Source organism: Serinus canaria, chromosome 1 (assembly GCF_022539315.1).
Source record: "Serinus canaria isolate serCan28SL12 chromosome 1, serCan2020, whole genome shotgun sequence".
In the NCBI taxonomy this organism is placed as follows: domain Eukaryota; kingdom Metazoa; phylum Chordata; class Aves; order Passeriformes; family Fringillidae; genus Serinus; species Serinus canaria.
The window spans coordinates 27237163-27523065 of record NC_066313.1 but is presented as its reverse complement, the minus strand read 5'-3'; the positions used below and the strand labels follow the sequence as shown (position 1 = coordinate 27523065).

The window sequence follows — 285903 nt, the reverse complement described above, 5'->3', positions numbered from 1 at the left end:
ATCACATCCTTGCTTGACTCTCTAGGACTAGTACAGGCTCATTAATGGTTGCCTGCCTGAGTCCCTTCTGTACCTCAATGACCAATAAATATTCCACTAATCCTGCTCATTGTCCCTTCACCGGCCTGCATACTTTGTACTGTGTTGATCATAGTATAGGGAAGTCTGAGATGTTGCATATCCTCAGGGCAGAGTTCATTGTCAAGTACCAGATTAAAATGCTATATGGTCACTGTGGAGTAAGGCCTTTCTGCCTGCTCTACAGCAATCTTCTCTTGTATCTGCAGCAAAAGGATGATTTATTCAGAGGCTCTGTTGTGGTAATTCTTGAACAATGGAGAAAGAATTTAAGGGGACCATTGGAGTCACCAAATCTACACTTGTGTTAATGGAATGAAACGTGCCCAATAGTTCCTTTCAGTAATTATGACCTTGGTCATTACTGCAGAAGGTTTCTGTCACCATTTTTACTCAGACCTAATTCCAGAGCCTTATTTTTCTCATTGTTAGAAACCCCCTTGTGATATACTTTATTCTTTTCTTTACATTATATAGCCCATATTCCAGTTAGTGTCTCAAAATACTTAGAAGCAAAAGTTTGTTTTGTTAGGCCGACAACTTTTTGAAGTCTCTGACTATAAAATGGACTTCTAGTCATCCCTGAAGACATTCTTTGTATTGTTCCAACTCTAGCACATCATTTTGGTAAGTGAAGTATTGTGTTCAGTTTCTTAAGCAAAATATCTCAGAGTTGTTCTATTTCCTGCATGATTTTTCTGGAATTATAGCACCATTTCAGTTAGCAAATATGTTAATATCAAGTCCAACCATTAACCTAACACTAAACCTAAGGGCCTGTGGCCCTAAGTGCCTCATCTACATATCTTTGAAATAAATCTGTGGTTGGCAACTCAACCACATCCCTGGGGTTTCTGTCCCAGCATTTGACAACCCTGCCAGTGAAGCATTTTTTCCCAATATCTCAGCTGAGCCTCCTCTAGCACAACGTGAGATAAATTTCTTTATGCTGTCTGTTCTAACATCCATAGGCACTGGCACATACCTGGCTACACGGACACAGTGCCCATAAAAGAGGCTCTGGTCATCAATGGCCTGTATGCCAAGAAACAGATCTTACTCTAAGGCTTCCTGGAATGGGTTCAAAATGTCAGTGAGAATTCAGTTGGTGGACGCCTATCAGCAAAGAATAGTGCTAAGTGAAACCTCAGTGTAGGAACCGACATGACAATGGATACCTTACCTATCTTTCATTAGCACATCTGCAGTGGGATTTCCCCCACCTTGACCACATTTCCAATGGAGTGGCAGTGACTTTCTGGTTTTTGGAGGTCTCTATCAGGTAGCAGAAGCAGGATGCTCTGCAAAGGAAGGTCAGCCAGGAACTGAAGCTGACAGCAAACCAGTCGTGAAGAAAGGTCCTCACAAAAGTTGCAGTCCTATAGGAACTGAATAAAAGAACCTCCAGAACAGGTCAGCAACAGCAGCAAGGTTAAGCCAGTAGTGCAGGCAATCCAGAAAAAGCCAAGATCAAGCCATAAAATCAAGTCAGCAGATCAGGGTCAGGTATCAGCGAAGTTCACAGCCAGACCCCAGCCTGGCTGCCCTGTAGCTCTAGCAGAGACCACAGGCAAGTGTTTCAGGTACTGAGCAAAGAACAGGCAGCCTCTGGCCAGACTCTCTGCTCTTCTTCTCATCTCTTCCTGCAGCAGTCTGACCCAAGGCTATCCTGCTGCAAATTTACACAGAACTTGAACAAGCAAAGCCCAGTGAGAAGGGGAAGAGATTGCAAAGATTGGTGTTCTAAGGACCCAACAGCATGGATGTTACTGAACTCAGAATTCGGGATAAAGAGCAGATAGGTACCATCAGACAAAAGGAGGATGCTGTCAGTGTCATAAGGGGAATGTGTGTTTAGACTGGTGTAAACAGCATTCTGCAAATTGTTCCAGTTGTCAGAATGAGTCAAGCAGCCACTGTTTAATTTTCAGCAGCTTTTATTTCCCTAAAGTTGCCATTCTAAAGTGAATGAGAGAGGGGTAGAACTACTAGCAGTGGTCACCTGAAACAAAAAAAAAAAACTCGGCAGAGGAAACAGGAAGGCCTGTAATTTGAATCCTGTAATTTGAATCCTAAGGAAGATGTTTTTTTAAGAGCTTCTGTCCAAAAAGTTATGACCAAATAAGGAAGCCTTAAGCGTACCCCAAAGACAGGGAGGGTATAATTTTTTACTCACCTCTAGTGATAAACACCATTTCTGTTGATTGGAGTACAATTTCTTCCAGTATGACAGGTAAGCTACAAATTAAAGGAATTTTCTTTGCCTTTTTTTCTTCTGAAGTGATTCATAAATCACCAGTGTTCTGCACTTTCATACTCCTTTTTCAGGTGAGAAATAGCCACTTTTCACAGTGCTCTGCCTGTGCCACCAGGGTTGGTCCCACAGTAAAACAATTCCGATGATGACATCAGATACACAATCATCCTTCATATAAGGTAACAAGTACACTTTTTGAATTTTATTGGAGGTTTTGGCTCCTTCAGATTGAAGATTAGTCTGCTGATAATGTCTAAAAAGGTGAACAATATTTCTATTGGTTCCTTCGGGTAGCTCATGCTAGCACGTGAATCTATATATTTCCTCCTTTGTAGTCATCTGTGACATACCGGAATGCCCAGCCAGAGTTTTAGCTAGGCAGTGCCTGGAGAGTAAATTTTCATCCATCTGTGGTCAGGATGGCAATAAAAGAACTTATTTCTGGTCCAGTGCTGTGGTTGATTCCCCTCTCCATTCAGGTCTCCCTGGGTAAGTACGTACTTTATTTTGCATAAGGCAGTGAGATGAAAAAATATGCAAATTTAATATAAATAGGTTGTTCTTCTACCAAACTCTAAAGCAAAGTGACAAAATGATGTTTAACTATGTTTCTGTCTTTGACTCAATCTCCTTGATAATCCTGAGATAAGGAAGGGTAAGCCTTTTCTAAAAGTTTGGTATTTTACTCAGATATCAGTGACTGGCCATTCTCATAAGAATTAAAGTCCAAATTTTGTAAACAGTTCAGCTGCCCTAAAAACCAGCTGGGTATTCTTACTACTGTCCTATCTCTCCTGGCGAGCTCTTTGTAGATGAAATTAATAATTCCAGGTCTTTGTTCAACACCAGTTAAAATGATGTAGCTCTACCCCGTGTGCCCAGTGGAGTTTGGGTAACACATCTCCTCAGTCGTTCCTCTGTATATGACGCTTATCACTATTTGTCTCTCTGCACTTCTGGAGCTATGTGTACATGCTTGATGCTGGTGATGAGAGACAGATTTTGGAAACCTCAATTTTTTTCTCTCTACACATGGAAGTGACATTAAGGCACTGTGATGGTTGTCACATCCACATATGATGAGAATAAGACTTCAAGGTTGATGTTTGGCTATAGCATGGCCCTAGTCTTGAAGGTTCTCACCACTTGTGTGGATGCAGTCAGAGTTCACATGGCAGGGAACGGGAGGCACTCTTGACATACATTTTCATAATATGAAACATTTTTTATTTAGATACCTTTGTAGTGATGTTTTAGTGTCACCTGAGCTGTACTGCAGAAATGAGAGTGACTTTTCTGCCAGGTCCTTGTTAATATCAGGGAACAGTAACTGACTGGAAGATGCAGACAACAGTAGCTTTACAATGACACCATCATCAGCACCCTACCACCCCCATCTCTGATCTGGCAGCACTTGCACTCTGCATGCTGCTACAGGTGTTCTGATGTTCCCCAGGCACAGAGCACAGTGCAGAGCAGTGCAGGAGTCCCAGTTCTCTGGGAGTGAGCTGGAAATCTGCCCCTGAGGCAGCTGGCCTGGGCTGGAAACCTCCTCTTAGGGCCTGGGGACAGGACTGCATGGTGCACCCTCACCTTTTCCTATGAGAAGAACCGGGTTTTTAGCTGGAGCAAGCAAAAATCTCACACTTTCTCAGCCAAGCAGAACACCAAACCACTGAATTCAGTGAAGGTACTTGCGGGACATGCTGTGGAATGTGAGGAAATACAAAATTGTACCTGTACGTATCATTAAAAATTCACAGAAGAGTGATTACAGCAAATGATAGCTTTTATTAGGAAATATTTAAATCTGTCGATTGGCTTATGCCTACCTCTGCATCCAGTCTTGCATGCTGTACATGTTGAAAATATCAGATGTACAATTATTTAAAAATTCAAGTGCACAGAGGTGATACAGTTGAGTGAAGAGCTGTTTGTTTTGTTCCTGGATATGGCTAATAGAAATTGGTTATCTGGTTCATTTAAAAATGTATTAGGAATTCAACTTTTCTTAGAATTCATTACCCTTTTAAATGTATAAATATTATAGCTGAGAAAACTCTTTTTTTGGACTATGTTCTTCAAATATCCTGGGGGTTGTTCTCCAGAATATCTTTTTAGAGACTTACAAGACTTAGTGCAGAAAGATTATGCCCCCTCTGAGATAATATGCTGCAGGCACAAGTGGTTTTCTACTTACTTGAGAATTGTACCATGCATGTGACTTTCATGAGGAGAGAGGATATTTTGCAGAAAAAATAGGTTTTGGAAATTACTAATTGTCAGTCACTTGAATAATCACCTTTTTTTCTTTTTTCTTTTTTGTTTCCAATTTTAAATGATAGGCAGGAAATTGTGAGGAATCCCAGCAGTGTTAGCAAAGAGGTAAAGCCCTTGCCTGTGTATGAGAGGTGATGATGTGTCAAAGCCACATTGTCTGTGTATGATGAAGCAGTTACAGACCACATGAAGATGGAGGCAAAATTGCCTTCCAATTGACTTTTGCTAGCAGTTTACTGTGCAATAAAAAATGAAACAACGGCTAGTTTTGGAAAGAAAAACCCATGGCTGCATTTGCACTAGCTCATGGGTTAAGACTCACACACTTGCAGTGAATAGACAGAATTAGATTTGTTTCTAAATGCAAAGAAAAATTAAATATTCTTATTTCACAAAGTCAGACAACAGCAAGATGTGTGATATGTAGAAATGCCTCTCTCTTTTGAGGGGGGGGAAGGTGAAATTTTACATAAAGGATTGTTTAAAAAAAATCTTACAGGAAAACCCAAGGCTCTTAGTGCAAATTATCTTTTGTCACTTACCAAACGGCATTGATAGGAGATGATCTTCCCGGGCTATGTGCAAGATTTGCACAGCTGCTCTGCTTTCCCTCCACATCAGGGCCCAGTGCTGGGTCTGGATGAGTACTGCAGGTTTCTCTTGGCACTGGGTCCCTGTGGCTGTGAGGGCAGATCAACAGGGCCCATGGCCAGGCATGGCTGTGCCAGCATGGAACACAAATGCACCTCCCACGTGGCACAGGCAGTGAGAGAAGGTCCAGGTCTGTGCTTAAATGGGCCCGTGGGCAGAGCATGTGGGTGGAAAACCCAGATGGGGAAGGCCAATGTCATTAAGGCTTCTTAGTACACTCAGGACATTGACAGACAATTGGATTGAACCTCTCTTGTAAATGTTTGCTTTATTATTCCATTGTGTGTCAGGTCTTGAAACAGTAAAAATTTGTGTTATTAGGCTTCTTATGTGACTGTCCTGTAAACTTCCTTTAGCTATGTGGTCAACCTGAATAATCCCCCAGGCCCAAAAGAAGTTGCCCACCCTCTTTCACCTGTTCCATAACACGCTGAAATGCAAACCTGATCAAACTGAGGACAAAAATCAGACGTAGTGGCCAACTTCTTCCTGTTTCCTTTACACTTTTAGCCTGTAGTCTGTTCTTAACCTGGGAATACAACAGCCCTGCATGTCGTTTTCTACCATTTGATTTTCAACCCATTTCATGAGTATCCTCTTTCATACTTCAAATAGCAGTGCCTTTGATCCAGCTGGTAGTGAGGCTTTTAGTCCAAACAGTCACACATATGTAATACCCACATACTAATACATACCCACACACACCACAGCTGTACCTGGCTGCCCACACAGACGGAAACATGAGACATATAGCACATGTGGCACAAACATCAACAGCACCAGTGGCCTCACAATGATCTATCTTAACTTCTGTAAGGCCTTTGACATGGTTCCATACAACAGCCTTGTCATTAAATTGGACATAAATGCGTTTGCTGGATGGACTACTCAATGGATAAGAAATTGGCTGGATGGATGTGTCCAAAGAGTCAATGGCTCAATGTCTAAATAGACATCAGTAACAAGTGGTGTCCCTCAGGGGATGAGAACTGTTCAAAATCCCTATTACTGGCATTGGTAGTGGGATTGAGTTCACCCTTGGCAAGTTTCCAGAGGACACCAAGTTCAGTGGTGCAGCCATTGAGGGAAGGAATATCCAGAAGAATCTTGACAGGCTTGAAAAATGGACCTCACCCCCTGAAGTTCAACAAGGTCAAGTGAAAGGTGCTGTACCTCGCTTAGGGCAACCATCAGGATCAGCACGGACTGGAGGATGCATGGCTTGAGAGCAGCCTCATGGAGAAGGACTTGGGGATACTGGTGGGGACCGATTGGACATGAGCTGGCAATGTGCCCTTGCAGCCCAGAAAGCCAACTTTGAGCTGAGTCTTCAGGTAGACCCCCTGATCCTACCACCTCTCCAGTGGCTGGCCTGGCACCTCTGGTCCCTCTGGTAGCCAACTCCTCTGGTTACCTCACTCCCAAAGACACACAAATTTGGCTTTTAGGCCAATTAACTCACAGGATAATGAAGCTTGTTCTATTGGAGCAATCATACACTGACAGGCAGTCCCCTCACCCACTCCAGTTGCCAGTGTTTATTGTGGCAGGCTTTGTGAATCACAAACCAGGGACATTACTCAGCATTTTCCAGCCCTGGTGAGACAGTGAAAGAGAAAGTTTTCCTGTCATTAGAAATAATTTACATTTTAGCAGTGCAGTTAGCTCACACTTATAAATACAGACATAACTCCTTGCAAAAAAATGCTCTTTAAGTTGGACTATTTAGAAAGGTGAACCAAATAAGTCTGATGTAAGAGTAAATTAAGAGCAATAATGATCTCATTAACATCTGCAGTAGATAATCATGATTAAACTCTGTCCTTTCTATACCCTTGCTCTGTCTGAAGGCACTGATGAATTGAGGCTGTCAAACGGAATTCGCCCCTGCTCTGGGAGAGTGGAAGTAAAACATGAGGATCAGTGGGGAACCGTGTGTGATGGTGACTGGACCATAAAGGATGCTGAGGTTGTCTGTAAGCAACTGCAATGTGGATTTGCTGTTAACGCCCTAAATCGAGCTCCTTTTGGAGAAGGAACTGGACCAACGTGGTTGTATCGAGTTGATTGCCATGGTAATGAATCTGCACTCTGGAACTGCTCACATAAAGGATGGGGTGTTTTTACCTGCCCTCATTACTTTGATATTGGAGTGATCTGCTCAGGTAAGAAGTGATCCAGCCTTGTATAATAGAAAAAAGATTCAAGCCTGGGATCAAACTTTGTCCTAGTTGGATAAAGCCAAGTACTCCCTCTACTCATCCAAAGAAAGTTGCTCCAGCATTAAGTCTTCTGCTGACTATGAGTGCAAGCTGACTTTGCCTGGGCACAGCAATGACATCAAAAGAGCATATTAAATTACACAGAACAGAAAAAAACCCAACCCACTATTTGTTTCTACCACAGCTCTCCCAGGCAACAGGAGAGCAGTACTGAGCTTGTCTTTGACATTGAATTGGGGCTAAAAAAGCAGGTGTAGGTAGAGAAGCAAGAAAATGCAAAGTTATGTCATACAACTGCCCTTCTTCTCCAGATCTTCAGGTAGGCTAAGACAGGACATTCTGCAATGGCAAAAAAAGACCTATACCTGTTTGGCTGTTTCCTGTGCAAGATGTGCAGGGTTTTACTCTTTGGAAAAAGAACCACTGCACAAAGTTTTTCCTTCCCAGCTTCAGGACTTCACATTTGTCCTTTTTTGATTTTTGTAAGGTTCCTGTCATCCCATTAGTCTAGCCTGTCTAGATCTCTCTGGATGGCAACTCTGCCCTCGTGGTTATCTCCCCACCCCCCCAAATCATAAGTGTACTCCATCACCACCTCCATGAAGATAAGACACTGAGCAGAACAGGCCCCTGGAAAGACCCAACAAGTGAAATTCCACTTGCTGGCAGTCTTCAGGTAGAGTGCAGACTGAGCCTGAGCATTAAAACAGCTGCTTAACCATTTTGTCCTTCCAGCCAGACAGTAACATCCTAGTTCTTGGACATAAGAATATTGTGCAAGACAGTGTTAATGGCAGTGCTAAATGTCAGGTAAATGACATGTGCTGCTGTCCCTTCATCCATAAATCCGTTTTAATCAGAGAAAGCATTACAGTCCCACAGGCATGATACACTCTTGATAAAACCATGCTGACTCTTCCCATTTATCTCCTTGTGCCACAAATGAGTTTCTACAAGTCTCACTCCATCTTTTTTTCAAGTACCAAAGTGAGGCTGGTCAGCTTGAAGATCTCTAGACTGTCTTTTTAGCAATTTCTGAAACTGGGTGCAACATTTCCTGTTTCCTCTTCCTGGAGTGCTTCAGCTTCCTATTCAGTGAAATAATGAGGTCTCAAGGACACACACTAGTAAATGGCTATTTTTCTATTTATCTGTTTGGGGATTGCTACTTCTCAGTCATTGGCACATGCTCAAAGTTTCCTTCCTTCTTTCCCAAGGATTTAGTATTTTCACATACTGAGAAATAAGCAATCTCATGCACCATTTTCTTATCAGTGCTCTACAGGTATTGCCCCAGTCAAAATTCAAAAGTATCAGTGGTCCTCAGAGAAGTGAAATGGGTTTTGCCCATTAAGGAATTATAAAATTAGGTCAGTACAACCAACCCTTAATGCTGGATTTCTTGTTTTGGGGGATTTTTTCCAGGCTTCTCTGATATGCGTCTGACCGGAGGGGACACTGCCTGCTCAGGACATCTGAAAATAAAGAAAGAAGAAACTTGGACAACTGTCTGCTTCTCACACATTGATTTCAAAACTGCCTCTGTTATATGTAATGAGTTAAAGTGTGGCCAGGCTGTGGATATCTTGAGAGGAACTTACTTTGGAGATGGACATGAGCTGATCTGGCAAGAAGAGTTTCACTGCGTAGGGAATGAGGCTCACCTTGCAGACTGTCTCAGGAACATGCACTATACTAACATGTGCTCTCATGATGCCATTGTTGTGTGTTCAGGTGAGACTTTGGACTGATGGACATAATTCACCCGTATTCTATATGCCTTCTTCCTGTTAACCCACAGTTCAGAGCATCTGTACTGTGGGTTAACAGGATCTTCTGTGTCCTCAGGATCCTTAGATGCTTCCCCTACCATGCCTTGAGCCATTCAAGGGGGACCAGAAAATAACAGAGAGCAGTCCCACAATGTCTCTCATTCACTCTACTGAAAGTCTGCATCTAACATGGGCTGTTCTAATCACTTCACTACTACACAGATATCTCAAAAGCGCTGTAATTTCTTTTATGCTATTAAAAATATGCACTCAACAGTCCTAAGAATGTTCTACACATCCTTCTCTTATAAATAGAAAGAAAAATGGCCAGAGCAGACAAGCTGGAATATCAAGACATTAATTTCTTTCCTGTGGTGCTTAATCCCTGGGGCTTCAATTAATTATATAACTGGAAGAGGTACTTATCTCCAAAGTTACAAATGTAAGGGTTTGTTTTTTGCTTTTTTTTTTTAAAAAAAAAAGGTTGCTGGAGGCCTAGATGACTTTCATTGTGACTTGAAGGTAACATCACTTAAGAACTCCATACAGTCATGGCTGCTGGCGGCTCCATTAGACCTAAAAAGCACAACTTTTTTTCCTGAGGCCACACTTCAAAAGGGGTAAACTAAACCTGGGGCAGAGCTGCTGGCAACAGTCTGACCCAAAACAAGTCTGGAAAAGGGCTGGAGCTCATGTCCATTTCCTGCCCAAAGGGCTTCAGTCTGTTTCTGAAATCCTGCGCTCATTAGGGGTACAATGCAAGGACAGGGTAAGGATAGAAAGTAAGTGTGAGAAGAGAGAGGAACTGCATGGGCAGGACACCACCATCCAGCTGCCCTTTATTTATTGTCAATATGCTGATGGTTATGGCCTGGGGTGTTCAGAGCTTTGCTCTGGGGCATGGATGAAAGCTGAGGATTCCCCACTGCAGTTTCTGGTTACCAGGAAATGTGACACGACCAACTACTTGGAGTGAGAGTGATACCAGTTGCTCCTACCCTGAGTTCCTCACATTCGAGGCAGTGCTGAAACTGCCTCTGCAAGAGAAGATGTAAGGTACCAGCAGTATTGTGAGGGGAAGAGAGAGTAAAGCAGAGAACTTTAAGAGTCAAAAGACTTTTAGTCAAACAGTGCAGGCTACAACATGGACAGTAGAGACTTTTTTTTCAGAGCTGGCTTATCAGCATCTTGTTCTAAGATGCTTTCTAGTAACCTGACACATAAATGAATGCTAGTTTCTTGCAGATAGAGAGAGCTCTTACAGTTTTCAGTGCAGTAGCCCAAAAACCCAAAAGTAACTGCTAAGCTCCTTTATTCTTTCTGCAGGCTATGGTGGGTACAGGCTGGCAAACGGCAATACCATGTGTTCAGGGAGAGTAGAGCTTCTTCACGGAGGCACATGGGGAGCCCTGTGTGACTACCTATGGGATTTGCCAGCTGCCAATATCCTCTGCCAGCAGCTAGACTGTGGAGTTGCGCTACAGATCCCAAGAGAAGGGTCCTTTGGGGAAGAAAATGGATCTGTCTGGAATGCCTCATTCAGCTGCCAGAAGAATGGCTCACTCCTGAGAGACTGTCCCGTGCGTGCTCTAGGTCTGGATGAATGCCCTGCTGGAAAAGAGGCTCACGTGGTATGTTCAGGTGAGCAGTGGGAAGGTCTAAGAAGAGAACTAAAAAATTCCTTCCTTGAGGAAAAATACAGACTCAAAATTCAGAGGGCATATGTGGAGTCAGGCTCTGTCTTTTGACTGCAACAACAAGAGTCAAGGCTACACTTCAACTGTACCACAAGGTTGCTTTCTCTGAAATGCTCCTAGTGAAGGGTTACAGCAAGAGCAGGGCTGCTGCACAAGCCAGGATGAGCTGGGCTCAGAGACTGAGCACAGCACAGTCAGAGTCCTTGCCACTAAGACACAATCCAGAGCATCTGCAGAGAGAACAGTGTAAGGTGTTGGTAATAAGGTCTATGAGCAGTTCCAGAGAAGTCAAAGCAAACAAAGAGGTGTAGGGTCTGGCTGGAGAGAACAGCCAGGCATAGCATGAGACAAGACTGGAGACAGTTACACCTGTCATGTACTTGAGGCAGGGATTGAATTCCTGGTCCAGGCTTAAGTGAGGACTTGGACCAGCAGTTGAAGGATGCTGAGCTGTAAGCCCTCAGTGATACTGCTCTGAAAAATTAAGGTCTATTGGTTGACCCAAAGCCCCAAAACCTAGTGCCCTGATTTTAAAAATTGCAAATGGGACATGATCCTGAGTTCTAGTCATTATTCTCAGCAAAAAAGGCTGGACTGAAGTCTAGTTATGAGTATGGAAGTTTCTAGTTATGAGTATGGCCCAGTTAAGTAATTTTCACTACTGAATGATAAGGAAAAGTCATTCCCGTTTCCCAGTCACTTCCAGGTCCTGCCTATGAGCAAATGTAACACTCTAATATTCCTTTTCTCTATATTCAGGGTGTCCAGGGGGCAGGCTGGTGAATGGCACTACATGCTCTGGCATAGTGGAGATCCGCCATGGAGACACGTGGGGAAGACTTTGCCACTCCCACTGGAATTTGCAAGCTGCCAGTGTTCTCTGCCATCAGCTGAACTGTGGCTATGCAAAATCAATCCAGATGGAAGATGGTTTTGTGGATGGAAATGGGCCTATATGGAGAGATGCTTTTCACTGTAAAGGGACAGAGTCCTGCCTATGGGATTGTGTTCGAGTGACTTTGGGCAATCCAACCTGTTCAGCCAAAGAAGCAGCCACTGTAACTTGCTCAGGTAAGTCAGGGGTGGCCTTTTATGGGTGGTGCAACTTCAGACCGAAGTAGTGCTGGTGATCTCACTGACAGGATCTAGTCTTTGAGATGGTGAAGCCTTTCTTGCTGCCCATTACAGACCCTTGAGTGCATGAAAGCAAACAAAGCCTTAATGGGGGCAGTCCCCTTAATCAGTGGTGAGAATTAATATTTTGCCAGCACAGAAATTTGTCTTCCATAGCTTTCCTGCAAGCTATTTCTACTGCAGTGAGATAAGTAGATGTCACTCAATATATTTCCCAACTCTCTTGAGCCCAGGTCTTGCTGAATCACTCAGACTCTCAGGGGGTGAGAGCCGCTGTGATGGGCGAGTTGAGATCTCTCTCCATGGTGTGTGGAGCAGAGTCCTGGATGACAACTGGGACATTAGGGATGCCCATGTGGTGTGCAGACAGCTCCAGTGTGGAACTGCTGAGAAAGCCCATTACCTTCCAAAGTCTGAGCGAGGCATGGGTCTTGTTGGCCTAAGGAGCGTCCAGTGTACGGGAAACGAGACTCAGCTGATGCTCTGCAACACTTCCCATTATCAGACAGTGCCAACGGGAGTTTCTGAAGACGTTGGTGTGATTTGTTCAGGTGAGTCGCTGTGTGAAAGGTACAGGAGGTTTACCTAGGATTTCTCCAGCCCATGCTGTGCTGTGGTGTCACAGATCTTAAGCTGGCATGAGTCTGAGCTTGATGATAGTTAAGGAAGCAAGTGTAATTTACATAATGCTTTCTTCATCTGAATTTCTTACAGAATTATCTACCAGAGCCAGAAAGAACTATTAGAACACAGTAAAAAAGGGGGTGTTAAAGTGGTAGGTGCTGCTGCTCTTGTTCCCAGCAAGCCTCTCCTGTGGAAAAGCAGGCTGAGTTAGCATTCAGGGAGTGCAGTCAAACCTCCACTCAACACTCACCGCAGCTGGCTCAGCAATACAGGCAAGAAAGGCTCTTTTGCAAGGTTTTATTCCAGCAGAGTGACACTGTCACTGAAGGACAAACTCTGAAGGAAAGAGCATGAACCACGTGGAGCAGGGAATTATAACGGGGAAGGGGTAGGGGAAGGAGATAAGGGCTGGGCAGAGGGCCCTGGCCACCAGGGATAGGGGGGTGGCCACCAGGGGTACCAAGCCAGTGACAGGGGAAGGAGAAACAAGAGGAAGTCGTGACAACAAGTCCATGGGGGAGACTGTTTTTCCCTTTGGAAAAGGGAGTAGTGAGTAGTTAATGTTTCCAGGGCTGAGGGCTTGGGTATTGACCAAGGGGGGAGAATTCATGGAATGCTACAACACAGAAACCATAAGAACACTAATTTGGCTATGATTGCCAAGCATTCTTGTAAATAGCTTTTATTTTGTGACACTTCTATATTTATAGATATTTGCAGCTATTCTACAGAATATTATAACAGTTTCTACTCTTCTCTGATTTTGTAACTCTGATTTGTAACAGGAACCGTGTCTGTCTCTAACTAAATGAGTATAGACAGAAAACAGGTTGTCTGGCTTTCTAAGATAAAGTGACCTCTGCATATACTTGGTATGATTATACACTTCTTGGTGGCAGAATCTCACCTGAATTATTCAAACATTCACGTGATGCAGGAGTAGGCCTTTCCCTTTATGCAGTTTAGCCTCACAGGACTTCTGCCCAAGCAACCATAGCAGCAGAATTGGGATATAACAAGAACATGACGTCTTAAAAGTGCTTTAAAAATATTGCCATGATGCTGACCTGTGCATTATTGTTGTGTTGCATGTTGACAGCTGGATTTTCCCCCTGCAGGCAGCAGACAGATGAGGCTGGTGAATGGAACAAACCGCTGCGCCGGGAGAGTAGAGCTTTATCATCATGGCATCTGGGGCACCATCTGTGATGATAACTGGGATCTATCAGATGCCAATGTTGTTTGCAAACAGCTTGGATGTGGGCATGCCATCGAGGCATTTGTCTCTGCTCATTATGGTGAAGGGTCAGGGCAGATCTGGCTGGATGACGTGAATTGCACTGGGGCTGAATCTGATCTCTGGGCATGTCCCTCTAGGGCGTGGGGCCAGCACAACTGCCAACACAAAGAGGATGCTGGAGTCCTGTGCTCAGGTGTGTTTGGAAAACCCTTTTCTGAGCCCGTGAGTTCAAACAGGATGGTTATATAAAAGAGAAGTCAAGAATAGTGGGGACTTGCTTGGACAGCCTCCTCCTGTCTTGATGACAAGCACAGTTAGTCAGCACATCTTCTTGGTCTTAACAAGACACACACACACACACACACACACACACACACACACACACACACACACACACAAAGTCTGTGGTGTACTAGGATATCTGGGGGATAAATTTGAGGAGTTTGTAAAGATTTCCACAGCAAGGGGCTGTGTGCTCCTTCCAGTCAATTACAGCTGGCTCTGAAACCAATGGGAACAACCCACTGTGCACTACAGCATCAGACAATCCAAGTTGCTTATGGTGGCTCTGCTCACGCGTATTTAAGACAGAATGGCAGCAGCAAGAGAGAGGAGAAATGAAAGAGAAGTGGAAAAAAACAGAGATGACCCCTGAAGGGGGTTAGGGCCTGTTAGAGCCCATGCTGGAGCCAGAACAAAGCCTGAAAGGGCTGCAGTCCCGGGAGTATCCATGCTCCCCAATGCAGGTAGAACAAATACAGCCAGTTAGCACTGTAAAAAAATTGTTATCACACAAGCAAGAAAGAAACATCACAAGAAGTCTGTGGCACTAATTCCATTTTTTTATGCCTTCACTTCCAGATTTCCTGGCTCTGAGGCTGGTGAATGGCAATGACTGTGCCGGGCGTGTAGAGGTTTTCTACAATGGGACGTGGGGGAGCGTTTGTTCCAATCGCATGTCCCTGCTCACCGCAGCAACCATGTGCAAACACCTGGGCTGTGGAGATGGAGGAGGAATAGACACGGACTTCAAATATGGCAGAGGGTCTGGGCCCACGTGGCTGGACCACATTGAGTGCGCTGAGCAGCACAGCTCACTCTGGCAATGTCAGTCAGACCCCTGGGATCCTCAGTCGTGCAACAACCGAGCTGAAGAGACCCACATTACTTGCACTGGTAAACCAAAATGTATTTGTATGTGGCCAGACATGTACTTTAACCTATGCATGCACATATGGACATCACAGTAATTAATTTGTGTGCACTTGTTATCTGGTGCATATTGTTTCTAGTTTCATGAAAATGGCAGCAACTTTTTTTTTTTTATTTTTGTCTATATCATTGACTTAAATGAGTGAATTAAAATTACAAGATTATCAGAGTGCTGTGGCCCACTGAAATCCTACAGAATTCCCTTATAGGATGGTGCCATTGCATATTTTTTAATGCAAAAATCTATGATACACAGTCAGTCTGTGAGATCTGAGCTAGGATGAGGCTTCCGAAGAGGTCTAGAGCCAAGTCTATGTTTCTGCATGTAAGGAGGCCTATCTGTGTATACACATAGCCATGGACAAGTGTACAAATCCATTTGGTTCTAAAGGCCCATTTCTAATGCCTGCTCTTATGGCAGTATTTCACACCTAAGGGAATCAATATCTGTATTCATACATAATAAAATATATAAAATGAAATATAAACTATAAACTAGAAATTAAATATAATATAAAATGTAACAAAAATGAAATCTACATGACATTCAGATATCCTGAAAAGGATTGCAGCTGCCACATGAGAAGAGGGAAAGCATAACCATCAGGAAGATTACTACTCACAGCAACAACCAAACAGCCATCTGCCAAGAACTAAACAGGCCATACACATATTTCAGGAAATAATTAACCTAATGGTTAATTTTCAGCTATTATACTCCCTCTTTTTTTTTTCAGAGAATAATTAAATTATTTACTTCATTATTTAAATTCTGCAGGAAGAAAAGAGGTAACATCTCCGGCTGCATTTGCTGAGTGCCCAAACTCCACAAGTTGTTCAGGTACCTCCACTTCTCTGTTTTTCCTTATTGGTCCCTGTGGACCTTCCTGCTATTTCAGTAAAACAGAAGGTTTCTGTGTTTTTCAGACAAGGAGAAGTTACGAGTCGTGGGAGGAGAGGATGAATGTTCAGGCAGAGTGGAGATGTGGCACCAAGGTTCCTGGGGAACTATCTGTGATGACACCTGGGACATGGCAGATGCCAATGTTGTATGCAGGCAGCTGGGCTGTGGATCTGCTGTGTCTGCTCTGAGTGAGGCTGCCTTTGGGGAAGGAACTGGTCCCATCTGGTTGGAGAAGGTCCACTGTAAAGGAACAGAGCTGTTTCTTTGGGACTGTCCTGCCAAACCTTTGTTTGGCAAAAACTGTGATCATAAGGAAGATGCTGCTGTGAATTGCTCTGGTTAGTGACTGGTCCTTTATTACACAGGTCTGTGAAGGAGGTGGATAGGGGAGCATTATGCCAATTGTACTTCCTAGTGACTAGCCCTTTCATAATTTTGACTGCTAAAATGTCACGAATTATATGAAGATGTTCTCCCTATTTTTCACACTTGCCTCTTAATCTGGATTCACCTTCCTTTTGCAGGTGTGACAGAAACAACAGCATCACCCACGAGAGCAGGTAAATTCTTTCTCTCTCTTTTCTTTCTCCCATCGAATGACAACTTAATGTCCCTGATACTTAACAGATAAAACAGCATTTCATCAGAAAGCACTTCCCCCCAGCCTTTTATAAAGGAACACTGAGAGGCACTACTCCCAGCTGCTGAATTTTATCTGCTTGAGCAGGACCCATAGCAGAGCAGCAGGTGCCCTGCCTCACCCTGTTAGCATGGGCACAGCAAGGGGCTGCAGAGGAGCAGCCCTTTGGGACATGTGATTCTCTACCTGTTTCCTCTTGGTTTGCACCCAGATCGCCCCCGCCGCCCTGCCACAGGCAGTACGAGACTTTCAGTGCCTGTCATCCTCTGCATTCTCCTGGGGACCCTCCTCTGCCTGGTCCTTGCCATTCTTGCTGGGCAGATCCGACGTGCCAGGGCACAGCAGAGAGGTGAGTTTCTGGGGACTGGTGTGAAATGACTCCTTGATATGGCCCCAAATGTTTAGTTGGCTGGGGAGGCAGCAGGGATAGGTGACTGAGATGAACTGAATCTGTTGACACACTGAGATTTTTCTTACTTTCTGGCAGTGAAAGAGCCCAGAGGTGCTTATCCTCAGTCAGCACCTCTTGGTGCCTTCTTGGTACCAACCAAGCCACGTAGGCCCCTGTAAGGCACTTCTCCTTTTCAAGACTCCAGCCTGAATATAAGCAGAGACTGAAAGTGATCATTACCTTTTACTTTCAGGCTCCAGACTATCCTATGACCCCTTCTCCGAGGCTGTCTATGAAGAGATTGATTATAACCTGATGAGGGAAAAGCAGGGCGTGACTTTCCTCTCAGGTCTGTGTGTGTGTCTTGCTTTTCTCAAGGGAAAGCTCCTCCTTTCTGATCCCGATCTGATACCTTGCAGCTCCCAAATCTACTGGGAAATTTAAAATTCCTGGATTTGAGGAGAGGAGTTTCCTGCCAGTGGACTTCCTTTCCTAGGGCCAATTTGTTTTGTGCAGCAACCACAGACCATAGATCAGCATAGGTCAAACAAACAAACAAACAAAAGCCTTTTGCTGCAGTTATTTAAAGCAGGAACAAATAAAGGAAAAATTTGCATCTCCCTCACAGCACCTGGGTCCCTGTAGGTTTCCTCCCATGGATTGCTTTTCTCCCTTTGTGGCTTACCTCCCCCATGATCCATGAGAGGTGTTATGGGGCCCCCTGAGGAATTCTTGGTTATAGAAGTAATACTGACTGTCAAAGAATATGCTGGACTTGGATGCTATTATTGCTCTTTTTCTCATGGTGCAGTTTTAGCACTTAAGGAGAGTTTAATCTGGTATCATGCTCTTTCTCATTTGCCCAGATTCTTATTCAGATAGGTCAAAACCAAAGGAACAGTTTTATAGAGCAGACAGTGATGAAGAAAATGGTCCTGGAGCAACTCAAGGTAATGTGACAAAGGGTTTGTACAAAGAAAGAGATCCCAAATCAGGGTAACTGTTAGTATCCAAACCATTATGAGTGATTAAGACTTTCATTTCATGTCCTAGTGTTGTTTCCTTGTGATGCAAAATCTTCTGTGTAACTCTTGTGGTGGAAGAGTGTCATACAATCTCATATACAAGTGCTAGTTTTCTCTTCTATATGCAAAATTCAAAATAAATGTTTGCTGGTAGTTCTGCAGACACTTCACAGGATCCAGTCACATGAATCCAACAATGTGACAACTGCTTCTCCCAGACATTGCAACCATAAGAGCTTGAAAACTGTTGCCTTATTTCTGAGACAAATGGGGAGAATTAAAACAGAGGAAAGACATATTCTAAATAAGAACACTGGTGTACAATTTGAGCTGATCAAGGGATCTTAATCCAAGTGATCTGAAGAAAATACAGACTCCTAGCTGTGGGGTTTGCCTGGGTGGTACATGTGGTTTATTGGTTAGGGTTTTTTTAGAATTTGAAATAGGTGAGGGAGAGCAAGTGTTTGGAGAAGAACTGCATTTTCCTAGAGCTGATCAAAAAGCTCTGTTAGCCATTGTCTGGTGTCCAAGAGATCAACTGCCAGTGGCACAAGCAGTTTTGGACCTCAGTTGCCCATATGCCAGACTCTGCTGCACCATGTCTTTATTTTCTACTGCTCTTCTTATATTAAGGACTTTTTTTTAAGTTAAAAAACAAACTAAAAGCTTTTCCTTTCAAACTAAAAGCAAAAAAAAAAAAAAAAACCAAAAACAAAAACCTAAAAGCTTTGAAGTGCTTATAGAGAAGACTATTATTCTAAATAGTTTCTCTTTCTCTTATTCAAATTGAATATTGATTTCTAGGTAATAAAAGTGAAACGGGAGTGCTTTAATTTACTTTTCTGCTTATACATGTATTATTGGTAAGCACATGTATTTACAATAAAACTGTGCACAGTAACATTTGCTGAGGGATGGGTTCCAGTTAAGTACAGACATGTCAGTATTGCAGCCCTGTGTTGCTGGATTATCAGCTACTGCTTTCCCTAGAGGAAATTAATACCTGTACTGTTCCAGAGGCCTCTCCACTGCCTGAAAATGCCCTGGAAGTTGATTATGATGATGCAACAGAAGCTTCTGGACCTAGAGATGCTTCTCTTTCTGAGCAGAATGAACAGGAAATCATTGGGACCCCTGGAGAAAGTGACAGAAACAAGGATTCCCAGATAGGTGAGGCTAGAAGAGCAGAGCTGTTCTGTTCTTACATCCAGCTAATCTAAACCTCTGCTCTGCTTTCCTTACAGCCATAAAATTCTTGCCTGTGGCCAACCCAATCTAAGTTTCCACTGCTGCAGATTAAATTTGTTACTTCTCATTAGAATGACCATGGGGGCAAAGGGTTGCTGTGTCATCTTCACAACAGCCTTTTAAGTACTTGAAGACTCATAAAGTTTGTTCACATGCCTATCCTCAGTTCAGTTCTGTATTTTGTTTCTCTACACAGCCACAACCTAAATTAGTCAGCTTTCTACTTAGGCCTTGTAGGCTACACTCTGCCCATGATGTGTCTCCACTCAGTCCATGTCAGTAGGTCTGTATCTTTCAAAAAATGTTTCAAACCAAAACCTTTACACCATGGTACTGAGATCTTACTAGTGTCAGGTAGAGCAGAAGGACCAGCTCTTATAGCATATCCTTCTGTTTATGGATGCCAGTGTGATACTTCCCCTTTTTCCAACAACATGTCAGTCTTGAGAGGGTTCCATGTCTGATGGAGCTTCAAATAGTGCTCTGTAAAATGCTACATATCATTAGACATGGATTTTTCAAATTATGCAATTGACTGTTTCTCCCTTCATCTGTAGTCCCTTAAGTGCCCCTATTAGATCTCCTTCTGTGTCCATGGAGGATGGATTCAGCTAGGTTTTTAACCTGGCACTAAATTTTGTCAGGCCCATATAATTCCGCAAGAATTAACAACAAATATTTAAGGCAGAATTTTCTTTATCAGTGCATTTAATATAACTGTGGAACACTTTCTGATCTGAACTCTACTTTTTGGGGTAGTGATAAATATTTCTGGCCTACTGGAGACATGTAAAAATAATCAAGATATAGGACTCAAAGTAACTAGAGAGACATTAGAGTTTTGGGGTTTTTCTGACAGCCAATGAATATATTCCTTTTAACATTGTGTATAAAGCTTGATCCTTGGATATGTATACATGCCACAGAAGGCAGTGACACAAGCATTTCTCAGGTCTTTCACGGTCACTCCTGTCTAAGGTTCTAATTTCTGGAGGAGACGACTGGCAGCTGCACAACCACACAGAGGTAATACATTCAGGATGTGCATTCATCTATCTCAGTGTTCTTCCCTTCATGTTTTCAGACTGGACTCCCAGAAACAGGACCTCTGAGGCTGAGACATCCTCATCCCCTGCTCTTGAGGATACAGGCTATGACGACATTGGAGAGCTGGGGCACTGACAGAGACTGCTGAGCTGTACTGACTTCTTCTGGAAATACACCACTGTTCATAAAATGATAATCCTGTACTAGCAGAACTAGAACAACCTCCATTTAGGACTAGCTTGCATAAGTTTTGGTTATTTCCAGAGAAGAGGTTATGCATGTAAAAGATAAGGAAGCATGGCAATTAGGAAGATCTTTCAAATTTCTCTTATAATTTCTTGTTGTTATGAATTAGTGGACACTTTCTGGTTTTATTTTAAATACTATCTTTTCTTTTTTTTTTTTTTTTTAACTGAGTTAATTTTAAAATTATTATTTTTCTTATCAGAAACTGTCCAAAGATCTCAAATTTATGCTTTTCCTCCCAGATATATGGGGATGGCATCTGGTAATTATTTGGAATGAAAATTGAACTGCAAGAAAATCATCAAAATTCAGTTTCAGCCAAGTCTTAGAGAAAGGAATTCTTGCTGGTTGCTTCTGCAGCAACATCAGCAAGATCTGACAGGTGTGCTGTGAGGCATGCTGTGAGGTACAGGAGGGAAACACATACACCCATGGCATTTAACTGCATCATGCAATCTACTTTTCCTGGCTCACTAACAGGAAAATTGGGAAAGCAGAACGTTTTTGCAAGGAATAGTAAAAGGCAGCAGAAACCATGAGGAGCAACAAATGTTATGCTAGAAAAAAGGTGTAGCAAGATATTTATCCCTGTCAGAACTATCTGCACAGGACAGAACTTCTCCTCTGCAGGTGCACCAGGCAGTGACCAGGAAGAAGGAATCCCTGGAGACTCAGAGATGGCAACAACTGATGTCACAGGCATGATCCAGTTGAGCTGAATGCTCCCCAGGTGACTGGGTTATATAATCCTCAGTGTGACTAAGTTGACTGATATTGGGAATAAATATGTGTTAAAACTTGTAGCCAAACTCTTACAGCATTCTGCCTGCACCTGAATGGCACCTGCACAAGGAAATGTTTAGGATAATTGGAGTAATCGGATTAGAAGCATATTAACAATTAACAAGATTAATAAAAGATGTAAAATGGCTTAACTGTGGGATCTGTCAGGCAAAGTTTCTCTTCTAAGCGATGAAAACAGATGCATACAGGATGAAATCCTAGAGAATTGGGCTGCAGCTGAACTCATTACAAATCTATCTTTCAAACTTTTGAAAAAGCAGGTACAAGAGGAAGTTGTTTGTGAGAGGGGTTACAGGCAGCAGTGCTTGCTCCAGTCGGTGTAGCCAGCTGTGTTGGAGTCACCTCTATGTGTACAAATTTATCTCTCTGGGACACACAGCCTCACTACTGCCTGAACCAGCACATGGGAAAGGAGCAGTCACATCCACAGGCTCCAGTGGCCCGAAGAGAGGAACCCACAGACCCAAGAAGATGCCTGAGGCAGTGACTTATTGCAATTCTTTAAAGTCACATTCTGCAGTATTTTTTGACCCCTTGAGAAAAACGTAAGGCAGAATTCCCCTTTGAAGAAATCCTACCAATTCTCCTAGAATTTTTACTCACTCATTTTTAGTCACTCATTTGTTCTTTTTCGCCCCCAATATGCTTCACACTTGAGTTTCCCAGCTCTCTCTTGAATCTTTTCTTAACGATTGTCTCGCTGTCCAGTACTCAGGTGTTAAGAAAGACTTCAGGGAGGGGTCACAAACTGTTGCTGGCATTCAGGTTTTTCATTCTTGAGTTAAAGTTATTAATAATTCAGAAATCCGCTTTGCTAAAAAAAATCAAGGTTACAGCCAAAGGAGGGATCCAGGAGCACGTTCCCGATAACATCCAGGACTAAAGGGCGTTGCTGCGGCAGGGAGGGAACCGTGGCAGAACTAGAGCGTGTTTGGGATTGCACAGCGCTTCAGCGGGATGGGCAGGGGAGGAACTAAAAGTGGAGAAAGAGAAGGGCTTAGGTGAATGGAGGAGGAAAAAGTGTGGCGAAAATGGAGGGTAGGGGGATAAAAGGGCCAGTGGCACGTAAATCGCTTGCTGATCTGGCAGGGACACCGTGCTCCCGGGAAAACATGCTGGACTACCCCGCCGAGCCAGCTCCCGGGTTCCCTCCTCGGGAGCCTGCTCTCCCGCCATGGCCAAGGGCACAGGCGCCCTCCCGGCCCCCTGCGATCCCACCCCGCTCCTCCTCCCGGGCCGGCATTCTTCGGAGAGCCAGCGAGGCGAGCCGCACGGCGAGGGGAGCGAGCGGGAGCCGCGAAGAGCCGGAGCCGGAGCCGGAGCCGGAGCGGCGGCGGGGGCGGCTCCGTCCGGCAGCGGCGGAAGGGCCGCCCCGCCCCTCCCTGCCCGGGGCGGTGCTGCGGCCTTCGGAGGCTGCGGAGCGGCGGCACGGTACGGGGCCAGCATGGGCCGGACGGTCGTGGAGCTGTTTTACGATGTGATCTCCCCGTACTCCTGGCTGGCGTTTGAGGTGAGGGGTGGCACAGGGAGGGAGGCTCTTCCCGGATCTCCGCGGTGCCGGAGAGGCGCTGGGACCCGGCCGGTCCCGCCGCCGCCTCCCCCTCGGAAGGGCCGCTCAAGGGCAGCTCGGGCGGCTGGCTGCAGGCAGCGCCCTTTGCGCTCCGAAGTTAATGTTTCTCTCACCTCTGAGGGGTGCCTGGGCTTCTTCGTCGCCTGTTGAAATCCAGGGACACTAGGGAGGTGAGTCCGAGCCAAACGGCAGTGCAGGAATTAGTGCTGAACATTCTGCTTCGGGGGTAGCTTTCGTATTGAAAAAGTGCAGGTGTCCTGATCGTGACGTGAGCCTGACCTTTCCAATACTTACTGCTGCATAGCCTTGGATAGTTGTGACACGAATAGAGACACCCCCCCCCCCCCAGTTTTTCTGAGATCAGAGTTCTCTGGCAGCATCCAGGAAAGGCTTTAGGACTAGCCCTAATACAACAGGAAAGGATTTATCTGTAGTATTTACTGCCTTAGCTGCACACAGCTCTATAGACATCTCTGACTGTGAATCCCTCACTACTCTTTCACGTTGCAGGCTCTCTGCCGGTACCAGCACATATGGAATATTGACCTGCGCTTCCGTCCAGCTTTCCTCGGTGGCATAATGCAACAAACTGGTATGGACTACAGGGAGATGAGCTCTGCAGGGAGATGCCTTCTTCACTAGCAGAGCACTTAGTGTGCAGGCCCTGGGTGTGTGCAGAGCCCATGCAGAGCCAGCTCTGAGCTAAGTTGTGGCACCAGTAACAGATTAACTGCAGGACTGTGGAGCCCCAAAGCAATTGAGATATTAGTCATAAGGAATTTCGCACCGTTGCAACTACACAGACAGTCTGTGCCAAAGTCCATCTGTTCTAAAATATAATAAAATAAATAATAATAACTTGACATGGAGTGTTTTCCTAGAGTAAGATTTTAAACCAGAATGAATTTGTGGAACACTTGCACTTTGTAATATGCAGGAAGGATACAAGTATGTCCTGAGACAGTACTTATGGCCTTAATTGGATCACCAAGACTTAAAACGCATAAATCATGAATTAACAAGTTGTTATGTTGGTTTACCCATGCATTAGGAGTTGTCTAGCTTAAAAGTCATCTGTCTGAATCAACATAAATCCCTGAGAGGACATTTGTACCTTGGTTTAAAATGGATTCAGCTATCCTAAAGGTTTGATCTGTGCAAAACTGAAATAAACCGTGTTTAAATTGTAGCATTACCTTTGGAAAAGCCAAGTATATTTCAGTAAACCAAAATGAAATTATACTATTAAATTATACTCTTCCTTAGGTGTATGTACATATGAGGCATCATTTGTCCAGTGTTGGTTTGTTCAGTGTTATTATAATACAGCTGGAAATCTCAAGAGAACTTTTTCCTAAAAGGTAACAAGCCGCCAGGAATGTTACCAAAGCGAGGTGAATACCTGGTGAAGGATATGAAAAGGATGGCAAAGTACTACCAGGTGCCTTTACGCATGATCCCAGATGCCTTCCAGCACATCATGGGCACAAGTAAGAGTCTTAGCTGCTATTTCTCATCCCCAGCACTTCTGGTTCCAGTTCTCCCTGCCAGTAAAGGTGAAGATGAATCCCCTGTGTGCAGCCTTTTCCTGAACCTGTGAGCAGTATGAAGTCTGTGCATTCATAGCCATGAAAGAAATTTATGGAGAAGTACAGCTGTGAATGATACTAGCATGGGAGATAACTGTGGATCAACTTAAGCTTTGCTGTACAGACTGTGTGTTTCTCAGGACTGTTACAGGGGAGGTCACACTCTTCTTAGGTAGCAGTGATGCAGACCACACCTGCTCCTGATGCTGTGCCTTGTCTGAGTGTTCCTCTGTCTCCCCACGAATCCAGGCAGCCTGACGGCCATGCGCTTTATCACAGCCATTGATATGACAAACCCACAGTACCTGGAACCCTTATCTAGGGAGTTCTGGATGCGGTTTTGGTCACAGGTCAGTATTTTATGCAGCCAGCTTCTTGACCCTTTCTGTCACCTTCCCTGTCCCACATCATTCAAATGTGGAATTCCAGCAAGAGGAAGAAAATGTCTTTTAATGAAAAGTCATAGCAGGAACTTAAGGTCACAGTGGTTCAGAAGCCACAAGCTTATAATCAGCTTAATTTGCCTTCTTTTAGGTGTGTAAGGTGGGTCCAGCAGGCTGGACCAGTGGATCAGTGGTTCATATCAGAAAACACTTTAATACATTCCTAGATTAGGTGACTTAAGACCTTTTCTGAGGTAAATTCTCCAGCAACAAGTATTTAGTTTATTTTTGTTTTCTTAGAAAACTTGCTTTTAAATCCAGAGAGGAGCTTTTGTTTCATAAATACTGATTTACTTATTTTATTCTTTTACCAGCATGAAGACATCAGTCAGCCAGAGAACATATTGGTTGTAAGTGTCTCCTTTTTCTTGTGCTTCTGCATTTCTGATGGATATTCTTATAAATGACTTTGAAGAAAAATGGATTTAAATTCCCTTGAAGCTCTGTTTGGATTTTTTTTTCCTTGTCATGTTTTGCATAACACTCAGAACCAGAATACACTTTTTTTTTGTTAATTCATGTGGCAAGATACGCAGGCTGAACAATGAGTTACCTGTTGATACTGTGTGATTAACAGTCATGAAAGTATGAATAGTTTCTGCAGAATGCATTGAGGCATTGCTGCTATATGAAATGTTCAAGTGAAATGCAACACTTGGGGAAGGTGACTGTCCTTAGAGTGATGGAGTCAGGTTTTTTGTTAAGCTCAGGGCTATACTGCCCTTTTATATACCTGGAAATGATACTCCTGATGTATTTTCTTTTGCCATTTCGATTTTGTTTATTACAGTAAAAGCTGTAATAGCATGTAAGGTAGTATATCAGGAGATTCTCTTGAAGGTGTCTACGCATTATTTTATAAGTTCTTGGAATATGAAGAAAAGTGAGGCATTGTCCATGACTAGTCTCTCCTATCCAACATCCCTAGCTGAAATCTGAAGCTTACAGTCTTGCTGTTCCCCCTCAAGCCTAGTCCTTGAACTTCAGCTTCATCTTAGTGTAGCTTTTTTACCAAAATTTCAGCAAAGTTTTGCACTTTGCTTTTTTAAGAAGCAACATTTGAAGGATATAATTAAAGTTACTCTTTAGAAATATAATTTAATTTAAATTAAATTTAAAGATATAATTTAATTAATTAACTATCTTTATATATAAAGATATAATTAAAGTGGTACTTTTACCGTGGTAGGCAGCCAAGCATCATACAAGTGCTTACTTGCTTCCTCCCACTGCCCAGGAGGACACGGGAAGAGGAAAAGAAGAATGAAAGCCAGAAAACTTGTGGGTTGAGAAAAAATTACTTAATAAGCAAAAGTGGAAGCAAAGTGAATGAAAACAAAGAACCACCTACACATAAACTGATGCTCAGCCAGTTCCCAAGAAAAAGGTTAACCTGCCTAAACCCCCCCTCATCAATTACTGCTGAGCATGGCATATGGCATGGTCTGTATCTTGGGTTAGTTCAGGTCATCTCCCAGCCTCTTGTGAAGCTCCAGTCTGTTCACACTGGGGGGAGAGTGAGAACCAGAGACTGCCTCACCACTGTGCAAACACCATTCATCAATAGCTAAAATAACTAGGATGTTATCAACATTGTTTGGTCACAGATCTGAAACACAAAAGCATAGAAGCTGCTGTGAAGCAAAGCAGCTCCATTCCAGCTAGACCCAGAACATAAATATGTACAGAACACTGTCACATCATTATTTAAATAAAGCAAGGACATGCAGAACTTCAGAGCCACAAACTTCACACTCAGAACAATCTCTAATTTAGTCACAGTTTGGCAGTCGATGAGTATCCCCCCTGTGCATCAAGGCAGAGAGGGAGGTGTCCCCTTGTCTGCTTGTGCCTATCTTCATTCAGTCCTGCCACAACTACTAGACTTTTCTAGAAATTTGTCATCCAAAGGTGGCTGAGAGGTCTCTGCCAATCATCTGAGTCTTTACAGGTGGATTTATTTTACACATCAGTCAGAAAAATTGTACTTTTAAAACTTGATAATAATTCCTTATTCTTTTACTTCTTTATTTAATCAAAAGCAGCTTCACATACATTGCTGTATCAGCAATGTGTGGTCTGAATTCTGTCCCAGCCCACTTAAATCCTTTTTCTGCCCTGAAATGGTGAGGACCAGATATTACATCACAGTGTAAATATTGCAGTCTGAACACTGTGGCTACCAAGCCTTTTGTTCTAGTCCAGTGGTACACTTGTTTAACCTCCTGTTCAAGCACAGTCCAAAAGAGCTCCTCATTTCCCTGATGTGTTAGTAGGGGAAGGCAAGTGAACATGTGGGTGCTAAACACAAAAAGTAATTGAAAGAGTCATTAACACCTGCATGTGCAGGATTACTTCTCCATGTGCAATACTGCATTTCTTTTTTTTTTTTTTTTTCTCTTTTTGTGAAATATTTTAGTCAAAGAGTACTTGTAAGTCATTGTTACCAGGTAAACATTGGACATTTAAATTTGGCTACTTTGTCTCACTCCTGTGTGGCAGAGGCTCAGGGAAGGTGAAAAAGATCCAGCAGTAACACCAGCCACTGTGAAATCTCTGTGATTTGGTTTCTTTCATGCAGTGTCACTTACAGATCCCATGTGGCCACATTTGTCAGATGAACTGTTTTTGTCTTGGTAGGCTTGTACGGTGAGATTTTACTTTTCATAACACTGGTTTGAGTGTTTTTGTAAGTTATCTGATGAGTCATTGTATCAAAGGTTCTTTCATTTTTTTTCTTTGATTTAGGAACTCCTGGGAAAAAAAGTGCATATTTGGGGCTTGGAAGATTTAAAATGCCTCTTGTACTTTGTAACTGAGAGTTGTTAAATGATGACTAGGTTGGGAATACAGCAAGACAGTTGTGCAAGTAGTGCTTCAAAAGTATTTTGAATTTTTTTTTGTCAATAGACCTTAGGTGATAATCCTGAAGATTAAATTAGTTTGATCAGGGTAGGAATTAGAATATTTACTTTTAGAGTATTCTTAATTATGTGATCTTTTCTCAGGTTGCCCGACAGGCTGGGCTCTCAGCAGAGCTCTCTCAGAAGGCACTTGAAATGACTTCATCCCCTCCAGTGAAGGACCGACTGAAAGACACAACAACTGAAGCACTGAAATATGGGGTGAGATGCTTCCAATGGCACTGGGCTTCACAGCTGTGCATTCCTTCCCTCTAAAGAATACAGGGAAGCAGGGAACAATGAGGGTGATGATTAGAAAGCACTAATTGTTTTCCAGTGTGTGAAAGCCACCTCACTGTTGTTGGTAGTTTATCTGTCATCTGGAAAACTAAGGTTGACCCACTCATTCTAGCTGGACAGCAAGGACAGGACCAGTACTGAAAGATATCATTTATTGCTACCTGAAATAGAACTGTAGATTAATCAGGTTGTTTTTCATGCTCCTTCAGAAGGGGCACACAAGCTCTGGAGAGTCACCTACTTTCAGATGGCTTCAATAGGCTTATCTTTAAGAACAAAGAAGGTAAAAACAAGGGGAGGAAAAAAATTAAAAGTTGTTGGGATTTATTCCTGAAGATTGATGATATGACTGCAAGAAATTCTCCCATTATAACATTCTCTGTTTCATCTCCATGGTGTCAATAGGCATTTGGGATGCCTGCTGTTGTGGCACATTATGATGGGGAACCTCATCTGTTTTTTGGCTCTGATCGTTTAGAGCTGCTAGGCAGCGTTATAGGTGAGTCTGTCTCATTTCATCACTTTGGTTTCATGCTTTCACCCTCTTGGAACAAAATACGTAATGCAGCTGAGTAAAACACTCTTAAGGGCTTTCAGATGTTAAATAATGTTGGTTATCCTTCTCCTGGAATGAAACTGCTAACTGAAATCTGTCTCAGTACACTTAAAATGACCAAATGATCCTTTTTCAGACCAGAAGTGACTTGAATACTCCATCCCCTCTTGGTGCGTCTCAAGGCTTTGTCTTCCATGTGCCATTCTCAAAATACTGCTGAAACTCTTTAGTTCTCAAAATATTCATATGCAACCTTTTGGTACTGGACAGTAGGCCTTGGCTAAGATTATGACTATGGCTGCTACTGCTTTTTTCTTTTTTTTTTTTTTTTTTGTCATTCCAACATTTTCATTTTATATCTGTTTCTTCTTAGTAAAAGCACATTATTACAGCTCTCCAGTCTATAACTTGTGTCTGCCTACACAGTTGTTCAGGTTTTTCATATATTGACCATCCTTCTTTTAATTTTTCTATTAACAGAATACACACTTTAAATTCTTTAAGAGGTTGAAGTAGGTTGTGATAAATAATAAAACTAAAGTCACCTGTTTTTATGAGTTAGAGGGCATTTGACTATTCATCTCAAGATCTGGCTCTTGAGAGAGTGTCTCTAGAAAGAGTTATGCACATAATTAGCATATGCATTTGTGGAAAACATTAAGCAGAAAGTATTAGTTAATGCAAATTAGTATTGGTCATGGGCTTAAGCAGAAGGGAATTTTTTTTGAGTGGTTTTTTTTTCTGTTGTTGTTTGTTGTTGTTGTTGTTTTTTTGGTTTTTTTAGTCTTCTGGATAAGTTTCTCATTCTATAAAATATTCTTGATGAACATGAGAGTGAGGAAGAAGAGTACCCAACACCCACTACAGCAGTCACTAATACTGACTGAAATGTTGTGGCCTGGTTTCTAGTCTCAACTCCAAGGACTTAATCAGATTTTCTTTTTGATTCTCTGACTCTGCAGCCTTGCACCCTTTTTTTTGCTTTTTTTTAACCCCCGGGGCCCCCCCCCGAAATGAGTCCTAAAAAGAATTGATTTCTCCCTGACCTGCAGAACATCTCATCTGTAATGGAGGAAAATAATTCTTCTGTACAGTTTCACTTGTGACTAGACAGTGAAAGATTTATGGAACAGGCTGTAGCACACCAAACAAGATATAAATCTGTATTCCATCACCAGTAGCTACCCTTCACCAGAGTAGCAACAATAATCCTGCTGCAGAAAAATGACCGCCAATTACTTGTATGGATTACATTTTAACATATCTCTTCTGTGCTGGTTTGTCTTGGCAGGTGAAAAATGGCTGGGACCAGTTCCAAGCCCCAAGCTGTGAAAAGTCACAGGAAGTATATAGGAAGGAAAATATATATGTCAATCTTCAACAGTTATCTGAATGTATTCAGTTTTATGGAGAAATGGCTTTCTCATCCAACAGTTAACTTTGCTGCTTGATCTCATCTCTAATTTTGAAAAATATCAAGTTTGCCACTATTACCAGCCTGGTAAGGTGTTTACCAATACAAATGTGCTTCCTTTCTTTCAACAGATCAAAGATTAACATTAAAGATTTAACTTCTTGCAGAGTGAACATTCTTCTTCCCTGGCTGATTTTCTTTCCTTTACCCTAAAAGCATGAGGATTACATAGTTACTGGACTGCAACCTCTGGGTTTCTTGTGTCTTCCTGCTTGTCCTTTATAAACATACACAGACACACAGATGCACATGAAACCTAAGAGAAGCTGGCCACACTCTCCTTTTATTTTAACTCCAGTGCACTACACAGACATAAGAAGCACAGGCTAAGATATTAATGCTTCCTTTAACTTTGCGTCATGGCAGCTGGGAAGGACACAATTCAAGCCCAAGGAGTCTAGGGAATGAATAAGTATTTTAAAAGGAACTGTCCCCATCTTGGACAATATTTGATACACCTGGCTCTGCAGTGACTGATATTTGAGGAAACCACCACACATGTGCATTCGTGGGCACCAGCCCCAAATCTTGGGGGGGGTTTAACTAATGCAAGTTTTGCAGGAATGTCTTTGGAAGATGGTTGTGAACACCGCTGTAGGTTCAGCTGGTAACTGAAGTAGACTCTGTTTTGCTTCTTCAAGGATGCCCTAATTGCTGCCTATCCAAAAGTGATTTGGATATGGCTGTGAGGGACTTCCAAGCATGTAGTCTGCAGAGGGAAAGGTATGCAAACAATTAAAATAAGAAATTTCACATGGAAACAGTTTGAGCTTGGCCCTGTATTGGCAGAATTGGAATGACACACAGAAATTTGATTTATATGAAGTTTGATTTTACAATGATTTAACACTCTCTGATGCATCACTGAATGAAACAGCAGCAGCTGGAATTCCCTCTTTTGTCTTTTTCTGAACTTTAGGGTAAAGCACATTCACGTATTTTCACTTGAACAGCAAATCCTAGAAGAAAGCATCAGAAAAAAAAAATCTGTATCCTTCATGTTCTTACAGCCCTAAGTGTTGTGGGGGTGTAATTTGTTCCCCCATCCACAATTTTTACTTCTTCCAGCTCTTCAGGAAATACCCTAGGATTGGAGGAGTCCTTCCTCCTTTTTACCAGTGCACCCATTAGTCTTTGGGAAAATCCAGCCTGGAACTTAAGGAAAACTTTGTGAGAGATAAGAGGAGTTACAATGACAAGGAGGTTACCATGGATGTGGGTGCCATAGGTTTCATTGAGTCCCTTGAAACCATGTTACAGAAATTTTTTTACCATTTCTCCCCTGAAACTTGCTAGTCTTCAATCTGCGCTATCAAACTGATTCAGAGGGTGTAATAAAAAGGATTAACTAAAACATCACTTTAAGCCAATAGTGCTATCTCAGGAGTGGGTAAAATGCCCTCTTGTGGAAATAATGAACTCTGGTAAGGAGCTGGTGAGAATTCAAAGAACATCTGGAAATAATCTGACAGTGAAAAGCAGGGTCTTGGGAAACTTTGAACCACATCAACTGAAAAATAACCAGCCTTTGTGGCAGAATGTTGTTGATTTGGCAGATGGACCAAAAGACATGGATCCTACAGACTGCAATCTGTTTAATGAAATTATCTTAAATGCTCTTTGACCTACTTCAAATCAGTGTAAATTAAATGCTCAAAACCTTAGGTACTAAAACCATACTTGAGTACTACTGAGCTACATTGCTTATTGCCTGTAATAGCCCCCAAGTAAATGCAAAACCACAGTATTTGCCTTAGTATCAGTGAGTTTGCAGTTGTTGCAATTCTGACCCTGTAGCTATTCTGAGTAAAATTTACCTGTTTGGGAGCAGAACTTTGAGGGAGTTCTGCCCCTCAATTTAGACAACCTTGCTCCTGTGCTACAGAGCCATGCTGTGAGCACAAGCTCTTGGCAAAAACTCTGGGGATGACCCCAGTAAAGAGCGTCTGGCAGCTGCACTGTCACACTCTGTTCTGATCTCTGCTGTAGCACACACTGAAGCAGCCTCAGGGTATCAGCTCCCCTCTCAGTTTTGCTGTGGCACCAGTGGCCACCACCACATGGAGCTGAACTGTTCACCTGACTGCTCCGAATGCCACAAGGTGGCAGGGCAGATAAAACTTGAGCACTGAGGATCTGAACAGAAACAGTAAGAACTACCAGCTATTTAGGAATGTTTAGGAATAGCTGGAAGAATTTTCTTCCATAAAGGTGATCCTCTTCTACTCAGCTACATACCAAACTAGTTCCTGAGAGCCTCACATCCCCACCACTTTCAAGGCAGCTGTTTAGCTGTCAGGCCAGAGAAGATACTGGGCAAGGAAAGGGACATTGAGCAAAAAGACTCTCAACAACACAGACAAAACTGGACTATGAATTCTAGGGAGCAATCCTGAAGTTGTGTTCCCCTTTCCCTCACCAGGAAATCAAGTCCCACTTCCTATGTCTGGAAAACCTGAGAAACTGGCATGGACAAGTAGGTCCCTCCACTGCTGGGCTGAAAGCAAATAAACAAGTGTACAGTGAGGCACAACATCAGAAAATGAGCAACAAAAAGGGGTTCTGCAAAGTAATGAAACTATAAAAAGCAGAGGTTAGGCACAGAGAAAGGTAGGTTGTATCTGAGCAAAGGAAACTGAACAACCAAAGACAAAGAAGAGAAAGGAACTGCCTAGATTAGGGTAGAGAACAGAATCTCAATGGGAAGTGCTGTTCCCTGAGAGGAAGGAGGCAGCCATGAAAGGGAGCACTTAGGTAAATCAGAGAGGCCAGAGTGGCTGGCCATGGAAGATCACTTGGGGAGGAAGGTGAAGGACTAACTCCTGAGATGCTCTACAGCACTTGCTGTAGAGAGGCAGGGAGAGCCAGGGGCCCGTGGCTCTCCTCCCCCCGTGTCCATTACCTGTGCTCCTCACCCTGCGTGCAGCAGACAGTGCTCCAGCGCTGACATCACACACAGCACAAAATGGAGGCCTGCAGAACAAGGCACCGCTTTAACCTCCCCCTGCAAGCACCTTCCTACTGCCCTTTCAACCCTCAGCAAGCAATGCCTCCTAAATCAAGCCTCTCTCTTTTCTCCCATCCCTATCTCTGTGCAAGCGAGAAGGAAACATTTTATTAAAGCACTTACTGGATTATGGTGCTGAGCCTCTGCTTTGCTGCCTTTTCCTTTTCCAGTGGAGCCAGCAACACTGCTGGAAGGAAGCAACCTGCTTCCTAAAAGGGAACCAAGCACAGAACAATACAAAAATAATCAAGAGGGTATCCCAGGAGCTGCACACATAGCTGGTTTTACCCAAAAGTTTTCAGAGATCTGTGGCTCATCCACAGGTAAGAGTGAAAGGAGTGTACCTATGCCCAAATTGACTAGTGTTACCTTCACCTGTGTTTCTCATTCCAGCTCAAAACATGAGGAAAGTGACTGCTTTAATTTCATTTAAAAAATAGTCATCAGCCACAGGTTCCAGACAATCTGAATGCCTTATTCTCAAAGATACACATTTGTGAAGCAGACTCTAATCTTATGCTCTCACAGTGTTTCTCTTCCTTCTCCCTCTGACCCCTTCCTTGAGATTCCCACATCTGACCTCAGAGTTTAAGGAATTTGCCTCTCATCACATATCAACACCATGGCAAAACCAGGGATTAAATGCTTGCAAAATTCACAAATTAAAAGCATTCTTCTGCTTTCTGTAATCAGCTTATATTCACCATACACATGTCTTATCTTTAACATAACAGCCTTCTTAAACCATTCTACATTTACTCTTAGATGATCCTCCATTCTATCCATTCTATGGTTAAAATTACTAAATATGGTAATTTCCAACCAGTACAGTTTGTGGGAGTTTATGCATAGATGCATCACAACATAAATCTGTATTATAAAATAGTAAATCTTTGAAAATGGAAAGAGTTTGAATTAAAGAGTTTCGTGTGGAATGTGCTAAGGGGTAGAATGGGCAGGTGAATACCTCTGGTGGCATATCTAACCACCATTCAGTCAGTCAAGTGAAGAAAGCTAATGAGGGATTCCTGCTAAGATGGTAACTTCAACACTTTTCCCAGGAACACTGCAGTATTTTCTAGGAAACAGATAAGATGCAACTATTGTTTCAGTATTTTTTCTAAGGTGGACTATCCCCTTTCCCAGTGCCATTATGTAATTTAAAACTGAGACTTAAAAACAAAACTGGTGAATCACTGCCAAATACTGCTAAACTGTGGTTTTAAATAACATGAATTTACAATGTGAGGGTTCTTCTCTATTTTGTATATATCCCAGTTCTACTATGCTAAAATTTAAAAATTATGTATGTTTTTTGTAGGAAGTGACTAACAGGCCAAGTAACTAAATAAAAATATACCTAACACAACTGGTAGTGTCTAACTGTTAAGGAGAGTTATAGCTGAATTTTTATCCTGCCCTTGAGGCTAGAGAGAAAGTCACCTCTGCCTCATGTGACATGCACTGGCACATGAGACATGTTGGTACTTTAAAGGCAACTCAGAAAATATTTTGGCAAAGGCAGTTCTCTGTGTCATGATCTGGGAGCATAATGACCACAGACTGCTGACTTTTTTTTTTTTCTGTAACTTTGCTCTCTCAATCTGAAAGGCAAATTGGAGAAGCCAAGAATGTGTACATGGGTCAGGAATGCTGGATTTATTCAGTGTAGGATCTAGACTCACAGTGGGCTTGTCTTAGGTTTCTCCATTTAAAAAAATCCTTTTGGTCTGATTTTACACAATGCATTAACTGTGGCTGAATACTTACTGGATAACTTAATAAAGGAAAAAATTAAACCATTAGGATACTGCTCTCTCTCCCCATGGTTGTAAAACCTAAAAATTACATTGAACTTTACACTGCATTCTCTGTAATGATTATTCTCAGTGATGCCTATTAATGATTTATATACTGTAAGATAATAAAGAGTCAGCAGACAGAGAAACTATCTGAGAAAAGCAGAAGAGGCCAATGGAAAGCATCCCTGCCTCCAGCATCCACAACAAAAGAGGAATATCTGACAGAACAGAGATCTCTGCAGAATATCTGACAGTATCACATCTTCAATGCTGTTGCTAAGATACAGACAATTTTATGCAGGGATCTGTCTGATGGCCACTCTTGATATCTCATATATGGCAGCTCTGGGGAATGAGACCTAACTCTATCCTCCGAGTAAGGTGACTCCACTCTCTAACCCTTGTAATCTTTACAAACAATTCTTTTTCACACAATTCCTATAAAGATTTCAGGGTTCAATCCAACCAGCTCTCTTCCTTGCCAAACAATAAATCCTAGTATCTCTTACCACTCAACATGCTGCTATTCCAGTCTTCCAGCAACAAATGTTGAATGTTTTGCCTTTCACAGTTCCTAATGACTTCCCAAACTCAAAAGCTTAGTCTTCAATCATACTTTCCCAAAATCTTACACAGCCTCATCCTCAGAAACAGACTGAAACTGATTTAAACTTTCCCTAATTTTAGCTTAAGGCTGATGCTCGACAAGAAATGCTTCGATCCAAACCAGTTCATTTTAACAAAAGTGAAATGCAACTGCAAACAGGGTCTGAGATAAGGGCAGGTGATCCAGCTCCACAGCAGGAAACACAACAGGTGTCCCTGCTACGGGACTGAAGAGAACTTCTAAGGACTACAATCATCTCTGCACTGTGAATGGATCCAAGCTGAGTTTAATCACCTATGTCAGCTTTAATCAAGTACTAGACTAAGAGCCCAACCTTGGCAAAAAACTCTCAGTGCAGGTTAGCTTCCTGATTACCCACCTTCTCAGGAGCATACTGCTTTGTTCAGGAAGCAGTTCCTATAACCCCATATCCAAACTATCTAGTTTATACAGGGACTGCATTCAGAAATGCAACCATAGCTCTCCACAGAAAAAACGAGAACACTTTAATTCTTTGCAGTCTACTGTCACTTCTTTTGCAGTATGTACAGCACTATTTATTCATGGCTTTGAAGCATTCTTTCCCAATTAAACTTTGCATGGCAGCTGCTCTCCCCATTTTTATGGGCTATCATCTACCTGTGCTTTCAAAATATTAAGTACAGCATACAAAAGATTTGGCTCAACCTCTCATACGCTTCTAGAAGCGTAAGTAGAGGGGATTTTTTATTTTTCTTTCTTTTTTACCTGGTGAGCTAGAAGTACTGGGTGTGCAGTCACTGTCATCCAGCCACATACTCTGAACCATTGAATCCTGTTTTGGAGGGCCCTTAAGTGAGCACGTCAGCTCCTGGAGAGGGCAAAGAAGATGTGTTTTAATCATGCACCTGGTAAAATCAGGGAGGGTAGCCTCTGTTCGTTAGAGATCATACACCCACCCTGTCATTCTCCTCTTCCTCAGATGTTCCATTTTCCCTCAATCCACTACAACAACTGCTTACACTGGATGATGAACGTGAGAGTGGCTGCATCACACAGTATCCTGAAGTCTGACTCCTGAGCATTCTGTGAAATGCAAGCATTCAACATCATCATGCTTATTGTTACACACAGGCTTAACTTCTTGAGGCACAGCTTTATTATGCAGCAGTCAGAAACAGTAAGAATATATTATTCATCCACAGCTAGTTTTTCCACCTAGGAACAGAATTCAGGTGAACTGGTGTGCATACCTTAATTTCTAGTTGCTACCTCACTTAGGAGAAACACCAATTCTCTGTCTCCATCCTAGACAACTGTGTGAAAGGACAAGTCTGAACGAATTTTTAAGTCACAGAGCTAAGTGTAATAAAGTGGAGCGACTCAAACCACCTGCATTTAAGTATTAAATACATGGAGACATTTCATTAAAATCAACAGATGCTCTGCTGTGGAGATCAGAGATTTTAAGAGCCTGAATACAGAATGAAGAGTTGTTAAACTGAGTATAAAGAGCAGGTGCAGTCCAGTCTAGACCACCCATTCCCACAGCTGCTCTCAGGCTGTCGTGTTTTGTCTTATGTGAAATTCCAGGCAGAACAAAGGGACCATAAAAAGCATTCTTTTCATGTCATAGAGCTTATAAATTGTTACTGCTGTTTTCTGTACAGGTGTAACAGGAGGAAGCAGGAAAGCAGACACACATCAATCAGTATTACAGAACAGTTAACTAAGAAAGTTTGAGGAAGCAATGGGGAAGTAGGAACAAATTACTGAGATCTGTACTATTGCAGGATGTCTCAGTGTAAAACTATGTAGGATCAAGTGCCAAGCTCTTGCATAGACAAGTCAGAGCCTTCCTTCTGCTTACAGTCAGGAACACACCTAGGTCAGGATTCCCATCCTGGTGATTTTCCATGTACCCAGCTGCCAATAAACTGACTCCTATAGGTCTGTCCCTACTAAAATTTAGCTCCCAAAGGGGACATTCAAAGCAAACTGTATTGGATCCCTTTACCACAACTCTATCAAATGGAACAGATATTGAGGTAGCCTGGTGCATGTTTCAGATCTATCAAAGAAGACCCTTAAGGTCAGCTCTTCCCAGCTGAGAATTTGGGATCCACTGCTTAGAGTCATTCAGGAGATACAGCAAGCCATGAGGCTGACACTCTTACATAGCAGAAGGTGCACTGTGCATGTAAGCCACAAATTTATGGTTAAATACTTACTGTCTGCATAAGAAACCAGCTAGTAAGAGAGAGACAAAGAGCTTTAAAATGTTAAGAAACAAACAAAAAAAAAGTTAAGAGAGGCAAGAAAGATACAACACCTTTAAGATACTAAATATATTTATTCCTTCAGAAACACTGCAAAATGTGGCCAGTCTTGACCTACAAGCAGTTGTGAAACCTAAAGTCCCAGGCATATTACATGCCAGCATGCAACAAGGAGAACAGTGAAGACAGGGCCAATAAAGGCCAAAGATATTTCCTCAAGAGATTAGGAAATATATTTTGGAGGAAATGAAGGCCAACATGCTTCTCCCTTAGCAGAGCAAATCAATAACATGAATCTAAGTGAAGTGGGATCTAGATTTCCACAAAGTATCTCCTTCTCAGCACCCTTCCTCAGCAGGTTTCTCCATCCTTGTTCTCTGCACTGCATTTCTTGACCTGTGTCAAGGCACTAGAGACAGAGGTGGAGTTCTCTTCTGCTCTTGCATTCTGCAGGCCAAACTATTCTCACTCATCTGAGGAGAGAGGAAGGGAAGAGAAGGGGTCGCACTCAAGGTGGCCTCCGTTCCCCATCACTAGTAGAGGTTGGTTCAGTGGCTGCTGATTTGGCAATGGGAAGGGCACAGAGCCAAAATGCTCCAACAGGAGCTATCTGTCCATCTCCCTCTCACAAAATTCCTGCTCCAGGAACTGCCAGTGGAGCGTTACTTGGTGCCACTCGGTCTCTCCACAGTCCTTGAGGTCCTCTAAGTACGTTCATGCTCCTCTTAGCCAGGACTCTGATTTCACCCCAAAAGTCTTGCCAGTGTCTTCAGTGAGGTACCCAATGACTGAGTAGCATCCGGTCCACTCCTGATTGGCTTGATGTCCCCACTCAGATGTGTCTGAGGAGGGAAAACACACATACAAAAAACCCATGTACTTTTCCTAGGATATGGACATACACAGTACAGTGCTTGATTTTTCAGATGCAACCCAGAGTGTCGTCTGATCCTCAGGAGTTCTACTACTTGGTTACATAGGCTGGGTTCATTCTTTTGAGTCTGTCCCTTGAGAAGAAGGATTATTTGGAAGGCTACCAGGACAGTAAAATAGAAAAACTAAGGACAATTGTCCCTGTATGTGGGAGAGAAGACACCGTTAGCTCAAGTGAACAATGCAGTTTCATGGATTGCTGGCTGATCACTGTATAAACATCTGTTAAAATCAGCAGTGTGCTGCTTTGCCTCTACTGTAAAATAATTAATCTATTACTTATGGGTTCCCTTTGCATTTATTTCCAGGTTGCTTTTAGTAGAACACAGGTGAAGAGGTCGATCATTCCAAGTTTTGAATCTGAAATGATTATGTAAGACCAGTAGCATCATGCTGGACATTTCTGAGGTAGCAGAAACTTCTTGTGACTCTATGGAGAGAACCAGGAATAGACTGACGACATACTCCCAGGGACAGCCCATTCTGTTATCTAATAGGGACTACATAAATTATTCTAGAATGAGGCAGAACTCTTCTGCATTGGAAGTATGCCTATATCTTGATCCTGGTTTCACAGCTGATGAACACCAGGTAGGCTATTTCAGCAGAATGCCAATAAACTGTCTCCAAGACAGACTTTACACTCCCAGCCTTCTCCTGCAATATTGTGCTAATACTGTCTTGCTGAAAATGGTGTGCTTTATATGGTGGAATTACATGTTCTTAATTCCCTATCCCTGATGTCATGCAAAAAGTATGGCTGCACAGGGGCTAGTCCCTAACTCTGAGATCACAACTCTAACTCTGACTAATCACTAATTGTGCAAAACTCCATGCTGCATCCCACCTTGTAAATGAACTGTCCAGGAATGGGCTAAACCACCACAGATATGAAAATACTTCTTTTTTCTGGTGATCCTAAGTGGTTTTGAGTCCATGACTGGAAAAAGAATCCTGGGAACAGAACTAGACAAACTGACAAATCATACAGGTCATGCCTAATGTGCATAAACAATATTCATGCAAGTATTGTTAGTAAAATCCCATGCTATGTTTGCTCTCTAAAAGCATGTGGATACCAACTTGAAACAGCCATTGCAGCTGGCTGACCTCCTCAGCTGATGGAGAATGGGGGTTGGGAAGTGGGGGAAGCAGAATTCTTGGTGATTATGCAAGGTAATCAGCTATCTAATCAGAGCAAGAGTCCCTCACACATGCCTGTCAGGAACTTCTAGTTCACTAACAAGGCCCCAGGCAGGATGAGGAAGAGAAGGTGGAATGATTTGGTAATGCTGGAAGATGGGGGGTGCTGACTAATCAGCAGTTCTAGGTCCTGCATTCCCTCTAGTCCTTAGCTGCCAGAGCTAGCACCTTAAATGGTCTGTATCTCCTAGATGTGTTCCCGTCCCCCTCCACACCAAAATTCTGGGCACTCATCCAACCCAAAAACTAGTACACACACAAAAACTAGAACACTGCACCTTGGCTGTGACAAAATTCTGAGCAGTCCTACAGCACACAACTGGGTAGCTGAACTACTGCAGATAGTCACCAGCTAATAATTCTTAGGGAGCAGTGGGTGTAGTTGGAAGGGCGGCCCTTCCTTGTCAAATTTGGCACCTGAAGCAACTATAACCATAGATGCCTGGTCCTAGGGCACCTCCTGAAATTTTTTTAAGAATCTCCACAGTCCTGAGAAAGGGAAATGCCCTAATACAAAGTACTTGCTACCTTTCTTGCCACAGGTCTCATCCAAGCTCTCTTGAAAAAAATTAGGTGTGGTAAAATGTTCCAGAAAGTCAGCTGCAGCCTTTGATTTAAAGACAGGCTGTTCTGGGGTCTTCAAAATGTAAATGGGTTGTTCCCCTGAAGTGTTCTAGGTAGGATCACATCCCAGTATAATACAGCTTAGCAGCAGCAAAGCTCCACTACCAGGAAATTGCATTTTTCCAGTTTTTGACAACCAGAAACTGGAGAATTAACTTGCAGACTACTGCATGAAGTGTTTTGCACATACCACTGGGTGTGGTATGGCGTGCTTTAGCAATGAAACACAGGTGCAACACATGGGACCGTGCTGGAATCCTGCTGTAACACTTTGGGGAGACTGGAGACAGGTTAGTTCACGCTGGTTGGGAGCGGCGGCATGAATCCTGCTTAAAGGGGCAGAACTTGAGTACAACCCAACATCCCAACATACCCTTGTCCAAGCTTCTCCATGAAGCTCCGAAATCACTCCAGAGCAAACTACAGAGGAAACATACACATGAGTAAACATGGATAATTGGACAGCTAGGATTTTGTGTATCCTGTTGGATGCAAGCTCACATTACAGTAAAGATATAACCAAAATCAAGTGGACCAATCTTTCATCACGGTCTGTTTAAGAAAGCCAAGTTCCTGACAGGCTCTGAATTACTGTGCCACAGCCAGACATCCAGCTTTTGAGATGCTACAATGCCTGATGTGGACAATCTCAGTAAAGCCTCCAACAGAGCAAGACATGCACCACACTTAAGCCAATACCAGAGACAGTGAGCATCTTTCAAATACTAAAATTTATTTTCAACTCACTTGCTCTTCCTGCTGGGGAACTCTGGAGAGCTGGGACTAGATGATCCATCAGACTTCAGGTCAAAGAAAGTTCCTGGACTGTCCAACACCCTTTGTATTCTCTCTGTGGTGTCTCTGCTGGGAGAAAAGAGAAACCAGCTATACCCCAGGGCCAGAGTTAACTACCATCTATTCTAACACTCCCAAACAAGACACAGTAGAAAGCTGTATCTCCTGTATACATGTAAAAGGGAAGCAAACACAGTTGTGCTGAAAAGGGCAGACTCCTCAGATGTGACATCTGACATCTGGAAATGGCCAATTTTAAGCTCCTTTTGAAATGATATAAAGACCCAAATTAATTTCAGTATTTACCCTTTTTTTTTTAACTTTTTCATCTATCCTCCCCATTCCACTGGTCTTAAGAGGCTACAGGATTTAATAGAGAGTGTAAATATGATGGTTACAAAAGTGTTATTGCTACTAGGACTTGTCAAGATACCACTGAAGAAAGTTGTCTGTGTGAGTAACTGAAATGAGAGGTACATTTAATTAAAAAAAAAGGAAAACAAAGAGATTTTGGGGGATTTCTTAGGGCTTCAGTGGTGGAGTTTGTCACAAAGTTCTTCCTTTGCTCTCTTGGTCAGTTGACCCTACCTGTGCCGCTCACATCACAGTTTCTGATACCCTCACTTATGCTAATACTATTGTTTGTGAGACTGGAAAATACCCTGACAAAAAGTAACTCCAAAATTAAAACAACCCTGAAACTCCTACAACAAACTAACAAGGGGATGGACTGGGTCAGCTCTTTCAGCAAAGCCTGCATATCATTAAATTACGGCTTCAGGGAGAAGTCATATGTGACACTTTGAGCTCACTGTTCCCAGAAAGAGTGTGCTCCAGCCTCCTTCATTCCTGCTGAGTGCACTTTCCACCAGTCCTGGTACCCATCAGACTTCTCCACGAGCCAGTTCATGGCAGAACCTGGCAGACAATTAATCCAGTGAAAGAAAGTTGATACTTTTTCTGTTTGATTAATGGGCTGAATCAGTTCCATGGAAGGGCCACTGGGGATCTGAGCAATCACCACAAGGAATAGTCAGGATTGGGTAGATGAAAGGGACAGAGGGGAAGTATCACATCTGCTTTCAATAACAATGAACTGTTAAAGCAGTTGCTAGTGAAACTGCACCTTCAAGAATGACCCAAAAAGTCTTTTCAAAAATACAAACTAAGGCTCCCTGTTCCTCACATCTAAGTTTACAAGAAAGCAAAAGGAAAGCTAAATAAGCCAATTAATTAATCAGATCCCTCCAAGCAAAGAGCAGAGGAAAAAGAAAAAAGGAAATAAATCCAGGGGTTTTCCCTGTAGTAGGAAAGTTTTACAGATCCTTCAAGGGGACAGAAACAGTTGTTGTACACAAAGCAATGGACTGAAGGACACAGCTGCCTAAGGTACAAGAATATTTAAAGTAGTGAAAAGCTGTGGCTATTGTGATAGTTTAGATTACTACAGAGCAGTTGTCTCTGAAGATTTAATTTTTCTCAAAAGTTCTATTTTTATTTAGATTAGGTCATAGGCACCTCATTAAGAAAGAAGGGAAAATGCAGTAATTTCCTCCTAAAATAACCAGTTTCCACTTTAGAGATGATTTTCCCCCTTTTGCACCCAGTCTTTATGCTGTTTCCTAGAACTCTTGCAACTGGGAAAACTGCATATTAGATGCAGAGGATTGATGTGACTTTGAGACTCTCTATAATCTTATAAAGATGTCTCAGCTAGAGCTAAGAAAAATGTATAATTTAACTAAATAATCTCTCGTGACCAGTCGAAAACTTTTGAATGGTTATAATTCTGTCAAATATGCCAAATCACTCCTTGAAGTAGTATATTATCCATTAAAATTATTTCTGAGATGATCTAACTTAAACACTAGTCATCTGGACTTAAAGCTTTTTTTAATAAATCCAGTAAGTTACCAGAAGTTTTGCCTATTTGAATACTTTAACATGAAAACAAAGAGACAATCAAGCATCCCCTTCCCAAATACCAGCCTTTCATCTGACTCGCTTCTAAAAGTGGTCAGTGAAGAGCAGGAAACTCAAGAGTCCTGGATAATACCGCACAATTTTTAAGAGTGATCTTATAATGTTCCTCCACCCATTTCCTCCATTCTTCCTCAAATACTGAATCTCTCCACTTCCAAACACCCTCTTTTAATTTTGTCTGTTTCTGTTATTTGTCCATTTCTCCATCAGTCAATAATCAGTCCCTTTTCTTCCCATTCCAACAATTTCCATTTTAGTTCTCATTCCTGATGGTTCCCTCTCTGCCTATATGTGCCTTTCTATGTTCCTTTTCCCATGTCCTCTTGGTTTTTTTACCCTCTTTGTCTCATCTCCCCACAGCTCATACCTCTTTTCCTCCTGTATGTTTTCAATGCCAATGGCACTACTCCGTCGCCCGTGGAAGCGGCTGGCTCGAGTACGTGATGGGCTCCTACCAGGCAAGGCAAAAGACTAGAAAAAAGGAAAGCATGAGAGAAGGGAGAGGAACAAGACAGGAAAAGCTGTGGAGAGCTGAAAGCACAGGAGAAGAGTTTGTAATGTGGGTCCAGATCCTCTCCTTTACCGCAATTCAAGAGCTCGGCTCCACCTGTGCAAGGACTACTTTCTGTCAGCGAGCAAGAGCAGCCAGGGCTTACAAAGGTGGTGTGAGAAAGGGACGAAGTTATAAAGAAACAAAGGCAGAACAGAGCCAGAATACAGAGAAACAGGCTTGGGAAGGGAGGTATCCCCACATGGTGAGAGCAGAGGCAGAACCACAAAGAAAAAGAAAACCAGAAGTTAAAGGAGAAAAGGAGGCAGCAAACCCGAGTCATTAGTACACCGTGACTTCGTTGCATTGACATAAAGAATGCATACAACCAAGTAAACTGTCACCAAGAAAACTTCACACTGAAGGGCACCTTCTTGGCTTACTCAGAGATGGGTTTTTTTGTAGTTTGCCTGTATTGACATCACTAGTGCAGAGACCACAACCAGCTGGATGCACTTTGGCCAAGGTAACCGTATTTTCAGTATCAGAAACTGATGGATGCTTTTCTGGAAAGATTTGTGATAGACTTTTAATTCATTGGTCACATATATTTAGTATCTCTATCAAATAAGAAAGGCTTTGATAGTGACTAGAAATATTCATTCTTTTTCTCACCCCAAACTTTATTAATTCTGCTGTTTGTTCCCAACATGCAAATTCTTTTTAAGCAAAACAGCACCTTGAATATCTTGTGCACCTGTTTATATTACAGAAAATAGTCAGATTGGTGAAATCAAAGAAAATGAAACAGTTCTAGTGTCCTTATGTTCTCAGGTCTTGCCATATGACAATACAGTAGCATTCCAGCCAAACCACAGTGCATGTATTTTTTAACACATGGCACCGTACAGGATCTAATCCAGGATATCAGAGATAGATGTCTGATGTAGAATAGTGTTTGGCTTTCTTCTCCCAGTCTGCATCAATCTCAGCTCTAGTTTACACATGAACTGGGGCTAGAGATGGGCACAGACAAAACAGACTGCAACACATGCTGTCACCACTTGTGAAATGGGATGATACAACAAAAAGATTCACTGTGGGACAAGAGGACAAACTAATAGGGCAAGGAAATGTACGAGTGGTCACAAAGGTATGCCGGGTTCTCTTCTTACAGCCCACCCGAACACCTTACCGCAGCAATGGCCTTAGGGCCCTCGGCGACACTCTGGCTGAGGGCAAGGCCAGCTGTAGCTGGGCGGCTGGACAGGGTGGCTGGCTGCTGCTTTCTCATGGATATCCCCATGGTATCCAGGCTCTGGCTGCGGCCTCTGATCACCCGCTGAACAAGAGGGAGGCAGGGAAACAGACAAACACAGATATACACATATAGACATGCACACGGTAGGGTAGTGTGAGAAGCACCACAGATTGAGTGGGAAGTTGTGACAGACTGACACCAGAACCACACAGATCCTAAGTCCTAGAAGGCAGCACCTTAGATTGGTCCTAGCTGATTCATGGAGCTCTGGGAAGAGCTCTTCATCAAGTATATTCTCTAGTTTCATTTCCCTTCTCCTATTGCAATGAATAGAGGTTTCCTACCAGTATCCGAGCATACTGGATTAAACAGCATCACCTGGAGCAGTCCTATCCAGTACAGGCTATAAAACACAAATCAAACTCCTGTTCAAGGCTGTAAGGTTCAGTCTCATATGAACCTGAGTTTTGGTTTCAATGGGAAAGCAGCCATATCAAAATCTGCAGCATTTAAAAAAGCCATTTTCTGACTTAGCTCAGCCTTTTCCAGCCTTTTACAAATGTCATCTGTGTACATGATGTGCAAATCCCAGCATCTGCCAGAAGTCATAAAAGGACATTTTGGGAGAATTAGTGTAAGACATGGATGGGTTAAAATTCATGGTTAGCAGCAAAGGCGGTTTGTATGTAAAAAAAAAAAACCTCACCAAAGTATCCCGGAGCTGACCAAAGCTATGCACACAGCTACCAAATCTATTTGTGAGCAGGTTAGTTTTACAGGCCTTAGTAACTCTAATTGACCCACCATATAAAGCCATAAAGTCATCTGAAGAAATGCTGTTTATAACACATCTCTCTTTCCAGAGAGATAACTTATTATATAAAAGAAGTGGCAAGAAACTTCCCATGTTAAGTGGAAAAGGGCAAGTAGATAGAATAGGAAAGCAATGAAGATTCTCTCTGAATTACCAGTTCAAAACTCAGTTTGCCCATTCATACAAAACCTTTGCTTTCTCATATCAATTATCTTTATCACTAAAATAAAGTTCTGTCACCTGGTTTATGGTAAAAAATCAACAATAACCCCCCCCCTTAACATGCCCTCTACACTGAAAAAAGGTAAATTAACTCTGGCTTTTAGAGGGTAAGGAAAGCACCACAGTTTTTCTAGACAGTACATTCAGAGATAAGTAGGAAACTTTTGCAGTGGCTTCTGCAATTCTTTCAGTTATAATGAAAATGAATTGAAAGAGGTTCCTTCTGTAGGTTCTGAAAGCCCCTTGCTCCTAGTTATTACAATTCCTCTTGCAAACACTGACTCCTTCCTCTGTAAGTCATGGAATAAAATCACATCTGACACTTGACACCAGCACAAAGCATAAAGAGTTTGGCTTCTAAGGGCCAGTATGGAATTCTAGACCACACTGTAGGTTTGTAGAAAGGCTCACCTTGAAGTTCTCGAGGAAGCCCCCACTGCCATTCTCTATCTTGTCATCCTCCCCTACAGGCAATCCCATCATGCTGCGGCTGCGAAGCTGCAGCTCCTCAAAAAGGCTCTCCAAGAGGGCACTCCGTGTTCTTTCCTGCATCGACATTGGGAATCAGAACAGGTTTTATTGGGAGCAGAGAGATTTTTTTTCCTGTTTTTTCAATGTCTCACATCCTTCTTAAAAAAAAAAAAAACCCAAAAAGCAAACAAAAAACCCCAAAAGACCAACAATGACAACAACAAAACTCCATCAAAATCACTTTAAACAGTAGGAAGTGTTTTAACAGCATAGTTACAGAATATACTGCAGTAACACCCAGCCCCTTCAAGCTCTGTCTAAAGCAAGTCATAAAGGACACTTCTTAACAGCTGATGGAAGAGAGAAATGGTTTTTTCTAGAGGAGGCAACAGCAGAGTCTGGAACAGAATCTTGGTACGTTAAACCAAAAATCAGTGATATCAGCATGCAGCCTCTAGTATAATACTGAATTTCAGCTAATACAGAACTTCCTCCAGCAAAATATATGCATCACATTCCCATCCTTACTCGAGGATTAGATTTTTATATTAAAGTGTACCTGTTCATATTCTATCACACCTGCTAAGAAATATGAAGAAAATGTCCCATAACTGAGTATAAAATCACATTTCATCTTCCTTTCTTAAGCAGCACAAAACTAGAAGTCAGAAATTTTACTTTATTTTCTTTATCTGATAATAATAGATTTATTATATATATATATATATATAAGTATTATTTTTAATTGAAGCAGGTTGGTAACAGACCCACCTCTAATTTAGCAAATTTCTCAGCTCGATAGCAGCTGTACTCGGCATTGATGAGCTTGACCAGAAGGAATTCACGAAACTCTGCACTCTACAAGACAAGATGAAGACTAGACTAAACTGGAGATGAAAACACTAGTAAAAATACCACATTATGAAAGCTCTGCTTACTACTCTGGATCTCCAAAGTGCTCTAGCCAGACTGGCAATACCAACTCAGAACACCAGTGTGTGCCAACTAACACTGGACCAGAGAAACAAACCTTTTTAAATATGGCTGGATTTGGCAGCGGCGGTCCAAAGAAGGGGACATCATCTCGGGCTGTGACTGAAACCTGAAATAATATAAGGGGAAAAAAATGAGTATCAGAGCACAAGTGAGACCATCAAACTACTGTGACAGATGCAATTCCTCCTGAATAATTTACTTATAAAAAAGAGATGTAATATAGTGTCCTGTGCATCCCTCTGTTCCTGAACTCAGTGGATGGATGTGCTCATTTATCTCTCACAAACTCAGCCAGCTAGATGTGCACACAGTAAGAGCAATAAAAAAAGCTGAACTGACTGCTTTTTAAAAAAAATATTTTCAATAATAACTAGTATAACCAGTACATTTAGGAACAAAAAAATGCTCCTTTTCAGCCCACAAGATTAACCTCCACTAAAGAACCTTTGTCAGCGTGGTTGTACTGACCTATTTTTTTTTTACAGACAATCCTTGGTGGAGATACTCCCCTCAGTGTGCAGTGTATCTCAGTGCCTCTGACTCTGGGAGTCACAGGTGGTAAACATGCAAATGCATTTTCCCAGTAAGAGATAGGTTTCATTTGTTTTATTTTTAGCATGCTCCCACCTGACATACCAATGTCCAAAGAAGTAACTGTAATGCAGTCCAGTTTTCACACGGTCACTTGTTTCTTCACAGCACTTACCCAGAATTATATGTAGCTATCTTACCAAACACATACAGTACTTCACAGTATTTCACAAGGATTTTTTGTTATGTTTGAGATGAAACAAGACCATTATTCGTGCTTTCATACAAGAGGGAACAATGTCATAACAACCACAACTGCCAAACCAACAAATAAATGTCACAGAGCCACTGAGAGCTGTGAGTTTAATGAGAGGAAGAAGGAAATGGGCTCTTGATTTAATTCAGATTTCTCACATTTTAGGCCACTTCCCCTAATTACAAAGCCTCCAGCTCTCTCCTAATAGGTATCTACCAGTTAAAATCCTGCTCTGCATTTTTAGTTTTCTGATTGCAAAAATTGATTCTGTGAAATAAATTCCATTAATACTCCAATTTAACAGGAGGCACTAAAGCTCAAGTAAATGAGGAACGAGGGATGGCAAAGAAATCTTTCAAATGGCAGTCTTTTGTGTACTACAATGCTCTCAAGGCAGCATCATTTAAAGCCCCTTTAGAAAAGCCTTTACAGAAAACTCTGCATTGGCTCAAGGGTGATTACTGGGATGATTTCTTCTTCATGGAATGAAGAAGCCCAATTACACTAACAAAAAAAAAAAAAAAAAAAGGGTACCGCAGACAGGCAAAGATGAAAACAATGGCAGGAAGACACACAACAAATAGCAAGCTTTCCCAGCTCTTTCCTTGTCATTAAAAAGTCCAGTGAATTTTTGTGCCCTACAAAACAGAGCAAGAGGAGAACTGGAACCCCAGCTGGTTTGTAGTGAAAGTTCCCTTGCTGCCCCAAAGCATAGGGAACAAGGGAAGGTGGCAGCTCCACCACCAACAGCCCCTTGGTGGAAGAGGAGATGGGGATACTGTCCTAATTATGATATTCTTGGTATTCCTATAGACCTCCAAGGCTTAAGGACTCATCATCACCATATCAAAATCCCTACTAAAATAACACATGGCACTTGGGATTAAAATGCTTCTACAATGGAAAATCCATCACAAATCCAAGTTTCTTTGCATTTTCTGCTCTCTCAGCATCACTGAAAGTTGAACATAAAGTTATACAGATATCCATACAGAGTCATGTCAGAGACAGAACAAGCTGTGTCCAAAGGCCGCAGATAATTAATCTGGGCTCTAGCAGGGCTTCTTTCAGCTGGAAGGCCCAAACAGGTAACACATCGCTGCCAGATGGGCATCAGCTCTGGAATCCCCAAAAGCAGGTGTAGCTGACTTGGATTCCATAGTTAGGTCAACCAGCTCTATCTGACCTGCAGCCTCAGGCAATGCAAGCTGCAAGCACTGTGCTGTGCAGCACAGGCAATGCAGACATGAATTTTACCTGACTTACACAATGTAAGCGGGACAACCCCCAAAGTGAGATCAACTGTGGCTCGTGCTCTGCGATGTAAACAAAATTTTTTACCTGAATTCTTTCTGCTTCAATTCCAAAGCTTTAAGCTTCAGAAATTAATCAGCTACTTAGAAAAGCATACAACTCAACTCAGCTTTCAGGTGTAGATACTCAAGAAATCAGGATGACATCTGGCTGAATCTGCACCTCTCCCAAAGGCCTAAGAACCTGTTTCCACTTCAAGGATCAAAATCAGTAGAGGTTAATCTATTGATCCTGGTTACCTTGTAGAGAGTGTCCCCAGTGGTGCTATGAGTGAGCTGAACTACCACATAAGCATGAAGGAAATTAGAAGCAATCATATCAGGGACAAAAGGTGTGCTTTCATCCTGGAAAATGATGGCTACAATATCATTCCCAATGTGACGCTTCCGCTGAAGCTGGAGAGGAAAGAAATAACGAAGAGAAAAGGCAGGTGAAAAAGAGCAGAACAGTATGATGAGACCTCAAACATCAGTCTGCCTAACATGTCAAAACCATCTCTTGACTAAACCCCTCATCATTACTCCAGCCATGATTCCCAACATTATGGAGTCAATCAATGTCCCCTCTATGCAGTCCTTCTTCAAATACCCCTCCTCTCCCAGCTACGCTGTTGTAATCCTTACTCCTCCTTCTGATACCTGCTGGGAATCTCCCTCTGTGAAGGGCAGCTTTGTGGACACGTGAAACATGATCTCCTTCCCCCGGAAATTTGTATAGACTGACTCGGTGCCTGTTTGACCTCTGGTAACATCCAAGCCTCCCCGGAACCTGAGCAAATCCACACCACGCCACAGGTCAGGCAGTACAGGAACGAGAGAGCAGAGAGAAGACAGACAGTATCAGTAACAGTACTAGATCAGGACTGTCAAAGGTGATTTTAAGGAAATCAATGACAGTGAGGCACCAAGTCTTCCCTAAACCAATGCAATGACTGAAGCTGCACCATGTTTGTGCTGGTGAACATACCAGCTTGTTAAAAGCCATGAAGTTAAACCAGGGATCCTCAAAGCAGCTACCTTCTTTGGCATTCCTCTGAGAAACACACTCTGTATGTTAGAACTACAGAAGGGATGGGATGCCTTACAGAAAGAGCCTGAAACAATAATGCCCCATACCACTATGAAACAAACTTGTATTTGCACTGCCAAGTAAAATTATTCTTTGCTGATGCTACGGGTCAGATTGAGATACCAGGAGAACTTTAAATGAAAATACCAGCAGAGACCTAAGCTCTAAGTAGTTCCCAGACATGATGGCTGACAAAGGCATTCAGGGCTTCTTCACCTGCACTGGGATTCAGAGGACACAGTACTTCTCTGGAAGCTGGGCTGTAATAGAGTCACAGCCTCTGGCTTTCCAGCTGCCCTGCGTACGCACCCACGGAAATCCTGCAGCTGAATCTTGTCACCAAGGAAATCCAGGAACTCCAGGAAACCCTGGCTCTCTACTGTGTTACTGAAGACTTCTTCTTCAGTTGTCTACAGAAGGAAAGCAGAAGTAGTAAGAAGCACAAGGAGTACAAAGAACAGGCAGTAATTTCTATAGACAGTTGAACCAACAAACATCTCTGCTTGAATACATTTCTGATCTGAGCCCCCCATGGTGCTGGGGTCCAGTGCCTCAGCTGCCATGAGGGTGGAACAAGCACGCCACGGGAACCATGGCACTGTACAAACACTGCTGCCTCCATGCCACTTCTTCTGGACAGTGTAGACCTTCCTATTACATCATTTAAGCTAGGAAAACTGACTCTTTTCATTTTGCCCCAAGTACCACAGGATCTGATGGGTCTTACCTGTCCAGGTTTTTGGTAGATGACCCCAAATTTGAAGTTATTGCTTATGACGTGTTCATCAAATGCAACAATAAGCTGTGAGGCCTGAGGTGATGAAAACAGAAATTGTCACCTGGATGTCATTAGCCAGACCTTGATGGGAAAGTGATATACAGACATATCAGAACACTGTACCTTGGGATAGAGGACAGGAAAGAAGCGTTCCACATTAACATCCTCACAGAGTAGCTGTTGAGTGAGAGACACAGGGAAACAGAAGTGTGATTATCATGTGCCCTGGCTTGTTGCAGGCGTGACAGTGTAGGCACTGTATATAATTATCTGACAGGAGTCCCTTCAGGTAAAAATTCTGAGGTAAAATTAGAAGAGGAAGAACAGAAGGCAAAATGGAAGGGTAAAAGGGAACTATATAACAGTTCTACTGATGAATAGTATAGAAAGAGAGAAATGGAAGGACAGAGGTGAAAATAACTTGAAGAATGAGGCCTTAAGAAAAATAGGCAAGCATGAATCTCACCTTTGCCATCTGAACAGCATTGGGAAACTCATTGAGACAGGAAATGGGAATTAGATCATGTTTGGTGCCAGTACGAGTCCTGACATAGAACAAAAAAGGAATTAGAGACTGATGGCTGAAGAGAGACACAAGCAACTCTGGATCTTTAAAGAAAGAGTAGCCATTCCTCCAGAGGATTGTTAAAGCAGTTAATTCCAGAGGGTTAATTTTAACCATGGGGCATAGAATCACTGGAAAAGCAAGGTATTTTCACTTCTCTCTACACATTATTTGTTGTGGTGACCAGAGGAAGACAAAACAGGAGTCCTTGGTGTCTTTCCTCCTTTGCACTCCTCCTTGCCTTGAACAGGTATTTTGCTTTCCCCCTCCACAGTTTTCTTTCACAGAAATCTTAATGTCAAAATACAATTCATGGACACAGAATAATAAGGGACTCCCATGATCAGTGAAGGCTTTAAAGATTGCTAAAAGTTCTGTTAGAAACAGCCCAGGAAAGCAGATCTACGCAAAGTAAAGGAGGTAGAAACTGGTGTAGCATTGTTCCAGAAAGCTGACAGAGGAAAGCTGCGTTCTTCTTTGCGTGTGTATTTAAGGAGAGATATCTTTCTAAGGAAGAAGAAATATTGGGCTGTCAAAAGCCTCTTCAAACCATTATAAACAAGCTATTGAGCAAAAAGTACTGCATAGAATAAAATATCTTAATAGAGGAATAACTACCCTTTTGTTCTTCCCTGGTCTCTTCCACATAGGAAGATAAACATTCCCAGGCACAGCCCATAAACAGGCTCTCTCTTTATTCCCAGATTATTGCTGGCAGTCTGAAGCATTCTCTGCAGACACTGGAGGAAACCCACCAGTGATTTTCCTGTAGCTAACTCCTATGCAATCATTTTTTTCCCCTAAGTCCTGGACAAATCCTTGTCAGTGGCAACTGTACATCATCTGGCTCCAGCAGCATTGCCTACAGGGAGTGCACCCAGCCCAGAGTGTGGTAAAAAGCTTCTCTGCAGTGGGCTCTCACCTACACAGGATCCTTCTCTGTTCTTCTTGTAGTTCATCCAGCAGCTCTGTCTAGGTATTGTCTCTCTTCATAACCCTCTTTAAGGGTTATGGCTTCACAGACTGGCCTGGGAATCTAGGGAATGTTCTAGATCACCTTCAAGGGAGCCTTAGTCTCAAGTACAAAGCCTGGGCTAGGCCCTCCTCCATTAGGGAATCCATACTCTCCTAGAGAGTACTCATACGTCTCTAAGTAGACAGAATAAACAGAAAAACTTTCTATTTGAGGGAAGAACAGGTATTTTCCACCCAGGTACTACAAAGATGCACCTGTAAGCACCATATCATCTTCTTTAAGGAAACTGCTGAGAGCAACTCAAGAGCAGAAGGCAAGAAAAAGGGGCTCAAAGGTTTTTTTGCAGTTTCTTTTCTCTCCAGAAGAAAGACACAAAATTCACACCCACATCTGTGCAGAGGGAGAGCAAGGTAAGCCAAGAGACACAGCACAGTAGCATACACTCCAATAACAGGCACTATTACCTCAGCAACAGGCGTAGATTTTCCTGTTTCTCAATCTGTTCATACTTCACAGAAAGTACTAGGTAGCCCAAGGACATGTCACTGGAGTAAAAGTTCTGGTGCTCCTGCAAACAGGAAACCAAAATGCATTATCCCCAACACGCTTCCTGGAGAAGCTTTTCAAGTTTTTTTTTTTCTTTGCATACAACCTGTCACTCAAGATTAGCAAATTTTTAATTCAACTAGGAGTAGCATGCTTCCAGATGTGTGTATGTGGTCTTCCAGCCCACTTGATCATCAGTGCCTGAGTACATCAGTCAAAGTGCATCCAGTCAGTTCAGTTCCTCCTCACCTGTCCAACATCACAAGGGCTCCTGAGAAGGAATAGTATTAGAACATTCAGCAACACGTTTTGAAGAAATTGAGTTTCTTGTCAATCTTATCTTTCATGGACTTGCCCTGTATCCATCCAGGTTCTGCTTGACTATGCAGTGTCTTCCAGACATTCAACTGGATGTGGTTGTGGGAATTTTCTATCTAAAGAGCAATAGCAGGATTATGGTGAATGACTGAACTCCAAGAGTGCTCACATGTCAGGAAGGATACAGTCAGTAAGCAAAGAGGTTTTGCAGATGAAGACTGGTCTCAGCAGTGCCACTAACACTGCCCGAGCTTTAGTGGAGCATGCCTGGAACAGTCATGAAGTCAAACAATGAAAGATACTGCCAATATTTTCACAGTCTCTATACGTCAGTGGCTGTGATCATAAATTTTCCTGGGTATACAGCCATGTTCCAGTGGCCTAGGTATAGCAATATATATTTTGCATATTGCTATATCATACATATTGCTATATAATCTCTAACCTCAAGAGGTTAAGGCCTCTTGACACAGGATGTGAATGGAAACCTCCATCACAATGAAAATAACATTAAGGTGAAATCATGCAGAAATGCCTCGATCATTCCCATCATCCTAATGGAAATGCATCCTCATGCACAACACAGAAGTGGGACAGCAAGTTGTATTCAGTTGTACAGTGAAAACTTGCATGTTTTGGAATATGTTCTGTCAAAGGAATAATCCAGGCACAATAAATTAGTGAAGAGCGCAGTGGGAGCAAAGTGTAATTTGATACAAAATGGTTGCTAGTCTGTTAATTCCTTCCTCAGTCTTTTGCCTGGAATATACAGAATATATACATACCTAAGGAGGTCTGCTCTGGCTCTGATGGATTAAAACTTCTCTCAAAACACTGGTCAGATTGTCTTTTGCTGTCTATATCTTTTGTATAAGTCATAGTTCTGACTCACTGTCAGCAGTAAAGATACATCTAGTGAAACATTCTTATATCTATGTGGACACAGCCAGCTCGAAGCTAACAGACATAAACCAATCCTCTCTTTGAAACAAAAAACAGGCATAAGTAAGACTACAGTCACTACCCTAAACCAAAATGTGAAGATGTAACTATCTAACTTTTTAAAGTATTAAAGATGTAATTGTCCTCACCTCCTCTTTGAGACAGAAAACACCCAACACCCAGAACTGCCCTGATACTGGGCAAAAGGTTCCATGGCTGATCAAACAAGGCAGTCTGCAAAAGGTTTGCAGCCAAGAGGCAAACACAATAATATGGCCTCTAGCTGCAGTGTTCAAATCACAGAAGTCCAGTGTGATCTGTCACACTGGTCAGTCACAGTACATGGGACAAAAAGCTAAAATCAAAGGAAGCCACACAGGACAGTTAATTTCTCCTGACCATGAGTCTCAGGATACTAATGAATTTTTGGGATGTGAACAAGAATCAGGTGCAGTAAGTCACTGTGACCAAGGGCAAAAAGACAGAGTAGCTGAGGAACAGACACATTCAAAGAGCACAGCAAGACCATGTTCCATCATCAGTTGGAAGTCTAGAATCCAAATCTTTAAACCAAAGAAGTCAAATGCCAGGCTGGATGGCCAAGACAGGCTGTTAAGGAAAAAGATGGCAAAATACCAACAAAAATCAGAACTAGAAGGCAAAGCAAGGAAGAGGAGCCAAACCCTGAGGTTAGCTGCGGCTAAAAGTAACACTGAGTTGCAAAGACCAGAAATTAAGATTCTTTTTGATGAGACTTCTAAGCCAGACCCCAGCAGGTCTGTTATGGGGGATCTCAATTGCTTTGGAGACTGGGCCATCAGCTCTGCAGCTGAAATAGCTAGGCAGAGCTGCACAAATGGGTGCAGTCCCCACAGGGGAATGGGTACCAGAATTTGTGGAGATCTTGAAACAACTGAATTTTTGTAAAAGCCACTCTGGCTATGTAGCTTGATCCTGAATGTAAGCCTGAGGTTTAAACAATGGTATGTATGAATAAACCTAAAATTTACTCCTAATGATTTTCTTTCTCTATAAAAACACATTGGCAACATACATCAGACTCATATTCCTTCAGTGGACAGCAGCCTTTATTGCTAGCTGTCCTGAAGTTAGAGATGAACCATCAAAAGGCTTTGCAGTTGAAACTGAAGATTGCAAGTCAGTGATGACAAGATACCCTGGAGCTAAGATGACCTATGTATTAAGCACAAATTTGTTCAGCACAGAAGTAGTTTCTGTAACATTTAATATAGTCTGAAAGGTAGTTCTGGATTTCAAATAAATCTCTCTAAAAACAATTAAGTATCTTCCATGGGCCAAGGGAAAAGACTAACAGAAAACACAAGGAATGCTGACAGTTTGCCTAAAAAGTTATAAAGCTACTAAGACATCTGCCATCTGCAACAACTTTAACCAGCACAAAGAAAGGACAGCATAAAGGAGAAATACATGATTACATATGAATGCACAGCAAGAAAGCTCCTCCCTCAGCACTGAGAGCTTCAAGTGCTTGAGAAACTGGACCCTAAGTTTATTTGACTGGCAGTTACAATGTACACCTTTATTAAATCCTTCCTGGCTTCAGGCTACTTCTCTTTATTACAGCCTTGAAAAACAACATAGACATTGAATAATTCCCACAGTATAAGACATAAGATTTTACAGCCTTTATTCTAAAGGCTAAATAAATCTTATAGTGCAATTGTCATATAAAATACAGATCACGAGGCAAGGAAAAGGAACTGAGCTATGGCTTGAATGTTCTAGCACTTTTTTTGGTGGTTGTTTTATAGGGTCTGCTCTAAGACATTCTGTAAAAAGTAGCACAGAACTGTTCAAGTTTGAGCAATCTACAAACACACATCCACAACAGAGACATGCACATTTAAGTTTGCAGAACACACAATACTTTGATTTCCTGTCTTGCTTAAAGGATACTCCCTAAATCACTGGCTATGCCTCTCCCATCATGTGATGCTTTCAGACTCTTCCTTAGCTAAGAACTGTTTGCTGTTATTCAAAGCATGAAAGAGACCTTTCCTGACACTGTTGAAATAACCTTCCCATGCTACCAACAAGAAAAAGATCCAACACAACATCAAAATCACTGCTAACTTGGCACTGAAGAAATACTCTTCTACTGGAAAAGCTCTGAGTTCTCTCCTTGACTAAGTTTTTTAACCATGGGGGAAGTTTTCTAGTCATGGGGAGAATTTTCAGTGACACAAGAGTCCTGCTCACCTTGATCTTTTCTGACACTGGCTTGCTCAAAAACTTGCATATTTAACTGAACATGGACACACATTCATGTCGGTTAAGGCAAAGAACAAAACACTGGACACCAGAAAGGGAAGAATATAGGAGTTTTTCTGTAGTACAGAGGCACTAATGGTTGGGTACTTTGCAAATGCAAAGCTCCACAACAGAGGGAGTCCCAGATTTCACTTGGAAGGAACAATGAGGATATGGTCTTGCTATGGCAGGAGTCTGGACAAGATAAGCCCCAGAGGCCCCCTCCAACCTCAGCTGTTCTGTGCTATCAGGTCAGCAGTGAATCCTACAACTGGACTGAAAAAATCATATCCAAATTTGCCTCTTGTCCTATCTGTCTCTGGAAGCCTTCAAACACAACCCTAAATTTACCATGACAGAAAAATAATTACAGTTGGCATACTGAAAGCTTCCAGAAGGTTACAGGATAAATGTCCATTAACAGATTGCACAGCAGATCTGTTAGTCTTGAGGGGAGGCCTCCAGGAAGGCTTCATTTTTTCCCCTAATTATTTATAAATCACATTAATATAATTTTCCAGTGTTGTGGAACAAGATTCACTACAGAAGATCACTCTGACAAGAATAACTACTGTAGAACAGGTCCTCAGCACTGTGCAAAGCACCACCTATTCCTGGTTTTGAACTTATTCAGCAGTTGCTGAAGAGTTCAGGGAGAACACTGAATAAGATACAGTGTGAGCATACTTGTCAAGCTTCCTCCTTATGCCACAAACCAAATCTCTAAAAACATCCTGGGTTTTTCTCACTTATTCTTTATGGCTAATATCACCCTGAGATTCAGTATGGTAATCAGCCAATTCCCTAAACAGGCCCACCCAGATGGACCTTCAGGGCTGGCCAGCAAACATTCACTTTATGAGGCCTAGCTCTGTTTCCCTGTGTGTCAAACTGGAATTTTTAAATTCATGGAACATTTAGCACCAAACTCATTTATATCAACAACTACAAAACACATGCTGTGATTTCATCACATACATTCTGTAATGACCATACACTGAGGGAAATGGACTGCTCTGCTTCCTACTGAGGAGCTTGCACTGTCAGTGCTGAAGTCCCCTCTAAAAACAACGCCATTTCCACTTCCAGTACTATTGCACTTTTGTCCACTTGTTATCCCAAGGTTGGTATCTGTATAGGAGCCTCAAAAGACCTTCTTAACTAAATAAAAGCATTTCCCATGCAAATCTTTCTATTAATGCACACGATGATGCACATTTCACAAGGGGACACAACCAATTGAAAACACTACAGACCATATCTTAGTATGTGCCTCATTTACATCAGTTCAAGGCATCATAAGGAACTGAAATGCAGCAGCAGGGCAGACATTTTTAAGTCCACCAAAAAAAGCCTGAGAAACATTTCAGCCTTGTGGCTGGGTGGGCAAAGAAGGCTCTGAAGGTCACCCTTACCTTTCCCAGAAAATGTTTGCGGTACAGCTTGGCTGTAGGGTCACTTTCCAGTTTCACTTTACCACTCCAGGAAAAGGGTACATCAGACAGAGTTGGACTCAAGCTGGAGAGGTTGTGGCTGGTCCCTTCAATCCAGTAGCCCCCAAACTGGGGTAGGATAATGAGAGGATATGGCCACCCTTTCTGTAATACCTATTCAGAAGAACAGAAAGCATTAAAGCTGAGAGGTCAGCTAATAAGCTGAAAAACCAATGAAGTCCAAGGACAAACACAGAGAGGAGAGAGCAGTACTAACTCACCTCATGGATGCTGGGATAAGGAATATACTCCTCTTCTGTCTGAAATCAGAACAGGCCATTAGCAAAAACATGTGACATCTTTGAAGGTGTTATGCTCTCATGACTGTGCAAACTGTGCCCTCAGCTTCTACTCTGCCCTAGGTCATCCTTTGAGTTTTACTTCAGGACTTAAGGTTAGACTCCATTTCCAAGGTCTCAGCATTATAATAAAGAACTTTGAGAAGAATAAACTTAGGAATCAGATTCTACCCACCCTCCTCCTGCAAACTACAGGGAATACAGTCATGCAAAATGAGGAATTAGCCAAACTACAGGCAAACTTGATGTGGTTAGGAGTGGCAGCCTCTCTCCTTTCTTTCCACACAGTGTTAGACAGCTGCTGTCCTTCTGCTGACAGGGATGACAGTAGGAATGGTAGAAAAAGTGCTGTTATTTACAGTGAGATTGAGGCTGTGTCATCTCCATGGCTGCTCTGTGGTATGCATCTGAGCAATGCTGAGGTGTGACTCAGAGAACAGAGGCAGTATCTGAGCCAATTTATGCCAGCTGGATGCCCCCTCCATCACCACAAAGAGCACTGACTATCTCTGTCAGAGTAAAGCTGTATCAATTCTCCATGTGGCTATTTTATAGGTCATCCCAAGATAAAACTCAAGGTCAGGTTTGATTTTAAGGTTAGTAGGCCTGAGCTGAGACTGAAGAAGTGGACTTTAATCCTCAGCTTGAGGATTTAAAGATAGGAATCTGTTCTTACTGCCTTAATATTGGCAAAACAGATCAACTTTCTAATAGCATCTCTGAGTCATCAAGCAGACTACTGAAATAAATACTATGTAGTTTCATAAGTATTATTACAGCTCTTAAACGGAATAAATTCAAGAAATTACTTAGTCAAAACTAACACTTTTAATAACAATAAACTCTTATCGGAGACACTTAAATTAGAAAAAGGGAGAAGTTAATTCTATTTCAGCTACATAGTTTCACCCTCTTGTGCAGCAACTAGGAAAAAAAAAAGAAAAGAAAAAAGGCAAGCATGTGTTTTTGGGATGTTTGCAGACTCCCTGTTCATTCCAGTATGAAAGTACACTGCAAGCCAGGTCAGTAATTATCTGCCATTCTCAGCAATTTAGGAGGCAACAACAACTTGGCCTGACCTTGAGAGGAGCTGGAAGGGAACATCTTTGTTCATCCAGACGACTCCCCTGGAAACATAAAGTCACAGACAGTGAATCCTGTATTTCAGCATGTCTGTTTCACTTACCCTCTGTGTCCTTCTCCATATCCTCAATATGCATATTTTGACCCTCTATAAAATCTGCCATTTTAAACAACTTTGCAAGATTTGAATAAAAAGGAAAAGTAAAGCTAGAACTTGGCCAGTCCCCTAATCTGACATTAAAACTGAAAAACTACCCCCAAGCTTACACCTCTTAAAAAGCAGACAACTGGCAGATATTAAAAACAGATATTAATTCTCTTACTGGCAGATATTAATTCTCTTACTTGATCCTCTAACCTGTTCTAGCTACCTTCCTTCCTATCCTAAGCAATAAAAAGAAATGGAATGACTACGAGTTGGGTTGGAACAACAGGGCAAAAGGCTACTGGCTGCCTAGTTTCCTCCTGAATCAGGAGCTGGCATCCAGATTTGAATCTTCTCCTTAAGGTTACTCCATCCTCTGCCTTCTCACCATGGCAAAGTAGCTCATTTCCACCATACCTCTTCAGCAGAAGCACAGAGGAATAGTACAATTTCAGTGAGGAGAGTCCCAACACTGACTGAGCAGAGGCCCAGACTAGAAGATATGAGGGGCAACAGGCCATAGTCCAAGTGGGCATCACAGACAGAAGACTAAGAAGCAGAATTTGCATCATCAGATAGGAAGATGAGGACCAGAATTTAAAATGTAGGTTTCTCTTACACACAGTACATGAGCATTCAACTACTGTCACCTAAATCTTGTAACTCTCATGGTGGAACATGATGCTGAGACTACATTTTTATATACCATCAGTTACTGGCATGGCTAATCAGGGATTCCAGACAGGATAAGCAGCTCTTGACTTTGTTGTGAAAATAAGCAGGACTGGATTTATAACAGCCATGCCTGCGCACATATTCTACAGTGGAACTAGCTTGTCAACTAGATTCTGGTAGAAATAGGTAAATCTCAGAGGAGATCTACAGTGGAGACTTAGGAGGCTCAGGAAGAAATGTTTTGGGCAATGATCCAGCTGTACAGGGGGCCAAAAACTGCTAGCATAGTACCACCAACACTGAGCAACAGCAACCTTACTACTGAGGATTCAAAAAAATCAGGATGGTCTTTGCAGGAGCAACAAAAGAAAAAAAAAAAAAGCAAAGAAAAAAACCTTCACATAAAAACAAGGTTTTAGAAAAATGAGGAAGTTTATTAAAAGAACCTAAGAAGGAGCCATAAAAAAAACATAAACCTTCATGAAATCATGAGGAGCCAGACCTTGAGTACACAACAAATGCTTAACACCTTTAAAATACTCTTAGAAACATCAGAAGTAAAATAGTATGGCCACACTCCAGGGTAAGGGAGACTAGTAGTAGATGCATGAGATCATTCTTCAGAAGTCTGAAGTCGAGTTCAATCACAAAAAGTAGCAGTAACAACAAATTTTAATTTGTTAAATATAGAAACACAGTAAAGTGAGCGAGGAATGATAACAAAAACCAAATTACTTTCCTTAGCTCTACTAGGAGAAAGAAGTTTCACATGTTATCTACAGGGTGACACAAGATCAAACTACAGAAGCTGAGTTTAAAGACAGTTACACACCCTCCCCAAAAAAATTGTTTTCCTTTTGTATTTTGAACAATGGAGACTAAACAAATACCAGCCTGAAAACATTCTTCACAGGAAAACTTTAGAATATGTTTTGAATTGTGATGTCAGTACACAACATTGACAAAATGAATAACCAATTACCAGGATGTGGTGAGTTGTGAAATTAAGATGGAACACAGGTTGACAAGGGATCTTTATCTTTTGCAGAAGTACTTGGTAACCATTTTGCATTTAGGGAAGTTGTAAAGGTGAAAAAGTTGAGTTCATGGAATGTAAGTGCTAAAAAGTGTTTTTTTGATGTGGTCTCAAATTTCAGTTGTCAGCCTTCTGAGTTGAGGTTCACAAGGAAGACCAGGTTCTGAAACAGGGATTTGGAAAAGAGACAGAAAGTCCTGGGCACTATCAAAACAGGGCTGAGGCACGATGGACACACAGGTACAAAACAGCCACAGACTTCCACAACAAACTGGGGGAAGTACTGGGACAGAAATGGAGATTGGGAAACTGCAATCTTCTATTATTTCTCCATCCTTCCTTGGCATTTTTGGCAGATCTGATAACTGCAAGAATTTTCCAGTTTCAAAGGAGGTCCTGGTAGGAGACCAGTATCTCAGCAAGCCTGAGGGAAAACTTTCTCAGCTGCTGTAAAGGAACTCTGCATCAGAGCCTCTGAAGAGAGCAAAGGAATGTACCAGTACATTCCAAGACTCTGCACTGTTAAGGAAGTTCCTGGTAGCCTGGAAGCAGAAGACAAGTTTAAATCTACCAGCCTCTACTCTAGAGTGAAGCTCAAGGTAAGAATAATGCAACCCTGGGCTGTAGAGTCCAAAGCTTTACTTTAAAGGGTAACCAGGACCACAAGAAATGTGCAGTGTAAGTTGTTGAAGTGTCAAAGCCTGGGCAAAACAACTGCTTGATGATCACTGTCATTCCTCAAAAGGGAGAGGAATAAACTGCAGCAGTCTCAGCCACCCCTTGAGACATCCTTCTCGTTTGAGCTGGTTTGGCTTGCAGCACTGCCAGTTTTCCTGGGTAGCTAACTGAGACAGCATCACTCTGGGAATCTCATATCAGCCTGAGAATCTCATATCCCCAAGGTCTTGCACAGGGGAAACACCTGGGCTGAGCAAGATGAAAGAATAAATGACAGAGAAAAAGGTGTCCAGACCCAGAGTCAGCATGGCACAACAATGCTGTGATAATACACGTTTTATGGGGAAAGAGCATTGCTTTGAGGGGACTAGTTCAAAACAGACAATTCGGATACAAAAGGGGACACAGGAAAAAAACACACAAAAGTACTTGTGAGAAAATAAAACTGAATATGCAGAAATTGTAAGAATGCAGAACAGAGGGAGCGAACAAAAGCAGTCAAGAGAAGAGGGACTGGCTGTGCAAACATAGGAAGACCTGAAATATCTGAGCTTATTAGATGAAATAAAATTTCCTTGTTTTTCAACTGCCTGCACTGCAAAGCAACCGAGGAACAACATGTTACTAAATGTCCTGAAGAGAGTATATACAGTGACTTCACTAGATCTGTAAGCACAGAACAAAGTAGCCAGTAGCCCATTTATTTCCAAGAAATGATTAATAAAATTGAAGAGAAAGAGAAAAACAACAAGAAAATGAGAAAGAAAAAAAAAAAGGTAAACTTCTTTCCCATCTCTTGGGATTTGTTTCAGTGTAAAAAGAAAGTACAACTTTACCTGTTAATTTATCACACAGAATGTGAAATGGCTATCTTAATTTTCAGTCCAACAATTATATTCCAATCCAATGGTAAAGTATTCAATAATCAGTGCTATCCTGAGGCTTTTTTGTTGTTATTTTACAGAAGAAATATTCAAGTCTCCTGCTTTGATTTTCACTCACTTTGATTGCTAAGGAAAATCCCAGATTTTGCTTACAAGAATGATTCAACAAATGTAAAGGATAGTCACAGTCAAATGGAAGGAAAGGGAAAGCAAAAACAAACAGAACAGAATTAAAAATTAGGAAAAATTTAAACAAATATAATGAAAAGTATATATTAGATTTTTTTTTTTTGGAAAACACTTAACTTTCAAAACAATCTGTTATACTGAAATGGCAGTTATTGATTCTCCTACTGCATCTTAGGTGACAAAACAAGCTTAAATAGAAAAAAAAAAAGCTCTATAGTCTTGATAGTGGGCAGCTACGAAAACATCATCAATGCAAAATTAGGCAGTCTGCATGCCCTGGAGATTCCCATCAGCTCCCTGCTATCTCTCTAACTAAAGAGGTGCAAATCCAGTCAGACTTTCCATATGGTAAATGGGGAGCTGAGAAACACAGACAATCTTAAGCACTAGTCTTTCACTGAGGGACACCTGGTAAGGACTCTTCCTTATCCATATTTCAAAAGGCCTGGGAAGGACTGTCACAGCCTTTGAACATGTGCTTGAATTGAAGCAGCACTGCTTGCTCAAGCTTACTTTCCCACAGTTAAATGAGCCGGGCACACTTACAGAGCCTGCTACTCTAAAGCACTGAGAACACATCCCAAACACAGTTTGGATACCAGTACAGTGGCTGCAAGCTCTGTGTCTGTCTGCACATTAATACGTGGCAGATACACCTTCAGCCCCTCCCTCCCACACTCCTCTCCAGTCTGCCAAAAAGTACTTCAGCCTCGTAACTCAAAATTCAGCATTTTGCTGCTACCTTCCACCTCCTCACCTTTGTAGTCTCACTAAATTTTGGCATTTCCTCATATTCATAATTTGATCACCCAAATTCCATAAAATAAGTTAAATGGTTTTGCTAAGTTTAATTCATGCACATAATAAAAGGCAGGAATTATGTGCCACCCTATGTGTTACGTCAGGTCAAGGTTAACCACAGCACTTTAACGAAGGTGCACCACTCAGGGAAAATACTGGTAACCTGCAAGGATGCTCTGAGAACACACAATATGAAAAATTTGAAGACTTCATTATTAGATATTTAACACATATAACATATTACTATTCCTTTATGTGATACAGTAGAAGGGGGGGAAAAAATCCAACTCTGCCCTGTTTTAAGTTTATAACAAAATATAAGCAGCTAAATGCATGTATTTCTGTGTAAGAATTAAGCCAGAGTCCTTTCTTCTTGCACAAGTTAAAGACAGGACCTACAGTAGTTATTTATTAAACTGTCTGACCTTGCTAAATGCAGTTAGGTTAACATCCCATTAATCACCTGTCATTATATCTGCTACCCAGCAGAACAGTTTCCTGAAGAAGATGCCAGAGATAACTTACTGCAACTTTGATTTTCTCTCAGAATCACACTTCTGCAAAGAACAGACAGAATTATAATGACCTGTATCTATTGCTTCCATCATGCTGACTGCAAAAATGAACACAGAAAAATGCTTTTGAAATCTCATTGAAGAGTAAGAGATTGAGCCTAGAAGACCTAAACATTCTGTAAGCCCACAATAAAGGGTATCGTGAGTGAAGCAATAGGACAAATAGTAGTTGACTATTTGTTTGTTACAGAAAATTAAGAGATCCCAAAGTCTGACAGAATTACTTCTCCTTACCTGCATTTTTTCAATCATCTCAAACAAGTCCACAGTCTGTGAAAAGGAAAAGACAACAGAGAAAAACAATTTGACATTTGCAGAAGCTAACAGTATCTTCTGTGGTAACCCAGATATTGAACGAGCCAACAGCCCCCTCCATATTTTGGCAAAGAAACTACTTGTTTGCTGAAGACATGATGGAATTGCTCTTCCTTAAATGGTAGCATGGACAAAACAACTGGCCAAATTGTCTTCTGCTTGTGTTGCAAAAGCTTGACCTGAAACCTGGTCAGTCAGGTATCAGGAATTTCTCTCTTCCAATGGGTCAGACTGACTTGAGATAGTATGGCATAAGAATTGGTCAAATTAGCAAGTTTAGGATTCTCACAGCAGGAGGCAACTATAGCTGTAAGACACACGTGCACACAAGCTTGATTTCAGACAATTCCTCTGCACACATAACTCAAAGCATACACCAACCCTGAGCCAAACATGCACTGCTTTTACCTTGTTGGGGACAGCAGGAGTGAGGACACATGGAAATCCTTCAGTGGAAGAGTCTATAACATCACTAAAACCCTGCACTGCCTCCTCAGACCTCCTGCAACAGAGGTGGAAGAGGAAAAAAAAAGAAAGAAAAAATTAATTCTTAAGAGAATTCAAGATGTCAGCACTTGCCTGCAGTGCCTCCTTTGCCCTCTGCACACTAGTCCTCTCCCCAGGCCATTTCTTGCCTATAAGGAATCTGTCATTACCTGTGAGAATTCCTGAGGTGGCTGAACTTACTACTTGCCACTTCCAAACATCCCGGATGTAACAGCAAAAATTTTCTGGCTTCTGACTGCTCTGTCTCTGCTCACATACAATATTTTCCTCACAACTGTCATGGAAGTGCTGAATGATTTTTCTTAGCCAAGTTCCTCTTCCATCACGGATTTGGAGCAGAATTAAGACACATCTCATAAGAAGTTTTGTAATCAGATCTCAAAACAGAACCGTATTAAAAAGGATGAAAGTAGTTCTGAACGATCACTGAAATCAGCACCAAAAGGACAGCCCCAGCAGCCACAGTCTGGGTATTAATCTCAAAGACAGGAGCATAACAGAGATGGCACTAGAACAGAACTGATAACACCCCTCAGAGATGCGGGCACCGTTTTGTGTTACCACTGCTGGTACAGCCAGCATGGAGATTAGGTGAGCTTTTGTCTGCACATCTGCTATGGAAAATATATTACTACTATGGTCCCTGCTGGAGCAGCAGTGGGTACAAACAGCGGCAGGACTTTATTTGATTTCATAGAAGAGAAAATAAAAAGCAGCACAAACACTACACTGTAGTTTAGAAGACATATCTGGCATTGCCCAAGGCACTACAGCCAGCCTCACAGCCAGCTGCACCTCTCCTACCGTTACTTTACAAACATTCCACACCTCTCACAGTTTTTACTAGCAGTTACAACTGGGGTTAAGTCATGGTGAAGGCCATATAGGTGGGGCTAGGAACTAAGCACAGGTTTACAGGAGACAGGACTCATCCACTTTGTAATGAAATCATGAATATGATTGTTAGGCGGTCATAGAATCACAGGATGGTTTGGGTTGGAAGTGACCTTAAAGATCATCTAGTCCCAACCCCTCTGCCAGATGCCACCTACTACATCAGATTGCTCAGGGCCCCATCCAGCCTGGCCTTGAACACTTCTACAGGTGAGCCACCCACAGCTTCTCTGGGCAACCTGTTCCAGTGGCTTACTATCCTCTGAGTAAAGAATTTCTTCCTAACACGTAATATAAATCTCTTCTCTTTTAGTTTAAAACCATTCCCCATTGTCCTTTTACTACCTGCCCTGTAAAAAGTCACCCTCCTTTTTAAATAGGCCCCTTCTAAGTGCAAGATTCTTTTCTCCATGCTGAACAACCTCAGCTCTCTCAGCCTATATCTGTAGGAGAGGAGCTCCAGCCCTCAGAACATCTTTGTGGCCTCCTCTAGACCTATTTTAGGAGGCTCACATCTCTCTTGTGCTGGGGACCCCAGGGCTGGATGCAGTATAACACATGTGGTCTCACAAGAGCAGAGCAGAAAGGGAAAATCCCCTCTCTCAACCTGCTGGCCACTCCTCTTTGTGATGCAGCCCAGGGTATGTTTGGCTTTCTGGGCTGTAAGCGCACACTGCAGGCTCATGTTCAGCTTTTCCTCTACCAGAACCTCCAAGTCCTTCTCCACAGGGCTGCTCACAACGAGTTCAGTCTGTGCCCATGTCTGGGATTACCCTAAACCAGGTGTAGCACACTGCACTTTGACTTGCTGAACTTCACGAGATTCTCACGGGACCACCACTCATCAAGCTTGTCCAGGTCTCTCTGGATGGTCCCTTCTTCTGTTGTGTCACCCCTCAGCTCTGTGTCATCTGCAAACCTGCTGATGTCCCACTGTGTACATCATTGATAAAGATATTAAAGACCACCAGTCCCAAGACGGAGCCCAAGAGACACCACTCATCACTGGCCATATAATCATCATACAAGGCATACAATAATTCTACAAAGCAATTAAGAATTGCTGTCCTGTAGTTATTAGATGCATGACTGCTTCCATGCTAAGAGAGTGGTCATGCAGACCCTTGCTTTGAAAGTAGTGGCCACATTCCCTCTTGTATATTTCTGTAATCTTGAGACTACTCTGTCACAAGCTCCAAGAACCATAATGTTCACCAGTTCTCTGACAATTCACCATTCATTTTAGTGGCCCAATGGCATAACGTAACTTGCATGTAGGCTCATCCACACAAAATAACACAATGCTTCCATCCCACAATTTTCTCCTGAAATTCAAATGAGAGAGATCTGTATAATGCATCTAGAAATTAATGCCATAACATGTCTGCGAGAGAAAATGTAGGAGTTAGTCTTGACAACCTCAAATAAATATTGAAATAGTTTGATGGCAAATGTATTTTAAATTAATATTAATACTATACTAATACATGCTTTATTTATCATCCTCTTCATTTACTTGAAGAATGTTTGGGATGAGCAAAATTTTTGTCCAAGGCAGTACATGAAACATTTTCCCTGTCTCTTAAAAATCTGAAGATTCTTTTCTGTAAGCCCTAAAAAGGCACGAGCTTAATTTGATAAGTTCTCGTTTTCAGAAAGAAATGTAACAGAACCTTTTGTGTAACTGGATGTCCTGGGGCCTTACTTCATGCTAGTGTTTTCTTTGGCATGTCACTGAGGTGAATGCTGAATCATTCAGAGGAGTTAAATGCGCACCTGCATCATGGAAATCTGGCAGCTCCTACATGGTCAGTGTGGCCAGTCCCGCCCCTGTCCCCTCACCATAAATTCATCTCAACACTCTGGTCTGACTGGAAAACTTCAGGCAGAAACTGTTCTTTACCACTGAATCCTGGCACAGTTCTATTGACCAAATGAGTCCAGTGGAACTGCCAAAATCACCAGTCTTACTGTAGATTCAGGGATGTTCACAATCCTGTAATTATCCCAAATTAGGAATGCACCACAGGCCTTAGAAAATCCAAGAGAATGCCTTAGATTTTATATTATCTTTTATAAAATATCACAATATTGTGGGGCTATAATAATTATCATTTTGAAGTCCACATTCAATTTCTGGAACTTTGAACTTCTGGAATGAAAAGTACTAGACTGTATTATAAAAAGGAAACATACTTCTTTTCAAATTGGAACTTCAAACTCTTTGACCACAGAAAAGAAGAACATCATCCTTCTGAAAAAGGAAAGCAATTCTGCAGATTGGGAGAGGAATATCTATGTGCAAATGTATACTTGCTGAAGCTTTATTCTTAGGAAATGGCAATAAGGGGAAGCATAGGGCCTAGAAAATGCTGAAGGCTAAACTGGGATTTGCTAGTGACAGTAACCAGTACATTAATTTCGAGCAGGCAGTCAAACTAAATCTAGGTACTGCTGATCCACTGATAAATTCCACTCTCAATTCTGAAACGGAACAATAAGAACATTTGAAGATCTGTAAGCCACTACAACTCTGTTCATGCTTTGTATTCCTGCCTTGCAGCATCCTCTGCTATTTCAGTCATAGGATCTCTCTACCCAGCGTTCAAAATCATTGCTATCTGCTGTAGCTGAGCCAGTTCAACCACCAAGTCAATGCAAGTATTTCCTCTAAGAAAAACACAAATCGGACAGAATTTCATACACCCTTTCATAGATATTCCGGAGCAAATGGGGATCTGTTGCACTTTAAAAGGCAAGTGCCCCAAATCCTCAGATAATCGTTTTCCTGAAAGTCCACAGGGAAGCAGGTGTATAGCTGTTGTAAATACTTCTGCTCATCTGGAAGACTTCCAATAGGAGAAACACCACAGCACGATTTGCAGCTATCTATGGAACAACAGTCAGTACAATAACTGGTGTCCCAGCCTGATAAGAGTTTCTTACAGGGAGACACTAATATGTTTTTTAAATCTCTCACTAGAAGGGATGGGCAATTCAGAAGAACTGAAGGTAATGTGAGACAAGAACAGGCCTGAAATGCTCACAAGGAAAACTCTGGGCAACCACTTCTCTTGAGTAACAGCTTCTGCTGTTTCACTCCCTTATTTCTGCCTTAGAGACGTGCATTTGCTTTACCACATACAATTACCAGCTATTCGGTGGAGACAGCTGAAGACACGACAGGAATAGCCCTACTCTCAGAACACCTGTACAGCTTTGAAAATTGCTTACAGATGGATTCCTAAGGCTCAAGAGAAGGAATTACTGAAGCAGAACTAGGAAAAGGAAGCTACCACTACGGATGAGAGGCGGTTTGCTCTCAGCTGGTCACAAACTTTCTGCCCACAGACTCTGACATCCAGCAAGGAACCTCTCTCCCACCCGCGCTCCCCTCGGGCTTCTGGGCAGCTCCCGTGGAGGGCACCGCTCCCACTCGTGGGCAGCCCGTGTTCAGGACTTCGTGCACGCACAGAGGGGTGGGCAGGGTACCGGGAGGGCCCGGAGAACCCCGCCAGCTCTCCTGGCGGGGCAGGAGAAAGGAGAACTCCAGAGGGAAATTAATCTTGCCATTCACCCCGCACTCCCACCTCCTGAGAAGTCCCAACGGGAGAGGTCCCCCACTCCCAGGACGGCAGGAGAAAGCCTGCCGAGCCTCCCTCTTTCCTTCCAGGGAGAGAGGCAGCCGCTGCCGCCCCACGGCCCGCCTCCCCCGGCCGGAGCGGGGCCGGGAGGGAGGGAGAGAGGGCCGGGCCCACAGCCAGAGCCGGACCTGCCTGGCTGGGCACGGCCATCGCCTTCCCCCTCCCGGTTCTCCGCCCTTCCAGCCAACCCGCCGGGGCTCTTCCTGCTGCTCCAGCACCACGATCCCAACGCCGGCAGCCGCTGCCCTGGCCCGTCCCCGGGCTGCCCGGGAAAGGCAGGGCCCCAGGCCCCACTGCCGCCAGCAGCGGTCCCGGTGCCGGTACCTACCCTCCGCTGGCTCCGGCAGGGAAGCCGTGCTCCCGGGAAAACATGCTGGACTGCTCCGCTGAGTCAGCTCCCGGCTTCCCTCCTCGGGAGCTTGCTCTCCCCCGGCCTCGCCATGAAGAAGGGCACAGGCTCCCTCCCGGCCCCCTGCGAAGCCGCGGCTCCCGCCCCCACCCCTCCTCTTCCTCTCGGGCCGGGATTCACCGGATAGAAAGGGAAGGGACCCGCACCGGCGGGACCGGGCCCGGCGGGCAGCGGCCCCGGAGAGCACGGAGGGGAGGAGGAGGAGGGATGGAGGACTAGGAGACGAGGGGGGATGGGGTGATGGCTTCTGCCCCTCCTCCGCTGTGGCAGAGCGGTTCCTCTGGAGCCCCCCGCTGTGGGAGCCCATGGATGGAGCGCAGCGGGCAGGAGCAGCTGCTGGGACAGCCGAACCGGGGACGCTGCTCCCCAGCTTGTCCGTGAGGGTAACACAAGCACAGCGTTAGACAGGGACAGCGGAAGGGTTTCACTTATTCAACTCTGCTGTAGAACAAGATCGCATCTTCAGGCTCTCAGTATCCAGTGAGGAAAGTGAGCATCAAAGCAGTTCTCCAAAAATCCCCATTCTTTTAAATAGAAGGCTAGGAAGATACTGCATCCACTAAATCCAAATCCGTTCCATTTGGAGCTGACATACATCAAGTACCACAGAGATTTGGCTCTGCACCCCTTATGAAATAGCTCATTGATGCAATGTGTAAACTAGGGAGGCTCAATTTTTCAGAGGTCACAAATGCCTTAACCACGTGTATTTCCATTCTCTCATCAACAGATTCACTCATCAACAGATTGTCATTCCTGATTAAAAAAAAAAACTGAGCATGAGAACACGGTCTGCTATAGAAAGAATATGAATATACCTGTGTTTAAATGAGAACACAGAGTTCTTCTGGACACATATTTTTTCTGTGCTTCTCACTTTCATTCCTACAGGATGATGTCATTTATTCTCCTTACATCAAGACCTATAAAAGCAGCAACTACAGCCTTATGCCAAATGTCAGCCCCACACTGGGTTTTTTCTAACTAATGAAGAGGACATAAGGAAACACAGAACAAGAGACAGAATTTGCCAGAGAGCTAGGAAAAGATGCAAAGGAAGAGAGCAAACAGTATGCAGACAGACCAGGCAGAAAATATGAGCTAACAGATAGGGATGGGGGGAAAAAAGAAAAGTGCAGAGAGCAAGGAGTTATATCAAAGTTTTGAGTATTAATGCACCATTTTCATCCTAATGCTTCCTATAAATTCTACTCTTGAAAGACCTGGATAGAAACGATTATGGGGACTTCAAGGATCTGTGGGTGGGCAGACAGTCTGTAAGGAGTAAGGAATCAAGATAGGTGATGACTTTGAATGGACAAAGAAAGGGTCCACTTGCTTTTTTTAGTAACTTGCATGGAGCCAAGGTGACTTAATTTCCTTTTGTCTACCTCTTGTAATTCCCCAGAAGATCTGATGCTGGAGCATGGGCCAATTCATACATCCTCACTCCAACTCAAATGCCTCCTAAATGGACCCAGGGCACTGAATAGAGCAGCTGCTCTCTGCACAAGCAGGTCTTACTCATTCACCTGAATCTCTGAGTAGAGATGTGACTGGACCAAGGCAAAGAGCCAAGCTTGCCATTTCTGCTGCATCTAGGAAGGAGGAAGAGACATTATTTTTTGCTGTTAGAGAGGGCTGCCAGCAGTAACTACTGCCCTCCCCCATCTCAGGGTCATTATCAGCAGCGCTATCAAGCCTGGCCATGACGAAAGCAAAGCATACAGAGAGGCTCAGGTCTTTCTGCCATTCTTGTTCTTAGGCAGCTTGCCACTACAGACAAGAGCCAACTTTGTTCACATACAAAACCACACTGAACTCAGCTGTCATTTAGCTGCCTCACAGCTTTACCTAACCTTCTGTGTAACTCCAGTTGTGTACAAAGCCCTCCCTCAACATGCATAAGCAAAACAGCAAACAATTATTAAATACCCTAATTACTGTTCTAATTAACTTCCTTTAGCAATAGCAATATGAATAAATCACATGTAAGCAAATCACAGGACCGCTTTCTGTTCCTCAACTTACAATCAAGCTAGCAATTGTTACTATTTACCCTGCTGATGCAAAAATATTCCCTATTATAAGCCTTCTGTTGTAGTAAGTGGATTAAGCTCCTATTAATACCTGTGTTCTTATATGACTAATACAGTGTACTTACAGTCTCAGATTTTAATCCCTATATGTGTCCATACTTGCATGGATCATTATGCATTTTATAGTTATGGCATGGTTTAGGGACTGGCATATAAGTTTTTGTTCTTTCAGGTATCTTGTAAGCACATTAATATATGTATTACAGTATTTTCCCATTTTTGTTAGCAGACTTTTTCAATGTGTTTCATTTCATTAGCATTTTGTCTTGCTCACGTAGGAGAAGTCTGTATTAGCTGTAACACAGAAACTGGTCCCTGCAATTCTGTTAATTGAGTCATTGTAAGAACATCAGCAGCTCCATGGAAGCTGCGCAGTACCACATAAACACAGCAGTATATCCTTCAAGGGTAAACTCTTCAGGGCAAAACCTGTATTTTTTTTAAGTTTTACATCAATATTACACAAACTCATAGCTGCATCCACAGACAGAAACACACATGTTCTCACATCAGCTGTTTCCACAGATCTATGCACACAGTTTCTAAATATAGCACCGGGTGTGCACAGACAGCACCTCCCGCAGCGCACTTGGACTCCTCATTTTATGTCCAGGACTGACATAATCAGGGTGGGATTCCTTTGAGTCTGGGCAGACCCTCTGCCCTCCATCCCTTCAGTTTGTTTCATTTCCTACACAGACATCCGCTCTCCCCACCTCCACTCTCCCTTTTCTCTCTCTGCAACTGCTTCTTTACACAATGCAGAATAGCACAATGTCTTTTAAAAAGCACACACACTTTCCTTGATGAGGCTGAAACTGCCCCAAACTCTATCCATTACACAACGCCACACAAGCAGCAGAGAAGATCTGGATCAACCCTCCCCCACCTATCTTTGCTCCCATTCCTTCTAGATGCAAAATATTTTTAATTGGCATTGCAAGCAAGATGAGAATAAAAGCAGCTAAGCTGTTCATCCCCTACCTGAGCAAGGATCTCTCATCCCCAGCTGGTGAGCAGATGGAGACAGGGAACCCAGCTGCTCTCCTTTCCTTGCACTATCAATTATTCACGTAGGTTGCAGTGTCCTCCCTCTCCCTCCCTCCCTTTCTCTTCCGCTGCCCCCACCTGCAGCTGAATGGAGATCGAGCAGGTCGGTGCTGTCACACTTGAAACTAGAGATCATTGTCGATTGAACAGCCAGCCTGTGGAGCAGCTGTGCTCTTCAGCAGAGAAGATTTGCCCTGGCAGAAGGGGACAGACTGGCAGCTTCAGAGGTGGAAGACAGACAGCTCTGTACATCCACATCCTACTCCCTGTGCTTCTAATCTCAGACCTGCAGGGATGACCTTTAAAAATGAAAGAAGGTTTTTTGGTTTTGTTAGGTTTGGGTTTTGGTTGTTTTTGTTTTTGTTTTTTTTTAACCACAGAAAAGCACATTTTTCTAGTCCTCTCAAGTATAATGACAGTTATTTGGTGACAGTGAAGTGGGTCATGCCAATTCATGTGCATAGATCAGAGCAGGAAGGGAAAGTAGAAGACTGGAAAAATCTGAAACGTGATTACGTAGTACTGACTTAGTCCCATAACAAAGGCATGGGGAGAGGATAATTTAAGGGGACAGGATGACATTGTACTTTCTGTAAATGCTTTTGGTAGTCATGAGTCATGAGACTGACCTGTGGGTTGGAATGATTCTTCAGTCACAATTTTTGTAGATAGTTAAAGGATTCTTATGTGGTACCAGTCTTAGGCAAAGGTAAAATTAGTTCTGGCAGACCTGGGTCAAGGCATTTAAAGCATTTTGCCTTTGTAGAGGGCTACTGCCCACAACTGGGTGAATGTTCTAGATCTGCCTCGCAGCAAAATTAGGTTGAAATCCCAGGACAAATTAACGGCTCCATTTTGCACTGGAGTAACTCACCCTGAATCATCCCAGCCCCATCAGTTTGCTGGGGACCCTCCTGCTGTGTCATCTCAAACATCATAGTAATTTGTTCTGTTAATTCTTCCCATGACCATAGCTGTGCCAGAGTCACCAGAGAGACAAATGATAAACCCAGCAATCCAGAGTGCTCAAACAGTAGGTCATCATGGCTTTTCTGCCCCATTAACTTTTCCCAGCTTTTGAAATAAAAATGTCTGCAGGAATTTTACCAGAATTAGTGAAGAATTTCCTGAAATTACATTAAAAATAAAATTCCTAACAGAAAACGTTGGTATTGCAACTACAGTTCTGAGTAAAACTCCTGAAAATCAGCAACTCTTTTTAAGAGGGTACTCGGATTGCTTTCAGTTATCTTCTTGTTTTCGAAACTTTACAGATAAAGCTTTGTCAAGCATTTCTCCACAATTCTGCAGGAATTGTTTTAATTTCAATTAAGAAAAAGTCATCACCTTTTTGTTTTCATATAAGCATTGGAACCACCAAGTTCTGTGGATGGAATAAAACAAATTTCCCAGCTATTTGTTTTGTGCAGTTGTTCCAGGTCCAGGAACTCTAATTGAGCCTGCTGGAGCACTTACAAGACTCTTCTCTTGTGCTAGATCTTTAATGAGGTTCACTTTGAAACCTTTTCCTCCTTTGGATCTTTTTTCCTGGTTGGCCAGGAATATTAAATTTAAAGGAGCCTTTTCTCTGAGATAACAGAAAAAAAGGCTCGATGAGATAATTATCAAAGCAATAATTATCAAGTTATCAGAACATAATTATAAGAAAATTGTCAAATCAACAAATTATCTATGAGACCTTGATACCCTAATTTTGGTAAAAGAGAACTATTCTGGAGGTTACAAAGGAATAATGGTATACAGGTATATAAGGCACAGACAGTCTGTTTAAAGTAAGTTTTATTTCCAGAAAAGCAGACTAAGAACAAGATATGGTAAAACTCAATAACAGTAAGAAAATCAGAATTATAAATTTTAGAAAACAGTCATTTTTTGCTTTTCAGTTAGCAGCAAATATCAATAGCTGTGCACCTACCTACAGACATAGGAGCATAGATTTATGCATTTTTTTCTGAATATTAGACTCTTGCTGGACTAATAGTATGACTATTTTGGTATCTTACAATTTAGTATTATTCATATTATATTATACATATACAATTTATATACTGCATACAATTAGTATTATATACTAAAAATGATTATTATTAATAACCTGATCAATACAATTATAACATCCTGCCCTTTATACAAGTCTTAAATTCACCCTTAGATTATAAATTGACTGGGTCTTCCCATATGTCTGTAAAGACTATAGAAGAAACTGTTTCCACATAAATACAAACACTTCCCACTTCCTTGCCACCTTTACTGGCATATCTCACAAAATGCATTACTGATAATGGTTCCCGTTATTACCACTGCTCCACATAAGGATAAACTGGCACAGAGATACTAACCCTCACTATCTCCCAGGGCCACAGAAAGGAAACAGAGCTCTGAGTCCATCTGTACAGCTGTATAAACAGCTTGAGATGCCTCCATACCGTGCTGACACAGGAGAGCCCCACTCAGATCAGCCAGTGGGTCCAGGTGACATCCTGAATGCCAGTGCTGGTGCAATAAGGGGGACTAGAACAAGTGGCCAATGGAAAAGGGATGTGGCAGGACTCCTTTGCAAGCAACTGAATTTTCAACTGGCCCATGACATCAGTGCAGCATCAGTCTCTCAGCAGGGCCCTTAGGGAACAACTCAGTTTACTTTCAAGCTTTGAGCAAAATTCCTGCTAGTAAAATTTGATTTTTTGAGAAATATTTATCAATTTATCTGTCTGTCAGTACTGTATGAATTGCGGAAATGGGTGGATTTTGATAGTATAACTTTGGATATTTGTCAACAGGGAAAATTCATTAGGAAGGAAATTATGAGATTGCTTGCTAATTTCAGAGAAGACTGGAATGGCCACAATTCAGAAAAGATGAAGCAGCTCCTCCACAGAAGTGACATCTAAGTTCATCACTATAGACACAGCAAAAGAACAAGTAACAACATTCAGGTTGCACCAAGGAAAATTTCAGCTACATTCAAGGAAAAAATCATTCTTTCTATGAGGGTGATTCAGTACTAAGAAGTGCCAAGAGAGACTGAGTAATATCATTCTTGGAGATCTTCAGAAGATATAGATACAAGGCCCTTGTAGCTTTGAAGTTGACCATTTGGTGCACAGTAGTTGACCTAAATGAGACCTTTTCACTCTAATTTATTCTATGGTTTTATCCACTGCTTGTTAGAAAATCTGTGGCATGAAATGTTCAAAAGGTCAAAGTTCATAATTTCAGTGTAGTATGTAAGAGCTTCAAGTTTTGCAGTGTATCAGATCATAACCAGGTCGAAATTCATCACTGATGGTTTCCACCCAGAAATCAAGTTCTCTAATCATTCAGCAGGTAAAACTTTCCTTGGCATACGTGAAAGTACTTGGAAAATCAGAGTTTGTATCATCCAGCAAAGGCCAGGGCAAGTCTTGCCCTGGCCATATATCACAGGGCTCAACAAGAAGATAACTCAGAGATCAAGATGTGAGGACAGCTGAAGCAGAGGAAGACCCTCTAATTAAATACCATATTTTGCAAACAGTACTGCATTACCTATATAATAATCATGCTTAAGACAAAGGACTTAGCTTCTAGGCTTTACTGCACCCTTAACTTCATAATGGACTTTAATGAATGATTTTAACATAGGAAAACTCTCTACATTCTCAGTAAGCATAATCCTTTAAAAGCAGTGTTACATGAATATACAAAGACAGTTTGCATCCATGAATTACATGTGAAACCAAGGCAGGGAACTGAAAGGATTACGAGGGTCATGTAAAAATGGATGGATGGACAGCAGAGAGGCAAGTCATTAGGCTGATGAAAGGCTGAAAAGTTCAAGAGTGAAGATATGGGCCTTGCCTAGGTTGGATCAACAAGTTTAACAATTTGCAGTAATGAAATGGTATTCAAACAAGGGGAATAATAGCTGCTTAATCCAAACAAAAGGACAGCAAGCACAGGCAAGGATTTTTTTGTGGCACTGGCTGCTGGAAAGATACATGGAATGAGGAGGAAGGGAGGTCAGAACTAGATGCTGTGCAGGTAAAGACAACGTGTGGATGAAAAGGCAATCGGACAAGTAAATTTCTTTTGCAGAATTAGGGATAAAGGTGCTTGCAATTTCTTTCTGTCCAGATAATCTGGACCGGCTGGGATTTTTCCCTACAAACCTCTGCTGCAACTCTGAAGGGCACGGAAGGTGTTAAAGCAGCTGCAGCACGAAGGGTGACGGAGCGGCCCCGGTCAGACCGTGTCGAGCTGCGGAATCCCCGGGGACGGAACACCCGGGCCCCCTCCTCGGGACATGAGAACGGTGCGGCGGCCCCTTTAACAACGGGAGCCGGGGCTGATTAGTGTGGACGGCACGATCCACTGCGGAGCGGGAGCAGGGAGTGGGAGCAGGGAGTGGGAGCAGGAGCGGAGCGCCCGCCAGCCGACAGGCTGCTCTGCCCGGAACGTGTTAGGGACGCTCAACAGGGCTTACATCCCCGGCGCGTTCATACGGGCTGGGTGGGGGTCGTGCTGACAATCTCTTAGATACGATCAACATATGAAATACCGTGAAATTATCTGTTTCAGTGAAACATTTGTACTTCAGTGAAATATTGTTTGTTTGTTTTCTTTTCATTGAAGGAGGGTGCAAGGTAGCTCAGAAAATCTCAGCCCTGTTTCTAAGGCACAAAATAAGAGTCAGTCCCCATTCTAAAAGAGTCCATTCCGTGACAGACCTGCAGGGAACGAAAGGATTTGGTTGAAGTCACAGCTGAAGGCTTTGTAGTAACTGGAATTTGATCTGAGATGACCCGAATCAGAAGTGCCAGTTACAGGAACAGTCTCCTTGTTTCCCTTTTCCTTCCCACCTGCGATACAGCATTGCCTTTCTCCAGTCAGAGCAAGACAAGGACATTGTTACTTACAGGAATCAGGACAGTTAAACAAGCAATGTGCAGACTGTTCACAATTAATTAACCAACAGAATTTCATTGGAAAACACCTAGCAATTATTCCACATCAACAGGCCACCTGGTAAGCGGTGAGGGTGGTTTATGTGGAGTAGCAGGAGACAAAATAATGGATCATTTATTTGTTAATCAATAAGGACACATAGAGAATAAGGAGGCTTCCACAGTGTAAGCATGTACAACAGCAGAGAACAGCTGATACTTGCTTTGACAAATACTTGGCATTTATAAAAACTTTAAAAGATTAATGACATTTGGTAAGAAGGTGCCTACCACTTAGGAACCATACACTAACCCTAAATATCTACAAAATCTGTTAATGAAGAATGTGGAGAACATTTTGCTTCTGTGAATGACTAAATATGTGTCCTGATGGGTTTGCACATTACACACTACATACAGTTCTACGTGGCATGTGTGGGCTGTGGATTATAGGTACACACACATTTATCAAATGCATATATTCTGTGTATCAGTCATGCAGTTAAAATGGAATCTATGGCTTCAAGCTTACTTGTTACAGAGAATTGCCCCCTAAATATGTCTCACAAAATAGTGTTTCCACATCAAACTTAAATCACAAAAAATTATAAAAAAATCTTTTATGGCCAGTTTGTTAAGCACCTCAGTGGCCTGGGTAGCACTAAGAGGACAAGCACCACTGGAAAATCAGCCTGCATAGAGCACCTTGGTTAGTAACAATCCAGTATAATTCCCAGACTGCAGGGAGTTGAACTGCTACAGTAAAAGAAAAAATTCTATTCAATTGCAGTGAAATTGGCTCACTTACTTCCCTGTGGTAGGATGGGGGAGGGAATCAAAAGGGTAAGAGTGAGAGAACACATGGGTTGTGATAAAGGTAGTTAATAGGTAAAGAAGAGTCTGCTCATACAAGGAAAGCAAAACAAGGAATTATTCACCACTTTCCATGGGCAAGCAGGTGTTCAACCATTCCCAGGACAGCAGAGCTCCATCATGTGTCACAGTTACTTTGAAGAAAATTAAGTCTACCACAGCCAAAACCAGCACAGCATGGGATAAAAAGCATCCAGGTATTCTCTGGAAGCAAGTGGTCTTAAATAAATTGTAGACCTGAAATAAAGAATACTTTGGTGACATAAAACTGGGAACAGGGAAAATCCAGCAATCTTTTAAGAGCAAGTACAGCTGCACAAACTAAAATGTAATGAATGGAGGGCAAGATGTTTACTTCCTTCTCAAAGAATATTAAGAATTGATAAATGTATTTATATAACTGATGTAAATATATTTGCAGAATGAAAAGCAGAGCTGCAATCAATCACGGGACTCTACCAAAAGGAGAGAAGTTAGATCTGTTAGGTAGTAAATATTTGCACTTTGTTAGTGTTCAACTAACCAGCCCAGCTGGCTTGGTATGAATGCTATGGAGATAATTCAGAAGGGTCAACAGTTAAACCAGAGAGTTTAGGATCAGCAACAACAACTCTCTCATCTTGAAGAGTTTTGCACAGGCATGTCAAATGTGGGAAATCACCTAACCACAGCCTGGTTATTAATAATATCAGTATCTCATCTATGACCCCAAAACAGTAATTTCTTTTCCCTTTGACTCATTCAAGCGCATACATCCAGTATTAATCTGGAGGATGTCAGGTTTGATTTTTTCACCATTTTGTGTATGTTCTTCAAGCTGTACCACTTTCATTGTCTCTTACTGACCTACCAAAAAACCTCTTACTACGGCAATTTCTAGCCAAAACTTCTCCATTTAGAGAGCCACAATTCACAAGAAGCCTTGATTTTGTCTGTTTTTTATTTACAGCCAAATTCCACTGTAAACTGCTTGTTTGACCTATCAATTTCAACACAACTTGTAAGAAAAAATATTCATCCTCCAAATTAACTATATAATATAACTATAAAATAGGAGTATAAAAACAATCTCTGAAACAAGCCTTTGCATGGAAATGAACATATCTCTGCCTTCTCCAACCCCGTAATGAAGTGTGTTGACATGGTAGATACTGTAATGCCAGTTTCGTGTACTTGAGGTTCAGAATTTTTGAAATTGCAAGACAGGCTCAACAAAGTTCACGATAGCTGGGCTGCCATGGAACTACACTTCAGGGTAGGTTGCAAGAGGAAAGCAGCAAGAAGAAGCAGGACATGCAGAATGCTGTAGTCCTCAATACAAGCAAACAATTGTCAGGGATTTTGCATAAATAAAAGTCAGTGGTCATAGGAAATTGAAAATCAGTTCACCTCCATACAGTTCTCATTCCGCCCTGGCCCCTGCTTTGCAAATATCATTTAAAAACAGCAGGTGAACATAATATTGCCAAGGAAGCAGAGGAGTCAGTACTCATTGTGGAGGCCCTTTATCTTTTCTTCAGATGGCCAAATGTTCATGCCATAACAGTGCCTAAAGTACAATTTTAGGAAGTCTTAGTGATGGTCAAAGTCATTGCTGAGTAGCTTCATGAGCAGGAGAATCTGGCTAAAAGGAGCACCACCATATATCAGAGACTTGGAAACTTCATCAATATTAATGGGACCCAGGGCCTTTGGTAATATCAATGGATCTCAAGCAGGTGTAGACTGGAAACTTGTGAGAGCTCGGGGTGTTGCACACTGCCACACACTCAGGTGAGAGAAGTAGGTGTGAGAAGTAAAGGTCATGAATAGTGATTCTGATAAAAGACTATTCTCTCTTTTTATAATCGAGCAAGACAATATTTGGAGGAAGCAGGAAGGAACAGAGGAGGCAGTGGACAAGAATATGTACCTCATCAGTACTTCCAAGATAGTCAAAGAAATCTCTTTCATGGCCAAGACTATGATCTCTCATGCCCCAAGTGTCAATGAGGGCTTTTCAAATCATTAACACCTTCTCATGAATCACTCTGACATCTTTCATCATCTGCAAGGATTTCACAGAACAATTCAATGAATCAGAGGTTGCAAATAGTGAGTAAACTTAAAAACTCTTCTCAAGAAACAGAGGCACTATCACAAGGATCATCTTCAGCATCAAATATGACTTCACTTCAACACAAATGTCCAGAAACTATGACCACTCTACCCTGAAATTGTCCCTTCAATGGCAATCTTCTAATTTTCAGAGAAAGACAACCAGTCAACACTTTCTCTTGAAACAGGTACAGTGTGGAACAAGCAAACTTGCACAGTCATCATCATTAATAAATTCTCAAAGCTGTCCTTTCAACCAGATATGCAGTTAATCCCACATATAGAGTGTCCTGTTTTTCTGTTGCCTACAGTGAACAAGAAAGCTCTCTCTCAGCAGCAGAAGCCCTGATAACACAGAGTTCCCCTTCACAAACAATAGGAGTTGCAGTGTCACTAGTGCTGCCACCTCAGGAGAAAGCAGAAGGAGGTGTATTGCTTTCACAGTGCTCATTTACAAGGAGCAGGCTGGGCTGGCAGTGATGTGGTGTGGTACTTTCAAGAGACTGTCCCTGCAGCTGGTGGCTGACCTTGGAAGCAGTCATTTGCCCCCACAGGAACAAACATCCAAAACATGGTCACAATGACATTCCAGAATGTACCAGAATGACAATGCAAATGCCATACAAACTGCAACACTACGAGGCATGACAATGGCACATACCAGAAATGCATTAGGATGTGCTCTTGCTAATTTGGCAGTGTCCATTAGGAATGTAAATCCATGCCAGAACTGGACAAAACCTGTCTCTATCACTAAATAAACTGACATCTCAGACTGCCAAGATAAAAACAACATTCTTTTCAGCTCATGTGACTATTTACTTTCATAAAATAACATATTTGCTCTTTCACTGACCCCTGTGAATGCCTGTTTGCAGGGATGTAACTGAAATATAACACCCATTTTTCCTGAGGCAGAAAAAGGAACCAGATTGAGTTTCCTCCCTCTGAGGTGTGCTGCCTTTATGGCACATGGCTGGAGCAAAAACTAGTGGTAAAACTAGGCTGAAACAGTGTTGCCTTTGAGTAGAGAATATCTAACAAAGGAAAAAAGAGGATCCCAGTTACAGATCTAGTTTTCAGGCAAAATATATCTTTACTAAAATAGATTTTACTCTTTTTTTTTTTCCTTTTCTTTCTTGGAGTTTCTTTTCACACTAAGTTATTCATCTCTGGTCTTCCATAGCTAAATTATTTTGTGGCTTTGTCCCACTTGCTTTAGACTATGAGCACCTTAGGCTGAGAACAGGCATCAAGGAGCATGTGGGATTCTGTGCTTCACTTGCTACAAAGCACAGCACTCAGAGAAGGATCAGCAGTGTCCTCTTCTTCTCCAGAGCACAAGTCATCAGTAAAATGGTTAAGTGATTTCTCTGTCTGGCAACACTTTCCCCATTCTCCCACCCCTCTATTTACTAAAAGAATTTGAATTAAGTGCAATGTTATACAGTAGGAATGTAGGAGCATCTTATGGAGAGACATTGTGGGTCCCACCAGCAACAGGAACAATGCCAAATTCCTGCTCAGGAATCTATATTCTGCAACAGGCACTTCAACCTCTTTCTCATCCTTTCACATCTATACATTTTAGTCCACAGTGAATTGCACAAATGCTGAATTCCAACCCAAGTAGGCTGTATTTTATTGTTGGGTGGTAATTCCCAACTATTTCAGGTGTGGTTTCCTAGCAAAACTATCTCGTGCTGTTGAAAGGAAAAAGGCATCCCCCTTTCTTCAACACAGAAATGGGCTATGAGGTCCCTTCTCCTCTCCTGTGGCCATACGGGTGCTTCCTGCATGGTTCTGTTACTGTTAGTGTATTTACACAAGAGAAAATAGCACTTTTTTTCCTTTTTACTTGTTTATGCCCTGTTAACCATTCAGAACATGTCAGGGAGGGCTCCAGTGTATAACAGGTTTGGCAACATAAGCAGCAAGAATATATCACTAGGACCTGAGAGGAAGATAAGGAACAGAAACTCTGTGGCAATTACACATTAACTTTTCTCACTGCATCTCGTGTCCTTTGGCTGAAAAGTTTCCTATTTTAGAATGGTGAAATTATGACTGGAGAAAAGGAATGCTCCATAGTAAAGCTGCTCAGCATGCATAGGTCTGATTTTCTCTTTTTCCAGAGACACCTAGCACGGTCTGGAATGACAGCAAATTATCTTCCTGGATTCTTTTAACTATCCTCAACTGAGTCCTTAGTTTCATCTTACAACTATTTCTTTCTGCTCATTTGCTCTTTCCACACTATGGAAATTTCCACAGTATTCCACGTGATTCTTTCACCATATTCTGGCAGTAGGATCTTAACTGCCCTCCTTCTTCACATTTAGTCATGGCCATCTCCTCCTCTGTCTAATCCACATTAGGAACTCTAAATTAGCAAAAGAAGAGAGATCACTCTAGTGTCCCATTTAGTAGCATTTCAGTCACCAGGGTGGGTTCCTTCAGAGAAGTGCATACTGTTAATTTACATCCCACATAGAACAACATCTCAGTAGAAGTACTGCAGTGTGCAGAGATTCTACAGAAGTGAAGAAAGTCTTCTGGCAAAAAGTAAATAATTTAGACCCAGCTGGGCTCTATCATTAAACTAAATCAGCTGCAGAAAGTTTTACCAGTGCTAATGAAACCTCACAAATTTAAAGTGCTTGCCCTAAAGAGAACTCAGAATAAAAAGATGAGAAAGCTTCTAGCCTTCACTTTTTTTTTCTGCACACAAAAAGCAGAACACATACACGTTGCATGTGAATTTAAAAGTCTGTAAGAGGATATAAAGACCCTCATATCATCTTGGTAAATGCTCACTATTTTTCTGTTCCTCTCCTGGCAGGAAAAGGAGGTGTTGCTTTCTTAATTTTAAATGCTTAGGAACTTTACGTGTGCAGACAGCCCTGAAAAACACTTCACGTCTTGAATGTGACTCCCCACTTTCAGAAAAGAGAAATCCTTTAGTTCTGCACAACATAACAAGTGTGTCTGACTGAGTCTCTGTACATTTATGATTTTCAGGCATCCTTCAGACAGCTGAGGAATTAAGAGTATCAGTAGAAGCTCTTTGTGTAGTATCAGTCCTTCTGCCACCACATCTCAGCCCTGATCTACGGAGAAAAGCCACTGCAGGTAGAAGACAGACATGCCAAAACAACCCACCCCACAGTGACTACACATGTAACTTCCAACCACTGTCCTGTAAGAACTGGAATAAGCTGGAAGGAACCAGAGATTGCCAGTTCCCAAGAAATGTATGACCATTAAACTCTGGCAGGTCAAACACAAACAATTTTCCTAAAGTTACACACATATTTTGAATATCCAAGCATAGGCATTTCACTTTCCTTGGGGTTTTGCCTTCTCCTGCCTAGAACATTATACTGACCAGAAACATCAACCAGAGCTCATCATTGCCACATGATCTCTAGATAAAATGCAGTGATGCAATTTGCTTAGTCACAAAAGTGACTGTGTAAAACCTGGGGGACAAAAGGAGAGACAGACAAGACTGGAAAAGGTGATTCAGTAACACTTTGTCCCCAGTATTTGCTCAGGTTCTCATAAATTGCTTCAGGACGAGCTTATGAGGAAGAATAGGCTTGGCTATTAAGGTCAGATTAATCGTGCCATGGTGTACACGTCACAAGCCCTTGGGAATAAAGCAAGCTTCTCTGCATACCGAGCTGATAACTTGAGCTTACTGTAGGTACTAAGTTAATTAGTAGCAGTTGGGGCAGAAGGTTGAGTAGATAGTGAGATGAAACAGGGGAAAGGTGAAATGCTTCCTAGAGGCTGACAACGAGATACGCCAAGAAACAAAGAAAGAACTAAAAAAAAAAAAAAAAAGGAAATTCACAGTCCTAAGTAAAGAAATATACTGTTAAATGAAGGTTCCCACAGTATGACTGAACAACAGAGAACAGAAAGCTTTCTGTAAAAAAGAAAAGCTGTACTGCACATGAAAAGGAGACAGTTTAGCACGGCAGGATAAATGTGCTTGTTTACTCTCCCAGGCTTCAACACCTTGTTTAACAAACCCCACAGAGTGATATCTCTCTGGCCTTACCCAAGCCTCACTGCATTTTCTGCTCCTTTTAATCACCAAAACTTCTGGATGCAGCTTGATCAATTTTTCTTTGTTATGGATCCCAGTGACAGTCTGAACCAGACTGTGGAGAGAACCAGAAGAGCAGAGAGACAATAAGTTTAGAACTCCTTCAGAAATGCTAAAAGGCCTCATGAAGAAGCACTTTTCTGCCAGAAAACATATTTAAAAGGTTAGTTCATAGAAATTCATCCTGCTTTGTATCCTTAGACTCACAAAGCAGTATGTATCACATTCATAAATATGTTCAACTAATGCACTCACAGCTCCATCATAAAGTATTGTTGTTTTATTCATGTTTGTAAATAAAAATAATTCCTAAAGATTCAGCAGTCATCCATGAACTGCATGGGTAAAATGTACAGGAGTTACTGAACCCTGAACTTCAACAGAAATAAATTGATGCAATCAATACAAGCAACAACCAATTCTAGCCTACCATTTCTAGCCTAGTTCATAACTATGCCCAAGACTTTTTTAAAAAATGGTGCGCCAATCAAAACTGCTATACAGATCTTCAGCAAAACCAACATCTTTCTATCTATCCACAAATCAAATACAGCATTTCCAAACCCAGAAGTAGTTGTCCAGCAAATAATGAAGAATTTTTTCACCTTTTTAACTTTCTACTAACTTAGCAAAAAGATCTAGTCCCAAAGCAGTTGGGAAGAATCTGCATAGGAGAATGTGCAGATGAGCAAAATGCCACAGCTCCCTCCACACAGCTGAAGTACCTTCTGTAAGAACTTACAAGGGGGATTCAACAATAGTCAAATTGTTGAGGCCTTTGGACAGTATTCAGTGTACATACCAGAGCTGGGAGTTGTCTAACGTCATCAGGCTGAGCTGGTAATCCTTGATATATCTAACAGGCTTTGCTGAGTAAAAAATGGCTCTTAGATTCCTTCTACACCTTTCTGTGGGGCTTGCTCCATCAAAGAAGGAAGAATTTCCTTCTGCTACAGTGGTTTGGGGCAAGTCAATCAAATGACAGCCACTGCAGCCCTGGAAATTATTCCCACTCTTCCTCCCTTCTTCTCACCACTCTGGCTCTGCATTCCTATTGCTTCCCTTTAATGGAGAACTAATGGTTAGATGATACTCTAGGGACTAGATTAAGCCCACTGAATCCACTTTGGAAAAATGTAAATACTTTCCCACTGAGACAGCTGGGCTGGTTCAGCAAAAGATCACCTGAGCACTGAGTCACTGCAAGGAAGACAGGAGGAAATGGAGAACAGGCAGGAGGATAATTTTAATTACCTCCTCAAATCAGTAGGATGAAAATCTTATCTCTGAGGAACGGTTCTAACAACCACCAGCTACACTGGTTAGAAAGCAGTTGCTGTTTGTACTGACGTGTGCAGAGTCCACTATGGGTCAGTCATGATGCCTGTGTAAAGAGGCTGTCCAAACAATTTTCTCAAATCTTCCTTAGAAGTTAAGGTGTTCTCAACACCAGGCAACTCCAAAATGCAAATCATATTTTCCATCTAAATAATAGCCTTGCAAAATTACATGCTACACACCAGAATCCCGACTTTCTCGCCTTTATGTGGGTGTTTAGTCTGCCATATTCAAAAGAATTCTCTTGAAAGCAAAGAATGGATAACAATCAAAACTTAAAGTCCTTTATCTGTCAGCAGCCAGAAAGGCAATTATAAGAAGAAAATATTCAAAACACAGAAACATTGACAAGTCTAGGCTGGAAGGCCAGATTATCTGGTCCAACCTCTTACTGAAAGCTGGGCCCTGAACTCAGTTGTCTTGAATATTTCCAGCCAAGAGGATTCCTCCATTTCTCTGGGCAAGTAATAGCATTTTGCTGTTTTTACATTAAAGACTGTTTTTCTTATACCTAGAGGCACTTACCCTTTTTCCTGTTGCCTCTTATCCTGTCACCATGTATCCTTAGGAAAACTCCCTCCCTCCTCTCTGTAACTACCTACTACTATTGGAAAACTGTGAGCAGACACTCACCACCTGCCTAAGCCTTCTCACTTCTCAGCTGTACAAATCCAGCCTCTTAAACTGTCAAAGTTCTCCAACCCTCAAGGCATTAACCAGATCATATCCAATTTTTCAGACCACATCAAAACTGGGGGGACCAAAACTACTTCATATGTGTCCTAACAAGGGCTGCTCAGAATAATCCCACCCCTTGATTGCCTGTCAGTGTTTAAAAGGTATTTGGGCAATGCCCTTAGTTACATGCTTTAGCTTCTGGTCAGTCCTGAAGCAGGTGGGGACTTGGGGAAGGTGTAGGCCCCTTCCAACTGAAATTATTCTATTCTATTCTATTCTATTCTATTCTATTCTATTCTATTCTATTCTATTCTATTCTATTCTATTCCATTCCAGTTTTCAGACACACACTAAAAGTTCAGATAACAGAAGTAATTCAGTACCTAATTCAGTTCTGTGGCTTATCATTACCTCTCATTCCATTTCCAGATACATCAGGGAGTTAAAATGTTTTTAACTCAGCCCTCTGTGAAACAATAACCTTTTGTCCCCCTTTTTTTCCCCTTCTGTTTGTAAAATCAAAGAGGACATAAAACAACATTTGACAACCAGAAGTCGACCAGGACAAATGTATGAATTCACATTTTACACAAGTCATAAATAGATTTTTATGTGGGCCACGTGATGTGGGCTGGGCAGGCAGTTGTTCCTGCTTGTGAGGCAGAGATCAAAATTCCTTTGCTACGTGGGGAAAAACCCAGAATTTTCAGGGCAGTTTCTCTCATTGAGGTGAAGCAGACCAAAGAGATACGACATAGGTAAGCACTCCCTCACTGCTCACTCCGCCCTCTTTCCTAATGAGTTTCCTGCTTTTGTGGGACAGACCGAGAAGAGCTGCAAAAGCGAGTAGAAGGTGTGTGATCGTCTAGAAACTGCTTTGGATTCAGAACCTGGAAAACAGAGATTCTACTTTCCCAGCCAAAACTTGTACAATGGGATCTTCCCATCAGTTGCTATCTTCCCATATTCACTAGTTTCTGACTTTTATTTTCAAAAGAAATCTTCATAGTTTTCTTATCAAAAAACTTGAAAGGAAGAAAGGAGAGCTTTAACTGGTGTTCTATCCTCGGGTCAGAACGGGAAACAGCAGCACACATTTTTCCTTGTGATGAAGAGAGAAGTTAAAACATGACTGCTTGTACCTACCAAAACCTCTTTCTGGTAAGTAGATGCTAAAACAAATGTGTTTCTTTAGCTTATATGCATTTAACTATTTTTGCTGTAATAAAGGGAAAACACACAATGTGACATGGAGCTATATAAAACTGTGTATTTGTTCAGAGAAGCATATTCATAAAAATATGCCCATTGTGTCATGCTTTTTTCCTTCAAAGAGGTCTTCACCAAAACAGTGGGATAGATGTAAGTTAGTATAACATGTGCAAGACAGCTCCTTAATTATGTTATTCTTGAATACCACAGATCCCTGGTATTCATTCCATACTGACTGCACACAGTGACAACTGATGTCTCTTTAACAGAAATGGGGTTTGGAATGGGGGACAGGAAAGACTCTTGTGTCTGAGAACAGAGAAAAAAAAAACACATCAACTAAGAAGGAACTGAGAATACAGGCAAATACTGAAATAAACACCTACATTTTAAAAAAGCACACACACCCTAGCTACATCCAGAACCTAAAGTTGCATTACTGCTCTAGTGCTACACTGAAGTAAGATGCTCAATGTACCAGGGCAGACAGGCCTAGTAAATAATGCTGCTTTTCTTCCGGGATTGGAACGAGTATTTGAATGTTGATTATGCAAGGCACAAATGTCCTAGAATTAACCCTTATAGTTATTCCCGGTCTTGCTTTTGCAGGAACCTCAATCTGCATTCCTGTTAAGACAGGCCTTTTTAGATATGCCTGGTAATAAGTTCTGACGGTCCATTTATGCATTTTATGTTTGCAGCTGTGCCCAAGTATTCCAACCACGCACACAGGAAATTCTAATATGTTCACAGGTGTGCACAGATTCCCCAGGCTTATGATGTACATGCACATACTCGAGTGTCTATGTTTTTACTTCGGTCCACAATATTTAGAAATGTGTTTATATGCTCATGTTTCACATTGAAAAAACTGCTCCATCTTCCACAGATGCCTGTCCCTTTAAGTGCCCATCTGTTCTCAAGTGCCTGCCACCACCATCCCTTCTGCCATGTTGTTAGAGACACGCTGGAAGAACATCCGCCAAACCTTGCTGCTCCTGTTCACCGCTGCTCTTCTCATCGGGGTCACCATGCTGGCCATCTCCTCTAACATCAACCCAGTGGGCTATTTCTTCCTCGGGGTAGGGGGAGTGTGCCTGGTTGGCTACCTGCTGAGTGTGTTTGTCGAGTGTTACCTGAGGAATCATCACCGGCGTGACGCAAATGAAATACCTCCGAGCAGGCAAAGCCAAGCAGGGTAAGCAGCAGCCTGGTTACTCCTCTTTAACTCTCTCACCTCATTCATGACCATTTTAACACACTTTTGCTGCCCTTCCCCTGAGGCACCAAACGCAGACTCCCTTCCCAAAGACAAAAGTTCTTTTCAGATTGTTTTCCTTCATTACTGATGCAGAGGTTGCAAATGTCAATGCCACGCATGTCCTGTACCTTTTATAATATGTATTTTCTTCCCCCTGGGAAATGATCCACTAAAACTTGCCAATGTTAAACCAATCCAGGCCCATTTTATTTTTCTTTGTGTAATCGAGGCTTGCCAAACAATGAGTCAGACAAGGAAAAAGAAAAAATGTTGAAGCAATACCAAATCTTATTTGGGTTTAGCTCTATAAACCTTATCTCTAGAGCGACTGTTTCTTGGCAAACTTTAAGAGAAACCTGTAACTGGGTGTGTTTCCACTCTTAAAATGCCTGCTTGACACTAATAAAACCCCTGTTTTTAGAGGCTCTGAATACTACCACGTTTTCTTGGCTTCACATTCATTTGCACGTTCTCAGCATCGGCTAATTTAACCCCAAATTTAATTTTCCTGCTGTCACTGAAGAGGTTAACTCTATTTGTAGCCTTGCTTCCTTGTATAATCCAGATAATCATTATCCATGTGCATAAATGACTTGATGTTCCCAAAGACAATGTTTATTTTTAGAAAGACTATATAAAAAAAGAAGTCTATATTGGGCCCTGCTAGTTTGGGGACATACTTAAAAAAAGTAGTATCCTTTTATTTAAAAATACAACCTGAAAAGGAAAATGTCTCCAATAACATTTTTTCTTTGTAGATAGTTCTTTTAAATATTGAATAAGTAGTCCTTGTTTAAACTAAATGAAACTACTTATTTTTCACCACTTCTTAAAAATGGATGAGCTAATATAATAAATAAAATAGCTAATATAATAAAAAAATAGGTCCTGTTTTAGGTTCTTTATTCCATGAGATAACTAGTAGTTAGCAATCCTTAGTGATAAATTTCAGCTGCAGGAAGACGCCAGGTTAAGCCTAGGACACCGAACTGAACAGTGTAGGTAGCTTCACTAACTCTGGGGAGTGTGGCAAAATGGTCAGACGAGCTATTTTCTATACCAGTAAGAAAGACATTCAGTTGGCTGGAGAGGTGAGCTGATCCAGGGGCAGAATATCCACACAGCAATACCATGTGAGATACCCTGTCTCAGTCCCATTTGTTGATTGTAGCATGCTCCCTATAGTCCATGATCTGTGCTATAAACATAAATTATGCACTAAAACAACGAGCGTGTCTGGCTTTGCTCTCTGGCACAGGGTGAATGCTGCCTATGAAGCGCCCACCTATGAGGAGGTGATGACCATGTCAGCTCCAGCTCCAGCAATATGGACAATCACATCCAACCCAGGCTGCGTGCCCTCGCCGCTGAGCGAGCCTCCCCCGTACAACGTCGTTATCGAATCCTCTGCCCAACAAGAGATGATGGTGGAGGCTCTGCGGGGGCCAGTGCCACCAGACACGGTGCTCACCTCTGAGACAGACACGGGCTCCAGGACGCAGCTGCAGCTGGTGCTGCCCCCAAGACTGCAGCGGTTCGTTTCGGACATCCATGAGGACAAAGGCCTTGAAGAAAGGTTTGAGCCACTGGAGCCACTCACTCCACCACCTGCTTACGAGACTGCCATCAGTGATGAGGTCTTTGCAGATGCTCACCAGCCCTCTGTGTTAGGACTGATTTCACCTTCCATGAATACAGAACCAAACCCTCACTCCAATACAGGATGTTCCTAGAGGGATGGTAAAACGGCTGATAATGTTTGGCCTAAACGTTTGTCTCACCATTCTTTGAACCAGAATTGAACTACAGACACAGCTTCTGATGTTACTAGAATCTTTTTGCACAAAATAGAAATCAATGCAATACCACACTGCTTTGACTTGGCAGATACATAAAACCATTGTGAGGAAAGTTGTGTTATGTATGGCAACATTCTCAAACTGGAGATACACCTTTATGGGAGAGGAGAAGTAAATCCTGAGAAGAGACAAGATTGAGAAAAAAACTCCAAAGAAGGACTGTAGGATGCAGCCAGAAGAATCTCTCTGGAAAAGGGGAGGAATAGAAACAACATGAAGCACATTCTGCCTATTCATTGCAAACAGCAATATTTCTGAGTGCAGTGTGACTTCAGCCACCCTGAAATCCCCACAGAGAGAACAAGCCTGCACTCCCCACCTTGCTGTTTTGCAGCAACACAGATTTATGGTCTCAGCTTTTTGTTACTGTCCCTCTGCCATACCTGCTCCCCATCCTCAACTGTGCTACATGGGAGTGTGACTGAGGGGAGAGGTCTGACTGCATCTGGAAGCTGGTACCACCTGATACCTGTCACTTGGAGTTGAAAAGCTGATAGTATGCATCAAATTACTTCTGTTGTCCACAAAGTTCTCATCCCACACAGCCATTGGTGGACAAGAGGGAGATAAGTTTTCCCCCTGCAAGAGAGGCCAGCGATGGGATATATACACATGTAAGCATCCTCTGCTTGGACTTCATGGCTCTACAGCAGGGTTTATGTCTGCTGTATTACAGATGTACTCTTAACAGATGGCCTGAGACTCTTTACTGTCATTATGCACAGAAAGGCCAAAGCTCCTCCAGTTCTCTGTGGGCTCTGGGAAGGTCCAGTCTGTCTGCCAAGGCAGTGGAGCACCGGAGGACAACAGTCCCAAGACACATTTGGCCTTCATCATGACGGTTCTAGGCTGTAGGCAGGTTCTAGCTCTCACTGATCAGTGATGCTGTCCCTTTTTAAATGGGTGAACTAAACTGATCAGCTCTGCAGTGTTAAGGTGGTCTGCAGTATGCAAGGAGATGCATTTGCATCTGGTGAATGTCCACGTTAAAAAATAAAAATGGTGGTCCGAATCTCCTGTGAAGGAGAGCAGCAATCATCCCAGCCTTGCTCATGACTGCATATTTAATTCATATGATGAACCATCAAACCAAAGGCTAGAAGCAAATAAATTATTTCTTATTGTTTGATTCTTTATATTTCAAAGGAGAAAAAAATAAACCTTTTATGTTGTTTATAAATAAATAGGACTGCATTAAAAATTCCTGGTGGCATCATTAATTTTTCCTCTCAAAAGAAACACTCCACAAAGTCAAGATTTTGCTTGCATTCTGTCTATTTGATAATCTTGGCTTAGAAAAGAGAGAGGAGTTCCATTTCTGAATCAACAGCTGAATCTCTTTGTTATCATTATTGATGAAACAATTATGATACCTCTATCATGGAAGTATTAGGAGAGACAAACTTGCTGATCAAGGCGATTTCTTTAATGTCCATCACTACTTGCATTTCCCTCCTGTATCTGCCAGCAGAAAAGAAAATACCTCACCAAAAGGTGTCACAGGTATGTGACATAGGCTTAGAAACTTTTGCTGAAACTGGGCAACTCAGGACTTACCTGAGTGCATCAAAATTGCCAGGAGTCAGGAAGAAATTCAGGTGGCCATCACAGACTAAAAACTAGCCAAAACAAAGACCAAAAATGTCACCAGCTATGATCAGTACAATTTTGTCTTCAACATTTGTAAAGGTTGTCAAGGCTTTGGACTTGTGCTAAGCTTTAGCAGATAGAATTACTGTGCACCAGGTCGCAGGAAATCTATGTGCTAATGTGCAGAAGCCTTCTGAAGCTTTATGTGACTTTTTTCGTAAGTTGTAAGGGGAGCAGCTGTGGGAGCTGGGGTTGTTTAGCCTGGAGAAGACTCAGGGGCGACCTTATTGCTCTCTACAACTCCCTGAAAGGAGGCTGTAGCCAGGTGAGGTTTGGACTCTTCTCCCAGGCTACCAGTGACAGGGCCAGAGGACCTGGCCTCAAGCTGTGCCAGGGGAGGTCCAGGCTGGACACCAGGAAGAGTTTCTTCTCGGGACAGTTGTCGAGCACTGGAATGGGCTGCCCTGGGAGGTGGTGGAGTCTCCATCCCTGGCGGTGTTTAAGGGAAGGCTGGATGCGGCACTCAGTGCTGTGGTCTGGTTGCCATGGTGCTGTTCGCTCAGAAGTTGGACTTGGTGATCTCAGAGGTCTTTTCCAACTGATTTTTCCAATCGATTCTGTGATTCTGTAATGAGAGCTGTGAATTTGCTTTCGCTAGGGTGCTCACTTGTTTTCCCCTTTGTATTTCCCTCCGTATTTCCCTGCACCATTCCTCCCTCTCCGTTAATTACAGCACGTTATCATTTCTGACTGCAGCTGATTGCCGCAGAAACCCATCTCAGCACAGCTAGAGAAACTACAAGAGGTTAAAAATAAAAGATTTAAAAATGCCCAGAGCCGGTACGCCTCCCAGGAAAGCCGCGGCCCCGCTACTGCGCCCTGTGACCGCGGCTGCTCCGCGCCCCGCACGCCGAAGGGGCCGCGCGCCAGCCCGCGCAGGAAGAGGCGGGAAGGCGCTCCCGCGCCAGCGGCGGTCACGTGAGGGCGGGAGCGCGTCCCGCCGTTTTGAATCGCGGGGGCCGCCGGGAGAAGGCTCCTTTCCGCCCGCCCGTCGTCAGGCGGCGGCCGCGGCCCGCGGGGTCCCGCCGGTGCCTCCCGAGCCAAAAGTCGGGAGGGGGCACGGCTGGCTCCTTGCCGCGGCGCTCGGCCCTGGTGTCCCCGCTCCTGCCAGGATGCTGGCGGTGTGCGGCATGCAGCGGTGCCACCAGGAAGCGCTCAAGAAGAACCGGGTGATTCTGGCCAAGCAGCTGGTGTTGAATGTGCTGGTGGAGCACATGGTAGAGAAGGACATCATCACCACGGAGATGGTGGAAATGATACAGGTACGCGGGTTGTCGCCTGCGCCGTGAGCTTTGTGCCTGGCTGAGCTCGGTGTCGTTCCTTGCGGCGGCAGCACGGGAAACTCACCTCTTAGCTGCACGTTTCTGTGGGATTGCACCTGCAGCGTGCAGAAGAGCTGTAAGGTGCTTTTGTGAAAAGGAAAAGTGCATTTCCTCCTGAGATTTCCCTGTGTTCTGGTGTGCGGTTGCAGCAGGCTGCACTTAGTGCATCGGCTGGTAGCTTCCAGTCCTTTATTGTAGTTTTGTGCTTATCTTTTTCCGTCCACGTGTAGAAGCAGGAATGATATGTGCTTCCAAAATAAAACTGTGAAAATAAGTAGATGAATACGTTATATACCAGTTTGTTGTGGCACCTTCCACATAAAGAATTGGTGCTTCCTGTAGTTTTTGTAAATTGCATGAATTGCATTGCAAGGCTCAAGGCTCACTAACAAATGTTTTTGTAAATTGCATGAATTGCATTGCAAGGCTCAAATAACAAATAACAAATGCTGTTTGTTTGTAGGCTTGTGTTACTTTCCCCGTGCAGTGGGTACTGTGGAGAGAAGTCATTGGAAATAGCTTAGGATTGCTGCCAGAGGGATGGTAATGCACAGAGCACTGTGCAGGATGAACTGCAGGTCTTGAGAGAGAGCAGGCTGGAAAGGAAGTGGTTGAAACCGCACAGCAAGTGCGTGTCAGGGCTCAAGTAAGGAACTGAGGGGGTTCTAGTCCCCTAGCAAAGTTCATGGTCCTACAATAAAGAACAGATGCTGAAAAATAGGATTAGGAACTATTTTCTGGGTATGAGTGTAGCAAATGCAAACCTGAGACGGATAAGTGTTTGGTAGCAGTGAAAAGATAACTTCCTGATTCATTTTGAGTCATTGTCAAAGATAATGTGAATCACTTTGCACACTTTGACGCAGTGTCAAAGAAAATATTAGGTGCCTCATGGGGCTTGTCAAGGATATCGGTGCTGAGTTGTGGAAGCTCCAGGCACTCTCACCTGAAATAGCTCCAATCCCTAGTGGAAGAGAACAAAGATACCGTGAAACAGTGCAAGCCAGAGAGTGAATCAAGGACTTCTCCGGGTTTGGGCTGGAGGGGTTAATTTCTTCATAGTAGCTGGCTGGGGCTGTGTTGTGCATTTTTGCTGGAAGCCGTGTTGTTGATGTCGAGTTGTTTTAGTTATTGTTGAGCAGTGCTGACCCAGAGCCAAGGCCCTTTCTTCTCACCCCACCCCACCAGCAGTGCTGGAGTTGCACAGGAAACTGGGAGGGGCCACATCCGAGACCGCTGACCCAAGGGATTTCCCACTCCATTTGGTGTCATGGTCAGCCTGTAAAGGTAGGGGAAGAAGAAGGAAAGGGAAACTGAGTGACAGAGCATGGTGCTAATGATGCCAAGGTCTTGGGTTTAATCCCTGTATGGGCTATTCACTTAGAAGATGGACTCAATGGTCCTTGTGGGTCCCTTCCCACTCAGAATATTCTGTGAGTCTAAGTAACAATTTGAGTGACGGAGCCCTGCTGTCCTTGGAATGGCTGAACTCCTGCCTGCCAACAGGAATTAGTGGGTGAAGTCTTTGTTTTGCTTTGTTCAGGTGGCTTTTGCTTTACCTAGTGAACCATCTTTATCTCAACTTCTCTCACTTCTCTTCTTTGGATTCTCCCCACCGTTCCACTTGGGGAGAAGGTAACTGAGTGATGCTTAGCAGCCCACGGGGGTTAAGCAACAGCATTGCTGAAGTGTGAATGGTGAGTAGGGGTGGGCTTTTGATGGCCTGCACTTTGTCACCTAAGGGGGAAAGGGGAAGAAAAGGAAAAAAAATCCTTTCAAAGATAAGGTAATGACAGAGAAAGTACTTTTAAGCAAGGTGCTGTTGTATTTAAAAGTATTAAACCAAGGCAGAAAGGAAGAAGCCTAAAGCAATCTTCCCCTGCAGATGTAATTGGGTAAAAGGGAGTGCAACAATACTTAGTAATGGGTTATCAGTAAGGAGAAAGGTGTTATGATGGATAAGTCAGGTAAAGACTAATAGCTCAGTGGAAAAATTATGCCTAATACAATAAGCACACCTAACTAAGTGCCTAAATGTGTATAAATAGCAGTAGCAGTCTGAGCAAGAGAAAAGAGTGACTTGAACTACTGTTGCAGGGTATTGATCTGGAAATTGCAACAAAAATAGAAATATGGCAGAAGTAGAAGGAAAACTGGATCTGCAGAATATGTATTGTACTAGAAGGATAAAAATGAAGGGGCTGTTTACTGGATAGTCCTAGACATAACAGTGCTATGGAGAAAAAGTAAAGTGCATTAAAAAAAAAAATCACTCAAGTGGAAAACACTTTGTCTTATCTTTGATCTTCCTGTAGTAGGTCTGTGAATTTTTAATATTCTTCCTGTCTCTGGCAAATGTGAGCACAGGACTTAGAAGTGCTGTTAAGTGGCCTGTTATTGTAAATGTATTGTGACGCTGATCGCCAGGTACCCTAATGGAAACAGGAGGAGCCAAATGCCATTGTCTGATGAAAGAGAATAGATTCTCCTGGATATTATAACTGACTGGTTCTATATATATTCTCCTGCACCCCCAAGAAGTCAGGAAAGCAAGGTCTGGAGAAGTAGTTATGTTCTAAATAATCTTTTCTTAAAAAGACAACAGTTACACTGGTCCTGTTGGCTTGATTTAAGCCAAACAAAAGAAGAAAATGGAAAACTTTCTGGAAATAGAAAATTCTGGAAATAGAGCGCTTAAATAAATTTCTGTCATCTGAAGGAAAGTGCAATAAGTCAAGGAGCTCAGGGTGGTGGATCATGACAGTTTTTCCAAGTATGAGGTGTCAAACGAGTACTGAAACTTTACCACAAGTAAGAAGAAGATGGGAAGGGGAGTGTGTTCCAGGAAGAGCCACTGAAGGCAGAGGTGGTTGAGCTGGATGAGGAGCTCACAAGGAATATGAAGAGTAAGAGAGTTTGTAGGTATACAACATCGGAGATGAATCAGCAAATGGAAGCTGCTTCCTTTGATGTCTGAAATGTGGGGAGATACTAGGATCTGACAGTATTGAATTTAAATTGGGTCATTCAGAAAGATACTAAACCATGTGAGGTTTTTTCCACAGTATACATTTTCAATAAAGTGTAAATAAAAAAAAATGTGTTTACTTTGTAGTGAAAATGATGTTATAATTATCTAGGTGAAAACCCAAAAGAGGGGGGTTTCAAGCACAGGGGAAAAATTATTGTGGCAGTAAAGCAGGACAGTGGAAACAGCTGTTTTTAAGGCAAGCTCCAACATCTACTTGCATAAATGCTTGTCAGAGCATCAGGTGTTCTTCCAGAGCTCTGAGATGGACTTTTAAAATTGCAGATATAGTAGCAAGAGCTTTCTTCAAGTTGAGTATTTTATACTGTAATCAAAGACTGAGATTGTATATATACAAAGATTTAAATACTCTGTTGCACTAGACAGTTATGAAGGGATCATTGGTTTTGACAAGGGACATAAATTTGATTAGGATGTTTGTGAATTTTATATGCTTTTTCTATGGATTCTGCAGGTGTATAATAAGACTAATATGGAAATTTGACAGGACTTCAGAATTTATTTACTCTTAGTTTCTGTTATGCAGATTATCAAACCCACCTGTGAGGGGAAAGAAATAAATTAGGGATGTGTTGGGAAATAAAATGAAAAAAATGTCTTATTAACCTCTGAATGTTTGCTGAACATTATTTAGCATAACCTAAATGTGATGTTGAAGATGAAGTCATATCAAGAAGCACAGCCCTATGAGTGTTTAAGGAAGCATTAAGGAAGAAAAAAAAAGCTAAAAGCTGACTGCTGTGCATACAAAGTGCAGAATATGAACATTCTGGAAATTTCCTAACTTTTCAGTAAAACTAACATTCTAGTTCTTGAGGTCAGCTTGTATTTTTAACTATCATTTATGGCTTAGACTCACAGACTGTGAAAAAGATGAATGACCTTTAGCTTGTCTCAAAAGAGCTGCAGAAAGGAAGAAGAATGAATTAGATACATAAAAAAATGACATCTCAACTTACTTTACTAGTTACAGTAAAATTCAGTGAGCTTACAGCAAGATACAAATAAATGGAGGTGGTTATTTTCCACGACTGATGGAGCAGTGTTACCAGGAGAAAGGAACCTTCATACATCTGGGAAGGCACAAGTAAGACATTATTATTGGCAATTCTAGTCAATAGTACTCTGAAAATTCAGGATCCTGTGGGAATAGGAAAAGGTGTGTTCACTGTTAAGGGAAAGAGGCCATTTATGGAAGAAAGAGACTTGTTTCCTGTAGCAAATCCAGACCATTTTATAGAAAGGAGTTTGATAAATAAGGGAAAGGACAGAACACTGAAGTCAAGGATAAAAATAAATGCTGTTAGTCAGTCATGAATGAATATAGGTCTGAAATTCTAAATAGGTTCATAAACATTGGATCAACAAGATTTTGCAATATCCTCCCAAACAATGTGTTAGGGCAAAAAACCAAACTATGTTTGACACTGAGCTTGATAATTATGAGTGAAACCAGATGATGTGATATCTTTTGTAGCAGAAGATATACAATTACCTCAAGGCTTTTTATTTTTCTGATTTTCCTGTGGCTGCTGTATTGTTAATTATGTGTAACTCATCAGCTATTCCCAATCGTCAACCAAAAGGAGAGATATTGGATCTAAGTGATAATTAAAACAACATAGGATTAATTTCAAATAAATACAATTTATTTCTGATATCTAGTATTTTGGTACTTCATTTTTGGTGTGGTTTAGATTTCACAGAGAAGGGTATTATTGTATAAATTTTAAATTTTGTTCGCAAATACCTGTTAATATTCTAGCAAGTAGAACTTCTTGGCACTGTTTCATTTTTTGATGGCTACTTTTCCACATATACTAGTATGTTTTGCTTCATTGGTCTAAGTATTCATCTGTACATAGAAAACACCATTCTGGAAGTGACTGCATGTAGTAAGTGTTTTACTTAATGTTTTCTGGAGGATTTCACCACCTGCGTGAGACCATAAACTATTGGATAGTAGTGGGAGCATGTTTTTGACTTTGTGTATTCAGTGAGGAGAAGTAGATGCTATCTCAGCAGTAACTGGAAGTAAAATTTAGAGAGAATATGGTGTATCACTGTGTGTGGTCATGTGTGAATTGTTGGCTTGTTGTGTTGTCATATATTCTTGAGCAAATAGGAAAAGAGGAGTGTGAATGAAATCAACTAGGAAGAATATAGTAATGGTTCTAGCACAGCTAAGCATAGGGGTGAAGTGTTTTTCTGAAATAAAAAAAAAGTTATTCTGATAATTCATTGAAAGTTAATTATGTTGAGTGTTACTTGAGTATGGATTTTGATTTTTTCCCCCCCACCCCTCTGGGTTCAGGCCAAGTCTGGGAGCTTCGACCGAAATGTGGAATTCCTCAATTTGCTGCCCAAGAGAGGCCCTAATGCCTTCTCAGCCTTCTGTGAAGCTCTGCGAGAAACCCAGCAGCAACATCTGGAGGCAATAATCCTGAGGACCATGTCCAGCCTGAGCCATGAGATTGCAAGGGTACAGCAGTTTTTAAAAAATAGGATGGGTGGCTTGCATTTCAGATTGGGTTTGGGCACAAAAGGAGCTTTATCAAATGGGAAAAACTCAGTTGTTTACAAAGGACAGAATGGTTTTGTTGTAAGTTGAAACTTGTAGTAGCCTTAGCAAAAGCAGAGAGGAAAACTTGGGAAGAAGAGAATTTTCATAAAGAAAATCACAAGATGGTGGAGGTTGGAAAGGGCCTCTGGAAGTCATCTCTTCCAACTTCCCTGCTCAAGTATTACCTTCAGTAGGCTTCCAGGGTCACATCCAGGCAGTTTCTGAATATCTGCAAGGATGGAGACTGCAGCCTCCCTGGGCAGCCTCCTCCAGTGCTCAGGCACCTCCCAATAGAAAAGCATTTCCTGATGTTTAAGAGGGAGTCTCCTGTGTTTCAGTTTGTGCCCATGGCCTCTGGGTCTGTCACTGGGCACCACTGGAAAGAGCCTGGCTCTGTCCTCTTCAGGTATTCATACACATTGATAAGTTCCCCTTGAGGGGGATGAGGGATCACCTCCCTTCATCTCTTCTGCTGGTACCACTCCTCCTCATGCATCCCAGGGTACCAGCTGCCTCTGTGCCAAGGGTGCATTGCTGGCTCCTCTTTGGCTTGGCCAAGTCCTTTTCTGCCAAGCTGCCTCCCAGCTGGGTGGCCCCCAGGATACACTGGTGCCCCAGGCACAGGACCTTGCACTTCCTTTCATCGAACTGTACAAAGTTCCTGCACTGTTCTTATATCCAGCAAGTTCTTAATGGACGTGTAATCAATAATCCAGAAATTGAAAGTATTTTTTTCTCTGAACTTTTTTTGGTTTATTTTTCAGTGATTGTCTGAGTAGACTCTTAAGGAAACAGATACTTAGATTTCTTTATTTTGGTTTTTTTTTTCCACCTTTTCACTATGCGTACTTAGTGTTGTACTAAAGGAAGAGTTTTGGAAAGATTCCATGTTCTTAGTGCATTGGCAAGGATGGAAACTCTCAGTAAACATATTTTATGCAAAGGAAGGGAGAGCAAATACTTTTGAACAAGTGTTCCCTTATTAAAATGTAAAATTTATCCAGACTACCCTTTCAATTTTTGTTTTCAATTTTTGTTTACTATACAAGCAAGGAATCTTGACAGCAAACAAAAATATAGGAATCACCAGACAATCAAATTTTTATTAAAACTGAGAAAGTTTACATGACCCCATTGTAAAGATTCTAAGCTGAGGATTTGGGTAGAAGTGCAAATGATTAAAGAAGGAGAGGAGTCTTCCATTGAATGAAAGTGATGCTGCTGTCTTGTCATGATCTTTCTTTTGGAATTGACCATAATGTTATATTTCAGTCATTTTATGTGTGTATATAAATGCACGTATCCTTTCTTCCATGATACCTTCAGCTGTAGAGGAAAAAAAAAAAAGAAGCTGTTTTGTGCTACTCTTTTTCACGGACTTATTGATGTCTTGTAGCTTGAACACTGTCACGAGTCAGATCTTCCATACCCTGTCAGTGAGTCCTGTAATTCAAAGAGACCCCGTTGGCTTGGTGAGTTGCACATGATTTGCTACCTGGTTGGCTGCTGCCAATTTCTTAATACTGTCTTAATTTGATTGTAGAAATAAGTTTGTCACGACTTTGCTCATCCCAGGATTGCAAACTTGACAGTAAACTGACTACATTATGATCAAAGAGGTGCTTTGTAGCATATGGGAAGAGACAACCGATATGTGTTTCTTGTTAGCTTCATTTATTCTTATGGGACCCTTTTTTTGCTTAAAACAGTACAGGTCAGTAAAATTCTAGATTTTGCAAAGATTTTCTTTAAGATCTGTAATAGAATTTCATTGAGCTAGTGCTCTGACTTCAGGCAGTATTTCTTAACCAAGACTTCCTTCTTAAAAAATTAGTTAACGCCTTATATGTGTTATCTGGGTCTAAGTTGCTTTTCTTTAGCTTCTGTCAAGTGCAGGAAATCAGCTTTTCCTTAACATGCATTTCCAACTTAGACTAGGGGACTGGTCTAATAAACATTGCTTGGAATGAATCTCCTTGCTAGTTTTTATGTTGCTTCTGGTAATGCCTGGAGTAGTTTTTCCCTAACCACAGGTTTACCTTTCTCCTGGTTACTAGGAGCTCTCTCTGGTGTTAAAGAACAGGTGTCTAATTTTTGGAAACTTTTTTTATTTCTGTGCAAGGGTTTTAGGTTGGGTTGTTTTGATTTTTTTAGAGCTTATGTTCCTCCAACCAGGAGATCCATGCCTCAAAAGGCTGAAAGAGGATTTCAGAAGAGCTCGTGAATGTCATTAGCTCAGTTTCTTTGGTACAGAGGAGTGAGTGTTTGTCTGCAAATGGCAAATAGTTGATTATCATTCCCCTCATCTGCTGTTATCCAGAGGAAAGTATTCAGAGGCAGATTAAAAAAAGAAAAGGGCTTTGCACTTTATGCAAGTTAAAATTGTCTCGTTTGATCACTTATGCATGTGTTCAGCATGGGAGGCCTTTTATGACAGGAAAGAACTATTCTGTTTGAAATTTTCTAGCAACATTCATCAGCCAAACTCTGAAAGTAAGAACATACTGTGCAAAACAGCAGAAAGCACAAAGATCTAAATTAGATGAGAATTCTGTTTTCATACTCTAGACTAGGTGTTAGATAAGGCTAACCCACTTACAAGCAAAAATAAAAGCTGTCAGTTAAAATAAATAAAACAAGTGTACCGTTACAGTACTTTTTTTTCTCATCTGTGTTTCATTTTGAGTCAGTAGGCCCTGATCAAACAAAATTTTTGGAGGTGTGAAAGATGCATAAGTGAATATGGTTCAGAATTTGCAAGTTACTACCTTAATGCAGAGGCTTTGTGTCTGAAACTTTGTATTTTTTTTAATATATTTTTCTTTGCACAGAACCAATGGAGAATTCCTTGGATAATGGAGATGGTCCCTCAATTCCTCCAGTGAAGTACTGCACTCCTGAATTTTATCACAATCATCAGCACTTGGTAAGTTGTTGGCAGAGAAAGTCTTTTAGATGTGAGATGTTTGGATCTATCAGCTGAACATGTGCCACTTAACATTGAGTTGAAATGCTTCACTGGGATGCAGATCAGAGTTGTGCTATTTGTGTAACTGAAAGGTGTTACCAGTCGTGCTCCATTTGATGTGGTTCTCATTTAAAAGTGTCGAGAAATCCAGAGAAGTTCTGTAACTCTAAGCAAATCTCTGCCTCTGTTTTTTTGATCGTGAAGAGCTTGGTGGAATGACTTCTCTAGCGTTGCTCTCTGTGAGCTGTCAGTATTATTGCCTCAAGTTTATTTTTCTGTGTCCTCATTTTCTGTAAGATGACAAACCCTCTAAATGACTGTAAGATAGTAGAACTGTGTTTTCAACTAGTAAGTTTGGTACAGTTGACAATTAAAACAGCCAATAGAATTCTTAGGCTTAAGAAGCAGATCAGGATTATGTGCTACAATTCTACCTGTGGGTAGAACAATTGAGTTTGTAATCTTCTGCTGCAGTGTTTGAAGTTACTTATGTAATCTAATTCCTTTTTGTTGATTCTGTCTGTAAATAGATTGGTGGGGTGGGCTTAAGGAAAAATTTCTTTGTGTTGTGGGATAAACACTTGATGAGGGTTATACAATGTCAGAAACTCTATGTATAACAAAACAGAGGTTTTGTTTGTATGTTGGTTTTTGTTGGGTTGGGTTTGGGTTTTTGGGGGGTTGTTGTTCGTGGGGGTTTTTGGAACTGTCTGTGGGGGTGACTTGATTAATAAGCAGTGCCAGTGTAGGCTTGACTAGGCTCCTTTTACATCTGTGCCTGGATACCTTATTTGATATTCTCCTTTGGTATTAAATTTTACTTCCAATTTACAGGAGTGTTGGTAAGTGAATTACTATTGATTAGTTGTTGTTAGAGTGGTAGGGACAGAGAGGGAACTTCTCTGTCTGAAGGCACCCCTCTTGAATTAGTTCTTTTCCTGTTAACCTCTTTTGCCAGTTGCACAGTTTTGAAGATCAAAGACTGACAGTCCCTTGCTGTTACAATGACTCTCATTGCTATTTTACATCTCTGCTCCCAACAGCAATTAAGAAACATAAGCTAAATTTTACATAGTGTTGTCCTTTGATGGGGGTGGCACAAATATATGGGGCCCTGCTGGGGTGAGGAAAGGGGGAAAAGTTAGCAATGTGTAATTCACAGTTTGAAATGGATTAGCTGTGTTTCTTTTAAAATTAGGGATAAGGCAAGGCAGCCTAACTTCTTTATTAATAGTATTGTAGCATTGTCAGTTGTGGAGGCTGGCAAGCACAGGCATATCAAGTTGGTGTGGAATGATTGCTGTTCTATTCTAACACACCATTATTTCCTTGTGTAGTCTAAATTTACCCATTTTTAATCTTCCTTGCAGGCATACAAGCTGACATCAGAGCCCCGAGGCTTAGCGCTGATCCTCAGCAATGTCCGTTTCAGCAGCGAGAAGGACCTGGAATATCGCGCGGGGGGAGACGTGGACTGCGCTTCCCTGGAGATGCTCTTCAAGCATCTCGGGTATCGAGTCACTGTTTTTCATGATCAAACTGCACAGGTAAGGGGATGATCCCAGGACTTCACAACTGGTGTGCATGACAGTTTGTGTCACAGTTGTCTCAAGAGGTTCCCTCTGGTATGTAGCTGAGTTTTGAAGATATGAATTATCACTTAAGAATAGATAATGAGGCTGATCATGATGATGTCTGCTCTCATAATGATCAACATAAGAAAGCTTGGAAGGCTGAGCTCTTCCAGTGGATAGTAGTATCACAAAGGATTACAAGAGGTACTACTTTAGCCTGACCCTAGTGCAAGGGGGAAGACTTTTGAGACCACTCCTGGCATATGTGTTTAAAACACAAATGAATGAAATCTCCAATTTACTATAGACTTTTCCAGTGTCCTTCTCTCCTAAAAGTTAAACTTTGCAAGTATTTGATGTATTTCTTTGCTCTTGTGATGTTTTCATGTCCTTTTACTGGTGAAGTCAGTTGGCATCCCATTCATCAGTCTATCTATGCAGTTCAGTTCCACTCTTGCAGTCTTCACTAAAAACGTGGATGTGCTTCACTCAGGAAAATTGATTGTGTTCCACGACTAACTTAATCAAGCCACTCTCCCTAGGAATGCAGTTGCTGTCTTCTCCAGCATCATTTGACCTTAGTCCTTTTAAATCCCTATGAATTCAAGTGATACAGGACCGTTAAAGAGTGTTTTATTCAAGAACAGAGCTTTTGCAACGCTGATAGAAGATATTTGCATCTGCCATATTGTCAGAGTTCCTGAAGTTTTCCAGTTTAAATTTTGAATTGATCACTAGTGTCTGAATTCCTGAAGTCCCAGAGTATGTATCTATTAAGTTGCTCCAACGTCCCAGCCAGATTCCAGTGTCAGTGTAAAACCTCTGCAAAATATCACTTGGTTTCCTCTGTTGACCTAAGTGATTCCTGCTTCACAGTGTTATATTTAGCTGTTTAGCATAAAAGAACAAGAATATTTTGCCTTTTTTCTTTTTTTTAGAACAAGTCTTTTTCGTGTAAATTTGATGGAGGGGGTTCTTTGTAACAGGTGGACCATTTGTGTTTTTCCTAGAAAATTGATTCACTTTCCCTTTGGAAGTCTAGAAAGCATTGATTTTTATTTTTTTTTTTCCCTGTTCTAGGAGATGCAGAATGCATTGGAGAGATTCTCCAAGCTGCGAGATCATCGAGATGTGGATTCCTGCATTATAGCTCTGCTTTCCCATGGTGTGGAGGGTGGGGTTTATGGCAGTGATGGCAAATTACTACAGGTATGTTCCTGAGTCCTGATCTCTTGTTGTAGGTTATCTCTAGGAAAGTAAACATGTTCAAAAAGAAAAAAAAAAAACAATTATGGAAGACTGAGGATTCACATATTTTAAAATAGAAACAAATAAGGGCTGGAGGGAAGAAAAGGGCAGGGGGAGGTCTAGAAAATTAAAATGGTAGGAGAAATTATCTCTCTGTATAAATACTAGGTAGAGTTCATGAACCCAAGCAAGTATGAACCTGGGGAGAGGGTGGAGAAGGGATGTGTTTGTCACATTCTGAGTTTGCAGATAAAGGAGAGGATTACCAAGACTGGTGAGGTAATAAGCAAAAGACAGGGAAGCGGTGTGAGACTGGGTTTGGCTTACAAAAGGCTACAGTGAATAAATTTCCTCTCTCTTCTCTCAGTTGCAGGAGGCTTTCCGGCTCTTCGATAATGCAAACTGCCCAAATCTCCAGAATAAGCCCAAAATGTTCTTTATTCAGGCCTGCCGGGGAGGTGAGTGCCCAAGCACTGAAAGCCATGTACTTGGCATGCCATTAAGGCTCATTTTGCACACATGCACACCCTCACATTCAACTTGCTGTCAACTTTCCTCTTTGCTTCTCTCAGGTGTAAGTGGGACCCATATTCACCTCCCTCTGCCCTGCTGCTGCCACTGCATCTGTTGCTCTGTAAGTGTCTTCAGCTCTGCATGAGGTGTGTGCATTGCCTTGCAGACCCCAGAGCACCTTAGTGACATAAAGCTCTGTCATCCCACTCATACCCCGAGGTTTCCTCGTGCTGTGCCTGCAGTAGGGGGAGTGGGGCACATCCTGCACAAATAGCAGCACAGCATGGAGCAGTACACTCGCACTGGAGTCTTGCTGAGGTCCTGTCTTTCTCTGGATCCTCTATGTGGTGTGTCTCTTGTGGTGGTCTCTTGAGCTGTCAGAGTTGGTACCAATTATTTTTAGGGTCTTGTCTTTTTCTTTTACCTTAGCCTGTTTTCATTCTCAAATGACCTTTCCTTGCACCCTTTCCCACATACTGCTCTTAGAATTCTTACATGCTGCCGTACAGAACTCTTTTCATGAGTCTTATAGACTTGTTCTTCTTCTGTGCTTTGTGTACCTTTTTTTTTCTTAATTCTGCTATTCCTTTTCCTCCCTTTTTATAACTAAACAAACACATCTGAAACCAGCTACCTTTCAGATCTGCTAATGACCAAATTTTTTTTCTCAAGTGTTTGAACTCTGTGAAATTGCAGCTATTCCAAAATGAAGCTCTGTCTTATACTTTCTTCTCTTCCATTGTGATAGAGGAGTTTTCCTAGTGTGTATGCTTTTCCCCCTGCTTTTCCTTTGTTCTTTGCAGTTGTCTCCCTTCTTTCTCATTTTTAGCAAGCTCTACAGTTTGTCCTCTAGTCTCTACTCTTCTTTAATCCCAATGCAGGGAAAAGCCCAAAGTCTACATGAAGTATTTCAGTGATCAGAAATACTTGATCCTTTTAATCATTTGGGAATATTGTAATATGCATGTTTACAATATGAATTGAATCTGATTGCTTTCCTTATGTGAATGAAGATTTAGATACTCTTGAACAAATGTGAATGTGCAGACTCAGGATGGAAATAAGTGTAATAAGCCATAATTTTCAGCTGACCTCCTTAGGAAATTATGTTTATTTGACTGTAGTGTTACCATAATGAGTCTGTTGAGACTTACAAATCAAGCTTGGCCTCTGTATTCCCAAAAAAGTTGCTGTTAAGGAAGGGTGGTAAAGCTTGCTACGCTCAATGCTTTAGAACTAGGATATTGCAGTAGACAAAGGATTAAGATACTTAAAAAACCAGAAGGAAAACCGCAATAAAAAAACAAGCAAAGAAGACAAAACCCTGCCTTGTCTAACCTCTTCTAAACCTTGATTAATAGCTGGAGGGGAAAGCCAGTCACAAAGTAATTGAATTGTCAACAAAAATGTGTACCCTTTAGACAGCATTAAAAAGACTATATAAATAGTATTGTCAACTTTGAAATAATAGTCAGTCTATTTGTGCCGTGCAAGTTAGCTGGAACTAGTTGAAACAAGATAAGAAATACATAAGTTGTTCTTCTTCTCTAACCTTACATTGTAGGCCTGCTCTATCTTCTATTAGTGACACATTTTTAAATTGTAGATAAAGAAGTGCTGGTACAGTCCTAATTCCCAGTGAGCTTTTGGCAGGAGTCTACTAAAGAAGTTAAGTAGTCCACCTACAGTCATGGATCAAAAACCAGTGGCAACAGAAAACAATGGAGAGGAGTTTCAGTGTGGCATAAAATGAAACTTTGAAATTGCTTAGAATCTGTGTTTGATGTAGTCCATTCAAAAGAGTGAAAAATTATGCTAACAGCCAGGTAGTTAGCAGTTACTTAAATTAATTGGCAGAACAGCTGTCTGGGAGCTCCAGTACAATTTAAACAGACTTGATCAATCTCTGGCAGTGGTTCTATAAATTAGAGGTTAAGTTGGCAAAGGGTTAGTGCTTTACACATTTTAGTTAAGTTGATTGGAGTACTGTTTGAAGATATGCATGAGGAAGATGTGTAATTCTGAAGCCTTAATCAAAAAAAGTTTTGATTTTGTACATAATGGAGTGATGACAGTGTGAATAATAGAGTTTGACAGTAAAATTACCTGAGTCTTCTGAAATAAAATGCTCAGTGAACAGTACACTAAATTTTTAAAAAGACAGATCTGGAAGGATTTGGAGAAGTCTGATAAAAGGCCTGAAAAAAATGGGGTTAAAAATGAAAAAAATTTGCATTGCTACCCTAAAGAGATGAGAAAGGAACTTTATGGAAGCCATTATGAAATTCTGAGCTTTGGAGACATTAACTCTAGCCTGTTTCAGACAGTCACACCCCTCCCACTGCTGTTTTCTTTAGAAGAAAAGAACAATGTTGCTGACTTACGAACTGACCACTTCCTGAGCATTATGAGATGCCACCTGTTCCACTGCCTGTTAAAGGGCAAGAAATCCAAATGTAGTATTTAGACATGAGCTAGCAGTAAAAATTGAGGAACATCTTAGGAGGAAGGCCTCTGAAGTGGACACTTAAGCCTTGTAAGACTAGACTCTGATTCTGCTATTAGGAAGAAAGAATAATAGATTCTCATCTTAGAACAAAAGAAAACAAAAAGGCAAAATTATATGGAAAATCTGTGAAATGTAATTTTAATTTTCTTGCAACACAGCTGGACTATCAAAGTTACCACCACTAAGCAGTTAGTTGAGATTATAATGGAAGCTCTGCATCTTGTAGAAAACCATTTGAGAATATCTACACTTGCATGATACACACTAATGAATCCTGGAAAGAGCATTAAATGCTCTCCAGGTTTTAAACTAATCTCCGTGGACTGTAGGTCTCTCTCTCGTTTGGGTTCAGATTGTTTTGCATTTTTCTGCTGCACAATTTATGCTTTTAATTGAAACAAACAGTATTTTAATCAGGTTTTTGAACTAGGTGAAATACTTGGTCCAGGTTTTCTTCGTGTCCTGGGTGTTGATCTTAGCAACTAAAATTAGAGCTCCTGTTTGAGTTCTACAGTAAATAGACAGTTAGCATTGCAAAGTGCATGAGGTGTTTTTGGATATTTCCAAGGTAGGTATGAGTAGAAAATAAAACTTCATGGGTAGGCATCAAATTCTTCCATGAATGGTGGAGAACTACCAGAAACTTCCCTGCTTTCATGGTTATCTCATGATCTGTGCAGGAAGAGGTGGGAGCAGAAATCAGCATGCAGACCACATCAGGTTAGGTTAAGCAGGTGCAGCAGTTGTTGGTATCTACATTAGTTTGTGCAGAAGAGCTTTCAGATGAGTTTAGAACAGCTGAGAAAGCCTCAAGTTAATGCAAAAACTTTCTGCTTGACAGTAATTGTGGCATTGCTGACCACAAAACTAAGTAACTACAAAAGCTGCATCCAGTAATTCAGGATAATTTCTTCTCCCTTTCTCCCTCTCCTCGTTTATTGCCACCACAGATGAGTTGGACCGGGGAGTGGATCAAAGAGATGGCAAAGGATGGTCAGATTCTCCGGGCTGCGAGGAGAGCGACGCGAACAAGGAGGAAAGCCTGAAGCTGCGGCTGCCGACGTGCTCGGATATGATCTGTGGATACGCTTGTCTGAAGGGTAATTGATTGGGCCCCTCATTGTTTGGGCATGAGGAGGTTTCATGTGTCCGTGTTCCCCAAAATTCTTCATGGTGGACGCTCTCTTGCCAGGCACCGCAGCCATGCGGAACACCAAGCGTGGCTCCTGGTACGTCGAGGCTCTCACCTCCGTGTTTGCAGAGGACTCCCGGCACACCCACGTGGCTGACATGCTGGTCAAGGTAAAGGGCATTTACTCTCCCATTCCTACCTGGTTTTTGAAGGGCCTTCAATTGCTTCAGAATGCTAGGATTAATCTAGTACTATTAAAGCACTTATTCTTGCCTTGTTTGTAGCAAAATTACAATTCTTTCCTCATTCTTAGTTACTTATTTATATACAGCTCCATAGGAGTTTAACCAAGTAATGATGCTGTTTCTTTGACTCCTGTTTCATTGGTGTGGTTGCATGGTGAACTTGCGAGCAGAGTTCATACTGTTTGCCAAGAATTACTTTTCTTCTATAGAAATAGCATTTTTTTTCCAGGTGAATTCATTCCCTGAACATGCACACAACACAGCTGCAAAAACAGCAGTACTCATAATAAGGTAAAGCTTGAGAAAGTGGAGGAAGAGTGAGTTAAAAAAAGCAGTGTGACCACAGCAACTTGAGCTGCCATGAAACTGCACCCTTGTTCTTTATCCTTCTTATAATTAGGGGACTACTTAATGCATTAAACAGAAAAATCTGTGAGTACAGAAAGAACAGACATTCTTCTTTCTTCTGTCTTTTTAATCCTTCTAGTCACTTTAATTTTTTTACTCTCACATCTAGGTGAACAGGCAAATCAAGCAACGAGAAGGTTATGCCCCAGGCACGGAATTCCACCGCTGCAAGGAAATGTCGGAATATTGTAGCACGCTCTGTCGGGACCTTTACCTGTTTCCTGGCTATATACCAGGAAAATAACCTTGCCAGCTCTGTTTGAAGAGAGATACTGCCAAAGCTGAACTTTGACTGTGGATATCTGTTTTCACTCTTACGAACTGTGACATCAGATGTGCAAGCAAGGAGTGCCAGTCTAATTCTTTATGTCCTTTTCTAAAATAAACTGGCAACTCTCCTTGTAATCTGACTCAGCCCAGGGTTTAAAATTCTAATATCCCAATTGGCTCTGTATGTATAGAAACTGATGGAAAGAGGATCAGCACTGGAACGGGAAAGAAGTGAGAACATCCTTTGGAAGGAGACATAAGGACATTTTTAAACAAAGTGAATGAGAAAATGGAAATGGACTACTAGTACAATTTTTAAGTTAAGCCTTTCTGAAAGGAAAACCAGTTAAAAGATGCTACTTATCTTATGCTTGTACTTCAACAATTTTAAGTACTTTCTGCATGGTTATTCATACAGGACAGTTGACTCCTGTGCACATTAGAAAAGGGCTTCTTATGAAGGAGAATCTTCCCCCTCCCTAAAGTGGAAGGTTATTGTTCTCAGTACTCAACACTTTCCATTTTGATCACTTAAAAGTCTATTTTTCTACATTTCTTCTATAACCAAGTTATCAAGAGAACTACGAGATATCCCAGATTATCAGCAAAACATGTAGAGACCCAGACAAATATGCCTGCATAAAATGCCCCAGAAATAGTTTTGAATCTAGAAATTCTAGATTAATTTCCCTTAGTCCCAAGAGTGAGCAACTGCATGGAAGATTCCTTTTGAGGAATTTGTTTGCCATAGTACTTACATGTCACAACAGACATTCACTCCACCAACTTCTCAGGACTCTATAAATTGCACTGTACAACTGAAGCCCTGAAACTCTACAGCCTTGTGTAAGATCTTCTTAATTAACAAAAATATTCAAGGCAGCTCTTTACAGTCTAAGCATGTTGTTTGGATTATTTATCACTGCAAGTTTTTTTTTCCCTTTTAAATAAGAGGGAAAAAATTTCCATTATTATCCTGCTCTGTGAGTTTTCTTTCTTAATCCATGATCATTTAAAAGCATAATCTATCACTTTTGGAAATTTCTTCCACAATCTCTTCATGCTGTAATTTGCGTCTTGCTGTGTCCAACTGCATTTACTCCCACTTGATGTGATGTGGGAGATGGGCATTGTTCTCTTTGTGGTAGAGCCTAAATCCTGAGATACTGGATTACACGTGGACCACAAGTGGTTCACTTCAGTCTCAGTCTCTCCATTTTGTGGCACTAAGTTGGCATAGTTCCTGGCTTTTTTTTTAATGTAAGTATGGCTTTTAAAATATATTTTTCAGGATAGAATTATGAATGGGAAGCACAAAGGTAAATGGAAGGAGGCTGGAAAACTAGGCATGTGCTCTTTTTATTATTCTGCCTGGTAAATGAAGCCTGTGTTTCCTCCAGCTGACAAAGGTGCAGCATTATGTGTGTCTTGCATTCATCCTACACACAATGTGGTGAACAGAACAAGAATCCAACCTGCCAATTGGTGCCTTACTCTGAGGTCTAATATACCAGTTTAGGGGCTCGTGTACCTCCCTGGAGTATAAACACTGTCTTCCTGAATGCTCCCTCTACAAACTGGTGCAATATTTTACAAATAGGTTTATTGATGGAGCAGTCCATTCTGATGGATTAAATTTCTGTAGGATTGCATCAAGTTGCATTATCACTGCCACTTTTGTATATCTTTTTTGTACAATTGTGTTTTACTGCCTTGAGGTGTCAAAATAAAGAATTTTCGTTTGATTAATCTGTGCGGTGTCTTCCATTTGGAGAATTAGACCTCTGCAGAAATGGAGGTTCTACATAAACAGAATTTTGTGTCATTTCTTGAGATAGAACATTCCAGAGGGGGTTTTGGACTCTCAGAGAGAAGCCTGCTACTTACAGCTGCAGCCACTAGAAGCTGCTTGTAAATTTTGGTAACTCCCAGGCCAAACAAAGACTGACACATTAATAAAGAGAGATGAGGCAGAACCACCAAGGAGGAGGCTGATGTTGTGCTGCAGCAGATAGAATACTTACCTTGGGAAAATTTTGGGCTTGGTGTTTTTGAAGAGTTCCTGGGAAAAAAGGAGTCTCAGAGGTAGAGGCTGAAAAGAAAGTGAAGATACCATCAGTCAGAGAGATTCTGGAAGCAGGGGAAGGTCCAGGGGATCAGAGAGCTGCACGGGAAGGAATCCCAGAGAATGCTTAGAGGCTTGATGCATAAAGCCTAAGGTTGTAACTGAGAGCAGCTGTACAACACAGAATTTTCTGTTCCACCCTCACAAACGAGTAATGATCTTAACTGCTGGGCAGGGAAGCTGAAATCAAAGTAATGCACTTGTAAGAAAGTCAATTAGTGTGAAATAAGAAGGTAGAAGTTCTGTTCTTGTAAGCTCTAAAAATTGTCCCCACCTCCAGATCCACTAGAGGCTGCCATTTACCCTGTTCCATCCATGACACCTTGAAGAGCTGTTTCCTGTCTTCTGTGATCTCTTTTTAGTGAAAGAGTACATTAGCTTATTCAAAAGACCAAATGCTGATACAGGAAATCTAGTACTGATATTAGTGCTGGAATGGCCAACATCTACCTATGCAGAAAGTGATTCTAGTAGGCCAAAAGATGAAGTAAACAAGATGTTTGCATTTTCATAGGTAAGTTTAGAGCTACTAGCATAGTTTCAGGAATTACTTTTAATAGCTGGGATAGCAGGACAGTGTTATCAGGTTCACGTCTTTTCTTCTTGGAAACCAGAAGAATAAGGTCAAGGGTTTTATTTGAGATGGGGAGTGAAAACAGTGAACCCAATGTATCCTAAAAATCTTGAGTTGCATGAGAATCACATTTATTAGCAGAACAATTCAGTTAATACAATTTTAATTCTGAACTGGTTTTGTTTCCCTATCTGTGATTACTAATAGATAGTCAAAGGATTTGATTTTGTACAAATAGTCATTGGTCCCCTTAAAAATTAGGATGTACAGAATGGTATTGAAAGAGAGCATATGCTTCCAAAACATCAAAAGGTTTGGCTAAGCATCTATAATACATCATATAAAATTTATGCCAGGCTGAGACTCCTGACATGGACTGTACCTGTCTTGTATAATTTGTTCTTACCCCTCGGGGTATGAGAATTCTTCACTACATCACACCAGTAAATTATTAAGTTAGGAGAAGGAAATGCAAGAAGATACTGTTATGTAATAGGTTATGTCATCAGCGTATGCATACTGAGAACAGTTTCTTTAAAAGGAAGGGAATGAAATGGAAATCTCCAGAGAAGTTACAATCAACTGTTGTCACAGGATCAGCAGCTTTGGTGAGTCTGTTTCACTAGGAATGAGAGCTATGTCCTACTCAGTGCAATTTGGCCTGCTGTTTGTTGCTGATTTTGCCGCTTCTCATAGAATTCTTTTCTGTTGAAGTTTGATATTCTTTTGTTTCCGTTCATCTGCATTTGTTGCTTGTTTATGGGACTGCTATGTATAACTTGGTCTTCAGACTGTATTTTGCACAAACCGTTTTGCCTGCATGCACAAATTCTTAAGATGACATCTGTGTAATTTACTACATATTTCAAAGAGCTCAGAGTCGCACTCAGATTTCTCTGACTTAGAAAAGTAGCTGGAACTGCTGTGGTTTAGGCTGTGGGGGTTTTTTTATTTTAATTTTCTTTTGGCACTCCTAAAAGTTTTTATTTGAAGCTGAAAAAAAAAAAAAAAAAGGAGCAACAGTAACACCTGCCATAAAAACCATATTTTTCGCAAAGGTAAAGTTCACACTGCATTGATAAAATACTTGGATTTGGATTTGGATTTGGATCTGGATCTGGGTCTGGGTTTGTTAGATGCAGGTGGTAAAGAAAGCCCGAACTTAGTAGCTGTTGGTATTCAGTCTCTTGTAAAGTGACTTATAGAATGAGAGGGAAAGGTCACACTGAGCATAGGCTCAAGTTTTCTAAATGGATTCACACAGAAATAAACACTTTAGGAATTTTATAAACTGCCACTGCCTCTTGCAAGTCTGGCTTGGTTATTCCTCCTGGCCAGCCCAGAAACCCTGGGCTCCATGCCTTAGCAGCTGACCCAGGACACGTGTTGGTCCCATCCTAGAGGCTGGAGCAGACACTCCTTTGCTCCTGTTTTTAAGGCCAGGGTGCCAACACTGCTGGTGTGACCAGTTCCTGGTGCCAAGTCCCCTCACACAGGTCTGAGCTGCAGCCTGTCACACACTCATTTAGTTGGGCCAGAGAGCTGTGGCTGCTCCAGCTACTGCTGCTGAGGCCACACTTGCTTCAGCTCCTGTCCCTAACCTGCACCCCAATCTGACTGCAGTTGCTGGGCCAAATTCACTCATGCCAGCCTCACCAGCTGCTGGCACCTCAAACTTACAACACTCATGTATGTGGGATAGTGAGATTTCATGGAAAGATAGTTAAGAAAGCATTTGATATGATGATGGGACAGACACTGACCAGCCTCAGTTTTCATGAAGGCTGTCCTTTTCCATCTATTCCCCTCATTATTTCTCCCCAGCCATCTTCCTTAACAAGTTTTGCATAGCTCCACAGACCTAGTTCAAATCCTTATGTTCCTTGGTTCCCTCTTTGTAATAGTTACAGACTCCAAGCTGGCCCTCTCCAAAGCTGTGAATGCACTTTATTAATGGCCTGTCAAACAGTGACTGTAGCCATTTGGTCTTTTCCATGATCTCTGCTCCCCATTGTCCCTGAGTCCTGGGTGGTTTTATTTCTGGCTTCCCATCTGCATTGGAAAGCTCCCTGACTGGATAACCTTAATAAAGGCAATACTTTCACCTTTCACATGCTCTTACATAACTCATTTTTATTTAGTGGGAGAAACAGCTTAGGAAGTGATGATGTTGCACTAAGCAACTGCTTTCGTAGATACAGAATTTTTCTTTTTCCCTCAATGAAAAGCTTTACAGATATGAGATGATAGGAAAAAAAAAAAAAAAAAAAAGAAGCAGTTTTCTGTGAAAAGAAGTGTGGCTTATATTATCTGCTCCATTCCCCACAAACTTCTGTGCTTGCTGCTGCCTCAGGGTACAGCAGACAGTAGCTGTGACTCAGCTGAGGACGTAGCTGCTGCCAAAGCTGCTCAGTGCTCTGTTTCTCAAGGCAGTAACCCACAGCAGCACCCTGATCTTGTCTTTTCTACGCTGTTAGTTCTTCCTTGTTTTTCTTGTGGCAAAGGCCCAGGACACACAGAAGGGCAGGGGGCAGGACCTCTCTACTTTGCACCCCTACAGATGTTCCAGAATCCTCAACAGCCCACAAACACTTCCTGACTATGCTGTTGAGCAGCTTTAATTGGTTTTATGTGTATTGGTTTTATGTATAAAAAATTTAGTTAAGGCACAAACTGAAACCCAGGAGGCTCCATCTGAACATCAGGAAACACCTTTTTACCATGTGGGTACAACTGGAGGGAGTTGCCCAGAGGCTGCAGAGTCTCCATGCTTGGAGATACTCAAAAGCCATCTGAATATGGTCCTGAGCAATTGGCTCTGGAAGGCCCTGGCTGAGCAGGGAAATTGGGCCAGATGACTTCCAGAGCTCCCTTCCAACCTCAGCCATTCTGTGATTCTGGAAATAAAAGATCTTGAGTGTTAGCTATGCCAGTGGATGAAGGTTCATGAAGGTACGAAGACTGCAAGGAGGGTGTTAATTTGTGGCGAGGTAACCAGCAATAATGGGTATGCTTGAAGAAAAATTGTGTTAAATGTGAGGATAGCATAACAGGAATTCATATGAGGAATCATCTTCCAAGGCCTGCTAGAGAACTTCCTCTCTCAGATGCTGACACTTCACAAAATTGCCCCTGAAACAGGTTGTGGAAATAATCCTCTTCAAAGCTGCAGGATGGTTCTCTTGTCTCTAAATTTGGTTATTTGTACTTTCCATCCTTTTCTTCCTTACTCTCTCTCTGCCATCAGTACCGGTTCTTTCTGTGGTTCCCCACCCTTTCCAAATGGGGTGAAGAACGACACTGCCTGAGAGAGGAGGAGGAAACGTTACCTCCTGTTAATTTACTGAGCTGTCCCATTGCCAGGACAGCAGAGAGAGATTAAAGCAGGGAAGCAGACAGAACAGGAGGGGGCAGGGAGTCTCTGGTTACACTCTCCCTCTGTGTCTTTCCCTCACCAGTAACCTTCTCTCTCAGGGTGCTCTGAGGGACTTTAGCTGAAGCCTTGTGCCTGTTTCGCTCCATGATTTTGCTGGGGAGGGCAGAAGGGAAGACATTGCCCTGAACAATCCCTGCTCCACAGGACGTTGTCTCTGGGGATATGACTGGGGATGCCTCTCCGACGAAAGCGTTCCGATACCAAGAAACTCTGGTGAGTACGATACCTGCAGCAGCACAGCATGTTTCCTTCGGGAGAGCTGGCTTCCCTACTCTGCTTAAGGGGCTGAACACTTTCCTTGCCTACAGATATCCTTCCCTGTTTGCATTAGACAAACTCCCTGAGACATGTGCCCGAGCACATGCTCCCATAGTGGCTTCCTTCAAGAGAGAACATGGCCATGTTCTCCTTGAATTCCTAATCCTCATGGGTGAAGAATTTATAACACCAGGCAAGTTAAAAAATGCTGGCATGACTCAGAGCTGAGTCTGCAGAGGTACATGAAAAGCAACTGCTGGTTGTGAATGGGTGTCTCTTATCAAGACAACCATGGGTAAGGCACTGAAGCCATTCCCTGCCCTTTGTTACAGCTCCCACAAGAAGCAGTTAGGATTCTGCCATAGTGGTGTCTACAGGTGCTGTGAGAACATGGAGCATGTTGCTCCATGGCATCCTTTGGGAACACCCCAGTGGGCTCTGGCACTGCTTTGTTTTATAGGTATTTGGATGCAGACTGTTGAGCCTCTTTCTGCTTTAGCTACTCTAAAGAGTTAACTAGCAGAAACGAGATTCATTGCATGTCTGTGAGTCCTCACACTTTACTGGACAAGTGGAGGAAGCAGTTTGTCCTGTGCCTCAAAAGCCTCTTGCTTTGGTTCTTGAAGTGAGAATTAGCATCAAACAGTCCAGATTGCCTAAGGAACAGCATGAATGAAATCACAGCCTTTAAAAATTAATAGCAGCCTCTTTGTGCCTGAGCATGCAAAGTTTTGGTAGCAGTGTTTTGAGAGAAGTAAGAGTCTGTTAGGATTGAGAAAAAAATAAATCTCATCTTCTTTGAGCTACTGCAAAGAAAGACGGAGACTTTTTTACATGTTGCTTTCTGATATCTCTTGAGCATATCTGAGTAGGGTCTCGCACTGCTCTGTTCTATAGGTATTTGGATGCAGGCTGTTGCCACACATTCTGGTTTTTGTTTCTAGAGCACCTAGTTTAGTAAGGAGAAGGCATGGAGAAGGGAGGGATGGTCTTTGGGAGCAGTAGGCTGGGGTGAAGAACTGGAGAGTGGCTTTCAGTCAAAAATGTTCTGCTGCTGAATACTGCTCGTGTGTCTGACAGAGTACCTTAGAGATGAATGAGGACTGTATGATCTTCAGTGGGACCATATAGCCCTTCATGACTGGAATCTTAACTTCAAATCCAGACTTACACAATGAATGTAAATTTCTTAGTGATCCATGAAGGCACATCCCAAACACACATCCTCAACTTAACAGTGGTTTATGAAGAATGCTATTTATCACATATCAAGTATTAACATTGCCAAAAGAGCCAATCAGTACAGTGGAAGGACTAGGATGTATTTCATCTCTCTTGGCCTGATTTTCTGCATTCAAATATAAAAAAGAAACATCCTCATGTTAGAAGGGAGTAGTATCAACAGTAAAGCATCGAGGCTGAGCCTAATATAGGACAGAAAGGGATGGCCATGACCTGTTTGCACTATAAACAGACAAGTAATGATTGCATGAGGTACTGAACTGTAAGGAAATACTACAAACCCAAACAAAAGCAATGGCAAGGAAGAGAGCATGAACCAGCACAAGATGCACAAGAAGTGATTATGCTACTTGGATACAATGGCTATATTTCTTCTGCATCTATAACAAACTCATGAATCTCTACAATTTTCAGTTTTAGGTTCTTGGTGTAAAACTAGACTAGTCAGAGTAAATAGGCTAATGAGAGTTTTCTTGAATGCTTGTGGGAAGACACAGCTAGCACCAGATTTCTTGAGTTCAAAGAGCATGATTTGTATAACCTGAGCTAAGGCAAATCTTTGACAAAATATTTGTCCATTACTAAATAGCTATTTGTGAGAGAAAGACATACAATGTATTGCATTCTACTAATTTATTCATAAATTTATCCCATATATTTACCTCTGAGAGCTCTTCTAGGCTTCTATACAGGACAGGATTGTGTAATAAATTATATCTGATTCCTTGAGTACCTGCATTAGTCATCCCCAAATGACTAGTTCTTTGTTGAACTCAAGTCACCCCCATCTCTGATAAGCTTTCTGACAAGGAGGCAGCAGTGCTAGGACCTGTTTCATTAGAGATGACTCTAAAGTTAGGAATTCTTTGAGAATGACCATATATATTCAAATCCTTAGGGACCACAGGCAGAGTAGCAGCTAGTTACTGGAGCAGCTATTTGCTGGATCTAATCCAGGAATTAGTGCTAAGAAGGCACTGAATCACTAATCTCAATTGGAGATAAATTATTTCTCAAAACAAGCAAAATTAAGAACATTTATAAGGATTATGTAGCAAATGAAAAAAGGACTGTAATTCTGGATGTTGTTGCCTCAAGTGTTTTTGCCAGACGCTCTCAGGACTTGAGTATCTTAGCAATTTACACCTTAGAATGCTATCTTTAGGAGCAGGCTCCTCTCAAGTATCAGCATTACATCTGTTCACTCCATGTACTCAGTCGTGTTGGTTCGTTCTTGTTTAGTGAGTGAACAGAAGCAGAGAGCACTTCTGAACTAATGCTGCACACATCAGTTTTCAGACATAAAGCTACCACTGCTCTCTGGTCATGCTGCTTGGTCATAAAAGACAGATAGTAGGTCATTGCCTGGCTCCAAAGACTGTAGGAATGACTGTTATTTTCCTCTGATTTGGAAAATCTATTGCAGTGTCACAGTCCACGGGCAAAGTCACTTATGAAGCCTGTACATCTTGGGATGAGGAGAGATAGTAGATGAGGTAGCTGCTGTTCAGCCTTCAAGGTCACAGACCTTCTACATGAGAGTGCTGATGAGTCAGCTGATCATTTCTTGTCTTTATGTCCCTTCTATGATTGAAGTATCTGTGTTTGTTTATATACTGTGGCCACCTTACTAATTTTTTCTGCTCCTGGCTTTTTTTCTTTTTCTTTTTTTTTTTTTTTTTTTTTTGCCTTTTCCAATAATTTCTCTTAATTATTTGTTTCCCAGGTGCTCATGCCTTTTAGTCACTTACTCTTTCACCATTCCCTTGTTGTTGCTCTCACATACCTTCTCCTCACTCTTGTGCTCTGCTGGTCTCCTCAATTTGTTTCTCTGCTCCTCTTGCTCTCAGTATACATGAGGCCAAGTGTTAGGTTTCACAGCTGTGTTTTTCTCTGTGCCTTCCTCACATCACTGCCATTGGATTCTGTTCTAAAAATATCCCATGTGACCCTTTCCCTGTGCTGTCCCAAGGCAGAGGGGGGATTCTCCCCAGCTCCCCTCTCCTCTTTTTATTTTTGAAGGTGTTGTCAATCATACAGAAAGTAATGTTAGAAGGCAGAAGAGACCTGGGGAACTGAGGTCAGGAGAAAGATCACTTGTGCAGATTTGTATTGCCAATTCCAAAGCTGGAGAGGACAAAAGATGCAGATGAACATGGGGCCAAGTTGTACATGGCAAGATGTAGGCTTCTGAAAATGACAATGGAAAAAAAAAAAGGAATTCTTTCTTCAGTCCATCTCAGCATGGGAGAGATGTTCAGGGCTACTCTACCTGTTTAAAAGATGGGGACAGGAATTTTTGCTATATTTTGCTGAGGTCTTAAGCTCTGCTGTGAGAAGTAGCAGCTTCTTGAGGAAATTTTCTCATTTTCTGTTTGTATAGCTCATCATTCTATTAAGAATTGAAGTTTGCCTGCCAGTATTTTGGTTTTGTTGCCATCAAAACAAAAACCCAAGAATCACAGAAGTATCTATAATGGAAGGGAACATTGGCAGTATCCAGTCCAGCTCTCTGCTTAGTTATGAATTTTCCTTGTTTCAAGTCATGGCTGTTGGCTCTTGCATCTTCCTCGTGCCTCTCAGAGGAGAGCCTGGTGCTGCCTTGTCCATACCCTCCCTCTGGGTGTATTTGCATTTGCTGTTTGCAAATCAGCCTCTCCGCTGGGGTGAATAATCCCTGCTCCTCCAGCTTCTCCAGTCAACCATCTGGGCAAGACTTCCTGAGGTGACACCCACAGCTGCACATCTGTGCTGGATATTCCTGACTTAAACACCTTTCCCATGGAGAAAGTTCAATTTAACAGTAGCACATGCAACAGAAATGGTTGCCAAAGGCTTTACTTCTCCTGACTGTTGCCCACATTGTCCTGGTACTGGGTTATGGGAGCAGTTACAGCCCCACAGGAGCAGGTTGCCTGCAGACACCACTCCCTGGATTGCACCATCCTGCCAGGGAGGGCAAGGGGCCTTTTCTGCTACTTGCAGAAAAGTATTTTTAAAACCCTTTTCCAGAATCATTCAGGTATTGGGCTCTGTTGTGAAGGTGTCCAGAATTACATTTCCATGTACTGTACAGGCCTCCTGCCTGAATAAATAAATTCCAAGGGCTGGCAGCATGCCAATCAGCCTACACATTGCCATTGATCTTGTGCTATAAAAGATAAAAAAACTTGTCCATGTGTAAATGGCACATGGGGGTATCCCCCATTTGTGTGAAATCTAATAGGGTAGCTGCATGCTATAAGCTTTTTTTGTATGAACAAAGAAAATACATGATTGCTTTGACATGTGGTGTGTGCTGCTTTGGCAATATAGCAGATTAAATTATGTCAGGCAAGTTTGGGGTAGGGGGTACATGTGTGGGAAGACCTTGTACAAGAATTCCTAACATTAGAAAAAGACCTGTTGCTAGTATAATTCTCAACAATGGCCACAGAGGTGCAAATGGAGTACAGAGCTTACTGCCCCAGCTGTACAGCAGGTGGCATACAAGGTATGGTAGATGAGAAATAATTCATCAATACAGAAAGGCACAGCAAATAAAACTCCTCAGGGTAAAGTCAACTACTGTTGTGAACCTCCACACAATCACAGCAGAGAACCTGGACATCCAGAAGAGAAGTTGGCAGTAAACACGGCATAAAATTAAGTTATTTTGTCAATGTTTACTTTAGCAAAGTAGCAGGCAGTAGCTTCTGTCAGTATCAAGGGAACAGCTTCCATGTACCTGTATGATAAAATGATCACTGTTAACTTGTTAATGCAGAGGCAGGATAGACAGAAATTTTAATAATGTGGACACTACCTCCTTGGAACCTGCTTATTTTAAGTGTTCATATTTACTATTAAGTGACACAGCGCTTCCTGGTGGAACCAGATTTCACTGCTGTTTCTTTGCATGGGGAGGTATATAATGTTTTTGTATTTGTTGATCACACAATTCTCAGTACTGAACACAGAGGCAGCAAAGAGATCCTCCACACATTGTGTCTGCAACAAACACTTTGGTCTTTGGACCTTGATAAGGACATAGTTGGAGTTAAAGGATTTGCTCATGTTTTTAAAACTCAGGCATTTATCTCTTCAACAAATTCCTGCCTCTTGGTGAAGAAATTGATTCTTACTCATTCTTTAGGGAACCAAGTGGCTGTTGGGATTGACAGTCATCCACTTCCATGACATATTTGTAAAAGGCCATGGATCAGCAATGTTTGCCCATCATCTATCAGCACTGAGAGTGGATTCTAGAAGCACATAAAAATACAAAGCCCCATTCATCTACTGCACTGTGCTGTTGTGAGTGTGAGTGGCACCTACACTTTTTAAAATGAAGTCAAAGACCTGTAGCTCTAAAAACTCTGACAAATTACATGCAGTATGTTGTTTTCTGATTTGGTGCTGTGATGAAACATTACTTTGTGCACCACTAGGTTTGTTTCAGATGTAAATTTGTCCAACCTGTCTTACCTGTGTGTAGTCTGTGCATCCTTTGATGTGTATGCTAGGCTATGCACATGTAAACTACTATAGTGACTAGGGATGCCTGTACCCTGAGGCTTGGAGTTACCCACATCTCTAGTGGGACACTGAGGAGAATGTGTCTGAAGACCAGTCACAGAGGGTGACAAAGTATTTAACTGTGAGGAGGAACACACTGCTTTTAACAGCTACAGAAAAATAACTATTCATTTTTGAGTGTGTGGTGAGCCCAGGACTGCCCACAGTCCTGCAAACAGATTTCAGAATTAGATGATGCCTTCTTCAGACCACTGGAAGAGGTCATGTTCATAGACCCTGGAAGCAAACCTGCTGCAGCAGTAAGAGCAAGGCACAAGCAATCCAGGAGGCTTCTGGAGTGCATTGCCAACAAGTTCATAACAAGATAATTAAAGAGAGAACAAGAGGAGGTGCTCTGCTGGACCTGATACTTACAAAGGAGGAAGGACAGGTTAGGGATGTGAACATCCAGGACAGCTTCTGCATCTGAGGAGGGCTCAAAATAAGGTCTTAGTCCTTGAGCTCAGGAGAGAAGTCTTTGACTTTTCAGGGATCTTATTGGAAGAGTCCCATAAGAAATGGCCCTGAAGGGAAGAGGGGTATGAGAGAGCTGGTTGTACAGGAATCATCTCCAAGCTCAGGAATGATCCATCCTTATGAGCAGGAAATCAAGCAAAGGCAGCTGGAGGCCTGCATGAATTAAGAAGGAGATCCTGACAAAACTCAGACAAGTAACCTGGGAGGAATCTAGGGACACCAGCCACGTGTTAAAGGATGAGGTTAAGAAAACCTCAGCTCATCTGGAATTTAATCTGGTGAGGGACATGAAGGGCAACAAGAAAGGCTTCTACAGTTGTATCAGCAGCAAAATTAAGGCAATGGAAAACGTGGGCCCTCTTCTAAAGAATCAAAGCAAATTGATTCTAAGGAAGATGATAAAGACCAAGGAACCTCACTGGAGGAGGATGAGGTCAAAAAGAACATTTAAACAAACTGGGAATGCCCAAATCCATGGAACCTGATGGGATGCACCCACCAGCATGAGGGAGTTGGTCAATCTCATTGCAAGTCCACTCTCTATTTAATCTTTCAAAGGTCATAGGGATTCAGAGTGGTAACTGAGGACAGGAAGAAAACAAATGTCAATCCCATCTTCAGAAGGAGCAAGAAGTCTGGCAAACTGCAGGCTGACCCACTTCAGCTCAATCCCCATCAAGGTGATAGAGCAACTCATCTGGGAACCATTTCCAAACACATGAAGGACATGATTGGGAGTGGCCAGCATGGAATTGTGAAGGGAAAATCACATTTAACCAACACACAGTTCAGTGATCAGATGAGACAGCCTGGTGGATGAAGGAAGAGCAGTGGATTATGTTTATCTATTTTAGCAATGCTTTTGTCTCCCACCACATCCTCATAGTGAGCTGATTAAGTACAGGCTAGACAAGTGGATCTCAGAGTGGATTGAAAACTGGCTGAACTGCAGGGCTCCAAAGGTTGTGATCAGCAGCACATCCTCCTGCTTAGCTGTAGTGAGGCTCAACCTGGAGTCTTGTGCCCACGGCTGAGCTCCCCAGTTTATAAAACCCCTGGAGTTACTGGAGAGGGTTCTGCAAAAGGCCACAGTCATGATGAAAGGACAGGAGCATCTCACATCTGAGGAAAGGCTGAAAGAGCTGGGATTGTTCAGCAAAGGCTCAGGGGAGGTCTTATTGTCTGATGGAAGACTGAAGATGGTGGAGCCATTCTCTTCTCAGCAGAGCCCAGTCACAGGACAAAACAGAATGGGCACAAATTGAAACAGGAATTTCTGTCTGAACATAAAGAAAGAGGCTTTTGCATGACTGAACACTGCCACAGGTTTACCTGGAGTGGTTGTTGCACCCTTGAAGACATCCAAAAGCTGTCTGAAGACAGCCCAAGGCAACTTTCTCCTGCTGACACAGCTTGAACATGGTATTGGACAAGACAGCAGGTGTCCCATCCAAAGCTCAAATATTCTGTAATTCTGTGATTAACTTGAGTACTCAGAGCAACAGCAGTGCAAATTACCTACTGGTCTACAAGATTATTCTCTTCTAAATATGACACAGAATGTATTTTTAATTCTTTGTCTGTAATGAACTCTCTTATCTACCCTTGTTGTTAAATGACTCATGCAAAACTGTCATTTACTTCTATTACAGAAAAGCAAATTAAAGCTGTTTGCCTGCATCTAAATTCCAAAGAGTTTGACTTCAATAGAACAAGACCCTACTTCCTGAGATACAGCCAAATTAACCTTCTCAGTTAATTTTCTTCATACCGCTCAATATTTTCCAGACCTCATTGTCCTTTCCAGCTTGGGAGGTTCTAGTCCATTCAATTGTTCCTCATACAGCAGCTATTCCATAATCTGACCATCCACTAAAAGTCTCCCAGTTCTACTGTATTATTTTTGAGACTTGGGGAAAGAGAAAACAAACATTACTCAGATGTACTTGCACATTGTATTTAATTAGGTATTATTATCCTACTTCTTAATCATAATTGTAAATAAATGCTAAAGAGGTCATTATGATCATTCTGTGTAACCCCAAGATCTTATTCTTACATGTTGAGAGCTTACATAGTTGAACAGTTCTTGTGTATGCAAAGCTAGAATGTCTGTTCCTCCTTAATCACTTCAGTTTTATTGTGACTTTTCATCTGTAATTTTATTGCTCAATCATCCTGTTAAAGCCCTGTACAATTCTTCAGTCAGTCTGTTTTTATTCCTCTGAATAGCTTACTAGCACCCTGTGAGCCCTTATGCAGACCAGAGAGGTATTTGATATTAATTCTGCTTGGCATCGAGTTTGTTATCAACCGTAGGGGACGTGGTACTGAGGGCAGGCTGCTTTTAGTTCCAATTCCATACAGAAATAGGGCATGTTGGAAACCTCATTTCCATTAGTTTCTAGTCCATAATGCTCCAGGCTCAAAGGGCAAAAGAGCTGCAGGTTCACCTAAGCTTTCCAGGAATGGGAAAGGCAAAAGCAGGACTTAACACATGGCAGCTATGCAAAAAGGGTAGTGGTAGAAGAAACAGCGTGGTGTAGGAACTTTCTTCCAGAGATGCATGGAAATCTTAATCTTGGGAAGATGAAGCCAGGGCTAGGCAAAGTTCTCTTGCCTACACGTGTTTTAGTGCTGCATGTGAGCATGTACATTTTGGCTGACATGATCTATTGACGGCCACTCGAACAGCTTTGTTCTTAAATGCTGCTTCCCTCACCTGCAGTGAACTCGCTCAGGGCATGACTCTGAGCACTTAACTGCATGAAGACATGAGTGTTTTCCATCAGTTTACCTTTCACACTGCTCAGACAGACATATCAGAGCTGGTGCAAGGAAGGGAATACGACCATCCTTTCTTCATGGCACTCAGTTTTGAGACAGCTGTAACAGTTCAGGCCAAGGCTGAAAAGTCTTGAATCTCTGTGTGTCCTCTCTTCTTTAACCCAGCTGTATTTCAAAAGCAGTACCAACTACTCTTATGCCATGACTCTAGAAAATATCTTTTTTTTTCCCTTATAACTACCTCATACCAAAAGATAAAAGACTAGACTTGACACTTTGTCTGGAAATGTGGAACAAGGGAGACTAAGAAGGTCAGGGCCTGACGCATCACTGGCTTTTGATTAGGCAGGTGCACAGTGTGACAGGCAGCCTTTTCTGTGCAGAGCTCAGGTACAGCATCTTGCTCCACTAGTAGCCCCTCAATGCAAGCCTCAGAAAGAGTCAGAATACCTACAAGGAGTAGTCCTTCCCCATGGGACTTCTCACTCCCCATCAGTTCTATCCCTGAGCTGCCATATGTTACCTTTATTGTCTTTTCCTCTTCCATCGATGGGGGAAACCACTTGAATGCTATGTAGCAAATAAGTAGTGTAATAATAGTGTAGTGGATTAACAGAATATGCTAAGATACCTTTTCCAAATCCTTCCACAAAGTTTTTTCACTCTCAGAACCTCTAGTGGTTTCCGCTTCCAACCTGACTCTTTTTTATATGTGTAGGCTTCTCTCTCTTCTTTCCACTTTTTCAGATCAGTGTGTTTGGTCCTGTAGTAAATGGATCTTTTCTAAAGAGAATGAACAATCATCCTCTGATGATTTTTTTGCTAGTAAATATGGAGGACTGACACAACTGATTCCATAACAGTATTTCAGCTGAACCTGATACACCACGATTCAGCTTTCTAGCTGAAACCACTACTGACTTCACGGTGACCACAATGAGCTTGGAGCCAATACCCCCATGGAAACAGCAATGGTCAAAACATTAACTAGAATGGATCAAATGGAAAGCCACATTAAAACAAGGAAGCCTTTTAATCTGTTAAGAGAAGTGTTCAAAAAAGAGAAACATTTCCAGAAGACATGAAGGTTACTGAAGGATACCAGACTGGTATCTAAAGAGAACAGGTCCACACAAAAAGGCCTCAGTCCTTCTTTAGTCTGCTTCAGATCCTTCACATGAGTGCCATCCCCTGCCAGGATGCAGGTGATATGCTTATTATTGGGTTGGAGGGTGTACTAGGAATCCTTTAGGGAGGGCTGACCTCCTGCGTTCTCAGTGATACATGCCTCTTATTTCCAATGCACCTCTGTAAGAAAAATTCAAAGCTGGGTCCAGACCCTCCTGTGGACAGACCGTGGACTGCAGAGGAAGGAATCTTGATAAAAATGACGTTTCAGACGTGGTATCAGAACACAGCTATTGAAGATGTTAATGCACTGCTGAGCAGATCTGAATGTTCAGCAGCTGATTCAGGGCAGTGATCATGTTCCCCAGCACACAAGACTACAGGTCAAGGGAGGACAGGACTGTAATGATCAGTGTGACAAAACTCTGTATGAAATGGTATAGACAGACATGTCTGTTCATGGTCCTTCCACAAAAAACAGTTAGACTGGTGAAGATCTCCTGCAGGAAGACAATGGAGAACCCTCCTGCCCAGAGCAAGGAGATTACCTTGCCCCTGCAGAGACCTCACTGCCCTCCCATGGGACTTAATGATGCTATTTGTAGGAGTTTTATTTGGAGAGAGAGGGAAGGAGGGTAAGGAACCTGTCGGCTGGCAGTGGTGGAACCACTGGGGCCAGCTGTGCTTTCTACCAGCAAGTTCTGTAGCCAGAACTGTGGTCCCTGTGGTACAGGGAAGCATCACAGCCACACCCTCTGCATCCCTTTCCTCTTTGCTGAAGAGCAGGTTGAAAGCTGCCATGGCAAGGGTCAGCTGCATCTTCTTCCCAGAGCAATGAGTCTTCAGCACATGGCATAACTTGTCTGTCAGCATGATGGGTCTGAGGAGCCTGCAGACTTGTGTGAGCTCGTGGTCCTCATGGTGCCCAAAAACCAGTGGTCTGGGGCATTTCTGTCCTTCTCCTCCCAAGTAAATGCCCCCAGCCCAGCCAGTGCACCTGCCAGAGAGCAACAACTCTCTTCCTGATGCAAGAAAACCCAGGAGAGTGAGTGGAATTTGAAACATTTCACAAAGTCCATATCTTTTTTTTTTTTTTTTTTTTTTTGTTTTTTTTTTTTTTTTTTTTTTTGGTTACTGACTCATTCCTTTCAAAATACACTATAACTATAACGTGGAATAGAATCTGGCTCTGATATAGACAAGAAAAAATGTATATACACCCCTGACCTAGGGCAGTGCTTGAACAAGATATCACAAGTATTCTTAGGCATTGCTGCTGTTTCTGAGCACCTAATAATGCAAGAGCAGGACTGTGAGCAATGGTCTTGAACAAACACAAAATCCAAAAATCTGTAATTTCTCCTGAACAGTCCCAGTTTAGCAGCTTGTAGAATTAATTTCAGCTCCCAACATAAGTGAAAGTAGGAATAGTTTCCACTATTTATTCTCACCACATTCTTCTACATTGCCCCATTATCTCTCCACCACTCCTGACCTTGGTCAATAGTTTCCAGTGTCAACCTATAGCCCCTTCCTGGACTCCTGTTCCAGGTTTAATATTTTTAGATGTCATGGACATTAAATGCCAGCCCTGGGACACAATGCCGCTTATGGGGAATGTCCTGCAATTTCTTCTGCTGATTTATCTTGTCCTGGGCTTAATATACTGAGCTACCTATCTCTTTGGCACTTGGAGATTGTATCCCCTCATGGCCCTGGTGTACTTCTTGCACCATTTCCCCCCTTGTGGCAATCTAAATTGGCTCTTGTTAATTTAGCAGCAGCTCTAGTTTATAAGGCTTGACAGAGAATAGTCTTTTTGCAGCCTTCATGCCAAAGAGTGGCCCAGTACTTCAACCTCGATGCACATGCTTGATGCAGTTCTTCTTCCCTTCCACCAGCACCTTCCTGCAAGTCAAAGCAAGGAGCTAGAAGACAGAAGAGAGAGGGAGTCCAGTGAATGTCATGCTGACTCTCACAAGCATCCCTGTATCAGCAGCCAGTGATAACAGCAAAGGTTATTGCTGCAGGGGAATTTCTTTGCCCTCCTTTGGGATGGATTTGTTATTCAGGCTGCCAAGAGAAATATTATCTTTCCTCTGTTTACCTTAGTCTTTATCTCATATTACCACCAGGGATTGTTTCATGGAAAATAGACAAGACCCCTGCTGTGCTGGAGGGTTAGGTGTTTTTGTATGGGTATCTGCATTTAGATGGGGAAGGAAAAGGAAAACAGAAAGCTTATTCAAAACTTTGCAGTATTTACAACTGTCCTAGTAAATAGGTATATTTAAAAAATCTTCAATGGTAGTGATAACACATCTGTGCTACAACCCTTCTATTGACATCCTGTATCTCAGTTGTCTGAGATGAGACAGAACAAGCCAGAGCTGCCAACTTGTACTTAGCAACCATGGCACATGCAAGCAGTTCATAGCATTTGCTCTAACCATGTCAAGAGTCTGAAATGTAAGCAAGAGCCAAGTGTTACTGAGAAAAGTTTTATGGTGGATGAGGGCTCTGTTGCAATCAGAAAAGACAATCCCTTTTCTCATTTCTAGGTGTGTTCCTGATCCCTTCTTTACTGACATTCACATGGCCAAGCATCAGCAGGAATGGAGAGCTGAACTGGCTGAAAATTAATTTTTTCCTTCCATCAAGCTTCTTGATCACTAGTTCCAGTACATAAAAAAATTAGGACTGTCCTTTTCAACAAGGCTGCTCTTCAAGTGGCTTAAACTGGGCAATGTGATCAGTCAGAGATCTACTGATCAGATTCAGGCATTTGAAAGTGGAACATATATCAGGAAAAAGAAATTATTTTTCTTTCATACCTTTAATCCTAGCCATGTCCTCCTGCAGGTACTCTGTCCATACTCATGGTTTCTTCTTCTTGAGCAACCTCAGCTCATGCACACCACAAATATGTCCTTGAAACTTTCCTAAAACTCTTCCCTTCACAAACCAGTTTCTCCTCCTAAACCTTTCAACTATGGCCACAGGTCTTCATAGTTGGCCACATTTTACATAAGAATCATCATTCTCCAGTTGAAATTAGCCAAATCCAGTTCAAACCCAAGAGCCTGTGTCAGGCCAGCTCTGCACAGTTCTTCACTTCTTTCTTTTCCCCCTCGTGGTGTTGGTCAGGCTGTGTGTCATGCCATGACTGACAGATTTAAAGGGCAATCATTCATTTTACCTATGCAACAAGCAATGCACAGGGAGAAGGGGAAGAAAGGCACAAGCTACAAATTCTCTGTGCTGGAATAATAACAAATTTACTAGCTTACAGATATCCTTAATAAGTTTTGATCATTAGAGACAAGTCTGTATTTCTTAGATATTCCTTGGTCCTTTCTGCTAAAAACATCTTCAAGCTGACTACATCAGAGGATGTAGCCACCTTGAAGATTTTGAAGTAGTTTGTGATGCAAAAATTATTCTCCTAGAAAATAGGAAATCCACTGAATCTGCTTCAATCAGTTAACTTGGTGTTTGCTAGTCCTCACTGTACTTTAGCTGCTTTTGGATGCACAATCCAGTCAGAAAAAGTTTTCTCCTTCTCAACAGTCTAATATTGCTTTTTCGTAATTACTTTTTTCCTTCTTTTGGTACTTGCATGCACACTGTGCCTATTTGATTTGTTCTTTGTTAGGTTTATCCTAAGACAAGACATTCACTTTTCTACCCCACCAGTAATACACCTCTTCATTTGGAAAGCCTTTTGTCAGATTAAAAGAAGAAATTATTTAATAGAAGCTACAGGGTGCTGCAGGGTAGAGAATCACCAAGGGAATTGAGGGCTGCAATTTTAGAAGGGGGCAGCTGTAAGAGAGGAGGCATCCAAGCAGTGGAGATATGGAAACAATCTCCTAGGCAATAGAGTGTAAGCACAAAATTTTAGCAGCTCAGAAGGTCATCAACTTAATTGCAACCAAGGTCATAGTGGGTGAGGGAGAGTTGTGTGTAGACTATATATTTATTTCTGTGCTTTCTAACTTCCATGCTTGAATTTTTCTCTATTTATAATAATCAAATAATCTTATTTTTATTCTGCTAAAGGCTGTTCTGTTTTGAGTTTTGAAGCCTGATGGTGTTTACCTGAGAGCTCACCAGGACAGTCAGATTCATTTTAAAGTTCTGAAGGAGTTTGGATCCATTTATAAAACCAAATTTTGCCGTCTCCTCTTTCATCTGATTTTCTGTCTTGCTCTTATTGCTGGGTTTAAGTCTCCCTGCTGGTTATATTTGCTCACAGTTCCAACCTGTGGCCACATTGTGATGTAGACAACCTCAAGTTAACAAGTTATTTACCTTAGATGGTGTCATCAACATGGACATGGTGCTCTGTGCAGACTGTCACAGTCAGGTTGTTTCTGGAACTGGGACATAACCCTGCCCCTTTAAAGCTCTTTTTCTTTTTTTGCCAAGTCATGGCATATCATATTGTCATATCATGTCATCCTGCCCTATCCCGATCTGTTCAAGTTTCCTTTCAAATTCCTCTATTCCAACATCTACTTCAATGGCTCCTTCATGTCCTTGTGTTCCTGTAAGTATTTATCTGATGCCAGTTGTGAGATTTTTTTTCCCCATTCTGCCTCTTTCTTCTTGAGTTATCAAAAGCTGATGATTCTCAAAATCTGCCCTGTTTCTGTCAATTCTGCTCTACTCAGTCTAGTATTAGTCAGTACATGTCCACTTGAATATCATCATATTATCTTGTTATTTCTCCATGATGAAAGCCCTTAAACTTTCTGATCTTTTTCTTTTCAGTTTTTGCTGTGAACTCAACCCTTCTTTCAAGTGTCCTCTGAGAGTTCTCTGCCATTGTCTCTCCATATCCAGCCTGGCTTACTATGTGCCCCTGCACGGCTTAAATTTCTATCTTTTGCTGCTGTTCAACCTCGGTCCATGATCTATTTCTTTCTTTTACTATAAAAGCTGTCTTTTCTTCCAGTCTCCCTCCCTCATCCTAGCCCTTTTCACAGCATTCTTTCTTTCCCAAAGCTCTAATTGCCTCCTGTAGCTCTTTGAAGCCTCCATGGTTATCTTGTCTAATAAAATGTCCTAGTCCAGAGCTTTGCTCTCATCTAGAAGCCATTGCCTTTTCTGACATCTACTGAAGTCTTTTTCCTGCTTTTTCACACTTTTTTGCTCCATCTAAAGGTATTGCTTGAAGCAAAATGTGCTTGCTGTATCTTCCTGTCCAGATTCTCTTCCCCTGATGCCCTCCGGTGTTTTGTCTCTTATTGCTTCTGTGTTTCTCTCTTAGAGACTGTGTTAGTGTTAAGTAGTCATCCTTCTGTCACCTTTCTCCTCTTCCTCCTTTAAAACTCCCTTCTTCATCTTTATAGTTTCTTTTGTCCTATAGACTATCTTTTCTATTATCTTCTTTACAGACTTGTGGACCTCTTGGGCCGGGCTTTCTCAAGCACAGAATATTATTTTTTCTTGGTTCTTAAATGACTGTTTCACTAATCTGCATGCAAGGTTCTGCCTCAGCAAATTCCACTCCTGTCAGTCTGGGGTGGCAGAGGGCTCTGCATCACCATCTGCTATAATGTCTGTGTGTGCAGGGTTGAAAAAATAGATGTGGTGCTTCACTCCAGAGGAGACTGCAGTCTGCTGGTGGGCTGCAAGGCTTGTCTACAGTGAGGCCATGAAATGGTCTGGATCTTTCAGGAGGAACCTGCTACAGCACAAGCCAAAAAAAGCTCTAGCATAAACAGAAGCCTCAGAAGTTGGTATGATGTCTGATAATTGTGTGGGAAGGGCATAGGGAGCGTTAAGATTGTCACTGCTGATAAATAGCACTTGGATTATTTCAGGTTATAAATCTCCTGGGACCAGACCATGGGAGAAGTGTGAGTCTTCAGTCATCCTTACCCCCCACTCTCCACCGGCCTCTCAGAGCTTTAGCTATAAAGGCAGTAGGATGGGAAGTCTAGGAATTGTATTACTGCATCTTGAAAAGCATTCAGGAAAAATAAATAAATGCAGAGAAAGGCAGACCTGAGAAAAAACTGAGGAGAGGAGGGAGAAAAACAGAAGCCTGACTGGACAAGAGATCCATCTTGGTTGACAGTTCTTCCAGCTTCTATTCTTTTCTTTATTGTCATTTAATACTCTAATTTGGACTGTAGCTGTATTTTCATCTATCACAAGCATGTTTTCTTGAAACACACTAGGGCCTGTAAAATGCAAAGGGAAAAAAAAAAGGTATATGAGCAGGTCATGTTACTTTCCTCTTGCATGCCATGGGGAGGTCTAGAAACTTTTGTGAGCCTTTTCAAGAGGCTTAGGTGCACCTGAGGAGTCAAGCCATGTGTACAGGTCATCTGTGTTTGTGGGTAGTGCAAGATGGTTATGACACCTTCCTCTTATTTTTACGTCTTCCTCCAACTCTGTCCTAATCTCCTGAGTGTGCTGGTAACCTCTGAAGCAACAGCAGTACTCCATTGCTGAGTTCTGGTGGAAGTGCAGAGCAAGGCCTAGGAAATAGAAAGGAAGACAGAGAGAAAATAAAGAAAATTGTTAAAGAAGAGCTGTGGCAGGAGATTGCAGGAAGAATGATAGGGGAGATTTGACAGCAGTTGCTGGGCAGCAGCAGTGCAGAAAAGCAGATTTTTTCAGGGTGTTCTCTGTATTCTTTGTTTATGTTTGTATCTGCAGATCTGAAAACATGGAAAAGATGATGAGTAAAGCTGGAGCTTTACTTTTCATTAGGTCAGCTGTGCCAGATGGAAAAAGTGGACAAACTGTTGGGTCTACAATTCTTCTGAGAGTAAAATAGAAGTAAATTGAAATCTCAGAGCAAATACAAGTTGAGAGTAGCTGCTTTGAATTTAGCTAAGGTAGTGTTGGTGAGGCTGGAGGCTGTGACAGAGATTATTGGTACCTTGTGAAATAGCAAGGATTGTTAATAATTTCCAGAGAGCTGACAAAGCACTTTCACCTCCAAGGGGAAATAGGTTGATTTATAAGTTCAGTAGCATGGCAAGACTAGTGTTCAGGACACAGGAAATATTGTGACATAAATCCAGAATTTCTACAGATGGCATATATTTCGTCAAGCACTGAAATGATGAATGTCAGTTCTCAGTTGTTTCCTTGTAAGACAATATCTGGGTACAGAGACTAGATGCAGAGATGCTGTTTGATGAGAAGTGGGAATTAGTTGAGTATGAGGTTCTTAGCTACAGATGAGCTGGGTCTTCCCTAGTGCATAGGTGCCCCCATGCACACAGTGATTGCTCAGGATCAGCTGTGTAGTTGCAGCACTGCCATGCACTGGCTGAGGTGTGTCACACTGTGGGAAGCACGAGTGGGAGCTCAGGGGGATTGTAGGACGTCTTCCTAGTGAGGATAGTAGAGGTTTCTTCTTCAAGTAGCATCTCGAGTCATTTGGTTGGCCTTGGGGTCCTTCATGCTTTTATTGATGAGGTGAGTGAGGCTGGGGCCAGTTTGGAAGCTGAGAGGAAGAGTTCTTGGAAAAAGCCTTCCAGGGTAGAATTGTCCTATTTTGAGCTATTATTATATCATTGTTTCCCATGGAAATTCCACAACAGTATCATGCAATACAGGCAGTACAGTTTGATTAGCTGGCAGTAGAGGATTCATTTTTATACTGCAGCAATTTCTAATGTGCCATTCTTGTGCCTCTTGAAAAACAAGAGCCAGAAGAGTGCCCTTTCAGCTAAAGGTTCTCATTAGTTCTCTGCAGTGACTCTGATGGGTGTTCTCCTCCAGTAGATATAATAGTGGCTGAAGATCTGCTGCTGTATTACAGCTTTGATGTTTGCTGGGCTCTACTGTGTTCAGTTTTTAGGCTTCCTATACATTATGTACCTTATATTTTAGACTTTTTAAAATATTTTATACACTATATAGTTTGTGCTATGCATCATTTTTTATATAAGCCATAATGACAATGGCCTTCCAAAAGCATCTCAGTAGGTTGGGAGCAATTAATTCCTTTCTGATGGTAACCTGTAAGGGCAACCAAATGTTTTTCTCTGATTTCCTAAACACAGTCACCTAGAAACTCTTTAAGGTGATTCATTTCAAGTTTTGTCCTGCCTATGGGACGCAGCCTTTCTCCAGAAGATAGTGCTTGTTGACAGTACTGGTGAGAATGAAACAGGAGAGCCTGTAAATTCTGGGGCAGCACTAGTATTGCTTTTGTAAATATTCAGTGCTTGCCTGGCCTGATACCAGTTGTAGGTCGTACACACTAACCTTATCCACGTGGATATTACTGCTAATGGATATCCGTATCTTAGCAGGAACATGGAGAAGGTGGCTTGTGCAAGAAATTGTCTTTCTCATGGAGACTTTCTTTCTACCTTACTCTTGAGGGCCATGCAGACTTAAAAAAAAAAAGCAAAAGAAGAAATGTTTTACAGGAGTCTGCAAAATGAAATCATGAGACCACTGTTCTGGGCCCAAAAAAGGGTGTTTTGCCCTTCTCTCTACCCCATCCTGCCTGCAAATCTCTTACTCAGCATGAGTAGCTTGGCATGTGAGGCCTTTTTTTTCCTCGTATACAGTTTCTGGGACCTTGAACTCTCTGCTCCTCCCTAATTAATAGCCCTCAGAAGAAATATGGTTCCAGGCAGCACACTGACAGTACTGGGAGGTGTCTCTAGGCCAAGCTGCTTTAACATGCTTCTCATTCCTGTTGCTGGCTGGTAGCTCACTGGTGTTGGCTGAGCTTGTTTCTTCTCTCCCTGGCTGAGAAACAAGTGGCAGAGTGGAGAGGAGAAGCTGTTGAATGCTCTAGTCTGTGGAAAAGTGAGCATCGAGAAGAATTAAATTTCTGCATACACCTATAATTGAATACTCACAGAGCAGTTTGGTGACGTGCTTTGAAGTGCAAAGTATTCCCCATAGGAACACCTGGGAAGGCTGAGATGAGACTGTAATGTTCAGCAGTTTGCAGGGATGCCTGACTTCTCCATTGGGGCTTGCTGCTGTGAACCGTATGCTTAGAAAAATTGTCTTGGGACACTGAGGGAACACCCATCTCGTTCCATCTCACCATAGCTGCTGGCTTTTTTATGATTGCTGCTCAGTCTTTAGGGCACCTGGTGTCTGGGGAGAAAATGAGAAAGGCCTCTGACCTTTGTTCTCATTGCCAACAGAGTGCGTGGGATGCGGAGCTGTGAAAGAAGAGATATCCTGGATAATAATTTCTGCTTTCTCCTCTCTGCTTTCTGCCTGTGCGCTCGTAGCTGTCACACCACCTCCTTCCCCCTGCCCCCTCCCTCTCCTTCAGGAGTTCCCCTCTTGCTCACACCTGATATTCAATCCCAGCAGCGCTGTTCCCTTCTGCTGCACCCGGGAATCATGTGGCAGAGGAAGGTTGCTATAAATATAGCTGAACCCTTTGGGCAGGAAGGGAAGAAAGTGAGAGAGGCACAAGGAGGAGGAGGGGCAGAGAGAAAGAGAGTGCAGGAGCAGGACAAGTTGGAGTGGTCTGAGGAGAGAGAGAAAGGAAGGATCAGCAGAGAATGCGGAGGCCGTGCTCTCTGCCACAACACGAGGTGCTTCTAGGTAAGGCCCAGAGCAGCAGCTCAGTCACAGAGCAGCGTGAGGAGGAGCGGAGAGCTCAGGGAGCAAGATGCAGGAGGCCAGCTGGAAGCCAGCTTTGTGGGGGGGCGCACCGCAGTACGACTATGTCTGCTTTGAGAAGCGCACCCGCCACGGGATTCCCCTGGAGGCGGGACACGAGGCCGGGCCCGTCGGGGACGACCTGCGCTCCCCGGAGAGCTCCCTCAGCTACCCACAGGTAGGGCTGGACACCGGGATGGTTTGTGGCAGCACAGCTCTCCCTGGGGCTCCCAGAGCACACATCCCTGTCCATCCCCAGTGCCAGCAGCTCTCCCCTTCGCTTGCTGACTCCAGGCCGGCCTTTGACGTTCATGGCTGTGCTTGCACCAAGGATCCCACCAGCAATTCAAATCAGAGGTCATTGTCACCTGCCACGGATGCAGCGAGACCTGGAATGGGCAAGCTGGGATGGGGAAAATTAACCAGAGCATTAAAGTGTTTGTAAAGGCAAAGAGAAGCTGCAGCTGCCTTCAGACTGTGTAGTGACCTTGAGTAAAGCACAGGAGTGAGTAAAACCAAAGAGAGCAGTGATGTATGTATAGGGGTATCTGTACAGCTGTGTGGATGAAGTAAAGCTCTCTTGTGACTTTTCTCTGACCATAAAGCCCTTCATGGTCACAGATCCATGCATGTAGATTGGTATTTTTGATAACTCTTAGTGGAACTGTAAGTGAAGGATTTTCTAACCCTTAAGCTTGACCTGACTCTCACTCTGGTTCATAAAGGCACTGGTTCAGAAAAATGTCTGGGACATAGATGTACTCTGATTATGGCTTTTTATTCAGTATGCTCTCTATGTTCCTTACCTCTTCTTTTGGGACAGCCTCCTGCAAAGGGGAGGGTTTACAGCAGAGTCCTGGTGTCTTATTTCCTACCACTCAGTTCTGATTAAGCTGATCTAAGACAGCTTTGGTGCAATGAAGGATCCAGTCAAATTATGAGGAAGAGAGCATGTGAATGTGAAATTCATAAAGTGGATGTTTCTCCTTAAATGAATACAAATCCTCTTACATGGATGGCGAATGATTGGGGAATGAAGGAGATTGCAATAATTGTCTCCTAAAGACTTAGGTGATTCAATGATAGGAAAACAGGCCCATTTGCCACGAAGAAAATCTCTTCCAGTAGATAAGCATCCCAATGAGGATAGTTGTGTGTCACATTGCCAAAGATCAGAGAATCAGTTCCATGGCCATATTCAGGAATTTCTCTTCTGAAACTGCCTACAACATCTGAGATTTTGCATGTCTCCTCCACTGAAGTCTTCCAAAACCACCCCACTGGCTTATTTGAAGCAGCAGCCCAGATGGACAGAGGTCTGACTGGAGCAGTTTAGGCTTTATTTACACCAACACAAGACAGAGCTTTGGCTGCAGCAGCCACGCTAAGAGGGTGAGCAGGGGGGGTGGGAGGGGGTGGAGAGGTGCCTACCTGAGGCTGAGCTCCACTGGGGTGATGCCTGCCCCATGGGGAGCAGATGGGGCTGGAGAGCTGAGGTGGATGGAGGAAAGGCACCTTTGTGTGTGTGCCATGAACCAGGAGTGAGCTGGGGTGTGGGGAGCTGCCCAATGCAAACCCTTTCTCCAGTAATGGACATCCATGCCCAGGAACATCCCAGCTCACACAGATCCAGCAGATATGCCAGTCCCCCACACCTAAAACCATTCTTCAGTAGGCACAGATGACACAGTGAGGCAACGCCACCAGCTCTGTGCTCTTGCTCCCTGACACCAGAGTGTCTCTGTGCTCAGTTCCAGAGGCCTGATGGTCTGTGCATGCAGATAGATGATCTCACATACAAACAAGAAGGCCATCAAACCCATTCCCATGCATATCTTCAGGCAGAAACATCCCCAAGCAAGCACGCATTCGTGAAGGCAATTTGCAAAAATACAGCTGTCTGGTAAAAAAAACAGACAGCTGTATTTATGATTTACTGAAAAATATGTCCTAAAAAATATTTTATATAAGCAGTCATGTACACGTGTGCATGTACATTTATCATGGAACTTTGCATGCAAGCATATTCTGGCTAAGCCAGGTTTGCTGTGGATGTGTATATTTTGCTTGTCATTCATGCACATGCTAATAAATTATAAAGATGCACGTGTACTTTGTACAAACATGCACACTTATTATCATGAAATTAGCATGAAAAACATGTTACACATGTTTTCATACATTTCCACACAGAGTAAGCATTAAGATTTCCTTCCCCACTGTCATTTGAAAAAACATTTGACAGAGATTTTGATTTTGTTGAGCTCCTTTTTCTGCTAGCTGTTGCCTTCTCTTGTACATGTGATTTGGTTTAGTTTACACAGGCCCCAAAATAGTGAAATCTTGGTCCTTGGCCTTGGACCTTCAGATAATTGATACTCAGAAACCATATAGTGGTTAATAGATAATAACATAATAGTACTAGGATGATGATGATGATAATAATAATAATTTTTTAAAATTAATATAAGAGATAGTATATATATAACAGATTATGTAATATCCCTTGTTCAAAATATACATTATCCTACACTGTAGGATTTTGTATTGTTTTACTTCTGCATGAGAAAGCAGTTACAGCTGGTGAAGTATTTAAAAGCTGTGCTATTTGTGACTATAGAAAGGGTGCTCCTGGCAGGGAGCTCACTCAGCAATACACAGATGGGGGTAGTGGGAGGGACATGCACTAAGAAATCAGGCAATGCAGTAATACAGAATAACAGGCTCACAGAGAGAGGTAGGTGGGAGGGCCTTTGGAGCTCTCCAGCCCATGCCCGTACTCACAGCAGAGCTGACTCCAAAGGTAGGTCACATTGTCCAGAGCCTTTTCCAGGCATGTTCTGAGCATCTGCAACACTGAAGATTCCCCAGTCCCGCTGAGCACCTGCTCCTGTGCTGAACTACCCTCAAGTGGGGCTGGATGGGAACATGTGTTCCTTTGCAGGGGCTTTCCTTTCTTTCAAGCTGTGCTTTTTCCCTTTTTCCCATCTCTGTGCCCCTCTGAGATATCTTGCTCTGATGTTTCCATCCAACCTCTCTCTCCCTTTAGGTAGTGGCACTGCCATTAGATTTCCTCTTTGCCACCTTTTCTTCAGGAACAACTTATTTTGTTGCTGTTCCCTGTCCCTTACATGTGCCTCATTGGCTCTGTGTCTAAGCAGTGGACTGAGATGTTTTACACATTTAAGTTTATGTATGTGCTGCATTTGGGGAAGTTTCACCTTTGAGGTCAGACACGCTTCTCCTTGGTGATGCATCAGGAAAAAAAATCACCTAAGGAAGAGAATTTTAGGAATAGCAGAATGGCTACAAGGCAGAAGTGAGAGGGAAAGGAAGTACAGGCTAAGGCTGCCTCAGTGGCTGGGAGCAGCAAATCATAAACAGGATGCACTGGCAGAGCTGGGGAAAAGGATTTCAGGCCTGGAGTATTCTGTGGGGAAAGCATTGTTCAGTCTGAATGGCATGGGAAAGAGCTTGGACTTTGGACTGTGGGAGGAGGGCAGTTTTGTACAGGTGCTGACCCCTCAGAAAATAGTTCCCAGAAAAGTTTTGAGATTGTGATGTATTTTTTCCCCTGAGATTCTGTGCAGCTTTTCCTCTGTTACTCAAACAATGAAATTTCCCCAATTTTCGGAAAGACAAAAGATCTTTTGCATAGATAAATGCTTCATCTCTGAAAACAAACTTTGCCTTGTGCTTTCTTCCTGGATGGTTTGGTTGTGGTTTATTTTTTGTGGTTGTTTTGGTTTGTTTGTTTTCATTTGAATGGTTTTTTTGGGGGGAATGTATGTTTCTCCCATCTATCCTGAGTGGTATTTATACCTTCATCTGTTTTTGCACATTTTAGTGGTCTCCCTCAGCATTTAGCCAAGTAGGCATGATAGTACCTTTTCTGGTTCAACCCTTAGGTGGTAATTGAGAACTTACAAAATTGTCTTCATTTTTTCTGGTGCTCAGAAACCCTGTGTTCCTCATGTTAGAGAAGGAGCAACAGAAGAAGGAACAGTCAGACTCGTACTGTGTTATATTTTTGGTTTTACATCTTCTAGTGGGTGGATATTTCTTGCTTAACCCAATTTTGCTGTAAGGTCATCCTCTGATTTCTGGATTCTTTCTCTGTCCCACAGTTTCCTACCATTTTAGATACTTTCAGAATCCTGGAGAAGCAATGCACATGTGTGAAGCATTCTTTAAATGTGTTTAGACTACCTGGTTTGCCAGGACAGCAGTTTCTTTTTTATGTCTGTGGACAAATTCCTTTTTTTCCCATATCCCAAGTGCACCATTTTACAGCCAGGCAGAAGCAGTGAACTCAGATACCATATGAAGACTTTCAGCATCCATACTATTCTACTGTCATGCTGTTCCATCTGGCAGATGGAAGAGTCTAATTTGAATCTCATACTTGACATGGGTTTAAGTTGTATTTGACATAAACCCATCTCTCATGACCATTTAACAGCAATGAAACACTGGCTGAGATGATGTGAAGATGCATTTGTCTAAAATCTGCTAGTATTTGGCATTTCAGTCTGAAAGACACAGTAAGAGAAAAAATGAGCTGTTTGCTAGGCAGGATTGCATTCTGTATGTGGCAGTTACCCTGTAGATGAAATTCTTCAGCCTGATGTTTCACTGTTCTGTCTGTTCTAAGGGGGTCACAGCATGGCCATTATTCCTTGCAAAGACTCTGCTTTAATTTACTTAGAATGTGTTGGTAATCATGTGGTTAATAATTGCATTAAATTTGTATAGCATCCAATACAGTGATGAATGGAAGAATTCTTTCAGCTGTTCAGACAGGATCAATCTGTTTAAGAGGCAGGAGGTGAGCCATCTTTAGAACAGGATGATTTTTAAAAGCATATGTAGGGCTTCTGTGAAGAAAAAAAAAATCCACAAGGATTTCCATAAGGAGCTATGGCACATGGCTCAAGTACCTCTTGAGGAATTTGTACAAATAAATAAAATACTTAGGACCTTCAGTCATGTTTGTTATGTTGAAATACTAATTGGTAAAGCACTGAAACAGGTGCTCAGAGAAGGTGGTTAATTTCCACTCCTGTAGTTGTTTAGGAGTTGCCCAGATACGGTGCTGAGCAGCCTAATCTGGTTTACCTGGCTTTGGAGTTTGCAGGCTGTGGGCAGAGGCTTGGACTAGAAACCTTGAGAGCTGCCTTCCAGTGTAAATCTTTATGTGAGTCTCTGTATCTATTTAATCTCAAGGGAGCAGGAACATCTCTTTTGTTACACTGAAAGGGGGAAGCAGGAACTGTCAAATAGAAATGTCTCCTAAGTGTGTGGTAGTGCTTTATCTCTGTCATATGTCCTGTCATTCTCCAGCTTAAGTGTCTGATTTGGCTGATCAAAACATGGCTCATTCTCCTGCTGCCACTCAGAAAATCTGAGAGAAGCAGACCTTGTGCTGGGGAGGGAGCAAAGGGTCACTTTGTCACAGGTGGGAAGTGCATCAGGTGGTGACCTGGTCCGAAGTAAAGCCAAACCTGGTTCGCTGAAGGACATGCAAGGACAAGGAGCTTATTTTCTGCTTCTCAAATGCACACCTTCCCCACCTATTCTCTGAAACAGTGAGGTGGGATAGCTGCTCTTCAGAGAATCTGGTAAACAAGCATGGGGCACAGTCAGGGTTCTTCAGGCTCCCTTAAGATGTTGACAGGACAGCACAACTGCCCAGTTTAGTGTAGACCTGTGTAAGAAATGTCCTTGGTAAGCACGTGCAGCTGATTGTGAACTGCATAAAACCAACTGCTATTCAAGTTTAGTTTCTGAAGAAACAGAGTGGCTTAAGCAATTAGGAATTTCAGAGGAATTGGAGATGCAGGGGGACTTAAAATGCTGAGTTGGGTAAATAATGGTTGGAGGTGTGCAGCAGCCTGTGATATTTTTGAGATGATGCTGCTTCTTTTCCTCCACTAGCAGCACCAGTGGCTGTGTGCCCTGTTAAGCATTCCTTGGCAGCAGGAGGAACAGATGCAGGACATTCCTGCAGCCTGTTTGAGAGTGTAATGCGTCTCAAAACCTTCAGAGATGTTTTACAGTGCTGCTGAAATCTTTGAGACAGCCCTGAGGATGGCAGCCTCATGTGAACTACTTTGACCTTCTTTTGTACCTCCAGAAAGCCGTCTCTTATTGCTCAAATGCTGTCTCTTAGGGTTCAATCTCTCAGCCATTTTTCCCCTCAGGACATTAGACAATAACAAATATTCTGTGCTCATATCTTGTACTCCCAAAAAGGGGGTGAAAATGTTTTGGAGAGATTGGAAAGAAGAAACTAGAAAGAAAAAGAAGAAAAAAAATAAATGAGCTGCATCTGCCTGAGAGTTTCTGTGTCTCAGTCTCCCTGCTTGGTACATTTGGGTCTGTACCTCAGACTATTGGTAGATCTGCTTTGTCATCCTTAATGCTATTTGTGAAGGCACATTTGCCTTGCCTTTTCCTTGTGATCCCTCTTGTTTCCTGCTGCCCTAGCTGTATGGCCGATACACAGACCGGATAACAGATAACATTTCAGACAAGGAGGCAGCAACGCTACTGAAGAAACAGGCCCAAAGGAACAATGGAAGACCCCTGAAACGTGACAGTCAAGTACAGATCAAAGAAGAGCACTATTCCAAATGTCAAGGTAGGGACAATTCATGTTTCATTCCCTGTTACCAGATTTTGGGTAGGCCAGCAAGAGAAATGGGATTTAAGCAATTGTGACTGGGGAGAAGCAGACAGGGAAGGAAAAGGAATCTAATCTCATTGGGTTGAAAAACCTTTTCTATATGAGATTTCATCCTAGAAAAGATATGTTTGGAATAAAAAAAAACAGTCCCAAGTAAATAATTTTTTCCACAACAGAGCTCTGTAATGGGAGGAAAAGGACCTCCTCGTATCAGACTTTTGCTGCTAATGTACAAGATGTTAAATTCTACCCTGTGTGTCCTGTACACCACCCCCCTTTTTTTTTTTTAATGTTTTTTCAACTACATTAGATGTTTCAGAACTGTGTGAGAGAGGGATGGGTATCAGTCCTTCAACATGAAGCCCATGCTGCCTCCAAATAAATCCTTGTTTTAGTCAGTTCTCAGCAAAAGAGAGACAGACACAGCTTCATCTATGTTCACTCAGTTTTTCTGGTTCACTCTTCCCTCCACAGACTGTGCTAAACGCATCCAGAAATATGTTACCAAGAAGCTTGGAGAGGACTGGATTTTCTTGGTTCTGTTGGGTCTGGTCATGGCGTTGGTGAGCTGGGGAGTGGATTATGCCAGTGCAAAGACCGTACAGGGTGGGTCCCATTCAGGTGTTGCAAAAGCAGCCAGTACATTATAGGAATGTGTTACAAAGCCCAGTGACCCGTGTTGTTCCTCCTTTAGCATCGTTGTCCCATCCTCAAGCCTCGCTGCTTGGGAAGTTTGAAGTTCTGGCAATGTAGTAAAGGTTGGCTAGGGACAGGTTCTTTAAAGGGATGGCAGGGGAAATTTTGGAACTAAATGGGCAGAAACAAGAGATATGTCTGTGATGAGTCAAAGACAAACAATTACTTTGAATCCCTTTTCTTTCTGCTCCCTTAAATATGCAGGAGCACAGGGAAGTGTTACTGTGGCCTTTCCTGTTATACTGCTTCCCTTTCTCCCCAAGATTATTAAGAACATGGGTATTAAGAATATTAGGAATGAGGAAAGGGGCTCTTAGATGCCCTTCTGGCACTGTTTCTGCTTTTTACCTAGATTTTGTTCTTTCCAATTTTTACTTATACAGTGCCTGATTTTTTTTTTTTTTGCCATCTGTGCATACAGTGCCCTCTCCTTTTGCCCTTTTCACAAAGAACTCCTATTCCCTGTCTTATATCCCTTCCCTGCATTTTTCCTGTGATCTGTCTCCCTTTGCCAGCTACAAAAATTACAAGATCTTTCAGCCCCCACCTCAGTGTGCACATACAAGCACCCCACTCACTGCCACGTCCTGTTAACTGCACTGTTCCTTTGTCCTTATCCTCATGTCCCAGTCCCAACTGGCCCACACATACACCAACCTTTTCGTCTTGGCTGCTGCAATTCCTCAAAGCTCCCAGCATTCCTTCAGCCTGGTGTTCCTCCCTCCAGAGCTTCCCCATCTACTAGGTGTTTGTTATAATCTACTCTGAGAGTTCCTGTCCTTTATACACCCTGCAGCTGAGTCCTTTGGGGTTCTTTTTCCCCTGCCAAGTCTCAGCCTCTACTGAGCCTGTCTGGGGAGCCAGCTCAGGCAGGGAAGATGCAGAGGAGCCACAGTTCAGTTTGGATTCTCACCAGCTCATCTTGTACCTGGCTGAGCAACGGTACCACTGCTGTTCTAACAGCTGCTGGCACAGCTTCCATTCTGCTGCTCTAGAAGAGAAATCACAATCAGGGCTTTCAAACTAGTTTTTTATGAAGAAATGGTTGGTGGACCATTTTATTGTCCTTCAGAACCCACATAAGACCCTCAGACTGCCAAATGAAGACACTGCACAGTGATTTGTCCTCACAGCTGCATGTAACATGCCTCTTTTTATGCCACACTTGTGCACAGGTATTAATAGTGGCTTCTATCCATCCCTGAAGAATGCCTGCTTTATTGGGGAACCTGTACTCAAAACAGGGCTTGTCTTAGAAAAGGAGCATGAGGGTACCATTTCTGAAAGAGATTTAGCAAGTGTGTGATTCTCTGATGTCTACCTGCCTGTTTGGAGCAGCTGTGGGCACTGATGGGCTCTCTGTTTGTGTGTTGCAGCCTACAAGTGGATGTACGGAGCGCTGCACCCCAACGTCCCCCTGCAGTACGCCGTGTGGGTGGCCGTCCCACTAAGCCTGATTCTGTTTGCAGCCAGCTTCTGCCACTTTGTGTCTCCACAGGCTGTTGGTGAGGGCAGAAGGCAGGGCAAGATCTGTTTCTGTCTGTCTCGTTTTTCTTGTTCCATTTTCGTGTTCCGTTTTTCTTGTTCCGTTTGTTCATCCCCGGCTCTGCTGTTGTTTTCAGGGTCTGGGATCCCAGAGCTCAAGACCATTATGAGGGGAGTGGTCCTCAAGGAGTATCTCACTCTCAAAGCTTTTGTGGCCAAAGTTGTGGCCCTCACCGCTGGGCTTGGAAGTGGCATGCCTGTGGGGAAAGAGGTAAATATTGCTGATTCTGTGTGCAGTAGTAACCATGGTCTGGAAGGTGGGAATTGTTTGTGAAGGAAGAATCTATAAATGTTTTCTTACTTTCACCACCATCCCTCTTCTCAAAGCTCTGCTCTTTCCAGCAACACCTATCTTTCACTGGCCATTTTCCTTCCACTTTCAAAGACATGATACAGGAAACATCAAAGAACTCAAGTCAGGTAGTCTTTGTGAGGGGAAAAAAAATAAATTGAGATAGGAGAACTGAGGAAGATTGGAGAGTCAAAAGCAAAAATCCTTTGAGGAGCGGCTGACGGAAATGGGGTTGCTTAATCTGGGGGAAAGGAGCTTCATTGGAGACCTTCTCACTCTCTATAACTCCCTGACAGGAGGTTGTAGCCAGGTGGGAATCAGTCAGTTCTCCTAGGTAACGAGTGACAAGACAAGATGAAATGGCTTCAAGTTGCACCAGGCAAGGTTTAGATGGGATATTAGGAAAAAATTCTTCAATGAGATGGTGGTCAGGCATTGAAAAGGCCAGTGGTGGAATCAATATCCCTGGAAGAGTTCAAAAGCTGCCTAGCTGTGGCACCTGGGGACATGGTTTAGTGGTGAACACAGTGATGCTGCATTAAAGGTTTGATTCGATGATCTCAGAGGTCATTTCTAACCTAATGGTTCTATTACTGGCTGAGATGGCAGAGAAGTTATGAGGCCTTCAGTAGCTAAATGGTTGTCAGTAACCAGAGGGCAACCCTCTCTAATGTTCTCCTCCTCTTCTCTTGCAGGGTCCTTTTGTGCATATTGCCAGTATCTGTGCTGTGGTACTCAGCAAGTTCATGTCGATCTTCTGTGGGGTGTATGAGGTAAGGCACACATCAATGCACACAGTTCTTCCACAGGCTGAGCTCCTGAGACACCCAGCATAGTATGGGTAGGCCATGGAACACAGGGGAAACACATAGATTGATGTTTACTGTACTGCTTAGAGCAGTAAAATACAGGCTGAACAAAAGTAATGCGAGACCAGGCAAACAGTCCAAATAACTGTGCAGGACCACCAGTGTTGCCCAGAAATTACACAGAGACTGGTTAGGAGTATGTGTTTGACAAGTTTTCAATCTTGTGATTGATGCCTTTGCACTGTTGATCATTGACTGTATAAAAAAGTAGCTGCAGACAAAGATCAATTTGTCTTTAAGCCAAATTTATACAGCATTGCTAATTATAGACACTGACACCGTCTCTGTGCTTTTGCTATCGCCAAACAGCCTCTGCAGGCTGATCACCATATTGACTCGTTGTACAAAAAAAATCTATTAACTGCACATATAGATAAATGTAGGAACTCCTTTATGTGCAGGCTCTTAGCAGAAAGTGACTGTGTAATACAGCTAGAGGTGCTGTTCTCTGTGCACAAGGAGCAGATGTCACTGCTGGAGACCAGCTGACAGTACTAAAGACTGCACTAAAGTGTGTAGAGCCTGCTAGTTGTAATAGCAATGGCTGACTGTGCTGCTGGCTGTTGCTTTTTCATTGTTCTGGGTCCTAACCCCGTGGCTTTGCTCCCTCTAACCCCAGCATGCCCGTCTCTGGCTGCACTCCCTGTTCCAGAATGTGCATAGGCAGCTCGACCTCCTGGTGCCGGCTTGCGCAGTTGGAGTCGGATGTTGCTTCAAGGCTCCTCTTGGAGGCAAGTGTCTTCCTATATGTGACATTTAATGTACAGTTCCTTTGACCTCTTGCTGTTAGACTTCCTGCTCTCATGAAAGGTTCTGCACAGATACCTCTCCACTGCCTCAACACAAATTCTTTCTTTTCTCATGTAACTGGTGCAGTGAAAGGAAGGGAAAGTTACAGGAAAAGGGACACCTATTTAAGTGCTGATTTCTAAGGATGCAGCTTGTTCAGGCCCTGCCAGCCATTAACATTCTTCCACCTGAAGAGTACCAAGGGCTATCCAGAAAGTCAATAAGGATCAAGTAGGGAACAGAAGTAAAAAAAAGCCAACCTTGCAAGAGGCAACAGGCACAACTTGCAACGAGGGCAATTTTGACTCAGTTAAATGAAATTATGTTCTTTTCTCCCAAAGGTGGTCCAGCACTGGCATAGGTTTCAGAGTGTCCAGGGAAATTCCACCCTTAGAAATGTGCAAGACTCACCTGGACAAGAACCTGACCTAGCCTTGGAATTAACAGTACTAACACCTCTCTGAGTGCGGAGACAACTGCAGTGGTCCCTTCACAAGTTTCCATGATCCCACTTGGAGGAAAAATTTGGAAATTTATGTCTCGCCCATGCATTTGTACTACTCTTCTGATTCACTGAATTTCCTTAAACAGAGGCACATGGTACAGAGGCCTCTTCCTAAAGCAGTGGAAACATATCAATAAATAATTTGTCTTTCATTTCACTTCCCCCTCTTCCCATGTGCTGCCCTGAACCTCTTCACATGGTTATTGTGCCCTGAAGTGTAAGGAGTTTTTAAATGCTATGTTTTTTCTAAAATGTCTTTAGTTCTTCCATGCACTTCTTTCCTCTTAGTCTTCAAATGGATGACTGAGCTGACAAATGCAACATGGTCTTGCATCAGCAGTAATACTTTACTCTGGGTTGGCTATTAAATGATCTTTTCTGGTTGGCTATTAAATGGCTATTAAATGATCTTTACTCTGGTTGGCTATTAAAAAAAAAAATCAAGGAAGGAGCATAGTTTGTCAGCTACAGATGAGAAATTCTTCAGTTGATAACTTGAGAAAAGATGCCAGAAAGAAAATCAGGCTAAGCAAGACAGACACTGAGAACTGTGCATATGTGGGCAGTCCAGCGAGATGTAGACAGTCTGAGCTGAAGCCTGAGGCTTCAAGGCAAAATTTGTCAGTCTGCCAAAAGCCTTGAGAGAAAGCAGTTTCAGAACCAAGGGTCAGACCACAGTCAGGTGGAACCATTGGAAGTATACAGGAGAATGGTATCTGTCTTAATGGTAAAAAAAATAAAGCAAAAAACCCCCAAACCTCAAAAAATCTCCGCAGAAGTCTATAATTCTTGTTTCTTTCTTTGTACCTGGAATTAAGATAATCTCAGAGATTCAGAGACTCTCAGGATGCATCATACCTGGGAGATACTAGAGAAGAAAACAGAAGGCTAAACAGGGACTGATCTAACTGCTGCCTTTGTCAGACAAAATAGTCAAAGTCTCCTCAGAGGACAGTGAAAGGACAAAGAGACAGCAGGCAAAACTTGTAACAAGGGAAAGTCCATCTACACATGAAAAGAATTTCTCCCCTTGTCCCAAAGGTGGTTCAGGGTGGGACAGGTGTCAAGAGATGCTGGGGAATTGCTGCCCTTGAAGGTGTTCAGGGCTGCCCTAGCAGCCTGATCCTGAGCACCCTGGTCCCATTACCCTTGATCAAACCTTGCAGTTAGCCCAGTTCTGAACAGAGACATAGAGAAACATTCAGAAACACAGGATTAAAGCTTGCTGTGAGTCTGTGATAACCCTGTATTATGGGAACGAACAGAAAGTTACCATAGTTTCTGTAGCCCTAGTTCCTCTTTTGGGTTTACACCAAATTGCCAAATGTGATTTCCATTAGCTGGGAGTCATGTAATCTTCAGCTTGGTACAGGATATAGCTTGCAATTTCGCTTCATATTGCCCTGGTTTGTAACTTTTTGGTGTTGTTGCAGGTAAATACCACCCTGTGTATTAAGGAGGATGGATTTGAAAAGCCAGTTTAGCCCTTGACAAGCAAATGGTACCCAGTCTCTTAGAAAGACTCTCCCTTTTATACTTTCCAATTAGTTTTTTTTAATATTATGACCATTTTTGCCAGGACAGCACAATGCTTTACTGGGTGATCTGTCACCCACTCACCTACCCAACATGGAAGAACCTTCAGCTTCAGTCCACACTCTGCTCTGGACATGCATGTGCCTTGTGCACACTGAATCACAGGGTAGGTTTTTTGATGCATTCCATGGCACATGTGCATCCTGAGATTCCCTGCCAAAGTAAAAGAGATGGAGTGAAACCTACTTATGCTCCTTCAACCCTCTGGAGGATTTTCCAGGAGACATTTCTTCCACAGTGACAGAAATCTGTCTGTTTCAAAGGAAAATGAGATGCTGCCTTCTTCATGTTTCTCAAATGTGTGATTCCAGGTATATGCCTGTCCTGTGCCAGGTCTTGCCTTTTTAATGTTTTGAAGCCATCCAGAAGGGAGAAGTAAGATAAACATAGCTATAACTCTGAAACTGGAGATAGAGCTGGGTGACATCATGCAGTCATGCCTGCCAATTTTGTTACTCACTCTCTGTTTTCTTTCCTTCTTTCTTCTGTTTGTCTGTCTCTCTTTGTCTCTTTCACCAGTAGCAGCCCTATTATTACACGGATGTCCTGACTGTGGGGTGTGCTGTGGGTGTTGGCTGCTGCTTTGGGACACCACTTGGAGGCAAGTGGCTGTTCGGTTTCCTTTTCCTCAGGTACCAAAAGACTCTCCCACCTAGTCCTCTTCTCCTCTGCCCCTCTCCTGCACCACATTTTTGATGTGACATTTACTTTGGACAGAAACACTTGCCTTTAGTGTTTTCAGCCTCCCCAGTATCTCTGACAGTCTTTTTTCCACATGTTGTCCACTTTCTGGAGGCAAGAGGAGAAGGCTCTCTAGAGCAGTGGTCTCCAAATTGGGGTGATCATACCCCAGGGGGTGCACAGGGTGATCTGCTGGGTGTGGGAAGGAAATACTAGAATTTCTATTTTTTTAATATAAAAAAGTAAATAGATTAAACTTCACTAATATTAAGTATTTGTACTGACAGTAGTGCCCTAATATGTCACATGGCCACTTGTCACATGCAGTGCATGAGGTGTAGAGTTGCTCCCAATGTGGGGGGTTAACCATGGTGCCTTCAATAATTTATTCTCTTTCAGCATATTGCAATGAATTGCAATTGATGTGTGCCCACACTGGATTAAGTGGATTTATGGATTATATTATCTAGTGTTAATGAAACTAATCCTCACAAATTGGAAAAGTGGCTTTTAAAGGTTCCTGCAAAGAGGCTATGGACTGAAGATAATACTAATAATGTGAGCACAGAGAAATGACAAGAAATGGCAGAGCTGGCACTTCTAGCACAGGCCCTTATTCAGTCCCATTATGAGGTACAAACAATGGCCAGCTAATCAGATCTGAGAGGAATTTGGATAAAAAAAAGATTAAAATTATCAAAGGTTATTTTAAATATGAATTTACATCTGCTATTGTTAACAATGAACTTTACCCTGTGTGTGTATTGTGCTTTGAGAAGTTAAGTAATGAGGGTATGAAGACATCAGAATTAGCAAGACATTTCAAATCTAGGCATGCAAAGCATGAAGACAAACCTCTACAATTTTTTCTGTGATGTTTCAAGCCGTGTGACATTCAATCCAATACTGCACAAAATTTCACTGAACCTAATGACAAATGTGTAGAGAAGCCTCCTTTGAGGTCTCTTGCTTTGCAGCAAAAGAGAAAATGCCACACACCACAGGGGAAACACTTGTTCTTCCTGCCATAAAATGTAAAACTGGCTGTGACTGTACACAGAAAGCAATAGGGCAGCAAGCTAAAATGTGTTCCTTCATCAGTAAACACTGCTGGAAGATGCACAGCAGACATTGCTTAAGGTTTGAAGAAACAAGAGTCTGTACAAATTACACAGTAGGAGAGGTTTCCTGTGCAGCTGGATTGGAGTACAGATGTTTCTAAAATGCCTCAGATGATGGTATTTTCCAGATTCTGTTTCAATAGTGAAATGCAGAACTTCTTTCTGTGAGACACTGAAAGGAATCTCTACTACAGACGCTGTATTCTCAACAGTAAATTACTTCTTTAATAAAAAATGTTTTAAGGAAGAGCTCTGCACATGTAAAAACTGTGGAGCAAAATAAGAGAAGAATTGGGGGGTAAGGTTACCTAGGCACCACTACACCTGGAATCCATGCCCTGCAGTGTTCACAGGTGAGCTATTGCAGTAAAGAGATGGGAGCCAGACACGCACAAAGTGCTGCAGGATGTTGTTGATGTGGTTCATTTAATAGAAACAAGACCCTGAAAGAGTAGAATTTTCACAATACTTCATAACAAGATGGGAAATGGCCATGAAAATCCTACATGCATTTGCTGGTTATCTGATGGCAACTTTAGAGAAGAATAGAATTTAAAGTCCAGTTGCACCTTTTTCTTTTACAAAAAGACATGTGTTCTGAATTTGCTGATCTTTTCTGTGATGACAAGTGCCTGTCAGTAGATTGCTACCTAGCAGTTATTTTTGAAAAAGTAAACATACTTAATGTACTTCAAGGTGAAAGTGATGTTCTAACAGTGGGTGAGAAACTGCTTTTCAAAAGAAACTTGTGGAGGTTTTGTGAATCTGTTGCCAAATACAATGTAAATGTCTTAGCTACAAAACCTGTCACTTTATATATACTCAAAAAACTTGAAAACAAAAATTTCTACCTTGCAAAAAATCTTCAAGATTATGATTTTCAGTGGGGTTTGAACCCACTTGTTAAAAATTAAAAAATTCAACATCTTCTGATTATTTTGCAACGACAAATGACTGATATCAGGGAGGATGAAAATTTACTACCCAAATTTTAATAAAAATCTTTGCATATGTGGTAGGTGGGATTGAAAAAATAGCATCATGATTTAACCAGCACGGCCGATACATTTCTTGCATTTGGATCTATGTGTCTTTGTGAGATATTCTTTTTAGACCAAGTATCAAAATAATTAAGCATGGAACCAGACCTTAGACTCCCTGTGTCACAAAGCATTAGGATTTTTTAAAGAAAAGAATATTATTATTTTAGTGAGAACAAATTTTTTGTTCCATTAATAAATAAAACAAATTTTTTTTAATTATGTTTATTTCATCTTTATCTCATCCTTGTTTATTTTCTATTTTGGTGCGTGTTTGATATTGTACACAATATTTTAGTACAGCAGTATATGCGCATTAATTTTAAATAAATACACTTAGGAGGGGAGGGTACATGCTCAAAAACCTTTTATTGGTAGGGGTGCATGATAAAAGAAGTGTGGAGACCACTGCTCTAGAGAGCTGTTTAGAACCCTCTCTCATGCTTCTAACATGGCACTTGTTATTTTAACTTTGCTCCCTTTCCAACCCTTTCTAGGGGTTCTTTTCAGCATCGAGGTCACCTCCACTTACTTTGCTGTGCGCAATTACTGGAGAGGCTTCTTTGCAGCCACCTTTAGTGCCTTCGTGTTCCGAGTCCTGGCTGTCTGGAACAAGGATGCAGGTAAGCTAAGAGCCATTCTGCTCTCTTTGCACACAGGTTGCTCTGTTCATGCATTATTTTCCATCTTTCTCAAAACCACAATGATGTTTTTTATGATGTTTGAGACTTCTGCCACAGCACAAGACTTCCAGCAGCACAGAAGGAAGGAGAAAGGGAATTGTCTTGCCATCTTGTCAGCTGTCTAGCCCAAGCTATTCCTAAGAGAGCTGGGGTGTATCTAACTCATAAATGACAGAATGTAAAAGACCCCCTGAGGAGGGATTTTTTTGCCCCTACGCAGAATGGCATCCAGGCTACAAACACAGAGAAATCCCATCACACAGGATGTAATCCTTGCTGGAAAAATCATGGCCTGCTTTGGTCATCTGTTGACTAAAAACAGGTAGTCAAGAAAATTGAGATGATTGAATGATTAGGAGAGTACAGGATTGGTGGGATCTGATTGAAGGTCCTGAAAAAATAAAGTGTTTCAAGTAACTGAAAAACATGAGAGTTGCAGACATGTGTTGCAGACAGAAATTGCACAAGTCAGGCTTGTTCAGGAGAGCATCTCAGCCACTGTGGGCATAGAGTTTTGGTGCAGAAGGCTGCCATTTCTATGTAAACTTCTTCCTTATAATGCCTTTATCTTTTATTCTTACAATTATATCTATTTTATTGAGCTCCATGTGGGCAGTTTATTTACTTAAAACTGCTATAACGTCTCTGTTGACTTCACAGGGCTGGATTTTTTTTGAGGTTTGAATAATCTCTGGAATATAAAAAATGACTACACTTTCTACAATGACTACATTCTTCTGAATGTAGAAAGTGACTACATTGTTCTTTGTGTAGCACTGCCTAAAAGTCAGCTGTATTTAACCTTTGGATCTGTCACACAAAACCCAGAACCCCTATCTTTCTGTTCTTTCCAGAGAAAAATATAAGAAACTCAAAGACAGATAACAAGAGATAATTTCCTGTCCTTTACTTTGTCTTTTCTGACTCCTTTTTTGGTCTCTCAAATCCCTAGAAATTAGTTTAATTTCAAATCACTAGAAATTAGCTTAATCCTGAATCATCTTGACTCCTGACCCTTCTTCAAAATCATCCAGACATCTTTAATACCCATATTAATGGCTCCTTAAGTTCTTCTTCATTGACTGTCTAGGTTAAAAAGTTCCATGATCCAACTGGCTGTGAAAAATCATTCCTTTTCACAGTTCTGTATTTTCTTTGTCTTGTCAGTCTGCTTGTCCTTGTATTAAGGGACTAGGAACTTCTATCTAGCTAAGTAATTCATTATTTTATGATCTTTTATCATATCTGCTCTAACTTGCCTTTCATGTCTTTTCTTGCTCATTTATTTCCCTTCAAAAGTTACACACCCAGTCTTTTCAGTCTCTGTTCATGTTCTATTATGCTTGCTACCAGGAAGAAGGAGGTAGGGAAGTGATCACATCAGAATGACAGATGCAAGTAAGTTGTGTAGCATCTCACCAAAATTCTTTTATTTCTTAGACCCACAGGATCTTTGCCGATTTCTTGATACTCATGGCTTTGTTGGCTGGCCCTAAACCATTATCTGTACTTTCCAAATTATTTCTGGTTATTTGCCAACCACTCTGGTTGGCTGCTGCAGCTTGAGTCCCTCTTTGCCAGTCATGGAAGGCTGGATTTCTGCAATTTGCAGGATTTCTGTTTTACCATGTCCCCAGCTTTCATCTTACTTGCCATAGGATTTCATGCCTTGCCTTCCTCCTGCTCCTTCTGGCTCCTTCTACACATGGCTCAGTGTTATCTAAAGTTGAAATCTATTTTAAAATAAATGTTCACATTAACTACTCTCCCATTCCTTTTTACTTCTAGCCTTGTAAGAAAAGGAAAAGATACTCTAAAGTAGTACATTTTGTAGTCAATGGAGAAAAAATGGCTTAGACATTTAGTTTCAGGGTGGCTTAGTCACTCAGGAAAGAGGATGTAGACAGGTAGGATGAATCTCTGTGGAAATCTCTTTCTCTCCTGTTGGAGTAGAAATGGAACTAACAAAGACCCAGACTAATTGCTGTGCCTGTTTTCCTTTCCTCTGGTCATCTTTGCCACCCTGCAGCAAAACTCTTTGAAAACGAGTTCACTATACTTTTTTAATGCTCTGCCATTTAGTGGCTTGGATTATCTATTTCCTAAAACTGAATTGAGATGGTCACTTTCTTGGGCTGATCTAACAAAAGAGAGGGCACCCTGCTTTTCACCTTTTCACTTTTCATCTTCCATCCCTGAGTGTTCTTTTAACCCTCGCTGGTGTCACCTGGGTTTGTTGTTCCCCTCAATTCAACTCACTTCCCTGGCAAAGGAGTAATCCAGGGAAAGAGAAGATAGGATTTCTGGCAGGTTTTAATGAGGAAAAGGCCAGGAGGGAAGGAGCAGGAGGAAGAGACAGGGAGCAAGATCTTCCCAATTTGGATAGTAGAATGCAGTTTTAGGCTTAGCTATCTTAGGTAATGTAACCCACTGAGACCTCATTAAATTATTACTCTTAAACTAGTTCTGTCTGACCAAATAACAAGTACTTAATGCTTCCTGTTATTACCATATGCTAGATTTTCACTGCTTCTTTTATTTCCTCATTGAAAAAATAATTCCTTCATCCAGGGCAAGGTGGGATTTATAGCCACCCTCATTCAGCTGCGCTTCCAGTCTGATTTATCCTTCACCTGTTGGCGCACAGATTTTTATTATTTCCCCACAATAATGCACCTCCAGACAAAAGCAGCTCAGGTTTGAACATTCCATTGTAGCAGAGTAGCACTACCAGGAGGGGTGAGCTGGAGAAGATGGGCCTTAGCTGATCTTTTACATCTCTGATTTCTAAGCCTTTCATTGTTTTGGTACCAGTCAGAAATTTTGAAGCTGTAACTTCAGTGAAGACCTGAGTTTTGTTTCTGGAGGCAATCACAACTGTGAGAAGTGATACAGCTTCCTCATTATGCAGTCACTGCCTGCCTCAGCAGAGACCTCTCAGTCAGTAAGGATACCAGGAAAAGCTTTTTTTTTATAATGAATAGATGGTAGAAGACAAGAAAGAAAAGAAAACAAAACCCTGTAAAAATCAGGGATTGTTGCTAAAAATAATGCATACATTCTCTGAAAGCAAACCTAGACCATCTAGAGTGCTAGGGCTGCAAGTGCTCAGAAATAGAACCTACTAAATCAGAGCAGTCTGCCAATCTGTAATAATGTATATAATGTCAAGAAAGCCCAGAGGAGCATGTATAAACAAGTTTCCTTGTCCTTACCCCTAGCTTTTATTGCATTTAACTTCTCACCTCATTATTTTCTTCCCTCCTCTACCTTTGTCTCTCACAGTTACCATCACAGCCCTCTTCAGAACAAACTTCCGCATGGATTTCCCCTTTGATCTGCAAGAGCTGCCAGCATTTGCTATAATAGGGTAAGCTCCCAGGAAACTGACACCTTGCCCTACAAAGGTTAGAATGTGATCTGTGTTAGGAATTCTTCTGCCAAAAAGTTACATACATCACTTTTAGTCACTTTGGTTGTCGCAAATAAGGCTTCTATTTGTTGGAATTCTTCCTTCAGAACTGGTGCCCATGTATCACAATGGCTAAGGAAAGAAATATGGGTATTATTAAGGTGTTTGTTATTTCCTTTCCATGTAGCTTTTTCAAAAATGAGGCTTGGAGGTAAAAAAAAAAAACAAGTAAATCTAACTTGGTCAAAATTCTGGGAATAGTTTTACTGAATGGCTCTTTAATTGTTTTGACATTATCCCCAAATGAACTGATCCAACAAGTATGGCCTTTTCACATGACAAAGATGGAACAAAAGATTTAACCTGAAGTTTCCTTTTCACAAGCTCAGAATGATTATCCTTTTTGAGAGAGGTTGGTATACCCAACATGGTGACAAGAGTAACCAACAGTAATTGGATCCAGTGAGAATAATCATTCATTTGGAGGAAATGAAAGAATAAACTTAAGGGAAATGAAAATTGGGAAATACTAGAGAAAAGATGAATTTGGAATTACTATGGGGAAAAATCTGTGGTTAGAGCTTGAGGGAGGCTCTAGGGAAATCACTTCAGAGCAGTAATGAAAGGAATACACTGTAGGAACAAACGCCTGTTCTGGTGTTGTGAACATATTCTCTTGCAAGACCTCCATCCAAGACCAGAAATATATTTGAGGTTTTCCAGCCTATTTTAGTAGGCTGCTCTCCCACTAATTTACTTGAATGTGAAATCAAGTGGGGTTTTTGAAGACATCAGCTATATTGAAAAATCTGTGAATACACAGGAGCTCTTGCTAGCAACATGTATTCACTTTGTTCTTCCCTTTTACAGACCTGCCTAATGAACTTGGAGGAATCTACTGGTTTAGACTGGCTAGGAAAAGCATAATCCTTGTCATTTTACAGCTGGTTGTTAGAATGCAAAACTTCTTGTCACTATGTTTTGGACAGAGTTGACAGAGCTGGCTTTTTTCAGCATTGCACATAGGCTAGGAAAGGAATATATGACAACTGCAAGAGGCTTTCAAATGCCTGGGTGTCCAATGTGGTCTTTAAAATAAAAAACAACCCCAAAGGCTTGGATAGTCTTGGATAAAGCCCTGATGCCAACTTGGAATGCTCCAAATTCTCTTAACGTTAAGTCTCAAAGTTGAACTCTCCTTCTACCCAACATATTTCTTCACCTTCAGGTGGATCAAGCACTATCAATGGGTAGACCATGTTTTTCTGTGTCACCAAATGTTAATTTGCATAATCTATACAGAAGGAGCACTTCCTGCTTACTGATAAAATTATAGACAGGAATGGAGAGACCTATATTTTAAGATAAAATATTAAAGAGCAATTCAGTTAACTGTGCAGTCTTTAGGCTTATATTGCCTAAGGGACTGGTCTATTTTAAACACTGTTCTAATCAGTGTTGGCTAAAATATTGAAGGGTAATTCATTGAACATGTTTGTCTGTGAAAAGCTTTATATTTAGTTTAAACGTGTTTCTGTGCAATTTTTAAATGATAAAGCAGGATTATTTTCCATGTACAATGTTTTAAGTATAATAAATAATTCATTAAATGAGATTTGGCAAAAGCATGCATAACATATAACAAAGCAGAAGTCCATTAATTTTAGAAATTAATAGAATGAAAATATTAGGTGTTTATCCTCAGTATTATGTGGGTTAATGCTTGCCACCTAAAATAAAGCTTCCCCTTACCAATTGTAAATGCAGTCTTTTTTTTCACTCTTCATTTCTTTTCAAGTTTAAGTATTAGGCACTATTTATCCAAGTCTCATTAAGCTACAGAGCCTAAGGATAACACCAATTCTTAGACAAGCACACTTCTTTTCTTACTTTATTAAAATCAGGAGCACAGCTCCAAGTGATTAGAATCACAGAGATGATATACTTTGCTTTAGGCACAAGAGTTCCTATCACTTTTAGTAATTGTTGTAGGCGTATAATTTTACTGAATCAGATTTAAAACTCCCCTCATTTTTACTATTTTCTGTTCCAACCTGATGTTTAAGTTCTGACAATACTGCTCTTTGCCCCGTTGCTCTTTCACGAGCCCCCACTGAGAACTGTCAGTCTCCTTTTAGAAAGTATTTTATAGATTTTCCCCTCTCAGCAAGAGAAAATTGGTAAAATGGTAGTGTGCATGACAGAGGTCCAAAATAATTTCTCCCCTTTCATCAAGGAGTCGATATCTTCAAATGAGCTGCTGCAGGAGTAACTCTCTAGCTGACATTCAAAAGACGTCACGGGCAGCTGAAGATTAAACCACTTAAACTCATTTTCTTGTTTGATGGTTTGTATATTATCTGTTGTTTGGCATGATTTTATTTCTTTTTCTCCATTTTAGCATATGTTCTGGATTCCTTGGAGCCTTTTTTGTTTATCTCAATCGCCAAGTGGTCCTGGGCATCCGACGTCATAAAGCCCTGAGCCAGTTTCTCACCAAATAGTGAGTGCTTGTGAAGATATTCTCTTTAGGGACCGGATTCTTACACCCTACTGGTACTGGATAGTAGAAAATGCTTTCTGGAAGACAGCAGACCTATTTCATGTGTAAGATAGTAAAAATATGAGAAACTGCTCCTGCATGAGAGTAAGATCTCTGCAAACATCAAGAGAATTTTTCCTGCACTGGATTTTCCTTTTGATCAGCCTCCATAGTTTCAAATAGCTTCTTGATTTGGAAGGGACACTGCAATATTTGTTAAGAGGATAAGGCAAAGTTTTTATTGGACAGAAAATATTTTTAATTAGAAAATCAATGATCATGCTTTTTAAAATCATGCTGTTTCTGGTTTGTTTGAGTTTTTTAGGATCTGTGAAAAATTCAACATTATTTATATTTCAGGAAAATTAAATACAGCTGAAATCTAAGTATGTTTCTAAAGTATATCTTTGTTTTTTAATCAAAGTGTTGGCAAAAATGTTAGGAATATGCTCAATTGTTATGAACCAAAACCTGAAACTGATAGTAGCCAAATAGTGTGAAATGCAGCATGGAAGAGAAATGCAAAATAAAATAAGAGTCTTGACAATAAAGTTTTTACAGGACACTTGAAGATACTTTTTTCCCCTCTGCATTACAGTCCTAACCTCCAAAGTTCATAACTTGTACAAGAAATGGTGGCTAGCTGTAGAGATAGACCTGATACTGTGAGAATTTTTGAAGTTGAGAGGCATGGAGGACTTTTTTCTTATCCAGTTGCAGGCCTGACCAGAAGAAAACCTCTAAATAAACAGAAGTTCAAATTAGCTTACTTTCTTATGTGGAAGGAAAACTGTCTTTCTTCATCACGTAGCCTTACCCACAAACAGCAGCAGGGCTATCAAATCAAGTTAATAAAGAAGTAGAGCCAAGCCTGAAAAACAGGAATCTACTTTTCACTGATTTCTCAGAATTTTTTAGGTCCTTAGACTGAATCAAATAAAAGGTTATATTTTGTCTTCCTAAATCTCAGCCAAAGCTTCCTATAGGAAACAGTAACTTGCCAAGGGACACATGACAGGATTAGTCCAGCACAGGAAAGCAGTTTAGGCTCATGCTGTCTCCATGCTTGTGAAGGGTCACAGTGCAGCAGGGCATTAAATTGCCAGTAGCAGCACTCCAAAACAATGGATACAAATACAGAGAGCTTCACAGAAACAGCATTCCTAGTCCTGAACTGATGGTGCTGCAAGAACAGAATGTGAGACCACATTGTAATAAACTTTTTCCTTTACAGCCGACTGATATACCCTGCGGTTATAACCTTCTGTATAGCGTCTGTGACATTTCCTCACGGATTTGGGCAGTTCATGGCAGGAGAGGTGAGACTGGAAACTGTTTTTCCAATTCTGTGTAGTTCTTTGGAACGTTGTCTCCTTATCTTCTGCCCCAATAACCTTGTGTCGGGGAAAAGGGAAGAATTGATATGATCTCTGCTACGTCCTTCATAGAAAACTTGAAAAGGTCCACTCTTCTAAGAAAATAATAAGAAAGATGTTACTTCATGTGTAAAAGTAATTATTCACTCTTCTAAGCAAATGATAAGGAAGATGTTACCCTGTGTGTAAAAGTAATTACCTCTTCACCTGTTGAATAAAGTTCTGTCTGTCTTCCTGAAGATTAGAAATGTGAATTAAGTCTCGCAGTCATGAATTTCCACGGTAAAAATCTCCTCTGCCTCCTTGTATTAGAGATAGAATATTTACTCCATCTGATCTCATGACTCATACCTGTTTTTTTGCTGTTTAGTTGATGCCACGGGAAGCCATCAGCACTCTCTTTGATAATTATACCTGGATCAAACACTCTGGGGACACCCAGATCCTAGGGAAATCTGCAGCCTGGATTCATCCTAAAGTCAGCGTCTTTGTCACCATCCTGCTCTTCTTCCTCGTGAAGGTAGGAAGTCCAGCTCACCATAACCCTTTTCCACTCAGACTGAATGATTTTCCCTTTTGTAAAGCAGTTTGTGAAGTGCCAGTGAGGAGCTGCTGGGTATTGAATGCAGCACTACAGCTGCAATGGATTCCTACATCTTCTGATGTGATGTTTGTCCACCTTGAATTACCGAAATTATTAGGGAATAGTTTCCCTAATACAGTAGTCTTTTCTGCTCCCTAAGTCATCCTCCTCATACATCCTGCTGAATGACCTTTGGTGTCCACTGGATAGTAGCTGGTAGGGTAAACTAAATCAGGAAAGATTTCTCAAGTTCCAACAAAATAAATACTTAACTAAAAAGCTCTCAGATGATTTATGTTTTATCTAAATGAGGTCTGAAACAGTCTATTTGATATTCCTGACTTCAGATATGGGACAAATAGGAATATGCAAGCGCAATCAATAGCTGTGTGAGGCTCAAGGATTTCTTAGCAGCCCATCAAAACTTGATGGAGAAATGCAGCTGGGAACAGTTTTGCTCGCTTCCTAGAAAGCAACAGCAGATTAAAAATTCTGAGCTAACATGGTCTGTAGAAGTTGAAACTGTTTAGCCTCTGAACATAGGACAGAGAAAAAAAGACATTTGAAAGAAGAAAACATCATATTCCAATGTTCAAAATAAAAGTAGCAAGGAGGTTTTCCTAAGATGAAAGATAGATAGATAGATAGATAGATAGATAGATAGATAGATAGATAGATAGATAGATAGATAGATAGATAAAAAAATCATAGAATAGTGCTAATTCTTTTATTATTTATTTCTTGCAAAGGGGCAGAAGAGTTGAGGCCACCTTGCAGTGTCAGTTGAAAATTTTGGTAGATCAAGAACAGCTATCAATGACAGATTGACACAACTGTTTCCACCTAAAGTAAAACACTCTATCAATTTCTGACAGGTAGTTAAGGGTTCTCCTTCTGTGATAATTCTTATTACAGTGTACCAAGCAGAAAACATCTTGTCCACTTGAAGACAAGAGGAGTGCAAAAGAGGAGGGGACTGGAGGGTGTGTCTGCCGTGAGTCCCTCTGCCTTTGGAGCAGCTGTTCCCTCAGTCACTAGATTCATTGGCATTGTCCTGCTAACCAAAGGCTTTCTCTACTCACTAGATAGCTGCTCTTGGTTTTCTTCTGGATATTTTCAGCATTGGGATAGACCACATAACCAAGAAACTGCTATTATGACTCTGGGCAAAGGTCTGGCCTGATTGTCCACTACAGAATAGTCAGTTTTCAGCTGTATTTGGCCAGGTTTGGTACTGCAAAGACAGAGCTCAGTTAGCAGTACTACACCTCAGCAGCTTTCTGGTCTCTGTAACCAGACTGGGCACAGAGTGGGGCAGCAGGAAATGCTACTGCTGCTCAGTAACAACTGCACCCTCTGCCTCTGTTCTAGTTCTGCATGGCTGTTATTGCCACCACGATGCCAATCCCCTGTGGAGGCTTCATGCCTGTTTTCGTATTGGGTGAGTTTCAATTTTGTTTTGCAGCATATTCATCTGACAGGGGGAGAGAATAGAGACACTGCCTACACACCCAGCAGGGTTCATCTGGCATATGAGGAGTCATCATTTGATGTCTATGACAATCTGATTAGCAGTCAATAGACCAGCCTCTGGGTCTCTGCTTTTGACATTTCCTCAACCCCCTGAAACCAAATGCCAAGTAGGTAATCCCTACCCTTTTACATAAGGAAGGCCACACTTGGGGAGACATGCTGAGCCATGGCCTTCTAATCTCTATGCCTCTTCACTTACAGAGAAACTTCTATCCTACAATTAATAGTAGCTGCTCCTTTCACCCCTGAAAGCCAGCCAGAAGAGATAACCTCAAAACTAGTACCTGCAATGTAATCTAACTCCTTTCTTCTGACTGAAATGTGATAACATAAAAAGTTTATTGACTTTTAACTGGTTTTAATTCCAATAACAACACAAAAAAAATTCAAAATAATGTGATGCTAATGTTATGCTTTCTCTCTAGAAAGAGAGGCTGTGTTAGACAGAACTATACAAGCTCATGATGTTCAGCATTAAGTACCCAAAGCTCTCAAATGAAATAGGGTGCTCTAAGGACTTCTGAGTTCTGGCAGGCAGCAACTGAACATGAGGCAGTAACCATGCCCTTGCAGTGATGAAGGCTAACCAGCATCAGAGCTGTATAGGTGAAGACCTAGACAGCAATGCAAAGAAATTGTTTCTAAGCATTCAGCATTTTGGATACAATTCTGGAACACTGTGCCTTTGTGTCCAGCAGTCCAAGAGATCCTTGAAGACTTGTAAAACCTGTCTGAACAAGACATGGGTGAGTCCATCTCACTTCAAAATCAGCCCTTTTCTGTGCAGGGGTCAGAGCAAGACCTCCTGAAGTCCCTTCCCACAAAAACTCTTCTGTAAGCTATGATTCTAATGCTTAGACATTCACAGAATGAGAGTCTAAAGGGCCTCAACTGTGATCTGGACTGACATTGTACAAAGTCTGAAAATATGTCCTCCAGCCTGGGAGTCACAGCTACTGCTGTGCCTGGTGTGCCCAAGAGAATGAATGAGGGGTCAACTGTATTTACCAATCTTAGTACTCTTTTTTCTTCTTGGAGTCTAACTTCTGTATTTTGTAACTGAGAACTACTCTTTCGTTACCAGTGTCATTTTAATGTAAGTTTAGGCTTCGTTTCTGTTAGAAAATACCCAAGTGATTGCACAGCACAGACTGGATGTTCCTTAAATGTTAACTCCCTAACTGTCAGTGATATTTTGTAGGTGCTGCATTTGGACGTCTCATTGGGGAAATCATGGCATCGCTTTTTCCCAACGGGATCCTCTTTGACGACATTCTCTACCAAATCTTACCTGGAGGGTATGCTGTCATTGGTGAGCCTCCACGTCTTCCTTTTTCCTCACCTGGTCCCACTGCTGTAATTTTCCTGGTTGACATGATATGCTGTTTCTATATGACAGTCGTCTTCTCTCCCTATTTTCTCCTACCTGGGAAAGGTGCAGCAGCTTTGACAGGAGCGGTGAGCCACACTGTCTCCACCGCTGTCATCTGCTTCGAGCTGACGGGTCAGATCTCTCACATCCTGCCCATGATGGTGGCTGTCATCCTTGCCAACATGGTGGCCCAGAGTTTGCAGCCCAGCCTCTATGACAGCATCATCCAGGTGAAGAAGCTGCCCTACCTGCCAGACCTGGGCTGGAATCACATAAGGTATAGTAGCAAAATAGGCAAGAAAATAAAGCAGGAGAGATTTAAGACCACAGAGAAATAAAAGGTTATGAAAAGGGTCCAGTACTTCAAAGGAATTAAGAAGGCACAATAGGCCTGCAGTAAGGAAAAACAAGTGTTGGAGTAGAAATAGGTTTCATACACAAAAATGGAGAAAAGTCCTCTTCTTTTTTTCACTGAAAGCACAAGTTTAAATGACCTGCAATGTTACTGAATTTGTATTAATACTTCCAAGTTGCTTCAGCTTAAAAATTTAAAAATCAGGAGTCTCGTTTATCTAAATTCAGTGGGGTTTGGATATTTCTTGCCCAGCAAATGTTTGAAATACTTTATTTGGATATTTTAATTGAAGCAAAACTCAGTTATTCCTATAAACATCTTCCCCTCTCTAGCATATATCATGCACATGGGTATGTATATAAAAACCATCTATACATATATGAATACATGTGTGTATTTCATGGTGAGGGGTAACAGAGTGAAATACAACTGTAATGGAAATCCAGTTAATCTGTATTTATCCTCTTGGAAAGTCCTTTGGTTACTCTCACAAAAGATCATTTGACAGCTGTATTTTTAGCACTTTCAAAAAAAGTAGTCATTTGGGTATTTCTTTAGGGAATTTATGTGCTCGACATGTTTAATATGCTAACTCTTCCTCTTATCCTCCCCAAATTCACAGCAAATACAATATCTTTGTTGAGGATATTATGGTCCAGGATGTGAAATTTGTTTCCTCCAACTGTAAATACCGAGACTTGCAAGAGGTTCTCCAAAGCACCACAGTGAAATCTTTGCCTTTGGTGGACTCGCCAGGTAGGCAATGTGGAGAAACTGGTCCTTCCTGAGGACTGTCTCAGCTGGGAGAAACTAGCTTTCAAAGTACGTGGAATGAAGCAGGCAGTGTGACCTACCACATTAAAAAAAAGTCCTAAAAATCTCCCACTGTGGATGATGTATGTCAGACAGCTGTATCAGCTGGCCAGACAGGGAATCTGGAGTGTGGGCAGTGAAGCAGATCCAGTACATAAGGGAGGTATGTGGGAAGTCTGTAGACTGAACTGTGACAACAGGGCCCTCCTGGGATCCTGCATGAGGCAAGAGCATGCGTGGGGTGGCAGAGCTCAGGACAGGGAGGTCCTTTCCCACAGCCCCACAGCCTAGGAGCCACCACAGGACGGGTCAGTGACTCTTGTACAGCTCTAGATAGTACGAGCCTGAGCACCTGGAAGAGGGTGGGAGGAGAAAGGGGTGATGTGTGGAAGGGGACCTTCAAAACCTTGAGGTGGTGTAATGGCTTCCCTGCTCTGTGTTGCGCAGAGTCCATGATCCTGCTGGGGTCCGTGGAGCGGTCGGAGCTGCAGGCTCTCCTGCAGACACACATCAGCCCAGAGCGGCGGCGGCTCCTCAACAGAGAAAGGCAGCAGGAGCTGAACGAGGCACCCTACGATGGACCCTGGGCAAACCTGCCCAAGCTGAAGCACGAATCTTTTGCTTATGTCGATGAGGATGAGGATACAGAGGAGAAAGGAGAGGTGAGGGAGAGAAGTGGACAGACTGCAACATAGAGGCTGCTTAGAAGCAGTTAGGCATTTGGGGAAGCTGGGAAATAAATGGCACAAGGTGGACTTTATTTTCTCTCCTTTCTGTAACAGCTGCCTCGGCCTCCAAGTCCCACTCCCAGTTACCCAGAAGAGCCAAATGGCCCAACAAGTCCTCTTAAACAAATGCCTGAAACCTTGGAGTCCCAGCAACACTCAGGTAAGGTAACTTCTGTCATGGCTCAACCACCTCCTAGCCAGCTTGGGGAAGCTTCCATGCTAACTGTGTGAACTTGCCTGTGTGAGGGGCTGGTTTCCTAGAGACTGAGAAGAGGAGCTTTCTCTGCTGTTCCTGAAGGACATTTTGTTAGTGCACCCCAACATCAGTGTAATGTACCTGGAAATACCTTCTGTTATGATCCCTCAGGCAGCACGGAATAAGTAGGCCCACAAAGGATGGACTCTCTCTGTCTCCCCACTCCATTCTTTGCAATAACAAAGAATGTCCTTGGACATTTTCTGTAGAGTCTGCATAGAATGGTCCCATCTCTGGCTTCTTTAGCACATGAGTGAATCTCCCTGGGGAAAGCAGCCTGAGAGCTAAACATCTGCACTAAGTTTTTGAGTAGCTTAGGCTGTTGCTCAGCCATCTCCAAAACTGAAAGGCTCCTCCCCTGGGCACACATCTCTTTGATTCAGCTGCATCAATGTGATGGACAAACATTGATGTATTGTGCTCTTTTGTGTCACACCCCAGACTGCGTTAGCTTTGCTTTCAAGACTGTACTCTTAGCTCATTGCTGATTCATTTTTCATGTATAGGTGATGCAGGATGCTGGGTTGTTTTTATCCTTTATGCATCCTGAAATATGCAGAGAGTGAGTAAGCACAGAGATGTAGCCCAGTCTTGAGAATTAGTACAGAGCATAGGGCTTTAGCCCATGCTTTCAGGCACCCAAGCGTTACATGTAATAGAGCATATAGCACATTCGGGTTCATTAACACCCCTCATGTGTGACTAAACCTCTAAGGCACAGAAAAATCCACTTTATGCTTCCAGAGCACTGGAGTGGTGGGTGAGCCATCCACCTATCCTACCAAAGCAGAAAAAGAACCACATATGAAAACAAGGACAGTGTGTGAAACATTTTACGTGAAGCTAGAACTGGGTGACCCAGGAATGACAAAGGAAGTGGAACAAGAATGAATTCATGAGACCTTGCTTTTCTTTTTTTAGTTTGGCTCACATCTGTCACTGTTTCTGTCCAAACTTCCTCCACAGCCTTGTTCCACAACAGCACCAGGCCCTGTCTTCTCCTCTTTCTAACTCCTTGCCTGGGAGTATAATTCTGGTCTTTTCTATTCCCATCATTCCACTGCTGGCAGAATGCATGGACTCCTCACCCCTTGGCACCTGTCACATTCATTTTGTTGAAATGTTTTGTTGCATGGGAATATTCATTCTGGAATGTCCCAGACACCATCTTACAGACTGAATGCCAGATTGTCACCAGCCCAGCTCTATCGTGTCACAGCATTTCCCAGCCTGCCCTGGCTAAGATGGGGCTTTGTATTTTTGTCTCTCATTTGTTCTTCTCTCTTATCCACGTGTTTGTTCTCATCCTTCAGGCAGTTTCAGGAGCCTGAGGAAACTGATCCAGCAGCTCTTGTGCCATTGCAGCCGTCCACATGAAACAGAGAGCACCATCCAGGTTAGGGCTACACTGAGCCTGGTAGTACCATGAAGATGGAAGGGAATGCAATGGATCTAGAAACTTGAGATATTCAGCATTTGGCTAAAGCATGGACACAGTTTTGGTCCTGAACTCTGACAGCATCAGTGGGGAACTCCCTCCAAGGAGAAAGGGTGTGATTACTATAAAGGAGTGTGCATCTTCCTAAAGAGTCAGTCACCTGTGCTCAGGTCTCAGGCTACCATCATGATTGAGTTTGGGCATCTTTTCCCAGTGAAAAAATTAATGATATTTTGGCTAACATGCAATAAAATGCAGTTCTCTTCCGTTTGGCAAACAGTTTTGGACAGATGGAGAAAAATGAAAAAAAAAAAAGCTTTTGGCTCTTGCCATGTTAAACTTGCCCTTGGTTATCTGACACATCTGCACAGAGTTTGGGGATAACAGAGAGAGCTTATGGGAGACCCATCCACTCCAGGGCAGAGGTTGGACCCCAGGTGGGATATCCTGAGAGCATCTAAATCAGTATTAGATGGCCATATTTAGGCACCTGAATTGCTCCAGCAGAACTCCATAGTGAACTGCCACTGTCAAGGGAAGCACAGCAAGGGCAAAGTACACCGCATAATGGATGAGTATAAAGAAAATCTAAGCACTTGAAAAATCTAATACACCATTTGGAACAAAAAGGGGACCACATGGGGTGAGGAGGCTGTGCAGATTTTCCCTTTCTGTACTCTGTGAAACTGTGGGTTCTTTGGCTGTCCTGAGCAGTGTTTTCTCCTACAGGAGCCAGTGGAAGTCATTGAGACAATGACACCAGAAGAGGTAAGACAAGGTGCAAAGATTGAGTGAGGTCATGTGAGTGCTACTTGTACCCATTTCCTATCACTTGCAATACTCCAGGAACCTCAGTGACTGCCAGATAAAGCCATAGCCAAAGTCATTTTCTTCTTGGAGTGGCACAGTGGGCAAGTCTCACCCATAAGAGAAGAGATTGGCTAGATGTGCTGGCAAGACTCTGCCTAATCTGATCTGGCTTTGAAGTCAGCCCTGCTGCAGCAGGGTCTTAGACTAGAGGCCTCCATAGGTGCCCCCTCATCTAAATCCTTCTGTGGGCCCATGTTGTTCCATCATTTCTTACACAAGAGATCAATCATCTTGCAACAAGAAGAAGATGCACTCAGAAAGGAAAGCTAAAGATGTTCACTCCCTCTTTAAGAAGGACAAAACAAAACCCCATCTTCTCAGAAAATCTCTGAATTGCCCTGTTTCCACATGGACTTGACATCTGGCAAGAAAGGGACGGGAAACCTGAGGGGTGAGACATAATGGCTGTACATAGGAAGGAAGAAACATTTACAGGAGAGGACTAGTTTGGGTAGACAAGACAGCAAAGCTGCAGGCACCTTTAAGAGTGACTCTCCTTCTTTCCTGTGTCAGATAGATGCCTGGGAACAGGAGGAGCTGAACAAGAATGTGTGCTTTGACAGCTGCCGCGTAGATCCCTCCCCTTTCCAATTGGTGGAGAGAACCTCCCTGCACAAGGTGAGTGCAGGTATCACCCTGAGGCATACACCACTTTTCTCCACTCATTCCAAGTCCAGTCTATGACTTATTTCTCCTTGTCTTCACCTACAACGACTATCATCAGCCACTTTCACATCGAGCTACAGAAGTGAGCTTGTTCCTGTAATCTCCTGTGTGTATCCCCAATCTCCTGCAAAATGAAAGCCTTTGTGATAAGAAGTCTGAGTCCATTTATTTTAAATGCTTTTGGACAAAAACAAAAAAAAATCTGCTACATTAACAGCAGCATTGTGTGCCTTGCTGCTGGGGCATTACAATGAGATTGACACTCTGCCCTGTCAGTGTGCAGCACTGGAATGAGCACTCCTGGATTTCTCAGGGTGTTTCTGTCAGGGTGTAGTCTGTCTGTGTCATAGGCTCCTCATGGAACTGAAGCACAAGGAAAGAGGAAGCTGGATCATGCAACACCTGGAGTCAGCAAAGGATGACAGGGGAGTAAATCAATCATTGTCTGTCAGGAGGAAGATAGGACTGGGCTTTCATTCAGTGGAAAGGGAAAGCAGTCTACTGAAGCAAAAGTGCACAGTGCATGCTTTTATCAATATTTACTGTGAATGGTTAGCATAGGCCTTGTATGAAATTAATTAATTACTGTTAAGATCTCAGCCTTGAGCAAAACAAGAATAAGCTAGCATATAGTTCAGATGAGTTTTCTTTAGGGGTAGGTAAAGTAATCTGAAAACCACTAGCATTTATCTTTGAGAATATAGGCTTACAAAAAATTATACTGGAAGGGTGATCATGGGGAAAGTTTCGTACCTGTCATACAAAAGAGCAACTGAGAAACTCTGAAATAACAGACAAATCAACTTAACTTGGATGCACCAAAAAAACCAAACCAAAAAACCAACCCAGGGACAAATAATCAAACTATGTGAAACAGGCACAGTTAGAGCTAAACATGAGACTACTGACAATGAAAAGAATACCACAGTTGATCGTGACCAAGCTATATTTAACCACTCTGGTTTCCTTTTACTTTATAGTAAAGTGTCTTATTCTTGAGAAATCAGATTTTTCCTAGTTTACACTTGAACATGACATTCAGTTTCTCATTTGATGCTAAAAAAAAGGTCAAACACTAGCTGTGACAGAATGATTTCATGTGAGGCCACAGTAAAGTCCAGCTAGAGCTCAGCTTCAAGAACCTGGAGATTGGAAATATACCAGAGATGAGCACTGAGAATGTGGAAAGTTTTGGAAACCCAGATCTGTGAATAATAGTAAAATAATGGGGTATATTTAGGCTGAAGAAAAGAAGACTGATAGCAGTGTGATATCTGTCCTTTCAAGGAGACTTTGTAAGAGAAAGGGAATAACTTGTTCTCCGTGTTCTCACTGCACTGGATAAGCAGCAACAAGCTTAAGCTTTCACAGAAAATATTCTGGGACAAGAAAAAAGAAATCCTCTATTGATAAGGAAAGCACTGCAATAAATAACCTAAGCAGCTTCTGACTTTATATATTACTATATGGTAGTTCAGTTTCCAGCACCAAAATCAAACAGGATCTGCATAGGTCTCCAAACGCACAACACAGGGTGTTGTGTTGTATGTGAATCTCCACCAGCTGCAGGATGAGAATGACCTTGACAATGTGCTCTCCATCATCAGCACAGTCCCAACTACGGCTGCACAGCAGAAGGAGCAAAGAGCAGCATTTGGCAGATACAAAAGGGCAAGAAGGGAAGATGTAATTTCTCACTGGGATAACTGCACAGTTTTGTGTCTTTGTGATTGTTATTTCTAAATCCTGAGTCCCAGCTCTAGTACCAAGTTCTGTGTTGCCCATTTCCAAAGCCCCTGAGATGGTCTTTTGTGGTTTTGCTCCTAGACACACACATTGTTCTCACTGCTGGGCCTCAGCCATGCCTACGTAACCAGCATGGGGAAGCTGAGGGGAGTGCTGGCTTTGGAAGAGGTGAGTACACATCCTCTGCCCTCCTCCTAAATAACTGCAAGTGTCCTGTGGATCACTGCAGTAACTCACAGGTGCTGCAAGTTCCAGCTGGGACTGTATATAACTGCAAGTGCTAGATTTTCAGTCCAGTGTCAAAGTCTGAGGCTGCTCTTTGGAAGCCATGTAAAGGAATGGATGACTGCATTTCAGAGGAGGCAGCAGATGTTGTTTACAGGGATGATAACAGGTTCATCTTTTGCATGAGTGCAGGCTTAATAGCCACTCTTAACTGAGCGGCTATTACTGTTTCTGAAAGAGGTGTGGAATTTGTTGTTTACCATGGAATTTTTCATTACATCACCAATGTAAAAAATTATCTACACAGGCTCCAGAGGCAGAGCTGTGACACTATTTGTGATCCCTTTACCCTGGGGAGTAGATGAACTTCTGCTGGGTAGGGCTGGGCCAGTCTCCCTTTCATGTTTTTTATTTCTGAAGTGTTTCTCTTTTTTCAGCTCCAGAAGGCAATAGAGGGTTCCACCCGTTCTGGGGTCCGTCTCCGACCTCCCCTTGCCAGTTTCCGTGACATCAGCCGGAATTCCAGCACCACCAAGGTCGGGCAGGGCGCGCAGGCGTGGGGCCGGGAGGACAACGGCACGGTGGCAGCAGAGCAAGAAGCAAACCTGGGCACTGAGAGCCCTCTGCCCCCCAGCTCACACTCCCCCCAGCCCTCACACTCACAGGAAGAGGGGGAAGTCCCCAGCTCTGCTTATGCCACAGATACCGAGCTGGAAGAGATGGAGATGACAGGGCGAGTTGCTGAAAACATCTCAGACATCCTCAAGGACATAAACCTACGTACTACTGACCTGGATGAAGACGAGGATGATGAAGATGATGTTCCCTTATAGCTGGTGTGAGGGTAGCAGTCCATCACACTATTCAGTGAGCCAGTCTTCTTGTGTTTGCTCCTCCAACAGAAGCTTTTGGATGTTCTTTGCAATCCCCACAGAGGAACGATTCAGCTGGGAGGAGGGACATCAGACTGACCCTTTCTTCTGATGCTTTCCCTCTGGGCAGACTGTTGGGCTGCTGGACTGTTGGGGCGTGTGCAGGTGTCAGATGTGGACTGCAAGGAGCCTGAGTACAGGCAGAGCACACTGTAACAGGACATGGATACTGCTGACACAGCCAGGATGCCCTGGGTCAATCTGCCGTGTGGAAAGGGGAGGAGGATCAGTTCTCACTCACCACTGGTGCAGTCCTTCCAGCCCTACCAGGCCTGCACACAGACCACAGCCAGACCTCCAGCCTAGAAGCATCCTTCTGCTTCTGACTGCCACCCTGTCCATGCTGCTGCAGCTCCTTTTCACTGGCTCTTATCTTGCACCCGCCCCCAAACATTCCCATGTAGGACATTTTTATTCTTTCTCAATTTTTACTCTGGGATTTTCCTGGATGGGGATGCAGTTAGGAGCTTCTCCTCTGTCCTATAGCTGAGCCATGCCCTAAAACAGATAGGAGGAAAGTATTTGGTGTATGTCTCATGTCTTGAATTCAGCCAAGGCTTTAGAAAACACTGGAAGGGAAAAAAGCTTTTGTTTTCCCATCATCTCTGAAATTTTAAAACAGAATGGGAAAATCTTAAGTGAGGGCATCCTCAGTGCTGGGGGAAGAGGAGTAAAACAGCATGTATGTACCTATATTTCAAATAACTGTTTGTCTCTCTGAATCACTGTTCACAATTTTCCACAGTTATAGTCTTAAAATATAAGAACTCAAGAAAAAAAAATAATTCTGGAGTGTTAGCAGGCTGCCAAGAAATACAGCAGAGGGAAGACACATTTTCTACATTTTGAAAACAGGTTTCTTTCTGAAAACTCCTGCACTCTTTTCCTGGTAATTCTACCCTGCCTACTTTCCACATATTTCTGCATACCTCAGATCTGAGAATTCCAGCTCTCACTTTTGCCAGCTTGTCTCTGTTGTGACTAACAGCAGAGACCTCAACCCTTGTCTGCAGCATCCCTCTCTATTCCAGTTCTAAATCTGGAGCAGATCTGCATCTTGCAAAAAGACGTCTTGTCAGTTCGTGCCATGCATGCAAAACCTTGGCATCCAAAGGTAAGGTGCTGCTTTGTTTAATTCACCACTCTTGTGAGGTTTTCTCAGTAAACAGGCAAAACCAAATTCTGTGTATTCTGCAGCTTCTTCTAACAGTCTACATATTTTTCTACCATATTTTTGGTGTCTCATACCACTTAGGTGCAGTCCCAAGCAGCCTATTAGATGTGTTTCCACTTATCAGCAACAGAGAAGAAATCCAAGCTCTGAAAATACATTCTTGGGGGTAATCTCATTCCCCTTCCTGATATTAGTAAAGCATTATCTAACTTAGAGTGACCAGTTCTAGTTTAACACATGATTTTCCATAAGCTGTCTCAGGAGCAAGTCAAAAATACCATTACTTCTAACCCAGCCACCAAAGGAAAATTCCCTCCTGGCTTTAATTCCAAGGATTGACCTTGCACCAATTCCTCTCTGATGATGCTTATGGGTGGGAGAATCTGTGACAAGCTTACAGTAGAAGGAAATCTTCCCTGCCAGTCTCTTGCAGAGAGAGAAATTTACTCTTGCTCTCTGGAGTTCAGAGCCACCCAGGTCTGTTTTGTTTCAGGCACAAGATCACCCTTGATAAGCTAACTGGGGACAGTCTTCCCTGCCTTAATGATGGTCTGTGCTCCGGGAGCCACCCTGTCCTTGTGAGGAGACAGTGGTGATCTGAGGGCAAGTCCCGTGCACACAACAGCTGCTTGGCTCCACCAGAGGGGCACCTTTGTGTCTGCCAGGCATCAGTACAGCCTCCCCACTACCTTTGTGTCACCTTCTGCTGCCTGCAGGGAAGAGGCAAAACAACTGCTTCTTTTTTGGGTTTTTTTTTCTCAGGGAATTGTGATAGTCCCTTATATAATCAGAGGAGAAAGGACATTCCTTTTACAAAGGCATAAATATTTAGTGAGTGACAACACTGAGTCCAAATCTGGTCTGAGGGTCCAAGCACACCCAAGAAGGATGAGTTTCTCCAAGTCATACCCAGCCTTACTGTGCAGGCTTGTATTTTACAGCTTAAGCACAGGCTTCCACTGAGACAGATGAGACAAGGAGAAACTTTGAGGCTGGAGTCAGCACACCTCCCCCTCCTCTCTCCTGAATACAGAGATATGCTCTGCTCCAGTCCCACACTTCTCCTACAGTGTGTTACAGAAGAACTGGGATGTGACTGGCTGAGAAAGCAGATGGGAGTCTAAATCAAAGCCAGCGAGTGTGTGAGTCATGACAGACAGATTGTGAGCTGGGGGAGATGAAGCTGGAACAAAAAATGATGCACATGGAGAGAGGCTTGGGGAGTGAAACACTGGCTAACCTGGAAAGCTTCTTGAGGCTCATCATATGAGATGAGAACACACGTGTTCCCACACATGCACACACAGGTACCTCTCCACTCCTGTTGCCTTTAGCTGTCCCTGGGTTGCTGTAAGGAGCAGGATTGCTCTCTGGGGGGGAGCTGAAAGGTGGCTGTAACTGCTGCTCCTTGTGGACACTACTCAAGATCCATTCCAGGTATTGCCTCCACCCATGGAACAGAAGCAGCATCCATCTGCACCATCTTCTCACCTTTATTCATACATGAAAATGTGTAAGGAGCCAGGATGGGACAAAAAACACTCTGCAAAGATGGTTTGCAAAGGCTGAAGTTGTTTCCACTTCCATCTTATCAATAAAATCCTCACTGAGCTGCTGCCAAGTACATTAACAGGTGCAAAATGTGCAGTAAAATAATACTAAGTCTACCTTTGTCGAGGGTACTTTAAGTTTGTGCCCTCTCAGGCTATCCCACTACACCCCCTCAAAGTTTAAACTTGAAACCTTTGTCCAGCAAACAAAGTCACACTGATCTGTCACTCTAAAACCTGCATCTCCCATCCTATCCAAATAGCACAGATTTGATTAGCTACAGGAAAAAAACTTTTTTTTCTCAATCCAAAATATCCCCAGAATTTGTATCAGCTGTGAGGTCTTCCCATCCAGACAGAAATTCACATCTAGCAAAAAACTGAACTCTTCCTTTAACATTGCACTTAAAGGTGAAAGCAGAGTCTTGTTTTTAAATGCATCAATATAAAGAATTGAAAAAATAGGGAAAACTTAAGGTTGGTAAGACAACAAGTGGGGCTTTAGGTAGGTGTGACATGGCCAAGAGACTTGGCCATGAGCTGAATGAAGGAGAAAACACAAGGGGATGAACTACCGAATAACAAGAAAGATTTGCCTCAACAAAGTAACATTTTTGGTTGCCATTTGAGACTAAGGAAATTCTAGTTTTCTAAGCCTATGGGCAAAAACAATTATTACAGGCAGAAACAGAGAGACAGAGTCCATAAAAACAACATCCCCCTTTTGCCCAGTCACACAGATACTGTATAGAAGTGTGTGTTTTGTGGCCAAAGAGTACAAGATCAGCAAAAACCAGCTGAGCAAGAGAAGATCCCTCTTTGCCAAATTAGTCCAAGCCCAGGAAGGGTATAATTAAAAACACACTGTTAAAAAAACAGTCACAGCAAGCACTAAACTGCTCATGGCCACATAAGCAGATACCTGGGTACAGCTCTTATAAAAATATAATCAACACTAGAGACCAATAATTAAAATTTACACATAAAAGCCGTGCCTGAGCATTAGGGTTAGGGTCTTAAGATGCAAAGTGATGCAAAATTTTTAATGCTGTGTTTGTGGGAGACAAGCTTAAACTGGTCCTGACAGCCACAGGCTGTTCTTGTGTGTCCTCCCAGCCACTGGACAGACAACCCTGTGCACGTGCAGTCAGGCACACACACAAACATCACCTGTGTCAAATCATGGCTGTGCAGTAGCAGAAAACTCTTCAACTCAGTTTCCTGTGCCTTGAGCCACATCTCTCCTTCCCTCAGCGTGCTGGATGTCACCAAATCCCAGTGCAGCTTCAGTGCAAGACAAACAAGACTCTGCTGTGGACACTGCTGGCATTAGTGTGATAGCTAAATGAGGTAGAGTCTCACCCAAACCTATTACTAGTCCAAGCACTGGACTTTCAAATGAGCATTTGCTTCCATTCCAGCCTTTTCAGTGTGCTGCTAGTGCAAACATCTTGTGCTGTGTAGTAAAACCAGCTACAGAAACACGTCTAGCCAACTAGAAGAATTACACCTGATATGGAGGACAATGTCCAGCTGTAGCAAATTCATAAATGAAACAGAATGCAGAGAAATGAAAATGTGAATTGCCTACTTTAGAGGAGCAACAACCTAGGTACTGCTAGTACCTGACCCTTTACTGAATGGCTACTCAGTTGGAAGAACAGAAGGTAAAGTTACAAGGCATCTGAGATATACTCAGAATTAAAGCCACATAAACTCAAGGTAGAAGCTTTTCAGTTTTTCTCCACACAGAAACAAATGCAAAAGACAGTAATGAAAGGTTTATGAGAAATACATTTGAAATGTTAAAAAAATCTGCTTTTCTCTCCCCCCTCAAACTCCTATAGTGCACTTAAGCAAAGTGCTGTGAAAAGAAATGGGAGCTGAGATGGCTGGATTGTGACCAAACATGTCACAGAATCCTATGCTTAACTCAAACTGGCAATTTCTCTGGCACAGAAGATAAGATCTGTCTGAGGAACCATGCAGAAAGTACCCTTGCAGCTGGCAAAGTGCAGATCCAATGAGGTGTACAGCAAGAATGCTCTTATGCCCTTTTTAGTTACCCTTCTCATTAATCACTTAGAAGTAACATATGAGGTATTGTAAAACAGCAACGTGAGAGAAACATATGGCAGGTTTGCCATCTAGTCTAAACAAAGAAATAAGCAGAAAGTGGAGATGACAGCCTCAGGCAGATAGCATAGAACAAGGTTCATGCTGGGGCTAAGCAGCTAAATCCAGAGAAGATGAACTGAACTGAGGGGTAAATCCAATCTAGTATGATGACAAAATAGTTCTTTTAGGTGAAACACTCATCAGCTGGACAGCATCTTTGCAGCATAATGTGAAATTTAGAAAAAAAAAGGCATTTTTCCTATGCAGAGGTATGACTTCTAGGACCAGAGACATTTTGTTTTGCCAGGAACTCAAGTCTTAAACATATGCGGAATAACTGATTTCATATGACACACTACATTTCAAAAAGAAAGTAGTTTAGAGGCCATTTGGGGAAAGAAAAAAAAACCACAAAACCAAAACCCACAACATCAACAACATCAACAACAAAAAACCAAAACAAACAAACACCATACACAAAACCAGGAGAGAGTACAGGGGAGACTTACAAGGATTGACAAAAAAAAATTTAAAAAAACCCTCAAAAACAATGAACAAAAAGCTAAAGCAGTTAAGTAAGTGTGTCTTATGCAAGTCACAATTAATTCTATGAATATAGTTATGCAGACATACATACCAAGTGGTGGGTGGCAATTTATTTGGTAGCAAAAGCAGTTAAACTGGAAAGAAGCAAATTAAATTCAAATAGAACACAGAAAGCAAAAATCAGTGCAATCTCCCTGGCTGTAAAATATGCTATGCCTTGAGCAGGGCAAGAGACACTGCTTAGCTCCTGGAAGAAACAGAGTCTGAAAAGCACAAGTATCTTGACAAGGAAATAGTACCTTTTATGGCTAGAATTTAAAAGTCTCATATGGCAAACAAACTATGGCAAACAAGCTACTGGATCTACCTCATGTCCTGCATAAAAAGCAGATGATACAACAGTGTTGGAAGTGCAGAGATGTTTCCTTCCCTCTGGATGGACCAATTCCCCAGTCTGCTATGAGGACAGGGGGCTGAGAAGCATTTAACACTGAAATGTGAACCCAGAGCCGAGCTACCCAATGTCAGTACCTCTTATAACCTAAGCACCAGACACCATTCTGTGTCCTAATGGGATGTTGTGAAATTTCTGTCCGACTCAGAGTCAGATGTGTCTGCATCTCACCAGTATTGGGACAAAACTTGTATGTATCACCCGGAAAATGCTTATTCAGTAGAACAGGAAAACTCACTCTGTGCTAAATTAGAGGATTGTGTTGATGTGATGCTTTCTATCCTCAAATCTGGCCTAGGATACATGTCCTGGTAGTCACAGACACACATCAGATTTTAGCCCAGTAGAGTCAAATATGTGACATTCTTTCTTAGTGAGAAATCAGATACTTCCTATTCTGGGGTGCTTCTCCAAGCCACCAAGGATCCTTTTCAATGTGCTCCATCAGGCTATCTCCTTGAAACCCACCCCCTCTTCCTAGGATCCTCCTTCCTGAGACGCAAGTCCCCTGGAACCGGTCCCACAGAAATAAAACACTTCCACCAGCCAGGAGGGCAAGACCACATTCTGTTTAATAACAACTCCATAAAGGACTGTACATGCTATTTTGAGCTACCTCCCCTCCTTTACTGTGGTTGCTGCCACGTACAGGCATGGAGGTGTGTAGTGCCATATAGTTCTCTAAGTCTATATGTAATGTGTGCACATGTATGCAGGTGGTTGCACATGGATGTATTCATATATAGCTTTGTAGAAGTGTTTATCTTGTAAGTCACATTATCAAAACATGCGAAGTATATCCAACAAAAATTTTCAGGCAAACATGTTTTGGAGCTGGAAGACCAAAGGCAAATCAGACTCATTTTAGTTATTAAGGGCTAGTGTGGGACAATGTAAGGATGAAAGCTTTCAGTAGTGGGTCCCTTTCCCTTTTTGTTTTACTTCCATTCAGTACCTTCTCCCCAAACATCAGTGCACCTCTGCAAACACTAGCTGAAAAGGATACAGACAATCCCCATGCAGCCTCCCCGCTACAGAAAACATGTACAGGCTTGGGGGAAGCCCTTGAAAACTGCTTTGCAGCAACCTCCATTGTCCCATGTGCTTATGCTAAAGGACTTTCAGATACTGAGAATACAACATTTGAAGACCCAAGCCTTTAGTTATTTTTACACATGCTTCAGGAATCCATTCTGCATGCCACCCCTGAGACTCCCATCCACCACCCTCGTACCTCCCAATTCCTCTGCCTGTACCCACCCACGTCTGAAAAGAGCTGAACAAGAGGAATCTTGTTCCCTGTAAAATTACTTTTGAGTTCCAGTTTTATAGTGTAGGGATTCCCAGAGACCTCCAATCATGCACAACATCCACAAATCAGAGAAGAAAAAAATTAAAGCCAAACAAGAATATATACCTGCAAAAGAGCTTTTGGCTTGCTACGTTGCTCAAGCATGCAGTATCTGTAAAGAAGGGAAATCCACCTACACTTGCCTCATGGGAACATGGCAGAGCTCTGGAAGAGGGTTCTTAACCTTGTGGCCTCCAATCCAATCATGACTGGATTTCCATGCCCAATGAAAATGAATCCAGAAGGCCAATGAATCTGGACTACATGCCTTTATCTTATTAGAAGCAAATCTTGATGCACAATCTTGTTTCCATAATGGAGAAAAGCCTTTTTAGATGTTTTTGTCTTGCAAGCATGGACATTTGATCCCTTATGGGAAAGCGAAAACAAGACTAGGTTTCAGAGGGCATTTAAAATGTCCCCAGCTGAAGGAGATGAGGAAGATCCTAGCAGGAGCATTCTTTCCACAGAACACTGCAACCCCTCTCTTCCCAGAAGACAGCAGCTACTACACATCAGTGGGTAGGTCCTGCCCATGGCAGAGGGGTTGGACTTGATGATCTTTAAGGTCCTTTCCAACCATTCTGTGATTCTGCAGTATCTGCACTGAAACCATTCTTGAACAAGTCTTTCCAGTTTCAGTAAACATGCTCTTTCTCAGAATCACAGCCTGACTAAATTTTTCCTCTTCCAACAATGCGTATCTGCACCGGAAAAATACAGCACATATTTCTTTTCTTTTGTGCAGACCAACACTAACAATCATAGAACTTCTCTTCATTTCCAAGGAAAAAATAACACTTTGGTCTGCCTATGCTGGGGAAAATGTCAGTGCAAGGACGTAAATAGACCCTGATGTTGCAAGTGCAGATCTTCCACGTCCATTTGTTAACATCTAACCCTCACGCCTCACCCCAGTCAATCCATGGAGCTGGTTGTGCAGCTCAGGGAGCACAGTGCCTCCGGCTCCACGACATAGTCTGAGACAGAGAGAGACACTGATCTGGCACAGAAGTCCAGCTCTTATGCTTTTGCACAGGTTCACTACTACTCAGCCTGGGAAAAGCCTATGGTACAAAAGAGGCACCTGACATTGACTTTACAGCTTGCAATCGTATTTGAGACTGTGCTTTAATGACTGTAGGCTGTCCTACACGTACATTGTAGTTCTAATAGGCACCATTTTACTCACATTTTCCCTGTTTATTTTTCCTTTCCCTGAGCCATGGCATAGAAATCTTTCCCTGTCAGATTGCTACAGGGGAGGAAAATCAAAGATGAAAGTATTATTTATTTACATTTTTCTAGCTGTAAGCTGCTGAAAATCTCTGTATTGGAATTTTTTTTCTTTACTTTCTTTTCTTTTTTTTCTTTTAGAAAAAGTCAAACAGTTAGTTTAAAAGATATGCCAAAGTTGTCTGAACAAGGAAAGCTGGAAAATCCACCTGGGAGAAATGAGAAGGAAGAGCTTAGACTTTGCCAACGTTGCTCTGCTTTTTACAGCATTTAGAGGCAGGTTATCTGAGTTTGATTCTCCTTCTAGGCAATTATCAATACAACAGTTAAGGCAAACTAAGCAGAATTTAGGTATTTTGGCTTTCCAGTGAGATCAGAACTCACACTAACTTCATTTGGGCAAGGGGAAAGTTCTTATTTTGTATATTTCTCATGTGATTTCCCTGAAGAACGAAGCACAATGTGAACTGTTTCTTGAAAACAACGAAGAAGAAGCTAGCAGGTACCCAAATTCAAGGAGGTCTCTTTCCTATCACTGTCTTAAAAAAAAAAAAGTGTGGCTTGGACTGAGGAGTACCATAAGCTGCAACAATCCTGGACTTACAGCTTGTATAGCAATTCTGTACCTCAGTCCACTCTGCTGGGAGTCTGCCACGAAGCTTCTTACCTGCGTTGTGTAAACAAAAGACATCCAGCTTTTCTGGACCTTTTTCCAAGCCTTTCTCTCCATGTCTTTCCCTCTCTGCCACACAGTGGTGCACAGGCCTGTGCTGTTGCACACAATCTTGCCTCATCACAACACCTCCTACCTCTGTCACACAGACATGAGACTTTCCTTCTCCAGTTCTCCAGGGCTACATTGAACGTCTTTCATTGCTGCTGTACACAGTACAGCACGCGCAGGCTCTGCCTAGGAGTGAAGCACTCTTCTGTATCTCACATTAGACTGGAACTGGCCTGAAAATAGGGATAAATATCCCTTCCAACAGCTATGCTTCACTCTTCAACAAGTCTTCCCTCTTGCAATTACAGGGCAAGACTTGTCAGTATCTTTAGCTGCCAGGGAGTTTAGTCACTGAGTGCATACACGATTTGTGCATGTTAATTTTATTAATTTCATGCATATATCAAGTTACTCATGTCCTTCTGCCCAGTTTCCAGGGTTTACCTCAAAAGGGCCTGTGGAAGGGAACAGCGAGGGAAACAACAGGCCATATATAACAAAGACCAAATCGAGTAAGAGCATACTAAAAATTCCAAGGAAAACACTAAAGAAGAAAACGGGGAATAATGTCCTTCCTAGTACCCCAGTGGGTCTTACTCTTTTCAGACAGACATACCCCAATCAGCTTAAGCCAATTTAAGTTGCACCTGCAACCAGTCTTCCACATGACCATCTACACATTTCACCAGCCTTCAGTGATGCCTGCCTCACCAAGAGAAACAATATGAAGAGTTCATCCCACTGAAACCTTTATTTAGGTAGGGGACTGGGTTAGTTTTCAATGGGGCCAGTTCCTGAGCAGCCAAATGAGTGTTAGTGCTGGTGCTTTATAGGCAGTAGAAGTACAGAGCTGGTGGTGGTGGAAGAGAGGAGGAGGCAGGACAGCTCTTTTGAGCAGCTTAGACTCATCATGAAGATGCCATTTCAAAGTGCACTTTCCCAGTTTCTCCAACCTGGTAGAAAGGAAGGCCAGCTGCTGAGAACATCACTCTGTCTGCCCCTGCTCACAGCTCCTCCATCTTCACTTTTATAGCAGGGTAAAAGTCCCTGGCTTGGTATGGGCCAGCTGCGCATCAGCACCTGCCCAAGGGCTGTGGGAGGTGAGCATGGTCAGAGTAGAGCTCCTCTTCCTTCAAAGCAGCTCACCACTGGATCAGCTTAGAAGCATGGCTAAACTCTGTTCTCTGCAGCAAGCCTGTCCTGAAAGGTGATGTTACCATTTTTTAAGGAGGAAAGCAAGCAGATGACTTGTCAGCAGCTTTCCAAAAGAAGATGATGATTCAGAGGCACAGAAACTGAAAGAAGCAGATAAACTTCTCTGTCCCAGAGCCGGAGGTAATGGAATTGAAGAGAACCCAGAAGGCTTGTAAAGAAAGCTTCAGATTTATATAAAAGAAAAACTTATGAAATAGTATAACTAATCAGCTAAGAGCAATCATGGCAGAAGGAACGAGAGAGAATTTTCTTCCAGAAGATTTTAAATTAGGGTCACTTCTGGTTAAGCCTTATTTCATGTTTAGCACAGTAATTTCAACAAGTTCCTACTGAACACAAAGGCTTGGTGAAAAGATGGGAATCTTCTATCTCCATTACTACAAGAATATCCAAAATCTTCTGTAGAGCAGCTTTGCTTCATAATGGGTTTGTGGCAACAAACTGAGAGCTCAGTTTCTTAGTAAGTGCAGATCAGGGATTCTGAGCTCACCTTTCCTTCTTATTTACAGCCTCACAAACACAATTTGGGCTCTGACTATTTGGCTGGACTCTCTCCAACTCATCCCTCCTCACCAGGATAAAGGGACTGCAGGCCAAATTTCGCTCACAGAGCACCTGTGCCTCCCATATGCTTGAATAGGTGTATCTATATAATAACAGCTTTTCTGGGAAACCTACAGGAGGTTCCAGGTCTCTCTCTCTAGTATTGGATACACACAGGCAGCAGGCCTGTTATGTAAGAAAAGGACAGATTACACAAACAATTTTCCACTTTCAAAGAGATTCAAACTGCCTTTCCAGTTCATCTCAGGCTGCTCACTCAGGTGGCAAGTGTGGACAGGAAGACCTGCTCTCTCTAGTCAGACTCCTAGCAATTAGCTCTTTTGGACTGTGGAGAAGTATGGAAAATAGCCTTTTTCTTTCTTTCAGGAAAGGGCTGACATTTTATTATTCACAGAATGTTAAGTCATTTATGAAAAAAAAAAAAAAAACCAAACCAGAATTTAGTAAGCTGGAAGGTTTTTACAAAGAGTGGTGTTCAAACCAGTCTGCATTCAGAGAATGAGCTCTCTAGAGGTTTCTAAGATAGCAGGTTATGGAACTATACAGAAGGGTATAATTCTTTATCCCAATTCTACAAAGGCTAGAAGAATCTACAGATTTTCTGTTCCTACTGGACTCCACAGAATTTTCTGTATGGCCAATTTTTTTCACACTTTTCCTTATGCATATAACTCCCTGTCACTGCTTTCCATGGAGATAAGGTATATCTTTCAGACGTCTCAGTAAATGTACCACATGTCCATCTGAAAGAAAAAGAAGCCCTGGACAACTTGACCCACTTGTCCCAGTCCTATAAACAACACAAAGGGATCATCAGAAGCTACTCTGAAAGTTACTGTAAACATCCAGATTGGTCCTGGAGAGGCACATGGGAACAAAATGGTTTGGAGAAAGAAACAACAAGCCACCCAAATCGCCCACAAAGATACACCCCCAACCGTGTCTGCTTCCCTAAAGACCTTTTAAAAGGGAAATAAAAATAGCTTTAAACTTACTCCTTTACTCAGCTGCTGAAGTGCTCTTGGCACTTGCCCCATCTCCCTTTTCTGGCTAGTGTGATTTCCCAGAGCCTGCTCCACAGCTGGACCCAAGCCAGGCCAGGACAATGAGCTACCACTGGCCCTGTAAGATCATTTTTATCAAGCTCTTCTGCCCAGGGGAGGTACCTGAATGTACAAACATCTTTGAAGAGATATTGAAAGCTCATCATTCAGAAGAAGAGTGACCTCCTTAGAAAGACGGAAGAAAGATCAAGCAAACACGTAAAAAAAAGATGGGTCACAAAAACTTTTCTCTCTTACCTACACCGAACTACCAGTGTAAACATCCCAGAGGTCTTTCATTTAGAGGTGCAATGGAGAGGGAAGACAGATCTGCTCGAAGTGGACTTGGCTGGAAAGACCTGGGTATTGAAAAAGGAGTCCCTCTTTTTGCAGCTGCCTCTGTCAGTGGGAAAAAGCTGATTGGGATAAAGTTCTTCCTGAGAGTCCCATTCCTACTTTTCACAATTCCTGGACACATTTGCTTTGCTTGCCAGGAGCTGTCTAAATTCTGAGACTTGATGATATTCCTTCAGTCACATTTTGTTCGCCTTAGACATTCTTCCCTGAAAATATGCAGGAACTGAACCTGAAGCAGGAAAGAAGCATGTATCACTCTCCTGTCATCCAAAAAACACACCAAGCCTGAAGAGGAGGCAAAGAAGAGACAAATGTATCATGAATTAAACAGAGCAAATATGAGTCAGAGTAAGTGAGAAAGAGTTGCTCCCGGAACAGTATGGCAGTGTCCAGGCAAATTCCTTTCTCTAGCTCATCAGATCCAGCATCTGATCTACACCCATGCTCTGCTGATGCTTCCTTGCAAGAGGTCCTGCAATTAAAACTCAGCACTTGGGAAATCTCTGCTGGTTCTGTTCAGTCCTCCAGCAAAATCAATAACCTCATACAATTTTTGCTTTCGTCCCTGTTTATTTTCTGGTGAGAGCTGAAAGTGAAACAATTTCCTTTCAAAACCTCTCCCTCCCAAAAGGAGGTCTGTGAAAAAATGGCGAGGAACTGCAAGAGACCAAATTCCCTCTAATCAGAGAATCATGTTTTTTTAAACAAAAAAATATATACCCCGTACAAATACGGGAAAGTCCTGAAATCAGCTTTCTCCACACCTAAAAAAGAGATGGGAGGGAAAAACAAACGAAGTACTGAGCATTATTTACACTACTTGGGGCTAGGAAAACAAAAGAAGAAAACATAGGCAGGAAGAAGAAGACAAATAGGAGGAGAAAATTTCCTCTCACCCCTTTTCATCCAGCTATATTTGGCACTGCAGGAGTGGCAGAAATGGGAGAGGTGCAGTATTTCTGTTAAGTCATGTCTGGAGTACAGGCCTTTCCCATTACTAACTGCTTTGTTATGAACACTTATCCAGAATATAAAAACGCTAAAAAAAAGTGCAAAAACTGAAAACTCTAATGTAAACTAGGTATCTGTGATCTCATAGCTGTACACACTGTTCCTGGACCTGCTGCCTACTCTCTGGGTCTCCCCATTCTGCTGGCAAGGAAAAGACAGAAGGACACAGCAGCAGCACCAAGATGGGCATGTCCTCAAGCCCCCTGCAAGAGTCAGCTTTTTATGGCTGTCTCCGTAGCTGAAAATGTCCTTTCCACTGGCTTCCAGTGCCCACTGCCAAAAGGACACACCACTCTTGCCAGCTCCTGGGAAGGCAGAAATGTCAAAGAGAGAAACAAACAAATGAAAGAGACCGAAGCATGAATATCTGAGAGCAGGGTTAGATTTGCATCTGCACCCATTTGTCCATGCCACAGCAGAGCCGTGCCCACAGAGCCACTGTGGCAGCACAGCCCCGGCCCCGGGAGCGCAGCTCTCACCATCAACCCTACAGCTCTGTACCAAGGTGCTGCTGAGGATCTGGTCACACAGCACATCTTTCATGGCCTGATCCTCTGCATCAGCCACAATCCCAACGCTAGCACAATCTAGATCTGCAAAGCCACAGCTTCCGTTTTAAACCAGTTTATATTCATATATTCTATGAAATAGAAGGGGGCCATGTCCACAGAGCAACGTCCATTCTGCCAAGATGAATTCTAGCCACAAAGCTGCTCCCTACACCAAGCCTGTCTCATCAGCCACATCCCCAGTACCAGAAGAGTTTGTATCCACAGCCAAGACTTTGTATTAAAAAGATTTAGAAATTATTTACCAATCCAGATCTCTCCAAGCACATCACATGTTGCCCAGAGCAATGAAAATCCAAAATATGTGTCCATGGGGGAGGGGAAGAAAAGGTTTTTATGTGTCAGTCACTTAGAGATTTTCCTTGTTTAAAAAAATAATTAAATGTCAGGAATGGAAGGTGTGTCTGCTTGGAAATATTGGGAGCTGGAGAGAAGAATCCCTATAATTGCATTCCTTGCCACCCCTCTCTTTGTTCAGCAATGATGAGTACTTCACAGAAAGCATCAGTTGTTTGTTTCTCCCTCTTCCTCATCAAAAGACTGCACCCCAGAGGAGGTGACATCTGAGACTTTGCGGCTCAGTGCAGCATGTTCCATCTCCTCTCGAGGAGACAAAGATTCCAGGTCCCGGCACACTGCATCATCCTCCTCTGGAGAGGGCTTCTTGTTTAGGAGAGGAGCCTTCTCCAGCCTTGGGTTCCCTTCATCCTCAATGTGGTCCTCCATGTACGTGCTGGACTCAGCTCCACCCCCACCCTGAGCAGTCTGCAGGGGCCACACGTGGACCAGCCCCGTGCTCTGGATGAAGTTCTGCTCCTGCCGCTGCTGCTGCAGCTGCTGCTGCTGGAGAAAGCTGCTCTGAAGCAAAATGCTTTCCTGAAGGTTTGTCTGGGACTCATCAAAATTCTGGCCTAGGTAGGAGCCAGTTGCTGGGGAGGCGATGAGGGACTGGTCACTGGCCTCCCAGGCGTCGGAGGAACCCAAGCAGTACATGCCCTGCGAGACGTAGGAATGAGGCCAGCTGTCATACTGCGTCTGGGCCATGTGCTCTGCAAGCAAAGGAGGCAAACAACACACAGTTAGACACTCTCCTAGGCCAGGCTGGCTCATCCAGATAGCCTGTGTGCCTGAGCATGGCAACGTACTGCACAGGGTGGGAGAATCCTTTCGAGGGAATGAAGGCGAAGAGAAAACAGTTCTGGGCAGTTGGCAGCTGACCTTGATACCCACAACTGACTGTAAGAGCTGGTAGCTTTCCACAGTTGTGCTCCAAAAAGACAAAAGGTTAGAAACTCTCTGCTAAGATTAGATTCCTTGGAGACAGCTCCCCAAACAGGGATGCTCTAGCAGATCTTACTGGGGCTACAGAATAAAACAGGGTAGAGCAAAAGAGAGCAACCAGAGCAGGAAGGGGGTGTCTTAAGATTAGCAAGAAGCACTGGAGCTCACCTTGGCTCTCCATCAGCTCCTGATAGTTCTCAGAGTAGTTGCCTGCTGGGTTGTCCTGATTTGAGTTTACACTCACATCCTCACCATCCATGGAGGACCAGGCCATGAGAGTCGCTTCAGAAATAGCAAATTGCTCCATCACCCCTGTGCCAAAGGAGACAGGGAAGGGAAGCAGAGATGCGTTAAAGCCTCCGCTTCTCGCCATCATCCTTCACCCCACCTTTTGGCCACACTGTCCCACTCTGGTGGGACACCTATCTCAGCAACACCCATCATCCACAACCGGCCCTCAGCCTGTCCACCCTGCATTCCACTGGCAATATCCCAGCCACCAAAGTCTCTCTCTACTTCAGCCACAGCCCTTCCCGAGTGCTTTTCTCAAGCTTCTGCATTCTGGAATCTCTCAACAGAGCTTCCTCTCTGGGGGCACCCCAACCACACCCCAAGCCAGGTGCCAGACAGCAGGCACGGCTACCTGCGAGGAAGCGCGCCTCCTTCTCGCCGTCGCTGAGGTCCGAGTAGGCGTCGGCGTCCTTGCGCGCGCTCTCGTGCGTGCGCTGCTGCTGCTGGCTGTGCGCCTTGCCCCAGCCCTGCCACTCGATCATGTGCGCCACGCGGCCCTGACCCATGGCCGTCGGCTTCGTCACGTGGTCCTTCATGCTGCGAGATATCCCTAAGGGGCCAGACATTGGGAAACGAGGCAGGGCTATTACACAGCTCCGGCGTTTCCCGACGGGGCTTTTACCTCTCTTACTAGTGGAGCTTCTCCCCTCCTGTCCTGACAGGGCTGGGTGTCTCCCACCTCTCACTGCATCACTCTCCAGGGGAGTTTCTCCAACTTTCCCTGGACAAACTCTCAGAAGGGGGAAAAAAGGAACCCCAAACAGAAAAGACCATTTCCTTCCTTGCCTAGAATCCATTTAGGATAGAGCTGGGCATGAAGGATTGAAGCCTGGAAGTGAACAAACTAAGAAACAGAAAATGGGGTTAAACCCAAGACTGAGGGGAAGCAACTGAAGATGTCTGAGCAGGGGTGCACAGTGAGAAGCCAACAGGAGTAAGACAAATCTGCTCTTTAAAAGGGCAACAACTGTGAGATTTCTGTATTTAGAACCACGTGGTGCAGACTCCTCTAAGGCCATGAAAAGGCGAAAGCCAGAAAGGAGCAGTTGTGAGAGTGACAGAGAGATATGGGAAGAGGCACAAAGGCCTGTGGAGAGAAGCTGCCAAGGATAAAGTCGAATTTTGAGGACCTCACCAGAGAAAGATGATTTAGCCAAAGCCCCAATCCCATAAGCATTGGAGTTGCGTTTCAGCTTGGGAAGGATGGAGGTCGTATCTTCCATGGAGAGCTGAAAAGAGAGAGAATATGAAGAAATGATATACAGGAAGGAGAAAAGGAAGTGAATTGAAGTGAGAAAACAGTAGGTAGCTGCAAGATGAGGAGCAGAAGCAAGCAGTAAGAACAAAAGAAGTAAAGGAAAAATGAGAGGCTGTTTAACCAGGACTGGATATTGCACAGCACCGGGACTGACTGAGGCAAGGCCAGAGGGAGAGGCAGAAAGAGCCTGTGAGAAGCTTCCTGTTGGCAGCTGCCAGCCCTCCACAGACACACTGCACCATTCCCAACTCTTTGTTAGAGATGCAAGACATGGCTGTTGGACAATTCACAGATCTTGTAGTGGAGAGCAGTCAGTGCAATAGGCAAGCCACAGTATTGTAACACATATGTATCATACTACCAATTTTTTGGTACTTTGTTTTTTTTTTTCTTCTTATATAGTCTTAATAAAATGATCATGACTATATCAGTGATGGGTCCTGTTTCAAGCACCTACATCTGTAAAGAAATTTGGTCTACAGCTTAATTTTCTTGTCTGTCTTTTCTAATTTTATCCTCAGTCCCTGAATAACAAGGACAGGGCACTATTGGGACAGGCAGCCGTCACAAACATCATCACAAAAATAATCTCTCAAGATGAATTCATCAGTCTTCTTCAGAGATGCCAGGCATTGCATATCAGGCTTAACTTTCACAAGGGCTAAATAAACATTGCTTCTGCTCTTCACTTCAACCCCTCTGAAAAATCAAGGCCAGAATGTTTCAAACACAAGGATACTCAGAAGTAATGACTATGACACTGGAAATTTTAAATCCTGACAGAAAACAAGCACTTGGACATAGGCGCAGACCTCACAAAAAGTGAGTGGAGCAGTAACTGGGCAGTGAAATAATTGGAGGCAAAGGAAGACATTGTAAAGATCTCACACTGTGTATAATTCCAGTCAGTTGCCAAAATATGAGAGGTGAGATTTTCTGGAAGCTGAGTGTAAATGCAGCAGCTAAGGCATCCTGTAACTGTGTGGCAGGAACGTGCCGTGTGTAACATGAGCTGAAGAAATCAGAAAGCAGAGGAAGAACAGTAAAAAGCGAGAGCACAGCCCTTGTTCCATGAAGCATTTCCTTTGGTGATGAAGCTTGTTGGAGAAAGTCCATCTCTGCCCCCACTGGTCATTCCTGCCTGGGTGCTCCTGCTCAGTATCCACCCACTTGATCCAGGAGAGCCTGGGGGCTGTGCTGTGAGCTGCCTCATGGAACCCATCAAAAAAGGAAAGTAAATTGCAAAGGGCTCCCACTACTGCAAGGTTGAAGAGCTGTGACATGAAGGCAGGAATGAATGGCAAGGGAAGGAAATTCATGATCCAGCTCTGGTACCAAAGAAGATCTATGGAATTACACTGGCTAAGAGCTGCCTCATGAAAGAGCTCCATGGATTCTGTATGGGTTGGAAAATGGGAAACTGCAAGTAAGGAAACTGTCTTCTGCTTTCTTTAAGGAAACCTTGTGTGCTTTGCTTTCAGCTAGACATAGGCGCAATGAGATAAAAAAAAAGAGACAAATTTCTTCTAGACAATTGCTGCATGCACCATTATTTTCCAACACAATTTACTTCTGTAACTGATCCTAGGCAAAAGATCCCAAGCCATAAGTGCCACAATGAAAGAGATGAGAACTAGTTTAAAATTATATTCAATGTCCCAAGTGCTTTCAAATCACAGTAAAGAAGAAAGCTACATGTATTTTAAAAGTTTTGAAATAATCTGGAATTTGAAAACACACTACTCAAAATGGAGCTGCTAATCCTGGCCTTCCAAGTGTACAAAAATATAAAGTTAACTTATGTTACAATAGTTTGTGAGTACCCTTTAAAAAAGTCCAGTAGAACAAATATGCATTATTCCTTTCTCAGGATGCTGTTTCTGCATTAGTGAAAAAGAAAAAAAACTTTTTTTTTTCATGGCGCAGGTATTCAGAGCAAAAGGAACATGTTTAATTAAAGTGCTTGCTTGTTTCTCATCTGCTTTTTAACTGAAGTTAACTGGTACTCACCATCTACCCTAGGGGACATGAAGAATTCTGTTACTTCTGTGTGCAGCTGACAATGAGGGAGACATTTCTCCCAAACTCCTGGAGAAGATCAAATGGTGCTCTAATCAAGGACTACTATTTTTTAAAATATGCTGGACAGACACCTTCCTTATGTAGCAGTGCCCAGAAATCTCAAAAACAGAACATATGAAATGGCACACACTTGTCCCCAAAAGGATGAAAGCAATTCAACAGCCACCTACAGATCAGAACACCTGCCAGTCAGCAAAAGACTCAGAAACAAACAAAAATCTATCACCGTCCTCTGAGCTGGAGACAACTCCCAGAATTTCAGCAGCACTAAGGACTTTCAGCCATGTTCCCATTCTGGCCTCCACTGTATCCAATGTCAGACAAATCCTGGTCTTCCTATGACTAGAAATTTGAAAAGTGACGCGGTGCATACTCACATTGATGCCATCCCAGGAGAAATCCGTCCGTGTTTGCTAAAGAAAGCAAAGAAAGGCACCACGTCAGTGTAACAAACAACTTGCAAGCAGCCAAGCAACTCCAGCAGTTTGCCACAATCAACAGGCACTACTTTATCTGGTGTGTTCTAAAAACTCATGTCTTCCAAGATGGTTTCATTCCCTGCTGGTGAATATGGTGCTTCTGAGTGCCACAGTGTTTGAAATAGGGAACAGAGTGACAGAGTAGGAAAGAGAAAAGCACCTCTTCACAAGGCTCTCCTCCTAAGTGTGGGTTGCACCACTTTGAGGTTAACACAAGGAGGAGCTACACCACCTTTGTATTTTGAGTGTCCTACAGCAAACAACTCAATTCTGCTGAAATTATTTTCTCCTGCAGTGTTTTGGTTTGTCCATTCTGACTCACTCGCCCCTTGCGAGCCAGAATCATTTCCCACGTCAGCCATCACAGCACCACTTCAGAGTGTGTTTCCTTCAGCTGGGAGGACTCATCTCAACTTCCTGGGTTTGGGGATAGAGACACTCAGGAAAATTTAGATGACTCATGTTACACCTATGGTAGCCATTCATATAAATCAAAATGTTCACTGAGGTGTGCTTTATGCTCGTTGACTTTTAGATCTGCTTTGATTTGACTGAATTCTCCACACTGGATTGGGCCCAACAATTTCCTGCCAGGACTCCCATGAAACTCTAAGTGTCTTGAAGGTGCTTTCCAAGCCAGCAAGGTACACAAACAAAATAAAAATAGTGTATATATATGTACACCTATTAACATTTTCAAGGTTTTGCAAACTGTATATTATTGTTAAGCTTATTTGTGAACATTATTTGTGATTCTTAAAATATTATGCATATTATTATTATTATTATTATTTAAAATAGATTTTATCTTTCTATTAATCATCATTGCATACTCTGAACCTTACAAAGCTGAAAATTCAGGTATCCAAGAATGCAGAAGCTGCATTCAGTATTCAATGAACCAGCCCCTAAAATACTGCATGGTAAGTCAATTGTCTGTGAGTTACTAGTGAATGCATCTCTAAAATTCAAAATGCAGACAAATGTGTTTCTTCAAAAGATTTCATGGCTGTGCTGCAGAAGCTGGGACAGACACAGTGCTGGACATTCCAATGTGAATCCCTTACTCAAGGAATGCAGACCTACAGGCTTGTCAGAACTGTCACTGTTTTTCTCATGTGGTGTTCCACTCCCTTCATGACTGGTTGAAAAGCACTTTCATTTGCAAATTCTTACTCACCGTGGATCTTGTGAAGGGAGTGACTCAATTCTGTTCAGAGCAAGCCAAACTACCCAGGTATGATCCTCAGGAGCTCACTGGCATTCCAGCCCTCCCACAGATGATGCCTCAGTGATGCACAACACCCATGTCTGAACTCAGATTTCAGACTTTCTCATCCCCTTGGCTCATGAGCTCTGGGCCAGGCACTCACCTCAGTGGAAGGTCGATGGAAGCTGCTGCCATGCAGTGAACTCGTGCTGTCCATATTGATTTGGTCCACATCTTTCAGTCCCTTCCAGTCCACTGCAATCACCTCGTTTCCTGTGGGAACACATCTGGTCAGGCGTCTGAATGCCACTACAATTTGTTCCACCAGTCTTAAGCCAACTCAGCTAAACAAGCAGGAGAATCTTTGAGTTTAAGGCCACAACAGACTTAAATCAGATACTCCATTTGTAATCAGACCACCAGTACCTCATCAACCATTGTATTTCTCACAGCCTTCTCCATAGGAAGACAAGTCACTTGTGTTTTTCTCAAGCATGATGTATGCTTGGCTGAAGTGCAGATTCATCCAGTCATGATGTGTGACTGGGAAAGAACCAATTCCTTTAACATCCCCTTTCAACATGAAACCATCATCCCCAAAAAAGGCATTTCACCTTTATGGCTTGAATTGGTTGGACATCAGCTTAGAGCTGCTGGAGCCTTTGCTTTGCCACCCTCAGCAAGATAAAAGACCTTTGGAATACCTGCCATTACACTTCACATTTTAAACATCAATAATACAAAATACACATGATAAAATTTTATTAAGATTTACAAATTAAATATTATTAAATGTAAAAAGTGAAACTAAATGCTAAGAAGCCCATGTAAATAGTCAGCCAGGTAACCAGGATTGCTCTGTGCAGTCAGCAATTTACTCTGTCTTCAGCCTCTGTGCCATCCTCAAACTCTGCTTAAAGTTATTTGCTCCCATGTCATGGAGGAACCATTGTACTGTCCTTAAACCTGAGCCTCCTAGAATCTGTCAAGAAATGTAGCTGTCAAAATGATCATCTGTTCCTGGGATCAATTCAGCAAGTCTGGTTGGATTGAATGTGAATGGTTCTACTTCCATGATCTTCTAACTTTTTTTTTACTTTGTAGCAAATTTCTCCTCCACAGACATATGCAAAGCCCCTTGCTCATTCTAGTATCTCTGGCACATTTATGGAGTGCTCATCACTGCACTTCCCCAGGACAAATCTTCTGACAGAGATGCTGCACTCCACCTCACACAGGCCTGCAGGAGCCATGGAGGCGCTTAAGGGTTGGGAAACCTGAGGCATTCATCACCTAGAATTCAAAATGCAAAAAACCCCTGATATTGTCCCCTGAAAAGGATAAACATGGCAATATGAAAAACAACAAAACAACGCTGTTTGCATATGGTGGTGTCCACCACACCTTCTCATCTCAAATTTCTGCTGTGCAGGGAGATCCATTTCTGAGAGAACTAGAGGATATTTTTTCCTTCACATCCAAAGTATATTTCTGTTCATCAGAACCAAGTGCTTTAATAGCATCCCCCATATGCTTCTAATTAGGCTGAGTAAAGCTGCTGTTCTCAGGGAACTCAAAAGAAAAAGGATTCCTGTACTGCATGCTACAAAGGTGAGCAGAGAGGTCAGACGCAGGCAGATCTCTGGAGAAGGCAGGACATGTCTGTGACAAGCATGACAAACACCACCCTCCAGGGCTGTGATCCTCTTAACTGGTTTTCCTGACAAGCACATCCACGTACTGGGCCTCACTGAGCTCCTACTGACTGCACTGCCACAGACTAGACTGGCAACCTTGAGTCCAGCAAGGCAAGAGAGGGAGATCTGGGGATTTCTGTACTCAAGCAAGAGGAGCAAGGCTTAATGGGCCACTTGTGAGTTGCCTGCTGCCACCACGACTGGGAACCTCTCATATCTGGGGTCCAAGTAAACCTTCTAGGGCTGGAAGTCTCTCTCACAGCAAAGGGAAGAGCCAGGCAAAGCTGTGAAAGCCCAGCTCAGACCCAGGCACCATCAGCTGTAAGGTCTGGCTTAGAATGGAATACATCTGTCCTCAGTCCCCCTGAACAGGGAAGGGGTAAAGGGAAGAAGGAGGGAGCACTGCCAGGAAGTGCAAATCTGGAGAGGAAGGATTGGGGGTGGACTGCGATCAGGGTGGACTGAGGGTCCAGCAGAGGTCAGTGGGAGGATAAAGCTGGTGCAAAGAGCAGAGCAGGAGCCTGCCCCTGCACACTGGGATCCTGCTGCCTTTTCCTGTCTGTGCTCCTTCCCTCCACCTGCAACCCTGCACACTAGAGGGGAGAGCTGGGGCATTCCTGCCACAGAGCTGAACAAGACAGGGATGCTGGAGAGGCAGCAGAGATGTCACCTCTCCCGAGCAGAAGGCAGCTGCACAGAACCCTTCGGTGCAGGTAACAGTGTCACACCTGCTTCATCTCTGTCTACCCCAGGTCTTTTTCCTGCACTGTCAGCTCTTTCTGAGCACAGTGCTGTGGCCCTTCTGTGAGTCTGGAGCCACCCTGGCACACACTGCAAGCAGGCTGCAGCACCATCCTGGGCATACACTGCAAAGACACCTCCGCCCCAGCCAAAGAAAGAGGAGCCTCTTACTCAGCACATGTCACTTGACAGCCCCAGAGTTCCACAAATGACACTCAGCCTTTGCTCTCAATGCTGCAAGCCCACTGATGGTTTTCCTAAAGTGTCAGAATGTGGAAAGTATTCATAGAACCACACAACAGTTTAGGTTGGAAGGAACCTTAAAATTAATCATCTAGTTTCACCCAGCTGACACAGACAAGGATACCTTTCACCAGATCAGGTTGCTCAGAGCCACATCCAACCTGGCCTTGAACACTCCCAGGGATGGGGCATCTACAGCTCTTCTGGGCAACCTGTGCCAGTGCCTTGCCATCCTCACAGTAAAGAATTTCTTCTTATTATCGATTTTAAACCAACCCACTTCCATTCTGAAGCCTCTTCCCCTGGCACTATCCCTCCAAGCCCTCATAAAGTGTCCCTCTCCAGCTTTCAGGCCCCCTTTAGGTCATAGAAGGTGCTATAAGGTCTCCCAGGAACTTTGTCTTGTCCAGTATTAACACAATTCTGGCAGATGGTAGCATCAAATGGTTGAAGAACATCAAACAATTATTTGTCTCAAAGTCCAAACCTGTTCTGTAATAGCAGAGCTGAAGACCTACAGAATTTATTTACTACTGTTTCTCTCCAGCTGAAACAGGTCAGCAGCCTAGTTCAGGGAAAAAGAATGAGTAATATGTGATTCTGCATGCTCTACAGAGACTGAATAATTTTTGAAGATAAATTCTTGGTCCAAACAGTTTCACAGGTACTAAGAGAGAAATACATTGAGAGAAAATAACTCTTTAACATCTGTTAAATGGCTTTAAATGCAGTCATATCTGCTGGAAAGTTACAGCAACACACACTGGTTGAAAAGAAAATGTCTAACTGATGTTGGGCTCGGGGCAACATTACTTTCTCTTATTGAAAGTTGGATAAAGGTTAGTGGGGATTTTTTCTCTCCTGCTAGAAATAGCAAGAGCAACATTAACTCATGTTAGATCAAGACGTGAAAAAACAAGTTCTGCTCTGATAAACAGAAGGAAAGAAACATGGAAAATCAGAAAAAAAAGTATGGAGAGTAAAATGGGAAAACAGAAACTGAAAGCAGTACTTTGTAAATTAGTATTCTTTTTATCCAGCCTCTTGTCAACCTCCTTCTCCCTGCAATTAGTACAGAGTTTTTTTCTTTTGTAATGGTATGTTTCTTCTCCAGTATAATTTCTCTTATCCATCTCCCATTCCAGCTTCTGCTAATCACCCTGACTATTCCATTTGTAAATCTATGATCAATCACCTCTTACAGAATAGTATTTGCTCTTCTCCATATAGAGCTGATAAGAAATTTTAAATGAGTGGGTCATAAAGCTAATTTTAAAGAGGAATTTTTACAAACACACTATCATTCTCATTCAGATGTTCTGAAATGAGGTGATGAAAGTTGAAAGATAACTGGGTTTCTGACCTTGTCATTGTTTCTGTATAGAAAGGATATAGAGGGGATTCATTTTCACTGAACTTTTAAAAGTTGTCTTCATTTTATTTAAAAATTTGTTACTTGGTTTGGGGTTTTTTAACATCACAGATTTCATCCTTGTTTTGGAAGACTCAGTAGATGGCTGAAGAAAAGGTGATTACATGAAGCAGAGAGGGAAAATGAAAGCAGTCGAAATACATTAAGCCACATCATTTCACAGTATGGCTGCTTTGTATTTTTTAACACAAATAAGATATAAACAAAGTCTGCAAAAACACTCATAAGAAAAAAGATGTCTCCATTACAACTGACGTAACATTCCAACTCAAGTCATTTAAGCCGTTGGGGGAAAATATCATCCCTCTTCCTCTTACAGTACTGCTAAGGTAAAAATCAAGATTTATTTTTAAGTCAAGCCTTTCTAAATAATAAAGATGAAAAGCATTTAAAGAGGAAAAAATGTGAGGGAAAGAAAATATCCTTTTCCCCCCCTTCTTGCTTTATTTGGGGTTTTCTGAGCACTTTAACTTGGGACTCTCAGGAATTAGGGAATACATGCAGTGAGTATTCCCAAGCAAAGTGAACACTTTGACGAATGCACTGGAAAAATACAGAAATCATCTGGATGACTGCACCTCACCTTGCTGATCTATTACTACTGCTTTTTTACTACTTCTGTAGCTCATTTTGCCACATACCTTAATGTACCATGAAGACACTGAGTTTCTTAGTTGGTCATATTTTCAGTTTCTTTGCATTCTGTGACCATAAGAAATTCACCTTGTTTTGAATTACTCAAAAAATCTAAACAAGCCCATTCTCCTTAGGTTTTCTCTTGACATTTTCTCAATTGCTGTTTCCACTGTGCATTAATTGGTTCTATATCTGGTACCTATGCCTACAGTTTGTTCATTTACCAAGGTCCATGCTTGAATCAGGCTTTTGCATCCATGACTTTAACCTGGATCTACAGCCTTTAATAATCTATTGTGTTGTAATTCTGTGCTGGATGTCAAACATCATCTCCAATTTGTCTTCTCTATTTTGTGCCACACCAAATAGAGGAACAGAGTTTGAGTCTTAAATTTTGTTTTTCCCTTCTGAACATCACGCTGGTGAAGATCTACACCATATACCGAACAAGTATTTGTGTTATTTGCTTTCTGATGTGTCATGCCAATTAACAAAGAAACATTTTAATTAAGCAATGACTTTCCAGCACTGCTATTATCCCCCGACAGCACACTTTCTTCTGTTTCTCAAATGTTACTTTCCAGCAGAGAGTAGAAACCTTGTCATTTGATACTGGTAGCCAGCATTAATGTTGGTAAAGATGAATTTTTAGAGTAAATGGTTCAATTATTCCTTTCCATTCCCTTCCACCACCCCCCACCCCGAACAACTAAGAAAACAACAAATGTAATTGCAGTAATTATGATCAGTCTTTAAATTGTTCCTTCCCTGATACCAATTTTCATGATACTCGTGGGAGTGTGTATCTTTGTCAAACACAACACCATCGTGCTTGTCAAATGTGGCTGAAATTAAAGCAGTTGAAACTACTGGGAAGGACTGACAGATGGGTGGCTGGAATAACCATAGAAACCTTCTCCCTCCCTGCCTGCTTTACACAGAGCCAACCAAAGCTATCCAAAAGGTCATCAAGGAAAGGAATTAACCTCTGCCACCAGAGCTGTCCCTGAGGTGAACCTCTGAAGGAAGCACTCAAATTCTCTCAGGTAAAGCTGAGAAATCCATCAACCCAAGTTATTCACCTAACTCTGTAGGAATTCTAGCTTGTACTGCATAAGGAAGCATAAAAATTGGTTATCCGCTGCTGGCACCTACCCACAGGGTCAGTTGTGGAAGAGAAACAGAAAAAAACCCTGCTTAGGTGGAGGAGACAGAGCTGAACAGTTTGGTGCTCATCAAGGCAGAGAAATGTCTTGGTGTCCACAAAACAGATGTCTTTCAAATTTCTGATAAAAAATGGAAACACCTACAGCTCTGGCACGTCTCTGTGATTAGGAATCAGATGGGCAGTTCTCAGGATCTTTGCTTTGAATTTGGATAAGTTGAGTACTTTTCCAGACCATTCTACCTCTCCCTGCAGGTAGATCCTTTTTCAGAGCTGTTTAGGAGACAGAATTAATGAACAAAGTCCTAAAACCTACAATGTTCTTCTTGACTGGAAACACTGTCAAACCAATACTAAAGGCTACTGCATATCTTTAAGTAAAAGATGAGCAGAGAGCCTAATGCTAGACACAAGGAGCTCTGCTCTGAGAAGCCATCATGCCACGTGGGCTAGGGAGCTACTGCAAAACGAAACACATCCAATTAACACAAACTCAAAGAACACCAGACCTCAGAGCACTGTCTCATTTGCAGAACAAGTATCAGCCAGTGTGAACAGCAGCGATGGGTTTCTCCTCATTCTTCTCTGCTTCTCTCAAGTGCAGGGAATGTGTCCCCAGGGCCCTCACTCTGCACAGTAAGTACGAAAACGTCGATATGAACCAAGGTAGCAGCCCCTGCTGGCTGGCCTGTAGCCAGCCTTACAGAAGTAATATGCAGCAGGAATTGCATACATTGCTCTCCATAAGTGTTTAAATTTTAATCCCTCTGTAGCCAGCATGTCACGTGGGCACTGTCCTGGAGCACAGGAATACTATTAGATGTGCCATCTTCATGCTGTAGTTTCATCCTTAGCAGTGGGAAAGAAGAACCACCCCCAGTGCTCCTCAAGAGGCAACCAGCAGATCACAAGGCACCTTTCCCACCTCAGGGATGCTCCTGGTCCCTCTTCGTGGAATGGACAAAACCAGAGCCTCTCCAAACAGGAGCACACGGGGGCAGTGGCTGCCTGTCAGTCTCAAGCTCCACCCTCCTCACCCGGCAGCCCCAGGATTTACAGCCAGGTGGCTACACCTTCTCCACCACAGCCATCACACACTTGGTCGCAGTCCTCACAAAGCATCTGGTTTTGGGACAGCAGCACTGGTCAGAGCCAGACAGGAGGCACTGAGGCTGCTGACTCCCTGCCACCACTGTCCCCAAAAAACAAAGTGTATACCTCAGCCTTTTTCTCTTTTTTTTCCACTATCTTTTCCTCCACATCCAATAAAGGATGAAGATTCTCCTTAGCCCTCCTTTGGCTGCTTATGCATTTACAGAAACATTTTTATTGCCTTTTATGGCAGCAGTCAGACTAAATCCTGGCTGGTCTTTGGCCTTTCTAATTTTCTCTCTGCACAACCTCACACCATCCTTGTAATCTTCCTGAATGACCTGCCCCTTCTTCCAAAGGTGAAACACTCTCTTTATTTCCTGAGGTTCAGACTAAGCTTTGGTCTTTTTCCCCACCAGCTCATTTCTCAGCACATGGCTTCTGCACCTTTATGATATCCTCTTGAAGAACATCCAGCCCTCCTGGACTCCTCTGCCCTTCAGGACTGCCTCTTAAGGGACTCTGTCAAACAGCCTCCTGAACAAGTCAAAGTCTGACCTCCTTAAGTCCGAGGTGCAGTTCTGCTGATCCCCCTCCTTACTGCTCTGAGCATCAAAAACTCTCTCATTTTGTGATGGCTGTGCCCAAGACCGCCTCCAACCACCACATCACCCACAAGTCCTTCCCTGTCCACAAACAACAGCTCCAGCAGGTGCCTTCCCTAGTTGGCACACTCACCAGCTGTGTCAGGAAGTTCTTACACACACTCCAGGAAACTCCTGGTCTGATTCCTCTCTGCTGTATTGTATTTCCAGCAGATATCTGGTAAGAGAAACTGTTCCCAATCCTAGAAAGCCACCAGCAGGGCTTCAGGTGTCCTCTCCAGAGCTCCACAGCTCCTGCAGCAACTGGGGAAAATGACCAAGAGCTGCTGGCAGTGAGACTGCAGGGGCTGAGCTCAGCAGGCAGAGCTGCAAGCACTGAATGCCCAGCCCTGCACCTGCTCAGGTGAGGACACATCTCCCCATCACAAACACCATCACAGTGACCCCTAATGCCACCCCATGATTTTCCCTGCTGTCCCTGAGGGCATCCACACCTACACAGGGGGTACCTACTGCTCAAGAGGCCCCCCTGATCTCCACTCAAGGGAACAGCCATCACCCTCTGCCACATAAACACATCATTTGTTCAACCTCCCCCTCAAATCCAAACACAGTTAACAGCCCCTTAGACCCATGACACGTGGTTGTAGGACCACTCATTGTCAGAAGAGAATGAAGAACCCCAGTGGCCAGTTCCTTCTTTTAGCTAATTCAATGGTCCATTGGGAACATCATCTGGGGAAATCCTTCATCAAGCAGAAGGCACAAGTTTCTTCAGAGGACTCCCTGAGTCAGGCCTTTTCTGCACTCAGAGGGAGACTGGCACACCACACATGCCAATCTTCTGTCTCCTCCAAAACTCATTATTTTGATTCTGGCTGCACTTCTCACATCTTTATTGTACAGTTTCTACCGCAAGACCTACTAAATTCTGGGTCCTCTTTTTCAACTCCTCTGTTTCTCACCAAGCTGGATATGTCCAGCTCCAGGAGGAGGAAATTCCAAGATCCCAGAAAGTAACAGTGCTATTTCTATTCCTGTGCTCTGGGCAGGGCATGACTAGGCAGCACCTACCAGTTCCTAGATATCATGGAAATACAGGGGTGCTCTGCTCATTGTTCCCCCTTGGTTCCCTACTTTCCAGGTTTTAGCCTGTTGTTCTCTTTTCTTACTGTTTTCTTTTTCCCACCCCCCACTCCTCAGTGATTGAGTTTTTCCCCTCTCCAGTTTCTTTTCTTAATTCTCTTCTTCTTTTGGGAAGGGGTGGGAAAGGAGGTATTTAGTATTTTTTAGGGATGGGTATCAGCTTGTCCTTAAAGTGGGAGTGGATGTGTAAGACAGGGAACAATTCAAACAGGGGAAACAGCATGATATTTTCCCAGAATATCTGTCCTAACCTGTCACAATTTACACCTCAAGTAGCTCCCAAGACAGACATTGTCTCTGTATTTAGTCATCTTTAAAGGATTCATCTGTTCACTTGTAAAATAAAAAAAAAGCCTTTCAGTACCCGTACCATCCTGTGTCAAGTACTTCCACAATTTAATTCTGTGTTATATGAAGAAATGATGACTTTTATTTGCTTTAAACTTGCCACTTGCTAGTTTTGTTTGATGTTTAGGCTCTGTTTTAAAATTGATAATTAAATAGTCTTCCCTCATCATTTTCTCCATGCTGTTCCTATCCCAGAGAAAATTCATGATTTTTTAGATATCTGTCATATCCTTAACCATCACATTTCCACACTTGAGAAATCCCTATTTAAATGGCTCCTTTCATATTAGCCACACAATACCTTTGATTGTCTTTCCTACCCCTTTCTGAACCTTTCCCAGTCTTTGATTATGGCCTTTCTGAAATGGGAATAGACCATTAAGGTCAATGCATTATAAAATATCAAAACAAAGGAACCATATGGATAGATGCATAGTATAATGCAATTTCTCATTTTATTCTCTTATTCTCTTCCTAATTGCTAACATTTGGTTGGCATTTTTAGTGGTACTAAGCATTAAGCCACACATTATAACAGCAAACTCAGAACCTCCATCATTGCAAATGTAACTCTAGAATTGCTTTGCCTGCGTGCATCATTTTACCCTTATCCCAAATTTCACCCACAATTTATGTCACTCGATATTGTGAAATCAAATCACCTAGTAATTTGATATTGTGAAATCCTTTCTCAAATCACTCCATGCAGTTTTCTGTCTGCTCCCCCAAATGATTACTTTATTATCATAGTTTGTGACCTCACTACGTAGCCCTTCCCCTTTTTCATGTCATTTACAGAAATGCACATCTCTGAAAAAATATTTGTATCATTTATGGATATGCACAAATCTGAAAAAAGTATCCCTGTGAAAAATGGACATTTCCTGCTAATCCTTGTTTCCTATCTTTACCCGGCTACTCAAGGAACTTCTCTGATTCAACAGCAGATTTATGTCTTTTAACAGCCTGGGGTAAGTGACCTTTACAAATGTGCTTGGCAAATCCAAGTGGACTACTGCCACTGGACCTCCTCTGTCAATATTGCTTATTGACCCCTTCTAAGACTTATAAATTGTGATATCAACTAACAACTGCAGGGTTAACTCTTTCTCAGAACATCTTATCTCTCCATGCTTACACTAATTCTGTTCTTCAGAGTAATGTTTATTAGCTTGCCCCCTAGGCATATCTTGTTTACTAGCTTGCAGTTCTCCAGATCCCAAAATCATTTTAAAAACTGGCATCACATCATCTACCTTCCAATCTTCTTGTACCAAAGCAACTGGAAAGCATTACAGATAACAATCTGCAGCTCAGCTCCTTCAGCCTCAAACTTCTCCAGAAGTCTCACAGGAATATCATCTGACCACTTTGCTGTCTACCTGCTCTATAACCTCACTGAGGCTTTGATCTAAAGCTGATGTGATGCATCTCAAACAAGAAAAGGTTCCACAGGATAAAATTCTACAACTTCTTCCACAATGAACAGATCCAAAATTGTTGGGTTTTTGAGGCTGGGGGTGGAGGGTGGTGATATTCTGCTATGGTTTTAATCTCTGAGTCACCTGAAGCCTCTTTAGTAGTAACACCACGCACTAAGTCCTCCTAATCATTACAAAAGGCAAGTTATTTGCCTTTTACAGGCTCTTTGAATAGCTCCTGAAGTAAACATTCAATCTGCAGCCTGCAGAGCTTCCTGCTTCCACAGCCTCTTTGATCCTCCTCTGCCTGTCACAGCTTTCTGTCACCAACCTGGCCAGTGAACATCAATGGCCAGTAGTACAAACCCTAAAACTCTTTTTCCTATGTGGACTGTCAATCCATATGCTCACCATTTGGGTCACCAAACTGTTTTCTCCAGCACATTTTAGAAATTTTGAACTGAAACTTTCCCCATGAGCTATGTCTGATCAGCATCTGCAAATACAACCCCATTCGTTTCAGGATATAAAAATTATGCTTCATTTAAAAGTCTGGCATACTCCTGGACCTGGGAACGTGTAGCTTAAACTCAGAGAGAAACATCCTCTTCATCTAATTGGACTTCCTTAAAATAAGAGAGGCTAAATGCATTCCCTTTGTTAATTATACTTTCTGTTGTTGTGCTTGAACAAGAGCTTTTTTTAAAATCTTGATTTTATTGTGTTCATGTGACAGAGGGCTCAGTACAACTCTCAGTAAACTACACCAATAATTCAGTATTTTTACTGTTTGGTTTTTGCCTCATTTCCAATCTGAATGTATCTGCCATCCTTCTCTCACATCTTAACAGTTTTCTACTAGGTTGAAGAGTCAGATGACATCGAGGTCGTTTTTTTCTTCAATCAAACACTTAAGGACTGTCATCAAGTCACTTCTGTAAGTTTTTATTCACGGTTCTATGTTTATTTTCTTGTCATACTTCAGTTCCGTGGTATTTCTCAAAGTGATAATAATAGAATTAGACAAACTAGATGAAAAATATTTTTTTTTTCACAAGTGCCAAATGCAGAGAAAATATGCTTTTCTCTCCTCCTATTCAATATTCAAGATCAAAGAACCACATCAGCTTCCTTGGCTGCAGCATCTCAGCAGTAGCTGTTGACCTACTGATTACCAGTTCCAGTATTTATAAGCTTATTTAGTGTGACTGCTTTCCAACAGAGAGTTCTGGTCCTGTAAACACTATTCACACTCTGCCTTTAGATATTTAGATTAAGTCATATTTGGTTAGATTGAAACACACACTGTCTGTCAGTAATTAAAATGAATAAAACTCTTCCCTATCAGTGCTTTATCCTTTCCATTTGCTACTTTCATTTTTAGCAGTTCTTCCAGTCATTGCAAACACTATCAAGTTTATCAGTATTTTAGATCTCCCTCAGGATTTTGAGCATTATGTAAAATCACACGGTACTTGGCAAAATTAGAGCCACAGGTTTTTCAGCGATTATTCCTTCCTCGTTACTATTTTGCTATCTATTGAATTTAGATGCACTTAGAATGTACTGTACTCATATACTAACTAAGAATCATGTGGTTCTAAGCTGACTGCTAGCTCATTAGAGGTTGGATCTTTCACCAATCTCACATTTTACCTCCACGAACACAACTGTAGGTAAAGTACTTCTATGAGAGAACTACTTGGCTGCAGGGAGTCTCATAAAGTCATGAAATTAAGTTAGCTTGACAGGCTGTGTTTTGTATAAGCCCATTCTCACTGATATATTTGCCTTCTAATATTTTATTGGAAATTTTAACTAATCGAGAAAATTAAATAGGTCATCTCACAAAACCTTTAAAGCTGTGCTAACACCCCAGCTTTTCACTCGAGACCTTCTTCACTATTTCAAGACCTTATGAAATAAAGCTTCGACTTTTTATCGAAGTGCTTAAAAACCCATGAGTGTGAATTATCTTAAATTGGTTAAGTATCAATCTAAAATCACATCTGTTTGCTGCTGGAGAACACAACCTTATTAAATGACCTGAAAACTATTTTTTCTATGTCTCCCCAAGAAAGCAGGCCTAAAACACTTATTGATTAGCTCACTTCTTCTGCTTCAATACACATCAGTCTATAGAATTAAGACTCCCAGCTCTATCATGCCAATGAATTCATTACTTCCATTCTTCCATCAGCTCCTTGGTAATTTCTCTCATAATTTTTGCAATATTACTGTCCAGAGGAGTTCACAAAATGAGTATGCTCTTCCTCAGTTCTGTTCCTCAAATCACATCTGTTGCATTCTACACACACAAAAGTCTTACATCAATCAGGAACATGCCAAAGACTGTTTTCTGTTACTAATGACTCTTTCTGACACATCCTCACCTTGCACACGTATTTTTTAGGACTGTTTCCTTTAAAAAGCCAGGCTTATGCAATCATGCTCTTTGCCAGCCTCTCCCCACCACAACTTTGAAACCACCCACCTGCATTTCAGAAACCCTGACAAGAGAGGGAGGTCTCAGAGATCACCTGTTTGTACAGCCTTCAGAACAACCAGCTGCTGGGTCTGGGAGATGGTCTCTGCCCAGAATCTTACTGGGAGAAACAAGTTCTCATCCCTGAGCCCTCTGCTTGAGTTTCTGAAAGTGATCAGATTGAGAACTGCTCGAAAGAGGAAAAGCCAGACTGGGAAGAAATACAAGTAGTGAAGTGAGACCAACCACAAAGCCATCTGATCTGGAAGGTGTCCCTTTGTCCCTCTGTTCTGTTTGTCCCTATCCCAAGTAAGGGAGGAACAAGATACCCCGATGCCCCTTTTCATGTATTCCCACTCTTTTACACACATCACCTACAGTTTCTACACAGAGCTCTGTGCTCCTTCCCCTTCCACCTGTGGGCATGCAACTAAATGAAATTATTCCTACTTCCGTGACTCAGTTTCCCTCTGCATTACCATCTCCTTTCTGAGGCTTCTCCTCTCTTTACTCCTTTTCACTGATTTACTCAGATGTTGGAGGTGAAGGAGGCAGGAACTGGACACCTTGATAACATACTTGATATGTGTGAGGTATGCATGCAGAGTAGGTGTCTCACTTTTTCACACTCCAAGTGTGTAGACCACACTTGCCATTCCAGATCTCACTTCACACACCTACAGATCTGGGGGGGGGGGGGAATAAGTAAGTAGAAAAATGCAGGGGATGTTCACTGCTTGCTCCAGCTGCTTTACCCCTTTTTTGTCAGCCTCCTACCCTGCTCCCACTCTGCTGAATCTAAAGTGGCTGGATTAGGAGTGGGAGGTCTTTGGCTCCATCTCTCCTGCTGTGGGTGCTATGAGCCACTCAGTTACACTTAACAGAGATCATCCAGTGGGAAGTACAAACTCCTGCCTCCAACAGGACACTGACCATTCCCAGTGAAGGGGAGCCCAGCGAGCCAGGTACCTGGCTTTGGCAGGTCACACCTGACCCAGAGCCTGAACAATTCATTAACAATGGAGCACGCTGCCTTTTGCAGCCTGCACGGTCAGTGACTGATGCTCCATGCACCAGCCTAGCTGCTGCTTGGGCTGCTTCTAACAAAACTGCCAGACCAAAACCACACCGAGAGGGAGGGCTGCAGCTGGCAGCTGGGGCTATCGTGGTGAGGAATTCTGCGACACGCGGCACTCTCAGGAGTTAAAGGAAAGTGGTGATGGGGGCAGCCTGTAGGAGTGAACTGATGGCATATGGAAGACCTGAGGTCCTCCAGCAGAGCAAGACTAAAGCAGTGAGTCCAACCTGACTCAGAGAGGCAACCACTCCAAGGTTTAGACCCTAAGCACGGGATCACAAGATGATTAGGTTGGATGGTGCCTCCTGAGGTGAAAACTCCAGTTCAGAGGAGAGTCAGCTATGAGGTTAGACCAGATTACTCATGGCTTTATCCAGTCCCTGATATCCCCTGAAAACCTCAAAGAATGGATACTGAACAACCCCTCTGGGAAACATGTTACAGCGCTTTTGACACTTCTCACAGCCAAAAAGCTTTTCCTGACCCTCAGTGTGAGCAACTCCAGTTTCTCCTCTCCCACACTCCAAAAGTACTATTAGTTTGTAATGTCTTGAATATTTTCCCACCATTTTACATCACATTCACAAAACACGTTTGCTGCAGGCTTCTGAGCAAAGACGTGAGAGAAATCAGAGAAATCACTGGAAAACCAAGAGACAGCAATCCTGAGCTTAACAGGCTTGAGCTTTCTATTAATTTGAATCCATTCAAGGAACTAAGAGAAACCCTGCCACACCAATCAGAACAGCCAGTGTTAGGAGATGTCTAAGCTGTAGTCAAAGGTACACTTGCAATGCATTCAGACACCTATGCAGACCTGAAACCCTAAACTTGGCTAACTCAGTTACAGACACCAACCAAGCTGATCTTTGGCATTTAGATGGTCTTTGGCACTCAAATATCTTCAAGCTCCTAGATGGATTTTACAGCCTTAGTTGTCCAGCAACCTCAGTGAAAATTCTCCTCTATACTCCCGAAACTGAGACCCAGCTATGATGAGAGTTGTTAGGCAGCTCTCTAGGAACTACGATGGGGTATCACAGACATGACCTGCAGCCATTACCGGAGGAAGAAGCCACCTCCACTTCTCATTGTGTAATTGCTATCATGCCACGTTACACAAAGCACATGTATGACATTGAGATGTGACTGTGGAGAAGGTGACTGGGTATCAGGTTAGCCTTTTAAGATCACTTTTCAGCTTTTTCCATACCTTAGAAATCATAATGTGATCATTGCCATTCTGGTGTCCTCTGTAAAATTTAAATATACTCTGTGACTCTATTTCAAATTATCACATATGGAGCTGCTCTGTTATTACCCTCTCAACTACTTTTCTCCAGGGTGAAATAACCAGAAAACTCATATTTAGGAAAGAAAATATAAAGTTGCACATCACTAAACATGTGCAAACTATGACATCTAACTAGATCATAGTAAAACACCCCTGCGGGAGATGAAGAAATCATGTGGCTTGCTTAAAATTGGAATGGAAAAAGGCCCGGAGCAAGCTCAGGGCACAATCCTGCACTGGCCCTTGCGTGGTGAATAAACTAAATGTGACTGATTATGAGCTTTCTATCACTAATTAAAACCTCTTGAATTCTGAGTTCAAAATCTGCTCCATGTAAATTCCAAGATAAAACCAATAGAAGCATAGCACTCCCTTCTCTGGGACCTACCTGGTCTTGGGAAGCCAATACAGAGGCTGTATACTGAACTAATGCTGCAAAAATCTAACCAGATACACCTGGAAGAGAGAACACAAAGCTCTGCTCACGCTAGGATGTTAGTTTCCAACAACATCCAAGAGCTCAGACCTAGTACTTCAAAGCTTTGATTTCCAGCTCGAAGAAAATATGTCTGAAGAATCCTCTAAAATAACTCCAGGAAGGCTGGAGCCAAAAATCTAGGCTGCCAAGAAAGAATTGTTCTGAACAAAATTCCTTAGGTGGAGTAGTCCAACTAAAATTCAAGGATCCCACCTTCACTAAATCCAGCCTCTAGGACTGACAGGAGAAAAAGTCCCTTCTATAGCAAAGCAGTGTAAAAGCTGCACATGAAGCAGGCATCAGACAGTATTACTACATTCATATCTGACTCCCACAGAGACCAGAATCATAGCTGTGCAATCCCCCTTAGCACACGCCTTCATAACACCAGGGCAAGAAAAACTCCTCAGTTAAGTGTATAAATAGGTGCCTAAAGTCCACTGAGCTATCGCCATCAAGAATGAACGTGTGTCACACTAACCAAAAATTGCTATCATATGAGAACTCAAACATCTGTACCATTAAGGTCTGTATTGAAGGACTGCAATTTGCAAAGTGAATTTTCAGTTATCGTTATCCCATCGACACAGCATAGATGCTATTTTCTGTTTTCATCTATGCCCACACAACTGTATGACATTTATAAATATATATACAAACACACATATATAATCCCATATGAGAATGATACTTGCAACAGCTCAGTTATACCAGGGTTTTTTTTGTAACATAGACTCCAAGTCACAGATCATAAAAACGCTGCCACGCACAGAACAAACACCTGCAGTTTGTACGACAGCTTAACCACATTCTGCAGTGGAGAGTGGATGTTAGTAAATGCATGTTTGTTCTTTATTTCAACAGCATTGTGGGAAGAGAGACCAAGAATTAACGCTGCCTGTTCAGACAGACATCGATAAAAGGCATATCAATAATTACCCAGCTAGCAGAATAATAATGTCCTCAGCAGCGTGGGTGTGTGGAGGATAGGGGCAAGGCAGGAGATGGAGGCAACACATGTCCTGATATGCTATAGAGACACTGATCCAGGTGAGCTTGAAGAACCTCAAGGGAAATATTGCAGTGATCTTTGCCATGCAGACACGTAAGAGATTTCTCTAGGTCATAAGGACATTTGAGACCACTGAGAGACATAGGCTAGATACAGGAATTAATTCCCAAAGTAGAAACTGGATTCTGTAGTTTAAAGTTTGCTGCTGCAGGAGTAGATGGTTCCCTGCAAGTGCTCACAAAGGGCTTTCCCACTGAGACAAGAAGTGTCACGGCATCAGGCTTTGACATAGTCCCTCAGATTTTCTCCGGGGCGACACAGTCCCTCCATCTGGGGCGGTGGTGCAAACCTGATGTCCTCAGAGGTCTCCTTTTCCCCACGGATGCCTGTGTGCTCTTGGGAGAGACAGAGCCGACGGCTTGGGACCAAGATGTACTGCCAAATGAACTCTGTTTTGCTCTCAGAGATTCTTTTGGCATATTGAATTATATATCCCCTTGTAACTGATAGAACTGTACCTGTGGTTTGCACAGAAAAAAAAAATTCCTGAAGGCAAAAAAGTGTGCCCAGAATGCTGTGTTTACCTGTAGATGCCTCTGCTTAAAGATCAGGGGACCTCTTGGTATCTGCATGCGTGTAGGAGGGGAGAGATGGGTTACACAGCCTGAAGGCTTAGGATCTTTTGGTTAAAAATGTGCATGGCATGGCTCAGCGGAAGGATGCGGTCCCTCCCCGTGTCCCCTCGCAATAGCTCTGCGAGAGTGAAGGGATTCAGTTTTGTTTGCTCTTCTCCATTGAAGTCAACGCAGGGGGAAGGGGGAGACAAGAAGACGTGCAGATCACGCAACGTTATGTATCCTCGGATAACAATAAACCCTTACCGAGCAAAGGAGCCAGCCGCCGGCCGCCTGATCCCGCTTCGGGAAGCACGGCACGGAACGGCACGCCCCGCACCCACCCCCTTCTCCGGAGGCGCCGCACTGACCCACATGTTTGGCGACCTTTCGTCACGGGTGACACGGGCAGACGACCCCCGGCCCCGGGCACGTCCCGCCGCCCCGCTGCCAGCACCTAGGCCAGCGGCTCCGCGCAGCCCCGCCACGCCACGGGAGACCGAGGTGGGGAAGGGTCGCACGCAGCTAATGGCGCTGCACGGGCAGCAGGGAGGGGGGCAGCGAGGGGCGACCCGCCACCCGCCCGGCCGGGGGCTGCCGCGCGGGTATCCGGGCGGGGGCCGCGGCTGCCCGAGCATCCTCTGGCGCCGTCCCCGCCAACGCCTTACCCACGGTGCGGGATCCGATGCAGCCCATCACTCCGGCGGGGCTCCGGGGAGAGGCGGCAGCCTCAGCAGCGAGTAGGCGGAGAAGGCGAGGAGCGGCGGAGGTCGGAAAGGAGCCGGTCCCTTCAGCGGGAAATGCCGGGGTGGCCCAGCGGGGAGCGGTGCGGGGTCATGGTCAGGTAGGAGCGCGGGGTGCCGCCGCCGGGGCGAGGCGGGCGGGCGGGCGGGGAGCCCGCGGGCCAGGCTGGCATCTGCCCCCGCCGCGCCTCCGCGCTCTGCGCCGCGCCCCGCGCGGCTCCCCGTCCGCTGCCGCGTCCCCGCCGGTGCCGCCGCCGAGACCCGCTGCCCGCCCGCCCCCCGCTCCCGGCTCCCCGACGGGGGGCGGGCTGAGATTGGGTAAACAGCTCGGCCCGGCAGCGCCGCGCCGATTGGCTGCCGCCCTCCGCGGCCCGGGGAGGGGAGGCAGCGCCGGCCGGGCCGGGCCGCCCCTCTGCCCGCGGGGAGCGCGGGACGGGCCGGGCCGGCGGCGGGGCGGAGGCGAGGGACCCCGGCGGGCGGGCGAGACGGGACGGGACAGGTGCGCATCCGTGCGGGATGCGCACGGAGCGTGGGGGGAGTGGGGCCCCTCCCGCCCGCCGGGGGAGCGGGGCGGGCACAGGTGAGCGGCGGGCGGTGCCGCAGGCCGGGAGCGGAGGGGGGAGGCGGGTGGGCAGCGGGCTTGTCCCTGTAAGAGTAAAGCAAGTGGGGACGGGGTGAGGTGGGTGAGCAGCTGGCGCGTCCCCTTAAGAAGAAGCAGTAGCAGCGAGGGGCGCTGGGGATGGATGGTTGCATGGATGGATGCGTGGATGGATGCATGGATGGATGGAGGCGGGGCGGGCGCGGTTTCCCGGTAACTACATTTGCGGACCCGACTCAGTTACCGGCAGCCCCCCAGCGGCCGCGCCGCGCCTCCCCCGGGGCGCGCTCGGCGCGCTCCCGCGCGGCTGAGCCGGTCCGGCCCACCGGTACCGGTGCCGGTGCCGGTGCTGGTGCGGTCCCGCCGCAGCTCAGCCCGCAGGGACTGCGGGAGCTGCCCCAGCAGCCATCCGGCGGGAGGACGGCGCTTCCCCGCGGTCCGATCTGCCCCCGGAGCGGGCCGCGGGGCTCAGGCGTGCGGCGCCGCCCGGCCTCTGCCCCTGGCCCCGCATAAAGATGAAGGAAGCGAGCCCAGCCTTGAGGACGCTCCCTCAGGCCTTTCCCACGTCCTGCCCGCTAACATGGCAGTGAGGAGGGATCTCTGCAGATTGAGAAGGTGTGGTTAGGTCAGTTCCCTTCACAGCCCAAATTCTTCTCACCTGATGGCACCATCAACAGGCAGTGTCCTCCTGGCCCGCTTCCCCAGCACCACGGACTCTCTCCAGTCTGGTCTGTCCATCTTCACTCTGAAATGCTCACAATTTCTCCCTGGCCCTTTGTGTCTCCTTCACCCAAAAAGCCCCTCTGATCTCACCAGCATCCTTCCACCCATCTCTAGTAATGGCAAATTGAATTTTGCTGATCCCATATGATCCATTTTGATCTCATCCTGGTGCTTGGAGAATTCAGTTTTTGTCAGCATTGCTGAGAAGTCACTCAAGACAGCTGATCATTCTTCATTAACAGCAGTACCAAAGAATGGGTAAGTTCATTCATTTTTCCATTCACACCTTACAGTCAGCCTAAGGAAGGAAAAAAAATGGAAAAAAAGGGGTTCAGACAGAACATATTTTGCCTGACCCTCTGAAACAATAAGCAGGAAGTTTACTCAGATAAACTCAATTTACAAAATAAAATATACGCAGGAAAGCCAAAGGCAGAAAAAAAACCCCACACCACAGTCTGCATATATAGAGCTATTTTATCTTTTTCCTTCTTCATGGTATTGAAGGTATTGCTATGTATGGTGAACATGACACTGCTGAAGTGTAAGAGATCAGAGTCCCCTCCTGTCTGGTGCCCGATGCGAGTCTGCTCTGCTGCTACAATGCTTATCACTGGGTACAATGCATTAGATCCCTGGTGAGGATGAAGTTTTTCCACAGTTAAAATTCTTTCCCTATTTCACTCCTTCCACCTCCCCCATATATTTCCAAACCTATCAGTTTTCATCTCCTTTTTTGTGAATGACTTGCTAAAGATACTTTTCCTGACATGTCTACACTCTTCTAACCTAGGTTGTAAAAGTACTGGGAAACAATGGGTCTGGCAGTATGTTAACCAAGGTGTTTCACCATCTCTAAAAAGCAGATCTCTAGGGCTAAAAATGCAAGGAAAAGGGAAGCAAAAGCAGATTGCAGTGGGCAGAGTGGTATATTAAGACAAAAGTCCTGTTTTGGGTAAATGTTTTTTAAGTTGGTGGCTGCCCTGCCAGCTGTTGTCACCCACAGTCTCCTGTGGGCTGATGGATCAGGACAGCTGTCCTCAACAGTTTCACCAAACCCCACCAAACAGCATTTGCACCTCACCCTGGCCTAAGAAGATGTATTACTGACACAGCTGTGGGCAATTTCTTTTCCTCTGTTCAGAGAGTCTGGTCTCATTTTAATCCCCTTCTCCCTCTCATCCACCCACCAAATCTAAATCTGTTCCTCTGTGAACCTTTTTTGTGCACTGAGTGAACTGTGCTGTGGTTTCCTTTTCAGTGAAGATTTCAGACAAGTCACATTGACTCTACTTTCTTTATTCCCCCTGAGCTTGTCTATCGCTTTATCTCAAGCTCAAAGTCATAGCCCAAGTCCTAGCAAATGCACATTTGGCTTTCCTTTCATTAAGCTACAATATCATCTACATCAACTTGCTCTGACTTCTGCCCCAGGGTGTGATTCCACAGGCAGGTGAGCAAGTCCTAGCACTTGCCCTGCCTGAAAAGCTGCTTTCCAGTTCTTCATGGGTTTGTCTGCTGCTGCTTTAGAGAGGTGGTAGTTTACACAGGATCTGGCAAGCCCCCATGCTGCTGCCAGACATGCACAGCAGAAAAAAAGAACTGGAAAGAAGGATTATACCCAAGTGTCCATTCATTCCCTCCACAGAACTATTGGTCTGTCCTGTGGCTGTCTCGCACGTCCTGATGCCACCAGCTCCCCCATTTTTTTTAATTTGAAATCAATATCACTTAGCTGCTGGAAGCAATACCTGTCTTGGCACCTAAAGCCATGCTTCATCTCTCATTTCTGATATAGTCAGCTTAATGAAAGGATAGACTCTTCACCATCTTTTGGTTCTTAATCACACCTTTATTTATCATGTTTACATAATATTATGTGTTATTTATATTTACATAAATCTCCATATTTTAAGTCAATTTCATTATTATTAGAAGTTGAGAAGATTTTGTTAAGGCTCAGCTTTCACCCAGTTGCTCACCTCTTCTGTACAGTAGGTTCTATGCTATAGGGAATTCATCATCAGTCAACAGTTTCTAGTTTTTATCAAGCCAATAACAAGCTTTTTAAAACCAGTAAAAATGTTTATCATATAGCACCAAAAGAAAAGTAGGTATTTTACATTTGGAAGAAATACGTGGTTTAATAAGAATGTGATTTCATAAGAATTCTCTCGTAGGAGGGAAGTGACAAGACTGCATCTCTGAACAAGGGACTGAAACAGAGCATAAATCTAACTGTCCCCCACAGTTTTTGTCCTTGCACTTTCATGAGCAACAGCATTCCCACTGCTGCTTCAAGGAACTGGAGGTAAATGACAGAACATAAATGGTTTTGTTTTCTTTGAAATACACTTTCTGACAGGCTGTGGGTATTTTCTCTGAGCATTGTGGGTTGGTTCTTTAACAATGAGACTACAATTCTGTGTAGGAAACTTTGCACAAAATTTGTTTGATAAGTGCTGATTTAAATGCTGGTCTGAAAGATCTTCACAAATATGTTTTTGTACAGGTTTGGGAGAGGGAGGTATTTAAATATCTAGAGAGAAACATGGATAGATCTTTTTACAAAGCTGGGTACCTCAGAAGAAGGAAGCAGTCGGAAAAAGTCCCTTGCAACTTCCTAATTTATTTTTATGATGGGTGAAATTATGTCCCCCTCTGTTTGTTGCAGATATGAAAATCTCCCCTTCCACAGCCCCTGCTTTGAGGGGCTGCGCTGGCAAAAGGGAAGGAATGTTTGACCTGTTGTGTTCTGTAGGTCACTGCCAGTAGTGACTTCTCTTTGCAAAACAGAGCTTCAGTGCTGCCCAAACTAGGTCAAGGATGCTGCTGGAGGAAGTGCCACATAAAGATCCCTTGACTTTCTTCTTCCTCTGTTCCTGCAGTTTTGCAATGAATTCAGCAGAGAAATTGAGATACCATAATCAATGAGCATGTGCTCCTAGGTGAGGAGCACCTATTTCTGGGGTTGTATGCCAAGGAGAATTGGGAACAGACAAGGATTCATGCCCTGCACACAGAGTGGTCACTGCTAGTCTGGGCAGGGATGGGTGGGGAGGAAAACACCATTCCAGCAAATCTAAAAATAGTCACCTTGTGACTGATAGAGTCACTAGCCTGATAGAGGGGCTGATAACAGCACAGAGCAAAGCAGTTTTAGAACTAGTCTAGTTCTTAGCAACTTGTTCTAAACCTACCCTGAGGCTTCCATCATATCCCTGAAGACCAGGTTATGCTGTAAATTAACTGTTTGTTTGTGTTTTAAGAGACAGCTGTTCATATTTTCTATAAGCCACTGATGAATCTATTAAACCTGTTATACCAGATGTTCCCTATATCTCTATATAAATATAAAGATCTTATAAATTATAAATACTGGAGCAGCATCTTCCAAAGAAACACTGCTTATAAAATACAAAGCTATTGTCATTGTCTTACCTGCTGAGTAAATTTATTCTTTTCATCAATTAATTATCACGGATGCAGATTATATCACAGTAGGTAATGTGCCCCTGTCATCTTCCTTAGCTACCACTAAAACCAGCTAAAATGAAAAGAAAAAACAATATATATCTTGCCTACTAATGTCCCATTTTTAAGTAAACATCACCAAGCACCAAATAATGCAAAATGTCTTCCTTTTGCCTCAGAGGTGTCATTGGCAACCATGTCTCTTGTCCCATGAAAAGACTCTGGAAAATGAATGTCCACCTTCTCCTTCTGTGATCCTTTTTAAAATCCTTATGTAATACCTTGTGACCAGCTACTATCACAGAAGACATGGAGAAACTTCCTACATTCCTCTTGCAAGATGTGTGTTCAGCTGTGGAAAATATGCAGAGGCCTGTGAAGTTCATGAGTAGGAGATGTTTACAAAAATAGTATCTGTATCAGATCTATAGAGGCAGGAATCGTCCTGCAGGGGCTGTTGCTCCAGTATGCTTCACTGCTGGCCTCCTGCCACTGGCAGTTTGGATTCCCCAGTAAAAGCTACTTCTGGCAGAGATCTCAGTAATTGCTTCATGGAGGTAATGTAGTAGATGCCATAAGAGTTAATTCTACATCAAGCTGTATTAGCTGCTGATAGGATTTTCGTGTGGACCGAAAAGGAAATGAGATAGCAAAATGACTCATGCAGTTCTTCTTTCTTCAGAGCTCCTTTGCTGCAGAAGACAAACAGAAAGGTTTTTTATGAGGTTTTAAAGAAGGAAAAAAAGCAGTGCCAATGTAGTTCAGATCCTGAAAGTGGTGCAGCTTATCTCACGTAAGGGAAAGGCTGGGTCCTTTCAAGGTGGGAAAATATTTGAGGCGGTGTGAATCAACTGAAGGAATAACAGGTGGAGAGAGGTAGGATATGTTTGCATTGCATACTGTGATATAAGCTCACACTTACCTACACTCACACCCCAGCAAACTTGATCTTGTTCTTCCTGCACCCAGAGACCATAAAAAACTTTAGAGGGGCATGTTAGTTCAGTGCTGAGATAGGACTAATCAGTCCACATCCTCAATAGAGCATTTATCAAAAATTCCTCCTGGGTATTTTATCCCATATTGCTGAAGAGATGTAATGGTGAGCACCATTATTTTCTCTTCTTTCACCATAAAATATTTTCTCCTCTTCATGATGAATTCATGATGAATTGATGGCCTGTGCTGCCACAGTAGAGACATATGCTTGGGACATCATGGCATCATCTATTGGAAACTGAACATTTGGCAGAGTGTCCCATATTAAGGACAATCTTACCCAGAGGAATTAAATACTTTTATGTTCACAAGATACCTTAAAAACTCACTTATTTCAACACAAGGTGAAATTAAAAAAAAAAATCTGAAACAAATTTAGAATTTCTACAGTGGGGAGGTATGTCTTCCCAACACAAAAAGCCCTGCCAAGGAGTGGGCCACCTGTAACTTAACAGCAGACAGGACTCACATGCATGCTTTGCTGCAAAAATCCTACTGTGTGACCTTGCTTAATTTGGATGTATTTTATTAAAATGCAAGCAGCTTTCTGTATAACACCTGGGTTTGAAGTACTGGTACAGAAATAAATGTTCAATAAATGTTCACCACTCTTTTCTCACCTTACCTTGATATTTGCCTTCCATTATTTTTTCTTAAGATTTTGGAGCTTCATGGTTTTTCAGAACAACAGTACTGGTTTGCAGGTTTTTAGGAAGTGTAACATTCTCTCAGCATCTTCGTCCCTTTTTGGTTTTTATGCAGAGTCATGCAGAAGTGTCATGCTGAGTTCTAGATATATTAAGATCTCATTTTTGTACAGTTCCCATTTCAAGGCTTTATGGAAGACATAGGACAGGAACTTACCATCTGGAGCTGTGGTGGTGCAGCCTGCTCTGGTAGCATCTCCCCCACGCCTTCTTAGCACAGTGACCTACTGCATGTGACCATGCATCACCTGCCACTCCAGCAGGAGACCCAGCACTCTCTGGAACTGCAGCTCAGCACCAAAGAACTAGCAAGTCTAGGCTGCCTCAAACTTCACCCACTCAGCAACCCCCTCCTGGCAAATATCTTTCATAAATCCATTCTGCATCCTCGAGTGTCCTTACCTTGTGTCTGAGCCAGCTAAATGCTTGCTCACACAGAGTGAGACTGGAGGTAGGCTGGGCCAGGCTCTGAAATTCCAGTTTCTTCTGCCATGGCCTGGGGCTTTTCCAGCAGCATGTGAAATGGGAAGATCAGTGAGTTCAGATAAGGGACTCTTTCCCACTCCCTGCCAGTCAGGAAGGGCTCAGCAGATGCCAGTGAGTGAGGAGGAGAAAAGAAAGGAACTTCCAGGAGTGTAAAAAAGGAATTTGTTGAACCTCTGGCAGTGACACTGGGACTGTGAAGGCTCCTCATCATCAGGTAGGTAGTGACAAGAGGGGATGTCTGAGGAACTTGCTTTGGAAGGTCAAAAAGTCTACTTGATATGCATTCAGAAAGAGACACCCCCAATGGCATGAGATGCATATTAGGGTGAAAATATCTTTGGTGCAGTCTGAGTCTTATTTCGCCTTTTTTAAACATTTACTTCATCCTCTATTGAATGTCTCATTTCCCAGCAGTGAAGCTCCTTCTCCTAAATGTCAGTTGAATCTATACTAGTGGTGTTGCTCAGACTGCATTTTTAAAAATAATCTGCAAGCAGTTAATGTGCTTTTTAAATTCCCAGTGTTATGTAAAAAGGCACAATATTTTTAGCCTTACAAAATATCAGTTGTCATCTCCTCACTCTCTCCCTTTGATATATTGGAGATGGGGGCCTAGAAGCTCAGAAAAACTGTGGATACTAACTGCTTTAAAAATAAGGCGGGGAGTTTCTTTCTGCAATGTGGTTTTGTAATTTTACAGATCTTAATAAAAACATACAAAAATACCCCAAACCGTAAAAGCAAGTCTGAGCAAAGAAAAGTACTTCTTATTTTAAAAGCTACTGACTCTGTCCTCGCTGCCGAATTTTAATGTCTGGAATAATGACAGTATTGTGTATCCTGAAGCAAAATATCGACTTTAACTGTTCACTCATGCCCTGGCAGAATGGCCCTCCTATTTTAAAAAAATCTCCAGAAATTACTCTCTAGCACAGAGCACACAGCTGTTGTGAGTAGGCTCTGGCAAATCAACATTGACTCAGACTATTTTTGGAATCAAGTCAGGCCTGCTGCTGTTTCTGGAAGATGTGAATACATCTACCTGCTCTGCTCTGCTGTGCTGCAGTCCATAAGGAATATGGTGGGATCCAGGATAGTTCCCTCTGTGTTTATTTGGAGGTGACCTTTCCATTCCCATCTGTTTACAAGTCTTCTGAGGTCTGATGTTTTTACCTGCTGGCAACCACCCTGATAAGCACATTTGGACCTTGCTGCTTTCTGTGTTCTCCACTGAAATTTGAGGAACAGGGTCTCAGAAGAGGCTGCCTCACTGCTTTTTCTTCTTACTGTCTTGTAACACTTGACATCCTGGATGGCACTTCTGACAAGGAAGGCATCACCTATCAGAAGCAGCTCAGGAAAGAGCACCCCATCCTCAGACTTGCTGGGATCATAGATGATTCTTGAAAGAAATCCACCAATGCAATTCAAGAGATGGCTACTAGGAAATCTTGGAATAATAATGTTTATTGTTGCGCCACATGGTCTGTGCAGGTGCTATGTGTCAATACAGGGCTAAGGCAAAGCCTCTTAGCTTTTATCTGCTCTCACAGAAGGCTGCTTCTCCTTTCTATCACCCCAAAATTTGCCTTAATCTGCAATAGGTAAGATAACATTTATCATGTTTTTATATTTACCACTTCTTCCTCAGTTTACTGTCAGCTGGGAGAAAGAGTTGAAATTATTGTCGATGAGGAGAGTTCTGTTCTCATGGTCCCCGGAGTCACATAAATAATTGCTATGTTTAGGAGAGTGGAATTCTTCAGGCACCAACTATGTAACTTGAAATTCCATTCCTTGCTTGGAGGTGCAGGGATTTGGAGAACAACAATTTCTGAGTCAAAAGCAAACACAAGTGGAGACTCTTGGACTCTGTTATAATCTGCTAAGACAGCAAAGCAGGAAGCAGCATACTGTAGGCTTCTCATCAGTGTAGACTGAAAGACAAAATGAATTCTGAGTCTAATGAGGGAGTCATTCCAGCCTCAAAACCAAGCCAGGGGCCTGAGAATATGCAACATTAAGGAGTAAAAAAGTCTACAATTTAGTGTCCCTCTAATCTTGACCGCAAGCTAAGGTCATTAAGTTGAATTTAGTCTTTTGGCACCAAAGGGCTGATATCTGTCTGCAGTGATATCATCTATGAAGTTAGAGGCAATGAACAGTATCAACCAGATCTTCATCATATTCTTCACAGATGAACTGTACCCTCTACCTTTCCCAGTCTCCTTCCTCAAGAAGGCTCTCTGGCAGTGTGTAGTCTAGCCCCTGTGGAATGCCTCCTTCTGAAACTTCAGAGGGAGACAGTATCCCATATGTGCGTTTAAATTTGGACCTCTCTGCAGATTTCCTCTTTCTTGGATCAGGAGAAAATAGGAGCTGTTTTTCTGCATTGGAGAAATGCAGGCTGTCCAATGTGTCCAAAGCGAGTGACAAGTGGAGCTAAGGCAGCTCCTTCCCTTTCAGGGTGTTATATCTGAGGCTGCAATGCTTGTCTGTACATTGACTGGATGTAATATGTGGCTCTTGCACTCTTTCAAATTTGACACACTCTTACACAAATACACAGTATTTTCTTGTTTACTTCTACACCAAATATAGCCCTCCTTTTCACCAGATCATTCTCTTTTTTTTATATTCTTAAAGATAGAGGCTTGATGACCACCTTGGGAGGACAGAGTTTTTGGAAAGCATGGCCACAAAGGCTAAATAAACAGGAAGCAGAAGGATTAGTGCTGGTAGGACTCAGTAATTCTTCTCATGGCATTGAACACTATGTACCAAGGTGTTGGAAAGAAAGCTGTTGGTGGGAAGCCCAGGAAAAGCAACACTGAAATAGCTTTGTAAACATCCCGTTCATTTCCTCTGGCAGCAGCAAGTCTAACACTGTCTCTGAAACCATCAGTCACTGCAGAAAATGTTTGATAGGGCTCTCCTCATAACCTCAGCCTGTTTTCATTAGCACCTTGGTGAGATTCTGCTGGCTCAGTTTCCAGGCATCTTCCACTACTTGCTGCTCCCAACCTTTAGCCAGCACTGTCACAGACATTACCTGGGACTCAAGAATCCCAGGGAAGAAGTACATTTGCAGATGAAGCCTAAATGCAGATGACCTTCATGTAGATGGCCTCTGGCCAAACGTACATCTAAAGAGGTCTGTAGGGATACCGAAGTGTTTTGGGTAAGGTTAAAGGTTCCAAATGACTTTTTTCATGAGCCATGAAAGCAAAGGGTCGAGTTTGCCAAGTACTGTGGTCATCATAATGACCTTCAGCAAAGCAACTGAAGAGTGCCTTCATTGAAGGAAAGGCACCTCCACCAGAGTAGGTGCAGATGGTCAATGACTCAGGAATAAAAGATGGAACACTTTTTGAGGACCTCTCCTGCCTTTTGAGCAATAGCTGTGGCTGCTGATCTCTCAATATCACTTGGATTAGGCTACTGGCCACTGGCACTGCTGCTACACTATCCTCCAGTCCATGGCTTTCATACCGTGCTCAATCACTTTACAAGAACTTAGCACAGATCTTTAGAAAGACCTCTTACACTTTATATTTCCAATCTACTGAAAATCATACTCTGCTTGAAAAAACCAGCTCTCTCCCATATGTTGTCACTTGTCACAGACTCCTAGATGCCTCTGGAAGGACAGTAAATCCACTGCAAGGATCTGCTAATTTTCCTGAAAACCCCATGAAATAGTAAAATATTTTTGCTTGGTCATCCTTCTATTCATACCGTCAGTAAATTCACTAGCAAAGGCACTAGTAGCCACATGCACTAAACCTGGGAGCTGCAGGAAACTTCATATAGCCCCACACCTTTTGCTTTTGGATAACTGGAAGGCATGGGCTTGAGGGGCTGTACCTCTTAAAGCTGCACTCCAGTGGTGTTTTACTGTGCAGCTTGTGGATAACATTTGGCTTTTTTTAATTATTATTTTTTGCAAGCAGACTGTTGGACCATATGCCTGTATTGTCTGTTTGGTTGGTCTGTTGCTTTGCTCCAGGGCCTTGGTTCTGTGATCAGCTACACTGTGTACATACTAGATTTTGCCAGGACTCCAGTCAGGAGTTAAATAATTACTTGGTTTTATGAGAGGCTGGTTTGCTGCAGGATCCACACCCTGTACGTAATGCAGGCAGGGACTATGTCAAACTTCGTTTTTCCTCACCAGAGCAATCTGCCTGTGTATTCCTAATGTGCTCCCAAGTCCAGCATGCCCTGGCAAATGCATGGCACATCTTTGTGGGCACACTTCAAAACACAGAGTTAGCAGTCTCCAGAGCCTGTCCCTGCTTATTTGGCCAGCTCAGTTCTTATGCAAGAGAATTGTAGCACTAGGACAGACTGAAGGAACCAGGATCCTGTCCCAGGTTAATGTTACTGGGACTGTAGCTTGGCACCTCTCTCCCTCCAGTACCAAGCAGGTGCACCAGGTGCTGCCCTGGGAGGCCACATCAGGACTTTCTACTGCACCACATGGGAGGAGGCTCAGGATGAGATCAAGAGAGTTGAGAACTTGCTTTTGTGTCTCAGCTTTGTCACAGCAAGGATGGGGGGGAAGAACCCTTTTCCCAGGACCCTCCCCCTGACACAGACACACTCTGGAATTCCTCCTGGGATTTTTTGTCTAAATCCACCAGGATGCAACACCCAGGAGTACCTACATCTGATGAAACTCGTTTGTAGGAAGGAGCATGGGTTATTTGTGCTTACAGCTCTACATAAGTGAAGAAAGGAGATTCTACCATGGGAGCGTGGTACTTGGGTGGAAAGAGGCTTGCAGCACACACAGGAGCTCTTCAATTAGCAGGCTGGCAGATGTGTTTCTTTGACAGCTCTGACGAGCAGCAATATTTGCCACAGAACAGCCAAATACGTCACTGCTTGTCTTGCTGGTGGCAAGGGGTGGGGCATACAGCTGAGGAAGTGGCAAGGATGCCTTGGAATGTGGAAATGGCAGCTTTCCGAGGAGGATGGGCTCTGGCGGCCATCCACGCTCAGCCACACACATGGGCATGCCCCAGGAGCCATCTCACAGCTTCCCAGAGTTGCAGAACAGGTCATGCAGCACCTGAGGGAAGAGATATCCACTGGGACAACCTGCTTGAATCTCTTTTTCTTTGGGCACAGAGCCCAGCAGCAGAGAGCAGGAGGTGTGGGAGGGCTGTGTGAGGGGAAGGAAGCCTGCCAGTGAGCCAGCCCCAGGAGCCACGGAACTGCAGGCCACTGCCTGCTGAGAAGCAGCGGAAATTTTGGTGGAAGGAGATAAGGAAACAGCAGTGGTAACTCATCTAGGAGCTGCCCCTCCTGCACCAGAGCCCCTGTCATGGCTCTGTCTAGGAAAGAGCTGCCAGCTTTGCTGGAAATGGAGCTTCTTCCCTGGACAGACATCACCCCAGTCCCCTGTTCTCCTGGCTGCCTGGCTGCTCTGATGGCCAGACATATCCTGGCATGACCAAAGTCATACCACAGGGATATTTTGTTCCCTCTTATGTGTGTATGGCTAATTTACCCCACTAAAAAAGTGTTTCATGACAGAGCAAGGGTTTGAGGGTTTTTTTCTGTTTACAGCTTTTGGCCTATTCTGGTGTTTCAGTGAGGGCAATCTAACAGCACGTGTGGGTGGGATGCCTTTTGAAGTGTGTACATATGTGTGTGTACCATGCTGCACCTTCACAGTGGGATTTCAGCACCTACAGTGGCCCTTCTGAGAGATCACAGAGGCTCTCTGTAGCTGCTGAGCAGCTCCCCTTCCTGGGGACACCACTCCTGATGTGTGCTTTGCACAGCAGACGCGGCTCTGAAGAGAACCAGCAGAGAGACGCTCTCGCTCTATGTCCTGGGTCCCTGGTCATCCAGGGACGTCTCCAGAACTCCTGACCTTTGCAAACAGTGTTCCTGACTGTGTGCCACTTGCACAGAGGCAGGGGGATGACGAGGCTTGTGAGGACTGCTGTCTCATGAGGCTCTGGTGTCCCCAGCACAGCTCTCTGTGTGCGGCACCCAGCTGTCGCCACGCAGCCCACAATGGCGCTGAGGCGCTCCAACTTGAAACTGCTGTTTGGTCAGAAAAAAGGCAGCTCTGCACACGTCATGGCCTCCTCAAGGGGTGTGTGCAGCAGCCTGGCAGGGGACAATCCGGGCCACACGTTGTCTTTCACACAGAGAACACCCTGCTCAAGGCAGGGAGCGGGGAGCACACCAGGAGAGGCTGCGCCCTGAGAGCACAGCAGATCCCAGGAGATCTCCTAATTGTTCAGCTCAGAAAAGAACTCTTAAGGTCATCCAGCTGTGACATCTGTTGGCCCATGTGGATGCAGGCAATCTGCTGCAGGTGGCCCTGCCCTGGACAGTGCAGCCCAACTATTTGGCCTGGAGACCAAAGCAGATCCATTATATATTCCCAACCCTTCCAGTTGGCCCAGACGTAGCATTTAATGCAGCATGGGGAAAGCTGATTAAGTAGCAATTTAACATTAATCAATAAAACGTGGTTAGACTAAACAGAAGTTATGTGATTAAAGAAGCATCAGAGATTCAACACAGATGTGAGTCAGAACTTTTCGTTGCTTAGGAAGAGCATGGGCTCCTGCGTGGCGTCACTAACTGCTAACTAACTCATGCTGAGATAAAATGGCACTAATTGATCTGTTGATATGGATGGAAATTATACAGATGCAGACATTTTGCATTTTTAACAGAAGTAAAGCACCCTGTCCAGACTCCAGATTGCTTTCCTCTGATCTGGAACACATATTCAACACAAGATTCCCATCTGCAGCTACCTAAGCCATACCTGGCTATCTAAAAAGGTTTTTCTGCCCAATAAGTTTAATTACCCAATAGTGTTCTTGCAAATAATTCTTCTTTTTGTATTCAAGGACTTATTTTTTCCTCTTACATTTATTTTTATTTTCATTTTTTAGGGCACCTAAGCAGTGCTAGCACATACTTCATCCTAGTGCAGTACATGAATTTGCCACACCACTCCTGTGTGGTCTTATTCTTTATTTACTCATTGTGTTACATGACTGAATTGCCAGCAAAGATTCTCTGTAACTGTCTCCATTAAAGCTTCGTCTTGCTGAGATGGCTGCCTTGAACTCTCTGCATTTCTAAGCTTTGATTTGATGGCCAGTAGCAGTGCTTGCTTCCTGTCACTTGCCTCAAAAGAAGCACTCAGCCAAAACTGGGTGTTCTAAATCTCTCCAACACCTGCTTTGTAGTGGGCTGTCACTCCACCCATGGTGACAGTAACATTCACTCCATAATACCCTCCAAAATACCAGATCACTTTTATTCATGGCATGGAAAGAGCCAAAGCGACTGATGCAGAGGATGGCTGCTAATTCCAGAAATAAAAAGGTCTGGCACAAGCCAAGTATACCTGCTGGTCCATCTCTGTACCCAGGTAGCTAAATGCCTCTTCAGGACAAGGATTTTGCTTCAGCTAATGAATGTGAATACAACTGTGTGCCTCTCAAGGCACTAATTTTCATTTGCAGCAGAAAAATGCCTACTCTTTCAAGCCAATAATTGCATGAGGGAAGACTGCTAGCATAAGGAGATTGTTATTTTCTTTCTGGAGGAATAACAACTAACAGGGAAGTTAGTTAATCTTCATTTCCAATTACAAAAGCACAAACTTTAAATTCACTATGTGGCAAGCATAAAATCAGATTAGTTTCCCCCTGTGTATTCTGATGTATTCTGATTTGAGAATTCTAGCTTTCATACATGCAACCTGGAAAACACATGTTTTGCATTTGTTTCCTCCTAGTGAGGAGTTCATACAAAATGTCTAAGAGGGCTGCTTTTCTTTTTCTTATTCCCAGTTTCCTTGATTTGCCTTCATGAGCTTTTAACACCAACACACTGGTAAGAAAATGCAAGTTTCTGGATTTATGGGGATGTGACCAGAAAGCATGAAAGCATAGATTTTTTTTTTTTTTTTTCATATTCACTCAGCACTTTTTTAATCTCAGTCTGAGACATTCTTTGTTTTCTCTGAAGTCAAAGCTAGCCCAGGGAACAGTGGCAGAGTTCTGACGTCAGGCTCATTGTGTAGGGTGTGTTGTGATGTTCAGAACCTGGTTCACAATTATGCAGTGAATTCTTTTTAGCTCTGCACTGACATCCTTACCTGAACAAGAAGGAAGGTTGTCTGCAGTAGAAAAGTGACAGTGCTAGAAGACCCATCACAGAGATAGATTCTTTATCCTACATAATTACTTTGTGCATTAATCATGGGAGATAACAGAACTGGTGCCATGCCTACAAAAGCAGGAGTAAACAGGATTATTTAGCAGCCACAGAAGACCTATAAATCTCTAAGAAATTCAGAGGTAGAGATCAGTGGTTCAATGGTTGCAGCCGTGTTAAGGAGTAAAATGCTCAGTGCTGGGCACTGCAATGGGTGGCATTTTCAAAGGGGATGTAACACTGAAAAACCTCAGAGAGACTTTTTCCAATTGTATCACCTGCTTAAATAAAAGATACAACCTCCCTGTACAAACTTTAAGAGTAAAATTAAAGATTTGTTTACACTGGATATCTCTGCATAGCTCTCTAATGTGAGACTTCTGCAGCAGTGCAGACTGGGAGTGTCACCGGTGTGGTTTGTGGTTTACTCAACTCAACCTGCAAGTAAATTATCAGTACTGAAAGGTACCTGTGTTGATAGGTAAGTCTTTGGAGCAGACAAGCCCCAAGTCCCCTGAGCATTACCAAATACAGTAATTCTCCAGGGAACTTGCAACAGTAGGGGTATTAACCCCGAAATTAAGGCCAGATTCCAAAGTCAAATGCCATGATTGCACAAAGCATAGGAAATATCTTTATTGGTGTTCCTCCTTCGTGAGAGGCTCTGAAGCAAGAAGAACCCCAGCAAAGGCTGGGATTGAAAATTACGTTGTGTTGGGCTGGGTCAGGCTGCCCCTGTTCTACAGCGGGCTGAGCCCCAAGCGAGCATTGGGATAAAAATAAAACCGATGTGCAGCACTGGCAATCCAACAAAGCTATTCATGTGGATAGTGTTTGATATAAACCAGCTAATAGTGTTTGCCTTGCAGCCAGTACGAGGAGAACAAGTCGCTTTTCTGCACGGTGGAGTCATCTGATGTTTGCTTTAATTTCTGGCAGATCGGGGCAGCGTGAGTCAGATGCTCTCACAGCTGGCCCGGGCGGGGAGGAGGCCAGCAGAGACCCTGACTCACCAGAGCCGCCGCATTCCTTCCGAAAATCCAGCTCTGCGACTGGAAGTGAAATCGCGGGCTGGGGGCAGCTCCAAGGCTAGGCGAGGCGGGAGGAGCGGGGCTCTCCGTGCGGGGGTCAGGCAGCGAGCCCGGCCCTGGGGGGCGCCGGGGAAAGCCCCGACGGACGCGCCTCGTCGGGCAGAGCGCTCGACCCCTCCCCGCCGGCAGGGCCCGGGGCCGCTGCCCCGGCAAGCCCCGGCCCCCGTTACCTCATTGCCACATTCCCCAGCGAGTGAGCTCAGCTGTGCCGCGGCCTCGCGCCTTTTATGGTCAAACAACTTTGCCTGGGCGAGGCTTTTTTCGCGAGTTGGGAGGAAGCGCCGGGGCTCGGCAGCTCCTCCGCCTCTCGCTGCTGCTGCTGCTGCTCCCGGCGGGCGGGCCGGGGCAGCTGAGCTGCCCGGCCCCGACAGCCGCAGCTACTGCCGGGGCGGCACCTCCCGCTCCCCCTGAGGTGAGTCTCTTCGCTCGGCTTGGCGACAAAGCCCTTGACTTCTCCCCGGGGGTGGCGGGGAGGGGTGCGGGTTTCCTGCCGCTCCCTCCCGCACGGCTCCGCGCCTCGGACACAGCCCTTCGCTCTCGGTGCTTGCTGGCTTGGGGGGGGGGACGTGCTGCTTGGCCCTCCATAAAAAAAGCAGGTTCGTGTGTGTGTCTGTGTGTCTGTGGTGAGTTTTCTTCCATGCCGGTGGAATGGAGGCGACTCAGCGCTCCCGCACAGCCTCAGCAGCAGCGGGGGATAGGGAGGGGGTGCTGCCGGGCTCTGCTCGGGACAAGCTCTCTTTTGTGTGAGCCTGGATGACCGAGACACCTCGCGAGCCTTTTTCCAGATGTGCTCGAGAGAGGAATCTGGGGCCCTTTGTGCATGAAATTTGCCTAATTTATGAGTTTCTGGCTCCCTGGGAGTGCCCTGAGAAAGTGTTTGCAGAGTTGTAGAACTTTCTAACGTTTTAAATATGTTTGCATAGCTTTTTGGAGTTTTTCTTCCCGGTTTTTCTTCCCTCCCTTGCATAGGGAGGAGGCAAACCTAGCATCTGTGAGAGAAGTTAGTAGCTCCGAATAACCCCCTCCCCCAGCCCGGTTGCTCTGAGGCTTTACCTTGCAGCTTGCATAGCTGATAGACTTTGCTCTCTTTGAAGCTTTGTAACTTTGGGGCAGGCTGGGAGAACTTTCTGGATGAAAAGCAGCATAACGCCTGAATCCGTTTAATCTGTTCTTAATATTCTTGTTTGTTTGCGGGGATTTTTTTTTTGTTTTGGTGGAGTTTTTTGGTTGGTTTTGGTTTTTTTTGTTCTCCTCTGGCTCTCCTCAGTTGGGAGGAAGTTGGCCGATGGGGAAGTACAGATGTGATGTGTGGAGCTATAGGGGCTCCCAGCGTGGCTGTTGCCAAACTTGCTTTTACCAACAGGAGTGAAAAATGTCACTTGACTGTCTGCTTCTTCAGGTTCTTCCTGCTTTTGCTACCCCAGGAAAGGAGCAGAGCTGTTGAGAGTTGTGTCATGGCATCAAAGAAGTGAAAGCTGTCTAGATGTATAACAGGTGGCAGACCCACCATGAGACCTGGGAATTGACCCTCTTGCTAAAGGAAGTGTCCCTTGGTTCTGTCCTCCTACTTCTTCCTGCTCTCAGAAAGAAACGGTGTATGAGTCAACTTAGGTATCCTGACTGTGGCCTTTGGGGGCATCTTTCTTCATAGCTCCACTTGAGTCATCCTAAATGCTGTTAGAGCAGGTAGAAAAATCTCTTCCCTCGGGGTAAATGTGAGGATGAGAAAGATTTGAGATTAGGTCTGTTGGCGTGACACTCCCTCTCCCACAGCTCTCACAAACTGCGCCACAGGACCCGTGTGAGCTGTGTGTTTTGGTAAGGCTTAGATGGCATCGACAGCACCCCGGGGCTGGAGGGGGGCACTCTCTGCAAGGCCAAGCTTTCTCAGCCAGTTCGGTCTGTGTGTGGGTGGACTGATAACCAGCAGTGAGGATGAGCAGGGGCAGCTGCTGGGTGGAGACAGCCCTGAGCAGCGAGTGCCCTAAGTGCAACACAGCCTACCGGGAAATGGGCTGCCTTGGGTTCAGGGAGACGGCAGCTGCTGGTTGCAAAGCCATGGGGTTTTTTGTGAAGCAGCCAACGTCCCCAGACTGTGTTGACTAACCCCGTGATTAGAAGTGACATTGTCACTGTAGTGTTCTGCTCATAATCCTGTCAAATCTGGTAGAGCTACTGCCAAGTGGTTCATTGCACCCTAGTGAAATAATGGAGAAGGAGGCAAAAGTCTCTAAAGAAAGGCTGGAGGTGTTTTTAACAGCTTCTGAAGCTTGGTGGAACTGCAGAATGGAGGGAGTTGGTCAGTCCCTTCTGACTGGCAAGTCTGTTGACCCCTAAAAGTTTGGAGGAATGAGGACAGACCTTGCTAATTACTCTTCTGCTTTGGCCCTTTCCAGTTCTGAATCCAGGGGGAATGCTCAGCACAGCTTTTTGGTTCCTGCTTATTGTTGCAGCCTCATTCTCCTTTTGAAACTCCCAGAAGAGTTGTCCAAGTGTATGCATCTTATCAGCACCGCACAAAGGGAAGGAAAAGTTCAGCAGCATGGACTTTGTTTGTCCGTGTTGCCACACGCTTGTGACCTGGGAGGCTGGGACAGGTCGCTGCTGTATGGTGCCACAGACACTGCACCGAGCCGCGGGAGCGCTTGGAATGGGACAGGCAGTCCTTAGCAGCAGCCGGGGGTTATCGGGGGTGGGCGGATGTTTGTGGCACCAGGGCTGTCTGTGGCAGCAGCTGTTTTTGTCCGTGGCAGAGGCCGATTCGGACGTGCCAACGGGAAAAGCTGGCACGGAGCCCCCGTGCTGACGGCAGCCCTATTGTGCCGGGGTGTTAGAAGGGCTGTGGGCATGCCAGGCTTTGCAACAAAGCGTCTGGCTCCACGGAGCCTTCTAGCCCGGGGGAGCTTGCTGGCCTGGATCGCCGGACCGGGGCAGTCCTAGGGATGCGCCTCTGCTCGGGACAGCCCCGCTCCCCGCACAGCCGGCCCGGCCGGGCATCCTGCGTTCGCGGGGCCCGAGGCTCGGCCCGGCGGCCGGGGCTGCCCTCACAGCCCGCGGGCGGGCGGGGGGCGGCGGCATCCGGGGAGCGCTTCCTGGCGGGGGCGGAGCGGAGCGGGCGGCGGAGCCCGGCCGGGGCAGGCGGGAGACACGGGCTGGCATTGCCCAGCTCCGCGAGAGCCTCTCCCGCCCGGCCGTGCGGGCTGCGGCGGCATGGAGGGGCCTGGAGGTAAAGGGTGCGGGGTGCCGGGGAGAGGGGGCATTGCTGGCGCTGTCACAGGCTGGGCTCGGGAGGAACGGGCTGGCGTTATCGGGTGAAGGGGGAGAGGAAATGCTGATGCCCCTTCTGGGGGCATCCTTTGGGGTGCGGGGGATCACCTTCCTTTGGGTCACCGCAGGTGCAGGGCTGCAGTGCAGTGGAAATCTGGGTTTTCTCTGTTGCAAGAGCCCATTTGTGGTTAATGCCATTCTGAGTTGAAATGGTGAAGTGAGATGGCTCATTCGAGCTGTCTGCAGTTTCTGTTCTTCTTTTTTCCTGTGCTGGTCTTGTAAGTGCACAGCTCAGGCACCTCGGCCTCTGGCCCGAGGTAAATTCCTCTATCCCTTTGTTTCACATACTCTTCTCCATTAATTTCCACTCTGGCCTGAGGATGACTTCATGCAGGCTTCCTCCCTCTTCTCTCCTGCTAGGTGCTGAGAAGATGGCCTCCCCAGGTGCCCCAGGGACCCGCATGACGTCCACAGTCAGCATCAACATTTCTACCCCTTCCTTCTACAACCCACAGAAGAAGTTTGCACCTGTGGTTGCCCCTAAGCCCAAGGTGAACCCCTTCAAGGCTGGGGGTGCGTCGGAGTCGTCGCTGCCTCCACCTCCTGGTCCTGGTGCCCAGCGTGCTCAGATAGGGAAGGTGGGGGAGATTCCATTACCACCCGTGTCCCTGCTGGCAGAAGGTAGGTCCAGGCTGGCATGGCAGATGTGAATATGCATTTCTGGCTTCTCAGGGTGGGAGGTTTGTAGCTGGGTTGAGTATGAGAACAGGGGCATAACTGCAATAAGTGGTGGATATTCTTGCTGTAGAGGCTAGCAGGTTCCATAACGAGATAAATGGATTGGAAAGAGATCTCAAAGTACACAGTGTCTCCATTAGGAAAGGAGGGGGGAGGCTGTCCTGCACTGCACTGATGATGCTGGAGGAATGCAGTGGATTTTTCACAGTATTCCCTGGGTGCACAGTTGTGTAATGGCAGTCAGTTTTTGGCCAGCGTGTCTGAGAGCAAGTGTGTTGCAGAGAATTTGACCCTGATAGTGATGAATCACTCTTTTCTCCTTCTTGTTGATTGGTCCCAGCTCAAGCTGGTTATCTCTGACTGTCCTTCTTGTGGACTCTGCAATTGCCACCTTGATGCTGGAAAAGAGAAGGGAGAAATAATTGCGTGAAAAAGTAGTGGCAGTGATGATAAACAGGAAGTGAGACTTGGAGTTTAGTTTGTAGGGCTTGTACAGTTGGTACTTTTTCCTAGTGGTTTGGGTTGGGTTTTCCTGTGTAGAGGGACTTCTTGTTTCACTGTGGTTTTATTACTTCTTTCTTTCTTTTTTTGTGTGGCCTTTTTTTTGTTTCCTGCAGTGGTGGAGTGGGTTTTTTTGTTCAGTGTTTTGTTGCTTGGTTGGTTTTGTGTCCTTTAAGATGCAGGTTACTGGTTGTGTGACTCTGTAGTTCAAACACTTGATCAGTATGGAGCCACCAGAAATTTCTGTAGGGGCCCTTTGCTAATGCTTGATACTGCCTATTTCCCCAAGGCTCTGTCAAGTAAAGGGTGTGCCTCAGTCAGGACACACAATGTTCAGAGAGTGCTAGCTGCTGGTTTAAAGTTATTTTCTTTCACTGTTTAGCAGAGACTCGCAACACTGATATTTTCCAGAGTGCTAAGTTAGTGGGCAGCTGACCTGATGGTAGGAAGGCTGGTCCTCTGCTTAGAGGAGAAAAACTATTAAGCCATTTCTCCCATTTATGAAGTCACAAGGACATGCTGGTGCTTCTGCCTCCTAAAATTGTACCAGCTAAGTGTAATGACCTATTTCTTGTATGTTGTTGGCTGGACTCTTGTGTCTGTGGAAACCAAGGTTCCACAGACACAAGAGTGGAACCTTGGTTTCCACAGACCTTGGTTTCCACAGACAAGTCCTAGGTTCCTTGGAACCTAGGACTTGTCATTTTCTGCTGTAGTTGTCTGGATTAGGGATGTGTCTGTCAGAAGGTCTCAAACTGAGACAAATACAACCTGAAGTGGACAGATGGATGTTAAAAATTATTTTTCAATATACAGTATGAGTGGAGTGTTAGGTGCTGCTTGCTCTGCTTCTCCTGTTGTTGTTAAAGTGGGCATTATGGAGTAACTAGACAGAAGAACTAGCAGAAGAACCATTTGTCATAAGCTGCTGTGTCATCGTTGGGTAAGGGCTGCCAGCAAGACAGCTGAAGTACAGATGAGCCACCAAAACTCAGTCATGAGAGAAATGCATCTGATTTGATCCTCCTCTGGTGCTTATCTTCAGTCCTTCTGTGCCTTTCTTTGCACTCCCCAAACAAAATGTAGTATGATACAGAGCTGTAGCTGTTGGACTGTTGGTTTTAAATGACAGGATGGCTAAGTTAGTATTGCTGTAGGAATGTTATGTTTAGTATTGATTATTCTGTAAATCTGTTGTAACAACTTTGTGGGGAACTTTCTTGTCCTGTGAATAATTCATAAAACAGGCTTTTAGTGCATCTGTAACAATGCAACAGCAGATCAGGGTTTTGTTTCTTATGGTTTCGATAAACCAAAAGGCAAGCATGTACATGCTAGGTCCCAAACTGTAATTTCAAAGAAAAAAAAAAAATAGTATTGCTTCCTCTCCCAGCAGAATTTCTGCAGCACAAGAAGGCTTGCTTGGAAGAGGTGTTGCATACCAGGGCAGTTTATGCATTCCACAGGCTAATAAGATTTTGGCTTTCATTTTCTAAAAGGGCAGTATTGTCTCCCTTAGGTTACAGAGGAGAAGTCCTTATAAAGCCTGTTGACAGCAGCTGGAGATAGAGATGAGACAATTTGATTACTGCTGCTAAAAGTTGCACTTGGAGTAGCTGCAGGGAGAAGTTTGGTCTTTCACCCTACTGCTCATTGGGGCTAGCTGGGAAGAGAGGTGGGTGTCTGGAAGAAGGCCTGTGGAAGTTACACCACCTCATCTTCAATATTCTTTGTTGTGGGGTTGATAGGAGGATGCTTTCTTCCCTACGTGGTGAAGGGAAGAGGATTCACATTTATTTGTCCATGTTGTAGTAGAAGAGGGTTGGTTTTGCCTGTTGTGCATCTTTGGCAAATGTGAATAGGTGGAAGCAGTGGGGTTTTGTAGAAAACTGAGGTGCTCTGGTGCCTTTCAGCCTGCTTAAAAGGGTTTTGGGAAATTTCTCACATCATAATGTATATTGGGTGTAAAGACATACTAGCCTCAAAAATCAAAGCTGGTTTTACCCCCCAGAAAAACAAAGACATTTCAAAGATTCTTTATACACATAAGGGGTAATTGGTCCAGCTTGGTTTTTTCCCCCCACTTGTTTCTTGCAGTGCTTACTATGCTGCTATGAGATGCCAGCTTATTTTTGTGTGAAAACACAGGCTCTCCAAGGTCCTGGGTTGTCCACTGGTATTCCATGTGTGCTACCCTGTGCTCAATAATCTGAGCCCAGTTACTGGGCTCAGAAGGGTGTGCTGGGGACCAAGGAATGAGACAAGGAGCAAATGAGACTAATGAGGAAGGAATGAGACAAAGAGCATTAGGGAGATATGTTTCCCAAATAAACAACAACTCTGCCCAGTGACTAGGGTAGAGTTACTGCCTCAGTAACAGCAGCTACTGAGGACAGATTAAGTGATTATGAAAAGCTTTGGACAAGGTGAAAAACAGCCTTTGGAGTTCAGTTGTCCTTGATGGATGCTGAGATCCCATGAGTACAGGGAAATCAGTGTGCACTCACTGCCCAGAAGGCTGATGGAATCCTGAGCTGCATCAAAAAGGGTGTGACCAGCAGATGGGGGAGGGATTCTGCCTCTCTGCTCCATTCTTGAGAGACCCCACATGGAATGCTGCATCTGGCTCTGGGGTCCTCAGCACAAGAAAGATGTGGACTTGTTGGAGTGAATCCAGAGGAGACCACAAAGCTGATCCAAGGGTGGGAGCACCTCTTTTAGGAAGATAGGCTGAGAGAGCTGAGGTTTGTAAGCCTAGAGAAGAGAAAGTAGAAGGACACCATAAGTTCTCCCCAGAGCTATCTTAAAGGGGTTATAAAAAAGAGGGATATGGAGATTTTATGTGTTCAGATAGTAAAAGGACAAGGGTTTTAAACTGAAAGAGGGCTGGTTTAGATTAGAAGTCAGGAAGAAATTCTTTACTCAGGGGGTGATGAGGCACTGGAGCAGGTTGCCCAGAGAGGTGGATGCCCCATTTCTGTAAGTGTTCAAGCTCACACTGGGTGGGGCCCTGAGCATCCTGATCTATTGAATGGCGTTCTTGCCCATAGCAGTGAAGTTCAAAATAGATATTCTTTAAGGTCTCTTCCATCCCAAACCACTCTGTGATTCTGTGATCCTGCTTGCTGCAATACCTTCAAGAACCCTCCTGGCTACAAGTAAGAAATGATCTGAAGTTGCTCTTATTTTCATTCTTCCCCACAGACCTGCCTCTGCCACCTCCTCCTCCACCTGGGGAGGATGCAAGCTTCTCAAACTGTGCATTTCCACCACCCCCACCACCCTTTGAAGAACCTTTTCCACCAGCCCCAGATGAAGCTTTTCCTTCTCCTCCTTCTCCACCTCCTCCTCCTCCACCAATGTTTGACGAAGGACCTGTGAGCAAGGTTCCTGCCCCGCAGGTGAGTGAGGTCCAAGGAAGTGTGGTTTGTGTGTGATGCTCTGTGAGTTGGGAAAGCAGGAAATGCTACCAGCCACTGGACCAGCACAGGTTAGGGTCAGCTGGCTGGGCTGCAGCTCTGTGGGGAAGGACCAGGGGTTCCTGGTGGACAGAGAGCTGAATGCGAGCCAGCAATGCTCCCTTGTGGCAGTAAAGGCCAGCCACAGGCTGGGCTGCACCTGGGAGAGATGGACAAGGTCAGTGGATACTCCTCCCTTCTGTGCTAGTAAGGCTGAATCTTGGAGGACTGCATCCAGCTGGGCTCTTCGGTATAATAACCCTCTGGAATACTGAATGAGATGCAATCCAATGCAAGGTCACAGCAGCCTTTGGGGGTTGGAGCAGAAGAGGCTGCCAAGGCAGGGATCTGACTGGAGTCTGCAATACCTAAAGGAGGGCTGGAGAGAAGACAGATTCTTCTTACTCAGGCACAACAAGGGACAATGGACAGAAGTTGTGGCAAGGGAAGTTCCCCTTGGACAGAAGAAAACCTTGTTCGGCTCCAAGGGTGGCTCATTGCTGGCATGTGTGCCTAGAAAGACTGGGGAACCTGCATCATTGGGAATGTTGTGAAATCGTCTGCATGGGGCCTTGAGCAGCCTGGTGTTGCTTGGGAATTAGCCCTGCTGTGAGCAGAGTGTTGGACTACGGACGTCCAGATGTCTTTTCCCACCTAAATCTGTCTGAGAGCTTCCTTGGGCTGTGCATTTTCCCACTGTTTGTAGACCTTTGAGACTGTGTCCTGTTCATCCTCGCCAGCTTCTTATCCATTCAAAGCAAGGAGGAGATACTACTCAGTCGAAAGTATCAAAATAAGCTATTGTAAGGGAATGATACACCCGTTTCTGTGGCTGATCCTGTAACATGCTCTGCTCCCTTTTTCCTCATGGATGGCTGTGTAGGTACGTGGCAAGATGAGCAGCGTTGATCTTGAGATTGAATCACTGTCTGTAATGTTGGATGACATGGAGAAGAATGACCCCTTCAAATCCCGGGTGAGCTGTCCAGGGTGTTGCAGATGGAAGAGGAGGTGACTGGTTTGCTGAACAGAAGTAGTGAGAAGGGTGCTACTGAAGATTAAAGTAGGTGGATAAACCATAGCACGGAAGTGTAGATGAAGGACTGGAAAACGTGGATCTTGCAGCTTGTCAGTACTGCTAAACATGTCACAGTGTGGAAACCCCTCATGTTGTGGGTCTGGGATGGCTTCTGGCTCATTCACTGCTATAGATGGCATATTTTCTCTTCCACCTTGCTGATACCTGCCTGTTTTCTCTCTGCTGCTTCTCTTTACAGATAACTCCTGGATCCACAGGCTCTCTGCAGAAATCATTGGCCCCAAAAGCCCCTGTGGAAATACCATCTGCACCCAAAGATGCTCCTCCTTCCTTTCCTACCAAGTTCACGCCAAAGCCAAGTGGAAGCTCATCTTTCAAACCCCCTGGGGTGGATTTGAACCCCACCCCAACCCCATGGGCAGCCCCACAGCAACGCAAGGAGCCCCAAGTACCAGTCCCTCCACCCCCTTCTCTCCCTTCTGCTCAGCCTACCCCTAAATTTACTCCGTCTCCTGTTGCTGGCTCTCCTAAGTCTGTGTCCAAATCAGGTGACACTAATCCAATGGTTCCCTCAAATTCTACAAGATACCCTACCTCCCTTCAGACTCAGTTCACAGCCCCTTCACCTTCAGGCCCCTCCTCTCGACCACAGCCCCCCAATTTCACCTATGCCCAGCAGAAGGAAAGACCCCAAGTGCAGGAGAAGCCACGCCCAGCGGAACAACCTGCTGCTGCAAGAGACACGGTGAGGGAAAGAGCCCTGGGACTGGTGTCTTTGGATGGGCACACTGGGAGTGAAATTGGGAGGATGAGGGTGGATCTGTCCCAGGCTATGGGAGGCTGTTACCCATCTGAAGGAGAGATGTAACTATAGAGATTGTAGTGCAGAGGGGTAGGACTTCATGTGAAGGTGGGAAGAATCAAACACGGTGGATGACAAATTGTTCCTAGAGATGAACAGAGAGGACCTGCAAAGGCTAGGGAAATAGGTTAATTAGTGACAAGGTGGGAGGGAGTCTGTCTTTTGGGATTTAATGTTTCCTCTTCCTGCAGCATAGACCCACAGGTTCCAGTGCAGATCCACCTAGGGGAAATTCTTGTCTGACAATGAAGGAGGTAGAAGAGCTGGAGAAGTTGACCCAGAGACTAATGAAGGATATGGAGCATCCACCCCCAGCAGAGGCCGCAACTTCTGGTGCGTGCCTTCAACGGACAGCAGGAGGATCAAGACTGTGATGGGTTTTCATCTCTCCTGATCCCTTTCCTCTTCCATTGACAGAGCTCTGTGGCTTCTGCCGGAAGCCCCTGTCACGAACCCAGCCAGCTGTGAGGGCCCTGGACCGCCTCTTCCACGTGGAATGCTTCACCTGCTTCAAATGTGAGAAGCAGCTGCAGGGGCAGCAGTTCTACAATGTGGATGAGAAGCCCTTCTGCGAGGACTGCTATGCTGTGAGTCACTGGGGTGAAAGCTGCTGGAGAGAACTGATCTCTCTGTGGTTGTTCTCTCTTGCTTTCTCTTCCTCCTTCCATCTTTGCTTTCTGTGGTGTAACCTCAGGGGTGGGAGATTGGATTTATGTGTCTTACTTGTTTTCTTTGGGCTCAGAGCACCTTGGAAAAGTGCAGTGTCTGCAAGCAGACCATCACAGACCGGATGCTGAAGGCCACTGGTAACTCATACCATCCCCAGTGCTTCACCTGTGTGATGTGCCATACCCCCCTGGAGGGGACCTCTTTCATTGTGGACCAGTCCAACCAGCCTCACTGTGTGGATGATTACCACAGGTATGGAGAGAGCACCTGCATGTGGTCTATGAGAGAGGGCAGATTCCCTCACACCTGCTTCTCTTTGCTGCACTGTGGGGTTGGGTTGCCCATGTGGTCTGTCAGACATGAAGTTAAAAATGAGTCAGCAAAGTATGAAGATGTGTTTCCACCTAAACGTTTATTATTCCTCTGCTGCTAATGCCACTGAGTAGCACTGAGAAGCCTCCCTTGAATGTCACCACGGTGGTCATGGTCTCCTCCGTGGTTGTGTGTTGCAGGAAGTATGCTCCACGCTGCTCAGTCTGTAGTGAACCTATCATGCCAGAGCCTGGAAAGGATGAGACAGTGCGTGTTGTTGCACTGGAGAAAAATTTCCACATGAAATGTTACAAGTGTGAGGTAAGCCTGGTGGCCCCACTCCTCCCATGTCTCCTGTGCCTATCACCAGCAACTGGGCACCTTTGTTGTCTGTGCTGACCAAACACTGAAGTTGTTTTGAATGAATCCAGAGTGTTTTTGAAGCATGCTCAGAAAAAGATTAGATGTTCACAGACATGAACACAGGAACTGTGCAGGGTTGTTGCGTTCTCTAACACCCCAATCCATCAGCTGTTTGTAGGAGGGGAGCTTGCTGGGATTGCTCTCCCCTCAAAACAGCATCTCCCATTAGCACCACCAGGGACAGAGCAGTGGGCTGTGAGGGATTGTCCTGACCCTGAGGGGCCATTTCTTATGTCCTTGAATGCCTTCACCCTCTTCTTGGCCATCACTGAGCTCCCTCTTTTCCTGTTTAGGACTGTGGGAAGCCCTTGTCCATTGAAGCAGATGAGAATGGGTGCTTTCCTCTGGATGGGCACGTGCTGTGTATCAAGTGTCACACCGTCCGTGCAAAAACAGCGCGCTGAGGAGCTCGGAGGGGGCATTCCCTCAAGAGCCCTGCACTCAGTACTCCTCCCCTCCCTGCAATTGTCCTACCCCTCTGCCTGACAAGGCAGACTGCTACCAATGGAGACTATGCCAGCACAGTTTTTCACTCATGTAGGATTCACTGCTCCTAGACTTCACTCTGCACACCCACCAAGAAAGGACCTCTTCTCCTGCCACTGCTTCCTGGACACAGCATATTCCAGGCTGGGAGCTGTGATCAAGGTGAGTGCACAGTCGCTGTTCCCTCGAGAGTCTGGAGGAGAAAGATCAGACCTCCACCACCGCCTGGTGGAAGAAGCAAGAAGAGCCTGGTGGCAGGTGCTGGGAAGGGCTGAGAGCATTCTTCAGTTCCATGGAGCCAAGAACGATGATTTGACTTGAGAAGGTGGAAGCCTGCATCTCGGCACCACTTCTTTTGTTTTATATCTTGTGACACCTCATTATCAGGATGTCTTCCACTGCCTGCTCCCTCACCTGGGTTAGAGTGTGGAGGCATAAAGTAGTAGGAATCTGTTACTGTTGCTGGAAAAAGCTAACCTGCTATAGCTTTTCTGTCTCTAATGGATTTTACTGATTAACTGTCTTGTCTTTTTTTTCCCCTTAGCCAGATTAAACTGGCAGTGTTTGAAATACTACTCTGTTTCTGGGTTTGGAAACTTTTTAAAAAAAAAAAAAAAAAAATCTTCTTCCCCTTCCCAAAATTAATTGTTTCCCAGTGCGGTTTCTGGACAGCCAGGCTGGGAACCAGAGTAGCAAAGCAGTCCAAAGAATGCATGTTTACAAATAAAGGCCGTCAGAAGGACGGGCAGCACATGGTGAGGAGGCGTCTCAGTGCGTGGATGAGGATTCAGCAGACTGAGGAATGTCTCCTGTTTCAGTAGGGTTTCTTTCACTGCTGCTGGTGAAAGCCGCGCTGTAATTGCAACGTACTGTCTGGCTCTGAGCGTTACTGCACCGAGCCCCATTTCCTGGACTAGAAACTGTCTCAAACTGAACAAACATTCTGAATAACAACACTGTCCAACCACTGTTTGCATTCAATAAAATGTGTGGGTTTTTTCCATTAACCTGTGTCTGCTGTGTTTGTTCAGCCACCCATGAGAGTTGCTGTCTTTGGCAGTAGAACTGCCATTGCACAGCTTTTTTATACATTGCCAAATGTATATAAGGCTATTCCACCCAGCCTCCAGAGAGCAGGAGTCTGAACATGGCCTTTCTCTCTCCACCTCTTGGCCTCCTTTCCAAGCTTCTATTTTTCTGTGCCTGAAGAGTAGCTCTCATTTAAAACAGTGCAAGACTGCAGTTCCATACAGCAGTATTGTAGTCTCCTTTACGTATCACTCAGAGGTGGGTAAAAGTAAAAGTCATAAAAGTGCACACTTTGTTTGCTTTGCCCCTAACTTGCTTCTCAGAAAGTGTTTGTGCTTGATGTTTATGGTTCTAAGCATGGTACTGTGATGGTCACTGCAGGTGAAACTTCTCTTTGTGGTAAGCACCAATGTTTCTACACTTCAGAGACCTGAAACCTACTCTTGATCTTTTGCCAGTTTGGGGAAAATCTTTAATGACTCCTTGCAAATTGATCCAGTAAATGTCTTGAGGATTTGTATAGAATGAGTAGAGAATAAGTCATCCATTTATTTTTCTTACTGTAGTTGTTGCTAGTTTGTAGGTATTGTTGTGAGAGGCTGTTTCCAGACTATGTTATTAAAAGTTTGTGCCCACAACCACCAAGGAGTGCAGGGAAGAACAATGCTGGGATAGAGAAGCAGTAATTCTGCTCCTCACAGAGCTATCAGAGGACCATAGCCTTGGTATCTGGGTAGGAGACCTATCCAGTGGAGTCAATGGGAAGGATTACCTTGTGGGTTAAAGGGAAGTTTCCCCTCTGAAGGGCATGGGATGTGTAGGGGGGAGATCAAAGGCAGGAAATAGGAGTGATCAAGGATGGGAAGTGCCATGGGGAAAAACTGACAGGAAGAAGGCACAGAAGGAGGTGGCTGCACGCACACAGTACACTTGTCTGGCCATGCCCTGTGTGTCATCAGTGCAATCTGTCCTGCCTTCCTAGTAGCTTTTTTTTTTGTTGCTGTTCTTTGCATGGGATCTGTTCAGTGCAAGTGGAACTGAATGCCAGCAACTGGACAGACCTGAGTGCATTCATATTGTGTGAGTGTGTATGTCCTTGTGTTATTGCCAGCAAAATCAAGACAGAGTAGCTGGTGAGTAAGAGAAGAGATTTGAGAGCCAGGACATGGCATGGCTGGCTAAATGCTGCGAAGACAAGTGGGAGTGAGCTGCTCAAGCTCTCAGGAGCCACTCATGGGTCTGGAGACCAGCTGAAAGAGTAGAGTTTGCATCTGAGTGTGAGGATGCTGGGAGACCAGGGAATCCTGGAGCCAGCTGCTGGGTAGAGCCAATATCTGAGGCTAACTCCTAGAGGGCTCCAGGGTGTGTGTGTGTGCACCTCTGCATGCCCACCACTGCAGCAGGACTGCAGGCCTTGAGGATTTGTGTAACCTGGTGCCAGCAACTGAGGAGAGCAACTCAGGCTCCAGGGCTTGGAGCCAGCTGCAGGATGGCTGGTCTTGGGCACTAGAGGGATCCATCGTGTACATGTATGTGTTTCCCTCTAACAGGTTCATCCTGATCAGCCAGAGCTGGGAAGAGGATTAGGCTGTTTGTGCTGTGCTTGCATGTCTGCTCTGCTCTCTGCCTCCGGCCAGTCATGTACGGTGTGCGCGTTTATAGACGTGCACACATTATAGACTTGGGGATTTTCTGTGCATGAGTGCCTATTGGGAATACATGCTCAGGCTTGCTGCTGGCTGTACCCTGAGGACATGGAACTGAACAGCCTTTTCTCTACCAGGCCAGCTGATTCAGCAGCTCCTAACACTTGAAGTTGGAGGGGACCTCCCAGCTCAGAGCAGGGTCAACCACAGCAGGTTGCTTTTTAATACCTTAAAGGATGAGACCTGGATAATCCGTTCCAGTGTTAACTCTCACTGTAAGTTTTTCATTTTGGTGTGTTCTCACAGCTGCTTCTTTCACTGGATACCACTGAGGAATGTCTGCCTCCTTTTCTACTCCCATCAGGTATTTATAGACAATGATAAAAGCCACTGAAACAGTCTTCTCTTGAGGCTGAACAGCTTCCAGCTCTCTCAGCCTCTCCTTGTATGTCAGATGCTCTAATCCCTTCAAAACCACAGTGGCCTTTCACTGGACTAGCTCCATTAAGTTTATATCCTTTTTCGTACTGGGAACCCCAGAATTGGACACAACACTTCAGGTGTCTCACCAATGCTTAAGTGAAGAGGAATAATTGCCTCCTTCCAGTTACTGGTGATGCATTTGCTGAAATGTAGCTCAGGTACTGTTGTCTTCTTTTGCTAAAGGGCTTGGGTGCAACTTTCTCTTCACAATGACCAGCAAGTCCTTTCTCCCAAAGTTGCCTTCCAGTCCCCAGCTTGTACTGGCCCCTGAGACTATTTCTCCCCAGTCATGAGGCTCTGCCTTTCCCTTGGTTCAACTTTCTGAATCTCCTCTCTTCTCATTTCTCCCCTCTATTAAAGTGCCTCCATGCGGCAGCACAAGTATCTGATGGATCAACCTCTCCCACTTCCCTATCACCTGCAGTGACAAGCCAAAGTTTACATGTGCGTGACACAAGCTCATAATCTTGTCAGCCTCATCAGGGCTTACCTGCTAGCTTGGGTATCTGCCAGGTAGCACCTTTCCTGGTTACCTGTACTTCATGTTAAAGACATCTATTGCTAAGACTGATACACTACAAACTCAGAGCTTTGCTTTTCAGCTTTCTCTCTTGCTATAGTTACAGTGACTTGAGTAGCCATGGTCTCTGTCAAATAGAAACCAGCTTTCTTGCATCAGGTTGCAGTTCTTTGGATCTCTGCTTCTCAGCCCTCCTGTCATCTCTGGTTAAGCAAGGCCTTTACAGAAGCAGCAGTGGTAATTTATAGCCTTAAGAATTTAGAGCATTATACAGTTATGGAAACAGTTATCTCTAGCAAGTCACATTGCTGAATGTGTAGCACTCACCTTCACCAACCTAGACTTGAAAAATAAATCTTGAGGTAGCTACTCTTCCTGAGTGGGAGAAAGAAAAATTCTCAATGATGTTCCTGAGACTTTCTCCTGGACAGTCTAGTCTGCAGGAGAAAGAAATACTACTCACATGTATTTCATCAAACACAGCAGTAGTTGCTAATATTTATGATTTAGGAATGATCACAGGATCTGTAAAACAATGGACTCGGATGTTAGCTAGATATGCCTGTAAATGGGTTGAAAAAAAATCTGAAGTGATCAGCTGCAAAGGTATCCTTTAATCCTAATGCAATTGTACTTCCATGTTACATCTGCAGTTAAATGGACAAAGACCATTGGCTGAAACAAGATGGATGTAAGGACCCTGCTGGGACTCATGATATGTATGCTAAATGTCTCAATCACATTTGAAATAAGCCAAAGAATTCCAACACAGCCTGCTCTGCCACAGGTTTATTTACAAAATATTATTTACAGACTATAACTGTCTTGAGATCTGATAAATAATAACATTTCCTCCACAGAGAAGGAGTAAGACAGACCACCTACACATTTTTCTGTTACAAATACCCTATTCCAGCCAAACCAGACTAGTGTCTCTTTTAAAAAGGGGCAGAGAAAAATGGATATGTATAGGCTTTTCTGTCCACGGCATAAGAGAAGGTATTAAGCAGTTTGGAGGGATGTAAATCTTCCCACTGAAGTGTGCATGTGCAAAACAGCAACACGCTGAGGTGATGTGATCACACAAGTTATAGCGGGGTGTGCTTCTACTCCCAGTTTCTCTTCCAAAGAAAAAAGTACACCACAGAGTGGTGTTCAGGCAAGAACAGCTGCATTACAAAATATATGCCTTACCAGCAGCCTTGTGAAGACCGAATAGTTTGTTCCTGATGCAAAATAAGAAAGACAGAAGGGTGCTGAAGTGAGAAGGAATATATGCCAAGGAGTGAATGAGCCCTGTCTCCACCTATCTGTTTTCTTGTGCCTGCTCCCTGAATGTCCCAGTCTATCTTGAACCCTCATCTCCAATCTTAAAACGTTATCCACCACCCTCCACCCACTTTGTATTCCATGTGATATACTGAGGGTCTGAAAGTCCAGTATGAGGACTACTGGGCCTACTTAGTGCTGCACAAAGTGGACTGCAGAAAACAGAATATTTTCCAAGACCAGCGCTCTGAAACGTACTGATGGCTGCTGTAGAGCTAAAGCAAGGGGGAACAGAAATGAGAGCAGGTGGTGTTGCCTCATTAGCTTTTTCAGTTCTGGTTGTTTTGCTTTGCTTGTCCAGTCACTCATTTGGAAGCAATTGCCATAGGAATGATTCCAAGTGATATCTGGTAAGGATGGGCATTTTTCAAGCTTAAGAATGCAACGACTGATCACTCCTTAAAGCCTTGGATGCTGCACAAGATCCTCTTCTGGTGGCCTGGAAGTGACACTCCCATCTGTTTCAAGTCCCTGAAGGAAATGGGAAAAGAAAGGAAAAAATGAATTGCTATTCTTGTTCCTTAGGGACAAGGGTGTGGGTAAGGGCAAGAACAGTTACTCGGCATTAGTTCAGAAACCTTCCTTTTCCTCGGTGCCTCCTAGGGCACCTAACTTTTCTCTAGATGGAAGAAACTTCTAGATATTCCTGCCTTTCCTGGCTACCTCTGCCCACCCAGTCAACTGACCTCTTCTACCTCGTGGCTAGGCCTGTGCTCCCAGTAAATCAGGACCTGTGATTAAACCAGCTTTATGATAGGGGCCAGGTCTCAACCCTTCAGCAGGTCTGTGCCTGCTCATTTGGTTGGAGTTGGCTGAACATCCCTGACCAAATAACACAGCTGTGTTCTGAGTCCTTCTGAGGAGCCCAGAAAGATTTGCTCTATGACACAAGAGTGCCTGGCTGATGGAGTGGGGGGGTATATCACTAGTCTATATGGAGTTTGTGGCAAGGATGTTATCCTACTATGTCCTATGAGAGTGGCGAGATGGTCAGGTTAGAGATCTGTTTGCCATCTATTCTTTCCCTTTGCTGTTTGTGTCTCATGTGAATTCAGAGCAGCTGAAGACCCCTGAAGAGCCTCAAGCATGGACATGATAGTTGGGGAATTAGTCTCACAGTTTGCTGCTCCCAGTTCTTGGCTGATTCTTCCCTTTTAGGTCAAGAAGCCAGTCAACTTCCATTTAACTGCATGGGGAAGGAAGGAGAGAAGCCTTCCAAGTAAATATGACTGCCTGTTGAGATCGCACAGGGATGAGCACAGCAACTTGTAGCCAGCCTGAGGTGCCCTGTGGGAGCCTGGCCTGCACTTACTCAGCAGTGAGCTCCAGAATGGACTCCATGGTGTCCAGGCCAGCAGTGCGGAAGTTGGAGATGTAGCGCTTCATGCGAATGGATTCCAGCCACTCGGGGATGGACCGGTAGGGGATCCCATCGGATCCACTGCAGCTGGGCAGACGGAGTGTTACCCTAGGGACACAGAAACCCTTCATTAGCCAGGCTGCCACTTGAAATGGACAGCAACCAAAGAGGAAGCAAGCACCCTCTGCCAGGGGTGAGCCAGCTAATCTGCTCTCTGCACAGTGTGGTCAGAGCAGGCCAATGGCTCTGCCCTCTGTCACCAGGAGACAGAGATGGCCACTATCTTCTGCACACGGAGCACTCAAGGTGCATCTTTCCAGTCTGCAAGGCTCTCACTGCCTCTCCTCCTGCTGGGGACAGGGAGATGAAGTGCCAGAGTTAACCCCTCCTCCTCTGGTGACTGCTAGCTTACCTGGGATCAAAGTCTGCAACAGGCCGGAGGAGCTGGGGACTTGAGATGAAATGTTGCAGCTGTGCCCGGATTTCCTGAAAATGAGGCCGCCTCATCCGATCGTGTGACCAGCAACTCTTCATGAGTTCGTAGAGGATAGATGGGCAATCCACAGGAGGGGGGAGCCGGTAGCCATCCTCTAGGCTTTTCATTACCTGCACAGAGGACACAGAGAAATCTGGCCAAGAGCAGAGAGTGCAGAAGAGAAGCCAGAGACCTCTGGGAGCAGCTATTCCCCACTTCACAATGTGCAGCCAGGGAGGGGTTTGTGTAGATTACACACGTATGACACAGGGTTTGGGCAGCATGGCACAGGATCAAAACACCTAAGGGATGCCAAAAACTTAAGTGGCATATGCATGTGTTTTCAGTCCTTTACTAGTTTAGCTCCCATTTGCCACTCAGGACATGCTCATGAGAAGTGAGGAAAAGTGCGGACCAAATGGTCCTGGCACAGTGAGAGAAGAGGAACCAGACTCTGAGGAATAATTTTAACAGCATGTGCTGAGCCTAGAATAAGACCAGACATAATGCACCAGAGCCAGAGGAAGGAGAAAACAAAACCAACAGAAAGTATCCCCAGATCCAAATGCCGTGTCTGACTTAAACACTCTTTAATTTGGCTTCTTGCTGTTGACACCTCAATACTTATTGCCCTTGACTTGGTTGCACTGATTTTAAGCAGGGAGGGAAACACAATAGTTATGCATTCACAAGAAAGTCAAGACTGCAGGCTGAGGTAGATCTACAAAAGTTTTTCCCACATGCCTTTTTTATTTTTAAATCAACTCTTGAACTCAGTGGCTGTTACCTCTTGATTGGTCATATGCCCATATGGCTTGTCACCAAATGACAGCACCTCCCACATGACAATTCCAAAGCTCCAGACATCACTGGCTGAGGTGAAAATGCGATGAGCAATGGCCTCTGGGGCTGTCCATCGGATAGGAATCTTACCACCCTGTAAAACAGCAGAAACGTGGTGTATCCAGCATATATCAAGCTGTATTTCTCCACTGTTTTCATGCAAGGACCTTACAAAGTGGTTCAGAGATTGAGCCCACTTCATTTGAAGTGACATTTAACCACCCCAGGGAAATTTCTCAAAAGGAGAAAAATATTCTTGGAAAGTAAATGAGTTTAAACCCTCTGTTCAGTTGAACAGTACACAAAATCTCTGCTGTGGGAGTAAGAGCCTGACACCAGCCACAGCCCTGCTTTGAAGGACACCACGCATTAGAATTACTGGAACTTTCATTGAAAGAGACATGGAGATGACTCTAGCCCAAAACTCTGATCACAGCGAGGCTATCTTCAAAGCTAGTAACTGAGTAATTTAGTAACTGAGTCAAAGAGATCTTATTTTGCTTCTCATTTTAACACAACAGTCCCTCTGAATTTCTTAGCAAACAAAATCAACCTGGACTCCAGAGACAAAAGCACCACCTTCTGAACCATCCACACCATGACTTGCAATTTTACTAAAGATTTTCCTCAGAGCCTACAGTAAATTTACAAGGCTGAAAGATTGGGTTTGCATTACCTTGGTTTCATAGGTTCCCTCTGCATCATTCTCCAAAATTCGGGAGAGACCAAAGTCAGACACCTTGCATTGGAGACTGCGTGTCACCAGGATGTTGCGAGCAGCCAGATCCCGGTGCACGTAATTGTGTTCTGAAAGGTAGGTCATGCCAGAGGCTATTCCCTGCAGCATGCTCACAAGCTGCACAGGGCTAAATTTTTCCTCATTCTCCTGCATGGAAGAAGAAGAAGAAGAAGTGAGAGAAGTGACACAGATCCGCTTGGTTCTAGTCTGTGACCTTATCAACATACAAAAGTGGGCAGTGGTGAACAAGCAAAAAGGCAATGCTTGTTCAGCATTGCCCAAAGGCCCCAAAATGCAGCCTAAAGGCCCCAACAGGTTCCCACTAAGGGACTGGTGGTGGTCTCCAGTCATCATTAAGCAGTTGCATTTCAACTACCAAAAAACGTCACTCTCGTCACTGAACAAACTGGATGGCATTAAGCTTCTGCTGCTGACACTGGAAATGCCAGTAAGCAGCAAGTAAGTGGATGTCTAGATCTTACTTCTAGTCTTACATTAGGGCCCTAAATCCAGGTCAAATGCAAGTTCTGACAATACACAAGCCTATTACAGATTGGACTTTCTCACCCGGAGGAAGGTATCCAGTGCTCCATTTTCCATATATTCAGTGATGATCATCATTGGCCTCCCTTGAGGAAGACAAGAGGGTTTCAGCCTTTTTCAAATTCTACTCATGCCTTTCAATCCTCTCCATATTCCCCAACACAGAGAACCATGTCCCACCCCAGCTAACACCCCCACTCCACTGGCACAGCTGGCTGCCCCTTCTCCTTACACATCTCCCAATGATCTTGTACTCCTCCTTGTATTGCACATAAGAGCGTGCAGCATCCCTCACACTATCCAGACTTCTCATCTACTCACCAGCGCTAAAAGACCTCTCCTAACACTGCCTCAGGACTCTGCTGGAAATCCATACGTCTCCTCCTTTCCTCATCCTCTGACATGACAATGCCTGTCTTCTCCCAGAACAACCTCTCTGCAAACTCTCTAAGAAAGGACTGAGAAATGTGCCAGTTTCTGCTCCCATCCCAGGACTCTCTCCCACACACTCTTACTTACTTTTGGTGACGACTCCCTCCAGACGCACAATGTTTGGGTGATTGAACTGCCCCATAATTGTTGCCTCACGCAGGAAGTTCCACCACTGTGAGTCTGAATATGTTGACTTCAGAGTCTTGATGGCAACCACAATACGTTCTTTCCCTGGGAGTCGCAGGGACCCACGATAGACCTCCCCAAACTCCCCTGAAGACAACCAGAGGCAAAATGTCACAGATGAACTTGAGGATAGGCAGCAAAACAACAGTGTGGGGAAACTGAAAGACAGTGAGGGCAATAAGTAACTCACCCTCTCCAATCACATTCTCCATAGTGACGCAAGAGACATCCAGCTCCTTCGTGAATTCCAGCACCCCTCTGCTGGGGTCATCATATGGTTGCAGGTCTACATAGGGTTTCAACCAGACCTTCTCTGTGGTAAAGGAAAACAAAAGAGCAAATTAACTTGTCAATTCTTTGGGCAACCTTTTTAAAGCATAACTACTAAAGCAGAAGTGAATCCATGGGCTTCTGACAATGGCAGTAAAAAAATCTAACAAACCTAGATTGAAGATTAGAACTGTTGTAGGAAGAGGCAAATTACATCAGAAAAGCCATGCCAGTGTCTGGTTTCAAACTAATGTTCTTTCCATTCCTTCCAAAACATTCTAGGCTTCCCCCCAGTTTTATTACCCCTTTGAACCTCACCTCGCTCAAAGCCCGAAGTACTGTAATCCGGCCGTGCGTGTCTCCGACGAGCCCTCCTGGAACATCAAAAAGAGTCATGAAAATAAAATGGTCAGCAGATAGCAAAGGGAAAAGCAAGACTTCCAAGGTGTCTGCCCTAGTTGGTTAGGAACAGAGTTCAGGGTAGCACACGGCAAAGTGGGACCAGACACTGCACCTACTTGGAACAGTACAGCTGGCAATAAAACGTGATGCTTCATTAACATTTAGAAAGAGAGCTTTGTTTTCATAGAGGGAGGTTTGCGCTGAGTTACAGATGAATTTCTGTTTATTTCATGTTTCCTGTACAGTTTCAGTAGAATATCTGATCTTCTTAAAACCAAGCAACAGCAGCCTTTTAGACATTGAGAAGGAAAGTAGAATTCTGTATATGGGTAGAGGACCCCAACAGTAATGGTATATGGAAAATGGTTTGACATCACAGGATACATGTATTACCACTCAACAGGTCAGCAGCTATAGAAATTACTGTACCATAACAATGCTTTTATTCCTCTGTCACGATAACAATATGATACTGCTGGATTATAACAAAACTGAGAAATCATGACATATTCCTCTGCTCCCAACAGCAAACATTGTCTTACAATGTCAATCCCTCCAATCCTGCTAATCTAAATTATTTACTGAGACCCTTTCCATCTTGATACAGCATGCTGGTGTTTTTCTTCTCTAACTAACCTCTACCTATACAACGTCCTGTGAGGAATCCAGGTCTCCCTTTTTCAAGCTCCCATAGCTCAGCTATTCCTACATCTATACCTTTTTCAATACCAAAATTCAATACTTACTTTCGCCGAAACATAAGAAATCCCACAATTAGACCAATAAAGAGGAGAACTCCAAAGATAATAGAGACTATGACTCCACCAGACAGAGCTCCAGTGTCTGCAGAAACAAAGAGAGAGGCCATATCACTTCAAAGACCAATATGTATTTGTCTGGAACATACCACTCAGCTTCTACCAGCTAATGGCATGAGGCAAGTTACAGCCCCTTGTCTTCTAGGCAGCAGAGCCACCAAATGGAAGGTCCATCACACTGTTATTCATGTGCATGGAGCAGCTTCTGGTGGTTATCTGGTTGAGTCTTATCTACAGTCTTGGTCTTCCAGTTGAGTAATTTATCCCTATGTATGACTTCCTACTTAAATTCCATGATACTTTCAAAAGTGAAGAACAGACATTTCTTCCCCCCCACTCCTCTCCAACAATCCTTTCAGATCAGACCCTTCTTCCTGCTCAGTAGCTGATTTAAACTATGGCAAAGCAAAGACATGATTTTCCCTACAGTCTGAAGTGACTGTCTTCTTGTTTATGAAATTAATTATATGCTCCCCTCCCATCAATATCTGGGGCTGGTCCCTTGCCTAATTACCCTAACAAAAGCCCCTCACTGCTTAGGACTCCTGAAACAAGTACTGACTTACAAACTTGCAGACTATCATATTCCTATTTTCTCAAAACTCAGCATCAGGTGATTGGATACCTTTGAGAGAGTGTTCACATAACACAGGCTGTCTCTTTCCATTTAGGTTCTCAAGCTAAAGCTTGAGCATTTCCACAAAGTACATTTGAATTCATCAGAGAAAATGCTATATTATCTCTGCTGGTCTTTTTAGAACTTATTTCCCATAATTAAAAAAAAAACAAAATTAAAAACTTAAAATGTATTAATGGAGAAGTAATGAGAATCTACATATTTTTAATATTTTCCCAAAAGAGATACAGGAAAATGTCTGGAAGAAAGATAATCCCCAAATATTTTTTTAAAATAAATTAGAAGATTTTAAAGCAGGGAACAAATGATACACAGACCTGTGTGGGGAAGTGTTTCCTAACATCTAGTTGAATGGCCAGCATGCATAAAGCTTAATTAACACTAGCTATTCTTTCTCTGACTCATCCCACTAAAATTATTAAAAATCTGCTTAAGAAGAAATCAAGAGCTAATATCCTTGTTTTGTTAAAATCAAAAAGCTAAGATTTGGAAGTTGAAATAAAATGGAGAAGCAATTAGATACACAGGACCATTTTATTAATAAAATGGAGAAGCAATTAGATACACAGGACTTCTGCAGGAATTTAAGAGATCTAAATTATCAAATTCAGATTTAAATATGAAATTGCCACTTCTTGCAAATCCTGCTACACTAATATTTCTAGACTATAACTAGGAGCTAAAAAATGCTCCTAGTATTATCAAACAAAAACTCTCATCAAATGAAACCTTGCTGGCACTTCTTTTTAATCCCTTTCATATTCAAAAGACCTTTGTCTTGGCATTTCACTTTCATTTGAAATAAAGCATAATATTGATGAAAGTATTTTTTAATTTATTCTTTCTTAATCAAAACAATTTTGCATGATAATTTACATCATTTTCACAGGGCCTGTGTAGTAAATTATTTAATTGGTTAAACATAATTTTTGTTATCATCATTTATCACTGTGACTTCATGAAGATTTTCCCAGAAGCTCCTGGTGCCAAAAAGGGCCCAACCTTTATATTCCAGTAATGGTATCCCAACTCCTTATCAGCTTTTACACTGTTAATTTAACTATTTAGTTACATTAAGGTATGCCTTAGTTTTCTTCCTCGTGTCCTTATTTCATTACAATAAAATTAGTCTTTCAAATGCAGCACTTCAATACATGTATTTCTAAAGTTATCCATAGGGTCAATAGGAGTCTGTGGAATGAAGAGAGAGCAAATTCCACTACAGAAAACTTTAGATTAAGGGGAAGCTTCTGGGTGACCCAGGGAAAGAGGAGGTTGGACGTCAGGCCTATGTAAGATGTTCTTTGACACAGGAGAAATGTCTTCTTGTGCCCCTGACAGCTTGGCCTTCTACACACTGTACTTTGGTGAAGAACTTTTTTCAGTGGCACATACCATCTCTTTGGGCAGAGCTACATTCAGGAGCTGGACTACATACAATGGAACTGATAAAGCTGGAAAAAATAGTGCTGAGGTCCTCTGAGTTCTCCTTTTCACTAGTAATTGGAGGAAAAGGAGACATATGGTAATCATTTGACCAGCACTCAAACTTAGAAACATTAGCCAAAATTAAAATGTCTTTCAAGAACTAAATGAAGGTCTGGTTAAGTAGTGTGCCAGTACAACACAATAAACTGAGAATGATCAGGTCTAAAGGGGAAAGTGCAAGCAAATTTTATAACACCACAAGGAAACAAGAAAAATGTCTTTTGTCTTTACAAAGCAACAGGCTTAGCTCTGGTGACAAGGAACTTGGGAGAGTGGTGTCTTGCCTTACAGGCAGCAGAACACAAAAAGAGATCCATGTACCATGAGAATATACAATCTGATAGGGAAGTGAGTTTCTCCCAGATGAGATCCCAGTGCTTGTCCTTTACCTGGTGGAAGGGTGCGAAATTCCTGCTCTGGGGAGTAGGGCCCAGGCCCCAGGGGTGTGATGGATCTCACACGGAGCAGGTAGGCTGTGTCTGGCTGCAGGTCTCGCAGAGTGACATTTGGCTCAAGAAGGTGCTTCACTGTGTAACGTGCCTCCTCCCCCTGCAGGAACCAAACAGAATCAAGTAACAAATGCATGCTGAACAAGAGGACATTTCCACCCCTTTGGGTGAAAGGGGGCAGAGCAAATCAGGCAGGCCTTACCTTCTCAAAGAACATGACCTCATACTCCACTGAGGTCCGGCTGCGTTGCCGGGGGGCAAGCCAAGAAACTGATAGACTGCTGTCATCTCTCTGTGTCAGAATAAACTGGGATACTGTCACTGGAGCTGCAGTGGGAGAGAATAGAGAACATGAGGGAGAAATACAAACAAAATGCAAACTATGTCATCTCTCCACCAGAAGTCCTGGTCATACCATGCAACTGGAACTGAGTCTCATTGCCACTGTCATTTTTCTCTTGTGTGGTGGAAGGGGAAGGAGGTCTCTGGCTGTAACTAATTGCTTTCTGTGAATAGTGTGCTTCTGCCCAAACAGTGGAAGCATAACTGTGTTTGGCCCTCAAAACAAAATCCATCTTCCAAGAAATTACATTTATTCCAGGACTGCACTGAAAGTGTCCAATTTGAAATCAAAATATTAGGATTTTATGCTCCTACAGCAGCAGTAGCACAGCTCTCCTATGTGATGATTTATGAATGCAGCTGCGCTGCATAAGGGTACAGTGAAACTCAATGCTCAAAAATCTCTCAGCTGACTGCAAATGCATGCTGTTCATGAATAATAAGATAATTCTCAAGAGTCCGCGAGGACTGAGGAGTTAAGCCTGGTTCTCTCCTTGTCCTTCATCATCATCAGGACATGATGAGGCAAGCCAAAAGTAGCTCCGCTTTTCTAGCTCAGAGTTGTGCTGCCCCCGCATAGCATCAGGAAGAAAAGTCATATTTTGTTACTAAATTAGAACCTGGGGAATGCACCAAGGGCTGTTGAGCACTGTGATGTCACCTTTCTATAATCACATTTCATGGTGCTCTGGAAAGTATTTACAGGACAGCCAAACTAGCCAGATTGAAGCTAACCTACAGAAATGTGTCAAGATTTAACATCCTCATCCCTCCATACTTTCAAAACCTTTTATTTTCCAGTTACACCAGGGTTTCTGTTGTGTTTGGTGTTTTGCAATACCTGAGTCACGGGAAATATTTCATGACACAGCCCTCATTCTTCCTGTCACACAGGTAATAATACTGAGGCTGTGTGACAGGGAGGGCTTCATCCTCCTCACCTGTGTTAAGTTCTTGGTGGATTCATAGATCTTGGTGGATAATGATTACTGCTACATTGATTTGCAAGGAATATTACTAATGAACTTTACATGCCAGAGGCAGAGGTGCTTTAGAACCCTTATCATACCATACCAACACATGTCAGGCAGAAGGAGAAGATGGAGAAAGCTTAAATATTCACAGAGATTCCTCTTCCTTTTCGTGATGAGCAGGAAGAAATTCTCTCTGCTTCTGCTAACCTGCATGTCCAACTGAGACCCAGACAGCTGGAGCAGTTCTCTGTGGAGCAGGTCCCATTCCTGAGACACCATTATGGGCTTCCACAGTGAATGTGTAATTGGTGTAAGCTTCTAGGCCATCCACATCCACTGCAGGTTTTGTGAGACCAGAGGCACTGGGGGAGAACACCACGGCAGCCTCACAGGGCTCACAGGACAGGAAATGGCAGCGCTGGCAGAAGACTGTGTAAGTCAGGTCCTTCCTCCCACCGTGGTCACTGGGTGGCTGCCACCACAGACTCAGCTGGGTGCCAAGCAGGGAGAAGCTGACATTGCGGGGAGCCGAGGGTGGGCCTACAGGGAGCACAGAAGGAAGTGTTAGATCCAGCTGTTAATGGCCAAAGTTCTGTGACAGCTTCCCATCTGCTGATGCATTTCAAATGGAGCCCTCTCTCCACCCAGCCTCTCCCTCTCTGATCTCTCATCCCCATTATCCAACCTTTTGTTTTCTCCCCCGTACCACTGCTCATGAATCACAGAATGGTTTGGGTCGGATGAGACTTTAAAGATCTTCTAGTTAAAATCATCCCACCATAGGCAGTGATACCTTTCACCAGACCAGGCTCCTCCAAGCCCCATCCAACCTGCCATGAACACTTCAAGGGATAGGGTACTCACAACCTGTTCCAGTCTCATCACCCTCTTCATAAAAACTTTCTTCCATGTGTCTCATCTGATCCACCCTCTTTCAGTTTAAAACCTTTGTCCTTTGTGCTGTCACTACAGGCCTTGATATAAAAACCCTTTCTTCACCTTTCTTGCAGGCCCCACTAAGTATTGAAAGGCCACAAGATGATCTCCCCAAAGCTTTCCATTCTCAGGCTGAACAACCCCGACTCTCTCAACCTTTCCTCATAAGAGAGGTGTTCCATCCCTACAATCATTTTTAGGGCCCTCCTCTGGACCTGATCCAATAGGTCCCAGTCTCTCTTGTAGTGGGTGTCCCAAACCTGGATGTAGCCCTCCAGATGAGGTCTCACAAGAGCAGAGTGGAGGAAGAGAATCCCCTCCCTCACCTTTCTGGCCACATGCTTTTGATGCAGTCCAAGATACACTTGGCTTGCTGTGCTGCAAGCTCACACTGCCAGCTCACGCCCAATTTTTCACCCAGCAGTACCCCCAAGTTCCTCTCTGTGGTGGTGCTCTCAGAAAGTTCATCCCCCAGCCTGTTTGGATACTTTCTTTCTGTGTGCAACTCACGGGTGCAAGCAATGTTCTGGCCCTCCGAAGGGGCTCGGTAGAAGCCTGCATTGCAGGGACAAGATGTAGCCCCTGACTCGTTGGACAAGCTGTTGGGGGGACACTTCAGGCAGCGTTTAGCATCCAGGGAGTGGCGGTAGAACCCTCGCTGGCAGGCTGTGGAAGGACAAACAAAAGCCAACATAACATAATCAATAAACCCAGATCAACAAGAAAGCTTCTTGAACTCTCCTTTATCTGCCTCCATTTTTTTAGTTCACAGAAATATTTAGGTTGGAAGGAACACCTGGGCATCTAGCAGTCACCTTGATCAATCATGTCAGAGCAGACACAGAGAAGATGCAATTCAAGGTAGCATCAGCATTATGACAGGACTTGCAGACTGAAGAAGGGGGAATCTAATTCCTCAAAGAGGCTGTATGAATATAGAATCCAGTCAACCTCAGAATCTCCCTCCAATGTAAAGCCAGACTGGTCCTCACCTTGTCCTTCAAGCTTTCCACACCACAAATAAGAACCATAAATAGTATCGACAAATCCTTGCTCTCCTCAGAGCCTTCTGCTTGCTGACTCCATATGAAGTAGCCAGTAGGATTTTTGGCAGAAGCATCTTTGCTGATTTCAAGTGTTGTACCAGAGCATCACCTGGCAGGGCCCTGGGGAATATCTAGGAAGTTATCACTTCACCTCAGAGTATCAGGTGGAACTGGCTATGGAGCCAGCACAGACTGCAAGAGAATAGGTGTCACTTGTTTTTCACTTCCAGTCCAACAAAAATGAGCAGCCACACTCTCTCAGTATAACACCTGACCACCTGGTTTTGCTGTGTTACTACTGATTCAATGCACAGAAGCACTGGTCAGTTCACCAGTTGTCTCAAGGTCAATGCTTCACTTCTACAGTTATGTAGCAGGAAGGAGAAAATCAGTGATGGAGCTTAAGACAACCTGTGAATTTAATGGTTTGCCAGCCTCTGCTAAATGAATCAAAAGTTCTTTAGCTAAAGAAACAACCAACCTATTGCTAATCAGATGGTTGAGAAATGCATACACTAATTTTCTGCCAGAGCTCCCACTTTGCATTTAACTTGCACATTGAGGGAATGACCCTTTTTATATTGGACTATAAAAGTGACAATATCCTGTGTAATCCTCAGGAGATCCCAATGGAGAAAACCATCTGTTCAGCAGCTTTACACAAATGGCTTACTGCAGTGGAGCATAGTATAGGAAAGGATTCTTTATCCAGAAGACAAAAAAAACAACCCAGCCATTCCTACTATGTGACAAAGAGGAACATCTGAGGGACCTTGAAAACTTTCCACTAACACAGGCCAAACAAGACTACTCATCATTAGTCTGCAGAAGGGATGCTTAAAGAGCTCAGAAAAGAGAAATAATCACAAGTAGGAGCAACCAGCATCTTCTGATTCTGGGAAATGACAGAACCACTCAGGAAAATCTATCATTCTGAAATACAATCACGCAACTATGTGATTAATGATAGCAAAGGCCATTGAAAATAATTACAAGGCTCAAGTATTGATTGTCACAGCCCAAAGAGATTCCATTTACACTCCAGATCAAATCATCCCTTTGAGAAACCGACAGTAAAAGTTACTTTGATCTTCAGGCTGCTCACAACTGAGAACACTTCTACACGCTGGACTGAAGATGAAAGTTTTGAGGCCTCCTGCCACTTTGCTCCAGCATAAGATTTGAGATTTCCTGACATTGGATCAGTTTGGGTCAGCAGAGCTTTGACATGAAAAACAAAGGAAGTGCACTGCCACATTCTTGTATAACACAGAGGTCCTGATGTTGCCTGTATAATACTACCTGCCACAGATATGACACAATGTACATACACTCTTATCAGGCTGAGACTGTCTGCACAGAAATTATAGAAATTTGGGGTTGGGAACCTTTGCAAGAATCACAGAATCAGTTAGGCTGGAAAATATCTCTGAGACCATCAAATCCAAGCTGTGACTGAACACAACCATTGCAACTAGACCACAGCAATAAGTGCCACACTCAAGACTTTTCTTAACTACAGGGATGGTGACTCCACCACCTCCATGAGCAGCCCATTCCAATGTCTAATCAGCCCTTCCGTGAAGAAATTCTTCCTGATATACAACCTAAACCAGATAAAGACTATGTCCTCTTGTCCTGTTGCTACTTGCCTGGCAGAAGAGACTGATCCCTGCCTGGCTACACCCTCCTTTCAGGTGTTTGTAGAGAGGGATAATGTGTCCCCTGAGCCTCCCTGCTCAACACCCCCAGCTCCTCCAGCCGCTCCTTATAAGACTCGTCTTCCAGAACAGGTAACTCCGACCCCAGGAGCGCCCCTGTTCCTCCAGCTCTGAGCGCCACTCCAGCCCACCGCCCACACCCGCTGGGCCACCGGCGGTGCCGAGCCCCTCCAAGCAGGAGATGCCTTGCAGGGACCCCACAGCCTGGCAGAGGCCGCAGGGCGGGAGCTGCACGGGGTGCTCGGCCCGTAGGGACAAATTCAGGAGATTCAGATTCAGATTCAGGAGGCGAGGGCAGCAGCGGGGACACCAGCAGCGACGGGGACACCAGCAGCGACGGGGACACCAGCAGCGACGGGGACACCGGCCACTCGAGCTGGCGGCGCCGGCCGGCAGGGGGCGGGAGCGGCCCGCGGAGCCCGGCCCGGCCCCGCCCCGGGGCGGCGCGGAGCGGCCCCGGCGCGGCCCAGCCCAGCCCAGTTCCGAGGCCGGCGGGGCGGAGGGGCCTGCCGGTACTCCCGGCTCCCCCCGCCCTGCCCCGCGGGTGCGGAGGTGGAGGGGCGGCTGCCCGCGGCCAGCCCGGGGGCGGGGGAGACGGGCGCACAGCCAGCAGCCTCGGCCCCCGCCCAGCCCCGCTGGCCCCCGGGTTCCCCGGGCCTTGGGCACCCGCTGCGGGCGGCACGATGGGAAAAACGAGTCTGGGAAAGGGCCTGCTCACCAAGCACCAGAGGGCAGAGAGGATGGCTGGGGCGCTTCCCTCATTCCTTATTCCTGGATTCCTTATTCCTGCAGGTGCCCCTCGTGAGTCTGCCAGCCAGGCCGGGAAGGCTGCAGGCAGCAGAGCGGGGCTGGCGGGGAGCTCGGCTCACCTGCCGCCCTGCAGATCCCAGCAAGGAGCCAGAGCACAGGCTGGGGCACAGCAAACTAGACAGTTGAGGAAGTTAATCACGAGCTCTGGGTTTATGGGCAGCAAAGTCTGAATGCTCTGGGGCAGGCACAGCTTTTCTGTGAGGTGGCTGAGCCATTCTGCACCCAGCAGAGCTTTATACAGCTGGGAATTCACTGAGAGATTGAGGGAACTAGGTACGGACCTGATCCTCTGGCTTTCTGTTGTCTCCTGTAACAGAGGTCAGGTTCCTTTTCCTGTTAAAAGGCAAATGTGCAGCTTTGCCCTTTTTTTTTTGCTCTCTACTCCAGGGAAAACTCAGAATCAAAATAACACTGCCAGGTCTTCCATCCTGTCACACTTTGCATGTCTGAAGAAGTCCTCCTCTGTTCTGAGGACAAAGTAAAAGCTGTGATTTCAGTCTTTATCCTGAGCTGGATTACTCCCAGTCCATTGCACAATCTGGTCTTTTCTGCTGAGGGGACAGATCCTAAGATATCCCCCTGCATTCACCTTCTCCCCTGATGCTCCAATAAGATGCCATTCTGGTCATGAAGTACCTCTCCCTACTCCTGCTAGGTTCTCCCCTCTTCTCTTCCTCTCCTGGGAGACCTCCCTGGTCCCTACTAATCCTGCAAAACATACTTCTGGCTGCAGCTGTACTTGGGCGGAGTGGGATGAAAGCACAGATGTAGAATGAACCTGTGCTGCGATAGCAGTCGAGGCTTGTCCAGACATGACAGCTTCCCTGCCCCTTCCCAGAGGAGTGCTCTCAGGAGGGCGGGGAGAGCTCTGTAGCACCTAAGTGGAAAAACTGGCTGGGCTGTGCGAGGAGAGGGGATTGCTGGAGGAGGCCAACGATCTTGTGCTTCAACCTTCTCCAGCTCCCCAAGCAAAATGAGCAGTAAGCAGCAGGGATTCATAGAGACACCAGAGCAAAGCAGAGACATGGGGCACCTGCTGAATCTGAGAGCACTGCGTGGATCCCTATGGCCTTAGCCCTGTGCCACACAGCTCTGGCAACAAGAGCAAAGATCTGCTGTCTTTTACCTCTCTCTCTGCAGTAATATATATTCCCCAAAACACCATATATGTCAAACTAAGTTGCCTTAAGAAGCTGAATCTTGTCCCCTCTGCAGCCAAGGGAGAGCTCTCCCTGCTCTTCTTACTCCAACAACCCTTGCTTGCTGTGACTCCAGCACCCTGGTGACTCTTTTGCTTGCTAGTTGCTCTTCTTCAGAAGAGCAGGCACCATGCTATTGCGCAATATGCTTTACATGGTTTCCTACGGCAGAAGAGCCATCCCAGTCCAAGAAGAACAAGGGACAGAGGAGAAACCTGTCCCCTCTGCCTTTCTAGTCATGGGACAAATACCCTGCTCCATGTGTGTGACCCATCTGCCCTGAGAGAACAAGGCTGCTGTTCAAGGGTTGAGAACCAGTTGTTGAGTGAGTCAGTGTCAATCACACAGTTACAGCTCGCAGAAACTAGCTCCAGAGCTGAAAGGTCCTGGATGAAGCCCAAAAGGGAGTGGAAAGGTGTGTGCAGGTCTTACACCTGACACATGAGGAGAAAAATCACAACTGAAAAAGAGAAGCTAAGGACAAGGAAAGGAGAAGAAAAGATATAAGATACAGAGGTTGGCAAGAGAGAGGTAGACCACACTAACTCGCCTGATCCCACTTTCTGCTTACAGATACTCTGATCTCTGGCTCTCTGGAACCTCTCCCATGGCCTACAGCTAGTGTCTGCATACTCACCTACGCAGCTCCCATCGACTTCCTCAAACCCCACAGCACAAAGGCATCGGCCCACTGGTACCAGCCACTCCCCATCAGTGCTGCAGTGCATCCTGGGGGGAGAGCCCACTTCTTCAGCTGCATCCTCCACGCAGACCCCAGGCACTTCTGTCAGCCCCTCTGACCCTGCCAGTGTCTCTGGAAAGCGGGCCAGGCCCCGCACCGCCTCCGGGCAAGTCTTGTAATACACTCGGACAGACACCATCGCTACACAAGCCCCAGAGTTCTGGAAAGCCAGGTAGAAGCCCCGGCGAGAGAGCTTCCCAATGGGGCACACTTCTGTGTTCAGCTGCATGGCCCCCGACTCGATGTCTCTGCTTGTGAAACTCCGATCTGCTGCCACAGTGTTGAGCTACGTGAAAAAGAGAAAGACAACAGCTTTATCATCTGAGCAGGCCACAGCAGCTGAGATACCCATTCCTCTCAGGCCTTTTTTATACTAAGGCCTTTTAGGGGCTGTCTAGTAACTACTAATGCCATTGCATGCTTTCTTTGCACTTGTAAGAGGTGTTAAAAATGGGGTGGGCATATTTTCCTGCCTCTGTACTTTCCATCCATCATCTCCTTCAACTGTTTTGTAGTCATTCGCTGGTCTTCTACAGTACCCGGTGTTGCTAGTCTCTGATTTCAGAGGTCTTCAAGAACTGCCCCCACTTTTCTGTCATAATATTCTTTGTTTGCAAATTGCACGCTGTAAATCCACAACACCACTCAAGAGCTATGCTTTGAAACCAACCAGTGAATTACAGCCACTTGTTTTTAGGCTGTAGTTGCTGCAGTTCAGATAATCTACTGTAAGGTGCTCCTTGTGCAGCACTCAGCATATTTCAGCACTGTAGATACTTGGGTGAAAAATGCTCCCATGCTTTTGCATTCCCACTGCCTCTGCAAACAAAGGGTAAGAGTGAATGAGTGAGTGAGGGTATTTTCCATGCTTGAGCAAATGAGAAAGGCCTCTGTGACACCCTGTGACGTGGAAGAGCTGGACTGCAGGTGGGGTGGCCTTTCTTCTTGGTGGGAGAGCCTGATAACTGATCCTCTCCTCCGCAGGCCCCTTCCCATTGTATGACACCACCCACTCCTTGTAGTTGGATTGGAGATGAAAGGCTCTGTAGAGCAGCTGCGTTTGGCAGGGATCATAAGGCATGTTTAGGAGTTGTGGAGGTATCGCACAAATTCATGTTGTAGGCTGCAGGGAAGGTGGAGGAGCGCTGGGGAGGGAGGGGAATCAGTTACCAGAGTTCTGCTCTGCCTGTGGTGGCCTTTACTACTCTTTGTTTCCATTGCATCCCATTTAAACTGCAAAGGAAAGGGCAGTCAAATAATTCAGGTCTGTGGCTCCTGTTAGAACAGAATTGGCTTAGAGAATTTCCTCTGAAAAAAAAGCAGAGGTTCTCTATTCTGCAATTCCAGTGTTTCCATGGCAAGAGAGCACAATATTGAAGAAAACAGCAAGTAAAATACAGCAGTGCTAAATACCTTCACACCAGGGAGAACTTAACTGTAGCAAGCCATCACCTCCAGTTGTATGAAACAAGACCCTGTACCTCATGGCAATCAGAGTAAATAAACAGGACCACTGAGACCTGAACTGGATTCTGTTCTCTGCTTGGTCTAATCTTGTTTTATTCCCTAAAGCAAGTAAAATTCCTTTGGTCTCTGCTTTACTATTTCTAAAAATTGGTGTAACCATCTAGGCCTGTCACAACCCTTTAGAATCCTTACCTACGTGGCGTCTGGTTAAATAAGAGGTTACACAGAACACAAGTCTGATCTCATTTGAAACCTCCTATGCCTCCTGTGGCAAAGACTGCTCTGAGCATCACAGAGGGCACCGGGGGTAAAGTTTACTCTAAGGACAACACTTACTATCCATGCCCTTCACCACATGCTGGTTCTCCTGGCCTGTCCCAGCCCAGCAAGACACACCTAGCTTAAGCTGAAAGGTATGACAAGTTTAAGCTGAAAGATATGACTCAGCCTTCACCCCCAGCAATACAGACCTTGGTGAACAGTGGGCGGCGAAACTGGATCCCAACATCTTGTTCAGACTCCATGTAATAGAGATTGAAGGTCTCTTTGCAGGTCACCACTTCACCTTTGAAGCTCTTGCAGTCCCTCACAGTAAACTTTAGCTCCACGTAAACGCGCGAGGCTGCCTCACCCCGATAAATCCAGTTAGTGCGAAGCCAGTGATCGGTGTCGCCCTCGGAAAGCACACTGCAGTCCTGGTACATGTAGATCGGGGTACCATTTATCATCTGCTGCACTTCACTCCACTGCTCCCAGGGGAGAAGAAGACACATACCGTTAGATAGGTGTGGGAAATAAGTTTCACTTCAAATATGACAAAATCTTGCCTAAAAATCAGTTCTTACACAGGGTTCAGGGCTCAAAGCCTCACCAGCTAAAAAGTCTCTTACACTCAGCAAAAGCTGCATCTGGTCTAGAGCCCCTTGGCTGCCTAAACTCTGGACATAGGGAGCAAAGAGGATCCTGCAATTAGGATCTGACTTACATAGACCTTTGTGCATCCCCTTCATCCTACCTTGGTTCCAGTTTACTTCTTCCATGCACTGCCTTATCTTGGAGATTGAGAAAAAGACCCACTACTTCCATGTACTGGCCACTTCTCTCTGCCACAGTTTACACCCAGGGTGTACAGTAGGACTTACCAGACCAGGACTATTATCTGCCCCTGGAAATAATGCACAGCATTTAGGAGAAAAGATGGTCTGGCATAATAGAAAGGTAAATTGCAGAAGGACTTTTCTAGAGCAAGTGCTCATTAACTTGGAGTTCATGCTTCTTTAAGTGGGATATTTTGCAAAACCTAATTTAACTATTAAAACTCAGTTGATTTTCCTGACTTCATATTGCATTAAGGTTCTGCATCTTCCCCAGGCAAATAATGGCCGAGAGGAGGACACGGGCCCAGCTGGTTATATGACCTTACTAATACTATTTGCATGAATCTAATAAAGTTTGATACTGATTTAAACATATGCTTTTGCCAAATTTTAGGTGGCTCTAGTTTGTCTTTCCTTACCACAGGTCAGATACAAAATGCAAAGAACATTCTCTTTTGAGAGATTCACATATGAGAACTGAAGATTTGGAAAGCAAGGTCTTGTCCACAGGGAAAATAACTTACATCCTTTTTCCTTCTTTTTCCTTTCTGAGAAAGGCAGCTAAGACTGCCTTTCTCATTATGCTTTAAATGTTTAATCAAATTAAATTGAAACAAGTGCCCACATAAGTACTGGCACAAGTTTAAGCATCTTGGTTTTAAATCACACCCCAGGTTAAGATGCAATTTAAACAAGGCCTCAGTCTCTGTGTTACTCCAGACTCGTCAAATCTCATGGGCTGAGCATGAGATTCACCCATTTCTTCAGCACCACCACCTCCTGTACTCACACCACAACAGCTTTTCTCCCCACAGACCAGGTAACTCTACTAGCGGAATACAAGAGATGGACCCACAGAGTGCCAAAGAGGCTCTCCTTTAATGCCATGACTCAGAGCATACCTCCTACACAGCCCCACTCTGAAAAGTATTGGAGAACCTTCTCCAAACTAGCAAGTGCTGCTGGCAGGACAAGCTCCTCTCTGCATGATTTCAGCCTTTTACCTAAGTGCATACTAGCAATCTCCTCCCAAGAAGTTCTGGGGATGGTATCTATGTGTCCCTTCTTGTTCCCTTTTTTCTCCACATAATTAATCCTCAGTGTTACCCCACCCTCTTATTCTGATCCAGCTGGCACAGACCTGCAGCACACGGGATTTACACTTATTTCACTCACTGAAGGTCAAAGGATTTATGATAGCAAAACAAAGAAAGAGACTGATGGAACAATCCCAATTGATCAAGCAGAAGGAACAATCACTTAATGACCTCTTGCAGTCTTTAACTGAAAACCTTCCAGAAAATGTTACAGAACTGAATTTGCAATGCATCCTGAAATAGACTGAAGTAGAAGAAAAGAAGTTAGGAAGGAGAATAAGAGCAAACTGGCTTTCATACACTGCCAATGTTAGGACTGGCTTTTAGAAGCATTTTTCAATGCATGTCTGCCTGGGAAAAGCATAATTGCATTTGGAGGCTGAGAGTTAGACAACTTTCCATTAGCAGTTTATCCCAAGGCAGTACCACAGACAAGTGTCACCAGAAAGTGGTTTTTGCATGTCTCACTGAAAGACATGAGTTGTTCTGGTGCCCGTCAAGAAAATACATTTTGAAAACTTACATGATAGAGGACCAAAGTTTCATTTTCAGTGGTGACAACTCTAGCAATAACAACAAAAAAAATTCCTTTTAACTATACTGCTGGAAAAAAATCCAACTGCTAACTCCTGTATTTCTTAGCTCATCTCAGCCCAGCTTCTTCCAGACTCAGTTCTTCAGGGCAAAGATGCTTGGCACTGACAATTGCACGGCTTCATATGCAGTGTGGTGCAAAGAAATAACGAGGGAGTCAGACATGTTTTTTCTAGACTCTGCTGCTGATGGGTAAAGGAAGTAAAATGAGAATATTATTTATGCTAACAATACAGAACTATTGTTAAATATGCTTCTGACTTCTTTTCATTATTCAGTGAAGCTTTTAAATTCAAAGTAGTAGAGGAAAACTGTTACATACAACATTTAATGAAAGGGTGATGAGACCAGAAGTTGCCAGGCAACTGTCTCCCATCCTCAAAGAATCTGCTGCAAAATCAAAATGTATGCCTCTGACTTTTAATGTAATGTTCTTAATAAACATGTGTGGTAAAGTCTGGCTCAATCAATATTAATTACTTGCCTCTGCAGTTTGTCTGCCAATGACATTGAATCAACCTCCTTTGATAATGTAACTTTTTACCCACTGCATTTCAGACACTGTTGCTTTATTCCAGTTGGCCATAGAATAGGTAACATTCTTCTAGAAATGGAGAACAGTGTCAGTCAGACTTCCCTATTTTAGCAGTGAGTGAATTTGTGGGTTTTTGATGTGAGAGAATGCTTTCTCATGAGATTCAGAATCATAGAAAGATTTAGTCTGGAAAGGACCCTTGAAGATCATCTAGTCCAATTTCCTGCTCCAAGCAAGCTGAAGAGTTTCTAAAGTCTTTGCATCTTATTCTTTAAAATGTCTTTTAAACTCTCTTATTTTTTAAGTTAGAGTCTAAACTATCCTTAAACTAGTCTTCAAACTCTTAAAATCTTTTAGAATTCTTTAAAAATTTCTAAGAAAACAAATGCCAATGCATTCAGGAAAGTGCCATAGGTTAGTAGCTTGGCTTCCTAAAAAGTTTAAGTACATAGCCATTGAATTTGAGAACAAACAGGTTTCCCGTCCTTCTCAGAAACCCATATACTAACACAGGCACCTACTTCCAGAGATTTGTTCTTAAAAATCTTGGCGTGGCGGTGTAATACAGAGCAAAATTATTCCAGCACATCAATTAGAGTCAAGTGAAAAACAACCTCGAAGTAAAGGTACTGTGTCAATAACCTTAAAACACTGTGAGTTCAGAAAAAAGGATAAAAGGGAAGCAACTTTCCTTGTATTGGTTTGAATCCATATAAAGAAATTTGTCTTTATAAAAGCGGTTCAGAATGACTTCAATGACAACCTGGAAGGGCACCGATAGATATTTGTAGTAAACAGTATTGTTTTGGTCTGCCATGTGAGTAAAAATCCAAAGATAAGATAAGGTATGTGCCTTTTAGTGCCTGCCTTTATTGACTCTGAAATTATTTTACAGTTTGAAGCTCTAGAGCCTACGGAATACTTACTCTGTTTTTTCTGTATAATAAACATTCTCTAGATTAGCTTTGTGTCAAGGATCCTATCTAGGACAAGCTGTGATTCCTTCATCCATCTGTGGGCTACTCTTCCTAGGATCTACCATCAGGTATAAGAGACAGTTTGCACACCTTGGAGCCATTGTTTAAGGCTTTGCAGGCATCAATGAAGTGGTCTCTTTTGGTTTTAGCCTTTTTTAGTAGTGAAGAAAAGGAAGGAAACAAGCTTTTAATGTTGACAAATACAAATTTCATCCCTGCTAACGGAGAGGTAGGCTACCAGTGACAGAGGCAGCAGACTGTGACAGTATTGCAAATTGTAGGCTGAGACTGGAGCCATAAGACTTGTGGCTCGCAGTAAGAATACTGTCTCCGTCTCCAGCTTGCCAGGGACTTGCCCTGTCTCCTTTCAGAAAAGAGCCTGCCTTCCTGATGTGACCCCTATCTCATTTGCTTTCACATTACCTCAGCACTGTGACTTCCAATCTGTGGTCTGCAGCCCCCCAAGGAAAGGCACAGTGATACTTTTGAGACTTACAGAAGCAAAAGCTAGGCAAGCCTAGCCAGTAGGCTTAAAGTTACTAAACTAAGATGCATGTCTCCACTGGAAAAGCTAATAAGAATTCCAACTGGAAAAGTCAAGGAGTTCATGTGCTGAAATCTAATGACTTGTTTAACTTTGGGTTAGAAAATTTCACTAAGACTAAAAGACCAGCTAAGTTAATGAGGCCAGCTACAGTGTACCTGTGCATTGTAAGTGTGTCTCAATCTCTTTTAATTTTCAACAGAATTGAGAGTCCATTAAATCTCTTCCTGAAGAAAAATTGCAAGGCCCCAAAACAGCAACCTTTTTCAGCAACAATACATCACTGGTGTGGCAAGCCTGAAACCACCTAGGAAAACATGTGCCACGTGTGAACAGTTTTTATCCCCTTTCCCTGGCTGCAATCTTGCCTGTGGAGTGTCTTGATTTTTGTATAGCATTTGCATGCTACCATGACCAAAAAGCCTTCCTGGAACAGACTCAGCATTGAAGGTAATTACAGCTGTGCTACAATCATAGTGTAGTTTCCTCACAGGAAAGCCAGTGACAAGAGAGGCACCTTGCTGGCACCTGTTTTAATGCAGTTAAGAGCTTCTCTTCAGTTGAAATACATCTGACAAAAATTTGTCAGGAGGCAAGCTGGACCAGCCAACCAAAAATAGCATCACCACAGTGGTGTATTCTAAAATTGAAGCTTCTATGACCCTTTACTGAAAGTTTCTCAATACTCTTTGAAGTTCTTTTGCTGGTGTGGAAGACAATTTAGATGACGATGATGAAAGAAGCGTGGTGACATCTAGACACTTCATGAGTCCTGTAACTTTAAATCTGAGAACAGCTGAGGCTGCTCTTATTCCTTTGATCATTTGGCTATGGTCAGGCAATTTTAATTTCATCACATCATCATGGAGCCTTTGACACAACTGAACACAGAAGAGATGTTTACTTATCTACAGTATCTTTATGGGTGGGATGATATATTTTTTCCCCACAATGATCCATTGGTTATTTTCAGGGAGGAGCAACTCCATTATGTAATTACTCGTTCTTTGGGGCACTAGCACATAGGTCTCCATCCCACCCATGTCCTTTCAATTTAACTGGTACTCATGCTCTTAAGGAAAGATAAGGTGTTCATGTGGGACACCAAGCGCCAGTGCATTGATTACAGAACCTGTTTATCAAACCCAGGTTCTGCTGTCTGCTCATTCTCTGAACTGCCTGACCACATTAAGGTCTTGCATGAAAACAGTTCTGGTCATAACAGATGGTGCTAGATGAGTGTTAATGATACTCTAATCCAACATTTCACCTAGCTGGTTTGGAACACTTCTTTTACTACCACTCACTAACAGTACCAATAACTACAAAAAGGACAGGAGTGAAAAATCAGATTGTGCATCTTAAGAGTTCAGAATTCATGGCTAAAGCCACATAACCAATAAAGCAAATGTTAGCTCTCATGTTATTTTTGCGTTACATTGCATAGGATCCATTGTAAATGGAAGTGATTTTTTTTTTCATTTTTTCAAGGTAAAGGGCTTTATATTGTGAGCTGTGGTTTTGTATGGTGTGTCAAGTGTACTTCTAGTGTTTACAGAGAAGCTGGAAATTAGTCTGATGGTGATGGGCAATAGTTGCTCTGTTTGTAAAAGTTCCTTTAAAGATGGATCAGGTGGAATCCCACACAGGGATGGGGTAATTATGCCTTGATGGTGATGATCAAGCCTGCCTGGAGAAAAGAAGCTGCAGGTGATGGCAGCCTGAAAGTCATGTGAGGAGCAGCCAATATTCAGGTCAAGCAAAGAGAAGCCAGAAACTAGGCCTTGGAAACAATGGAAATAACCTTTTGAGAAATAAATCATGGGAATATTTTTCTGCAGATCTGCCTCTGAGATAGTGAGAATCACAGTTCAAAGCATAGGTTCATCCTTCAAGGACACAACAGGCAACAAAAGATGTAAAGCCTTTTCTTTCTAATTGCTTGCCTGCAAACTCACCAGTATTTTAGTTGGTATTATAATAGAAGTTGTTTTGTTTGGGTTTTCTGTTTGTTTGGTTGGTTGGGTTTTAATATTATTATTATTTTAAATAGCCTGTTAGTCTTCTTGGAGGACCATGCAATAGGCAGGGTAATCTCCAAGCTCCATCTGACTTGTGCTGCTTTTGTGTTGACATGAGGAAGTTCAGTGAACCTTGTCCACTCATTCAACAGCTATAAAAGAGTGAAGCAGCTTTCTGGAGCTGCCAGGCAACAGGGCTGTCACCACCCCAGTGCCCAAGCAGCCATGGTGATGAATGTCATGGCTGTACAGCATCTTCAGCTCACAATGTGCTCTTTTCTGCCCTTCAGGTCACAACACTGAGTGCATTGGCCAAGGCTGTTACTTGGGTCTCTGGCAGTGACTCCTTCCTAGACTGCCGTGGCTCATGCAATCTGGCCTTCCCTACAGCTATTAATTTACACTTCACTCGTTCTCATCTCACTGGTTTGTATTCCCTCTTCTCACAGTTCTGAGTAAAGCATATCTGGATATGCATAACAATTTTTTCCTTGTCTCCCAAACTGACACAAAATAACTAATTTTCAATTAACAGGATTTCATCAACAAATATCTCTCCACCAGTCTACAGATCAACAGCAGCAGGTCATGTCAGGATACAACCCTGAAGCCAGAGCTTCATTTCCAGGTAGTTGTTGACTTTACTAAGCATATTTCCCTTATTTCTATACAGATCCTGTTCACTCAGGGGACCTAATCCCCTATGCCTGATACTTAACTGAGAGCAGTGAGGTGTACACTGCTGCTCTACTCCAGCTTCAGAGGTGATGGCACTCCTCTGTGTTAGCACCTAAAGGACATGCACGAACAACAGTTGTGGGAAGACGTGCACAGAAGAGCTTTTCTGATGGCTGTTTTTCACACGACCTTTGGATGCTACAAAAAGCTGACTGGCTGAGACTCTTCCAAGTAAGACTATCTGAGTAAGAGATCATCAAGTCTGACTAAGTGATCATTGAGTCTGACTCAGTGAGCTGCCCAGGTTTAACGAGATAGGAGTGCTGTGCTGGACTTGCTTGCAGGTTGAAGGCTCTTTGCCCCATAACACTATTTCCTTTGTGACCAGGACTATCTGTCTGACCAAGAAGTGGTGGAACAGAAACCAGCCATCAGCTGTTACTGAAATCTGGGACCGCTGAGTCTGGTGGAACACAACCTTACCTTGCTAGAACCTGAAGGCATGCAAATGTTATGGTGTGGTCAGTGATATAGAAGTTGCTGACAGGTCACAGGTACTTGATCTAGTCTATTACCTAAAAATTTATCAGTGTAGAGTTTGAACTATGCCTGGACTTTAATAGGACAGCAACAGCATAAAAAACCCCAAAAGAAATTATCTGATTTTTTTTGCTTAATCAAATTGTATTCACATAGCTTTGGCAGTTGCTGTGGTCATAATTAAACTTTCCATGGAACATGAGGGGCAGAACTCAAAACTCTTGCTCCTGAACATGAATCATCACATAATTTCCAAAGTTTTCAAGTGGTTTTGGAGCCACAGTAGTTGTAGTTAGTAGCTATTAAAAAATTGATAGCCTTTGGGATACTAATGCCACTTAGGCCACTGGCATTTCATGCCTATCCTTAGTCTTGTTTGAAAGTAGACTTTGGGAAAGCTGAGCTGATCAAGTGCTGTGCACACTGGGAAACTCAAAGAAAGCTTGAAACTGATAGCAATGCTTTGAAGTATGTGTGGAAGCAAGCAAGAGTATGGAATAGGCAGGAAAATAATTATGTCCTCCTCCTCACTGTGAATAAAAGACTGACAACAATAGCAGCCTGGAAGGGAGACCAAGAAAGTCATTGGGAAGCTTTAATAATGCTGTGATCCAAGCAGGAATATAAGTTGGGAAAAATAAGCTCCACAAAGCAGCTACCAGCTGAGAACTGAGCCTTGCCAAACTTTTAATATGTAATAAATATGGCACAATTTGGCAGCAGTGGTGTTCATGTGATTCCTGAAATAACATACATCCAAGTTAAAAATGAAGTTCACCATGAAAGAGGACCCTTTTACAAGCAAAGACTGGTGAAACCACATCTCCCAAGAAAATGTAGTAGCTAAAAAAAATGAAGTGTGTTTAATTTACAATTCATTCAACAATATAAAGAGAGAAAGTCATATTGAGAAGCCCAACATGCAGCATTCTCCAGCACAAATGGCTTGGAACTTAGGTACTCACATGTACTCATGGGAGTATGAATGGATTATGCAAGTACTAATCACATAGACAAAAATTGGAAATTGTGGATAAAAGGAAAATTTCAAGATAGGCCCACAAGCTGGGAATGAGATAATCACAGCATTAAAGATAAATATTGGATTGCTCAGTATGTTGTATTGTAGTCATACATAAACTGATACAGAAAATCTAAAGGAATAGATATTACATAAAATCATGAAAAAAAATCAAAATGTAAAATCATGAGGACATTTTGTGCCTCGGCTAAAAATTCAAGCTCAGAATTCTAATGAACAAACAATTCTAAATTATCCCACAGAAGCAAAGATTTAGGCAGGAAAGGACCTTTGGTTCTCTACTCCAATCCCCTGCTCAGAACAAGGCTGACTTCAAAGCCAGGCTGGGGTGGCTTAGGGCCTCGTCTATTAAAAGCAAAATGCAAGAGGAAAGCATAACTCCTCATCACAATCTGCTCACAGCTGATGCAATTATATTTGAAAGCAAATTAGTGATTAATAACTTTTTATAATGTCATTTTACAAACTGCCAAGAAGCAGTGCCACTATGCCTGATAAGTGAATTTGTTCATGATTGGATTTGAGAGGTCCTTTTTGAAGTTTCAGTGGTATCTGAAACCAGTTCAGGTAGCTAGGCTGTTTGTGCAGCATGAGGAGTCTTAAAGAAATGTAAGAGCAAGCAAATTCTGTACTCCTGACACCTTCAAAGTGGCCATCATTGGTTCCCTAATGTATGTTAAAAGGTGGAAATCTACCACTAGTACTGTAACACACCTCTCTATGCCCACCTGGTGTTGCTGTGGCAGAACTTCAAAGCCAAAAAAGAATTATCAAGGAATATGTTAGAGGAGGGGGGAGGTGGGTGGTAAGGTAGATAAAAGGGGATTGTAGGAACTACGGTCTGCCTCTTTAAAAGCCTGCTTTCCAATAGTAGCCTAAAGTGAATAAAACCCTTTCTAAGTAGCTACTACAAAGCAAGCTAGCACAAACCTTTCAACAAACAAAACTCTACAGACACTTAAAGTAGAGACTTTCACTCAAAGACCACCCATAAGCTTAGGCAAGATGCTGGCGAATGTGGTGCAGAAGTTCTGAACTACAGAAGAGCAGCCCAAAACTGAGTGGTGTTCTCAGGCTGAACCCACGTGTTAATGGGAGCATTGTCTGCCCTGGATACAGCCACGGTCTGACCATGAAACAACCACACCTGGCAAGCCACTTCATCCTCTGTCATTGGCTACAAGTGAGGAGAAAACAAAGGTGTAGTTCTGCCTCCACAGACTTAGCCAGCCTCTTCTGGGCTATGCCTCAGGGGCCTCGTCCATATAAAGCAGGAAAATTCCCCACAGCAAATTCCTCCTCTGTGCGATAAGTATATTGACACAAATCCAGCTCCCTGATGGGAGATCTCCGGCATCTGAGGTTAGGTACAAGTAGCAGTGTTACATGAAGTACACCCTTCAGCTCTGTGTGCAACACAGCTCAGATGTTTCCAGCCTGTTACTAATCAACCTAGTCAGATTATTCAGTACTAATCTTGGCCCTTTTTTGTCAAAAAATGTTCTGAATTAATTTCCGTTCTTTTTTGAACATACTTAATTCTTCATTTTGAAGGAATAGTTTCAGAAAAACCTGTTCAAAGTTCTCACTACAAGAGAATCAGCCATTGTTCCCTTTTTGCTTGTGGCAATTTGTCGGACTTCCACCTAACAGTTATTGGGAAATTATGTAACTAGACAAATCTCCTCAAAAGACTTGCTCATGAGAAGTCAATGGATCTATTCTTCATCCTCTGTTGTTTTATCAGTCATCCATATCCTGATCTGTTAGTTTTGATTTCTCTCAGGCCATGTTCCCCATAATTTTCAACAATTCTCAGTTACAATTAAATTGTGAATATGCATATTTTAAAAAGCAAATAGCACAAGCAGAAGGATTTGCTAACTCCTCACACTGCTCGGAACTTACTGTGCAACACTCAGATGTTCTGTAATAAAGGTTTGATTTTCTATCAGATTTTGGTTTCAGAACACACTTTTCAGTTGTTTTGTTCAATCTGCTCAAGAGGCAAACTTCATCCTGAACATGCCTGGAGCCTAGAATTGGGGTAAAATTACCACACAGAGAGTTGATGAGACAACAAAGGGAACAATGGGCAAAACATGATCTACATGTATGTCTCACCAGGGCACCTGTTTTGAGCAGGGTGTAATAATACTACTAATAATAACCAAAACAGCTTTACTAATGAAACAAATGCAGTTATGCCAGTACAGGAGAACCTCACTGTCTGGCTCTACTTCACCCAGCAGTGCTGCCAGGAAGGAGGAGGAGGCTGGGGTGGATTTAAACCAGCCACAGCACATTACAGAGGAGAGTTACGGAAATTAGTTAGGAACAGGCTGTCTCCAGGTCTACTTTAGAGCAGGAAGGGTGAGGAGTCTCCACTGGAAAGCTTGGGACTTGCTACAAACACAAGAGTACGGATGAGGAACTGAAACTGTGTATTAAAATATGTGCTAACTACCACATCATAGTCCCTAAAATCCCTTTTCTTTGTGCCTTCCTTCCACCACTCCCACAGCACCTAAATTCCCTTGTCTTTGTGTCTTCCTTCCACCACTCCCACAGCACTGCTGCTACAGAGGAAACCACCTTCACTGATGTAGGTTGTGACACCAGAGGGGCTGCCCAGCTATGCTTCATACAAAATAGCTGAACTTGCACAAAAATAGCTGAGAGTGCAGCTGTCTGTTGGGGTCCATTGTTGCAGCAGTTTCAGGAGTACATTTTGAAGCACTTCCATCAACTCAATTTTACAGTCACAAAACAAAGAGAAATTCCTCTCTCATTGTCAGCTGTGTGACCAAACACCACTGCTTGGTATAAAGTCCAAGAATCTTGCAGCCCACCCACACAGGCAGATTGCTGCCCCATGAGTTAACAGTTATTTCGTCAGTCAGCTGCTGAATTAAAAAACCTATAATGTGTTTCTAATTTCTTGATAGACTGAGACAGAAATACTTTTGTTCTACCTATTTTCCTGTGGAAAAAAGACGTGAGATTTATGTGCAGCATAACAGAATGAAAAACTGGGAGATTATTTATTTTTTCATTTTTCTTCATTGCTTTATTACTTCATGGAAACAATATATTTCAAGGATATGTTAAATCATACTGGAAGTCAATAGGCATCAGTCGTTAAAAAGCTGGCTAGGGGTGAGCCTGCACAGGTGAAGGGAGAGAGACTTATAAAGCCTAAAATGTCCAGGAGGGGGTGGAGCCTCAGAAGCTCAGTTTCCAGAGGCAGGGTAAAATTTCAACATGGATTATATTTTTCCATAATTTAGTACTGCCAATGGCTCCCCTTCCTTGAGTGTGGGTACTCACCCCTACTTCCGGAGGGTCGGGAAGCCAGCCCAGTTCACCCTGTGCAGTGCTTGTGTCAAGTAGATCCACTGAAAACCAGAGGAGAGGGAAAAAATAAATCGGTGACCCAAATCATATAGCCCACAGAATGGTTTCATCCGTGTTTTGTCAAAGGTAAAGCCTGCATTTCCTCTCTCAACCCCACCATCCTTTGAAACCTTTCACGTTCAAAAAGCATGACTAGAGGAGGGACGGAAAGATACGAGACAGGGCAGTTAGTCAGGAGTTAAAAGTTTTTACTAATATATGAGACCCCCTCCTATACACATCCAAAAAACTCAACCCTGACAAATTTTATCACTTCCTAAAACTGTCCCAAAAAGGAAGAAGGAGGCTGAAGCCTATTCAAATGGGTACCCGGCATGAGCAGCTGAACACATCTTTCCTTGAAATAGGAAGGCAGCAAACTAAATGGCTGAAGAGGAAGGCAATCAAATAAATTACCAACACAAAAGATCAATCAGTGTCGCCTGGAGGGACTATTCAGTACTTGAAACACAGTAGGAAAGTTCAGAGGCAGTGTGAAGTTGTAGAAGGGACTTTCTATTGTCGCGGTACCCAAAAGCCCGGAGATGCATCACTTGTGCAAATTGATGAGCCCCCTACTTCTAACTCAAACTGTCCACCAGCAGACGATGGCCTAGAAATCGTTTAACCCTCTCCCAACCTTCCGACTTTTTTGGCCGGGACATCGAGAGAGAGTAATGGCTCCGGCCACAGCACGGCCACCTCCTGCGGTATTGCACAGCTGCTTTAAACCTCGCTCCTGGAGTCGTGTGACAAAGGAGAAAATCATTGGTATGTTCATTTTTAGCCCTCAAAGGAATTTGAAAACGCGATCACGGTTCGGCCTAAAGTCTTGATCTGAAGACACGTTTAAAAATGTGTCACTTTGTAGGCAAACATTGAGAAAGCAGAGGAGTTGGAATAAGACACACTGTGGGATGTGCAGCTTTGTGCCTGCCTTTGGGTCTGCCGGTGCTGCCAGAACAGACTACTGGTTTCTGTGCACCTATCAAAGTCCCAGCTTAGGAACATAGGAAACAGGAAAAATTCTTTGGATTCCCTTTTAGATTCCTGTGGGTGTATTCAGAGGGGTCGTTTCTGAACATCTCAGAAAAGAATCTGGGGGTGAAAGGTAGGAGTGGGGAGATTTTTAAATGGCATTTAAATAACCAGGTTTCCTCCCCCTCATCTGACTGTTTTACAAATACTCCCTGCCAACTATAAGTAATAGTGTAAAGTGCAGATCAGCAAGAGTCCTGAGGAATGAGGAAGCAGGCTGTGGGCCCAGAATCAGAGATAAGAGGGATTGCGCTGCTGTTCTCACCTCTGAAACACCCTTTCAGGATGGGAAAGGGGAAAAGCAGGAATCCAGGTTTTGCAAGTTTGAAGTGTTCACAGTATGGTCATATGGCAAAACCTTCCTAGCCACAGACTCCCTGTCCAGACAAGGCTTCTCATTCACTTCCCTTCTACTCTCAATCTCTTTATTTGAGATAATATTCTTTTGTGGTTAGCTCCAAAAGCTCAGAGGGTGAGGTAGCCTGTCCTGCCAGAACCATCACTCAGATAACATCTATGCCATCCCATCCTCTTCAGGAGTGGAGCAGCAATGTGGAGTGAACAGCATGGCAAGCTCTAGCAGAGCAAGGGGAAAGGAACTTGGAAGTGGCCAGGACAGGAATCTGGCAGAGCTCTTGTGCCATGCTCTGCACTGCCAGCAATGACAGCTCCTTCAGCTGCTGAGTGCAGGTGGGACAAAGCCCATTGCCAAGAAGTACTTCTTAAAGTGAATCGCACAGCAGGGATTCTCCACAGAAAGGATGATTGAGTCAGTAAGACTACAGAGGCAGAGGAATAAAGTCTTCAGGGACTACTAACTCTCTGGTCCACAGCTTTGCTGCTAGGAGTCTCATGTGGCTGTCCAGCCACAGGGGAAGAGGTGTCCCCAAAAAGAAGAAAGGCTTCAGATAAGAGAGGACGCCTGGAAAATGAGCTGTTTCCCTGACAGACAAGTTAAGGAAGAGTGGATCACAGACACAGCCCAGATGAGATGGCTGAGATAGGGGAGAAGCGGGCAGACAGGTCCCTGACTGTTACTGCCAACTACTGGTCACACGCTTCTGGAAACCGAAGCCTGCGCGGTGCCACCCGGTGTTCCTTCTCACCCAGGCTGGCCTTCTCCACTGGGTCTGCCAACTGCACCCATCACGTAGCTGGATCCTTAGTGGAAACGTGCTTGTCAAAGAGCCTTTAAAAGATCACTGAGCACTCGCAGAACCAGAGCTGAGCCCATGGCTGAACTGCCAGTTGTGACTAAGTCCCCTCAATCCAGAGCCTTGAAAAGTGAAGGAGGACTGTCCTTGGGATGGAAAAGCCCCAACACCTCTTGCTGTACAAAACAGAACTCCCTAGCAGGAATTGACTGCAGGAGGAGGTAGGAAACAGAGCCGAGATTTGGCACTTCCCTCACCTCTCTAGTAAAACTTAGCATTCTCCCACGTTTCATAACCACTGTGCAACTACCAAGATGGAAGGAAAAAGAAAATCACTACATTTAATAAAAGGGAGTAAGTGGTACAGGGAAGGGAAACACGGAAGCCTAAAGAGGTGGAAGAGGAAATTTTAAAGCCCAGCTCCGTCTTCCAGGAGTAGGGTAGATAAAAACTCCGATAAAATGACTGTCCGCTTGCTCATAAGGGTTAACTCCTAGGAGGGCTTCCTGAGGAAGCTGCGGGGGTGTTGCCAGAGGAGGAGAGAAACTTTCTGAGTTTGTGTTTAAACTTGTTATCTGCAAGGCCCGTGTTTGAGGGGAACAGGGGCAGAATTCTCTTGGATCACTGGATATGCGGAGGCATTTGTGCTTCAACTAGGAGGAGGTGAACGAGGGCGAGAACATACCGGGGTTCGTTCACTAAACCACCGAGATTCGGATGGGATTTGCCAGGCCGTGGTCCCCCCACTGCCGGCTGCCCTTCCCTGACCCCCCAGTCCCTCGGAGGTGTCCCTGGAGCCCCAGACGCGTGGGCCACCTCCCGTTCCCTGCCCCTTAGCGAGGTCGCTCTCGCTGCGCGCCCCAGCCCAGCCCTCCAGGCAGAGGGACCGGCGGCGGGTCCCACGCTTACCTTCTTTGCCGTGCGCCTCGGGAGGAAGGAGAGCCCAGAGGAGAAGGAGCCCGAGGGAGAGCTCCATCCCGCCGCTGCAGGCGCTCAGCCCCAGGCTGGCCGGAGAGGGGGCCCGGCTCGCAGCCCCCGCCGGCTCCGGCCTCCGTGCCCGGGCAGCTGCGGGCAGCGCATGGGCCTCTCCCGCAGCCTCCCGAGCGCGGCGCGCACGTTGCACAAGCGCCCGCCTGGCCCACGGTGGTGATGAAAGATCAAGGCGAGTGGGTGGAGAAGCCTTACTGCCTTTACCTGTTCTAAGGGGCTGGTCACAGACTTCCCATCTGGCAGGCAAATAAACCCACCTTAAAGGCAGCCACCTCTTTCCTGGGAGCCTCCCTCCACCTTTGCTCCACTCCCGTAAGAGGCTCCCGATTGCCACCTCCTGGGCAGCCCTCGCCATCCTTCCCGGTCCCGCCGGCCCCGGCCCCGGCTTTAAACTGAAATTTTAGGAATTAATTCTTCAGGGTGGTGCAACTGGAACAGGTTGCCCAGGGAGGTTGTTGCTATTCCATCCCTGGAAGTGTTCAAGGCCAGGTTGGATGGGACACTGGAGCAATCTGGTCTAGTGGAAGGTCTAGCTCCAACCCCCATGGCAGGGCAGTTGGAAACAGATGATCTTCCAGGTCTCTTCCAAGACAAGCCATTCTGTGATTCTGTGATCTGTGATAATGGGGCTAAAACCACTGAGCCATCCTCACTGAATATGATTAGGAAATCCATCTGTACACAGGGACAGCAGTCTGTTTCATTCCCAGGTATGTCACAGAGCGACAGGGATACCACTTTGTCTGCCAGAATTACTGTTGTTTGTTTAGTATGCTCCTCTGCATTGATGGGCAGTGCCTGCTTTTCAGCAAAAAAGAAATCATGGGAGAGGAAGCAAACTAGAAGGATTCTTTCTCTGTGTACAAAGACCTCATGGGACTTTTCGTTTTCTTCCTGAGGGACATAAATATGAAAGAACTTGCCTTTGTTCTGTCTCTTCTGGCATTCATCAAGGATGTTACTCCCACCCATACACAGCTATTACACCCCTCCCTCTAAATACAGATGGTATTATTGCACTTACACTTGCTGTACAGCTGCATTCCTCCTGCTCTCTTCCTCCTCCTCCCCAAGGAAGGCTAAAGAAAGGACCTTGTCAGGTTGCCTAGAGAGACTGGGGGATCTCCACCCTTGGAGATGTTCCAGATTTGCCAGGACACAGCCGTGAACAACATAACCACCTCTGGAGTCAGCCCTGCTCTGAGCAGCATTTGGGACTGTGGACTCTCTGAGGGCTCTTGGATCTAATCTTTCAGTGAATCCTGTGGTTCTCAAACCATACATCTTGAGAAAGCAAGATCTATCCCAAGATGTCTGAACATAGGCAAGAGAAATTTCAGAACCGGTGGTTACAATACTAAGTTTTAAATTTTACATAGCACGTGAAGTAAAATATAGGTGCAAATAATTCAAATGTAAATGGCATTTAGAGTAGTTGTACCTTAAATTTGTTGCAGTTTAATCCTGTCTAAAATTTTCTTTATCAGTCCACAGTACTGTCTCAAAACTTTTATGCCTGTTTCCCCCACAATTGAATGACTCCCATTGCAGGAGTCATATAAGATTTTTTGGTCTACAATCCATACCTTGAGTTTGTGCTGGGGGAATGTGTCCATTTAGGGCTTCATTTGTATAGTTCTTCAGTCTGTGAGGTAGCAGTGGGGCAGACAGACCCACAGCTAACTTCCCTCTGATGGGACAAGACACAGGCAAGGCCTAAATAGATATGAAATGGGGAAGAACCATTTGCAGCTGGAGGATAAGGCTCTAGGGCAGGCCAGGAGCTCATGTTCTTCCTCAGGAGAAAAAAAAATCAATGTCAAGGCCTGACATTTGGCTCCTCAGGGCTAACAGAGTTTTCATCTGTAAAATCCCAGAAGTGACAAGTTCTTGAGCAAAGAGCCTTGGGATACTCTGTCTCCATTTCACTGGTGTGCAGATACGCAGAACATTTGATCTAAGGAGTAGGCAGGAAGCAATTTACTAGGGCTTACTGGAGAATATGGCCTAAAAAAAAAATTACCTTCTTTTCCTTCCCCTTGTAGTGTGAGCAGATGGTGATCAGCAATTGGGGTTTTCCAGACAATGGTGGTCAAAAATCATATTTATTGCTTCGTGTTTTTTCAGATTGGAGATCACCTGGTGTAGCTCACAGTCAGAATGTGTACAATGATAGTGAAACAAAATACAGTCTAATGTTTCAGCAGGACCAGGATCTGAAGAAAATCTATAAACAAGTGGGAGCACACAGAAGTAAAAACACAAAATGCATAGAACTTTGCTGATACCTGTAAAAGCTCTGCTAGATTGCTTTCCCATGTGTCCTCTGCACCAAAATGCAGATTCAAAGGGAAAAAGAGGGAATATACACAGAGGCTAGCCAGAAGAGTGAGTACCACACGTGCATTTTCATACTGAGTATTTCACTGACATTGTTATTCTGTTTGTGCACCACAGGCTTGGATTTTGTCTTTGGAAATTGTTGGGCAAAATTAATTCTCTGACTGTAAAAAAACACAAACAAAAACACCAACAACAAACAACTAAAACAAACAAATCCCAAACAAACAACAAATAAGCAAAACTGAAAGAACTTAATTAAAAAAATCTTTTTATGTCTTGTTTACAATCATATTCTATGATTCTGTGATTTACATCTCCACAGCCTCTCACTCTCATGGCTTCCCAGTGAGCATCTCATTTCTGGCATGCATCTTGGCGTTAAGAAGGTAACTGTGTCTTTTCAGCTCACTCTCAGAATGTCTTTGGGCTGATTCTCATCCTCTCTTTCTTGGCCCTCCGAGTATTTCTGAATTGCAAGGCACATTTTTTCCTTCCATTTCCCAGAATATTGTTCTGAGTATCACTGTGATTAGGTATCCAGCTGGAAAATATCACCACACAACACACCTGGGCTTTCCTCCTACAGCTGTGTGGGCTTGTGGTGAGGGAAGTGAGGAGGAAGGCTGTGCACCAGGTCTTGTTTTGATGTGCTGTTGGGAAAGTCAAAGGGCACTCCCAAGGCTGAGTTGGGACGTGCTTCTTTTGAACTGCAGTTCAGACAGAACTGTCTCATATGATTCTTACAAATTGTTTACTGTGTTTGCTGCTCCTCATATTTTAGAACAAGTTTCACCATTGTGCTGTTAAATGGCCTTACAGCTGATGAATGAAACAGAACCTAGAAATAATCTCCGGAGTTTCTCACTTGATATCACTTACCGAATTATCAAAGCATCCCTTTGGTACTGATAACTTGAATCTATGCATCCTGAACTGGCTTTCAGTAAGGTATCACAGTAACATAGATGTATAGGTCTTCCAGAGGCCTCAAATCCATTTTGTAACAAGCCCACTTCAGTCTGAAGGAGGAACTTGCTCTTGTTCTGTGGTCTCTGATTCACTCCTTTTATCCACTATTTCTACAACTCTAGGAATAATCTATGACAGCTCTGTAGAGCCTAAGATATGCTCTGTATGAATATCTTATTCCCTGTAGAAAATTTGTGGTTTCTGTCCCTTATTCTCACCTGCATGACCACAGTTAAATATTCTAGTGTTTTCATGTTTATCTTAGAAGGTTTTCTGGCTCTACTCTACCAGCAATTATCTTAGAATATTTCAAACAGCTGACTTCAGATTGTTTTTCTGCAGAAAACAGACTCCTACCATTTAGTGGTTTAAGCTGTTAAATTAGTTTTGTATATGGACATTTTGCATTCAGAAACTCAGATTTTGTTTTAAATAGATATTTTAAACTCCTATGAAGAAGCACAAGTAGCTCCTCTGGATTACAAAGCAGCCACCTCTGTGTTAGAGACCTGAGGACCTGCCTGCACAAGTAGTCGAGCTGGTTATCTTTCTCCCTTGAGAAGAAGCACAAGGGCAAGGGAATGAATGAAGCTGATAGAGACAAGGCATAGATCTGAGTTTTCATCCACAGAAGAAGCAGGGGACACTCCCTTATTCTTCCTCACACATGAGAGATAAACACCCCTGGAGATGTACAAGCTTTGCCTGAAAGGCCCTGAGCAACCTGACACAGTTTTGGTGTTAACCCTGCAGTGAGCAGGTATTTGGATTAAAGTTCTCCAGTCATCCCTCCCCACATCAATCTTTTGCTCGTTCAGTTCATCATTGGTAGATGAGCAATCACATCATCTTCCACCAGGAATGTAGACAGTTCCTTACTTGGGCTGCAGTCAAAACAGGAGGGTAGCTTCCCAAATATATCTTCCACCTGACAAAGATGTCATACACTACATGAACTAGAAGAAGCCCAGTATTCCTGAATAAAACTCCACTTACTTGATCATCAGCAACGCACTAACACACTAACTCCACTTACTTGACCATCAGCAACACACTAACACACTAACTCCACTTACTTGATCATCAGCAACACACTAATAGGTGTTTTCTCTACGTGCTGATGCCCTGGCTGGACACCTGATCAGGCAGGGAAGTATGTTTGCACTGCTGCCTGAACTGCAGGCTTGCTGGCTTTTGTCTCTGGATAAGCTTATCCTGCCATGGTCTGCCATGCTCTTATTTGGCTTGCAAAACAGGGCTCAGTTAAATTATTACACCATCCTGCAAATGAGGGGGAGGACCTTGCTTTTCCATAGAAATTACCTGAGATAATTCTCTTGCTAGCCCAGCTCTGCTCCCCCTCGTGGTCCAGCGGCTGTGGAGCCCCAGATGTCCCGGCTGCCTCCGGGAGAGCAGCCAAACAGGGCTTCGCTTATGCTGAGGTGTGACATTTTGTACAGACAAGAGAAAAGCAATGAAAACCAAGTCATAATAGAATCTGATTCATTCTCCTAATCATAAAACTTCCCTAAGTGGTACAAATCTGGGTCACAAGAGTTATTTTCTATTATACCTTTGCAGCACATTATATACTTAGAAATCCAAAAAGTATAGTTCTACACTTAACATTTCTCTTTGACAGCACATACTTCCTGGGCACCTTTAAAGATATTTATTCATCTTGTTGGCATTAGGATTTCACTAAAGCATTCAGTTTCTCCTTGAGCATTACTAACAGAATATGTGTGATAAACATAAAATCTGACCCAGAAAAATTTGATTTCTAGTAGAGAAATGACTGATGACTTATTTCTAGTAGAGAAATGCTGACGACTTATTGCACTACATTATAGAAAAGTAAGATTATAATATTTTTAGTAGCTGAATCAAAGCTCAAAATATAGCAATAGTAACCTCTGCATGGCAAACACATACCTCTCTGTTATTTGCAATTTCTTCATATTTTCTGGCTGTTCTTCCCCAGTCCTGGGTAATTATGTTCAAACATGGAAATATCTCACTGATGCTGAAAAGGGTTTACTAAAATGCAATAAAAAGCCATACCACTAGTCACTTAGGTAGTGTGATTTAAAATTTATTTTTTCTGCTCTTACAGGTGAATGTGTGAGTTAATACATCTTTTCTTTTCTGGGGGTTTACAATAAATATTTTAAAGCTTTTATGTCTGTTTCTAATATGTTTTTTCAAGATATTTTTATGGTCCTCCTCTTAACAAATTACAGTTTCCTCCACAATCTAAACACAAGAACCTTGCCCATATTTGTTGCTGTTGTAGCTTGATCCTGATGTTGAAGAGTTGCTGTCCAGTGCAGAAATGAAATAGTTTCCACTGTTCACTGTGTTAGCAAGCAGCATTCTCCCTGAGAGGTTTCAAGGTGGACATAACGAGAAGGTATTTGAAGCAGACACCTTGCAGGTGGAAAGAGGGCATTGAACGTGTTAACATCTTCCCGACTCACTGCCAACTCTATTCTCAGTTCAGCCTCCCACTTGATTTTTTGAAACTTGAACTCATTAATTAAATCAAAACATGAAAACTGAAATGAATGCTGAGAGCAACTGTACAGCAAAACCACAACGAAACACTACACAGATTTTAGGAGACCTGATTTTCAGCAGTGACTAGGCTAGAGGCCATATGCTGCTGAGCCATCAGGTCTTCCCTCAACTTTACATGCCAATTTGTAGAACCAGACGGTCTTACATCTTTACATACCAATTTGTAAAACCAGACTGTCTCATGTTCTTGCACTTATGCAGGTAAAGCCAAAGGTACACGCTGGGTGGGTATCGACCTTCCCATTCTCACTTTTTCCTGGACTTGCTTGGAAGACAACTGAGCACAATAGGATCTTTAGAGCCAAGAGCTTTAGGTCAGGGATACAGTGCTGGAATTATTAATAACACCTTCAGTCAGCTTTTTGATGTGGAGGTACTTGTAGGGCAAGGTGAAACTAATTCTGAAACCAACCAGCTGGCAGGAGCTTCACCTCATTCTTCAGCTCCACTTTGGTCTCCTGATTAGTTTTTGTTCTATGTTCCTGGTTGCTTCCTGAAACAATCCATTAAAGGAAACTTAAGGCCTGTGCAACAGCCGAGATAATAAATAAAAAGCTTGTAGAAATGTTTAATCCTGTGCAGAAATGGCAGATTATTTAAGTAATTTCATTCCCATTAGCTTGTTTATGGGGGTGTGGACTATATTTGTTTTATATCATGTAGGAACCTATCAGATTTTATATGCTAAATACATAATTTCATATAAAAGTAAAAAATAATCTCAGGAAGGACTCATCTCTCTTCTTTTGTAAATCTTCTATCTATAAATATCTGCAAGAGAAACTCCTATGGCATTCTAGCCTTTATAGTAGAAAAAATATGTAAATAGTAAAGTAATAACAGTAAATATTGCTCCTTTGGCATGTTCATAATAAACATCAAAAGCAAAGGCCTTTTCTTAATAAAGAAAATCTTTGACAGCTTTTTACCCTCATGATATTAACACCTGTTTTCTAGGTTTGCTACTAAGCCCACATCCATTTCATTTTGTAACTCCATTATTGTAAATAGCTGTATTAATTTCACCTTCCTGCTTCAAATCAAAGGATAAAAACCATCTATTTGGGTAAATATAGGATTATTTGCAGGTTTTCTAAGCTTTTAAGGAATGTGAAAGAAA

General features: G+C 43.4%; 9 protein-coding genes across 31 annotated transcripts; 6 read left to right on the top strand and 3 right to left on the bottom strand.

Annotated features, from left to right (window-relative positions):
- Positions 1-2754: 2754 nt before the first annotated feature.
- Positions 2755-20707, top strand: LOC103812471 (antigen WC1.1). The gene is made up of 16 exons (XM_050974942.1): positions 2755-2824; positions 7117-7431; positions 8914-9222; positions 10587-10901; positions 11717-12028; positions 12325-12642; positions 13834-14148; positions 14817-15131; positions 15946-16008; positions 16095-16409; positions 16596-16631; positions 16923-17064; positions 17363-17461; positions 17985-18052; positions 19145-19297; positions 20460-20707. Exons 1-16 carry the CDS (start codon positions 2755-2757, stop codon positions 20555-20557), a joined length of 3243 nt encoding a protein of 1080 aa, XP_050830899.1. The 3' UTR covers positions 20558-20707.
- A 2131-nt stretch (positions 20708-22838) lies between these two features.
- On the top strand, positions 22839-30420 carry GSTK1 (glutathione S-transferase kappa 1). The gene is made up of 8 exons (XM_009102659.4): positions 22839-22982; positions 23553-23634; positions 24404-24532; positions 24881-24981; positions 25389-25424; positions 28083-28199; positions 28683-28776; positions 30125-30420. The coding sequence occupies exons 1-8, from the start codon at positions 22917-22919 to the stop codon at positions 30163-30165; spliced, it is 666 nt and encodes a 221-aa protein (XP_009100907.1). The 5' UTR covers positions 22839-22916; the 3' UTR covers positions 30166-30420.
- A 144-nt stretch (positions 30421-30564) lies between these two features.
- Positions 30565-74141, bottom strand: LOC103827177 (rap1 GTPase-activating protein 1-like). Of its 17 annotated transcripts, none has more exons than XM_050970941.1 (24): positions 74070-74141; positions 65941-66034; positions 65452-65487; positions 60231-60278; positions 59074-59112; positions 58775-58966; positions 53726-53829; positions 52187-52265; positions 51844-51897; positions 51670-51753; positions 51252-51352; positions 50513-50642; positions 50114-50269; positions 47808-47879; positions 47549-47635; positions 46718-46852; positions 45205-45351; positions 43887-43990; positions 41489-41605; positions 36662-36788; positions 36471-36573; positions 33438-33523; positions 33210-33280; positions 30565-31266 (listed from the first exon to the last, which is right to left on the bottom strand). In XM_050970941.1, exons 3-23 carry the CDS (start codon positions 65467-65469, stop codon positions 33257-33259), a joined length of 2007 nt encoding a protein of 668 aa, XP_050826898.1. In that variant the 5' UTR covers positions 65470-65487; positions 65941-66034; positions 74070-74141; the 3' UTR covers positions 30565-31266; positions 33210-33256. The 17 variants fall into 17 exon arrangements, 11 of the variants coding, with proteins under 11 accessions (XP_050826898.1, XP_018763798.1, XP_018763797.1 ...); XM_018908253.3 differs by lacking the exon at positions 74070-74141 and adding an exon at positions 70906-71174 and having other exon boundaries at positions 30565-31016; XM_018908252.3 differs by lacking the exon at positions 74070-74141 and adding an exon at positions 70906-71173.
- Positions 74142-88846: 14705 nt separating this feature from the next.
- On the top strand, positions 88847-93719 carry TMEM139 (transmembrane protein 139). The gene is made up of 3 exons (XM_009102656.4): positions 88847-89345; positions 90286-90594; positions 91916-93719. Exons 2-3 carry the CDS (start codon positions 90347-90349, stop codon positions 92388-92390), a joined length of 723 nt encoding a protein of 240 aa, XP_009100904.1. The 5' UTR covers positions 88847-89345; positions 90286-90346; the 3' UTR covers positions 92391-93719.
- Positions 93720-95148: 1429 nt separating this feature from the next.
- CASP2 (caspase 2) lies at positions 95149-113712 on the top strand. 2 transcript variants are annotated; one of them, XM_050974718.1, is made up of 10 exons: positions 95149-95428; positions 100852-101019; positions 102497-102572; positions 103932-104026; positions 105439-105615; positions 106723-106851; positions 107258-107348; positions 110863-111012; positions 111105-111214; positions 111519-111800. In XM_050974718.1, exons 1-10 carry the CDS (start codon positions 95279-95281, stop codon positions 111582-111584), a joined length of 1212 nt encoding a protein of 403 aa, XP_050830675.1. In that variant the 5' UTR covers positions 95149-95278; the 3' UTR covers positions 111585-111800. The 2 variants fall into 2 exon arrangements, with proteins under 2 accessions (XP_050830675.1, XP_009100903.1); XM_009102655.4 differs by lacking the exon at positions 111519-111800 and adding an exon at positions 111807-113712 and having other exon boundaries at positions 95151-95428.
- Positions 113713-115245: 1533 nt separating this feature from the next.
- Positions 115246-174449, top strand: CLCN1 (chloride voltage-gated channel 1). The gene is made up of 22 exons (XM_050981591.1): positions 115246-115274; positions 118141-118315; positions 144656-144809; positions 145329-145460; positions 146927-147306; positions 148083-148160; positions 148909-148987; positions 154486-154611; positions 157957-158041; positions 160485-160586; positions 161860-161944; positions 162372-162521; positions 163956-164025; positions 165319-165766; positions 166467-166600; positions 167105-167319; positions 167440-167545; positions 168955-169037; positions 169809-169847; positions 170463-170567; positions 172443-172529; positions 173024-174449. The coding sequence occupies exons 2-22, from the start codon at positions 118265-118267 to the stop codon at positions 173417-173419; spliced, it is 3105 nt and encodes a 1034-aa protein (XP_050837548.1). The 5' UTR covers positions 115246-115274; positions 118141-118264; the 3' UTR covers positions 173420-174449.
- A 5461-nt stretch (positions 174450-179910) lies between these two features.
- Positions 179911-212361, bottom strand: FAM131B (family with sequence similarity 131 member B). The gene is made up of 6 exons (XM_050981589.1): positions 212187-212361; positions 194195-194304; positions 192720-192755; positions 189355-189552; positions 188880-189023; positions 179911-188479 (listed from the first exon to the last, which is right to left on the bottom strand). Exons 4-6 carry the CDS (start codon positions 189536-189538, stop codon positions 187935-187937), a joined length of 873 nt encoding a protein of 290 aa, XP_050837546.1. The 5' UTR covers positions 189539-189552; positions 192720-192755; positions 194195-194304; positions 212187-212361; the 3' UTR covers positions 179911-187934.
- A 6975-nt stretch (positions 212362-219336) lies between these two features.
- Positions 219337-241309, top strand: ZYX (zyxin). 5 transcript variants are annotated; one of them, XM_050981567.1, is made up of 10 exons: positions 219337-219462; positions 232235-232495; positions 236258-236454; positions 237395-237487; positions 237789-238295; positions 238604-238745; positions 238830-238999; positions 239155-239333; positions 239594-239714; positions 240110-241309. In XM_050981567.1, the coding sequence occupies exons 2-10, from the start codon at positions 232246-232248 to the stop codon at positions 240218-240220; spliced, it is 1770 nt and encodes a 589-aa protein (XP_050837524.1). In that variant the 5' UTR covers positions 219337-219462; positions 232235-232245; the 3' UTR covers positions 240221-241309. The 5 variants fall into 5 exon arrangements, with proteins under 5 accessions (XP_050837524.1, XP_050837520.1, XP_050837537.1 ...); XM_050981563.1 differs by lacking the exon at positions 219337-219462 and adding an exon at positions 228801-228959; XM_050981580.1 differs by lacking the exon at positions 219337-219462 and adding an exon at positions 229006-229143.
- A 3445-nt stretch (positions 241310-244754) lies between these two features.
- Positions 244755-278990, bottom strand: EPHA1 (EPH receptor A1). 2 transcript variants are annotated; one of them, XM_050970856.1, is made up of 18 exons: positions 278811-278990; positions 275644-275711; positions 263659-263934; positions 261617-262007; positions 256714-256869; positions 255475-255807; positions 254154-254278; positions 253892-254051; positions 251306-251402; positions 250476-250540; positions 250078-250200; positions 249789-249974; positions 249294-249355; positions 248664-248873; positions 247932-248081; positions 247082-247275; positions 246622-246777; positions 244755-245780 (listed from the first exon to the last, which is right to left on the bottom strand). In XM_050970856.1, exons 1-18 carry the CDS (start codon positions 278875-278877, stop codon positions 245702-245704), a joined length of 2898 nt encoding a protein of 965 aa, XP_050826813.1. In that variant the 5' UTR covers positions 278878-278990; the 3' UTR covers positions 244755-245701. The 2 variants fall into 2 exon arrangements, with proteins under 2 accessions (XP_050826813.1, XP_009100900.1); XM_009102652.4 differs by having other exon boundaries at positions 250476-250531; positions 278811-278988.
- Positions 278991-285903: the final 6913 nt, after the last annotated feature.

Coding starts and splice junctions, on each gene's coding strand:
- LOC103812471 (XM_050974942.1), top strand. CDS start 2,755: ATGGCAATAAAAGAACTTATTTCTGGTCCAGTGCTGTGGTTGATTCCC. Junction 14,149..14,816: donor TGCTGGAGTCCTGTGCTCAG/GTGTGTTTGGAA, acceptor CTTCACTTCCAG/ATTTCCTGGCTCTGAGGCTG. Junction 16,009..16,094: donor AAACTCCACAAGTTGTTCAG/GTACCTCCACTT, acceptor TGTGTTTTTCAG/ACAAGGAGAAGTTACGAGTC.
- GSTK1 (XM_009102659.4), top strand. CDS start 22,917: ATGGGCCGGACGGTCGTGGAGCTGTTTTACGATGTGATCTCCCCGTAC. Junction 25,425..28,082: donor AGCCAGAGAACATATTGGTT/GTAAGTGTCTCC, acceptor ATCTTTTCTCAG/GTTGCCCGACAGGCTGGGCT. Junction 28,200..28,682: donor CTGAAGCACTGAAATATGGG/GTGAGATGCTTC, acceptor TGGTGTCAATAG/GCATTTGGGATGCCTGCTGT.
- LOC103827177 (XM_018908253.3), bottom strand. CDS start 70,949: ATGTTTTCCCGGGAGCACGGCTTCCCTGCCGGAGCCAGCGGAGG. Junction 58,967..59,073: donor CTTATCCCAGCATCCATGAG/GTGAGTTAGTAC, acceptor TCTTCTGAATAG/GTATTACAGAAAGGGTGGCC. Junction 33,281..33,437: donor AGGCTCAGCACCATAATCCA/GTAAGTGCTTTA, acceptor CTTGTTCTGCAG/GCCTCCATTTTGTGCTGTGT.
- TMEM139 (XM_009102656.4), top strand. CDS start 90,347: ATGTTGTTAGAGACACGCTGGAAGAACATCCGCCAAACCTTGCTGCTC. Junction 90,595..91,915: donor AGCAGGCAAAGCCAAGCAGG/GTAAGCAGCAGC, acceptor TCTCTGGCACAG/GGTGAATGCTGCCTATGAAG.
- CASP2 (XM_009102655.4), top strand. CDS start 95,279: ATGCTGGCGGTGTGCGGCATGCAGCGGTGCCACCAGGAAGCGCTCAAG. Junction 102,573..103,931: donor AAAGAGACCCCGTTGGCTTG/GTGAGTTGCACA, acceptor TTCTTTGCACAG/AACCAATGGAGAATTCCTTG. Junction 104,027..105,438: donor ATCACAATCATCAGCACTTG/GTAAGTTGTTGG, acceptor TCTTCCTTGCAG/GCATACAAGCTGACATCAGA.
- CLCN1 (XM_050981591.1), top strand. CDS start 118,265: ATGACTGGGGATGCCTCTCCGACGAAAGCGTTCCGATACCAAGAAACT. Junction 165,767..166,466: donor CTGGGCTGGAATCACATAAG/GTATAGTAGCAA, acceptor CCAAATTCACAG/CAAATACAATATCTTTGTTG. Junction 170,568..172,442: donor AGAGAACCTCCCTGCACAAG/GTGAGTGCAGGT, acceptor TTTTGCTCCTAG/ACACACACATTGTTCTCACT.
- FAM131B (XM_050981589.1), bottom strand. CDS start 189,538: ATGAAGGACCACGTGACGAAGCCGACGGCCATGGGTCAGGGCCGCGTG. Junction 189,024..189,354: donor GGAGGCGCGCTTCCTCGCAG/GTAGCCGTGCCT, acceptor CCTTTGGCACAG/GGGTGATGGAGCAATTTGCT. Junction 188,480..188,879: donor GGAGCTGATGGAGAGCCAAG/GTGAGCTCCAGT, acceptor CTTTGCTTGCAG/AGCACATGGCCCAGACGCAG.
- ZYX (XM_050981561.1), top strand. Junction 232,496..236,257: donor CGTGTCCCTGCTGGCAGAAG/GTAGGTCCAGGC, acceptor TCTTCCCCACAG/ACCTGCCTCTGCCACCTCCT. Junction 237,488..237,788: donor ATGACCCCTTCAAATCCCGG/GTGAGCTGTCCA, acceptor TTCTCTTTACAG/ATAACTCCTGGATCCACAGG.
- EPHA1 (XM_050970856.1), bottom strand. CDS start 278,877: ATGGAGCTCTCCCTCGGGCTCCTTCTCCTCTGGGCTCTCCTTCCTCCC. Junction 275,712..278,810: donor CGAGGCGCACGGCAAAGAAG/GTAAGCGTGGGA, acceptor TCTGGTTTTCAG/TGGATCTACTTGACACAAGC. Junction 256,870..261,616: donor AGTCGATGGGAGCTGCGTAG/GTGAGTATGCAG, acceptor GTCCTTCCACAG/CCTGCCAGCGAGGGTTCTAC.